At 43.4% G+C, this 288,358-nt stretch overlaps 1 protein-coding gene, 1 non-coding gene and 1 pseudogene across 2 annotated transcripts; all 3 read right to left on the reverse strand.

Moving 5' to 3' along the window:
• Positions 1-22,032: 22,032 nt before the first annotated feature.
• On the reverse strand, positions 22,033-229,613 carry CABP7 (calcium binding protein 7). The gene is made up of 5 exons (XM_077461221.1): positions 227,648-229,613; positions 133,459-133,602; positions 31,632-31,744; positions 31,226-31,379; positions 22,033-24,449 (listed from the first exon to the last, which is right to left on the reverse strand). The coding sequence occupies exons 1-5, from the start codon at positions 227,754-227,756 to the stop codon at positions 24,322-24,324; spliced, it is 648 nt and encodes a 215-aa protein (XP_077317347.1). The 5' UTR covers positions 227,757-229,613; the 3' UTR covers positions 22,033-24,321.
• LOC143941496 (U6 spliceosomal RNA) lies at positions 45,895-46,001 on the reverse strand. Its single transcript, XR_013264187.1, has one exon. It is a non-coding gene; the product is annotated as a U6 spliceosomal RNA (small nuclear RNA).
• On the reverse strand, positions 142,047-142,622 carry LOC143939952 (ferritin heavy chain, oocyte isoform pseudogene; annotated as a pseudogene).
• Positions 229,614-288,358: the final 58,745 nt, after the last annotated feature.

Consider the following 288,358-nt stretch of genomic DNA (forward strand, 5'->3'; position numbering starts at 1 on the left):
CCGGACAGAGAGCCATTCTCACTGTCCGAATGGTCCAGGCCTGCATCCTCTGACACGTCAGAACAGGGGCTGCCAGTCACCATGGGACCCGAGTCTGAATCAGAGCTCTCCCCAGAAGGTGGGGGGGCAGGGGGAATTTTTTACCCCCCTTGATCCAACACGCCGTTTCCACCCTAGCAACAAGAGTCTCCAGGACCACTGACAAAGCATCCATAGTCACCCCATTTTTTGCAGGTGAGCCGGTTGCAATAGCAGGGATGTCTGGGGAAGAAGCGCCAGCTTCTGATGTCATGCTGACCTTCACTCGCCTGCCACAACTTAGGGACTTAAGGCAAAGTACGCAAATCCCACTCTCCTAGCTTCTCACAGACTGAGGGGCCCCTCTGCAGGACTCATCACCCTGACCGAGTGCTGCGCTGTGCTGCCCGATCCGCCCTGTTTCAGTCACAAAGTGCTCAGAGTGAAAACCGCGCTTTTCTGAGGTACACAGACCCAGCACTAGAGGTAAAAACGTGCTGAGGCTACAAGAAAATGGCCGCCGGCCATCCTTGTACAAAAATCACCAAGAAAATGGCTGCCCAACCTTCTAGAAAGAGGGCTAACAGCTGACCTTAACAGCCAGTGCAGCCCTGCCAAAGTTCGGAGCCCCCCCGAAGGACCCCCTGCCTAGGTACATGCACCGCACCTCATGCCTAGTCACAAAGTGACCCCAGTAGGGGGAGGAGGGAATGAGGGATAGGGAGAGAGGAAAGGGAGAGTGAGAAACCCCCTAGTCGACCTCCCAGGGATTGCCCAGCTACACAATCCTGCCGAGGCTGGGAGAGCCGTACTTACCCTTCCTGTCGGGATTGCTGGATGCATTCCAACACAGACCAATCACCCGAGCAGTATGGGGTGGCTGCTGGCCACGGCACACTGTGACACGGACAGCAGTATCCCGGTCATATGTGTGCCCCGGAGCATATAGCTCACTGGAGCAGAAGGGACATGTCGTGTCCAACCCAGTGCGGAGCTAGGGTCTGCTCATGCTCGATGGCCAGGCTGGGGAGACTACAAGGATCTATATTATCCAGCCTGTCACCCAGCTGGCTGTTGATAGTAGATCGCAGGATCAAAAAATAGAACAGAAAAAATGAAAAAAATCCCAGCACCAATGGTCCCCTCGGGGAGCCAGGTCCTTCTCCTACACTAGACAGAAAAAAACTCAGCTACAGGAAGCAGGGTGAGGGGTTATAGCCAGAGGAACTGCCCCCTGGGCGGTGTTGTGCATAGGGATGGCCATGCGGTTTGCCCAGCGGTCGGTTCGCGGCAAACTTTGCTTGTTCACAATTCGCCAAACCGGCGAACTTCTGGCGCTGTTTGCGCAGCGGACATATGCGTTTACATTGTGAAAGAACTTTGACCCATGATGACACATCCATCATGGGGTACAGGACAGCCAATTGAGACATTTCAGCACATGGACAATTGGACATTCCCCCTACCTTATAAATAGACCTGATCTGGCGGGCATTTTACATTCTGTCTTTTGTCAGTGTAGGGACAGGACGCTGTGTGGAGCACAGTCAGTTTAATCACTAGCTATTACTATTAGGTCCACAAAAGTCCTTTTAAGGACTGGTATAGGTATACAGTATATAGGGTTCTGGTGCACTGCTGCTGAGTGCTGTGCTGCTGATTGCTGAGTGCACTGCTGACCGATTCTGCAGCTGTCTTTTGTCAGTGTAGGGACAGGATGCTGTGTGGAGCAGGGACAGTCAATTTAATCACTAGCTATTACTATTAGGTCCACAAAGGTCCTTTTAAGGACTGGTATAGGTGTACAGTATATAGGGTTGTACACGTATACTATACTTTCTTTCAAATATAGAAAGCCTATTATACTTGACTGCTGAGCTGAGTGCTGACCAATTCTGCAGCTGTCTTTTATTAGTGTAGGGAATGAGGGACAGTCTGCAAATCACTAGCTACTAGGTCCACAAAGGTCCTTTTATAGGTGTACGGTATATAGGGTTGTACACGTAGAATATACGTTCTTTCAAATATAGAAAGCATATATAGTGCACTGCACTGCTGTGCTGCTGACCGATTCTGCAGCTGTCATTTCTCCTTGTAGGGAGGGACAGTTTGGTTTTTGGAGCAGGGACAGTCTGCAATTCACTAGCTACTAGCTAGCTACTATTAGGTCCACAAAGGTCCTTTTAAGGACTGGTATAGGTGTACTATTTGGTGTGCAGTATATAGGGGTGTAATACATGTATAAAATACTTGCACATATAGAAAGCATAGTATAGTGCATTTCCACTGTGCAGCATTGTGACTGCTGAGCGGTTCTGCAGCGATACTACAAAGAGTTACAAACGCAATTTAAAAAAAAAGTATTATAACTGGTGTGATAGACCAGTGGCCCCCAAAAACGAGATTGAAGCAGGGTGTTATATACCTTCTTCCACATACATGCTGCATTTCTCTAGAGACTTTTGTCAAAGGGTCATTTAAAAAATGACAGGCAGAGGAAGAGGCAGGCCCTTCCGCAGGGGTGGTAGGGGTAGGGCAGGAGCAACAGGCTTGAGCCTTAATTTTTGGATCTGGTAACAATCAAGATACGTGAAGGGAAATCGAGGCACCACCCCAAGGGGGAACTCCACTAAAAGCACTTTATTTATTTTATCTCCTTGGACGTGCAGTACTGGGTAAATTATACTAAAAAATACAAGGTATTCCCAGTATAATTAACATTTGATGTATTTATTTATTGCATCTTTGTTTTATAACAGACCATTTCTCTGAAGAAGACCCCTTGATTGGGTTGAAACGCGTTAGGACTATACCTATACTGTTGTTATATTGTACAGTGTCATTTATAGTTGTGTCTGCTTGTGCACATCCATTGTTATTATTGTACTCTTTATATAGGAGTCTCTTTTAACTGTTCAGGTGGAGCTTATGTTTTTACCTCTGTGCCATGTTGCTATTTTTTCATGGTAATAAATATTAAAATATTTCTCATGTTATCCTGATATGCATTTTTTATTGTTTTCTGCTGCCTAAAAACCCTGATTGTGGGGGAACTTGTTCCATTTTTTTCATTTGTGTGGGGTGAGTAGCACCCTCCAAGCCCTTTGTGGCTGTGTGTTCTTTTCTAGTATCGAGGAGGTAGCAACAACCACCACTCAGCAGTCCGACAACAGTACCCTGATCAGCCCAAGGAGGTTGGTCCCCGCTGTTGCTGCCTACTCCGAGATCTCTAATTATAGCGGTGGGGAAGATGACGTCGATGATGACGTGTCTAGTGATGTCACGTGGGTGCCCACAAGAGAGGAAGAGGAGGGGAGTTCAGAGGGAGATATGGACCAGCAGATAGGGAGGAGAAGCAGGCGGAACTTAGATTTCACAGGAGGGACAAAGCAGACTGCTAATGTATCAGGAACGAGGCATCAACCATGTACGGACACATCTGGCGCTCCCAGGACACCGTCACATAGCTCCGCAGTGTGGGCTTTTTTTAACGTGTCCGCTGCTGATAATAGTGTTGCCATCTGCAATCTTTGCAGTCAACGCGGTAAGCCCAACACTCACCTAGGGACGACCGCCTTAAGAAGGCACATGAGTTGCCATCACGAGCCCAGTGGGAGCAACGGAACCCACAAAGCCACACTCTAGGCTCCCACCGTCCAGCATCGTCTTCTACTTCTCCTTCTCCTCTCTCCTCACAATTGTCCTCCACTCCACCTTCCATCATGCCGTCCTCGCGTTTTTCTGCAAAAAGGCAGGCTTCCGTGGGCCTAATGTTCGAGCGTAAAAAAATGATGACGCCGGCTAACCCTCTTGCCCAACGGTTGACAGCTGGCTTGTCAGAACTGATAACCCGCCAACTACTGCCATATAAACTGGTGGACTCGGAGGCCTTTTGGAAATTTGTGGCCATTGGAACACCCCAATGGAAGGTCCCAGGAAGGAAGTATTTCTCACAGAAGGGCATCCCAGAGCTATATGGCCATGTTCAGCGGCAAGTGAATGTATCTCTGGCACACAGTGTCAGTGCCAAGATACATCTGACCACAGACACGTGGTCTAGCAAACATGGACAGGGAAGGTATATAACTTTTACTGCCCACTGGGTGAACCTTCTGACAGCTGTCAAGCATGTAACCCGTGGCACCCGTGTAGATTCGGGTTTTCCCGCCACGAATTGCATGCAGGCCTGCCTCTTCTTCTCCTCCTCCTACTCCATCCTCCTCCCTCTCCTCCTCGGCTGACTTCTCCTTTTCCACTAGCTAGCGTCTCTTCTGCTGCGCCGCCCAAGATCCCCAGAACCTATTCGACATGCCAGGTGAGACGTTGCCATGCTGTGCTGCGTCTGTTGTGCCTGGAAGCCAAGAGCCACACTGGCCCTGCACTCCTTTCAGCTTTGCGTTCACAGGCAGACCAGTGGCTAACACCGCTTAATTTGACAGTTGGTTAAGTGGTGTGTGACAACGGTGCCAATCCGCTTAGCGCATTGAAACAGGGCAAAATTACACACGTGCCAAGCATGGCACATGTCTTAAACTTGGTCGTGAAGCGTTTCGTTGTCAAATACCCTGGGGTCCAGGACATCTTGCGGCAGGCAAGGAAAATTTCGGCCCATTTCAGAAGATCTTACACGGCCATAGCTCGCCTTGCTGACATTCAGTGGCGACACAATCTGCCGGTCAGATGTCTTATTTGCGATTGCCCGATGCGATGGAACTCAACCTTCTATATGCTTGATAGGCTGCTCCAGCAGAAACGTGCAGTTAACGTCTACCTGTACGAACTCTGAGGCAGAACAGGTTCTGGGAAGCTTGTTTTTTTTTTCACTGCACCAGTGGCTGCTCATGCGCAATGCATGCAGACTTCTACGGCCATTTGATGAGATCACCAAACTGGTCAGTCGCAGCCATGGCGCCATCAGTGACATGGTACCTTATGCCTTCTTTATGGAGCGTGCATTGCGCCGTGTCATTGATCAAGCCGTGGAGGAGCAGGAAGATGAGGAAGTCGCAATGCTGGATGAATTCCCAGGGGGGGCTACTCTATCTGAGACAAGTCAACAACAGGAGTCTGAAGAGGAGTCAGAGGAGGATGGTGCCATGGAGGATGAGAAGGAGCAAGAAGAGCATGCTTTAAATCTTTCTGGGATCCCTGTTGTTGTGCGTGGATGGGGCGAGGAGAACGAGGAGGACGACATTATCCTGGATGATGAGCAGGAGCCAGGCCACCACACCGCTTCCAGTTTAGTGCAAATGGGGGGCTTCATGCTCCAGTGTTTTAACAGGGACCCCAGTATAAAAAGCATAAGGGTCAAGGACCAGTACTGGGTGGCAACGTACTTAGACCCCCGATACAAACACAAAATGGCGGAAATGTTACCACCGTCACAGAGGGCTGTCAGAATGGAGCACTTCCAGGCCTTGCTTCGAGAAATGCTGCATTCTGCTTTTGTGTGCACTAGCAGAGGAGGAATTCCCACTCCTAGAGAAAGAGTTGTGGGTACCAATCCAACAGCGCCTGCAAGAAGAGGGCGGTTTGAAGATGTGTTGGTGACTTCTGATATGAGGTAATTCTTTCAGCCGACCCATCGACAGGTCTCATCCGGATCCAGCATCAGGGAACGCCTAGAACGACAGGTGTCTGACTACATTGGGTTAACGGCCGATTTGGACGCTCTGAGGAGTGATGAACCCCTGGACTACTGGGTGGGCAGGCTTGACCTCTGGCCAGAGCTTGCCCAATTTGCAATAGAACTGTTGGCTTGCCTCTCGTCCAGTGTCCTGTCCGAAAGGACGTTCAGCGCAGCAGGGGGGATCGTGACTGATACGTGCACTCGCCTAGCTCACGACAGTGTTGACTACCTCACATTTATAAAAATGAATGAGGCATGGATCTCAGAGGAATTCAACACATGTGACCAGTAAACCATGTATATGCATAACTCTATAAACGATTTATTTAATCGAGCACACGGACCATTTTTCTACCTTTGGCTCACTTCCTTGTACAAAAAAGCACACCTTACTATATGCCCGTACCCTCCTGTTTGAAGAGGTTGAGCGGTGTCATATTTTTGGGCCCCAATATGGTATCAGTGCTGCTGTCAGTGCTCTCTATCTCGGTGCTGGTGTCAGTGCTCTCTCTCTATCTTGGTGCTGGTGTGGTGTCAGTGCTCTCTATCTCGGTGCTGGTGTGGTCTCAGTGCTCTCTATCTCGGTGCTGGTGTGGTCTCAGTGCTCTCTATCAGGGTGCTGGTGTCAGTGCTCTCTATCATGGTGCTGGTGTGGTGTCAGTGCTCTATATCTCGCTGCTGGTGTCAGTGCTCTATCTCTATCTTGTGCTGGTGTCAGTGCTCTCTATCTCAGTGCTGGTGTCAGTGCTCTCTCTCTATCTCGGTGCTGGTATGGTCTCAGTGCTCTCTATCTCGGTGCTGGTATGGTCTCAATGCTCTCTATCACGGTGCTGGTGTGGTGACAGTGCTCTCTATCATGGTGCTGGTGTCAGTGCTCTCTATCACGGTGCTGGTGTGGTGTCAGTGCTCTCTATCCCGGTGCTGGTGTCAGTGCTCTCTATCTCGGTGCTGGTGTCAGTGCTCTCTATCTTGGTGCTGGTGTCAGTGCTCTCTATCACGTTGCTGGTGTCAGTGCTCTCTATCTCGGTGTTGGTGTCAGTGCTCTCTATCACGGTGCTGGTGTCAGTGCTTAGTCTCTATCGCGGTGCTGGTTTCAGACAGTGAGGGAGATAGCAGCGGAGAAGCCAATCAGCAGGCAGTGCCAGCACCATGACTGAGGATCAGCCCTGGACTGGCACCTCTGGACCACCGCAGTGGAGCCCTGCATAGGTGGGGGTAAGGGCCGGGCAGAGGGAGGGGCTCAAGCACAGGTTGGCACACTGGGACACTGGCACAGGACTGCGCTGCCCTGACTGTGGCACTGATCATCTCCTGCACCCCCTTCATAGCCTGCCCTGACCTTGCCTCTCCTCCATGGCCTTCATGCGCTCCTGAATTGTCAAAATTTCACAGATAAAAAAAAAATGCTTGTCGTTGTCGATCCCAGATTCACTTAATACTTTTGTTATATCAGTGTCCATTAGGGATGAGCTTCGTGGCACTTCACAGGCATACTACAGACACCCCCCAGGCACGATATTTCACTTTTTTTTTTTCACTTTAATCGTCATTAAAATCAGTGCTCCCGCCAAAACGGCCGTTTTTAAAACTTTTTTTTGCATTGACCCATGTCCCCTGGGGCAGGAGTCAGGTCCCCAAACCCTTTTTAGGACAGTATCTTGCATATTAGCCGTTAAAATTAGCACTTTTTATTTCGAACGTTCGAGTCCCATAGACTTCAATGGGGTTCTAACGTTCGTTCGAATTTGGGGTCCGTTCGAAAGTTCTGGTGCGAACCGAACCGGGGGGTGTTCGGCTCATCCCTAGTGTCCATGTTGTGGGACTATGTGTGCACAGCTAGTAAGTATTTTGTGGCTGAAAATATGACCTGGAGGTTTTTAAGGTTCGCCTGCCATTAAAGTCAATGGGGTCCTCCGCAAACTTTGCGGTTTGCGAACTTTTGGCCGCGTTCGCGGTTCGCATTTGCAAAACGTCCCGTCGGAAGTTCGTCCATCACTAGTTGTGCAGTCTTGCTGTTTTTTACATGTGTTATATGTTCTGCCTAGTCCTCTCCTGAAGGTGGTGTGATAACCCTAAGGTCAAGAATTAAAGGAGCTGTGTCCGTCAATGAATGAAAGAGAAATGATAATTGGCATGTGCGTATGAAGCCCATAAAAAGCTCTGGTGCAACCAATTACCTTCAAAGTCACATAATTAGTGAAATGATGTCCACCTGTGTGCAATATAAGTGTCACATGATCTGTCATTACATATACACACCTTTTTGAAAGACCCCAGAGGCTGCAACATCTAAGCAAGAGGCACCACCAACTAAACACTGCCATGAAGACCAAGGAACTCTCCAAACAAGTAAGGGACAATGTTGTTGAGAAGTACAAGTCAGGATTAGGTTATAAAAAAATATCCAAATCTTTGATGATCCATAGGAGCACCATCAAATCTATCATAACCAAATGGAAAGAACATGTCACAGCAGCAAATCTGCCAAGAGATGGCTGCACACCAAAACTCACTGATCGGGCGAGGAGGGCATTAATCAGATAGGCAGTACAGAGACCTAAGGTAACCCTCGAGGAGCTGCAGAGTTCCACCCAGAGCTCCAGCCACAGCAGTCAGTTGAAGGGTCCACAACCTTAGCGGTGCGCTACTAACCCCAGCAGTGTGCATCTGTCACCTGGCCTAAGGTGACCTGACAATGACTCTGTAAGAGCATGCAGAGTGTTTCTTCAGTTGTAGTGAGTTGTCCCTTGACCCACAAACAGTCAAGATACCTTGACTGAAGAACAATCAGTTCTTCTTACAATATCCAGAAGTAGCTTCTACCCAGCTTTTCTGTGACACTCTTGAACAAAGGGAATCTTTCCAGCCTGCCTCCAGATCTCTACTCCATTGACTGGGCCTCTGCCACAAGCCCTGAACTGAAGCTAGGCTCAAATGGAAAGACAATCTAAACATACATCCTCTTCAGGCAAAAGCCCAGGAGGTTGAAAACACTCTAGAAAGGTTACCTAAATGTTTATCATCTCCCACACCATACCTCTGAACAAGGATCTCAGGGATTGGTTGGGTCAGATACATATTTATGGACCAGAATATAGGGCTATCTCATACTGTAATAGCAGTACAGACAATCAACAGTCCCTAGGGTCCCTTGTACCTCTATTTACCCCCTGGAATACATCCTCTGTCTCATTCTCCTCAATGACTTCTATCTCTTTCTTAATGTATTCTAGGACTATCCTCTCATTAATAATCCCAGAGGCCTCACCTTCCAGTAGCTATGAGGTTTCAGAACAACTGGAAGGTCTGGGTCTTCTCAGCTTCTTAGTCAAGGCTCCTATAGTGCAACTGTGCAAGTAGCTGGCTGTCCCCTGGGTCAAGGTAAGAGCCTTTAGTCCTTCAATCCCAGATTCAGTTGTTCTAGCTGTCGTGGATCTCAGGTAAGTCTGTGGCAACAAAGTAAGTTCACAGTTCAGGTTAATCTGCAACCACCAGGCTGGTGCACACAGATCAAACAGAGGCTAATGCCAGCTTCCCCAGCTGTAAAGAATAGGAGGGTTTAAATCTGCTTTAACTACCTAACCATAGCCATACTGCTGCTTAAAAAAAAGCCACAGCATTATGCTGTACAAATGTAGATAGTAACTTGCATGTTTTAGGAGAAAGCAAACAAAGCTCCTTCATTTTTATAAATATTATCTTTATTAGCTGTACTTTAGCTATCAGTCCTGATTGGATCTACACAGACACGGTATGGCTCTTTGTGACTCCCAGTGAATTTAGTGCAAGGTTTGTGCAAACAGCAAATAATTCTAGGTACCTGATTTTTTTTAGATTACTTCATTTGTATGTCGGTAGTCTTCTCAGCATTGGAATTTACCACACAAAATGATGCAGAATAAACTCCTATTGCCATTAGAAATTATAGACGTTTTTGCTTCGATTTTTTTTAAGCTTTGCATATTTGCTGGGCTGTCTGTATAGATTTTGGAGAGTTATGAATAGGTTGCAAAGCTGGCCAGCCACAAGCCAATCCTGCCAACAGAATGAACATCCTCATTTGTTTGGTCAGATCCAAGATTTGGTGTTAGAAATGATTGGCTGGATAACACAAGGCCCTGTAAATTTTGGTGGCAAGTGGCCAAACACATGGGCTAAGTGGCTAGATTCTGAACCATGCACAAAAATAATAAGTAGACTTTTAAATTAAATCATTCTGACACTTGCATCATAATGTGCAGCATTCGAAAAGATGTTGGCACACATCAAATGAGAACCTTATTGCTACAGTTGCAAAAGCTAATATTTGTCGGTGGGTTAATACCTTCTTCTAACAATCATATACTTTTTATTATTTGTAACACCATCTCTTGAATAGTCTGCGAAAGTGGAGCAAAAAAAGAATTGTAGCCTATAATCAGTTTCCAGCTGTGATTTCTTAAATGCTCTTCTGTTGCTATGGGCAACACCAACTTTTTGCTCTCTTCTAGTGTATAATTTATCCCTGGTTTTAATATTTTTTTTTCTGTGAATGAGAGAAAAAATGCAGATGTCTTTAACACAAGCATTTCATATGATCCCCAAAAAATGAAATGATCTTTTGAAATATGTCCTCAACTATGGACCAAATGGTCCAAGTTTATCTAATATTAATAACAAGTATCCAAGAGTTGTCATTCAGTGACATTAACAATATCAATATTATGGTAATAATTATAATTTGAAAATACAGATATTCTGCATATACTATATAGAGTAATACATAATATAGATGCATTAGAGAAAAAACACATTCATTTCGTATAAAGAAATGGATAATAATGCTGTTTTTCTTGCTTTTTATGGAGATTGCTTAGCCTATTTCTTCTAAGAAAATCAATATAACCAGTCACACTTATTAATGTGAATAATCACTTGCAGTTACTTTGTCCGAGGGAGCAAAGACATCTAGATTACCATGTGATACAATATGTTGAGCAGAAGGATTGCTTATGAAGGACATGTCCCATCTTCAGTTCAGCAGATGGTCAGTAAATTAAGTCCTAATCGGAAGGAACTGTGGACATTAGCTACTTGTGTCTCTGTGGAATTTATGACATAGATGCCATTTTAGAAAGAATCTAATGAAACACAGGATTCACTACAATCATGTATACTTGCTGTATAAAGGTATCAGGTTCAACACTTTTAAAAAAGGTAAAACATTTCCTAGCAGAGCTTCCAGTAAAGGAATGACTTTATTCAATATGCTACAAGAGCATTGCTGGTTGGTTTGGAAAGTTTAGTAATCTGTAACAACCAGATTTCACAATTGTGCATACCAATTAGGCAATGATTCATAATTGCGTACTATGAGTCACTACATTTTCACTGTCTTGCTGCATAAGTCCATTTAGCTATATGATCCAACTAGCAAGAAGATGCTGTTGAAGTCTGTCAGCCTCATGGTATCAATGAAAAATATATCATTACTAGCAGGAAGTATTTCTCCAAAGCTGCCAATCAGATTCTTATTTTATGGGCATGTCAAAATATGATGGGCAGCTGTGTGGAAGAAACTTCAGGTCATTCAGGGATTTTTATTAAACAGCTTATTCACTATCAAAAGCCTGTTGGATCTTTTGCTGTATATCTTAAATGGATTTTATGGCGACATTCCTTCACTTTTGCTGGATTGAGTAGCAATCACTACTGTTTACCTAACATCGGGATTTACCATTCTTAAATGGGAAATGTAGCAAGTAGCAAATGCTGTATTTATAACAATTTTCATTTAATCCAAAAACACCAATCAGTGTTTGACGGTCATTGTTTTCAGATGATAAATAATTCATTTTGTCAGTGATTCACCACTAATGAGCAATACCTACCATAAAGCTACTGCATTTTCTGCAACTATGAAGTTCTTTAAATAAGGAAGAATGGGCAATTATACATTTTGGAAAACAGAGGGTTCAAGTTCAGTGCTAATGCACTTCAGGTGTATTATGTCTGGATTTTATCTCCTGTTTGGTATATCTAATGACTACGCCAAGCTAATTTCATTCTGGCCCTGGTAAAGATTGTCCATTGTCCACTGACTGTGGTTTAAGGATCAAGGGGGTCTTCGGCAGAATTTGAAATCACCATTTGTTTTACCCACAAAACCAGTGGGTTACCATTACTCTGTGCCATAGCCAGGTTTCTAGCGAGATAGAAAAGCACCAGCTAAGAAAGTCAGTCCCTAAGTTCATGAGCTCTTGGAATCTAGTTTGATACAGGTTGCCTAATATACACCTCTCGTAATGAACTCTATTTCACATACTTTCTATCTCTTTAAATGCATTAAACTTTAGATACACGTTATACCTTTTGTGCAGTAATTTCTTACACATTGGATGAAGTACACTTTATACTGCAGCAATGATACTGCATTTGAAAATGTTTCATTCACATAATTTATGCACTGCAGAAAACGGTTGTCAAAATATACATATTTCACAATAAAAGTTTTATTATTTGTTTTAACATGTTTATTTGCAACATATATAAATAACCCAGCATGTGTGGATGGACATCAACAGGACAGACTGAGGAGACATCTTATATAGCCAACATTTGATTTCTGTATATGTTTCTTTCATGGACAGGTCTCATCTGTGCTTCATGTGTATAGACTGCCTACACATAGTAGAAATAGCTATGATGTGTTCCGGAGCAATAATCATGACAATGCACCCTATCATTTCTCCATGGTAGGGTGCTCAAGAATACTAAGTCATGACATCACGGCGGCACCTCATGACTGGGTTTTTATTAGACACTGGTGGCCTGTGGACTGATAAGCTGTGCTTTTATGAATGTTGATTACACACACAAAAATCGCTGCCTTTTCTGAATGTATGCATAGTCTATATGTTACAGGCACTCATCCTAAATGACTATTTGTATGACATAACCTTTAAAATGATATATATATAAGAAATATATACATATAGTTTGTTGAAGTACAACCTTAGGTTTGGGAATAGCTTCCTGATGAAGTGCATCTTTCATGAGTGGTAGTCCATGACAGACTCTTGTTTGTGTCCTATTCAGTGACTTGTAGATGGTAGGGTTTCAGGATATGGAGCTAGCATGCCTATTTCATCGTGCATTAGCCCAGGTCAGCCAATATCTCCAACCTGGGGAAAATAAGTACTCAGCCAGGAGGGCGTGAACAACTGCTATGGTCTGAGTAAATTGGTTGGTTAGAAATTGCAGTGTAGCTGGTGAATATTTTAAGTATGTATTAGCCACAGGGGAGGACTTAGGAACTTTTGGCCTGGGAGGCAAACATGACCTACTGACATTTTAATAATTAGAACTGTGCCTTTTGGGCTAAGGGCCCATGCACACTTGTCCACTTTGGTGCACTGCATTAATGCATGGGAATTAATGGGCATTATGCTGTAGCATTGCGTTAATGAAAAAAGGGATATTCCTATATTGCAAGAAAGAGGAAAACTAACTCTAAAAGCAAAGTTGCAACAGTTGAACTGAATTAGGCAAATCAAATCAAATTAAAAAATTAAGTAATAAGTAAAAATAATTCAATCAGGGCTTGCACAAATGCATAAAAGTCCCCCACCATCCCAAAAGCATAAGAAATCTAACTTCTATTGCAATAATATATGCAGGTAGATGTTAAAACACTGCAAGGACTACAAAAGTGTCTGGTAGTGCTGCACAGGAATAAATGTAATAAACTCACTCACTTGCTGCTGTCCATTTCTTGATCAAGTAGTATCCAGTTTTGCAGTTGAGTGGACAATGGTTCTAGTAATCTTCCTTGCAGAGCCAAGTGGGATTCATTTAAGTTGTTGCAGGGTAGAAATCTCTGGGGGAAAGAGCACTCCAAACCTAACAGAACCCCATCTGCTGGTGTTCTGACAGGTGGGAGATAAAATTAGGAGATGACTATTGACAATGAAAAGCTGCTCTGAGTGACGTCACAGTGTTCCCCAGATTTACTTCTGACTAGTTTTGATTGCACCGTCAACCATTCTCAAGAAAAGATTCCTTGAGAAAGATTGACAGTCCAATTGAAACTAGTCAAAAGTTAAGCTTGGGATCAGATCAGCAGATCTGATCAGGAAGCAAACAGCTATATTATGCTGAGTATCTGTTATTGACTGCACCATAATGATTGAAGTCTCAGTGGAGAGCCAACAGTCCAACATATATTATTACTAATATAGGTTATTCTATCAGCCCAAGAGGTAAATATTCTTCTACTCCCCAGCCTAGTCCTAGTCCTCTCCTGGTCAGCCACAATCCCAAAGGCTGATATGTTTTAGTATAAAGGTGAAATGCACATTCAAAAAACATCCACAGTATTAAGGAAATAAAATACATCACCTTTCCAGTTTGCATAGATTATACATATTTTTCAGGAAAAAAAAATCACACGCATATATATAGTGGTGAATGCAATGCATCTATGGTTGTGAGCAAAAGGAAAAAAAATTCAACACAAATAAATATTTCAGCAACAATAAGTAAATGCACTGACAAAACATTGATCTACTATTGATTAACATTCAAAGGCAAATTCTTAGACTTGTATAGTTTTCTCAAGAAAACCCTTGTGATATTTCATCAGTAGTCACATAAAGGTTGGTTTCAGTGAAATTGCTAAACCATGGGTAAAATGCATGGACAAATAACATTTAGTGCTTTAAATCATAAATCATTGAAGCATTTAGCAGTGCTCATCCAATGTAATCCACAATGCGTGCTTTAAACCAGTTCAATAGTGTTCCACCATTGTGGGTGAATATCCAAATAGGGATAGCTACACCATTCTGGTCCCCGAGATCTTGCTGTGAATGACCATCAACATCATCACTACACCTCATCAGTTCCACTCCCTTCAGATATTACAGTAACCAGATCTCCAATATAATACGCCTTATATTATTAGACTTCTCCATCCACGTTCATCTCACACAAAGAAAGAAACACACTCCATAGAGTAATCCCATCTTAGATTTATTGATAATAAATCCCCCACTTTAAAAACACAATAACAAAGATAATATAAAAGTCAGCATTGATAAAATAGCTAGTAACGAGTCCCCTGAGAAAGCTCATACACTAGGTGGGTGAAACGCTTTGGTGCGATGACCCCAGCACACCCACAGTCTCATCTGCACCTAGAGGATGACCATCCCTTGCTACCTAATTGTCCATCCGTCTTTTGGTCCTGGAATGTGAGGCGACCATTCCAACGATCAGAGCAGCACCATGCCACTCTTGAGTGACACCTATTAAGCACCAGCGTACCTTGACCGGCAGAGACATCTGTCGGAAGTTCATTTCTCAAGCGAGCCCTGACAAGCCCTTGACCCAGGCATCCAGCTGAACCAGTGACTGGTGTGACCACACAGCTACCCAGAGTGACGCTAGTACACTGAATCACCCAGGAATCACTGCGATTGTGGAGACATAAACACGTGGTGAGAGAGAGCGTGCAGGCTGAATGTTACTCGCTATTTTATCAATGCTGACTTTTATATTATCTTTGTAAGTTTGTTTTTAAAGGGTGGGGGGTTATTATCAATAAATATAAAATGGAATTAAGCTATGGAGTGTGTTTCTTTCCTTGTGTGAGATGCACAGCGCTTATAGTGGACGGAGAAGTCTAATGATATAAGGCGTAATATATTGGGGATCTGGTGAGCGTAATATCTGAAGGAAGTGGAACCCACGAGGTGTGGTGATGGTGTTTATCAACTCACAATAGTGGAACACTATTGAACTATTTTAAAGCACGCAGTATGGATTACACTGGATGAGCGCTCCTAAATGCTTCAATGATTTTTGATTTAACGCACTAGATGTAGAATGATGGACTGAATTTACAGCAGCAGCTATTTGTGCAAAGAATTCTGGAGTATGTGTTTTAGCTGTTTTTACATGTGCGCTTGGAGTAGTGATTTATTAGCTTTTTTTCCCCCTGCTTTAAATGGAAAAATAACAGTCCATTGTTTCTACAGAGCTTGTTCCCATTACTACGCTCTGTTTCGTCATGTTGGGAAAAAAACAATATGTTGCATTTTCCATATTGCCCTGCTTGGGCAATCTATTGAATTACACATTCCCGTACAACAAGGGTATTGAGTCTGAAGCTGTCCAAAGGAATATATCATTTGGAATTTCACATTATTTCATTAAAAATGCAAGGGAGCATCTCAATGATTATCAGAACCAGTTTTCATAGGCTATATAGGTAAATGGATTTTTGGGATCTTTTTTTTGACGGTTAAAAAGATGAACAGAAACACTGTTTGCCATTTACTCAATTTTTGGACTGTCTGGTGACCAGATCTTCAAAAGTTTTTGTCATATAAGGCTTCTAGCTCAGTCTAAATGAGTCTCCCAGAGATTCATTAGAGTAACTGGAGCATAAAAGTCTTGGACAGTCCCACATTCTGGTGTATATGCTGTCAATCCTGATAACTTCATTAACTCTATAAAAAAACATTGCTTATACAATCATTTAACAATAAATACTTATTTATCTAACATAATATTAAATTGGCTTGTTTCTGTATTAAAAATAAAGTTGTTTTAAAAACCTTGTACATTTTGTTCCCTATTTTTTGGTGGGTGAATAGGTAAGGAGTTCTCTGGTAGCAGACTGATATTAGGGGAGGAGTTAGCCCATTTTCCTTGAGCGTTCCTCTTCAAGAACGATTTTACTGATGCATTATGGGCTGGTGTCATTTTGCGAAGGGCTACACGCTGAAGACTCCTTTGTTATGGAAATATTAACCTATGTAACTGGTGTGCCAGGCTGGTATCATTTACAGAGGAAAACATGTACTGGGTCTTAAATAAAGATTTAGAACAACATGCACATACAGGAAAAAAATGACAGCAAAAAATGGAATGGGAGATCTGTGTCAAAGTGGATCATACAGTGGTGTGAAAAAGTGTTTGCCCCCTTCCTCATTTCCTGTTCCTTTGCATGTTTGTCACACTTAAGTGTCTCGGAACATCAAACCAATTTAAACAATAGTCAAGGACAACACAAGTAAACACAAAATGCAATTTGTAAATGAAGGTGTTTATTATTAAAGGTGAAAAAAAATCCAAACCATCATGGCCCTGTGTGAAAAAGTGATTGCCCCCCTTGTTAAAACATACTATAACTGTGGTTGTCCACACCTGAGTTCAATTTCTCTAGCCACACCCAGGCCTGATTATTGCCACACCTGTTTACAATCAAGGCATCACTTAAATAGGAGCTGCTTGACACAGTAAGGTCCACCAGAAGATCCTTAAAAGCTACACATTATGCCGAGACCCAAAGAAATTCAGGAACAATTGAGAAAGAAAGCAATTGAGATCTATCAGTCTGGAAAGGGTTATAAAGCCATTTCCAAAGCTTTGGGAATCCAGCGAACCACAGTGAGAGCCATTATCCACATATGGCGAAGACATGGAACAGTGGTGAACCTTCCCAGGAGTGGCCGGCCGCCCAAAATTACCCCAAGAGCGCAGCGACGACTCATCCAAGAGGTCACAAAAGACCCCACAACAACGTCCAAGGAACTGCAGGCCTCACTTGCCTCAGTTAAGGTCAGCGTTCATGCCTCCACCATCAGGAAAAGACTGGGCAAAAATGGCCTGCATGGCAGAGTTCCAAGGAGAAAACCACTGCTGAGCAAAAAGAACATCAAAGCTCGTCTCAATTTCTCCACAACACATCTTGATGATCCCCAAGACTTTTGGGACAACATTCTGTGGACCGATGAGACAAAAGTGGAACTCTTTGGAAGGTGTGTGTCCAAGTATATCTGGTGTAGAAGGAACACTGCATTTCATAAAAAGAACATTATACCAACAGTAAAATATGGTGGTGGTAGTGTGATGGTCTGGGGCTGTTTTGCTGCTTCAGGACCTGGAAGACTTGCCGTGATAAAAGGAACTATGAATTCTGCTGTCTACCAAGAGATCCTGAAGGAGAATGTCCGACCATCTGTTCGTGTACTCAAGCTGAAACGAACTTGGGTTCTGCAGCAGGACAATGATCCTAAACACACCAGCAAGTCCACCACCGAATGGCTGAAGAAAAACAAAATGAAGACTTTGGAGTGGCCTAGCCAAAGTCCTGACCTGAATCCTATTGAGATGTTGTGGTATGACCTTAAAAAGGCCGTTCATGCTCGAAAACCCTCTAATGTAACTGAATTAGGACAATTCTGCAAAGATGAGTGGGCCAAAATTCCTCCAGGACGCTGTAAAAGCCTCATTGCACGTTATCACAAACGCTTGGTTGCAGTTGTTGCTGCTAAGGGTGGCCCAACCAGTTATTAGGTTTAGGGGGCAATCACTTTTTCACACAGGGCCATGATGGTTTGGATTTTTTTTCACCTTTAATAATAAACACCTTCATTTACAAATTGCATTTTGTGTTTACTTGTGTTGTCCTTGACTATTGTTTAAATTGGTTTGATGTTCCGAAACACTTAAGTGTGACAAACATGCAAAGGAACAGGAAATGAGGAAGGGGGCAAACACTTTTTCACACCACTGTATGCAAAGAACCAGCGAAACACCAGCTGGGCAGATTTTAATATGTTTGCTCATCTGTTAGCAACTGAGTTTTAAAACAGGAAAGTCTTTTGTTTAGTCAGTCTTTAACCACTACAATACAGGGCACTTTCACCCCCTTCCTTCCCAGCCCAATTTTCAGCTTTCAGCGCTCTAGCGCTTTCCGTGACAATTGCGCGGTCATGCTACACTGTACCCAAATGAAATTGTTATCATTTTGTTCGCACAAATAGAGCTTTATTTTGGTGTTATTTATTCACGACTCCGTTTTTTTTTTTGCGATATAAGTGCAAAAATAGCGGAAATTTGGAAAAAAAACAATATTTTCTTTTTTCTATTTGAAAAGAAATCCAATAAAATCAAATTTTTTCATAAATTTAAGCCAAAATGTATTCTGCTACATGTTTTTGGTAAAAAAAATTCCGTTAAGTGTATAATAATTGGTTTGTGTGATCACGGACATATGTACGCAAATGATCATGTACATATGTGTGCAGGTGATCACGTACATATGTGTGCAGATAATCATTGGGACATGTGATTTTAGTGGGACATATGTGGGGGACATGTTTTTATTATTAGGGACATGTGTTTTTATTATTTGGGGACATGTATGTTTTGGGGACATGTGTGTTTTGGGGACATGTGTGGGGACTGTGGGGTGTGTTGTGTGTTGACACTACACTGATGATCAGTGAGTAAAAAGCTGTAAAAAGCAGCCCATACTCACTGATCATCAGCCGGCTGCAGCGTTCTGCTCTCCTCTCCTCAGCGGTGACTTCCGTGTGAGGAGAGGAGAGCCGATTGCCTAGCAACCGGCTGTTTGTTTACATCACATGACGGCCGTGATTGGACACGGCCGTCATGTGATCAGGAGGGCCAATCACAGAGCCCTCCTGCCGATATGAGATGTGCCGTGTCCGGGTGACACGAGCACATCGGGATCGCGCCGCTGCGCGATCCCGCTATTCCTGAAGGACGTTCCTGAACGGCCTGTCAGGAATAGACGGCTCCCACCCGGCCGTATATATGCATTGGCCGGGTGGGAAGTGGTTAAAGTGAAACTCTGCTCAAACTATTTTTACTTTTTTCAGAAGAGTGAAGCAGCGTTTGATCTGCTGTTTATGGCCCTTAAAAGGACATCTCCCTACTCTTTGACAGGGCTATAACAGTTCAGCTTTGTTTCAAGCTGAAATAGATCCTCTATCAACTGCATTTTACTAATAGGCAAGCAAAATTAGAATCAAACACCCCTAGTAGGTTTTTCATAGGACTCCAGATCCCTGGTTGTCAGAATGACAGTGGATGTCATATACATCACACAATCAGTAGAAGAAACCAGTCTCACTTCACCCAAAACAATAAAACCTTTAGAGAGCTAAACACAACTAGATTAAAAGCAGTTTGAGCCTCATTTACGACAGTTGGGCCTCAAATGGGTTAACTACCAAGTAATAATGAACACTTGCTAGTATCTCTGTGCTCATTATCATGCACAGATATTTTCCCACATGATGGAAAATCTCTTTGTCACTCAAAGATTGAATAGGTAAATCACCAAACCTAGGAAAAAATATCTCCCAGTATCATGGAATTCAAGCAAGAAATGAGTAGTACATAAAATAAATCATACAGTAAGTATGCATACATCCATTTTGTACATTGCAGTTACCTACCCACTACCACTGAAAAAACTTATAATAATAGTAATAAAAGTAATAGTAAAGCTTTCTTTTTATGCATTAAAATAATAAACATGTGCCAGTGAAAATGTGTAGCAAGTCAACAGACTTTCAATTCAACACTGTAACAAATTTGTTAAAAGTTATCCTTGCTATCTGAATTACTGAAGATGTCTAAGACATGATTACACCCAAGCTTCTTGGAAATTAATTATGGTATTACCCTAGCACTGATTTACCAACACTGGAGAACAAATGTCCCACTGTGCTAAGGTGTCCATAGATATTAGATGAAAATATTTCCAATCTGGCCATTTTTGTCCAGATGGGAATATGATCTAATGTTTGTGGGGTCCCAAGAGATTCTCGCAGATAAGGCTTGTCAGGGAAGAAGCAGCCAGACAGGTTGGAAATCCAACAGTTATTGTTTACTGCCTGCTCAACCAGCACTGGAGGTGTCTGCAGTGAACCTTCTCTCACTCCCTGTAGGCCTAAACACATACAGTTGTACATGGTACACTTTTATTTTCATTGCATTCAGCCCTCTAATGTCTATGGTGGCCTCTGTTCATAGCTTTAGAATTCAGGTGCAGTATTTCAGTAAGGTAAATGGAAACCCCAGTGTCTACCATGACATTTTCTAACAATACAGAAGTGCCATGTGTCCTGTATAAGCTATTAAGCAAATGGTGTCATAAGGAGGCACAATATAAACTACATACAAGGGACACATTTGTATTGCTATGTGCTTTTTAAAGCTCATAAGAAAGTTTCTAGGTGAACAAACCTCACTTTCCAGAAAAATCTGACTGAATTTTCCACCTGGGAGATGAAGGTGAGATGCTGAATTGGTTAAGCTTCCCATCTATACATTCAAAAAGAATGTAAGCACTGCAGGTGAGATCAGCTGCAGGGAGGGTATAGCAGGAGAAGTTACATTCTGCAGAATGTGGAACTTTTATACATTAATTAGCTTTGAGTGGCAATTCGATAGATCCACAGGAAAAATTTAATCTCCAGTAACACTTGAGTGGTTACTATAGGTACCAAGCCAGTTCCTTACCCCTTTTTATGCAACATTTAATAAAATAGTGCAAAGAGAAGTGCAGTTCTCCACAGCAGCCAATCCGATTCTAATATTCATCTGCATGCTCATAAAAAAAGGATTTCCAGTTGGTAGTTACTACATTTTGGACACTGCTCTTTGTCTTGCAAATGTGCTACGGGCAATGTTAACATCTTAAACTAGTACTCAAAGTTAGCATTCTCTTTCCATCTCTTTTAGTACATCCTTAGACATTCCTTTGGTATAATGTACAAGTCAATAGCTATGGCCAATGCAGCATCATAATATTACAAATGTTGAAATTGAGTTGCTGTAGAATGAATGTAAAGAGCAAATAAAGATTATGACAAAAATAAAGACGGTCAGACTGATGAACTAAAAAGCAATGAGTGATTCAGAAACTACAAGAGAAAAGAAGGTGTATAAGATATCGAGAATAGGTGTTGCTGTTTAATATGTGTTCTCTTCATGATGTCTCTTATGACAGACATGAAAATGAGATTTGCATCATCCTGTGACTTTGCTATGGAAATATTTAAGAAAAAAAATGGGAGTGAGAAGGACAAATGGGGAAGCAAGAACTAAGAGGACAGGAGGTGTGGTAATGAAAAAGACAGGTGGTGAGAGCAGAGGTGAGCCAGGGCTGTGGGATGAATGCAACATTAGCTGATTATTGCAGGCTGTCACTCCAAGAGCTCATTATCCCGTCTCTCATTGTGATGATACAATAACTTCCGCCAGGAAGAGAGCGTGAAGGGAGCAGATTAGTCTTATGTGCGGGGAATCAGAATGGCTCATAGCTGCTGGAGAGGCTGGGCAATCTGCAATGTCACATAACATGCAATGAAATATAAACTATATAACCCCTGAAGTGAGACATAACCACTGAAGTGCCTTGCGCAAAAAGGAACATCAAACTGCAATTCTTCACCTAACCAACTGCTTGTCAAGCTGTCATCTCCTGCAGTGCAATATCATTCTGCAGTATGCGTATTCATCCTCAAGCATTCCACTCATTTCCTCTGTACTCTTTCACCACACAGTTAGAAGAGTAATACTGGCAAATGATTAGATTTATTAGAAATTGAAATATCCACAAAATGTATATGAGAAGGGAACATCAAATAACTGATATACAAATTACATGAGTTGGGGGGTGCCTAGTAACACAGGGTGTTAGAGGAAGTACAGCCAAAAAGCAAAGGCGGTAAGAGCACAGAATAGATCCGATGGAGAGCTGAAGACACTTCATCGGGAAGAAAGATCAGCAGACAGAAGAATGAAAAGATGGAGCATGCATAGTTAGGAAGGTGATGAAACAAGGGAAGTGAAATAGAAGACCCATACTGCAATACAAGAAGTAATGGTAAAAGTGGTAAAAGTGCTATAAAAAGGGCTGAAAGGAAAGAAACGTATTAAGAACAGAATAGCAGCAATATTTCCATTAGTCTGGCTATCTGATCAGACACAAAAGGACAAAAGAGTACAGTTAAGGCTGCCTGTCTCTTATCCATGCAGACACATACAGTATGTCAGTCACAGGCAGCAACATCAACACACTCTGTACTGTCCAGTCTTTCTAACCAGGAAAGTAAGGAGCAAGGTGATAAAGACATGGAGTTCTATAATGGGCCTGCTTAGCCCAGAGGCCCCATAGTGGGCCCACAGTCTGGACTCTGGAAACAAATAAGTATAGGACTGGCCACTGTTACATTAATCAAAACAAAATAATGAAGGAGAAGTGCAGTTGCGAACAAATAATGGCATGCATTAAGGAAAACAAGTAAAGCTCATACATAAATGGAGTGTCATATATAGCTCTTAATGGCCTGGGCTCATGAACAGTCCAAATATGTCGTCCAATAGATTTATTGCTTGCACACCAAAGTGCCATTCCAATTATTCAGTACAAGCCATTGCTTGCATTGTAAAGAAATGCTTTAGTAACAAACTCAATTTTTACCAGTGGAAACCCTGTTTGGCAGACATATTTAGCCCCACCCCACCTCAAGCATCTCAATTTAATGCCTTTGTGTACAGGGCCTAAGAAGACTATCAGATAAAACTAGAGATGCAACATGCATGAAGAAGGATGTATGACATTTGAAGAATAATTTCCAAAACCTAAAGCTTACCTCCACATTTCTGGGCAATTTCCAGGACAGTGAATTAAAAATTTCTGCAAATAGCACCTATTACATCTTGTTGAATATTATTCCTCCAAAGTCTTCTGAAATATCTTCTGTGTCCAATGAGACATGTTCAGATTTTACTAGTTGCCTGGGGTACATGGCTGTCTACACCTGTCATTAGTTGTCTACAGCATACCTGCCTGGCACCTATTTGAACATTTTCCAGTGGGAATAATGAATATTTCAACAACCTAGAAAATGGCAAGTAGAGAATTGATACATGCCATTTACAAAGTTTATAATTTTTGCTCTTTTACCATACAATATGAAATTTGCCAGAAACGTGGAATTAAACTTTAATATAGGAAAAACATGCCAAGAATTAGTCAATTATTCTAAAAAAATGGACTAGAAAAAAATGAACAAACCAGGAAAATAAGTATGGCAACAAGAGGGAAATTGAATGACTATTCTGTATACATACATACATTATTTTAATTAGAGACATTCCTATATTGCAAAAATAACATCAATTCTTTTTCCTCCCAAAATAGACCTTGTACTTTACGGGAAACAGACCACTTTTTCCAGGAAGTGGATGACTATACAATAATCCTCCATATTATAAGTGATAATGTCCAAAAGAGTATGGGCCAATTATACTTCAAGCATGTGTTTCAATAGAGAGACAGATGGAAGAAAAAACAGGGAGAGCTACATTTAACATTAACCCATTCAGCATTTTAGGGGTTAAGGCGAATGAATATCGCGGGAAGGGAAGACAGTTTAACCTTCGAGCTCCCTCTATTCACGCAGTGTAGAAAAGTTCACACCACAGGAGCTCAGTAACCCAATTGACCCTGTGCCCAAAGACCAGAGTTAACCCTTTATCAACCAAAAGTGTTATTGCTCATAAATATAGAGTTGTACATCCGTATACATATATACACCTATTATATATAGAGGGAGAGAGTAAAAGTCCTTTCGTGTCACAGATTTTGAAAGCACAGATGGTCACCTGACAATTTAAATGCCCATGCATTTTCCATGCAAATCCTCCCATGCACATTCAGACACCGGAGGAGGAGACCCATAGTCTTCAAAGTTTTGGGGTCTCCCCCTCTGTATGTTGCAGTCCTTTTAGGATTGGGGAAAAGGCAGGAGGAACTCCTGAAAGTTCGTATAAGTTCATGGCTTCTTATCCCCATGTCATTACTTCATGCCGCTGCGCAAGACCTGATTTGCTGCTATTAGCATCACACTGATGATGAAAGCGATGGCAAAGGCGCAGATTAAACTCTTACGCACGCAAGTCTGGCGGATTTGTTGATTTGGGGAACCTGAAACAAAGATGTATCAAAATAAAACGTGGCTATGTTAATAGTAATTCTAACAAGAAAAATGGTTAGAGTTTGTTATGTAGTGTATATATAAATATATACTATATATTGCTAACAGCTTCTAATATTAGAAAGCTGCACCTTTGGGTTTTGAATATATCATGCTGTTGAATTCAGTGCTGTTTACTGAAAGGTGCATGCTTATTGAACTATACAGGTGAAGATAAAGGAAATTACTGGCTTTTAGAGAGGGTGCTTATCAAAAGTCAAGTTGACAGCATGTAATGCAGGACCCACAAATGCTACAACTTAATTGTACAATCTCATGTGAGGGTCTAACTAAAAGGATAAAAAATAATGGATTATTTAGGTAGACCCCTGCACTACAAAATGGTTGGCAATTCTACCAACTGTTGCATAGAGATTGTGCAATCAATTTGTAATGGGTGCAGCTAGCTTAAAGCCCTATTGCAGCCTAAAGATTTTTGTTTTGTAGAGAGGAGTGAAGAGTTAGAACCTCTGCCAGGTTGTACTTGTTATCTGTGTTCTTGATGAGAATATCTACCCTCTCTTGCTGTCCTGGTGACAGGGTGCCACTGGGGCAAGATTCAATGGAATATCTTTCTGTTAGGGACAGATGCAACAAACAAGTCTATTTACCTTCTTGATCTTTGCAACCCTCTCATTGTTTTGTCCTGGTGTAATTTAGGCAGTGAAGGTGAACCTTCCCATTAGGGAAGCCATAAAATAAACCGGACAGAAGTTATGATTCATACTCATACTATCAAAAAGCTAAAAGCAAAGTTTTGGCTGGAGATGGGCTTTAAAACATTTTAAATTCATGGGTAAAAAGGTTTGAGCTGGAGTCCCACAATAACGAATTATTAATAGGTATTAGAGCTAAAGCATGCATAAATGTGTAAATAACAGCATAAAATATACGGTAATTTGTATCAGGCATCAGACAGTGTTTGTTAGTACCACATAGCAGCTATGAATGCACATTAGCCCATATATCAACACAATATATGCAGTGGATTCAAATAATCATTATGCAGACCCTCCAAGATGACCCACTCCATGTAATACAAAATACTCCACAACTGAACTTCTCTTAATAATCTCTTGAGTCTGTTTAACTGTAGGGTGAATTAATGTCTCTCAATTAAATTTTGCAAAGAGTGTGTATAATTAGCAGATACTATATTTTTTAGAAAGATTAAAGAAAAGCCCAGAAGCGGACTAATTAGTACCTTATGAAATGGGATATGTTGTCATGGGTCCCTAAAAAATGATTATAATCTTCCAATATAGAACTCATTGTAGTGTCAGCCCTCAACTAAATAAGATAACACACACATCTTTTCCAAATATTATTTGGCCTTATTCAATAAAGAGTACTTTTTCATTAAGACACCCTGCTAGATCTCTAAATGAATCACACTGGTACTCCCTTGCGATGGGTACCCTAGGTAGTATACTCATCTCTCCAGTAGCCCATGCCTCCTCTCTGTTCCAGCACTGCAGTTTTGTCATTCTTTTTTGCATTTAATACTTTTCTGTGCGAGATATATTCTATTCTATTTATATGGTAATTTTTGAGCCTAAACTGCATGTGAGTGAACTTTACATTGAGGGGAAGCTGAGCAGACATTCTTTATAGTTCCATCATCAATCTATGAGTCAAATGTTGGAACGGGCAACAGATTCATGTAATGTATGTATTCCATACTGACATCCAGCCCTTAGTGCAGCTGAACTTCCTCTTGCCGTTGCAGTCACACAGACAGCACAGCGGCAAGGAATTTTTTATTTGGCTGGGCAGAGCCTGATGGGGATTTATAGACAATGATTACCCATCAGGCCTCCCTTTGAATGCAGACAGTGAGCATATCCTTATCCAACAGACAGCTTTCTATTGGCTATAGAATCTGCCCACTGCTTGCTGTCAATCACAATGAGAGAGAAGAGCAAATGGGGAACTAGCGTCTTAGCTTCTCCCTCCGGTTCTGTCCACTTCAGCATCAATGGTTGCTAGGAGGCTGTCGGCTGTGAAGTTGACAGCATCCTTAACAACTAGTGACAGGTAAGGGTTGGAGGCAGCGCTTATGCAGCTCTGCAACACTTAGTACAGGAACAGGCACGCTGTCTCTTTAGGCCAACTTGCAGTTGGTTTTAATTACCTCCAGTTTCGTTATATATACAAACCCAGACGTAATTATTATTTTTTTTGAAAACGGACAATTTTTATTGATTTTCAGAAATTTTCAACAGAAAAAAATAAGAAAAAAGCACACTGTTGTATACAGCATATATCTGACAAGTTATCAATATACATTAAAGTCGGTGATAAAGCTCGGTTAGGACATGCAAATTATATATCCATAGGCAGTCTGTGATATGGTCAAGTTGGTTGGATAGGATTCAGAGTTGCTGTAACACAACAGAATTCACCCTGCAGAAGTGCTTGTGGGCGTGTGGAGGAGATAAAGAGAATAGTGAGAAGGTTAGAAAAGCGAAAGGAAGTGGACATAACCAGATAGGGGGGAGTGGGAGAGAAAGGGTGAGGGAGGACAACCAACAGCTCCAGGAGCTCTGCTCTGCTCAGGGACACCAAGCACAAGAACAGGCGATCCCCTCAAGGTCAGGGTTCCTTGGGATATCAGGTTGTGGGGATCTCAAGCGTAACCCATGGCTCCCACAGTTGATTGTGTATATCAAGAGTGTTGTTTAGGGAGGCTGTCAAATACTCCATCCTTTTAGCATCTCTGATTCTGGAGTGCAGTTCAAACAGTGTGGGGGGTTCCCTCCTTTTACACTTCAGGGCCACCAAGCATCTCGTTGCTGTTAGCACCTGGGCTAAGAGCTTTTTAGACAGTTTGGAAAAAGAAGGTGGTAGGAGGCCCACAACATTTTTTTTCGGGTTGAAGGGCACCCAGGAGCCAAAGATGGAGTGGAGCAAAGAATGTATTGTTCGCCAATAGGGGATAATAAGAGGGCAGGTCCAGTAGGTATGATATAGCGTCCCCGTATCTTTATTAAACCACCAACAGCGGAACTCAGCAGAGGGGTATATGGAGTGGAACAGGTCAGGGGTTTGGTACCAGTGGAGTAAAATCTTGTATTGATTTTCTTTTTGAAGCATACAGATGGAGTTCTTGGAGGCCAGTGACCATATGAGCTGCCACGTCTTCAGGGGTATATCCTCACCCAGGGCCTGCTCCCACTTGCGCATATAGGCATGTCGAGTTCCGGTTGACCACATATCCATGGTCAGGAGCTGGTAGGTGCTCAAAATCATACCTTTAGGGGACGAGCCCTCTAGACAAATCTTTTCAAATTCGGTTAAGGGGGAGAACTGAAGATGCGCTACGAAAGATTGCACATAATGGCGTATTTGTAGGTAACTAAAAAAGGCCTGTCTGGGCAAATTAAAAGTATCTTGCAGATCCTGAAAGGATATTCACCAATTGACCGTAGTGAATTAAGGCCCTATCCATCCAAAAGTAAGACATCTGCGAGGTCAAGCTGTCTAGGACATTGCGTTAAATAGGAATGAGGTGACCAGGGAGGCATTGGTAGTGAGCGGGTATGCCGATTTAGCGTGCCACCATAGCGTTTCGTAGAAGGACCCAGTAGCTGTATCCCACCAGGTGGAGTATCTGAGCTCCATAACATGGAATTCAGGTGGATGGGGGGCAACCACTGCTTCTCAATTTGTGTCCATCGATTGTAAGTATGAAGGGTACACCAAGAGGCTGCAGGGTGTAGCTGAGCTGCTAGCTAGTACTTGGCTATGCTGGGGAATGCAAGGGCGGCCTGATTGCGTGGAGCATACAAGACTGATCTACCAATCTGGTGCCTCTTATAATTCCAGAAAAAATGTATTAGGTAGCCCTGAACATTGATAAAGTGCATGACTGGGATGGGGATGGGTAGTGTCTCAAAGAGATAAAGAAGTCTAGGTAAAATCGTCATTTTTATGGTCACAAGGCGGCCAAATAGGGATAACTGTAAATATTTTCACTTGACCAGGGAGTTCCTAATGGAGGTGTATAGTAGGGGGGAAGTTGGCCTTATAGAGAGTGTCGTATGTGGGTGTGAGGTGGACCCCAAGGTATTTTAAGGAAGAAGTCTTCCACACATAGTTGACTGACTGTGATAGGGTAGACAGAGTCTAGTGGGGTATATTAAGGGGGAGGGCTTCTGTCTTATTTTTTAATCTGGTGCATTAAAAACAAGTAAACCACTTTGTAAAAGTGGCCCTAATCAGAACGACCTGAATCTGCTGCACATGTCAATAAAGTCACCAAAATATGCAGCAGAGATTTCTGAATCTGGCACAGGCCATTTTAAAGGGTCATAGAGCCAGAAAAGTGTTGGTGAGGATTTATTGACTTCACACGACAATGTCTCTACCTTATGCCTTTAAATCCACTTACGTATGTACAACTGCAGATATCTGACTGATGACTGAACAAGTGTGTGAGCCAACTACATCTTCTGCAGATTCATGCATAACATAGTGGGTTACACTATTAAAAATGACTCCTTTATTTCCTAGGGTATCCTTGGCTATGCTGAAATTACCTGTGGCCTTAGGAGGGCTGGCGATGCCAGATCTGAGGGCGTATTTTTTTGTCTCCCAGTTGACCTAATTTTATTGGCATTTTTTCCCCAGAACCCAAATGAAACGCAGTAGAGGAGGCGGTTGCTTCGTCATACGAATCTTTACTTAATATGGTATATAGGGGGGAAATTCTAGGAAAGGAGGTGGGAGAAGTTGTCTTTACCTGGGAAAATCTTTCATATATGCTCTTGCAACCTAGGGGATACACCTCTAATTAGCTCCCCGAATAAGCCTATATGATGTAATCAGTCCCTGAGGGAACTTAATAAGCTGGAAGGTGGTATCATATGGGCCCGGTATGGGATTAAGTATGTCCATCAGTTATAACTAGAGGGCCTGCTTTGCTCTTTTGGGGTTCCTAGGAAGTTGAAGTTGAAGTTTCAGGTATACCCAGCTGCGCCATGCTGCATTGGCCCAGTTTGGGGGAAGGGAAGTTCGGCTTTCTAATACTAAGTTGGAGGTGGCTGTGATGGACCCCGATTCAATAAAAATGGTTAGTAGATACTATGCCGTCCTGGGTCCTGGTAACCTGCAGTTAGTTAAGAGGACTAAAGCCAGATGGGCGGCTATTGCACCGGAGTTGTCAGATGAGATGTGGAGTGAGGTGCTTGATATGTATTTACTGACGGTCATTGCCTCAACGGACTAGATGATTCAGTTGTGGGAGGTACCTCCATCAGGCATTTTATACACCTATCTGTCTGTTTTTCATGCATATGAGGGACTCGGTGCTGTGTCATAAGTGCTAGCTGAGTGAGGCTAACTTTTACCATATGGTATGGAATGCTCTAAAGTAAGACCTTTTTGGTCAGGTGATGGGGTTCATAGCTGAAAAACTTTGATCTCCTGAATATATGCAGTCCCTTAGTTTGTCTTCTGGGAGTCATAGAGGATGAGGAGATGGGGACAGCTACAACATTGTTTCTCAGACTCCTTTTCTTCTATGCCCACAAATTAATTGTAAGAAGGAGGGTTTACACAGAGTTTCTATCTTTGGGAATGTGGATGAGGTTGGTGAATGCTGCATCCCGCTTTACAGAATGAAGTATGAGGCTCGTGGGTGCCCCAAAAAATTCAGGAAGGTGTGGTTTTGGTGGGTTTACTCCACGGATATACTAGAGGGAGAAGGGGATGTTTGAATTACAGCAAGGTGAATCTAAGGAGGGAAGATTGATGGAGAGCTTGTGGGCTACACACATTTAATGGGACGAGTACATTTACTTGAGGTTTGTTTGGTTAATTTGATATCCTATTAACTTGAAACTCTTACTGGACTTAGAGCTCTATCTAGCTTGTCTGGTCATAACATTTGTAGCCTGTACATTTGTGGGTTGATATTTTGTGCCCTTGTTATTTTTGAATATGTTACATTGCTTCTTGGTTATACTACTGTATTGTAATTAAAACGCATGTGTCAATATGCTTTGTATCTGTTGCCTCAAATGTCTGGTAATAAAAATTATTTAAAAATACAATGACTCCTTTATTTAATCTGCAACCATTTAAAATGCCATAAATGGAAATTCCTTGAAATGGAATATTTTCAGAAATGTAGTTTCTTGCCACTATGCTGAAGTCAAACTAGTATAATATCACAAATAGTGATTAACTGTTATGGGCTAATAATGCACTTGTAAAATAGAATAAAGCCCCATACACACTATCAGATTTTCTGCTGATTTTTTCCTTTAGATTTAACAAAACCATGTATTACAGGGGCCTGCCTGATTGCATACAAATGGAAACTCCTAAGGTTTGACCTCATATTATATGGTTTTGGTAAATCTGAAGGAAAACATCAGCAGAAAATCTGATCGTGTATATGGGGCTTTAGAGCTCCTTGTTGAAAAAGGCAGTATAGCAGTATGTGATAAAACATATCTCTCTATCTACTAGAATTACTGAAGGAACAGATATGGTTTTGTCACTTGATCATAATGGAATCTTACTAAATATAGTTAATGTATACTAAATATAGTTAAGGCCAAAAATGTGTCATCTTTCTTCTAAAGAGAGTAAGAAAATCAGAATTGGTGTTTGTAATGGTCTTAACGTGTTGATATATATGTCAACTGTGGTTCTTAAAACCCACTGCATTCAATGGTAACCCAAAAAAATAGATGTAAGCAATAAAGATCACACTTACTCTCCATATCGACAGAACAGTCCCCTCTTGTACCTAGATTCCCAGCCTCTTCAGTCAAAATGATGTTCTCGATGTCACGCATGGACAGGTGCTCGCAAAACGTGTCATACAGTAACCTCTTCAGTTCCTCCACTGATAGTGACTGCATGTCACACTGCAGGGACACACCAGGGATATGGGGTTCACTGCTCAGAGGACATCAGACTGATAAATATGACTGATAAAACTGATATAAATCTAACAAGGGCATGCTACAAACACATCATGAGAAGCATAAGGCTAGGCAGGAGTCACATATACACACACACACACACACACACACACACACACACACACACACACACACACACACACACGTGCGTGTGACTTCCCATCATGCTCTGGCATGAAAATGCATGCACATTACCTTCCAAAACACAGTGTCAAAATCAGCACCATGAAACTTGTCTGGGATCCCAGTGGTTGTGATCTTTGGTCCCAATAACGTTACGAACTCTTCAAAGTCCACCTGACCGTCCCCTGGAAAAAAGATGATGTGGTTAAGCCATATTTGGCAAAACAGTACAGTGTGGGGAAAATATACACATGCAATAATCAAAATATCAATGACATGTTCAATTTAGTGATAGTTCAAACAAAATTAACAGTTAAAGCTCAACTTTAGAGAACTGCGCAGGCACTGCAAGTGTTAATTGCTTGCTTAGTCTGTGAGGGCGCAAAAGTGCTTTTGCTGACCTGATCCTCTGTTGCATCGGCACTCTGTCAGTGGACTGTTTCACTGGACCCTGCATTGATCTTGATGATGTCAGGATCTTAGACCTCTGGAGTGTAGGAGAGAGGACACTGCTGGGACCAGTCTAGTAGTGAGGAGGAGTGGAGGATCGGGTAAATAAGGCTACTTTAATAAGTCCCCTAGACCTAAATGAGAAAATAACCCTTGCAGTTCAGGCGCAGCCCCACTGCAAGGGATATTGTCATGTATCAGATAAGACCAGAACTGTGTGGACTGCAACAGAGGAAACCCAAACGTGTATAAGTGAAATATGATTTATTAAGGAAAGTTAATAATATAAATACAACCACACAGTGCAATAAATCAACCAACAGAGACCCCCAACAACAACAGACAGATACGTACAATGAATGGGAAATGCTAGGATCGTAAATGATAGGCAGGCCAGGGTCATGCACAGAGGATCAGCAAATAAACAAGGGCAGTCCAGAATCAGAGACACAAGCCAGGCCAAGGTCATACACGGGGAGATCAGCAGATGGGGTAGGGAACACAGGACAGGGAGAGGATGGACGGATAAGACTGCAGGACAGGGATAATGGTAACAGGCGGGACAGGGTAGGGACCAGGACAGGGAAACAGGATCAGAACCACGGGTCACAGGTTCAGGGCGCAGGAACAGGTGCAGGAACAGGTGCAGGAACAGGTTCAGAATCAGAATCAGGCTCAGGATCAGGATCGCAAGCAGCAGGTCAGGGCACAAGGAACAATACCGAGGCAAACATATGAGTGCTTGCCAGCTATTTATAGGCCTGTGATTGGCCTCAAGTGACACCTGATTGCAGGAGAAGCTGCCTGCTCCATACTGCCAGGATCCATCCGCTGGTGGACGCCAGTACTGCGGCCCAAAGATGATATAGCATCAGCAGGGAAAAGCTCTCCTGACAGCTCAAAACTGACAGGAGACACCTGCTGGTGGACCTCAGTACTGCATGCCAAAAGACAGATATTATCAGCGGATGGAACATTTCCTGACAGATATATTTTAAGTTTCCCAGAGATGGACTTTAGATAAATATAACTTCCAGGAATCAAAACTGAGAAGCTTGTATGTGCTTCACCCTTTCTGTTTGTTTATCACTGAAAGTGAAAGAGAATCCGAAATTTTGGGTTGTCTCCAGAACAGTAATAGAGGGGAAATCTTCTAGTGGGGTTTACAGCCTTCCCTTGCTCTATTAAAATTATGAAATGTTTTCCTTTAGTTTTACTTTAACAAGCAAACCTACAATGGACACTGGTATGAGCAGGGAGGGAAGGGGAGGGGGGAGGAGGACAGAGGAGACATAAACACAGGAGAGCTGCAGATAGCAGGCTGCGGATGATAGAATCACGCAAACTTACCACGGTGTCAGGGCTCAGCAGCCATGATTATTGTAGTCAGTTTGCAGAGGGGAGGGTATAGCCAGGCAGGATCAGTCAGGTTTTTAGGGTATACAGGGGGCTGAATTATACAGCATAAGCACTGTGCTGTATAAAATGCTTTAAGGGAACAGGATGTTTATTTTTGGGGTTGACAAACACTTTATCTACTGGTCCCTCTTATTGCAGCTGAAAAATTTAGCTGTGCAAAATTAGTGACAGCAAATCACTGATTCTCTTCTGATTTACACAAAACCCACTCTTGGTTGCATCAACCATGTGGAAGTGACAAAGAAGCAACAAGCTCTGGCAGATCAAGTTGCATAAATAAAACTTTCAGCCTGACCATAATTCCTGCTTAGTCTAGTGTCATTAGGTGAATTAGCAGGATATCTCTTAAGGAAGCCTGCTAATGGCTGTTGTAAAATTGCATTAAAATTTCTAGCCGTAACATATACAATACCCAGCAGTAGTCTGGCAAGCCAGAGCACTGATAACCATCATAAAACATCATTAAGCAATGACTTTTAATTAAGCACGAGAAATATACTTTTGAGTCTGTCTCTATTTGAAATGAAACTTTCCTTTTCAAACCAGCTATCAAACGCTACACATAATCCATATATCCTGATATCATAACACTACAATAATAACAAGCATCTACCCAAATGTATAAGTACATTTTTATAATTTGACACCATATATATATCTGAGGGATGTCAGGTTTGTTCTTTTACAAATGGTAATTTTTATTTGTGTAACAATATTTTGGTTGTTGAACTGTAAAATAAGGTCATCTGGAAATATGGATACAGTTAAAAAAAAAACAGAATGGAGGAAGCCTCTGTTAAACTGTCATAAAATATTCTGACACCTCCTCAGACCACTCGTCAGACCCTTTCATTGTTTATGTAATTTCTGTGTCCATCCTCCTTACCAACTAACTCTAAACCCGGGTCAAAGCAATGGCCCCTTAATCCATGCGCCCACCCCCTAATATACATGAATAGGCTCCGGATGCATGGATTTCAATGTTTGTTTGTTTTTAAGCATGTAATTAGAGCCTGAGGCTCTAACTGACCTTAAAAAAAGGTGGGCTCGGGGGGCAGAGCACTGCCCCCCTGAGCCTACCCAGTTATGTGAGATTAGCAAATTAATATTCACTAATGTTTTCCTGCTTCACTTCCCAGCCAATCAGGAAGCGGGTCCTGAGACCCGATTGGAAAGGGAGTCTTAGGTTTCAAGACCCACTTCCTATTCGGACAGGACGAGATGCAAAGGCACGGCTCACTTGTGCGGGTGAGGGGGCAGGTATGTGCCCAAAATATTGAGCACCAACCGCCACTGTCTAAACCTACTCGCAGCCACATTCTAAAACGAATCTATCTAGTCCTGTAAAGAAATAATCACTATATATACCTTTAATGCAGCCGCTCTGGTCCAGTTCGATGCTGGGCTGTAAGTGGCAGCTTTAGTGTGTAGGCGCGTGCAGGAGAGGCAACCGACAGCGAAAGCCCCATAGCAACTTTATGTGTGATGTTACTTCCCAGGAATTTCACAGCCATTGTCAGTTCTCTCCTGCACACAACATCTGCAACTGGAGAGCGACCAGATCGGTTTCAGAAAAGGTATGTATAGTGATTTCTTCTTTACAGGGATAGAGAGATTAGTTGTGGCTGTGAGTAAGTTTAGAGTTAGAGTTTTTAATTTTCCCAAAACTATGAGACTTTGATATGAGTCATCTCTGAGGGCCAGTGACTCTGTCAGAATACAACTTATACTGCAGTGAATTGGACTCTGTCCAAAGCAAAGCCCAGATGAACTTTTTTGTTTTTAATCCTATTTATTTTGCTGTTGCTTTCTATTGTAATATTTTCTTTGGCAAATATTTGTTTTGCTCTATTTTTTTCTTTTCTTTCATTAAAATGATAATTAAAATAGTTAAGCTGAATCTCTAAATGTACTAAATAGGAACTTAAAGAATTATTGCCTCTTCATCAATCGTTGTTACAACATTTTAAACTGTTACCTTTATGTTTGTGTGGCATTGAGCATCACAGCCATTTCTAAAAGTCAAAATTGCTATGACACATACTGTGATTAGGGCATGTTTCTGTTAAAATACAAGGTGGCAGCTTCTGTTAGTGTGCGAAAGGGGCAACTGTGGACTTAACTGACCCCAGAGATTATTGCTCCCAGTCTGATAGTGCTAAGATTGTTGTCCTACGGGCTGGAAAATCACTGGGCAGGGTGAGGCTAAGGGTGCCATTGTCAAATATTGCTGGCAGTGGTGGAATCTGAGACTGTCATCATCACACTAGGCACCTCCTTGCCATTCCCAAACTCTTATGCCGCGTACACACGATCAGACTTTCCGGCAGACTTGGTCCGGTGGACCAGAATCCGTCGGACAATTTGATCGTGTGTGGGCTCCGTCTGACTTTTTCTTCCCAAAAGTCCGATGGACCTAGAAATAGAACATGTTTTAAATCTTGGTCCACCGGACCAAGTTCCTATCGGGAAGCCCATTCGTCTGTATGCTGGCCCGAGGGAGCTACAGCACCTGCCCGCGAGAATGTTTCTGAGCTACAGGGTACTGTACACCAGGCCCTTAGGTCTGTTATGGATTTTAAGGGGAACCCCCTACGCTGAAAAAATGGCACGGGGTCCCCCCCAAAATCCATACCAGACCCTTATCCAAGCACGCAGCCCGGCTGGTCAGGAAAGGGGATGGGGACGAGCAAGCGGTTCCTGAACCGTACCAGGCCGCATGCCCTCAACATGGGGGGATGGATGCTTTGGGGAAGGGGGGCCTTGCGGCCCCCCACCCCAAAGCACCTTGTTCCCATGTTGATGAGGACAAGGGCCTCTTCCAGACGACCCTGGCTGTTAGTTGTCGGGGTCTGCGGGTGGGGGGCTTATTGGAATCCGGGAGCCCCCTTTAATAAGTGGGCCCCCAGATCCAGGCCCAACACCCTATGTGAATAAGTATGGGGTACCCTGCAGGAAAAAGTGTCAATAAAAAAACACTACACAGGTTTTTAAAGTAGTTTATTAGGCAGCTCCGGGGGTTTTCTTCCCGCTTCGGGGGTCTTCTTCTGACTTCTCCGCGCTTGCCAGTTCTTTTCCCGGGCTTCTCCACTATCTTCTGCTCTTTTGTCGCTCTTTTGCTAGCAGTGGCCCAGCTTTCTCCTTCATCATTGTCATTGCTGTCTTCTTCTTCCTTCTTCTGTTCTTCCGATGTTGACACAACGCTCTCTCCCGCTGTAATGCCGTGGACACGGTGTGCGACAACTTATATAGGCATAAGGGGCGGGGTCACCACCCACAGACCCCGTCAACCAACGGGGTCGGGAAGAGGCCCTTGTCCTCATCAACATGGGGACACGTGCTTTGGGGTGGGGGGCCGTATGTTGAGGGCATACGGCCTGGTACGGTTCAGGAGGGGGGGGGGCGCTTTCTCATCCCCACCCCCTTTCCTGACCGGCAAGGCTGCGTGCTCAGATAAGGGTCTGGTATGGTTTTTGGGGGTATCCCAATGCTGTTTTTTCGGCGTATGGGCTTCCCCTTATAATCCATACCAGGCAATGGGGCTCACAAGGTGTCAATCTCGCCGATGAAAGCTGCAAGATTGACTTCCCTTTCTAGACCTGTCGTACTTGGAGTCACGTTCAAAATGAACGGGCGGGCAAGTCCGTTCATTTTGAAAGTCCGTCGGGAAGTCCGTCAGACCTAGTCTGCCGGAAAATCTGTTCGTGTGTACGCAAGTCAGCTCGCTCGGAAAGTCCGTTGGACCTCCAACGAAAGTCAGTTGGGAAGACCGTCGGACCTAGTCCATCAAAAAGTCCAGTCTTGTGTACACGACATTAGTGTTATGCCATATAATGTCTATTATTGTTATTATTATCTATCCTGACTTTGACAGTCCTCAGACTATTTTGCGCCTTAGGCAAGACAAGCTCAAAAAAAAAAAACCTCACAATTTCAAAATTTTTAAAAACAGTAGAAAATATTAAAACAACACAACATGAAACTGCTCAATTTCTCTGGCTAACAACATCCAATCCTGCAGCACGCAGTGGTATGTGGAACATCGGTGCAGTGAGTGGGGAACAGAGGTAGTATTGGGAAGTAGGCCTGGACTGGCACAAAAAAAATGGTCTGCTCAGTCTAAAATGCCTGGGACTATTTTTTTTAAACCAAATTACAAATAATGACAACTACCAGTGTCTTTTAGTTATATTTAGCCTGCTTCACTCCTTTGGTGTCAGTAGTTGTTTGTTTTTTTTAATTATTTTTTATCATTTTATTTAACTTTTTTTGTTTTACAATTTTATTTTTGATTATTTTTTTTAGTACCCTCATTGGAGGGCTTTGGTGAAATATAGGGATGAGCCCCATGTTGGAGTCGAATGTAAGTTACGTCATCGGGTGGCCCCACTCTCAGTTATATAAGAACTGTCACAAGCTAAGAAGCGTCACACGGGGGAACCTCCTATGGGGTTCGGTCACGGCTTTTCTTTTTCTTTTTTGGTCCGCCAGCAGCGCGATAGAAGATGAATGGACATCGTAGGACATTTTTTTTTTTTTTTTTTAATAAAGAACTTGTCCAAAGCTGTGTCTTGTCTTTTTATAACATTTTGACACTTTTTTTGTGAAATGGTAGGGGTACTTGTACCCCATTACCATTAAACACAAGGAGAGGCTGGGATCTGGGGATCCCCTTGTTAAAGGGCGCTTCCAGATTCCGAAAAGCCCCCCGTCCGCAGACCCCCACAACCACCGGGCAAGGGTTGTGGGGATGAGGCCCCTGTCCCCATCAACATGGGGACAAGGTGCTTTGGGGGCTACCCTAAAGTACCCTCTCCATGTTGAGGGCATGTGGTCTGTTATGATTCAGGAAGGCGGGCGCTCTCTTTTCCCCCCTCTTTTCCTGCGGCCTGCCAGGTTGCATGCTCAGATAAGGGTCTGTTATGAATTTTGGGGCATTTTTTTTAATTTTGGCGCAGGGTTCCCCTTAATTTCCATATCAGACCCAAAGGGCCTGGTATGGATTTTATGGGGACCCCATGCAAATTTTTTTTACATTTTGGTTTGGGGTTCCCCTTAATAGTCTATGAATGAATGGGAGGCCTCTGTACATGTTATTCCTGTTCATTCATTCTGTGCTGCCGAGGCTCCAGAGATGAAGATTGAGGGTTGTCTCCTCAATCCCCTTTCTCAAAGTTGAAACATCTGTTTAGACCCCTGATATTTCACTAGGGATGAGTCGTACACCCTGCAGCAGAACATGCGAACAGGCAAAAAATGCGGAAAAACACACGAACACTGTTAAAGTCTATGGGACACAGACATGAATAATCAAAAATGCTAATTTTAAAGGCTTATATGCAAGTTATTGTCATAAAAAGTGTTTGGGGACCCGGGTCCTGTCCCAGGGGACATGTATCAATGCATTAAATTTTCTTTAAAACTGATGTTTTTTCGGGAGCAGTGATTTTTTTAATGCTTAAAGTGAAACAATAAAAATGAAATATTCCTTTAAATATTGTGCCTGGGGGTGTCTATAGTATGCCTGTAAAGTGGCGCATTTTCCCCATGTTTAGAACAGTACCACAGTAAAATTTAATTTCTAAAGGAAAAATTGTCAATTAAAACTGATCGCGGCTGTAATGAATTGTTGGGTCTTGGCAATATAGATAAAACTCATTGAAAAAAAAGAGCATGGGACCCTCCCCCAGTCCATTACCAGGCTCTTTGGGTCCAGTATAAATATTAAGGGGAACCCCAAACCAAATAAAAAAAATGCATGGGGGTCCCTCCAAAATCCATACCAGGCCCTTCAGGTCAGCCCCATGTACCTATACACGGACTGGAATATATCACCTTATGCTGATTTCATGCTCTGTGAAGCTACCTTTTATTATATCTGTTGCATAACATTAAGTAAAATAATAAAATAAAAATGTACACATTTACCAGACCCTTCTCTGCTCTCCATCCTGACAGATCCCCCATAGCAGCTGGTGGGAGAGGAGGTAAGCTGGCAGAGCTGTGGGGGGGACGAGGAGGGCCAGGAGAGAGGAAACAGCGGAGCCGGAAGAGATCAAATCGGGGCCGGGAGAGAGGAAACAGTGGGGTCAGGAGAGAGGAAACAGCGGTGCAAAGAGAGAGGAAACAGCAGGGCCGGGAGAGAGGAAACAGTGGAGCTGGGAGAGAGGAAAACGATGGGGCCGGGAGAGAGGAAACGGCAGGGCCGGGAGAGGGGAAATGGCGTGGCCGGAAGAGAGGAAACGGCGAGGCCGAGAGAGAGGAAACAGTGGGACCAGGAGGAGAGGACAGCGGGGTTGGGAGAGAAGAAAAAGTGTGGTTGGGAGATCACATCGGTGGCATATAGAAAAACTGATCCTCTCCATTTTCTTCCATGGCTGCAGGAGGGAGAGGAGGAGAAGCCGGATTTCAACAGCTGCAGGGGATCGGTTTCTGTACATGCCGCTGTCTTGTTAAGACATGCCGTGGCTGCACCCTAGGCCATTTAAAATGTTGTTTGAAACTGCATCTAATCCTTAACCACTTTCAGACCGGACCATTTTGCTGGTAAATGACCAGAGGTCTTTTTACAATTTGGCACTGCGCTGCTTTAACTGGTAATTGCGCGGTCATGCAATGTTGTACCCAAACAAAATTTGCGTCCTTTTCTTCCCACAAATAGAGCTTTCTTTTGATGGTATTTGATTGCCTCTGCGATTTTTATTTTTTGCGATATAAATGGAAAAAGACAGCAAATTTTGAAAAAAAATGATATTTTCTACTTTTTGTTATTAGAAAAATCCAATAAACTCAATTTTAGTCATACATTTAGGCCAAAATGTATTCAGCCACATGTCTTTGGTAAAAAAAAAGTCAATAACTGTATATTTATTGGTTTGCGCAAAAGTTGTCACATCTACAAACTAAGGTACGTTTTCTGGAATTTACGCAGCTTTTAGTTTACGACTGCCTATCTCATTTCTTGAGGTGCTAAAATGGCAGGGCAGTACAAAACCCCCCCAAATGACCCCATTTTGGAAAGTAGACCCCCTAAGGAAATTGATAAGTGGCATGTTGAGCCCATTGAATATTTTATTTTTTTGCCTCAAGCGATTGAATAATGACAAAAAAAAAATTATTTTTTTTTTTTTTACACAAAGTTGTCACTAAATGATATATTGCTCACACATGCTATGGGCATATGTGAAATGACACCCCAAAATAAATTCTGCTGCTTCTCCTGAGTATGGGGATACCACACGTGTGGGATTTTTTGGGAGCCTAGCCGCGTACGGGGCCCCGAAAGCCAAGAACCGCCTTCAGGTTTTCTAAGGGCGTAAATATTTGACTTCACTCCTCACTACCTATTACAGTTTTGAAGGCCATAAAATGCCAAGATGGCACAAAACCCCCACAAATGACCCCATTTTAGAAAGTAGACACCCCAAGCTATTTGCTGAGAGGCATGTTGAGTCCATGGAATATTTTATATTTTGCCACAAGTTGCGGGAAAATTACAAACTTTAATTTTTTTTTATTTTTTTTTCACAAAGTTGTCACTAAATGATATATTGCTCACACATGCCATGGGCATATGTGAAATGACACCCCAAAATAAATTCTGCTGCTTCTCCTGAGTACGGGGATACCACATGTGTGGGATTTTTTGGGAGCCTAGCCGCGTACGGGGCCCCGAAAGCCAAGAACCGCCTTCAGGTTTTCTAAGGGCGTAAATATTTGACTTCACTCCTCACTACCTATTACAGTTTTGAAGGCCATAAAATGCCAAGATGGCACAAAACCCCCACAAATGACCCCATTTTAGAAAGTAGACACCCCAAGCTATTTGCTGAGAGGCATGTTGAGTCCATGGAATATTTTATATTTTGCCCCAAGTTGCGGGAAAATTACAAACTTTTTATTTTATTTTATTTTTTCACAAAGTTGTCACTAAATGATATATTGCTCACGCATTACAGTTTTGAAGGCCATAAAATGCCAAGATGGCACAAACCCCCCCCAAATGACCCCATTTTGGAAAGTAGACACCCCTAAATTTAGGGGTACACTAGTGAGACTAGGTAATAAATGGCGGGTGCCCTGAAACTATAAAAAAATAACTAACCAACCAGCGTCACCTGTAACCGTTATATGGTGATCACTGGTGAAAGGGTTAACTAGGGGGCAATCAGGGGGCTTTATGCGGTAGTATATGGGGGTCCCTGGCGCTATAAAAAGCTGCGGCGAACCTAAATACCTACCTGCCTAACTAGCGTCACCTGTGACACTAATACAGCGATCAGAAAAATGATCGCTTATTAGGCTGGGTTCACACTGGAGCGATGCAGGAACGCCACGAATCCGCGGCGGGTTCCCGCATCGCATGCCTCCCGGCGGCAGTTCACACTGCCCTATGCGAACTGCTGGGAGTGTCAGTGAAATGTTAATGACACCCCCAGATCAGTTCGCATATCGCAGTGCGATCTGCAAACTCGGATCGCATGGTGTGAACACCCATGCGATCTGATTCTGCTGCGGACCAAAAAAAGGGTCCCGTGCGAGTTTGCGGCGGGTGCGGCGGGTGCGATGCGAATTCAGCCATACTATCTGTATGGCTGAACTCGAATCGCACAGAGATCGGATGTGATTTGCACTGCAGTGCGGTGCGAATCACATCCGTTCTCAAACCGCTGCAATGTGAACCCAGCCTTAGTGACACTGGCGACGGGGGGTGATCACGGGGTTAAACCTTTATTGGGGGGGTTAGGGGGGTACCTTAGAACTAAAGGGGGCTAACCCTAACTGCCCTAACAGTTATTACAGTCACAAATGACACCCGCCGGGTGATCAAGGGGTTAAACCTTTATTAGGTAATAAATGGCGGGTGCCCTGAAACTATAAAAAAATAACTAACCAACCAGCGTCACCTGTAACAGTTATATGTGATCACTGGTGAAAGGGTTAACTAGGGGGCAATCAGGGGGCTTTATGCGGTAGTATATGGGGGTCCCTGGCGCTATAAAAAGTTGCGGCGAACCTAAATACCTACCTGCCTAACTAGCGTCACCTGTGACACTAATACAGCGATCAGAAAAATGACCGCTTATTAGGCTGGGTTCACACTGGAGCGATGCGGGAACGCCACGAATCCGCGGCGGGTTTCCGCATCGCATGCCTCCCGGCGGCAGTTCACACTGCCCTATGCGAACTGCTGGGAGTGTCAGTGAAATGTTAATGACACCCCCAGATCAGTTCGCATATCGCAGTGCAATCTGCAAACTCAGATCGCATGGTGTGAACACCCATGCGATCCGATTCTGCTGCGGACCAAAAAAAGGGTCCCGTGCGAATTTGCGGCGGGTGCGGCGGGTGCGATGCGAATTCAGCCATACTATCTGTATGGCTGAACTCGAATCGCACAGAGATCGGATGTGATTTGCACTGCAGTGCGGTGCGAATCACATCCGTTCTCATAAACCGCTGCAATGTGAACCCAGCCTTAGTGACACTGGCGACGGGGGGTGATCACGGGGTTAAACCTTTATTGGGGGGGTTAGGGGGGTACATTAGAACTAAAGGGGGCTAACCCTTACTGCCCTAACAGTTATTACAGTCACAAATGACACCAATGCAAAAAAAAAAAAAAAAAAATGCAATTGGTGTCACTGTGACTGGGGGGGCAGGGGTAATTGGGGGGGTAATCGGGGGGTAAAGGGGGGGTGTGAGTGTGCCTGGCATGTTCTACTGTATGTGTGGTGTGTTGGTGCAACTCACCGATGCTCTCTCCTCGGTGCCGGAACGAAAAATACCGACACGGAGGAGAGAATACATCACTTCCTCTCCTGTGTTTACATTACAGGAGAGGAAGTGATGTCACGGAGGATTTTCATTCGTCGGGAGCGATCGCGAGGGGGTGGCCATGAATGAATGGCCGTCCCCTCGTCCGGGATCGCTCCCGAACGAATGCCGACCGCCGCAGGCACCGGGGGGGGGCCCGATCGGGCCCCCCACCCGCGGGAAGGCAGGGACTTATATATACGCCCTTATGCCTGCCCGTGCCATTCTGCCGACGTATATCGTCGTGCGGCGGTCGGCAAGTGGTTAAAGTGGATGTTTCAGTAACTCTACATGTGTGTATGAGTAAATTCTTTGTATGCATAGGCGTGCGCACAGGGTGTGCCAGGGCACACTCTAATCACTCTGTGTGGCACAGATTCCCCCTGTTTAACCGGTTCCCGACCAGCGCACGACGATGTACGTCAACAGAATGGCACGGGCAGGCATATTGGCGTACAGGTACGTCCAATCTTCAATGCCGCCCTGCCATCGGGAGCGCGCCACCGGCGGCGCGCTCCCATGAACAGGGAGGGTAGGCGTTTGTGTACCAAGAATTGGTTGCGCCAGCGTCACCAGTTCTCGCACATGCCTTTGCTCCGTGAGATCCGTGAGAATAATCCTGATCATTTCAGAAATTTTCTCCGGATGACGGACCCCGTTTTTCACCATCTGCTGGCTTTGCTGACCCCTTATATCACCAGGCAGGATACCTGCGTGTGGCAAGCCATCACTTCGGAGCAGAGGCTCATCGCCATGTTGCGCTACTTGGCGACAAGGAGAAGTTTTCAGGACCTCAAGTTCTCTACAGGCATCTCCCCCCAGGCTCTGGGGATCATTATTCCAGAGACCTGTTCTGCCATCATTCAGGTCCTGCAGAAGGACTATATGAAGCTAAGTTTTATCCTTAAACATCACATTCTATGTATTTCATGATTGCTAATGTCTTGCATTTCTTTCCTCATTCCCTAATTACCATCATTGCAATATGCTCTAATTCATATGCTGTGCCCCTTTGTCCTCATGCATATTTGCCTCACTAACTTCCCCACCATGCTCTTCCATAAAACTATAGTCTAGTCACTTACCAATGTCTTTTGGCAGCTCCATAGTATTGCTTTCCCCTAAACACGCCCTAAAATGTCTACAAATGTGATGTGTGTGCTTCAATTCATGCAAAGTGACCTTTTTTTTTTATTTTTGGAGTTGTGCCAAACTCATTAATAACCCCCCTCTCCCCAACTGCTAGCTCAGCTGATAGCAATCTTCTATCTGATGACTTGACCAAACCAAATACACACTATACCTACCTTTTTCATGATCACATTTATGGACGAGTTCACCAAAGCATGTAGTGTAAGGGCCTGCCTCAATACTTTCAAATGCTATTTTTATTTTTTTTAACACATTAATTTTCTTGCTATGTAATAGCAGAATGTCAAAATGTGCTTCCATTTTGTTATTATGACACTTCTTACCTGTCCCGTGGGCTGCCAATAGTGTAAGTAAGGAGGGGCTTCACAAAGTATCACACATTATTTAGGCATTCTGCTCTCAATCAAGTGGAGAGGGTTACCTGTCCTAAACATCCTCCCTCATTTTTTAGCAAGGGCCCATCATATGGGGGGGTGGGGGGTGGGGGGATGATGACTCTCATAAGGGGACCTTATACTTTAGGCTTTAAATACTCAGTTCCCAAAATGTTCTACTAATTTTGACCAAAAATGTGGGTGTCTAATCTGCTTGCAATGTCGATTTGTCAAATTACTAATTTTTGTATATAGTCCACAATGAGAAACAAATACTTAATGACTGCACACACCGATTATCAGATACACAAAGACAAGCAGAAACCGAAGAGCAGTAGCGATCTGAATCACTAATGTGAAAAGCGCGAATCGTCTCTCCCCAAACTCCTACTAACACGAGATCAGCAGAAGGAGCCCAAAGGGTGCTGGACGTGGTACTGAATTTCCCTTTTCTAGTCCCGCCGTACACGGCTTACGTCACCGCGTTCTTGGCAACCGCAAAATCAGACAACTTGGTCCGACTGTGTGTATGCAACAGTTTCGGACACAATCCGTCAGACAAAATCCGACGGATTTGGTTGGCAGAATGTCCGACCGTGTGTACAGGGGCTAAGAACTCCACAACAGTTAAATTCTGTAGTCTGATTGGAATAGTAGAGGACACCTCCCAACTAGCACAAAACGTAGTTGTAATAAACATGTAGACCATTGTGTAAGTTTAATCGGGAGGAGGGGAACCCTCTGGGGAGTGGAATGAGCTTAACTCTGTTGCCCAGGAACCAAGCCTAACATTTTAGAGGACAGAACCTATTCTTTCTATAACATGTAAGTTATGGCTCTTAGTCCTGGATTAGCAGGAATGTTTCCAGAAACTAGCTGCAAACGAGGGGAATTTTCTTATTTATGGAAAGAGAGGAAGGGTGACACAGACGGTGTCAATGGGGGGGGGGGATAAAATAGGAAAGTAGAGGCAGTAGAAGGGAAGTAAAGGGGTGCAAAGTTCCGGCAAGGCCAACGACCCTAGACTCCAATTTATCTTAAGTCAAGCTACTCAAATGTAGGACTTGCACTCGTCTGAGAATCGGAACAGATTCCAATGCGTCCAGCGGGTGTTGTGTTCCTCTAAAAATATGGAACGCTTCACAAATTTGCGTGCCATCCTTGCACAGGGGCCATGTTAATCTTCTCTGTATCATTCCAATTTTAGTGTATGTCCTGCCGAAGCAAGGACCACATGTATGACTTTATAGTCACGTGGGCTGGTCTGATATGATAGAGAGGAAATGTTCAGCGTAGAAACTCACTGAAAACTGAACATGTACAGAGTTGCTACCTCAGCTGCAAAATCCCTAGCTGAATTGGGAACATGAACCGAAGGTGGAGACAGAGATCACCAGGATCAACCAGATTTTTGCAGAATACAGAAAACAAATCCCATAGTAACAGTAAGTATGAACAGCATGTAATCCACATTTAATAATAAATTAAATAGTGTTGTTGTGCTTTTTAAGGACATTTTCCCGCACAATATTTATTAAGTAATTTTTAACGAAGATATTTTTAAGATACAAAATCAATCTATATGACACAGTCTATACATGTGAAACGTATTCACGGAGACAAGTAATCATAAAAATAGTTACATTTATTGGTTGACAAAAGACAAATATCTACATGAAATTAAAATACAGATCATTTGACAGTTAATGGAAATACCCTCAAACTGGGCGTAGTAGTACCTTGGACTTAATTATCACCATTATCACTTCTCGGTAGAATCAATAACCTTTTGATAATTGACAATTAAACAGAATGTCTGTATTTCACACGTCCAACCGTTACTATACTGCAGGTAAGTAAGTTGTTAACAATGTGAAATAAATTAGACATTTGTTTTTTAATAAAATTGGCATCTATGCAAAAAAGAAATTTATAATGAAAAATTTAATTTAGAGAAAAATCTAAAAGGCAGTTATTGATTCCGGAGAACGATTTTCAATAATAGAATATTCAAAAACATCAATATTTAAGAGAACATAGAAGATATAATAAAAATATTTACCCATTTCCAATATGGTTATTAGTGTGGATTGTTGGTTACCAGGAATTTTAAGATGGCTGCCATGACTTTCAACATGGATTCTCTTACAGAGGAATTACTTTGTGTGACCTCCGAGTTTCAAGGAGCAGGGATCTTCATGAATGTAAAAATGTGTATTCATGCATGGTGCATGAGTATCAGTTTGTCTGGGAGTCTTCCAGTGTCCCTTCTCAGGGGGGGTCCCTAAGCTTCCCCCTGAGCTCTCTTTCCTCCCCAGCTCTCCTTCTCTCTTTCCTTCATGGCATCTTTCTAGTTTCTTAAATATCCTCTTAAACAAAAAGATCAAAAAATTATACTAAGTTCTGCCCAGAGGGTATGTGTCCCTTTCCTATTGGCAGGCAGACTTAATGATCACCTTTCCCAGTAGTCTCGTGATTTTAAGGTAATAGCACCTTCAACCACCAGGTGTCTCACATGTGTTTTGTGGTTTATCTCTATAAGTGATATATTTAATTTTATATTGTGTATTTTTTTGTACCTTAGTGAAAATAATCTCTCAAACTGGGAATTCTACTAACCACATACTATCAAATACGCTTAGCATAATTATTGATTAATCACTTGCATAAAATGGTGATATATATATATATACATATCAATGTATATCTATTAATCTTTAGTCCATTTATAAAGGACACAGGTTAGATATATATCAAACAATATCACATACAATTATTATCTATATGGATACATGTATAATTCGGGTATCCAATCAATATTTGTTTATCTAAACATAGGTTAAATTCTTATACAGTTATAATCACGATTATATGTTTTTCATAATGCTAATTCGTTGCTAAAACACTTCTATTTATAATAAACACTTTCATATATAATTTCTTTATGACAAAGTTCTTTAGATCATTAGATACTAAAATTATAATATCTTTGGTGACCTACACATATCACATATAGTTTGAATTACTTGAAGTACTTTTGAAATATGTCTGACTTGTATATCCCTCTCACACCATGTTTTGAGATGAACTTTGAACTTCCAATAAATGTTCAGATGGCTTTAGCTGTGCCACACAATAGGTTTTGTTGGACAAGGTGTCAGCTATCTGCATGGTTGTATATTGTCCAAACAGTCTTTTACTTACGCACAATGGGGTTTTCTAGTTAAGGATTATTTCCATGTGATAAATACTTATGCAAGTTTGGTCTTCTCAATCTAACCAACAAAATAAGTAAACATCTTTTTGTTTGGTGACAGAAACTACCATTGTTCCAGTCTCTTGTTTCAACACAGGTTTTGTAAAAGTTTAAAAAGAACTAATCCCTTGAACATTTGGAAAAACCTGTGAGATCCTGTATTTTGCTTTAAAGTTCTCCAAGAGGTCACAGTTCAATAATATCAACATTATAGTTCATCCACTTTTTTTAGGCCTACTGAAATCTCTCATCTCTGCCAGTGAATATTAAATGTATTTCTTCATGAATTCACAACAGTGTGGAGCTAAATTAATGCACCACGATAGAAAATATACAGTACCTAATGTGCATAGAACTATATAATAGGGCCTATAAGGCCCATATGTGACCCCTTTAAGCTATCTGACTGCTGGAACACTGGTGTTTGGAGACTGCCTGCTTGCGAAACCGCTCTGTGCATCTTTTAATGCGATTTTGCGACTGTGGAAAATATGTAAGTGCACTTCTATTATTGAAGATACCGATTTTTTAAACATATCACGCTATGAGATGTCGTTTTCTTGCTTTGCATTACATTGTTGGAAGAGATGCAGAAAGAGGATGAGGAGTAAGCCCTTGTACACATGGTCGGAGAATCTGTCGGAATGAGTCTTATCGGACAGTGTCATCGGATAATCCGACTGTGTGTGGTATGCATCGGACTGATTCCGTCCGAATCTCTGTCCGACCCAATTTTCCAACATGTTGGAAATATTTCCCGACCAACTGGGCCGGACGGACCTAATCCGATCATGTGTAGAGCATTTTCATCGGACCAAGTGCCACGCATGCTCAGATCAAATTCCTACATCAAAGCTATTGGCTACTAGCCTGAATGTAGTCCCATCGTAACTAAATTACGTCATCACGTTCTGAAAGATCGGATTTTTCGCCAACTTGGCCCGACCGTGTGTATGCAACAGTTTCGGACACAATCCGTCGGACTAAATCCGACGGGCAAAATCCGACGGATTTGGTTGGCAAAATCTCCGACCGTGTGTACGTGGGCTTACAGAAAGACATCCTGGTTGTTTTAAATGCTCTGTTGACCATTTTATATGGTCTACACTATCTTGTAAGAAGCCAACCTTCTCTTATATCACAAGTGAAATCACTGTGGGGATCAGCATCGGATGTAATAACTCTTTATTTCTTGGATTGCTTATACCTATTGGATAAGAGCAGTGTTCACTTGCACTTGGATATGTGACTATACACCTTTTTTTTTGGATGTTGCACATGAATTTCCTATTTTTTTTATGTTTTTAATTAATGAATTGAGACTTGTTTATAGGATCTGCATATTGTTTTTTCAACACACTCATTTTATTATGTTGATGTATTTTTTATGAAATACAGATTTGCATTTATTTCACATTTTTGTACTTTATGAATGGAGATTTTTATTATTTACTTATGCCAGAGTTCTATGCACATTAAGTACAGTAGAGCTGCACAATTCTGACCAAAATGAGAATCACAATTTTTTTGCTTAGAACAGTGGTTCTCAACCTTTCTAGTGCCGTGACCCCTTGATAAATGTTCCCAAGTTGTGGGGACCCCTAACAGTAAAATTATTTTTGAAGCAGGGGTTGTCAGCACCCAAGGCAAGACAAGTAATTTTCGCCCCTAACCCATGGATATTTAGCACTCCCTTCCACTCGTACAGTATTAAAACCCCTTATGGTACATTTTTAGACCCCTTCCACATGGACAATCCGTTCAGGTCTGAACGGACACTCCATAGAGGTCTATGGGAAATGGATGTCATCAGTGACATGTCCGCTGACATCCGACCGAAAAAATGTGACGGAGGAAAAACCAATTTTTCCCATCCATCTGCGGACCAGATTGGGTGCTGATGGACCCTACTCTTGTCTTTTTCTTCTCATTTCTTTCCCTTTGATCTCTCTCTATCCTAATTTCTTGTTTTTTTCCCCCATCCATCTCTCTAGCCATCTTTCTTGTTCTTTCTCTTATTCTTTCTCTCCGTTTTTCTTTGTTCTTCCCCCTCTTTTCCTCTCCCTTTGTTCCTCCCTCTCTATTTTTATTCCACTACACAGTGTCCTTCAACGCCACAGGAATGGCAGACTGTGGCCTCCCACTTTGCCAGTTTGCAAGTTGTGCCTTTTTCACCAATAGTGCAAACCCAAGTTCAGAGCAAGATGAGGGGACAGTCTCTTCTTCAGATAATCTTGTTATGTTGTGGGTCTGCTACACACACACCTTCTTTTTGTAACTAATGTATGTAGTGAATTACTGACCAAAATCGTGCTAATTTTCAGCACCATGGCAGGAAAATGGCATGATTGTCCAAATTTACACCTCACTCTGGGTGTTTTTTTTACTAAAGGCACATCCACTATGCACTACAAGTGCACTGCAAAAGTACACCTGAAACTGCACTTGGAGTGCAAAGTGGAGTTGCCTTTAGTAAATCACACTCCTTCTCAGCACAAACTAAAATTTGACTACAAATACATTTTATGCGCAATGAAAAAGGAAGCCACACATTGTTGAGAATTCAACTTTTTAATACAAGCACATTCACATGTGCGTTTCGAAAAGGTTTTTACAACAAACCAAGAGATTTTGTGTATCCAAAACAGAGTTTAATCAGAATTTTGTTTCCTTGTTGTTTTTGTGTAAACAGGCATGCATCCAACCGTAAAATACATAAAACAGGAACTTACAAAGTTCAACTTTGAAAAGTGAAGACAATATCAGACATAAGTATGTACAAACTGGGCTGATATTGCCTTCATCACATGGGGTGTCACCCCTGAAAAAAACTAATTTGGAAGATGCACACAGTGTGTCAACATGTGCTATCTCCCATCATGGGGGATAAATGTACATGCTTTGGGGCTGCAACCCCTTCATCTCAGGCACTTTCCACAAAACATGTACATTGATCCCCCATGATGTTTTTTTTACACACTCTGTGCATCTTCCAAATTTGGAATTTCGATAAATACAACATTTTGTTTTTAAAATAGCAAAAATAAAACCCTATCTAGTTTTTTTTGTTTCACACTCTCCCCAAAACATCAATGATGTTCTTCATTTTATTTTTTACATCATTGATGTTTTGTTGGATAATTTCCAAATCACGATTGCACCCCATTATCTCCCCGATCAAGATATGGGCACTTTCACTGGTAAAACGGGAATCTTCTTCCACATCACCTACAAAACAAAGCAAACAAACACACCATGTAATCCAAATATGGTGATATACATTGATGAGCTTACCGGAAGCTGTGTTCTCCGACACTTACCTGTTGTGGTCACAATTTGTCCAACCTCCACGATCTCTCCTTCCTTCTCCTGCTCCTCTGTTTCTGCTTTTGGAAGTTGCCCTTCTTTGGGAGAGGTGTGGTCCCTGGTGTCCTCATACTTTCTGAGTCTTCTCTCCCCTATGAGAATGTAAACAAAGAATAATTAGCACACAGAGGGCAGAAATAGGAATCATAAACATTGCTTGGAAGTGTTGTACAATTGTGTTTTTGGGCCGAGTTACAAGGTGAGAACATTATTGGGTACACTTTGTTAAGCTGGAATACTACCCCGCAGAACGATGTTTCATACGAATGAACAAAACCATGAACTTGAAAGTGGCTATTTTAAAATGCACAACAGTATGCAAGCAAGTGGCCATTTTAAAATGCACAACAGTATGCAAGCAAGAATAATCATATGAACACACGACAACTACTTACTTTTTTTAAGAACACGCTTGATCCTTATGTACTGCTCGTGCTCCCTCAGTTTTAGGTCTGACCAGCGTTTTCTCAGTTGATCCTTGGATCAGTGTACCCCAAAATACTTCTGAAGACTCTTCACAACTTTATTCATGATCTTGGCCTTTCTGATATTTGGGTTTGGGTAAGGTCCATACTTCCCATCATAGTCGGTCCTGTTCAATATGTCGACCATCTCCTACATCTCTCCAAAAGACATATTTGAGGCCTTAAATCTTGTTTTCCCGGATCGGGACCTTTTTGAGGCTCCGGGCTTTCCTCACCCTCCTCCTCGTTAGTGGAACTATTATTAGTGCGCACCTGTGTTCTCTCCGCCATGTGCTCTCCCCACTGTGCCAGAAGGGGCGGGGAATAGTCTGGAAAGAACATCAGGGGCGGGCGGAGTTTCACGCATGCGCACTGTATATAAAACGCAACGCGCGTGTATCGTCCGTACGATCTGGGAAGAGTGAGGCGCGGACATGATGAACGTGGAAACGAAGGTAAAATTTTTAAGTTGGTGCTTCACTAGACTAGACTGCTTCTATCTAGGCCGATGTAGGGACAAGATTAGGAGGGTTTTTAATGGCATTATTAGTATTTGAGGGTTTGTCTTGTGTTGTGTCTTGCAGACAATATGGATCCTTTCAAAAATGCAAACTTTATGGGGCTATTCATAGAACTGTACATGGAGATGCCCTGCCTGTGGCAGTTCCACAACAAGTTTTATGCCGACAGAACAAAGAGGAACACAGCACTGGAGAAACTGCTTTCTTTGGATCATGGTCCCCACGGCAAACATGGACTATCTGAATCGGAAAATTGGGGCCATGAAGATTACATATTTCAGGGAGAGAAAGAAGCACCTGGAGTCCTTGAGAGCAGGAGATCCAGATGCCGTTTATTCCCCCAGGATGGTTCACTTTGACAGGCTGCATTTTCTGGTAGACCAAGGGGTACCCAGGCCACCACCAGCTGAGGCTTCTGATGTCCAACCTGGGCCTTCCAGGCAGCAACATGTGTTGAGACAGGTATTGCATTGTTGAACATATTTATTGTGTTCCATTTAATGATGTTAACTAGATGTTCTTATTGATCAGTAAGTTGTGATTTCTCAAAGTGGTTTACATCTCAATAGACAGTAGTAACCAAAAATGATTGGGACGGGAAAGAAAAATGCTGGTCTCAGAATGATAGTCTGTTCTATTTGGTAACATTCAATTTGCAAAAGCCAGGAGCACAAAATGGTGTGATTGATGAGCAAAAAAGTAAAACTATGTCCCCTTTTCATACACAGGAAGACCTCAGTCGGGGGGAGGCTGTGGCAAGTGGCAGCCAGGAGGTCGAACAACGCCCTCCTCCTCCTGCCTCAACTACAGGAGCCGAGCCACAGCCTGGAAGGATGCCTGGTGGGAAGTGCCCAAGGAAGATGAGAGAGTGATGGCCTGGGTTCAGTCTGGTCTGCCAGAAGATGCAGCCTCTTGAAGATCCACATCCTGGGGACAGAAATGGCATCTGAATTTCCTGTTCTCTAGGACTTCTTGACCAGACTTCTCTCCCTGAGATATGGACTCCTCAGGCCACCAATTTTTTCTATTAGAATTTGTTCATGTCTGCCCTGGGGGCCAAAGGCTGCACCAAAGTTAAGAAGTTTCTCCAGTGCTGCGTTCCTATTTTTATTTTATAGCGACCAAAATAAAGGTTTTTTTTTGTTTGATGAAATACTTCTCTGATCGTGTGTACAAGGGCTTAGACCACAGTTCTCTGTTTTACTATAATGAGGTAATGGAACCTGGAATTTTATCTCACTAAGATGTCAAAGATTTGCTGGAAAAGTTATTTCCATAATTTGAAACAGGAAATGGTTTGTAGAAATGTTTGATTTTTTTTATTCTTTTGTACAAGCCGCATTCCTTAAATAAAGATTAAAAGTAAAGAAAAGTCATACATGTGGACGTATACACAGTGGTAAACGGCAGCCCACTCCCTCCCTCCTCCTCCATGCCCACTAACCAGCTAGTCTTAATGGGGGTGGGATATTACATGTAGAATAACGGAGGCTTCTTGTTCCCACCCCCCATTGTGTGTCAGAAACCATGAATCAGACTGAGACAGAAGTACAATTAAATCCCACTTGTTTATTAATAAAAATAAAAACGTAAATAGAAAAAGCGTAGTCAAGCATAGCCAGAGTCCAGTAACCAGATCGGGTAGTCAGCCAGTCCAAAGTTCAATAACCAGATCGGGTAATCAGCCAGGCCTGAAGTCAGGGATCCAAGTAGAGCAAATGCAAGCAGGATAAGGAGCCAGAAGGGATGTCAGCAAGCCAGTCTTGAAACAAACCGCAGGAGATGGTTCCTTGTGATGTGACCAACGCGAAGGCAGAGGTGAAGTGAGCTGGAAAGCTTTAAGTAGGCAGGTCAGACGAGCATCAGCGGGAACAGCTGGTAACTGTGGAGAGAGAAGAGAGCTGGCAATTAGCCGACAGCTGAGCGGCCAGCCCAGAGAAGGAAGGGCTAAGCCAGCCCTGACATTGTGTTTAACTGGTTAGTGGGCATGGAGGAGGAGGGAGGGATTGGGCTGCCATTTACCACTGTGTATATTCGCACGTGTGACTCTATATCACATGGGCTGCTCAGATGTGATAAGAAGGAATGAACAGCATGTAATGAACCATTTATTGACAGTTTTTTTTTAATGATGTGGGTTTATTGACACTTTAAAGAGGTTGTAAAGGCAGAAGGTTTTTTATCTTAAAGTGGATGTAAACCTAATGTCATCCTTTCTAAACTACTGCCATAGGGGTTATCTATAAGGATATACATGCCTCCTGCATGTATCCCTATCTGGCAAATGTCTCCCCTCTGTCTGCTCTGAGACCCGAAAAACTGCATATTCAGTGGGTGGGTCTGTTGTCTGGAGCTTGGTGGTTGGGTGGAGTCGTGATGTCAGTAGACTCCCCGCCCACTTCTACACTCCCCTTGTCAATATGCATATTCTCCTGTGTATTTCTAATGCCGCATACACATGATCAGAATTCAGGTCAGAAAAAGACCGATGAGAGCTTTTCATCGGAAAATGCGACCGTGTGTATGCTCCATCGGAATTTAGCTGTCCGAATTTCCGTCAGCCAAAAACTGATAGCATGTTCTCAATTTTCCCGACAGAAAAACGGAAATTCCGATCGTGTGTATGCAATTCCAACACGCCAAAAATCACGCATGCTCAGATTCAACTAAGAGATGGAAGCTATTGGCTACTGGCTATTGAACTTCCTTTTTCTAACCCGTCATACGTGTTGTACATCACCGTGTTCTAAACGATCGGAATTTGGTGTGACCGTGTGTAGGCAAGACAGCTTGAATGGAATTCCGTCGGCAAAACCGATCATGTGTTCGCAGCATTACACTGAACTTCTGCTATGATCTCTAACATCCAGTGAAAAGACAGGAAAGTCCCCACATGACTTCAGCATGCCAAATCATGCTGAGGTGGGGAACATCCAATTCTGGCAGAGCAGCAGAAGAAAGGAGTGGGAGGGAATTAAAAAATAATGCATGTCTCTTAGGCCGCGTACACACGGGCGGACTGTTCGCCCAACTTTGTCCGCTGAACAGTGTTTCAGCGGACAGTCCGCTCGTGTGTGGGCTTCAGCGGACAGTTTCAGCGGACAGTCTGACGAACAAAGTTTTTCGGAATTCCCGTAAGACAGTCCGCTGAAACTTGGTTTGAGCGGACAGTCCGCTCGTGTGTAGGCTTGTTCGACAAACTAAAAGTTTTGCGCATGCTCAGAAAGGATTTACACGGCGAAGGTTGCATTGCAGTGTATTGGACGTCGTATTTTTCGTCCCGTCGTACGTGCCGTTCACGTCATCGCGCACGCTTTCAGCGGACTGTTCGTTCATCGTGTGTGGTCAAGTCCGTTCATGCAAATTTTGAGCGGACTGTTTGTCGGATTGTTTGACGAACAAAGTTGGGCGAACAGTCCGCCCGTGTGTACGCGGCCTTAGGCTAGTGCACGAGATATGTAAATCACCTGTCACTCACAGCAAGGTGGAGGATTTGACAAAGTTTTTCTCTGTTTGTCAAGATTTAAATCACTGAATAGTAAAAGAGGATTGCTCAGAGATGGCATAACTCTTTGTTGCAAGACTGGGCTCAAATGATAGGAAATCTTATACTCTACATTATGACATTTTTTCTGGTTTACATCCACTTTAATGCATTCTATGCATTAAGATAAAAAACCTTCAGTGTGCAGCAGCTCCCCTCAGCTCCCCTAATACTTAGTCCCATCTAGATCCAGCAATGCTGCAGCAGTGTCTCTTTAGTCATGGTGCCATGGGCTCCCGATGCTGTCAAAGTCAACCAGCCAATGAGAAGAGAAAGGGGGCGGGGTCAGGACATGGACATACAAAGCTGTGACTCGGCTCGGCTCGGGTGCCTCCATAGCAAGCTGCTTGCTGTGGGGGCACTCAACATTAGGGAAGGGCCTGGAGCACTGAAGAGGGACCCGAGAAGGGAAGGATCTGGGCTGCTCTGTGCAAAACCATTACACAGGGCAGGTAAGTATGACATGTTTGTTATTTTTAACTAAAAAAAAGAGACTTTAGTATCACTTTAAGTTCTATGTACAGTATCACACAATAGTGAGCATACCCCTCACATTTTTGTAAATATTTTATTCTATCTTTTCATCTTCAGTGACAACACTGAAGAAATTACACTTTGCTACAATGTAGTATAGTGTAGTGTAGTGAATGTACAGCTTGTATAACAGTGTACATTTGCTGTCCCCTCAAAATAACTCAACACACAGCCATTAATGTCTAAACCACTGGAAACAAAAGTGAGTACACCCCTAAGTAAAGATGTCCAAATTGGGCCCAAAGTGTCAATATTTTGTGTGACCACCATTATTTTCCAGCACTGCCTTAATCCTCTTGGGGAAAGAGTTCACCAGAGCTTCACAGGTTGCCACTGGAGTCTTCTTCCACTCCTCCATGATGACATCATGGACCTGGAGATGTTAGAGACCTTGCGCTCCTCCACCTTCTGTTGCTCAGATGCTCAATAGGGTTTAGGCCTGGAGACATGCTTGGCCAGTCCATCACCATTACCCTCATCTTCGTTAGCAAGGCAGTGGTCGTCTTGGAGGCGTGTTTGGGGTGGTTATCATGTTGGAATACTGCCCTGTGACCCAGTCTCAGAAGGGAGGGGATCATGCTCTGCTTCAGTATGCCACAGTACATGTTGGAATTCATGGTTCCCTCAATGAACTGCAGCTCCCCAGTCCTGGCAGCACTCATGCAGCCCCAGACCATGACACTCCCACCACCATGCTTGACCTGGTTGCCGCAACACACGCTTAACACCATCTGAAGCAAATAAGTTTATCTTGGCCTCATTAGACCACAGGACATGGTTCCAGTAATCCATGCCCTTAGTCTGCTTGTCTTCAGCAAACTGTTTGCAGACTTTCTTGTATATCATCTTTGGAACGACAACCATGCAGACCATTTTGATGCAGTATGCGGCGTATGATCTGAGCACTGACAGGCTGACCTCTCATCCCTTCAAAATAGAAAAATAGCAAAAAAAGTTACAAAAAAACAGACGCTTTTCGGCTGGAGAGCCTTGGTCACTGCATAAAAATAACAGAGACACACATTCTATATATATTATATAGGGATCTCCACCCACCCAATAGGCATCAAGCTAATCAAGCAAATTGAAAAAGGAAGAGTTGTTGGGTTGGTGGGGGAGTATACCACTATGAAGAAAACTCACGAGCTGGACATACTATTGGTTAATGACCTATGCACATAAACAGACAAAACTGTAATAAAGCACTAGATGTGAAAATTCTCATGACACAAGTGAAATAGGTAAAAAGGAAAGATTAAAAAAGAAGAAAGAATAGGAGACACAAGGAGAAAAAGAAACACAGGAAGAAAAAAAAAAAAAGGAAGAAAAAAAGGGGGGGGGGGGAGAGAAGAAGCAGGGAAAAGAAAAGAACAATACAGTTGTGCTCATAAGTTTATATACCCTGGCAGAATTTATGAATGACCTTGATCAAAAGTTTACATACCCCCGTTGTTAATACTGTGTATTGCCTTCTTACCTCTTCTGGAGACTTTTGTGTTTTTTGTGGATGAGGCTATTTATCTTATCAGATGGTAAAGCTGCCCATTCCTCTTGGCAAAAAGCCTCTGTTTGGCGTATTGTAAGTGGGATACTTTGTGGCATTTTCGTAGTAATGTAGTAATATTCTGGCGACTCGACCGTGCAGCCCATCTTTCTTCAAGTGCCTCCTTACTGTGCATTAGGGATGAGCCCAACACTCCCCAGTTCGGTTCGCACCAGAACTTTCGAACGGACCGAAAATTTGTGCGAACTTTAGAACCCCATTGAAGTCTATGGAACTCGAACGTTCAAAATAAAAAGTGCTAATTTTAATGGCTAATATGCAAGATATTGTGCTAAAATGGGTTTGGGGACCCGGCTCCTGCCCCAGGGGACATGGGTCAATGCCAATTTTTTTTTTAAAACTGACGTCTTTTCGGGAGCACTGATTTTAATGACGATTAAAGTGAAACAAAAGTGAAATATTCCTTTAACCACTTCCCGACCAGCGCACGACGATGTACGTCGACAGAATGGCACGGGCAGGCATGTTGGCGTACATGTACGTCCAATCTTCAATGCCGCCCTGCCATCGGGAGCGCGCCACCGGCAGCGCGCTCCCGCGCTGGTCGGGACCCCCGTGAGTCCGGTCGCGGGACCCGCGGACTCGATCGCCGCGGGCATCCCCGCGATCGTCTCATGGGACGGCTGAATGGAGGAAATGCCGTGTAAACAGCATGTCTCCATTCTGCCTAGCAACTAGTGACGCTGATCTCTGCTCCATGTGATTGGAGCAGAGATCAGTGTTCACTAAATGAAAGCCCAATCCCCCCACAGTTAGTAACACACCCCTAGGAACACTTAACCCCTACACTGCCACCCACTGGTTAACCCTTTCACTGCCAGTGTCATTTACACAGGAATCACTGCATTTATATAGCAGTGATTACTGTATAAATGACAATGGTCCCAAAAATGTGTCAAAAATGTCCGATGGGTCCCCCACAATGTCGCAGTCACAATAAAAATCGCTGATCGCCGCCATTACTAGTAAAAAAAAATAATAAAAAATTATTAATAAAAATGCTATAAAACCATCCCTATTTTGTAAACGCTATAACTTTTGTGCAAACCAATCAATAATCGCTTATTGCGATTTGATCACCGCAGGGGTGATCAAATACCACCAAAAAAAAGCTCTATTTGTGGGAAAAAAAGGACGTCAATTTTGTTTAGGAGCCACGTCGTACGACCGCGCAATTGTCAGTTAAAGCGACGCAGTGCCGAATCGCAGAAAGTGGTCTGGTCTTTGACCAGCAAAATGGTCCGGTCTGAAAGTTGTTAAATATCGTGCCTGGGGGGTGTCTATACTATAGTATGCCTGTGAAGTGCCACGTGTTTCCCGTGTTTAGAACTGGTATATCTGGTTCCAGAAATACGGATGAAAATCATTGAGAAAAATGGCATGGGTAGCCCCCCCCCCCGCCCATTACCAGCCCATTTGGGTCTTGTACGGATATTAAGGGGAACCCCGTACCCAAATTAAAAAAAGGAAAAGCGTGGTTCCCCCAGGCCCTATATACTCAGAACAGCAGTATACAGGCGGTGCAAACAAGACAGGGACTGTGTAGGTTTGTTGTGTTAAGTAGAATCTGTTTGTAATTTTGAACTGGTACATTTTTAAAGTATAGCTCCAGTCAAAAAATCTATTTTTAAGATTTTTGGAAAACATAGGGAAGGGTTATCACCCCTGTATAATTTTTTTTGCCATCCGTCTTTTTTCATCTCATTGATGTTGTCTCCTTTCGTTTGCAAGTAGGAGACGTTTGTAAGTTGGATGTTTGAAAGTAGGGGCCTGCCCTATATGCTCTGCAGAAATGGGGGCCTACGGTGTTGGTGTTGGGGCAACACTGTAAGCCCTCAAAGCGACTCTTGGTGGGCGCTGGAGCGCCCTGCTGTGAACGATTATATCAAGAATTGTAATTACATGCCATTGTTGAACAGTGGTAGAAAATTTGGGCCTTTGGTGGTTGTGGTGGTGGTGGTGCTGTGCCACAACACGATAAGTCCCCACAGTTACTCTTGGTGGGCGCAGGAACAGGCTCTGCTGTGAAATATTATATCAAAAATTGTAATTACATGCCCCTGTTAAACAGGGGCTGAAAAACTGGGCCTTAGGCACTAGTGCTGGTGCCACAACACTGCAACCTCTCCCATATAGTCTAGTTGGAGTGCAGGAATGAGCCCTGCTGCAAAGCATTGCATCAAAAATTGTATTACATGCCCCTGTTAAACAGGGATGAGGAGGATGAGGAGGGCTTGGTCATCCACTCTACCAAGTCTTTGGCATTATGCGGCTCAACACGTCCAGCTGCCAAAAATAAGGGCAAGCGTTTGCCATGGCCATGTGCTGATGACGATGCACCGCGTTTCACGACCAGCACTGTTGTCTCTAGACACAGAGCCTGCGTGCCCTCTTTTATTGGCTCGTGACTGTCTGCCTCTCCTTGTTGGCCTTCCAAACATAGTAATGGCCTGCAGGAAGATGGGAAAAACTGCAATTGGGTAGTGTATATTGTGCTGGAGGCACACAACACCCACTGTAAATGCTGTAGATGCCTGTATTAGAGAACACCAGCAATAAAGGGTAGATACAGGTGTATACTGTGCTGGAGGCACACAACACCCACTAACTCCTGCAGATGCCTGTATTAGAGCACACCAGCAGAAAAGGGTAAATACAGGTGTATACTGTGCTGGAGGCACACAACACCCACTAACTCCTGCAGATGCCTGTATTAGAGAACACCAGAAATAAAGGGTAGATACAGCTGTATACTGTACTGGAGGCACACAACACCCACTTTAACTCCTGAAGATGCCTGTATTAGAGAACACCAGCAATAAAGGGTAGATACAGCTGTATACTGTGCTGGAGGCACACAACACCCACTAACTCCTACAGATGCCTTTATTATAGAACACCAGCAATAAAGGGTAGAAACAGGTGTATACTGTGCTGGAGGCACACAACACCCATTAACTCCTGCAGATGCCTGTATTAGAGAACACCAGCAATAAAGGGTAGATACAGGTGTATACTGTGCTGTGCTGGAGGCACACAACACCCACTAACTCCTGCAGATGCCTGAGAAAAGAACAATCTGTCCCTGCCTATCCTTCTTTCCCTGCACGCCAGAACACACTACACAAGGTCGTCACGCTGACAGCCTTATATAGTGTGGGGCGTGTACTAAACCCCCTGAGCTATAATTGGCCACAGGCACCCTGCCTGTGGCCAGTTATGGCTCTCCTCGCTGCCGGCGCTGTGATTGGCCAAGCATGCGGGGTGACAGTGCATGCTTAGCCAATCATGAGCCAGTAATGCACTGCGATGGCACAGTGCATTGTGGGCCGTGGGCGCCACACAAATTTGGCGCGAACGGCCCACAGAGTTCTGGCTTCGCCGAACGGGCGAACAGCCGGCGTTCGACTCGAACACCAAGCTCATCCCTAGTTCCTACGCTTAGCATCTCATCCTCATCACAGGTAAAAGGTAACTTTCTCGCTCCCCCATTGCGAATGAATCCCCCTCCAAAATGCACCTGACACACAATACCCATTACCCAATCAAAGGCCCGGAGACAAGCTCTCAATCAACAGATCAGCACGATCCAGCGCACTCCTCACACTAACTTCTTGGCGGTCACTAGAAGTCCGTACGTACACCAGAACCACCTTACACCCCCACACCACAAAATGGATCTTGAGGAAGAGAGGGGAACACCCCTCATCCTCCCCAGAAAGTAGGAGACGGGACACATGGAGAAGACAGTGACCTCTATGACCATTATGTGGAGCTGATCATTTATTGTTATTGGCCACACAAGGACACAAGGCACAACCCTCTTGTGATACCTTGCCTAACACCCCCCACCCAACAAACTCTGGTAGTTACAGTTGACCTCATCGGACCCCCCCGCCCTTACATAGCGGGTTGACTGGTTCAACCCCGCAACCGGTATAACCCCCTACTCACCTCATCCCATTTAGTGCAACCCTCTTTACCTGCCCCTTTCCCATCTCCCTCTCTCCCCTCCTTCTCCCCCCTTTTCCCCCTTTTTTTTTCTCTTTCCCTTGCTTCCTACCTCTCCACTACACTCTCTGACTCCTCCTCCTTACACCAACATTAACACAACTAGATCCCCCTCTACCCTCACCATGACTTCAATAACATCACAAGTTACCAATCCTACTATGAAACTTATTTCCCTGAACGCAAAAGTTTTAAATATCCCCCTGGAAAACGCTCACAAGTCCTATCCAGCATGTGTTCTATGAAAGCTGACATCGTTTTTCTACAGGAAACTAATTTCTTCACCAAATCCATCCCTAAACTAACAAACCATTTCTTCCCTCATGCCTTTCACGCCGCAGCCCCTACCACAATGTCCAAGGGGGTCTCCATATTGCTTTCAAAGAACGCGCCCTTTCAAATATCAGACACACTTATAGACGAGCAGGGTAGATTCCTCTTCATCAAGGGAGTATACCACAACAAACGGATAGCATTAGCAAACGTATATAGTCCAAACACATCCCATGTCCCTTTCTTCAGAGACATCGCACGACGTCTAGCCACCTTTCAAAAGGGGACCCTGATACTTGGAGGAGACCTAAATATTCCGCTCGACCCCCTCTTAGACACATCTTCCGGTACCTCCCATCTTCCTTTTAGGGCCTTAAAACAAATCAGGAAATGCCTTCAAGATCTGTTACTCCACGATACCTGGAGGACACTCCACCCCAAAGAAAAAGACTTCACCTTTTATTCTACCCCACATAACTGATACTCCCGACTTGACTATCTTTTTGTCACACAACAAAACTTACAAAACCTGACCAGAGCAACCATAGACCCATGACATTGTCTGACCACCATCCCATCTCAGCTACTCTCTCTTTCCCAGACAAAATGAAACACACAAGTATTTCGAGACTGGACTCGGCCCTCCTGACAGATAAAGCTAGAGAAGAGGAAGTCCGCATCTGCTTAACTCAATACTTTACTGAAAACGACACCCCCGATGTTTCACATCTAACCCAGTGGTAAGCACACAAGTGTGTTGTTTGAGGCAAATTAATCTCCCTAGTAGTGGCACTCAAAAAAGAGAAAACAACTAAACTCAGGGACCTATTTGAGAAACGTAAAGCTCTGGAGACAGCTCATAAACGCACCTTAGCCCAGAACACCCTGACAGAACTTACGGAAACACTTACACTCATTCTAGAGGAATTAGGCCACAATCTTAAGAAAAAATATATCCTCTCACAGAAACTTTTTTACAAATTTGGAAATAAATCAAGCTGCCTACTTGCCCAAGCCCTCTGCTCGAAAAGAGCCCAATACACAATACATCAAATACATGATCCGATGGGCAGCATATACACGAAAAACAATGATATTGCACACGCATTTGAGCAATTTTACTCCTCCCTATACAACCTTAACAAAGCGAAGGACTCTACCGCCCCCCCGCAAAGTAGATCGAATAACATACACGCATTTTTATAGGATCTCCCCATAGCGAAAATCCCAGCTGACGCAGCCGAACTACTTGACTCTGTGATTACTCCAACAGAGTGGTCACGAGCAGTGAAACAGCTAAAATCTGGCAAAAGCCCGGGCTCGGACGGGCTGACCGCCACATACTATAAGCTATTTGCTGAGACGCTCCGATCTCCATTCCTAAAAGCCTTCAACTCACTTTCTCCCTCAAACACACTCATGCAAGGACTACTGGAGGCGCATGTAACAGTGATACCCAAAGAGGGTAAGGACCCCACTAATACAGGAGGTTATAGACCAATCTCTCTGCTAAATGTTGAAATTAAAATCTTCTCAAAAATTCTGGTGAATAGACTTCTCCCATTTGTCCCCACACTTACCTCCCCAGATCAAGCGGGATTTGTCCCTGGTCGTGAGACCAGGGACAACACCATAAAAGCTATTAACCTAAATCATATAATGACTCATTCCGGAAGAAAATGCTTTCTCCTGTCCTTAGATGCGGAGAAGGCATTTGACAGAGTGGCCTGGGACTATATGGACGCAGTTTTGCAGTCCATGGGCATAGGACCCCATATGCTAAACTTTATCCTTTCTCTGTACTCCAACCCCACGGCCAAAGTAAGGGTTAATGGCACTCTGTCAGACGCCTTCCCCATCAACAATGGCACAAGGCAGGGATGTCCCCTCTCCCCCATCCTTTTCATTCTAACATTAGAACCCTTTCTACAAAAATTAAGTCTCAACCAAGACATCAAGGGCTTTCAACCCCCACACAAAGAATACAAATATGCCGCCTTCGTGGATGATGTCTTGTTATTCCTCACGGAACCCTTGACCACTATAACCAATCTACTTTCTGCGTTCCAACACTTTCAGTCAATTTCCAATCTAAAAATCAATATCTCTAAATCATACGCTCTCAACATTTCGCTCCCACAGGAAATCAAAAATCAATGCATAGACAACTTTCTGTTCCATTGGAAAAGTGATTCCATAACTTACCTAGCTATCCAAATACTGTCAAAACTTTCAGAACTATATTCAAGAAACCACCTGCCCCTCCTTAACAAACTTTCAGAGGACTTACGAAACTGGAATAAACCCATATTTTCGTGGTTTGGCAGGGCCGGCCATCTTAAAGATGAATGCACTGCCAAGACTGCTATACATCCTGCAAACGATCCCAATTCACATCCCGCAAACCTTCTTCAGGTCACATAGAAGCTTATGTGGCAAATTCCTCTGGGGCAACCGAAAACTCAGAATAAGCTTTAAACAGCTCTCACGTCCAAAGCACTTAGGGGGAATTGGAGTACCTGACATTCATAACTACTACATAGCCACACATCTCGCCAGGATAGTCGACTGGAATGTCCACTCCTCACTCAAAGATTGGATCGCCCTAGAGGTGTCATTCACCCAACATCCTCTGGCCTCTCTCCCAGGGGCGGAAGCCAAACATGTCCCTCCAGTAGTCAGACAACACCCCCTCATTGGGCCCACTCTACGTTGCTTCAACAAGTTATGCACTCAATCTAAAGTTTCCTCAATCCCAGGGCCATTGACTTCTCTCAAGTTAAACCCTGACTTCCCCCCAGGTATGTCCCACCAATTCCTAGCAGACAACTGGTCCACAGACCACATCAGAACTCACCAATTCTTTGAAGCAGGGAAACTCCTCTCTGCACTAGACCTGGCCAACCGAATGGACAGACCCTCCATTCCTCCCTGGAGATACCTACTGATTACCTGCTTCCTCAAATACCTAGAAGAACTCGCAATGCTCCCGGGAACTGACACCTTTCGAAAAACTCTTCACCCAAAAATCGCCCCTGCGGCATCTTATAGCTTACACCAACAACCTCCTCTTTGAAGACTAAAGCCCTAACGCAGGACCCTCATGCACGCGATGGGAAGAAGATTTATCTCTTTTGCTCTCAGCTGACAATTGGGAATGTATTTTCCTAAACATCCATAAAGGCTCATTGAACGTCAGCACACAAGAAAATGGCTTTAAGATACAATCCAGATGGTACTGTACACCGGCCTTACTAAACAGAATCTACCCCTCTATCCCAAGTGATTGCTGGAGATGCCCAAAGAAAAGGGAACCCTTTTACATATTTGGTGGGATTGTCCCCCACCACAAAACTTTTGGAAAGAAGTATGTCGAATTACATCCCAAGTAACTTCATATGACCTTGACCTTACCCCAGCCCAATTTCTCCAACATCACTCTTCTCGACCTCACAATGCTTACTATAAATCCTTGGCAATGCACATGATCAATGCCGCAAAACAATGCATCCCTACGCACTGGGGCACCACACAAATAGCCACACTCAGCGAGTGGTTCCATAAAATAAAATGGCAAAGATGGAGGAGTTAATCCACATCTCACGAGACACACCATCAAAATTCAGCAGTAAATGGGCATGCTGGACGCACTACCGGACCACACCTGCATACTCCGGAATTCTCGGATCCTCCCCATAAGGTGTCAGGGACAATGAAAAAGAAACTCATAGGCTTACTTAGATATATTATGCCAGTGACAAACGGAAAAGACACTGCAACGAAGTAGATGCTCGTCCATCCCCCTCCAACCTAAACCTAAAATACACAAAGCCAACCCCAAGAAAAGACACTCCTACCTTACCCCAAAATGGAGGGGAGGAGTCAGAGACAGATAAACTCCCCCCTCTCTCTTTCCCCCTTTTTCTTTTTTTTCTCTCCCTCCCTCTCTTTCTTTCTCGACTCTCTCTCCTTAACCATTACACCCAACTCTCCACCACACTCCTGTCCCTACCCCATCCTTATCTCCAACTGCCCCCCACACCCCCCTACCCCCACCATTCCCCCCTATAGAAACCAAAACGTGACTTAAGAAATGGTGACAGTGACCCCTCAATTTTGCAAACTTCCTCCAGTAGAACAATGACCTCAAACTTACACAGGTTCTTCTCACGATACTACACCACAACCTGCATCCCCCTTCAGCTCCAAATCAGGCGCTCTACCAAACAGGAAACTCGACACCCTAACCATCTTAGGCCCATTACTCTCAATTTTACCTCCTATAGTGGAAGCCCCTCCAATCACTAGCACCAGTCTCCCACTCCAGGCAGCCACCAGGGGAACCAGAGTAAGACTGCAAATATTCCTAAACGTCATCTCCACATAGAGCTCAACAAACTAAACATGATCACTCTGGACGGCGTGAGAATCCGAAGGACCTGTTAACATTCAGCCATAACCCATGCAGAACTCTCCTTATTTATCCATGCAACATAGCCTTTGCTGTTCTGAAATCTATAGGAAAAATGTGTCATTCCAGATATCAGTACAAGTTATTATTGCAAAAAAAATCTATTTAAAACCATAATGACAGTTGGGCTGCCTCCCCCCCCCCCAGCACAGCTTGCTCCCATTGGGGGTGCCTGGGTGGGGATGTAACCCCTCTCAATAAAGGTTCACTATCACTAAGTTTACTGAATTGTATTAACTGGCTACATGTGTTCTGATAGTGTGTTCAAGCTATGGATGATGATTGTATACTATAAAACACTGTAGTCATTGTTTTTCCTTTACATTTTGTTGTAAACAAATTTCATTAATACTTAATAAAAACTGTTTAAAAAAAAAATGCCATTATCAGACCATTTCTCAAAAAACCCACTCTTGCTCCGGAAGTCCTATCCAACTATTGGCCCATCTCCAATCTCCCTTTCATATCGAAAGTACTTGAGAAAGCAGTTGCCACTTACCTTCAGGACCATCTTAAGCATAATAACCTTTTTGAAAAATTCCAGTCAGGTTTCCGCTTTGCTCTTAGTATAAAGACTGCCTTGGCAGAGTTACAAATGACCTCCTCATATCATCCGATGCTGGCTTTCCCTCCCTCCTTATCCTTCTGGACCTTTCTGCAGCATTTGGTACTGTTGACCACGGCATTCTTTTAAAACGGCTCCACCTTACCACTGGTTTAAATGACACAGCTCTCAGTCGGATCAAATCATACCTCACAAACCAGAGAGAATACATTTCCCTGGGTCACTTCAAATCAAATCTACATATAGTTACTTACGTTGTCCCTCAGGGGTCAGTCATTAGCCCCATCCTTTTCACCCTCTACCTTACCCCCCTTGGCCAAATTATGAGTCGCCATAAAATTTTATTTCACTGCTATACTAAAGACACACAGCCATATGTAAATGCGACAGCTCAAACTCACCTTCACAGTCATCCCTATCAGTACTCACCACCTGTCTGGAGGAGATAAAGGTATGGATGGAGATCAACTTTCTTCAACTAAACAGCTCCAAAACTGAAGTCATCTTGATTGGCATTCCTTATCAGACCAAATCATCATCCATAACCATCATTACCTTTTCTGGTTCTAATATCCCCCTCTCATCAATAGTCACAAATCTTGGTGTAAAAATGGACTCCCAACTCACTTTTGAAGCCCATATAAATCACCTATGCAAGACCTCTTTCTACCGTCTCTGTAATATCTCTAAACTCCGTTCCATTCTCTCCTTCTCAGATGCCAAAAAAGCTGGTTTATGCTTTTGTCTCCTCCAGACTGGACTACTGTAATGCACTTCTCATTGAGATTCCTGGAAAGAGTCTGCAGAGGCTTCAGTACATCCAAAACTCTGCAGCAAGGATCCTGATGAGAGTGCGGAAACATGAGTACAAGGTTTCCCTCCTTATATACCAATGTATCCATTGACATGCCCCTCCCTACCTCAAAGAACTTCTCATACAACAATGGACATGCCCCTCCCTACCTCAAAGAACTTCTCATACAACAAAACACAACATGTCCCCTCCGCTCCTTTCACTCAAACCTTCTTCATATACCCAGAACTAGACTCAGTAAAATGGGTCTTAAGACATTTCTTTTTAGTAAAGCTTGTTGTCTTTTTTTAGATGTTTTCTTTTATCATATAAACCTGTAGCACTTTGAGATCTTTTGATGTAAAGGGCACTATAGATAAAATGTATTATTATTATTACTTATGAGCACAACTGTATACAGTTATATTGTCTCAAGACATTTGGCTATCCATACATAACCATATAATATTTTGTTGCATGTGGATAGTTATTGCATAGTTACATGATTATCGTTCAACAGATTAATGTCTTGAGTAACTATACATGAGATAGCATAAGCCACTTGCATGCTAGTATAGTCCGACAGGCAGAAACCATAAGTTGTGAATAACGTGTAGACCATATATTCATTGCATATTATAAAGCAAGCATTGTATTACTTATTTTAAAAAAAAGTCTACATCATACCTATAGTTCATACCAGTGGAAATTCTAGTCTGCAAGTTGAAAATCCACCACACCTCTCGTTCAAGCAATTTGCGGTGGACGTCACCTCCCCTTCGGGAAGCTTTAACCCCCCTCCAGGCCACTAAATTGAAAAGAACTAACATTGCCATTGTGAATATATTTGAAATGTTTTGAGACGTTAGACAAACCTTTATCGCTACTACAGGAGGCTCCATTGTAATGCTCACTAATTCTAACCCGTAATGGGCGAGTAGTGCTGCCTACATATTGCAATTTACATGTTGTGCATTCAATAAGGTAAACTACATTTGTAGTGCTGCAATTAATATAGTTTTGAACATCAAACGTTTTGCCTGTAGTGCAGGATACTACACTCTTGTGTTCCTTGCTGTGCCTGACACAAAAAACGGAAAGTGTTTAATCCACTTATATATGAGCCCTGGACCATGTCCTATTTCGAGCAGTGGATGAAAAGAGGCTAGGGGACAAGATGTTACCCAGAGTTTGGGAGCATCAACTAGAGAATTTACACCCTATAGACAGAACAGGGCCCAAACCAGGATCAGCAAGTATAACTGGTACTATAGATAATTAGAGACGATCCTTTTCACAGAATTAAATTCCCGTCAAACCGTTGTGACGAAAGTCACAGGATTTAGAGTAAACCGAGAGATATCATTCTCCAGTAGATATGTGCATTCGTTTTCGTTCCGAATGCATTTTCGTCCGAATTTTGGGTATTTTCATTATCGTTTTAACAAACGATAATGAACGTGCAGAATCCAAAAACCGAAAGATTCGACATAAACAAATGCTTTATTTTCATTTTCTTGCGACATCAGTTCGATATAGATAGGGGATTAGTCATGACGCTAACAATAGCGATCTGTGTCCATCGAACCTGTGGTTGAATGTGCCTAACCTAACTCTATTAGTCCAAGATTATTCGACATAGAGAGAAAAGATTGGACATGAAGATTCCACGAAGCAGTCGCCACTAGCGGACATTTATGGTCAAATGCTTCGCCCATAGGCTATAGAAGAATTCTAATGTTGGTTGACTAGTAATAATAATCAATAAATATAATTATTACTAGTGTCATACAACATTAGAATTCTACCATAGCTTGTAGGTGGAACATTCGACCGGAAATGTACAATTGTGGCGTCGTACAATTCAGCTGCTCCGTCAAATCTTCTTAGAACATTCGATAAACAACATAAGCCTTCAATGACAGATTCAACCTTAATTATTTTGGAATTTCACACAAATGCATTTTTTAACAAAACAAAATAAATAAAAATGAATTTCGGGAGTAACTAAATAAATGTATTTTTCGGACGAAAACAAAATTCCAAAACAAAATATTTCAGTGTGCACATGTCTATTCTCCAGTATCGCTACAGTGCCGGATATCAATATATCCTTTTTTTTCCTATATGTATTCCTCCTGTTGTTTAACAGTTGTGATCTTTCTTTCTTAGAGGCTATCTCAAAAGGTTCTATTAATAAGCCATTGTTGATATCCCCTTTCCATAAGTCTTATAGAGATCATCTCACATTCCCTAGAAAAGGATATTTCATCAGAGCAATTGCGTCTAGCTCTGATGAATTCTCCCACAGGCACTGATTTGATGGTTGTGGATGACAGCTGGTGGCCAGTAACAAAGTGTCATGGTTATGCAATAGAGTTCGTCTGCTTACCTGTCTGCATGTGTTCATTTCTAGAGACCAGCCGAGCCTCACCTGACTGCTTTTATAATCCATCCTCTGGCATGGCTCCACCCTAGCTCCTATCAGACAACTCTATATTAACCTGTGCACTGCTAGCCTATCCTGCTGATCAAACTTTGTGTGTTAGCTTCCTGTTTCCTGCCGTGTGCTCTGCTACTGTTTTCCGTTACCGACTTTGGCGTGTCTTGACTATCCCTGTTTGCCTGTGATCCTGACCTTTTGGTGTGTACCCGACTATTCTTGTCTGCTTGTGGCCCCGACCTTGGCTTTGTCCCTCACCATCCCTATCCTCCTGTTGCCCACTGTGGGTGTGAGCTGGGGGACCCTGGGGGTTGCGACCTGGAGCCAGTTGCAGCCAAGTCCATCCTCACCACCAGAGGCACTGGTGAACACCTGCTGGCTCTTAGGCTCCGCGCCCCAGGGAATCTTATGCTCTAACCCCAGTGGGATCTGTCCCCTGTCTGCAGCAGTCAGCCGTAGGGTCCACAACCTTGCGGTGCACTCCCAAACCCTACGGTGTGCATCTGTCACCTGGGCTCTAGGTGACCTGACACAAAGAATTTCCTGCACATTCTTTACAAAAAGTGTATTGTATTCCGGTGGGTCTCAAAGCTAAATTCTTGGTTGAGATCATTTTCATTGGTATACATAATGAAAGATGCCATCTCATAGGCTGTCTCATCCCATACTAGGATCAAATCATCTATGTATCTGCCATACCATTTGATCGACCCTACATGGGGATTATAATTGAAAAAAAGAAACTGCCCCTCCCACCACCCCATGTATAAGTTAAAACATGGTGCCCATAGATGCCCCTTTACACTGTATTATTAAATAGTATGTCTGATTGAACATAAAATAATTGTGCTCCAAAAGAAAAGCAATGGACATCAAGATGAACTTCTGTAAATTCTTATCATACATGCTATATATATTGAGATTCAATTTTAAGGCATGTAATGCCCTATCATGCCGAATACACAAAGAGAGGGACTTGACATCCATAGTGACTCAGCAAAAAGACTCCTGCCAGTTCAAATTGTTAATATGAGTTAATACTGTGGAGGTGTCTTTAATGTAGCCAGGTAATCTAGCAACCAAAGGCTGCAGATACTGATCAATCCACTGTCCCAGAGTCTGAAACAGAGAACCTATGCCCACCACAATAGGTCGCCCTTGCATTGGTTTAGTGTTTTTATGAAGTATGGGCATATGGTGAAACACTGGGACAAGTGGATTGTCAACAAAAAGGAATTGTGCAGTCTTGTGTGTAAGGACTCCCATTTCTATACTGCTCTCTAGAAGGGTTGACAATTGAGTCTTAAAAAGATCAGTAGAATTAGTATATAAAGTACGATAAGTAGTAGTATCCTCGAAATGTCTTAACGCCTCCCTGTTATAGTCCTCCGAATCCACAACAGAACCACCCTTATCTGCTTCCCTAATGACTATGTCACTACGGGAGCTCAATGATTTAAGTGCATCTTATGATGATTTAAGTGCATGATTTTAGTGAGATTTTCCTTAGAAAGGGGGGAAGCTGTCACGTTCCTTAACTTAAGTTGCATCAAATCTTTTTCAACCAGAGATTGGAAAGTTTCAAATGGTCCATTCCTGGTATTGATAGGGTAAAAATATTTGTCACCCTTGTGCATCCTATCCAAATCTACCCCCATGCATGGCCACTAGATTCTGAATGCAGTCTCTCTATTATGGATGTTATGAATAAGTCCTGAAAATCAAGTGTATGATCACTGGAACTATTACTAACATTTACATTATCAGCAGAAACATCAATACTATCCTTGCTAATAGCAAAGTGCTTCCTTAATAGTTGCATACAAATCTATTGACATCAAGGAGAGTATTAAAAATGTCAAAATGACTTGATGGAGAGAATGAAAGACCTTTAGACAAGAGTAAAATTTCTGAAGGAGTTAATATAACTTTAGATAGATTAACAACATTACATTTGTTAATACCCTGGGGGTTATTTATGAAAGGTACGGTAAATCCACTTTCACTGCAAGTGCACTACAAGTGCACTTGGAAGTGCAGTCGCTGTAAATCTGAGGGGTAGATCTGAAATGAGGGGAAGCTCTGCTGATTTTGTCATCCAATCATATGCAAGCTAAAATGTTGTTTTTTATTATCCTTGCATGTCCCCCTCGGATCTACAGTGACTGCACTTCCAAGTGCACTTTCAGTGCACTTGTAGTGCAAAGTGGATTTGACTCTCATAAATAACTCCCACTGTCCAATAACCTGTGCTAATCCTTCTTGTTGAGGGCCTGGCGTGGATAGCTCTGTCTTCTTTGTAGAATGTCTCCCTCTCCTTGTTTTTCTTTTTTGTTTCTGTCATCCGGAGTCAGGAGCTGTTTTTTTGACATGCCTTTTCTTGGATGTTCCCTTTCAAAGACTGAAGAAATTGAGCCTCTGGATGAGGAACGCCCTTCAGTGTATCAGATTGTTCCGATTGTGAATCGGTCAAATCTGGTAAACTGAAATGAACATGTTTGCGGCTCCTCCGTTTAGAATTTCTCTGTTTCTTTAAGATGGAATGTAAAGAGCCAGATCTGTTACAAACATAACTGTATCCTGTGAATAGTCTTGGACATCTTGCAGATATTTTTGCCGCTTTACATCCATGATGTCCTGTTTCAGTTTAAGAAAAATGGTAAGATCATTGTTGAGAGTGATATACAGATCCAGAGATTGAAATTATTTCAAAGATTCTTTAGTAGACTCAATTTCAAAGTTCACAACCTGTAATAAGCTCTCTTCTTGTTGAATAATCAATTGCCTCGGTTCCACAGAGCATTTGGTAAGAACATTGTTCCATTGTGAGGTAAAATTTTCAGAATAGAGGGTAGAGGGGAATTTTTTGATCATATCTTCCCCCACATACTGCTTAAAGTGATTGTAAAGGCTCGTTTTTTATTATTTTTAAATAAAAAACATACCATACTTACCTCCACTGTGCAGCTTGTTTTTCACAGAGTGGCCCTGATCGTCCATTTCTAGGGTCCCTCGGCGGCTCGCGTGGCTCCTCCCCACATCAGATAAACCCCTAGGAGAAGCGCTCTCCAGGGGGTTACCTTGTGGGCACGCTCCAGAGTCCAGTATTTGCGTCAATAGACACGAATACCGGACTCGGCCCCACCCCCCAGCGCCCGCATCATTGGATTTGATTGAAAGCAGCGGGAGCCAATGGCTGCACTGCTATCATAGGATGCATTAAGGTGAAAAAACACAAGGGTTTACAAACCCTTTAATGTCTGTAAGGTCCCAACAGACTTTGATCTCCTTGGTCATAGTAGTCCGTAAGTATTCAAACATAGTGGTACATAGACAGGGCTCGAGTCCTGCGGGAACGCGTGGGAACGGCGTCCCCACACTTTTTTCACAGCAGGAACGCCGTTCCCTTTGCAGGACCAGAGCCGCCCGAGGCTCTAACACAGTCTGCTAGCTGCTTTGTCTTCACAGAGCTGACATCGGAAGAGCAGCACAGTGATGCACGGAGGGCAGGGGCTGGCTCAGTTAACTGATTGGTTAATAGAACTGCTCTGCATTCTATCAACCAATCAGTTAACTGGGGCAGGTCCCGCCCTCTGTCCATCCCTTTGCTGCACTTCCGATGTCATCTGCTGTGTCCTGTGTAAGGTAAGACAGGGAAGAGGGCACTGTTATGAAGGAGGGAGGGGGAAAGTATCAGAAACAGAAAGGAATGAGGAGGGGTGATATAAAAGGGAGGCAAGGCAGGAATGTGAAGGGGGGTTCTACAAAGGGGGTGAGGACAGGAATGTAAAGGAGGTGCCATAAAGGGGCTGAGGACATGTTTAAATTTTAAAACTAGCTACTTGGTCATCTTCTGTACTATGTCGCATTCGCAGTCTGATCATCTCCTGTAGTATGTCGCATTCACAGTCTGGTCATCTCCTGTAGTCGCATTCACAGTCTGGTCATCTCCTGTAGTCGCATTCGCAGTCTGGTCATCTCCTGTAGTCGCATTCGCAGTCTGATCATCTCCTGTAGTCGCATTCGCAGTCTGATCATCTCCTGTAGTCGCATTCGCAGTCTGGTCATCTCCTGTAGTCGCATTCGCAGTCTGGTCATCTCCTGTAGTCTCATTCCCGGTCTGGTCATCTCCTGTACTATGTCGCAGTCTGGTCATCTCCTGTAGTCGCATTCGCAGTCTGGTCATCTCCTGTAGTCGCATTCGCAGTCTGATCATCTCCTGTAGTCGCATTCGCAGTCTGATCATCTCCTGTAGTCGCATTCGCAGTCTGGTCATCTCCTGTAGTCGCATTCGCACTCTGGTTATCTCCTGTAGTCGCATTCGCAGTCTGATCATCTCCTGTAGTCGCATTCGCAGTCTGGTCATCTCCTGTAGTCGCATTCGCGGTCTGGTCATCTCCTGTAGTCTCATTCCCGGTCTGGTCATCTCCTGTACTATGTCGCATTCGCAGTCTGGTCATCTCCTGTAGTCGCATTCGCAGTCTGGTCATCTCCTGTAGTCGCATTCGCAGTCTGGTCATCTCCTGTAGTCGCATTCGCAGTCTGGTCATCTCCTGTAGTTACATTCGCAGTCTAGTCATCTCCTGTACTATGTCGCATTCGCAGTCTGGTCATCTCCTGTAGTCACATTCGCAGTCTGGTCATCTCTTGTAGCATGTCGCATTTGCAGTCACTGTATTTTATGTGAAATATATATATGCATATGAGCGTATCTTTTTTTTTTTTTTTTGGTAGGGGAGTGGATCTTGGGTGGGAGTTCCCACACTTTTTTCCCCAGGACTTGACCCCTGTACATAGAGAATCGTCGGATGGAGGTATAGGCTCTTTGGTATAAACCTGTGTGATTTTCATTTGTCGATCCATCCTGATCGTGTGTGCAATCCCCGTGATGTTTACTCAATTAAAAGAAATCTTTAATCCTTACTGTGCCACAATAAACAGACCATAAAATGGATAGGAGGATTCCAATTGCTGTTAACAAGTCCTGTGTAGAAAAATTAAGGAAGTCCCGGCAGTGTACCTGCCACAGAGGTGTACAATATACAAACAGGAAAGTGTAGCACACTAAACAGGGAAATACCAACAGGCAGGGCGGAGTCTACAGGTAGGTGCACAGGCTGCGGTGTCCTCCAAACAACACCCAAATAGGTAGACAAAATATAAAAATAGCTGGCAACTCCAATTCAGAGGAATCATTTATTGGCACATGTAGGAATACAAAAAAGCAGACAGGTTTCGGCTGGAGAGCCTTGGTCACTGCATAAAAATAACAGTGGAACACATTCTATATATAATATATTGGGATCTCCACCCACGCAATCAGCATCAAGCTAATCAAGCAAATTGAAATTCAACCTCTGCAGCAATGCTGGCAGCACTCATATGTCTATTTCCCAAAGACAACCTCTGGATATGACGCTGAGCACGTGCACTCAACTTCTTTGGTCGACCATGGCGTGGCTTGTTCTGAGTGGATGAGTGGAACATGTCCTGTTAAACCACTGTATAGTCTTGGCCACCGTGCTGTAGCTCAGTTTCAGGGTCTTGGCAATCTCCTTATAGCCTAGGTCATCTTTATGTAGAGCAACAAGTCTTTTTTACAGACCTTCAGAGAGTTCTTTGCCATGAGGGGCCATGTTGAACCTCTAGTGATCAGTATGAGAGAGTGAGAGCGATAACACCTGCTCCACATTCACACCTGAGACCTTGTAACACTAATGAGTCACATGATATCGGGGGGGGGGGGGGATGGCTAATTGGGCCCACTGTGGATATGTTCCCGTAGGGGTGTACTCACTTTTCTTGCCACCGGTTTAGACATTAAAGGCTGTGTGTTGACTGTTCAGGTATTTTGAGGGAACAGTAAATTCACACTGTTATACAAGCTGTACACTCACTACTTTATATTGTAGAAAAGTGTAATTTCTTCAGTGTTGTCACATATAAACATAATATAATATTTACAAAAATGTGAGGCTGTACTCACTTTTGTGAGATACTGTATTTTAGGCATTTCTGCCTTAAAAGTTGTAAGAGATAGTAGGAAAATTTGGAACAGGAAGTTTGTGTGATTATTAAAGATGGTGAACTGTTAACAGTCTATCTGCCCTGAGAAACAACAATGGCAACAAGAACACCTGAACCCTATGTCCAGCCTTCAGAGAAGTTTCTGCAGCACCTTGGAGATCCTGCAGTGTCCTGGCATCTCTGGCAAGAACAATTTTCAATGTATTTACTAGCATTTGTCCTGGATATAGATCATTAGGTTCAGAAGGCTATTGAATTTTCTCAACTCTGGGAACAGACTCTTCATACATAACTACAGTACTAGCCACAAATGCTTTAATGGCCAGAGTTTTGACAGAAAGCCACATGCACATTATACTGTGGAGGTCACCACCTTAGTGGTATGGTTCTCAAGATGGGAACTACCATTGGAAATCATTGCCAACAATGGTCCATGGTTTATTTCAAAAGAGATTGAGACTTTTCGTAAATAAAGAGAATAAAGCACATCAAAAAACCACAATACCATCCATAGGTCAATGGAGGTATGGAACGTTTTACATGTGTGTGTAATATGCAGCAGTAACCACATAATAAAGAGATATGATACAATATGTGTAATAAACTTCACAGTGTTGTGCATTAAACACAACCACTAATATACATAATAATTGATTGTAAATTAGACCGTGTGCTGAATAATATAAAAATGATCATAAACAACATACTACATCAGAGAGAATAAAATCATATACAATGTACAGTGAGGGAAATAAGTATTTGATCCTCTGCTGATGTTGTATGTTTGCCCACTGACAAAGAAATGATCAGTCTATAATTTTAATGGTAGGTTTATTTTAACAGTGAGAGACAGAATAACAACAAAAATATGCAGAAAAACGCATTTAAAAAAAAAGTATTAATTGATTTGAATTTTAATGAGTGAAATAAGTATTTGATCCCCTATCAATCAGCAAGATTTCAGACTCCCAGGTGTCTTCTATACAGGTAATGAGATTAGGAGCACTCTCTTAATAGCCCATTCACACAGGGGCAACTCCTGATCCGACTTCAGGTCGCCCCAAGTCGCCTCAGGTCGCCTCAGGTCGGACAACATTTAAAAAGCAATGTAAGTGAATGAGAGCCGTCTTAATGCACACTACTGAAGTCGCTCCGACTTCAGAAAAGGTTCCTGTACTACTTCTATCCGACTTGTAGGCGACCGGTACCCATTGATTTCAATGGAGATCGCCTCCAAGTCGGATCTCCGTCTATACGGAGGCGACTTTGACAGAATTATTAGCTCTGAAGGGGGAACTCCACGGCAAATTTCTGAAAAAAATTTGGCGTGGGTTCCCCCTCCGAGAGCATACCAGGCCCTTAGGTCTGGTATGGATTCCAAGGGGAACCCCCTACGCCGAAAAAACGGCGTGGGGGTCCCCCCCAGATCCACACCAGACCCTTATCCGAGCACGCTACCCGGCCGGCCAGGAAAGGGGGTGGGGACGAGCGGGCGCCCCCCCCCCTCCTGAGCCGTACCAGGCCGCGTGCCCTCAACATGGGGGGGTGCCTTGGGGGAGGGGGGGCGTGCGGCCCCCCCACCCCAAAGCACCTTGTCCCCATGTCGATGAGGACAAGGGCCTCTTCCCGACAACCCTGGCCGTTGGTTGTCGGGGTCTGCGGGCGGGGGGCTTATCGGAATCCGGGAGCCCCCTTTAATAAGGGGGCCCCCGGATACCGGCCCCCCACCCTATGTGAATGAGTATGGGGTACAATGTACCCCTACCCATTCACCTGTGGAAAAAAAGTACAAAAAAAAAACACAACACAGGGAAAAAATATTTTATTGCACAGCTCCGGGGGTCTTCCGTCTTCGGGGGTCTTCTCGCCGGACTCCTCCGCTATCTTCTTGTAGCTCTTTTGCTAGCGGAGGAGTCCGGCTTTCTTCCTCCCCGCCGCCGGCCTCTTCTCCCGACTTCGGGGGTCTTGTCCCCCTCTTCGGTTCTTCTGCCGGGCCACCGCGCCTTCTTATAGCTCTTTTGCAGGCGGTGGCCCGGTCTTCTGCTGCTGCCGCTGCCGCCGCCACCGCCCGTTCTTCTTCTTCTTCTTCTTCTTCTTCTCCAGGAGATGTTGACACGACGCTCTCTCCGGCCACAATGCCAGGGACGCGCTCCGCTGCCACTTATATAGGGACAATGGGGCGGTGTCACATGGGTTGATGTCACATGGGTTGGTCACATGGGTTGATGTCACATGGTAAGGGGGCGGGGTCACCATGTGACATCAACCCATGTGACATCAACCCATGTGACACCGCCCCATTGTCCCTATATAAGTGGCAGCGGAGCGCGTCCCTGGCATTGTAGCCGGAGAGAGCGTCGTGTCAACATCTCCTGGAGAAGAAGAAGAAGAAGAAGAAGAAGAAGAAGAAGAAGAAGAACGGGCGGCGGCGGCGGCAGCGGCAGCAGCAGAAGACCGGGCCACCGCCTGCAAAAGAGCTATAAGAAGGCGCGGTGGCCCGGCAGAAGAACCGAAGAGGGGGACAAGACCCCCGAAGTCGGGAGAAGAGGCCGGCGGCGGGGAGGAAGAAAGCCGGACTCCTCCGCTAGTAAAAGAGCTACAAGAAGATAGCGGAGGTGTCCGGCAAGAAGACCCCCGAAGACGGAAGACCCCCGGAGCTGTGCAATAAAATATTTTTTCCCTGTGTTGTGTTTTTTTTTTGTACTTTTTTTCCACAGGTGAATGGGTAGGGGTACATTGTACCCCATACTCATTCACATAGGGTGGGGGGCCGGTATCCGGGGGCCCCCTTATTAAAGGGGGCTCCCGGATTCCGATAAGCCCCCCGCCCGCAGACCCCGACAACCAACGGCCAGGGTTGTCGGGAAGAGGCCCTTGTCCTCATCGACATGGGGACAAGGTGCTTTGGGGTGGGGGGGCCGCACGCCCCCCCTCCCCCAAGGCACCCCCCCATGTTGAGGGCACGCGGCCTGGTACGGCTCAGGAGGGGGGGGGGCGCCCGCTCGTCCCCACCCCCTTTCCTGGCCGGCCGGGTAGCGTGCTCGGATAAGGGTCTGGTGTGGATCTGGGGGGGACCCCCACGCCGTTTTTTCGGCGTAGGGGGTTCCCCTTGGAATCCATACCAGACCTAAGGGCCTGGTATGCTCTCGGAGGGGGAACCCACGCCAAATTTTTTTCAGAAATTTGCCGTGGAGTTCCCCCTTGAGCTCATTCTCTGCTTGGCCTCGGCAAAAGTCGCCTGGCCTGGGGCGACTTGTAAGTCGTCCCAAGTCGGGCTTGAAGTCATCACAAGTCGTTTTGAAGTCGTCCCAAGTCGCGCTGTGATCTTAACTCAAGTCGTGTCCAAGTTGCCTGACTCAAGTCGCCTACAAGTCGTGTTGCCCCTGTGTGAATGGGCTCTAAAGGGAGTACTCCTAATCACAGCTTGTTACCTGTATACAGTACAATGTGGCACAAAAGCGGTAACTAATCCTCAATTAATCAGCCATCAATAAAGTGAACTAAAGATCCACAAACAATGCATGATAAGTCCTTAAATTTGACTGGTGCAGTATCAAATCCCGTTTGGACAAAACTATTAGTGCAAAACACCAGTGATAATTTTTTTTTCTAAGATGTTTATGCACATGACATTTTTTATATTGTTCATTACACAACCAGATGGAGGGGAGGACAGAGTGGAGCAGCCAGTTGGGGGGGGGGGGTGTCAGAGTGGAGCAGCCAGGTGGAGGGGAGGACAGAGTGGAGCAGCCAGGTAGAGGGGAGGACAGAGTGGAGCAGCCAGGTGGAGGGGTTACACAGTCACACCAGTGATAAGGTCCTGTCACTCTATGGAAGCCGTCCTCCCCCCTCCCCCCAACCCCATCGCTCCCCCCACCTGGAGGTAAGTCCTTACCTTGGATAATATATAACAGAATCAGATCACTGTCACTTTCTCCCTGACTCCCTCCACCCAACAGCCTTGTGGTCCCTCTTCTCCTCTCCCTGTCCTCTCTCCCCTCCTCCTCTTTCCGCTCGGCATGCTGGGGGCTGCAGTCCACTCCCAGGGAATTGTCCTGGGCCTGTTGGTATCCGGGACTACATGTTCCATAATCCTCTAGGTGTTAGATACCCATTGGCTCTGAATGTGGCCAATAGGAGCGGGCATTGCCAAGCCCAGGTGAATGAGAGCTGCTCGGCTTGAGGAGAAGGAGCGGTGGAAATCCCCCGCAGCTACAGCTCTGTCTGCATCTCTTCACAGAGCCTGTCAGTTTCGGTGCCACTCTCCCATGTCTTGTGGCAGCAGCGGCTGATGAAATGTGCGAGGGGGGGTCGGCACCCGCACCCGCTACACAAAAAAAAAGTGTTTTAATTGGGGGGCACTGTAAAATGTTGGTAGGGCCATCATCCCCTCTGGCCCCCCTCTGGTGACGTCACTGCCGGGTTCCCTACTATGCATGCGGGGGGCGTGTTGCGATTTGTGAATGCCCAGTGGTGGACAAAGACGGAAAGGAGCCGAACTTCCGGGTTTCCCAAAAGTGGGGATGGGTACCTGTCAAAAACAGGTGCCCAATCCCCTCGAAAGGTGCCAAATGTGGCAGTGGGGGGGGGGGGGGAGGAAGCAAACAAGCTGAGCTTCCCCTTTTGGGTGGAGCTCCACTTTAAACTGTCCATACATTAATACAGTAAAATCTCTCTCAAAAATTTGTTGTTAGTTTTTGAGTGCAGTGACAAGAAAATTCAAAGGGGTAGGATGGACAGTTTTTCTCAAACAAATTTCTAACAGTGAATGAATTAAAGTCCATTCATTCCAAAATCAAATGTTAAAAGCAAACAATATTTTGAAGCGCTTTAAAATTACACTAATCAAGATGGCAAATGTACTGAGAATTTTTATTCCAATGTTCGTAGAACTGTTTGCTCAAAAATCTACTAGTGTATGGCCAGCTTTAAAAACTTCTATTAAACATTTTCATTAAAATAAAAATATGTTAACCGCTTAAGGACCGCCTCACGCCGATGTACGTCGGCAGAATGGCAGGGCTGGGCACAAGCACGTACTTGTACGTTGCCCTTTAAGTGCCCAGCCGTGGGTCACGAACGTGCCGCCAGTGGTGCACTCGCAACCCAGTCCTGAGCTCCGTGACCATGGCCGCAGGACCCGCGGACCTGATCACCGCCGGTGTCCCGCAATCGGGTCACAGAGCTGAAGAACGAGAAGAGGTAAGTGTAAACAAACCTCTCCTCATGCTTCCTACTGAGGCTGTCACTGATCCTCTGTTCCCTGTTATAAGGAAAGACGATCAGTGACATCAGACAACAAGCCACGCCCCCTACAGTTAAATAAACACACACACTTAACCCCTACACTGCCCCCTAGTGGTTAACCCCTTCACTGCCAATGACATTTTTACAATAATCAGTGCATTTTTAATTGCACTAATGGCAATGATCCCAAAAATGTGTCAAAATTGGCAGACGTTTCCGCCATAATGTCGCAGTCACAATAAAAATTGCTGATCACCGCCATTACTAGTAAAAAAAAATTATTAATAAAAATGCCATAAAACTATCCCGTTTTGTAGACGCTATAACTTTTGCGCAAACCAATCAATAAACGCTTATTGTGATTTTTTTAACCAAAAATATGTAGAGAATACGTATCGGCCTAAACTGAGGAAACAAAATGTTTTTTTATATATTTTTGGGGGATATTTATTATAGCAAAATGTAAAAAAGAATGCGTTTTTTTCAAAATTGTCACTCTTTTTTTGTTTATAGCGCAAAAAATAAAAACCGCAGGGGTGAACTAACACCACTCCTGGAGATGTTGACTCGTCCCGGCCGCAATGCCAGGGACGTGCTGCGCGGCGACTTATATAGGAACAAGGGGCGGGGTCATCGGTTGATGTCGCATGGTGACCCCGCCCCCTTACGATGTCACAGTCCCGGAGGATGCTGGGACTGTCGCCATGTGACATCAACCCATGTGACATCAACCGATGACCCCGCCCCTTGTCCCTATATAAGTCGCCGTGCAGCGCGTCCTTGGCATTGTGGCCGGAGAGAGCGCCGAGTCAACATCTCCAGGAGAAGAAAGAGAAGAAGAAGAAGAAGAACGGAAGGCGGAGGCGGCGGCAGCGGCAACGGCGACAGAAGACTGGGCCACCGCCTGTAAAAGAGCTATAAGAAGGCGCGGTGGCCCGGCAGAAGAACCAAAGAGGGGGACAAGACCCCCGAAGTCGAAAGAAGAGGCAGCGGCGAGGAAGAAAGCCGGGCTCCTCCGCTAGCAAAAGAGCTAGAAGAAGATAGCGGAGGAGTCCGGCGAGAAGACCCCCGAAGACGGAAGACCCCCCCCCGGAGCTGTGCAATAAACTATTTTTACCCTGTGTTGTGTTTTTTTTGTACTTTTTTCACAGGTGAATGGGTAGGGGTACATTGTACCCCATACTCATTCACATAGGGTGGGGGGCCGGTATCCGGGGGCCCCCTTATTAAAGGGGGCTCCCGGATTCCGATAAGCGCCTCTCCCGCAGACCCCGACAACCAATGGCCGGGGTTGTCGGGAAGAGGCCCTTGTCCTCATCAACATGGGGACAAGGTGCTTTGGGGTGGGGGGGGGCGCGTGGCCCCCCCTTCCCCAAGGCACCCCCATGTTGAGGGCACATGGCTTGGTACGGCTCAGAGGGGGCGCTCGCTCGCCCCCCCCTTTCCTGGCCGGCCGGGTAGCGTGCTCGGACAAGGGTCTGATGTGGACGTGGGGGGACCCCCACGCCGATTTTTTTCAGCGTTGGGGTTCCCCTTTAAGTCCATACCAGGTGGCGGGGCCAGCGACGTTTCCTTCTCGGGCCCCGCCTACCTGGAGACCCGCTTGAAATGAGCGGACTTTTCTCCGAGCGGGAAAAGTCCGTTCATTTCAAAAGTACGGCGGACTGGCACACACACGGGCGGATTGTCCGCCGAAATGCGAGTCCGGCGGGAAGATTGGAGTGCAAAATTACTTTCTAAGTCCGCCGTACTTTCGGGTCAAAAAAGTATGCCGGAGGCTACACACGGGGGGAATGTCTGGCGGACTTGAGTTTGCCGGACTTTTCCACCCGATTGTTTGATCGTGTGTACGCGGCATAAGTAACATTGAACCTTGGGGCACACCACTGATAATCTTAGGTCATCAGAGTATAAATTATTAATCACTAGTAGCTGAATACAAAGAGTCTTTTAGTCAATTTTCTATCCATTTAAAAACTGAATTTCCTAAGACATTAAGGCTTAATGTACACAAGATGTTTTTACAACCTCTCCTGAACGATTTAACTTGACAGATAGTAACCTACGCTTAAAACGTCTGTTTTGCCGTGTTTACATGGCGCCTTTAGTCACGTTTAGCCACGTTTACATTTAGAAGCGTTTGAAAAAAATGATTATTTTTTTTCAAAATAGCCAAAAACGAAAAACGCCTGTAAACGAAGCGCGAGTTACTGCGTTTAGCTGTGTTTAGAAGCGTTTGGCGCTTGAAATGCCTATAAACTCAGCGTCTAAACTAATTTTTTTGCTTTCCACAAAAGGCCTCTAAACTCAACTGCCTAAAAACGACATTAAACGAACCTGTGTACATGTACACATAAGATAATATTGGATAAGTTCAGGGCCAGCTGAAAAAAGCATTCAACTGTCTCTGAACATCCATTTACCAGCAGCAGTGTACATGAGGCCTAAAAGAGAAGTATTGTTTTTTATTTTATTTTTTTTAAATCATACTAACCTAGATGGATGCAGCATCAAGCCAAACCAAGGTACATCTGTCCCCCCCATCTCTAAGGATGAGAACTGACAGACCAAACACCGCTAATTGCTCAGTTCTTACCCGCCACTCTGAGCAGAGAGCTGTGAGTGTCACTGCAGCACTGGGCTGTGGAGGGGGATCTTCAGTCCACTGTAGGCTGAAAACAGGTCAGAGCAGTGCAGATCAAACTGCACCCCTGTGATCCCCAGGAGGAGTACAGCCAAATGAGCTTTGGCTGTATTTCTCCTTTTAACTTACACATTAGCTATGTGTGGGGAACTATATCAGATGTTTTTACATAATCCAAGTATACTATATCCAAAGTCACTGCTTTGTCTAAATTTTTGCTTACCTCATAAAAAGAAATGAGATTGGTTTGAAAACTTTGGTCTATCGTGAATCCACGCTATTTTCTTTAAAATATTATTTTCTAGCAAAAACTATTCTATCTGATCTGTGACTAAATTCTTAAGTATCTTCCCGACTACAGAAGTTAAACTAATGCCGCGTACACACAATCAGACTATCCGGCGGACTTAGTCTGGCGTACAAACCGCCGTAAAGTCTGCCGGACTGTCCGAACGAGCGGACCTGCCCACACACGTGACTTTTCCAGCGGACATAGTCCGCCGGACTATCCGCCGTGACATGAACGGCAAAGACAGCGGCGACAGCAACGATAGAAGACCGGGCCACCGCTTGTAAAAAAGCTAGAAGAAGGCGCGGAGGCCCGGCAAGAAGAACCGAAGAGGGGGACAAGACCCCCGAAGATGGAAGAAGAGGGCGGTGACGAAGAAGAAAGCCGGGCTCCTCCGCTAGTAAAAGAGCTAGCAGAAGATATTGGAGGAGTCCGGCGAGAAGACCCCCGAAGACAGAAGAAGACCCCTGGAGTGGTGCAATGTGTGTTGTGTTGTGTGTTGTGTTTTTTTTACATTTTTTTCACAGGTGAATGGGTAGGGGTACATTGTACCCCATACTCATTCACATTGTATGGGGGGCCGGTATCCGGGGGCCCCCTTATTAAAGGGGGCTCCCAGATTCTGACAAGCCCCCCGCCCGCAGACCCAGACAACCAACGGCCAGGGTTGTCGGGAAGAGGCCCTTGTCCTCATCAACATGGGGACAAGGTGCTTTGGGGTGGGGGGGCCGTGCTGCCCCCCTTCCCCAAAGCACCCCCCATGTTGAGGGCATGCGGCCTGGTACGGCTCAGGAGGGGGAGCGCTCGTTCATCCCCATCCCCTTTCCTGACCGGCCGGGTAGCGTTCTCTGATAAGGGTCTGATATGGACCTTGGGGACCCCCACACCGTTTTTTCTGCGTAGGGCTTCCCCTTTAAGTCCATACCAGGTGGCGGGGCTTCATTCGCTGGTCCCGGCTACCTAGAGCCGCGCTCAAAATGAACAGACTTGTCTCCGTGTGGGAAAAGTCCATTCATTTCAAAAGTACGGCGGACTAGCACACACATGGCCGTATTGTCCGCTGGACTGCGAGTCCGGCGGACATATTTTGGTGCAAAACTACCTTCTTAGTCCTTTTGAGTAAAAAAAAGTCCGCCAGAGCCCACACACGGACGGATTGTCCGGCGGACTTTTCCACCGGATTGTTTGATTGTGTGTACGCGGCATAACAGGTCTGTAATTACTTCAAAAGACTTTTAACTCTTTTTAAATACAGGCACCACATCAGCCTTGCGTCAATCGAGTGGTACTACGCCAACAATAAAAGGGTCTTTAAAAACAAGAAACAATAGCCATCTGGTCCAGGTGATTTATTTATCTTTATTTTGTCTAAGTGTTTCTGGACCATATCCATTTTGAGTCATTGTGGATCATTTGGGGCAATGTCAATACTATCCCCATTAAAGCGGTTTTGTACAGAAAATTGCAAGTTCATCTTATTCAAATGGCTTTGGAACATAGATGCAGTTATGACCATTGAAATAAAATAATATGCAGTATTTACCTTTTATTTTTAATGTTTATGCCGACTTCCGGGCTCTCCTCCCGTGGGAGTAGGCGTGTTTATCGGCTTCGCAATGGTCCCTGGGAACTTTTTTAGCTATTTCCCAGGAATCCGTGGGGGACACAGTAATGCCGAAATCTCGTGAGATTTCGGAAGGAGGACGCCGGTCACGTGACGAGGGCGTGTCCGAAATTGTCATTTTGAAAGTGGGCAGGCAGCTCTATCTGCCATTACCACTATAGCACACGAGGCAAGAGGAAGGAAAACAAAGAGGACACTCAATGAGCATGTGCGAGATGGAGCGGTGGATGCTGGGAGCTCAGCGTCATCGCATCCAGGAAGTAAATGCCTGTGGGCTTCAAACGCCCACAGTGAAAATGGAAACCGCCGGACTGCTTTTTTAAAAGTTTTCCTTAGCAATGAAATCGTCACGCCGGGGGTTAAAAAGACGCAGATTGTGACTGCAAAGACACCGTAGGAATCGCCCACCAGTGACACAAGTAAAAAAAAAAAAACGGCAGCGGAATCCCGCTTTAAGGCCTTCTCTTTGTCCCCAGTCGCCAATTGAAAATGACCTTGTAAAGGGCCTGTTTACTATTAATATAGTTGAAGATTTTTGGGGGGTTTGTCCTACTCTTTTTTTTTTTTGCAATCTGTTTGTTTCTAATTTTGGTGGTCCTGATTTCCTTTTTACTTCCAATCCATCATGTTTGGGTCCAAAAACCAGAAAATAACACCAACCTTTTCTGTTTTTTTTTCATACCTAGATGGACTCAGAGGCAATTGGATGTAAACAGACAGATGTAAATTTACATAAAAATGAAAAACATGCTGTAAATTAAGAATGCTTTCAGAAATAGAAATGTTAATAGTATATTTTTATCAATTAACAGAATTTAAAGTAAAGAACAGAAGAGAAATCCAAATAAAATCAATATTTGGTGTGCCTTCAAAACAGAAATTCTTCTAGGTACACGTGCACACAGTTTGAAGTAACTCTGCAGGTAGGTTGTTCCAAACATCTTGGAAAACTAACCACAGATCTTGTGCAGTTATATGCCGCGTACACACGATCGAATTGTATGATGTACTTAGTCCGTCATACAATCCGGCGGACAATCCGGCGGACTTTCTACCGAACGGACTTGGCCACACACGGATACACAAACAGTCCGACGAAAGCTTGCGCGATGACGTACAGCACGTACGACGGGACTAGAAATAGGAAGTCCAAGACACAGCAAAGCACCTTTTGAGCTCCTTCTGCTGACTTTGCGTTAGTGGAAGTTTGGTTAGAGACGATTCGCGCTTTTCAGACTTCAGCTTAATTCGTCCGTTATTTTTTTTTTTTATTTATTCTCGAATTGGAATATTAATCATAAGATGAGGATGAATAAAGACATTTGTGATAACTCTGTGTGAATATAAGCAGCAAAGCAACTTCACTTTTCTCGCATTATGAAGAAGAAAAGAATGTGCTATATTAAAAGATCACAAAATTAGCAGCATGACGAATATGCTAGCTTCAATACGAACACTAGTTTTACAAGACAGAACGCTTCCGCCCTGTAAATCCTTTCTGGGCATGCGCCATTCTTAGTCCGTCGGACTAGCATACTGACGAACGTATTGTCCGCTGAAACCAAAGTATGACGGGAAGATTGGTGTGCAAACCGACCTTCTTAGTACTCCGGACTTCACGCTGAAAAAGTCCGCTGAAGCCCACACACGAGCGGATTGTCCGTTGAAATGCGTTTCAACGGACTAAGTACGTCATACAATTCGATCGTGTGTACGTGTAGGCTGCCCCAAATCCTCCTGTCTCTTCATGTATTCCCAGACAGACTTGAGGATTTTGACATCTGGGCTCTGTGGGGGCCAAACCATCATTTCCAAGACTCCTTGTTCTTCTTTACTTTGAAGATAGTTCTCAATGACATTGGCTGTATGTTTGGGGTTGTTTTCCTGCTGCAGAATACATTTGGAGACATTTACATGCCTCCCTGATGATATGGCATTATGGATAAGTATCTTCCTGTATTTCTCAGCATTGAGGATACCATTAATCCTTACCAAATCTCTAACTCAATTTGCAGAAATGCAGCCCAAAACTTGCAAGGAACCTCAACTATGCTTCACTGTTGCCTGCAGGCACTCATTATTGTACCACTCTCCAGCCTTTTGATGAAAAAACTGCCTCCTGCTGCAGCCACATATTTCAAATTTTGACTTATCAGGCCAGACAACCTGCTGCCATTTTTCTGCACCCAATTCCAATATTTTCATGCATAGTTGTGATGCTTAGCATTGTTTCCACATCGGAGGTATGTTTTTTTTGGCCATAGTTCTTTCACGAAGACCATTTCAGGCCAGACTGCTCCAGATAATAGATTGGGGTACCTGGGTCCCACTGGTTTCTGCCAGTTCTGTGCTGATGGCACTGTTGGACATTCTCCAATGTCGAAGGGAAGTATGCATGATGTATTTTTCATCTGCTGCATTAGGTACCCTTGGCCAGCCACTGCGTTTCTGATCCTCAACCTTGTCAGTTTGTTTGTGCTTCTTCAATAGAGCTTAAACAGAACATCTGGAAACCCTAGTCTGCTTTGAAATATTTGCCTGGGAGAGACCTTGCAGATGCAAGATAACTAGCTTGTTTCTTGTCGCTGTGCTCAGTCTTGCTATGGTGTATGGCCTGTTTCATGAACCTGACGTCCACAAACTCACCTTAGTAGCAGAGGATGGCTGTTCCTTAACCAGTTTTAAGCCTAATAGCTGTTTCAGTTTCTGTTAATGTCTACAAAAGAAATTGATGATCATTAGCACCTGCTTTGTATAATTGATTAATCATACACCTAACTCCAATCCTAAAAATCCCTGACTTTGTGCTAGTGAAAGAATTGATTTTGGTCTGAGTTCAAATGTTAGTAACATCAAATATTGATTTGGTTTAGATTTTTCTTCTGTTTTCTCACTTTGCATTTTGAACTTTGCATTTTGATAAAAACAAACAATTAAAATATAAATAAATGTTTGAAAGCATTCTTCTTACTTCACAGCATTTCTTCACACCTACCCAAAACTTTTGCACAGTATTGTATATACTGTAGTAACGTCATAGACAGTTTTTAAATCCTTTAGTCTAAATGTTGGTATTGTGGTCGCACAAACTGCCCTGGTTATCTATTATAAAAAAGCTGTTTGCTGCAATTTTCTAATATGTGCTGTACTTGAGACTGCTTTATATTCTGCCATAAATTCACAAAGTTTATCTGCATTGAAATGCAGAATGTAACCCTAAAGCAATTATATTGCAGACACAATGGCACAGATTTACACCTGACATCTAGCATCTACCTAAACTACTAGTGCAAACAAATGTATTACTGCTGATGGAAATCTATGTATGCGTTAGTATATCTTCTGCACAGGGATGCTTGGGCATTGACCTAGGATATATTTGTGTTTCTCACATAAGTACCAGTGGGATGTCATGAACCAGTGCTGTTGTGGGCAACAGACCTTTACCAGCTGCCTTAAATAACTGTAAATATTTCTCCCTTTGGTATCCGTTGCATGTAGCTGTTATGTCAGAGTGCCTGCCAGGCACATCCTTAGAGTTCAAATAGCAGTTTAATCCATGAATGCTTCCTAACCTGGAGACCAGCATGACAGGCCAATCACACATTAGCCTGAGCTTGAGCTGCCTGGATGTGCCGCAGGCAATCTAACTTCGGAGCTCTAAGGACTGAGCATGCAATGCAGTAGATTCTACAAGACTCAGCTAACAATGAATGAAGCTGCTTTACTGTAATATCTTGTTACTATACTAGATTAGATGATTAGATGTACGTGATAACAAGGGGAAGAGAAAGTACGTGTCCTGAATTTCTGCAGCATTTGTTAAGGGCAATGATAATTTAAAAGTGTACCACTAGTAGATATACACATCATAAACTGTCTTTCTACAGTTAGACCCGGTTCACACAGGGGCGACTCAGATCCGACTTCAAGTCGCTCCAAGTCACCTTAGGTCGCACAACATGTAGAAATCAATGTAAGTGAATGAGAGCTGTCCTAATGCACACTACTGAAGTCGCTCCGACTTCAGAAAAGGTTCCTGTACTACTTCAATCTGACTTGTAGGCGACTGGTACCCATTGATTTCAATGGAGGTCGCCTCCAAGTCGGATCTCCGTCTATACGGAGGCGACTCGCAGAGAATTATCAGCTCTCACTCGCTTTCTTTTTTTTCCCCCCTCCCCCTTTCCCTAAAAATATTTTTTCATTCTCTGATTGGCCACGTCCAAGTCGCGTCCAAGTTGCCTCCAAAAGTCGTGTTGAAAGTCGTGTTGCCCCTGTGTGAACCGAGCCTTACATAAGAGCCTAGTTTCAGAGTGGACATTTGTAGCTTCCTAATTAGGTTTTGTGAAGTAGATTAAAATGTAAGCAGATTGAAACTATGATTTAAATTATGTTACAAATATTGAAGAAAACGTAAAATATGTTAACATAAAACACCCATTCACATCAAGAAAGGTCACCCCCTATGTACTTTACACAAAACTTGCCAGGTAACTGAGTGTGTATGTGTATGTAAAAAGAAGATTAAGATAATCAGATAAGAGGTTGACCAGACTAGTTGGAAACTACTGTTTTTTCCAATTAGGACAGCATCTGTACAGGGGAATAGAGGTGAGAGATCAAATCAGACTCTTAATTCATATATTTTTATTGTCTTTCCCCTTTCCCTCTTTTTCCTTATTTATCTTTTATTGATGTCAAAAACATTAAACTAAACAAATAAAGTATTTGCATTTTTTAAACAAACAGTATAGGGCTGGCCATAGACAGTTGGAATCTCAGATGGTTCAGCAGGAATCGGCCGAGGTTCGAACCATGTATGGGCAGGCTGAATGTACCGAGTTGTTGATTGCTCGATCAACTTAGGTACAACCAGCCTGCCAGATCTTACATGCAATTATCTGGTATAGGGGCTAGCAAAAATCGATGTCTTCTCCCAGCAGGGTTGGCTTCCCACAAATACAATGACTCGGCAGGAATGATTCCTCTGTCAACACTGACCTGTGGTTGCAGAAAAGAAATTTGTGCCATGTATGGCCTGCTTAACAAGGTCTTTTCCATCTTTGTAGTTGCAGGTACTGTGGGGAAATCCCTCTTTAGGCCTTGTGCACATGGAAGTTTTCTGGCATAAATGCCGCCTAGCATAAAATTCCTGCCATTTTCTGAGGTGCTGCAGGTGGGTTGTACAATGTGCATGAGGCCAGTTTCTGGCTATTTTCTCTTTTTTATGTCTTGCAACCTACTAAACAAAGTCCATGTACTGTAAGCTATTAGAAATTGCCTAAGGCTTAGGCCTACCTGCCTAATGTAAAACATTGCACAAAGCAGGAAAGTATAACGTTTGTTATTTTAAGTAAAAATAAATAAACCTTTACAATCGCTACCGCTATACTTTATGAAAAGCGGACTGGTGGTGTCAGGCCACCTGAGGCCAGGTGACAGATGCACACCGTTGGGGTCAGGAGTGCACCACAAGGTAGTGGACCCTATCGCTGACTGCTGTGGATGGGAGTCTGGGTGGTAAAGCAAGACAGGGCCACTGGAACACCAACACTGATACCACCGTGGTTAGAGTGTAAGATTCCTTAGAGTGCAGAGTCTAAGAGCCAGCAGGTGTTCACCAGAGCCTCTAGTGGTGAGGATGGACTGGGCTGCAACTGGTTCCAGTTTGCGACCCCCAGGGTCCCCTAGCTCAAGCCCACGGTCGGGGTCACAAGCAGGCAAGGACAACAGAGTACATGCCAAAGGTTCAGGGTCACAGGCAAACAGGGATAGTCGGGGACACGCCAAAAGGTCAGGGTCACGAGCAGACAAGAATAGTCGAGAACACGTCAAGGTTGCAAGCAGGAAACAGGAAGCTAAACACACAATGTTGATCAGCACGGCTGGCCTGCAGTGCACAGGTTAATATAGAGTTCTCTGATAGGAGCTGGGGTGGAGCCATGCTTAGAGGAGAGATTATAAAAGCAGTCAGGTGAGAGTGGCTGGTCTCTAGAGATGAACACATGGTGAGAGGTAAGCTGACAGACAACTCTATAACCATGACAGTACCCCCCTTATGAGGCCTCCCTCTTCCCCACCTGGGACCAGGTTTACAGGGGAACTTTAAAAGAAACTTCCTCAACAGATGAGGTGCAGAGACCTCAGAAGCCAAGATCCACGACCTCTTCTCAGGACCAAACCCTATTATATACAGCAGAATTAAAAAACATACTATATAAAAATATATACTATGCATATACAATATACTAAACCTAGTATTGACAAGATATCTTCTCTATTAAAGAAGAGGATATGAAGAGGTGGTTGTCCATATAAAAATGGCAGGGATGAGGAACAAGGAAATTACTTCTCACTAGTATATATATTACTTATATATTAAAATATATATATATTTATTTTTTATATACTAAAACCTCCCTGGTGGTATGATTAGTTCTGGTTTTAGGTGCTGAAAGCGGTACAATTATTTTGCATGGAAATTTGGCGTTTTATATTGTAGTCCTGTAATTCTTAGGAATAACTCTCTTAAATCTGTTCAAACCAGAGTCTAGCAGACATCCCGGGTATGATAAAGTTTATAATATAATAAATAATAATAAAAAATATTCAATAATGTAATCAAATCCAAAAACAATTAAATATGCTCATTTGCAGAATTGTCGCTGTCATTAGATTTAGTGTTTGATGACGAATTTCCCCACAAATCGCTATCGCTCAATTCTGCAAGTGATTATAATTTATTATCGCTGTTTTCTAGTTGGTCTAAAATCACTTTTGACATAAAGGGACACTTTTTGGTTGCTATGGACAATCTCCAAATTCCAGGCAGAAAAAACAGTATTTATAATATAAAAGTGCATGCAGGGCACTGCACAAACCACTAGGGACAAAGGGGATGTGTAATTTTTTTTTTTTATTTCAAATAATTTTTATTGAGGTTTTCAACAAATACAAGATATGAAACAAGGTGTCAAATACATATATATAGTATGCATTGTATAATAATGTAAAACTCAGAAAGCACACTAGAACTATAGAAGCTCTAGCCTACACCAACACCCCATGAGGGATCTTGCTGGTACCCATTGATTTCAATGGAGGTCGCCTCCAAGTCGGATCTCCGTCTATACGGAGGCGACTCGCAGAGAATTATCAGCTCTCGCTCGCTTTCTTTTTTTCCCCCCCTCCCCCTTTCCCTAAAAATATTTTTTCATTCTCTGATTGGCCACGTCCAAGTCGCGTCCAAGTTGCCTCCAAAAGTCGTGTTGAAAGTCGTGTTGCCCCTGTGTAAACCGAGCCTTACATAAGAGCCTAGTTTCAGAGTGGACATTTGTAGCTTCCTAATTAGGTTTTGTGAAGTAGATTAAAATGTAAGCAGATTGAAACTATGATTTAAATTATGTTACAAATATTGAAGAAAACGTAAAATATGTTAACATAAAACACCCATTCACATCAAGAAAGGTCACCCCCTATGTACTTTACACAATACTTGCCAGGTAACTGACTGTGTATGTGTATGTGTATGTAAAAAGAAGATTAAGATAATCAGATAAGAGGTTGACCAGACTAGTTGGAAACTACTGTTTTTTCCAATTAGGACAGCATCTGTACAGGGGAATAGAGGTGAGAGATCAAATCAGACACTTAATTCATATATTTTTATTGTCTTTCCCCTTTCCCTCTTTTTCCTTATTTATCTTTTATTGTTGTCAAAAACATTAAACTAAACAAATAAAGTATTTGCATTTTCTAAACAAACAGTATAGGGCTGGCCATAGACAGTTGGAATCTCAGATGGTTCAGCAGGATTCGGCCGAGGTTCGAACCATGTATGGGCAGGCTGAATGTACCGAGTTGTTGATTGCTCGATCAACTTGGGTACAACCAGCCTGCCAGATCTTACATGCAATTATCTGGTATAGGGGCTAGCAAAAATCGATGTCTTCTCCCAGCAGGGTTGGCTTCCCACAAATACAATGACTCGGCAGGAATGATTCCTCTGTCAACACTGACCTGTGGTTGCAGAAAAGAAATTTGTGCCATGTATGGCCTGCTTAACAAGGTCTTTTCCATCTTTGTAGTTGCAGGTACTGTGGGGAAATCCCTCTTTAGGCCTTGTGCACATGGAAGTTTTCTGGCATAAATGCCGCCTAGCATAAAATTCCTGCCATTTTCTGAGGTGCTGCAGGTGGGTTGTACAATGTGCATGAGGCCAGTTTCTGGCTATTTTCTCTTTTTTATGTCTTGCAACCTACTAAACAAAGTCCATGTACTGTAAGCTATTAGAAATTGCCTAAGGCTTAGGCCTACCTGCCTAATGTAAAACATTGCACAAAGCAGGAAAGTATAACGTTTGTTATTTTAAGTAAAAATAAATAAACCTTTACAATTGCTACCGCTATACTTTATGAAAAGCGGACTGGTGGTGTCAGGCCACCTGAGGCCAGGTGACAGATGCACACCGTTGGGGTCAGGAGTGCACCACAAGGTAGTGGACCCTATCGCTGACTGCTGTGGATGGGAGTCTGGGTGGTAAAGCAAGGCAGGGCCACTGGAACACCAACATTGATACCACGGTGGTTAGAGTGTAAGATTCCTTAGAGCGCAGAGTCTGAGGCCGCGTACACACGCGCGGACTGTTCGCCCAACTTTGTCCGTCCAACAGTTTCGGCAAACAGTCCGCTCAAAATTAGCATGGACGGACATGGCCACACACGACGAACGAACAGTTTGCTGAAACCGTGCGCGATGACGTGAACGGCACGTACGACGGGACGAAAAATACGACGTCCTATACACTGCATTATAACTTTCGGCGTGTTAAGCCTTTCTGAGCATGCGCGGAACTTAGTTTGTCGAACAAGCCTACACACGGGCGGACTGTTCGCTCAAACAAGGTTTCAGCGGACAGTTTTACGGAATTTCCGAAAAACCTTGTTCGTCAAACTGTCCGCTGAAACTGTCCGCTGAAAGCCCACACACGAGCGGACTGTCCGCCCAAACACTGTTCAGCGGACAAAGTTGGGCGAACAGTCCGCCCGTGTGTACGCGGCCTAAGAGCCAGCAGGTGTTCACCAGAGCCTCTAGTGGTGAGGATGGACTGGGCTGCAACTGGTTCCAGTTTGCGACCCTCAGGGTCCCCTAGCTCAAGCCCACGGTCGGGGCCACAAGCAGGCAAGGACAACAGAGTACATGCCAAAGGTTCAGGGTCACAGGCAAACAGGGATAGTCGGGGACACGCCAAAAGGTCAGGGTCACGAGCAGACAAGAATAGTTGAGAACACGTCAAGGTTGCAAGCAGGAAACAGGAAGCTAAACACACAATGTTGATCAGCACGGCTGGCCTGCAGTGCACAGGTTAATATAGAGTTCTCTGATAGGAGCTGGGGTGGAGCCATGCTTAGAGGAGAGATTATAAAAGCAGTCAGGTGAGAGTGGCTGGTCTCTAGAGATGAACACATGGTGAGAGGTAAGCTGACAGACAACTCTATAACCATGACAGTACCCCCCTTATGAGGCCTCCCCCTTCCCCACCTGGGACCAGGTTTACAGGGGAACTTTAAAAGAAACTTCCTCAACAGATGAGGTGCAGAGACCTCAGAAGCCAAGATCCACGACCTCTTCTCAGGACCAAACCCTATTATATACAGCAGAATTAAAAAACATACTATATAAAAATATATACTATGCATATACAATATACTAAACCTAGTATTGACAAGATATCTTCTCTATTAAAGAAGAGGATATGAAGAGGTGGTTGTTCATATAAAAATGGCAGGGATGAGGAACAAGGAAATTACTTCTCACTAGTATATATATTACTTATATATTAAATTACTATATATATATATATATATATATATATATATATATATATATATTTATTTTTTATATACTAAAACCTCCCTGGTGGTATGATTAGTTCTGGTTTTAGGTGCTGAAAGCGGTACAATTATTTTGCATGGAAATTTGGCGTTTTATATTGTAGTCCTGTAATTCTTAGGAATAACTCTCTTAAATCTGTTCAAACCAGAGTCTAGCAGACATCCCGGGTATGATAAAGTTTATAATATAATAAATAATAATAAAAAATATTCAATAATGTAATCAAATCCAAAAACAATGAAATTTGCTAATTTGCAGAATTGTCCCTGTCATTAGATTTAGTGTTTGATGACGAATTTTCCCACAAATCGCTATCGCTCGATTCTGCAAGTGATTATAATTTATTATCGCTGTTTTCTAGTTGGTCTAAAATCACTTTTGACATAAAGGGGTCGAAAGAACGATTTTTTAGGAATCGAGGGTAGGTTCAATAGGAGTTGTGAAGGAGTGAATGCCAGATCATAAGTGGTGACATGTTTAATGAGTCTATGTACTTCCCTCCAGAACGGCTGCAATTTGGGGCAGGACCACCATACGTGCAAATAAGAACCCAATCCATCTGTGCATCTCCAACATTGGGAGGATAAGTGAGGAAATATGCGCTGTAACTTAGCGGGCCTTTGATACCAATGTGAGGTTATCTTGTAAGCATTTTCTTGCGTATTGGTATTAAGGGAGCCCTTGTGTGTTAATGTTGTATGGTTTCCCAATCTCTCTTGTTCAATGTCAGTGAAAGATCCTGCTCCCATCTGGACTGTATCCAGTCTTTCAATGTGGTAGAAGACTGGAAGAGTAATGCATATGTGGCCGACACAAGATGGCGGGTCGGTTCCGTTCGGGAGCACAATTCCTCAAACGTGGAAAGACGGCGTGACCACAGTGTTTGTCTTTGATTGGATAAAAGAAAATGTCTCAGTTGAACATATGTCCAGAAGGGAAAGGAGTGCGTTCGGGACGTTGCAACCAATGCCTCCTAGGTGCGTAGACGAGGTCCTTCGTAAAATTGTCGAGCCTGCACTGTATCATAAGGCCAGGAATCTAAAAGAAAATCTTTACTCATGCCCGGGGTAAAGGCTGGATTTAGTCGCAACGGGGTTAGGGGGCCTAGAATGGAGGATATATTATTTTTGATACAACATTCTCGAAACGCAGAAAGCGTAGGTTGTATTAGAGGGTGGGCTTGCAAGATCTGCGGGATATGAGGTGGTGTCAACTAGGGCATTTGAGCCAGCGGGAGATCTATTAAGGCGTTTTCCACCTGAATCCAATCTTTAGTTTTGGAATGTATGTTCCAATCGAGAACTCATGTAAGGTGACAAGCAAGATGGTACTTGCGGATATCAGGTAATCCCAGACCTCCTTCTAATTTGGGCCATGTTAATTTCACGTAATTTATTCTGGGTGTGGATTTACCCCAGATAAAGGTGGAACAGAGCCTGCGAAACGACGCAAAGAAAGCTTTCGGGAGAGCAATAGGGAGTGTTTGGAGTAAGTAGAGAATTCTCGGCAAGATATTCATTTTAATGATCGCGATTCTTCCGAACCATGAGAAGAATCCCCCTGACCATTTGGTGAGGTCTTTGGTAATGGATCGTAAGAGGGGTAAGTAATTGGAGGAGTACCAATCATGTGATGTCGCCGTTAGCTGAATACCTAGATACGCGAGTTTGTGGGTGTTCCAGGTGAAAGGGAAGTCATGTGCACATTGGGTACAAAGCTCTGGCGGAAGGGATATGTTGAGGGTCGTGGATTTCTCAAAATTAATTTGGAGGTTGGAAAGTACATGATAGTGTTGTAGAGTCTGAAGTAAGGAGGGAATGGTCGTTATCGGGTCAGAAAGAAACAGGAGGATGTCGTCGGCAAATGCGGCTATTTTGTATTGGCGTGTGTTGATCGTGATCCCTTTTATGTTAGAATTAGATCTGATAAAACTGAGGAGGGGTTCCAAAGTTAATATAAAGATGATCGGGGACAGGAGACACCCTTGGCGGGTTCAATTTGTGATGGGGAAGGCGTTTGACAGGTGGCCGTTTACACAAACTCTTGCAGTGGGATTGGAGTACAAGGTCTGAATGAGGTTAGTCATCTGGGGAGGGATACCAAGTGTCTGTAGTGTAAGTAGCATATAATCCCAGGCCACTCTATCAAACGCCTTCTCGGCATCAAGTGATAAGAAGAATCCTTGTTGTTTCTGGGAATGTAGCCAATGGAGAATATCCAAAGCTTTGGTGGTATTATCCCGCGCCTCCCTACCTGGGATAAAGCCAACTTGATCCAAATTAATCGGCCGTGGGAGTAAAGGGAGAAGTCGATTGGCCAGAATTTTTGCGAACCATTTAAGGTCTACGTTTAGTAGTGATATTGGTCTATAATTAGCTACGCTCAAAGCGTCTTTAGCAGGTTTAGGAATTACGGTAATGTGGGCCGATAACATGTCACGGGGGGGGGGGGGGGGTCTGAGGGGATGAACAGGAGTTAAATGCCAGTAAAAAGTGTTTGAGCAGAGGTTCCTGGAATAATTTGTAATATCCTGTCGTCAGACCATCCGATCCAGGACCTTTGCCTGGTTTCATTTGTGACAGAGCCCTGATAGCTTCTTCAGCTGTCAATGGCTCCTGTAGCCGTTGGCTATCCGCCGTAGAAATTGTTGTTGTAGGAAGGCCTTAATTAAGTCTTGTCTGTCTACCCCAGGGGAGTGGTGATCCTTCGATGGCAAATTATACAATTTGGTATAGAACGTAACAAACTTGGCCGCTATATCTGGAGTGGACGTCAATTTGCGTCCCGACGAATCCGATAAGGAATGAACCGTCACCGCCGCTTTCTTGGCCTGGAGGGCCCTTGCCAGGCCTTTCCCTGCTTTGTTGCCATATTCATAGAAAAATCTTTGTGCTAGTATATACTTTCGTTTAATTTGTTTACCCAGAAAGTCCAGCATGTCCTGTCTTGTTTGGATAAGGGTCGTCAGGGTTTGAATCGCTTGCGATTGTTTGTGGGCCTTCTCGAGGGATGAGATTTTGTGTAATAACTCTTGGTAACGCTTTTTTTGTTCCCTCTTGCGTTGTGTCATAGCTGCTATAAAAGTACCCCTGATTACACATTTATGAGCCTCCCAATTTAGGAGGGGGGGAGGTGTCATCAGGTTTATTGTCTTCAAAGAACTGATGGATCTGGGTTTTGATGGTCTCAGTGGTGTTCAGATCAGTAAGTAAGGATGGGTCTAGTCTCCAAAACGGGGATCTATCCATTTTATCGGGAAGAGAAATGGTCAGGGAGATCGGGTGATGGTCAGACAATAACATGGGATCAATCGTTGCGCTATGTAAAAGAGGTAGGTCCTGTTGGGTAAGAAAAAAATAGTCTAGACGTGGATATTTTTTGTGAGGGGGGGAGAAGAACGTAAAATCTTTTTCTAGGGGATGGAGGGTGCGCCAGGTATCATGCAGCAGAAGGGCCTGCAGCTGTGTTTTGATGGCAATTTTTTTTTATACAGTACTGTAATCTGTAAGGTGTTTTGTGTGTTTTTACTTTTTTGAATTTGGCGCCGATCTCCGCTCCCGTGCGCCATTACGTCGCAGGGAACAGAGCTCGGCGGCACTTGGGCACTGTGTGAATCGAGCGGAGGACAGCTCGATCACACGGCGTGGAGGACATCGCTGGATCCAGGGGACAAGGTAAGTAAACTCTCCCTGTATCCAGAGATGCGATCCCGAGTCTGGCTCGGGGTTACCACTTATGATACTAAAATCCCAAACACGAGCCAGACTCAGGATTACCGCCAGGGAGGTTAAATTACTTCTCACTAGTATATATATTACTCCTCACTAGTGTATATATATATATATATATATATATATATATATATATAAAACAAGGAAATTACTTCTCACTATTATATACTAGTGACTGAGGCCGCGTACACACGCGGGGACTGTTCGCTCAACTTTGTCCGTCAAACAGTTTCAGCGGACAGTCCGCTCAAAATTAGCATGGACGGACTTGCCCACACACGACGAACGAACAGTCCGCTGAAACCGTGCGCGATGACGTGAACGCCACGTACGACGGGACGAAAAATACGACGTCCTATACACTGCAATGCAAACTTCGGCGTGTAAATCCTTTCTGAGCATGCGCGGAACTTAGTTTGACGAACAAGCCTACACACGAGGGGACTGTTCGCTGAAACAGAGTTTCAGCGGACAGTTTTTCGGAATTTCCGAAAAACTTTGTTCAGCAGACTGTCCGCTGAAACTGTCCGCTGAAAGCCCACACACAAGCGGACTGTCCGCCGAAACACTGTTCAGCGGACAAAGTTGAGCGAACAGTCCCCGCGTGTGTACGCGGCCTGAGAAGTAATTTCCTTGTTCCTCATCCCTGCCAGTTTTATATGGACAATCACCTCTACATATCCTCTTCTTTAATAGAGAAGATATCTTGTCAATACTAGGTTTAGTATATTGTATATGCATAGTATATTTTTATATAGTATGTTTTTTAATTCTGCTGTAGTACAATGCACAATCAAAAAATAAAGCCCACACCTTTGGTTCAAAAAGAATCTCACTCAGAATTGTCCATTAGGTCACTTTTTTTACATATGTTAAAAATTGTGTTTTTATATGAAACTTGTACATAAGTGCTAGCTGATGCAATCATAGTGATTATCACACTGACCTGCACTGCAATTAAATGTTATTTTATCAGGGCATAATGCAGAGAATACAACTACCACTGACTATAAATGTTTGAACTTACCGTATTTATCGGCATATAACACGCACTTTTTTCCCCCTAAAATCAGGGGGAAATCGGGGGTGCGTGTTATACGCCAATCCCCCGCTGATTCTATCCCCTTCTGCCGCTCTCTGCAGCTTCCAGGTATTTTCAGCTATCTTCGGCCGTTCTCGGTGGCTGTCGGCGGCGGCTTTCGGCTTTCCGAACGGCCGAGTACTGCCGATTGCGGCTGAAAATACCCGAAGGACATCCGCTCTGTATCTCGGCCGTGCCATTTTAAACGGCAAACACACTAACGAGGCTGCAAATGACTGGCAAGGCTGCAATAGAAGGCTGCAAATGACCGACAAGGCTGCAAATGACTGGCAAGGCTGCAATAGAAGGCTGCAAATGACTGACAAGGCTGCAAATGACTGAAAAGGCTGCAATGCAAGGCTGCAAATGCCTGACAAGGCTGCAATGGGAGGCTGCAAATGACTGACAAGGCTGCAAATGACTGATAAGGCTGCAATGCAAGGCTGAAATTGACACTGACAAGGCTGCATTGATGGGCATTTAAATGTCAGGCTTTCGGCTTTCCGAACGGCCGAGTACTGCCGATTGCGGCTGAAAATACCCAAAGGACATCCGCTCTGTATCTCGGCCGTGCCATTTTAAACGGCAAACACACTAACGAGGCTGCAAATGACTGGCAAGGCTGCAATAGAAGGCTGCAAATGACCGACAAGGCTGCAAATGACTGGCAAGGCTGCAATAGAAGGCTGCAAATGACTGACAAGGCTGCAAATGACTGAAAAGGCTGCAATGCAAGGCTGCAAATGCCTGACAAGGCTGCAATGGGAGGCTGCAAATGACTGACAAGGCTGCAAATGACTGATAAGGCTGCAATGCAAGGCTGCAATTGACACTGACAAGGCTGCATTGATGGGCATTTAAATGTCAGTTTTTTTCCTTAAACTTCCCTCCTAAAAAAAAATTCTTTTAAATTCCCTCCTAAACTTGGGGTGCATGTTATACACCGGTTATACGTGGATAAATACTGTAGTTATTTTCCCCCTCAGCAAGGACTAAATTTTTTTAGGCTTGTTGGCCATTTAATTGCTGAGTGTTCTGCTCTTTGTCTGCTGTTTGGGCATTCAAAGTGTTTCTTTAATATGCCAAGAAAAAAAGCACAAAGCAGTTTTGTTAATGTTGAAAATAAAACAAAACTTTCCTGAACACTCACTTTTAACTCATTTAAAGGTGGAAATGGGGTAGATCAGTATTTTGACTTGATTTGTGACTTGACCAAAATAAATGACTTGACTTGACTTACTTGACTTCTAGCAGGGACTCAACTTGACTTGCTTGCTTTTTGCCACAGTAACTTGGGACTTGCTTGAGACTTGAAGGTTAAGACTTGAGACCTGCTTGTGACTTGCACATGTGTGACTTACTCCCGTGTCTGGAGTCGGGAATCCAAAATTTGGCTAACCTCGTACTTCTGATTATCCTCAGAGACCGGCGGTGCGGTAGAGAGAGAATGAGAGAACTTATTGAGGACTAAAGGCTTCAGAAGGGCAACATGAAAGGAGTTAGAGATTTTGAGGCTTTTGGGAATCTAGAGCTTGAAACAGACCGGATTCAGTTTAGAAGTTATGGTGTATGGACCAATGAATCTTGGGGCAAATTTGAGAGAAGAAAGAGAGACCAAGGTAAGGAGAAAGACCTCCAACTCCTGATTAACCCTATCAGTCTGGCCATTGGATTAGGGATGGTAAGAAGAGGTCAAATCCAAGGTAATGTTGGGGGATTTGCAAAAGGCTCTCCAAAAAACAGAAGTAAACTGAACACCCCTGTCCGAAACGACATGGGAAGGAACACCATGAAGGCGGAAAATCTCTTGTACAAAAATGGGAACCAAGGCAGGGACAGAAGTGAGACCAGGAAGAGGAACAAAATGAGCTATCTTGGAGAACCAATTGATTACCACTCAAATGACCATATTATTCTCTGACAGTGGAAGATCAGTGATAAAATCCATGGTAATGTGGGACCAGGGCTCCTTAGCAATGGGCAAGGGCATGAGAAGGCCAGCAGGGGTTTGTGTGGAGGATTTAAACTGAGCACAGACATGACAAGCCTTACATAATCTTTAACATCTGAGCGGAGGTTAGGCCACCAGTAGTGATAACTGATGAGCAGGAAGGATCGGAGGAACCCAGCATGACCTGCCTCCTTGGAATCATGTCCCCAACAAAGGATCTTAGCACTTAACTCAGTGGGAACAAAGATCTTGCCAGGAGGAAATTTTGATTCCAGGGTGGTAGAATGAGCAACAATGCATGAGGTCAGAATGATCGGCTCAGGATCAGGGGTGGACTCCTTGTCCAAAGTGTCAAATGACCTGGAGAGCGCATCAGCCTGACCGCTGCAGGAACCAAGTTTGTACGCAATCGTGAATTTAAAATGGGAAAAGAAGAGATTCCACCTGGCCTGTCTGGGGTTCAGAAGTTTGTCATTCTGTAGGTATTGTAGATTCTTGTTATCAGTAAAGATTGTTATGGAGTGAGGGGAACCTTCCAATGCCAATTTAATTGCGAAAAGTTCCCGATCGCCAATGGCATGATTTCTCTCTGCCTGAGAAATTTTTTTCGGAGAAGAACGCACATGGTTGATGTCTCTTCTCAATGAACTGAAGAAGCACAGCTCCCACCCCCATTGAAGAAGTGTCTGCTTCAATAAAGAATGGGTCCCCAGGATTTGGTCTCCTCAAGAGAGGTCCAGAAACAAAGGCCTGTTTTCGATCGTGAAGAGCAGAGACAGCCTCGGGAGGCCAGTCTTTGGCATTCGCACCCTTCTTTGTCAAAGTGATAATAGGTGTGGCAATGGAAGAGTAATTCCTTGTGAACTGCCTATAATAATTAGTGAAACCAAGAAAGCGCTGTGTGGCCTTGAGGCTAACAAGAAGGGGCCAGTTGGTAGTGGCCGAGACCTTTCCTGGATCCATACGAAGACCCAAACTAGAAACAAAACATCCCAGAAACAGGAGCTCAGAACATTCAAAGGAACATTTCTCCAGCTTTGCATAGAGATTATTCTCTCTAAGGCGCTAAAGTACGGTGTGGACATGGTTTCTGTGAGCAGGCAGATTTTCGGAAAAGATGAGAATGTCATCCAGATAGATGAAAATGATCGGGTAAATGGAATCCCCATTTATTTATCAAACATTTAGTTATGATTATCAAAACATGTATTCTGATTAAGCAGAGATACTTTTTACAAATGTTTAGTTACAGGATGTATGTAAGCTGTTCTTGTGTTTTTTTTTTTAAATCAGAAAAGTTTTTATTAGAAAACAAAATATTACAAGTCATCTGTTGTAACACTGACAATGCAGCGCACTAAAGTACATAGTATTGAACCCGTATAGCATACAGCGTCTCCACAGAGATAATGAAACAAAGGGGTACAGTTACCTTGACAAATTGTAGCAAAAGCATTGGTAATACAACAAAAAGTAAAGAAAGTAGTAATTTAGACAGGCCAGCCTTGCAGAAAAAATTTAAATAAAAAGGAAAAAGGGGGAAAAAAACAGGAGGGGGGGGGGGGGGGGGGAGTCAGAAACCCCTGAGAGTCATAATATACAGAAATAAAAACGTACATGGACCCATCACAATAGTAATAAACGGCATCCTACCCCAAACCACGATTTACAGAAGCTCGAAACAGATAATGTACAGACCATGGTAGAGGTGAAGGTCGGGTTAGCCCTGTAGTAACCTATTTTGAATCAACAGGTGCAGCGCCAGGCCTGGGACCTCGAGCCAGTCCTGCCAAAGGTTATAGAATTTTTGGGGAGCGCTTCTATGTTGGTATGTCAACTTCTCACGTATCAGCATTTTATTAACCTGATCAATCCACTGTTGCCAGCTGGGTACCCTGGGCGTGATCCACAGTTGGGCTATCAATTTCCGGGCTACATAGAGCAGCCGGAGTATTGCTGTGTGCACGGTCGGGGTTAGGGTTTCTTCGTCCAGGGCCCCCAGCAGGCAGATCACAGGATTTGTGGGAACCGTAACTCTGAACACCTGAGTAATAGTCTCTAGAATCCCAGTCCAATAACGAACCAGTTTGGGGCATCTCCAGAACATATGGAGAAGGTCCCCATGGTCTCTTTCACATTTAGGGCAAAGAGGTGAGGCACGTAGGCCCCAACCATAAAGCCTGGATGGCGTTCTGTAAGCTCTATGTAGCAAATAAAGATGCAATAATTTTTGGGAGAAGCGGACACTGAGACCAAGGGGGCAGAGGCAAGGCAAAAATTCCAAGTCTCTCCATCCATCGGTCCCAGATCTTCCTCCCATTTGCGCCTACTTGGCAGTGTAGTCGGATCCTGAAGGGCACCAAGGATAATGTCATACCCCTTTGAGATCATACCTTTTTTACTATCTGCCATTATTGTCGATTGCACAATAGTATGATCGGTCAGGCCAAGCGGAGTGGCCCTGGATTGGACCTGCAGAGCAGGCCTCAATTGGAGATACCGAAAGAAGTCAGTTCGTGGTATTGCAAACTCCCTTTGTAGCTCTAAAAAAGACTTGAGAACCGGGCCATTGTATAGTTGAGTCAAATATTCAATGTTTTTCACCTTCCAGCCATTAAAACCCTTGAGCTTTATTAGCTGGTGATAATGAGCATTATCCCAAATAGGAGTAAGAGAGAGAAAACCCTGTATCTTCAACAACCGTTTAACGTACGTCCAAAGTGTGTTCAATAGGGCTACAGTTGGTGCCCCTCTATGTAGGTAGGGGAAACCTGCTTCTAAGTTTGAGAGTGCTAAACGGCGGTGAACCGGGTAGTCTAGTAGTCTCCGTATGGGGTCCAGTAAGTCCTCCAGGCCCCACCCACGAGATGTTGCAGTTGTGAAGCTAAAAAATAGGCCCTGGCATGCGGAACCGCCAAGCCCCCTGCCTCCTTACCATACTGCAGTGTCCTCAGACCAATTTTGGCAGTCTTTTTACGCCAGATTAACTCCCTGAACTGGGAGTCTATTTTGTCAAACCAACGCTTAGGGATCCACACCGGGGAATTATGGCAGATGTATAGTAACTGGGGGGCCCACACCATTTTTATAAGATTAGCCCGTCCCACCACTGATAATGGTAGTTTACACCAAGCCTTGCACTTCTCTCTAAATTTAGCCAGCAGAGGCACCAGATTGAGGGGGATGTATTGGGAAACCTCCCGGGAGACTTGCACCCCCAAATATCTAAAAACGGACACTATCTAAATCATGGCTGCACAGTCAGGTAGGGGGGCCGGTAAGGGATCCAGGGGTAGTAATACCGATTTGTTCCAATTTATAGAAAAAACAGACAGTGCCCCAAAGTCATTAATTAAGTTCATAGTTGCCGCCAAGGAGCCCTGCGTGTCACCTAGGTATAGTAAGGTGTCATCCGCATACAGTGACACCACGTCCACTCCCGTAGATCAGTTAAAGCCTACAATACGGTCATCCCCTCTTATCCTGGCTGCAAGAGGCTCCAGTGCTAGGGCGAACAGTAAGGGAGATAGTGGGCAGCCCTGTCTAGTACCGCAAAACAGTGGAAAGGACTCCGACGTTTCAGAATTAACCCGGATCTTGGCTAAAGGTTTAGCATAAAGCAATTTGACCCAATTAACGAACTTCTCGCCGAGGCCCATTCTCTCTAAAACTTTCCATAGGTAAGGCCACTTGACGCTGTCGAAGGCCTTAGCCGCGTCCAGCGAGAGGATGGCCTGGTTACCGGGATTCAGTACGGGGACTTGAATATTCAAGTAAAGACGACTAATATTTTGTGCTGTGGATCTCGTGGGTATAAAGCCCGACTGGTCACTATGTACCAGACTCTGAACTACCCGAGACAGTCTGGTTGCCAGGACTCTAGCTAACAGTTTGACATCTGTTGTGAGTAGAGAGATGGGTCGGTAGGAATCAGGGGACGTGGCCTCCTTACCCGGTTTTAATATAACAATTATGACTGCTTCATTCATGGAGTCTGGGAGTGTGCCAGTTTCTAGAGCATTATTAAAGACCTTCAAAAGCGTTGGTAACAAAGTGGCTGCATATCGCTTATATACCTCAGTAGGGAGCCCGTCTGCGCCCGGTGATTTATTATTGTGGTTAGGGATGAGCCGAACACACCCCGGTTCGGTTCGCACCAGACCTTTCGAACGAACCCCAAATTCGTACGAACTTTAGAACCCCATTGAAGTCTATGGGACTCGAACGTTCGAAATTAAAAGTGCTAATTTTAACGGCTAATATGCAAGATACTGTCCTAAAAAGGGTTTGGGGACCTGGCTCCTGCCCCAGGGGACATGGGTCAATGCAAAAAAAAGTTTTAAAAACGGCCGTTTTGGCGGGAGCACTGATTTTAATGACGATTAAAGTGAAAAAAAAAATATTCCTTTAAATATGGTGCCTGGGGGGTGTCTGTAGTATGCCTGTGAAGTGCCACGTGTTTCCCGTGTTTAGAACAGTCCCTGCACAAAATGACATTAAACGGAAATAACACAATTTAAAACTGCTTGCGGTTTTAATGTTATATCTGGTTCCTGCAATATGGTTGAAAATCATTGAGAAAAATGGCATGGGTAGCCCTCCCTGCCCATTACCAGCCTATTTGGGTCTTGTACGCATATTAAGGGGAACCCTGTACCCATATTAAAAAAAGGAAATGCGTGTGGCCCCCAGGCCCTATATACTCAGAACAGCAGTATACAGGCGGTGCAAACAAGACAGGGACTGTGTAGGTTTGTTGTGTTAAGTTGAATCTGTTTGTAATTTTCAACTGGTACATTTTTAAAGTGTAGCTCCAGTCAAAAAAACTATTTTTAAGCTTTTTGGAAAACATAGGGAAGGGTTATCACCCCTGTATAATTTGTTTTGTCGTCCATCTTTTTTCACCTTACTTGCTGTTGTCTCCTTCCGTTTGCAAGTAGGAGATGTTTGTAAGTTGAATGTTTGAAAGTAGGGGCCTGCCCTATATGCTCTGCAGAAATGGCGGAACAAGGTGTTGGTTTTGCCACAGCATTGTCAGCCCTCAAAGTGACTCTTGGTGGGCACTGGAGCGCCCTGCTGTGAACGATTATATCAAGAATTGTAATTACATACCATTGTTGAACAGTGGTAGAAAAATTGACCTTTGGTGGTTGTGGCGCTGGTGCCACAACACTATAAGTCCTCACCGTTACTCTGGGTGGGCACAGGAAGGGGCCCTCCTGTGAAATATTATATCAAGAATTGTAATTACATGTCCCTGTTAAACAGGGGCAGAAAAATTTGGCCTTAGGCACTAGTGCTGGTGCCACCACACTGCAACCTCTTCCATATACTCTAGTTTTATTGCAGGAATTAGCCCTGCTGCAAAGCATTGCATCAAAAATTGTAATTAAACGCCCCTGTTAAACAGGGGCAGAAAAATTGGGCCTTAGGCACTGGTGCTGGTGCCACCACACTGCAACCTCTTCCATATACTCTAGTTTTATTGCAGGAATTAGCCCTGCTGCAAAGCATTGCATCAAAAATTGTAATTAAACGCCCCTGTTAAACAGGGGCAGAAAAATTGGGCCTTAGGCACTGGTGCTGGTGCCACCACACTGCAACCTCTTCCATATACTCTAGATTTATTGCAGGAATTAGCCCTGCTGCAAAGCATTGCATCAAAAATTCTAATTAAACGCCCCTGTTAAACAGGGGCAGAAAAATTGGGCCTTAGGCACTGGTGCTGGTGCCCCCGCACTGCAACCTCTCCCATATACTATTGTTTGATTGCAGGAATTAGCCCTGCTGCAAAGCATTGCATCAAAAATTGTACTTAAACGCCCCTGTTAAACAGGGGCAGAAAAATTGGGCCTTAGGCATCACCCAGAACCAGAAATGTTCTTCCAACATATCAGCGGAGGAGGAAGAGGATAGACAATCAACATAACAGGACAGTCACTCAGCATCAGCATAGGCAGTCTTGAAGGGATGTGATATTTCAAAAAAAATTATTCTGTTACATCAGCTTCAGGTGCTTGGTAGCTGTGGGTGATCCAAGACTGATTCATCTTGATGAAGGTCAGTCGATCAACTGATTCGGTGGACAGGCGCACCCTGTGATCGGTAACAAAGCCACCAGCAGCACTGAAGGTGCGTTCCGAAAGAACGCTGGATGCAGGACAGGCCAGTAGCTCAATTGCATACTGTGCAAGCTCTGGCCAGTGATCCATCCTCAAGACCCAGTAAGCCAGAGGATTTTCGGTGGGAAAGGTGTCCAAGTCTGACCTTGCCCCTAGGTATTCCTGCACCATGTAAATCAGACGCTGGCGATGGGTGCTGGAACTGATCATACCTTGGGGCTGCAGACTAAAAAATTGTCTGAAAGCATCAGACGGCCACCTTCTCCACCGCTCCTTCTGACCGATGCCTCAGCAACACGTTGTCCAGGACCAGGAGTTTGTAACCTCCCAGTCTCTGGGAACGCGTTGCACAGACCTTTCTGCAAGGCCTCCCGGAGATGTCTCGTCCTCTGCTCCCTCTGCGATGGCAAGATAAGGTCGGCAACCTTACCCTTGTACCGTGGATCAAGGTGAGTGGCCAGCCAGTAATGGTCCCTCTCCTTGATCCGAAGAATACGAGGATCCTTCCGCAGGCTTTGCAGGATCAGGGAGGCCATGCAGCGTAGGTTAGCTGTGGCATTCGGTCCGGAGTCCTCTGGGTCACTAAGGACAACATGATCCGCAGCTACCTCCTCCCAGCCACGTACAAGTCCACGTGTTTCTTGGGACTGTAAATCATCCCTACAAGACTGCTGCTGCTGCTGCTGAGTGCCAGCCTCCACCTCCATGCTGACACAATCATCCTCCTCCTCCTCTTCCTCCTCCTCATCCTCTTCCTGTGTGATGGATGGCACAGCAGGAACACTGTCTGGATAAAGGGGGCCTTGAGAGGCAAGGAAGTCCTCCTCTTCCTGCCTCTGTTCTGCCTCAAGTGCCCTGTCCATTATTCCACGCAGCGTATGCTCCAAGAGGTGGACAAGAGGTACAGTGTCACTGATGCATGCACTGTCACTGCTCACCATCCTTGTGGCCTCCTCAAACGGTGACAGGACAGTGCATGCATCCCTGATCATGCCCCACTGGCGTGGTGAGAAAAAACCGAGCTCCCCTGACCCTGTCCTGGTGCCGTAGTCGCACAGGTACTCATTGATGGCCCTCTGCTGCGTGTGCAGCCGCTGCAGCATGGCCAACGTTGAGTTCCACCTGGTGGGCATGTCACATATAAGGCAGTTCTTGGGCAGGTTCAACTCCTTTTGGAGCTCAGCCAGCCGAGCACAGGCATTAAATGATCGGCGGAAATGCACACAGACTTTCCTGGCCTGCTTCAGGACATCCTGTAAGCCGGGGTACCTGCCCAAGAACCGCTGCACCACCAGGTTAAGGACGTGAGCTACACAGGGCACATGGGTCAGTTGTCCCTGTCGGAGGGCGGAGAGGAGGTTGGTGCCATTGTCACAAACCACCATTCCTGGCTTAAGCTGGCATGGCGTCAACCACCTCTCGGCCTGCCCCTGCAGAGCTGACAAAACATCCGCCCCAGTGTGGCTCCTGTCCCCCAAACAAACCAGCGCAAGCACGGAATGGCATAGTTTTGCCTGCATACTTGCGTAGCCCCTGGAACGCCTACGGAGCACCGCTGGTTCTGAGGACAGAGCACTGGAAGAGGCCATGGAGGAAGAAGAAGAGGAGGGGGTGGAGGAGAGAGGTGTGTCACAACCAATAGTAGCATTTTGGAGGCGTGGTGGCGGAACAACCTCCAACACTACTGCACCTTGTCCTGCATCCTTCCCAGCTGCCAGAAGAGTGACCCAATGGGCCGTGAAAGACAGGTAACGTCCCTGTCCATGCCTGCTGGACCATGAGTCAGCGGTAATATGCACCTTACCACTGACCGCCCTGTCCAGCGAGGCAAGGACATTGCCTTCCACATGCCGGTAGAGAGCCGGAATCGCCTTCCGTGAGAAAAAGTGGCGTTTGGGGACCTGCCACTGAGGAACCGCACATTGTACAAACTCACGGAAGGGGGCCGAGTCTACCAACTGAAAAGGCAGCAGTTGAAGTGCTAGCAATTTAGCCAAGCTAGCATTCAACCGCTGGGCATGTGGATGGCTGGGGGTGAACTTCTTTCGCCGGTCCAGCAGCTGGGGCAGGGACATTTGCCTGCTATAATCGGACGTGGGTGTACCGCTAGCAGAGTTCCCAGAAGCACTTGGCTGTGACACACCTAATTCTACACCTTCATTCCTCTCAGAGCAGGTTTCAGAGAGGACTGAAGGTCTAGTGGGGTTGGAGATGCCAGCTGATGAGGAGCAAGGAGAGGTCCGCTTTGTTCTTTGGTGTGGGTCTTTGAGGTACGCTTGCCAACGAGCTGCATGGCAGGTCAACATATGTCTGGTCAAGCATGTGGTGCCCAAGCGGCTGATGTTTTGGCCACGCGAGATACGCTTGAGACATATGTTGCAAATAGCAGCGGTGCGATCTGATGCACTCGCCTCAAAAAAGGCCCACACCAAAGAACTTTTAGAATAACGCGCAGAGGCAGCGCCCTGCACAGGCGGAGCTCTGCGGTGTGATTCAGTCGGTGTGCTGCCCCTAAGCTGGCCCCCGGAGGGCATCCTGCCTCCTTGGACATGTGCCTCCTCCTCCTCCTCTCTCCTTCCAGGCACCCACGTGGAGTCAGTGCCCTCATCATCCCCTCCCTCTTTATCGCTGTAGCAAACCTGGCAGTATGCTGCAGCTTGTGGAACATGACTGCCAGATTGCTGTCCTTCTTGAGCATCCCCTCTCTCTGCGCTCACGCTACTGCCTTCCTCTAGCTGAGTGTCATCATCAGAGCCCACAAAACACTGGGCATCCTCCTGGAGCATGTACCCAACACTGTGTTTAAAGAGTTCAGGAGACTCCTCAGGAGGACGTGGTGGGTCTAGGGAAGGAGTCACTGATGATGACATTGAGAGGAGGGAAGACGATGCGTTGGCAGCTGCTTTGCTAGTACCCTGAGACTGGGTGAGAGAGGATGAGGAGGATGAAGAGGGCTTGGTCATCCACTCTACCAAGTCGTTGGCATGTTGCGGTTCAACATGTCCAGCTGCCGAAAAGAAGTACAAGCGTGTCCCATGGCCACGTGCTGATGACAATGCACCGCGTGCACGACCAGCACTGTTGTCTCTAGACACAGAGCCTGCTTGCCCTCTTTTATCGGCTCGCGCCTGTCTGCCTCTCCTTGCTGGCCTTCCAGACATGGTAATGGCCTGAAGGGAGTTGGGTAAAACAGCAGTGTAATGGAGTCACACAACACCCACTAAGCCCTGCAGATGGCTCTATTAGAGAACAGCAATAAACGGTAGATACAGGTGTATATTGTGCTGGAGTCACACAACACCCACTAACTCCTGCAGATGCCTTTATTATAGAACACCAGAGATAAAGGGGTATACTGTAATTGAGTCACACAACACCCACTAAGCCCTGCAGATGGCTCTATTAGAGAACAGCAATAAAGGGTAGATACAGGTGTATATTGTGCTGGAGGCACAAAAAACCCACTAACTCCTGCAGATGCCTTTTTTATAGAACACCTGAGATAAAGGGGTATATACAGATGTATACTGTGCTGTGCCGGAGGCACACACAACTTCCAATAACTCCTGCAGATGGCAAGTGGGCTCAAATAGAGAAGAGCTATGTAGGTGGATATAGCGGTGTGTACTAGGTACAGAGCACGCAGACAGCACGCACAAGCTCCTAACACTACTGACTGCAAGCTCTATTATAAAAGATAGATCACTAGCTATATAGGTGAGGTGAATATAGCAGTGTATACTGCGGTCAGGGCACACAGACAACAACCACTACACAACAGCAAGATCGAAAATCGTCCGAAAACGATCGGTGTGTACTGTGTTGAAGGTACACAGAACACCCACTAACTGCTTCAGACGCCAACACACTACACTAGGCCGCCGCGCTGGCGGCCTTATATAGTGTGGGGCGTGTACTACACAGCCTGAGCTATGATTGTCAATCATGGCTCTCCTCGCTGCTGGCGCTGTGATTGGCCAAGCATGCGGGGTCACAGTGCATGCTTGGCCAATCATGAGCCAGCAATGCACTGCGATGACACAGTGCATTGTGGGCCGTGAGCGCAACACGAATTTGGCGCGAACGACCCATAACGTTCGGAATTCGCCGAACGGGCGAACAGCCGATGTTCGAGTCGAGCGTATGTTCGACTCGAACACGAAGCTCATCCCTAATTGTGGGTTTGTTCTAACGCTAGAGCAAGTTTGCTTAGTTCAATTGGAGCATCCAACATACAGGTGTCTGAAGCAGATAAGTGAGGCAGCTCACTCCATTCAAGAAAAGCGTCTATCTCAGCTGCACCGGGGTGGACCTTGGAGGTGTACAAATCTGCGTAAAATGAACAAAAGATTTGCAATATGGTGGAGGTATCCGTATGGGTTGTCCCCTGTGCGTCACTCAGGGAAGAAACCACCGGGGTGGAGCCCTGGGCCCGCGCCAGCATTGCCAGCATGTGTCCAGTGGACTCCCCCTCCTCGAAGTGTGTTGGCTGCAAAAAAAATCTCTTGTTCTCCGCCAGCTGGAGAGCAAGCTGGGTAGCCATAGCCTGGGCTCCCAGCCAGACCTTTCTGGTGGCGTCTGAGGGGCGGTTGACATATTGGTCTTCTGATTCTCTAAGTGTCTTACATACCTCTCTTTCCCAGGCTTTGGTACGCGTTTTAATAGCATTAATAGTTGTCATGAACTGTCCCTTCAAAAAAGCTTTTGTCGTGTCCCACACAATACCCAAGGAGGCAGGGTCTAGGTTGTCTTGTAGGAAAAGTTTAAGATTATCACTGATGGCATCCGGTGAGGGAAAAAGTGTCAGCCAAAAAGGATTCAACTTCCACCCCCTAGGCCTAACACTAGTGGACAGTTCAACCCAAAATGATGAGTGATCAGTCCACAACCAGTGGTAGTAAGGCAGAATTCCCCAGCCCCAGGTCAATGCGTGACAGACTCCCATGAGCAGAGGAGCAACACGAGTAACGCCTGACCAGAGGATGGGAGGTTCGCCACACATCTGTCAAGCCAAGTTCAGCCAGTAATTCTGCAAAGGGGGTATCCCCAGTAGGGCGAGAAGGCATGGGAGGGGGGATGGTTATCTTGTCCCATTTGTGATTCAGATAGTTTTTAAAGTCACCCAACGCTAATAGGGGACATTGTGATGCGGGGCCATGAATTTGGCTAGACATCTGAGAGATTCAGCTGAGTAAGGGGGTGGTATATAGATATTAGCTATAATACATACTTGATGAGCTATTTTACCCAATAGGAATATATACCTTCCTCCAGGATCAATGAGTTTTTGTGAGCAGGTGAAGCAGGCATCCTGATGGATCAGGACACTCACTCCTCTAGCAAATGCAGAGAACGTGGAGTGGAATTGGGTAGTGTATACCCTGGGGCTAAGACTAGGTACATGGTCTGGAGCAAAATGTGTTTCCTGCAGACAAACAATACCTGTACCCATGGCCTTTAAATGTCTCAGGACCACCAAACGTTTTACAGGATTACTCAGCCCCCTAACATTCCAGGAGAGGCACTTGACGGTTGCCGACATTGTGAAAGAACATAAAAATGTGTATACCCAGCATAAACCTCAACAGCATTAAAGTAAACATGTGAACATCCTTAGGCCTGTCATCCCAGGCACAGTCATTCCGTATATTAAAATACCTGGACAGGGTAAGTAAGGGACTCCCGCCATAGTCCTGGAGCCATATCGTGAGGGTGATGCCACGGCAACGATCAAAAAAGAGCGCAATCAGAGGGACTCCGGAAAAAAAAGGGGAGGGGAGGGGGGCATAGAAGAAAAAAAAATAACCAAAAAGTGAGAGATTAGAAAGTCATTGGTAGAGCCAACCAGGCTCAGTTCCTGCAAGGCGAAGGTGTAACACAGCCCCAACACCACTAAGGGGGGGGGGGGCTACAGAAACACCCAGGGGAAACATTCCCAGGTAACAAAAGGGGTTTCACCCGATCAAGCAACATAAGTCTATTCTTGGGTAGAAGTCGTGTTTGTGTCCTCTTCACTCCGCCGAGTCTGCATGTAGATAGTCCCTGTCAGAAAGAATCATTCGGATCAGAGTTTAAGCAGGAGACCGTTGTTGTCTGGCATCTTTAAGAGCTTTATCCTCCCGGTCCAGCCATTGTACTGCCGCAGCCGGACTTTTAAAGAAATGGGTTGACCCCAGGGCGGTAATTTGAAGTCGAGCAGGGTACAGCATGCCATATTGGATATTAAGATCTCTGAGCCTCTTCTTGACCTCAACAAATGTTGCCCTTCTTTTCTGTAGTTCTGCTGAGAAGGCAGGGAACAACGATATTCTGGAATTATCAATCTCCATCCTGCCAGAGAACCCCCGTGCCTTGGAGAGTATAGCATCCCTGTCCTTGTAGTTGAGTAACTTAAACAGGAAGGGCTGGGGGTGGTTACCCGGGGGTAGCAGGCGGGAGGGCACTCTGTGGGCCCGCCCCACAGCAAAGAGGGGGGAGAAGGATTCTCTGCCAAACGTTGAGATCAGCAAATTCTCTATAAAGTCCACTGAATTTTTGCCCTCAGCCCTTTCCGGTATCCCTAGGGCACGAATATTATTGCGCCTCATGCGATTTTACATTTCGTCAAGTCGCATAGCGTGTTGTTCAGTGAGATGACAGTTAAATCGCAAGTCCTTCTGCATAGGTATCATGTCATCCTCAACTGTGCTCAATCTCCCTTCCAGGGCAGAGGCCCTCTCTCTGAGTTTTTGCATATCATGGCGGACGAAGATAATTTCAGCTTTCACCCCTTTTATATCGGCAGAAAGAGCAGTTATGGAGTGATTGCATGAGGTGACCGCAGTAAATATGTCTCTCAGCGTGGGTTCTGTCACATCAGTATTAGGAGAATGGATTTGCGACTCAGGGATATCGCCATTGGGGGTACTCACTGCGTTCCAAACCGTAGGGAATCCGTCAGCATCCTCCAAGGGGACAGTGTCATCTGCATCCAGAGACCCCCGAGGGGTAGCCCCCGATGTAGGCTGGCCAGCCAGGGCTTCCTTGTAGGATTTCCCCCCATACAGGAGTTTCTGTGCGGCCTCCTTAAAGCACGTCCGTCTACATTCGCTGCTAAGCCACGCCACCCCTGTTCTTGTGTTTGTGGTCAAATGCTATTCACACCTCCAGCTGTGAAAAGGCATTTTCCCAGAGAACTCTGGAAGTGATGTATACGTGCTAAATGATCATCTGTTTATCAATGTAAATAACCAACAAATTGATTAGGCCTACAAAGAGGCTCACAAGGTACCTCTACCCACTTCAGAATGTATAAATTGTATCACAGGGTTCTCTGGCATTGCAGAGCAATTACTTCACCATGTACTGTATACCTTTGCTCCCCTGCCTATGGCTAAAACTATAGGCTTGAATATTAAATACATCTTTATGAATGTGGTTCAGCAGCCAACATGTTATTGAAATCCCCTAAGTTCTGGGATTTTCATATCAACAACAAACTGGCACAGTAGATCCCTGAAGATTTCATTGACAAAGTTCTGAAACACAGCTGGAGAATTACACTAACCAAAACGAATAACCAGGTATTCGTAATGCCTGTCCCTAGTGTTAAAGGCAGTCTTCCATTCGTCACCTTCCCATATTCGAATGAGATTGTATGCACCTCTGAGATCCAACTTTGTGAAAATGGAAGCCCCCTTCAACCTGTCGAATAGCTCAGATATTAGAGGTAAGGTGTATTGGTTTTTCATAGTCACTGCATTTAAACCTTGATAGTCAATGCAGGGTCTCAGGGTAACATCCTTTTTGGCCATGAAAAAGAACCCTGCTCCTGCAGGCGATAAGGATTTCCAGATGAAACCTCTCTCCAGATTCTCAGTGACATACTCAGACATGGCCTGGGTCTCTGGAATGGAGAGAGGGTAGGTTCGACCCCTGGGGTGAGTTGCTCCAGGGACAAGGTCAATAGCACAATCAAAAGACCTGTGGGGAGGAAGGAAACACCTCATCACACTTCTTACAGAACACATTCCGGTAATCGCTGTATGCCACGGGAAGATCAGAAGATACAGATGTGGTAGCAATCAGAATTCTCTCCTTGGGGGCCACCTTGAGAAGACAGGATGAGAAACACAAAGGACCCCAAGCCAGGAACTGCCCAGAGACCCAGACCACATGAGCCAAGGAAGGCCCAATACAAGGCCTTGGATAGAATGAGGAAGGAAATCCATTCCTGGTGGAGTATCGCTACCGACATCATAATAGGTAGTGTCTGGAAGTGGATAGGGCCCCCTGGGAGCACAGTGCCATCAATTGCAGAGACTACCAGTGGTGTAGCAAGGGGAGAAAGGGTAAGCTTCATAGAAGAAGCAGTTCTCCAGTCCATAAAATTGCCGGCAGCCCCGGAGTCCAGATATGCTAGGACCAACTGGGGAGAAGAGCCTACATGGAGGAACACCAGAAGAGAAGACAAGAAGGTGATGTTTTTGGGTCCAATACTCCACCTTCTAAATGTATTAGACCCGAGCGTTTCCCAGATGAAGCGAGCAAGAATCACGAAAATGACCCTTGCCCCCACAATCAAGACCCAAGCCCAGAGTTCTGTGCCTAGCACATTCTTCAGGGGTTAGTCTTTTCCAGCCCAGCTGCATAGGTTCCTCAGCACGCAGTGGATGCTGCACAGGGCGACGGGGGAAGAGCTTAGGCTGACTAGGGCCCAGGGAGAGCTGGTGTCTTTTTTCTAGGAACCTCTCCTGGAAATGAATGTCAATCTGATTGCACAAGGAAATGACATTGTCCAGACCGGGGAGGATGGCTCTTCCTGCTAATTCGTCTTGCACTCAGTCAGAGAGGCCATGTAAAAAGGTTGCGACCAGGTCCTCATTGTGCCAGCTCAATTCAGCTGTGAGGATACAGATCTGAAGCGCATATTGTCCCACTGAACAAGATTCTTGGAGAAGGCGTAAAAGGGCACTAGCCACTGAAGAAACCCAAGCTGGCTCCTCAAAGATGTTACGAAAGAGCTTCAAGAAGTAAGACAGGCTGAAAACCACCGGATCATTCTTCTCCCACAGGGGGGCAGCCCAGGCTAAAGCTTCACTGGAGAGGAGGGAAATGATATGGGCTACTTTAGCCTGATCACACAGAAAGTTTTGAGGCTGGAGCTCAAAATGAATGCTACATTGGCTGAGGAAGGCCCTGCAGGCCTTGGAGTCCCCTGAGAAACGTGACGGAGCTGGCAGTAATAATGAATGCATGGCTGCGACTGGTGCGATAGGTGCAGCCGCTGATTGTACTCGAGGCTGCAGGTTCTGGGTTCCCAAGATGGCCTGAAGCTGCTCGAAGCAGGAAGCTGGATCTTGAAGGAATCGCATTACCTGAGTCTGATTAGATTCCTGGGTCTCGAGTCTGAGAACTATGCCCTGCAATGGATCGGCTGCAGGAAGTGTCACTTCAGCCGGGTCCATAGCTGATCAAATTGTCAGGCCACCTTAGGCTAGGAGACAGATGCACACCATTGAGGTCAGGAGTGCACCGGAAGGTAGTGGACCATACGGCTGACTGCTGCGGATCCCACCGGGTTTAGAGCATAAGATTACCTAGGGCGCAGAGTCTAAGAGCCAGCAGGTGTTCCCCAGAGCCTCTAGTGGTGAGGCTGGACTGGGCTGCAACTGACTCCAGGTCGCGACCCCCAGCTCACGCCTACAGTAGGCAACAGGAGGATAGGGATAGTAAGGGAATAAGCCAAGTTCAGGGCCACAAGCAGATAAGGACAACAGAGTACACGCCAAAAGGTCAGGGTCACGAGCAGACAGGAATATTCGAGACCACGCCAAGGTCGGTAACAGAAACAAACGAAGAGCACACGGAAAGCAGGAAACAGGAAGCCAAGCCACTGCTGGCCTGCAGTGCACAGGTTAATATAGAGCTCTCTGATAGGAGCTGGGGCCATGCTTAGAGGAGAGATTATAAAAGCAGTCAGGTGAGAGTGGCTGGTCTCTAGAGATGAACACATGGTGAGAGGTAAGCTGACAGACAAACTATTGCATAACCATGACAGGTGGACTGGTATTTTCTCAAAGCTGCTTATAAACACAGCTGGAGAAATCAACTGCAGGGGACTTTTGTGCCCATTAATGGCTGTGACCTGAGCTGTCATTAGACCACTCACTTCACAAACACAGTGTACAGAGCCAGTCTAAACTGATCATTGAAATGACCAATCCTACGAAGACACAGTACTGTTTACATTGTTGATCCTTCCCCTTCCTCTTTCAATAGGGGAGGGAGAGGAAATGGAGGAAGGGCGAAGAGAGAGGAAATAGTAGTAATCCATGAATGAATGGATCATTATCAGCTAATTCATGCATTCTTTTTTCACTGACTTTGAGACATCTGTCTCAGTTTGTGACCAAAATATTAACCTCCCTTATCCTGAAAATCTGCACACTAACCCCCTCATCTCCATCCTGCCACTGTAAGTGACCTGTACATTAACACTTTCACTTCCTCCTTACACTTTGTATGACCTAGATTTTCTGTATCTAGTGCACCATTACCAAGCTCCATGTTTCAATCACCTTGATACTAGCATGTTTCCTCACTAAAAAAAAAAATTACAAAATTTGTTATTAAATACCACCACCAAAATAATGCTTTTTTCCCCCCTCCAAAAATTATATAAAATTAATTTAGATACATTGTTGCATGAGGTAATTATTGTTAGTCAAACTATCAGACCACTGAAAACTGGAAAAGGCCTGGTAATGAATGAGTATTACAGGCTGGTAGTCAATGGTTAATGAAAGGTTAACCCAATAAACAAACAAATTAGCATGATGCCAAAACCACTTGAGATTCAAGACCAAGACTACTATATGTATGGTAATATAATTTGTTTTATAGTCCTTGTGCTATATAGGCTTGCCTTTTGTTTCATTGTGTTCACTACATATTTAAAGAGCGGTGCCTCTGCATTTTCTGACCTAAAACCATCACTTTATTAAAGTGATACTAAAGGCATTTTAAAAAAATAAAAAAATACTTACCTGCTCTGTACAACGATATTGCATGGAAAAGTTGCTTACCTCCTCTTCTGGTAGCCCCTGCCAGTATTGTTGGGTCCTCCCTCCTTCAGGTGCCTCTTGTAGCAAGCCTGAGTACTAAGGAGGCAACTTGTGGAGGGGTTGACCCCAATTGGGGGCCAAGCAGGGCTGTAACCACTTCTCACAGGAGTTTGAGTGAAGGCAGCAGAAGCCTATACAGTGGGGATGGAAATTATTCAGACCCTCTTAAATGTTTCACTCTTTGTTATATTGCAGCCATTTGCTAAAATCATTGAAGTTCATTTTTTTCCTCATTAATGTACACACAGAACCCCATATTGACAGAAAAACACAGAATTGTTGAAATTTTTGCAGATTTATTAAAAAAAGAAAAACTGAAATATCACATGGTCCTAAGTATTCAGACCCTTTGCTCAGTATTTAGTAGAAGCACCCTTTTGATCTAATACAGCCATGAGTCTTTGTGGGAAAGATGCAACACGTCTGTCAGGTTGGATGGTAAACGTTGGTGAACAGCCATTTTTAGGTCTCTCCAGAGATGCTCAATTGGGTTTAAGTCAGAGCTCTGGCTGGGCCATTCAGAACAGTCACAGAGTTGTTGTGAAGCCACTCCTTCATTATTTTAGCTGTGTGCTTAGGGTCATTGTCTTGTTGGAAGGTAAACCTTCGGCCCAGTCTGAGGTCCTGAGCACTCTGGAGAAGGTTTTCATCCAGGATATCCCTGTATTTGGCCGCATTAATCTTTCCCTCAATTGCAACCAGTCGCCCTGTCCCTGCAGCTAAAAAACACTCCCACAGCATGATGCTGCCACCACCATGCTTCACTGTTGGGACTGTATTGGACAGGTGATGAGCAGTGTCTGGTTTTCTCTACACATACCGCTTAAAATTAAGGCCAAAAAGTTCTATCTTGGTCTCATCAGACCAGAGAATCTTATTTCTCACCATCTTGGAGTCCTTCAGGTGTTTTTTTTAACAAACTCCATGCAGGCTTTCATGTGTCTTGCACTGAGGAGAGGCTTCCGTCAGGCCACTCTGCCATAAAGCCCCGACTGGTGGATGGTTGCAGTGATGGTTGACTTTCTACAACTTTCTCCCATCTCCCGACTGCATCTCTGGAGCTCAGTCACAGTGATCTTTGGGTTCTACTTTACCTCTCTCACCAAGGCTCTTCTCCCCTGATAGCTCAGTTTGGCCGGATGGCCAGCTCTAGGAAGGGTTCTGGTCATCCCAAATGTCTTCCATTTAAGGATTATGGAGGCCACTGTGCTCTTAGGAACCTTAAGTGCAGCATAATTTTTTTGTAACCATGGCCAGATCTGTGCCTTGCCACAATTCTGTCTCTGAGCTCTTCAGGCAGTTCCTTTGACCTCATGATTCTCATTTGTTCTGACATGCACTGTAAGCTGTAAGGTCTTATATAGACAGATGTGTGGCTTTCCTAATCAAGTCCAATCGGTATGATCAAACACAGCTGGACTCAAGTGAAGGTGTAGAACCATCTCAAGGATGATCAGAAGAAATGGACAGCACCTGAGTTAAATATATGAGTGTCACAGCAAAGGGTCTGAATACTTGGGACCATGTGATATTTCGGTTTTTCTTTTTTAATAAATCTGCAAAAATGTCAACAATTCTGGGTTTTTCTGTCAGTATGGAGTGTACATTCATGAGGAAACAAAATGAATGATTTTACCAAATAGCTGCAATATAACAAAGAGTGAAAAATTTAAGGGGGTCTGAATACTTTCAATCCCCACTGTAGCTCTGCTGGTCTCAGTTTTTCAAGTAAAAGCAGGACGTGAGGGGAGTGGTGCTGGAGTTGGTGACAGTTCTTGAGGGGTTGACAAGGAGCTAGGTAAGTGTTTAGGAACAAAGGAGGGTATGACAGTTTGTTGGGGTATTTTTACCTTAATGCCCAGAATGCATTATGGTAAAGATAAATGTAGAGTTTAACCACTTATGGACCGCCCGCCGCTTTTTTTACGGTGGCTGTTTGAAGAGGAATATCATTGTTATGGCAGCAGCTAGCTGCCATAACCCCGATATCCCCTTCTTCAGCGGGCAGTCCACTACAAGAAAAAAGTGGTCCCTGCAGCGGATTCGCCGCAAGATCACTTTTATCTGTGGCTGGAGAGGGGGCACCTCTTTTATTAAACAGTGTAAAAAAATTAAATAAAAGGTAAAATAAATAAATAATAAAAACATTTTTTTAAACGCGCCCAGTCCCGTCGAGCTCGTGCACAGAAGCAAATGCATACGTGAGTAGCGCCCGCATAGGAAAACGGTGTTCACACATGTGAGGTATCGCCACGATTGGTAGAGCGAGAGCAATAATTCTAGCCCTAGACCTCCTCTGTAACGCAAAACATGTAACCTGTAGAATTTTTTAAACATCACATATGGAAATTTTTAAGGGTGAACGTTTGTCGCCATTCTACGAGCGGGCGCAATTTTGAAGCGTGACATGTTGGGTATCAATTTACTTGGCTTAACATTATCTTTCACAATAAAAAAAAAAAGGGCTAATTTTACTGCTGTCTTTTTTTTTATTCAAAAAGTGCCATTGTAATACCGCTGCGCAAAAACAGTGTGAAAAAAAGTATTGCAACAACCGCCATTTTATTCTCTAGGGTGTTAGAAAAAAAACAATATATAATGTTTGGGGGTTCTAAGTCATTTTCTAGCAAAAAAAACTGTTTTAAACATATAAACACCAAAATCTCAAAACGAGCCTGGTCCTTAAGTGGTTAAAACTACTTTAAGTTATTGTGGTGTTTGTCATGTTTCTCATTTAGTGCAAACATGGACAAGTGCATGTGTGGACAAATCTACACTATAGAACATAACCTCCCCGCTGTATGCTGACAGTACAGGACTGTGGCATACTGATGCTGTGAAAGTTTTCACTGCATTGGCTTAGTCTTCTGGTTTCTCTAGAATGTTGAATAAATACCAGAGAATCCCTTAATGTTCTTGTTAATTACCGTATATACTCGAGTATAGGCCGACCCGAATATAAGCCGAGGCCCCCAATTTACCCCCAAAAAAACTGGCAAACTTATTGACTCGTGTATAAGCCGAGGGTGAGACATGCCTGTCCATCCCTGTGTGTGTGTCCGTCCATCCCTGTGTGTCCGTCCATCCCTGTGTGTCCGTCCATCCCTGTGTGTCCGTCCATCCATCCCTGTGTGTCCGTCCATCCATCCCTGTGTGTGTGTGTGTCCATCCATCCATCCATCCATCCCTGTGTGTGTGTGTCTCCATCCATCCATCCATCCATCCCTGTGTGTGTGTGTCTCCATCCATCCATCCATCCATCCATCCATCCCTGTGTGTGTGTGTCTCCATCCATCCATCCATCCATCCCTGTGTGTGTGTGTCTCCATCCATCCATCCATCCATCCCTGTGTGTGTCTCCATCCATGTGTGTGTGTGTGTGTGTGTGTGTGTGTGTGTGTGTGTGTGTGTGTGTGTGTGTGTCCAGCCTACCTTTGTCCCGAGCCTCCGTCCCGTGCCTTGCCTCCTTGCCTCCGTCCCGTGCCGTGCCTTGCCTCCTTGCATCCGTCCCGTGTCGTGCCTTGCCTTGCCCCCGTCCCGTCCCGTCCCGTCCCGTGCCGTGCCGTGCCTTGCCTTGCCTCCGTCCCGTGCCCTCTTCGTCGGCGGCCATTGTAAAATTCAAAAGCTGCGCCGCCGCCTTCGCCTGTGATAGGCGGAACACTGAATTTCCCAGCAGCCTGTGTTCCGCCTATCACAGACGTCGTATCATCCTCGTCCGTAGTACGAGGATGATACGATGTCCGTGATAGGCGGAACACAGGCTGCTGGGAAATTCAGTGTTCCGCCTATCACAGGCGAAGGCGGAGCCGGAGGCGCGGCTTTTGAATAGAATGGCCGCTGTCTGTCTGCTCGACACGCTGATCGAGCGGGCAGACAGCGATGACTCGAGTATAAGCCGAGGGGGGCACTTTCAGCCTCAAAAAAGAGGCTGAAAATCTCGGCTTATACTCGAGTATATACGGTAGGTACTGTATTTATGTAGTTTGCTGCAATGGCAATGTGTGCTTTGAGAATAACTAGGCCCCAGATATGCAAAGTGTTTTTTTTGCAGGCCAATTTTACTGCAGGAACATTATTATTTCTTGAAACACTTAAGTTGTGCCATTGTTTCTTGTAACAACTTTGTAACTTAACAAAGCAGAAGGCAATAGTACTAACTACAAAAGTGCCAGGCAGAATATTACCTGTAATGCTTGGAACTTAAGGCCGGCCATAGACAGGTTGATTCTTCCTGCTGAACCGGCTGAGATTCGAACCATGTATGGGCAGACTGAAAGTACCAAGTTAATCGATCAATCAACTTGGGTACAACTAGCCTGCTGGATTTAGAATTTGATTATCACTAGCGGCTGGTATAGCCACTAACAATAATCACTGTCTCCTCCCAGCTGGGAGAAAACAATGGCTTGGTGGGAAGCATTTCTCTGTCAACACTGTCTGTGTTGATGGGATAATCAAGCACATTTCTTTCCTGCAACCCAAGGTTGCAGGAAAGGTATAACACACACATTTTTGTTTTGTTTTGTAAAGGGTAGGGAAGGGTTAAACCCTGTCAGTTTTTTTTATTGCTGTTTGCTACTGAACATGACAAAATGTGGAAAATTTCAAGGGGTATGAATAGTTTTTCAAGACACTGTACACTCTTATAAGGACTTTATCACCTAAATAAAATTTAAAGTGTATGTCAAGCCATTTTTTTATCTTTTAAGTGGAGTGGGGAATGGTTGGGATCTGCTGGAAAGTTGTTATAGCTGTGGAGAGGCTGGGTACTTTGGAACCCAGTACCCTAGAAGGAGATTGCAGAGGAGTCATCAAGGTATTATTGGTGCTACTGCCTGAAGGAGCCAACTGGATGCCCAAGCCCTTCGGAAAAAGGGGAAGGCTCAAGTCCTTGAGTCTCACCCTGTATCCCAGAGGGGCAGACAAGACCTCCCCCCTTGGCATTGGGAGGCCAGTATTGGCATACTGGAGGCCTAGGCTAAAATCTCAAATGTCTGAGTTGTAGCTGTATTGCATAGTTTAATTTCCCTTTCCAGTGTAGAAGGCTGGCATTCTGTAAGTGATTAATTGAAAGGAGGAGCACCAATATGGAATCCAATCCTTGGTAACAAAGTCTTAGTTAACGCTATGGTACAATTAGGGTAGCTGTATTTAAAAAGTCTGACCATGCTTATGACATTTACTTGAGAACAATAGCAAATTCATACATTTTTCCAGTAAAGTAGAAATCTCTCTGCCAGCAAACTTTCTTCATTCTTAATATTATGGAGAAAATTAGACTTATACCATGCATGTGATGCATCTACTATACATGTTGGACAAGCTGCAGAAAAGATGGCAGACTGTCATGGTACTCTTTTGATTCCAGTGAGAATGGTTAGAAATATTCACAAGACATATTCACAAGCATTAGAAAGAAGCAAAGTGTTCAGACCTAACATGCTTGTGTATTGACATCATAGGTCAGGATCTTCTTCCTGTAATGGTTATCAGTCTACTGATGTAAGACTTGTAAACAATTTTAACATATGAAAGCATGGACCATAGGGTGCGTACATGGATTGAAAACTGGCTACAAGGGCCAGTTCAGAGAGGGGTGATAAATGGGGAGTACTCGGAATGGTCAGGGGTGGGTAGTGGGGTCCCCCAGGGTTCTGTGCTGGGACCAATCCTATTTAATTTGTTCATAAACAACCTGGAGGATGGGGTAAACAGTTCAATCTCTGTATTTGCAGAGGATACTAAGCTAAGCAGGGAAATAACTTCTCCACAGGATGTGGAAACCTTGCAAAAAGATCTGAACAAATTAATGGGGTGGGCAACTACATGGCAAATGAGGTGCAATGTAGAAAAATGTAAGATAATGCATTTGGGTGTCAAAAATAGGAATGCAATCTATACACTGGGGGGATAACCTCTGGGGGAATCTAGGATGGAAAAGGACCTGGGGGTCCTAGTAGATGATAGGCTCAGCAATGGCATGCAATGCCAAGCTGCTGCTAACAAAGCAAACAGAATATTGGAATGCATTAAAAAGGGGATCAACTCCAGAGATAAAATGATAATTTTCCCGCTCTACAAGACTCTGGTCTGGTGGCACCTGGAATATGCTTTCCAGTTCTGGACACCAGTCCTCAGGAAGGATGTACTGGAAACTAAGCGAGTACAAAGAAGGGCAACACAGCTGATAAAGGGTCTGGAGGATATTAGTTATGAGGAAAGGTTGCGAGCACTGAACTTATTCTCTCTGGAGAAGAGACGCTTGAGAGGGGATATGATTTCAATATACTAATACCATACTGGTGACCCCACAATAGGGATAAATCGTTTTCACAAAAGGGAGTTTAACAAGACTCGTGGCCACTCATTAAAATTAGAAGAAAAGAGGTTTAACTTTAAACTACGTAGAGGGTTCTTTACTGTAAGAGCGGCAAGGATATGGAATTCCCTTCCACAGGCGGTGGTCTCAGCGAGGGGCATTGAAAGTTTCAAGAAAGCACCTGAACAAACCCAACATACAGGGATATACAATGTAATACTGACATATAATCACACACATAGGTTGGACTTGATGGACTTGTGTCTTTTTTCAACCTCACCTACTATGTAACTATGTAAAAGCACTGTTTAGAGCAGGGGTCTCAAACTGTTTCAAAACTACAAGTCCCATCATGCCTCTGCCTGCGGGAGTCATGCTTGTAACAAGGTTTTCATTGGAGTTTTCACCAATATTAACACTTGTCAAAAGAAGAAAAAAAGTAGAGTGCCTGGTAAGTCATTTACTGTAAATACCCCTTATAAACGTTTTTACACATGATTTATACAACTTTCACCCAAGATTCACAATTTATTTCCGACTGAGCCCAATTAGGAAGATTTGCAAATCTTGAGTAAATCTTGTATGAAAACATTTATTAATATATACCCCTTAGTATCTTTCAAATGTTACTTTCAGCTCAACTTATCTTTTAACATTCTCCATATTTCCAAAAAAAAGGATTCAAAAATACCACACAACGGGCTTTTTGTAAATCAGAAATATATTTTTTTCCAATAAATCAGGAAACAATAATGACACTAAGGTCAAAATAAAATACATTTTTCACTAAAGCTTTTAGCACACAGCACAGCTGTATTTTTAGCATTCATATCATATTACCAGTTTTTGCACTATTTTATATATAGCAGTGGATTCATAAATATTGTTGCATGGTACAGCTAGCCAGACAGCCATTCTTATGTATTTATGTATGAAGACAAAATGTTTTTACTACTTTTGGATAAAATGGGGAAAGGTTAAAAACCTCAATCTGCTCTCTACATTGCCCTAACCCCAACCCCCCCCCCCCCCCCCCCCACACACACACACACACACTTTTTGTCCCCCGTGTAACTGGAACAGCAAGTGAGGGTAAGTCTCCCTAATGAAAACAGATAGAAAGTATCTTTTTCATTTACTAGAGAAGGGTTAGGACCTCCGTTAGGATTTTATTTCTGTCTGCATCTCCCCTGGTTAGATTTACCTTTACTAACAGTCCTGATAACCATTGTCAATGGGATAAAAAAATTATGGGAAATCCAATATGTATATATTTTTTATTCATTTGTATACAGTTGTCAACAATACTTTAGATGTTGTTAGACCTTATCTTTGTGCAGGTCTAACTTTGAAGTAAGATGCAACAGTGAGAGGTGGTGACACACTTTCTTCATGCAAGATTATTTTTGTATATACAATTTTGAGATATATATTCGTTTCTCTCACATGTATATGGACTATTTGCACTCTATAGCTTGTTAAAGCCTTATATGTATGATCTATATTGCTTTTAATTTCTTTACAGGAATACAATTTTTGTTTTGTTTTAATACACCATGTCTTTGTAGCCTTATTGTGATTGTGCAGCAGTTTGTTAGCGCTTTGATTTTCATTGGTGACTGAACACAATGTGAAAGGCTGCCCCACCTGTGATTGTTAATTATTATTTGGGCAAGCGTGGAGGTTTTTTCCTGGTTTATATATCTAGTTGCCATTTAATTTTTTTTGACAGGGTAACTTTAAACCCCCCCCGTAAGTTTTTTTATTTTTGCTTTTTTACTTTAATAATAGGGTTGGTTTAACCATTTAATCCAAAATTAAATGCAAGTGTTGGCTTTACAGTTGTCCTCAAAAGGTTGCATACTCTGACAGAAATTGTAAAATGTTGATATTAACCCTTTCATGACTAAGCCTATTTTTGGCATTTGGTGTTTACAAGTTAAAATCCATATTTTTTGCTAGAAAATTACTTGGAACCCCCAAACATTATATATATATTTTTTTAACAGAGACTCTAGAGAATAAAACGGCGATTGTTGCAATATTTTATGTCACACGGTATTTGCGCAGCAGTGTTTTAAATGCAACTTTTTGGGAAAAGGGACACTTTCATGAATAAAAAAAAAAAACAGTAAAATTATCCCATTTTTTTTGCATAATGTGAAAGATAATGTTACGCCGAGTAAATAGATACCAAACATGTCACACTTTATATTTGCACGCACTTGTGGATTGACGACAAAGTACGGTACCTAAAAATCTCAATAGGCGACGCTTTAAACATTTTTTACGGTTACCAGGTTAGCGTTACAGAGGAGGTCTAGTGCTAGAATTATTGCTCTCGCTCTGACGATCGCGGCGATACCTCACATGTGTGATTTGAACACCGTTTACATACGCGGGCGTGACTTCCGTATGCGTTTTCTTTGCTTTGCGAGCTCGCGGGGACGGCGGGCGCTTTAAAAAAAATGTTTTTATTTTTTTATTTATTTTAAAATGACTAAATTGTTTAAAAAAATAAAATAAAAAATTTGATCACTTTTATTGCTGTCACAAGGAATGTAAACATCCCTTGTGACAGTAATAGGCGGTGACAGGTACTCTTTATGGAGGGATCGGGGGTCTAAAAGACCCCCCACCCCTCCATTACACTTCGGTGTATTCAGATCGCCGAAAACTGCGATTCTGAATACCGGATATTTTTTTTAAACCGGCGCCATTGGCAGCCGAGTAAACGGGAAGTGACGTCATGACGTCGCTTCCGTGTTTACTATGAGGAGACTGGAACAAAGCCGATTACGGCTTCATTCCAGTTCCTCCCCAGCGGCCAGAGGCATCGCAGCAGGAATCGGTGCTCCCGATCGAGCGGGATCACCGGTAACAGCGGCGGGAGGCGGCACGTCCCCTCCCGCTCCTCCGGCATAACAGCCGAGCGGCTTTTAGCCGCATCGGTTGTTATGGCTGGATAGCCAATCGCCCGCTGAACAAAACGGTACCGGGATGATGCCTGCAGGTGCGGGCATCATCCCGGTATACCCCCCGGAAGCCGAGTACGCAGATCTGCGTACGCTCGGTGGGAAAGGGTTAATATTGAAAATATTACCGATCATGCCAAAAAATCTCTTTAATTTAAGGATAATGATCACGTGAAGCCATTTATTATCACACAGTTGTTTGGCTCCTTTTACTCCTTTTTAAATCATAACAATAACAGAAATCACCCAAATGGCCCTGATCAAAAGTTTACATACCCTGGAATGTTTGACCTTGGTACAGACACACAAGGTGACACACACACACAAGTTAATGGCAATGGCAATAGCAATTAAAGGTTCATTTCTCACATATGTGGCTTTTAAAATTGCAATTAGCGTCAGTGATAAATTGTCAATTAGTTTGTTAGCAGTCACGTGAACGCACTGAGCAGACTAGATACTGAGCCATGGGGAGTAGAAATGAACTGTCAAAAGACCTGCATAACAAGGTAATGAAACTTTATAAAGATTGAAAAGGATATAAAAATATTTCAAAAGCCTTAAATTTTCCAGTAAATATTGTTCAATCACTTATCAAGAAGTAAAAAATTCAGGGCTCTATTGATACCAATAAAGATTGAAACCACAACTGCCTGAGGAATTATTCAGGGCTACAAATGAAAAACCCACAGGTAACAGGAGAAATACAGTCTGATCTGGAGTGATAACAGTGTGGTTGTTTTTAAGGAACAAAATACGATACTTGAACAAAAATGATCTGCATGGTCAAGTTGCCAAAAAGAAGCCTTTACTACACCAATGCAATAAAAAAGCCCAATTACAAAATGCCCAAAAACACCTTGACATGCCTCATCTGGTATTTTTGTGGCATTTGTTTCTTTCTGGCAACTTGACCATGTAGATAATTTTTGTACAAGTATTTAAGTATTTTCGTATTGTGCTCCTTAAAAACAACCACATCATCTTGTTCCAGAGCAACCTGTATTTCTCCTAAAGTTACCTGTGGGTCTTTTTTTTGTACCCTGAACAATTCTTCTGGCAGTTGTGGCTGCAACATTTCTTGGTCTACCTGACCTTGGCTTGGTATTCAGAGATCCCCGAATTTAACATTTCTTAATAAGTGATTGAACAGTACTTACTGGTACATTAAAGGCTTTGGATATCTTTTTATACCCTTTTCCATTACCTTGTTACTCAGGTCAGTCAACTTTTGACAGTTCTTTTCTGCTCCCAAGGGCTCAGTATTTAGCCTGCTCAGTGCAACCACATGATAGATAGCAAACTCATTGACTATTTATAAACGGAAACTAATTGCAGTTTTAAAAAGCCACAGATGTGGGGAATTAACCTTTAATTGCCATTTTAACCTGTGTGTGTCACCTTGTGTGTCAGTAACCAAGGCCAAACATACCAGGATATGTTAACTTTTGCTCAGGGCTATTTGGGTGTTTTCTGTTTTTATTTAAAAAGGAGCCAAACAATTACGTGATAATAAATGGGTTTGTGTGATCCCTATCCTTAAATAAAAGAGAGTTTTTTTGCATGTGTGACAGACTCAACCAGGAGAGGGGCTTTTGGAGGGGACTTCAGGGTAGCTGCTTGCCTGACTATGGGCCCTGGCTTTTGAGGGGGCTCTAGTCTTGAGAGATGTATGCCTTGGGGACCCTTGGAGTGGCCTTGCTTCAGATTTGGGTCCATGTCTCCCCGAAACACACAGACTCTGGGAATCTAGGCTTGAGATACATATTTGGGTACTTTGTGCCCAAACCAGCAATGATGGCTTTAGACTGTGAGACTCAGAATAGTTGTTAATCGAATCAGCTTAAACCAACCTGATAATGGGGTCTCCCACTATAGTCTGTTTATTAAGGTGTTATGTGTTTAGTTAAGTATGTCTCTTCCATTCTGTGTCTCCTAGGTGTGCATTCCCATTGTTAATTTTCACCTATAGTTTCTGTCTGTGTGATTATCTCTTGTGAATAATAGTGTGTCCACATTACCTTGTTATCAATCTATTGTGGCATGTTATTTGTTTATGTTTATAAAAATGTGTAATGTACTTTGTGTATTCAGTGTTATTGATGCTGGAGTGTCAGGGTGGCTAGTTATTAATTAATTCATGTTAATTAGATCATTGTCAGCTATTAGTTGCTAGATGTGGATTAGCATACTGTTTATGTTGGCTGTTCCTTAGCTATGTTAATTATATTCCTGTTTGCAGTTTGCATTGTTAGGGTAATGTTATCAAACTCGTATCTAATCTTGCATGATATACATGCACTTAAGCTAATTTGTCTAGTATCTTGGGTACAATATTCAACTATTATACCTGGTTCCAGACTAGAGGAAGCTATATCTCGACAGAAGCACTCAAGCTGGGTGCTGGGCGTTCCATCACAGCATGATCAGTCATATTTTCAATATTAATACCAAAATTTCACAATTTCTGTCAGGGTATGCAAACTTTTGGGCACAACTGTAGATACATGTGTGAGTTTGAGATGTGTAATGGTGAGCAAAAAAAGGAGCAATACAAGGTATGGATAAAGTAATGATTTATAGGAAATCATTGCTTTCAGTGGTTAAATAATTATGTGCAGTGGAAAATATGGTCAAAACGTACTTTCAATCTACAAGTTTATCAAAGAAAAGAAGCATAGAAGCACATCATCACAGTGGATTACCTCAACATAGTGTTGCCTCCTGTGTTAAAAATATAAATATAAGAGCATAATATGCCAAATTTGTTCAACATTACATGGTCTGATTTGTCCCAGATTTAACTATTAACGAAAAGGATTTGGAATTACCAAACACTTCACTTTATACAGACACTGTTCCATATTATTAGCAAACGGCTTGTTTTAGCTATCTGTGGTAAAGGATCAATTTTTCTTCTATGCATGTAACGTCCCTGAATTGCTGATAAGGAACTTGCAGACAAGCCTGGAGGGAATACATACTGAGAGCTATCTACTACACCGTTCAGTGAAATGCATGGGAAAATCCAAAGCAAAAAACTGTAATATAACAATATACTACTACTATACAAAAAGACATCTAAATATTTGTGCCTCACAGTCCAAATCCTAATATAATATAGTCAAGTACAATTTTAGCTAGCCAATTTAAGTTAGCTTCAGATATCCCTAAAGGAAAAGCATAATGTTTTTTCAATGAGCAATTTTTTTCAGCTATTATCACAATTTCCTATTCCTAGAGGCTTCCTATATGCTTGCTCTTTCATATTTTTTGTCATTGTTTTAAATATATAAAAGTTTGTAGATTCATCACAAGGGGGGACAAACACTAAGTTTGTGAATACCACTGAATCATAGTCTTGGACTGTGAAAAGGAAAAGTAATCAGACAAATAGGAAGTTGAATTTTTGTAATAGCAAATATATTTGGCTGCATCAATTAACATATAGATATAATAGCATGTTATACAAACTGTAGACACTTTTTTTTAAATCATCAACAGCATTTAACATATGATTTCTTTTTAGCTGATTTCTTTCATATGCATATATGAATAGACTCTGCAATCACCATATATTCCCTTTAAATCTAATTTCATGATGAAGAAAAAATTCTTTACATTTATGAATTGGGTTCTACATCATAGTTGTTAATATACAAGCACAGAGTATTTAGAGTTGTCCAGAGCGTAACACAAACACAGGCTACTCCATGAATTCACAAAGAATGTCCTGTAACTGTAAAACAGCTTAGAATACTGTAGACAGAATGCTCTCCACTGTAATAAGGATATATGCAAAGAGCAAGTACAAGTTTTGTGGTACCATACTGTTTCCTGATAAAGCACAGACAATGCTCCCAGGCCTTACCATCCATATCCAGCCTCTGTATAATGACCTCCAGTTCCACTTCATTGGGCATGTACCCCAGCGACCTCATTGCAGTGCCCAGCTCCTGCTTGGAGATGAAACCATTTCCGTCCCGATCAAACACCTTGAAGGCTTCTCGAATTTCTGTGTAGACAGACAAAGAAGATTAACCATTCCCAAGCCATTATATCTGTTTTCATGAAGAACCTCATGTTGGAAAGAATTATCTACTTCTTTCAAAACCTAATGCATAATGTTCAAGCAATTAATCTTTGTTCTAAAAAGAAATTTCACACTGATGCGTTTTTTATTTAATTTTTTTATGCAGTTATAGAAATACTGAGCATTAATTGTTTTACATTTTAAAAACAGAGAAGCCCTAAACATTCACATATTTATGCTAGAAACGACCTGTTCAACAACAGTGCAACTATTCATATGCTTATGCTACAAATATTTCAATGTAGGTTATTATTATCATTACAATACATTAGAATAGAATATTTATTTGTTTTAATGTTAGCCTTTCCATGCACTGAAGCCCTCACAAACAACTGACCACAAACTGATATATTTGATGAAGGAAATGCTTTAATCCATTATAAAGTTTTTTTTTTAAATAACCCTTGGACTGTTCCATATTGTGAAACATTAGAAACTCCATCCCAGTTTCAGACATTGACCAAAACTGGTTGTCCTGAATTGCTTTGCATCTGGCTCCATCTAAATTGTCCACCATCCTGAACAGCACTGCCAATGAAAAGCTGTCAAATCATGCTTCACTTTTGGGATGGGTTTCACGTGGTGGGGAGAAGCATTGGTATTTTATAACAAGGCAACTGCCACTTGTGTGCTGGGTCTTCCTTCAGCACTCTGGTAAAATCTGATACATTTATTTTTCTTCAACATAGTTCCATAGTTAGTCTAGTCCACCTAGTTCAGCCAATAAAAGTGAAAAAAAAGTTATACAATCCTTTATACATGCAGTTGATCCAGAGGAAGGCAAAAAAAATAAAAAAATAAAAAAAACAGCAAAGCATGACCCAATTTGCTCCAGCAAGGGAAAAAAGTCCTTCCTGATCCCCCAAGAGGCAATTGGACATTCCTTGATTCAACTTTACCTATACATGTTAGTATCCAGTTATATTATGTACATTTAGGAAAGAATCCAAGCCTTTTTAAAGCAATCTACTGAGACAGGCAGAATCAGCTTTTGTGGGAGTCTATTTCACATTTTCAGAGCTCTTACTGTGAAGTAACCTTTATTTATTTGGAGAATAAATCTCTTTTCCTCCAGATGTAAAGAGTGCCCCCTTGTCCTCTGTGATGAACTTAAAGTGAATAACTCAACACCAAGTTCACTATATGGGCCATTTAACATTTTATCTCCCCTTAATCTCCTCTTCTCAAGAGAGAACAAATTCAGTTCCTCTAATCTTTACTCATAGCTAAGTTCCTCCACGCCTCTTATCAGTTTGGTTGCCTTTCTCTGCACTTTCTTCAGTTCCCCAATATCTTTTATGTGAACTGGTGACCAAAACTGAACTGTATATTTCATATGAGGTCTTACTAATGATTTGTACAAGGGTAAATGATATCTCTCTCTCTGGAGTCTATACCTCTCTTAATACAAGAAAGGATTTTGCTCATTTTGGAAACCGCTGCTTGGCATTGCATCCCATCATTAAGCTTATGATCTATCAGAGCACCCAGATCCTTCCCCACCATTGATTCCCACAGTTGTACTCCCCCTAGTATGTATGATAAATGCATAGCCCCCAAGTGCATACATTTACATTTATCAACATTAAACCTCATTTGCCACATAGTTGCCCAATTATACAGTGCATTGAGGTCAGCTTGTACATTGGAGAGGTCCTGTAAGGATGATATTCAACTAGATAGCTTGGTGTCATCTACAAAGACTAAAATGGTACTTTTAATCCTAGACCAACAATGGGTTTCTTTTTTTTCTTTTTGCACAAAGCCCAACATTGTGTAGTGACTTATAGCTGTCCCATGGATGGTTTCTACTATCTTCAATGTCAGAGTAAGAAGTTACTTCTCTGACTAATGCCTTTGTTACACCAGTCATTGTGTTTTAGTGGCTGGTCTTCTTTAAAGTCCTGGTTGTATCGTTTTCCATTTTTCTTAGTGGATTCAACAGTACTCTATATGATGTTCAAAGGTTTTATTTAATTTTATAATGTAACCCTTTTGGGTGCATCTCCATAATTTTATTCTGTGGCATTCAATGAGTAGGCATATTTATTCTGAGATTTCTAAATATAGTAGAGCTGCATTCAACTAACTATAGAAATGTCTGAAGGCAACTGGTAGCACCAGAACTTATTTAGAGGATTTCACAGCAAAGGTGGATGAATACTCGTAAAAGTGAATACAATAAACACATTCCAAGGTTTTCTATATATAACTGTAAAACTTTATAGATTCTATTTCACTTTATTATGGACTTTTTTTTTTTTTTACATAAATAACATCCAATCCTGTTAAATCTTTTTAATTCTAAAACACTGCCATGAACATTAGGAGACTATACATGAACATACAGGCTCAACATGACAATTCTGGAACCAGGGTGGTGGTAGCACTAGACACCACCAAAGCCTTCGATTCCGTAGAATGGCTGTACTTGTGGGAGTGCTTACACAGCTATGGCTTTAGTTCACAGTTTATGAAGTGGGTTAAGCTTCTTTATCAGACACCTAAAGCAAGGATATTTGTCAATGGCTGGCTTTCGGAACAGTTCCCTCTGGAAAGGGGTACAAGACAGGGATGTCCCCTGTCCCCCCCTACTGTATGCCCTGGCAGCAGAGCTGCTGGCAATTGACATTAGAGCAGACACTAATATAAAAGGATTGAGAAGAGGACACACAGATAAAATAGGTCTATAGGCTGATGACACTATTCTGTACTTGGCAGATCAGGGACCTTCACTACAGGTTGCACTTCAAATCATTGAAAAAATGGGTAGTTACTCGGGATTGTGTATCAACTGGGACAAATCCCAAATCCTCCCACTGGACATCTTTATCCCCCAAAACAAACCCAACTTTACCATTATCTAGAGTATCCAAAATTAAGTACTTGGGGGTGGAGGTCATTAGGACTTTGACGGACTACACACACCTGAATGTTGCACGCCTATTTGACTTGATAAAGTCCAAAACCCAGACATGATCCAGGCTGCCACTAGGGGTGATGGGATTTATAAATATAATAAAAATGATTTTGTTACCCAAAATACTATATATGGTTTGGCATGCTCCTCTCTATATCCCTTTAAAAGTTTTTAAACAAATGGAAGCCATTCTAAACTCATTTGTATGGGGAAATGGCAGACATAAACTGGCCTGGCTTGTTTTAAAGAACCCTACGGATATGGGAGGAGTGTCCCTTCCTGATCTACAAGATTATTACTTGGCAGCTCAACTCTCCCACATATACCACTTTAACAAAGTGGAAATGCAAAGCTATAGATCCTTAGTATGTAATAAACCTGGTCACCCAGCATTTACCCAGCTCCAAGCTATCCTCAGAGGGAAACAAGGTATAATATGGGAATGCTACTACATCATCAAAGAATATGGGAAATCACGTTGAAAAAGCAAAACACCCACACCCCACTATGGTTCAACAAACACCTACCTGAGTTAGAATCTTTCTCAGACTTGACAGTATGGGCTACACACGGCATAATATACCTCCATCATGTGTTATCTAACTCCAGACTCAATCAGTTTCAAGTACTTAAGGAAGAATATACACTCCCTAACCAGATGGCTTTTAAGTATATACAGCTCTTCTATGGATTAACCTCCCTGGCGGTACGATTATTTCGGATTTTAGGTGCTAAAAGCGGTACCATTATTTTGCATGAAAATTTGGCGTTTTATATTGTAGTTCTGTAATTCTTAGGAATAACTCTCTTAAATCTGTCCAAACCAGAGTCTAGCAGACATCCCGGGTATGATAAAGTTTGAAAAATTAAATCATAAATTATAATATAATAAATAATTATAAATAATTGTACCAAATAATAATATAACAATAATAAAAATTATTCAATAATTTTATCAAATCAAAAACACTGAAAATTGCTCAGTTGCAGAATTGTCACTGTCATTACTTTTCAGTATTTGATGACGGATCTCCCCACAAATCGCTATCGCTCAATTCTGCAAGTGATTCTAATTTATTATCGCTGTTTTCTAGCTGGTCTAAAATCATTTTTGATGTAAAGGGACAGTTTTGGTTGCTATGGGCAATCTCCAGTTTCCAGGCATAAAGAACAGTTTTTATTATATAAAACTGCATGCAGGACACTGGGCAGACCACTAGGGACAACGGGGATGTGAAATATTTACATACAGCAATGTAATCTGTAAGATTACATTATACTGTATGTTTACTGTTTGTTTCACTTTTTGAATTTGGCGCCGATCTCCGTGCCCGTGCGTCGCAACGCTCGCAGGGCACGGAGATCGGCGATGTAATGCATCGAGCCAGACACGGCTCGCTCGTACAGCGGGGAGACAACGCTGGATCCGAGGGAGAAGGTGAGTAAACGTCCTCCTGGATCCAGCGATGCAGTCCCGAGTCTGACTCGGGGATACCGCTTTTGGTATGAAAAATCCACCCCGAGTCAGACTCGGGAATACCGTCAGGGGGGTTAAAAACACAATTACCAAATATGGAGGTAGTGTCAGATTCTCCCCCCCAGTTCTGGATATAATAATGGGAAAGGCACCCTCTAAACTCATACTGACCCTGTATCTAAAGATCAGAAACTGTAGGTCAAATGCCATTGCACAAAAGGCAAAAATGGAATGGTAAAAAGACATAGGCCCCTTACAGAAGGAAGACTGGGATGAAATAATGGAAGGGACCAGACTGACGTCCCCCAAGTTATCTGACAGACTGACACAGATATACATTGTACACAAAGCCTACCTGACTCCCCTAAAAAAGGCAAAATTCCTTCATACATATGACCCGACATGCCATTTATGCCACACAGCACCAGGTACGTTCTTCCATCTCATATGGAACTGCCCAAACATTCAGACATATTGGGCGCAGATTGTTCAGTTTTTACATGACAATATGGGATCCCCAGTAGTATTAGACCCCAAACTATGTCTTCTGGGACTTCTGCCAGATGTAGAAATTGACAAATACCAAGCTACATTTGTAAATGAAACTCTGTTTATGGCTCGTAAGGGCATAGACAAAGTATGGATGCAGGCCCAGCCTCTCTCCATATGCCAATGGAAGAGGGACGTTAATGAAGCACTGCCATTTAAAAAATTTGTCTATGCCCATAGAAAGTGAGCGCATAAGTACTCAAAGGTGTGGGATAGATGGTTAGAGGATGGAGAAACATGTGCCTAAAATACTCCAAGCCCTGCAGACAGGCCTACTTAGATGAAAGTAGAAGGTGTAAACCATGAAAATCTTAAACAGAACCGTATTGGTAGTAGAATGACATGAAGTCTGTTAAACACTGGATGTCTATACCCTCATACACTTGTGCCTTAACATGTATGTACAAAGAATCTCACACAAAATAACTGTTATAATGTACTGTTTGTTATTCCACATAAGCAACTACTTTTTAAAATGACTTTTATCCAAATAGTTGGCTTTTTCCAATGAAAAAAAAATCTTTTTAATTCTAGATTGTCATGCTACAAAATGTCAAAGGCCGAAGTAGGGTGAATACTTATGCAAACCACTGTATATTGCATGTTCTTTAGGTAATAATGAACAGTGAAATGACCATGATGCCACCTGTCTTTAAGCAATGCTCCCTTTTCTGGAATTATCTCCCTGACATAGTTCTCTCTTCCCAAATGCTCCTTCTATTTGCGGGAAATCCATTTCCTATGTTTACCACACTTATATGTTGCAGAGGCACACTCTTCTGCACCCCCTGCAACATGCTGTAAATGGGCCATGACAGAATAAGATATGTTGCCTGACATTTCAAATGCTTTCATCATTAAATCTTCATTATTTTGGCCTTGGCTGCTTAAACAGGGCAGTGCAGATACACTGACATGAATACAATATTGAGCCTATGTGTCCACAGGTGTCCCGTCCTGTATATCAAAAAAAAGGACCAAAGTAGGATGAATTAAAACAAAACAAAACATTAAAGCATATTTAAACCCATAAACAAAAACATATTATATTGCAGCTTACCAATTCTTAGATGTCATGGCTGTACTCGTTTTCTGTTTTAAGATTGTTTAATTTATTTTCACCTGGCGATCCAGCCAGCAACACGCCCCTGGTCTTAGGATGGCTCCTCCACCCCTAGACGGCAGCAGTGTCTGGAGAGGTTAGTGTTAGAAGGACTAGTAGATTTAAATGGACTTTTACATAAGTGACTAACCTGGGTATACATTAGTAGATTTTCTAACGAACATCCTTACTAATAATCATAAGTAACATTTGTATGAAAATTCTCAGTACCTTTGACAACTTGACAAATGATGTTCAAACAATAGCTGACAATTTCATGTGCTTTTAACATTTGATTTTGGAGTGAATGGACCCAATGAAAACCATATACACTGTTAGAAATGTGTTTGTTCAGGAAAATTTTTCCCTCCTGTTTCTTCAATTTTCTCATCACTGTGGTCAAAAACTTTGATTTCACCCCACTAACAATCTGAATATCAAAAGAATGTTCTTAAAGCATAACATTTCTAATGAAACTCTACTAGTGTATACCCAGCTTAATAAACTAAAACTTGAGATTTTGATCAGTGTGTGGCCCGGACACACTTGACAGAAGTCGCTGGAAAACTTTTCTTGTTCAGCTGCTGCAGTCAATTAAATGCAGCTGCTGATCAGTGTATTCTAATAGCTGTGTTTATAGTCAATGAATAAAATCTGACCATTCTAAGCACCCTTACCTTAGTTATAAATGTTTTTTCTCAACCCCCCTAACTTCCACTTTTGCTGGGCAGCTTAGTCTTTTAAAGGAAACTGAAAAAATGCAACAGGATCAACAAGTAAAAAGCAGGGGGACTCAGAAAAGCAAAGTCTGCTTGGTAATGTCAGTGACAGACTGCATAATGTACAGTATATCATTTTTTAAATTTTGCCTTTAGTACCACTTTAGGGAGCCCTATTATGTAATGCGCTCTGAAAAGAGAAATGGGTTAGAAGTAAATGTAGTGGTGGATTTATACTCTTGGAGATCATTAAAACAACTGCCAGAACCCTTACCTTCTGGCAGAATCTGTGATGGATTTTCTGTGTATGGCCATACTTAGAACTGGAGCTATCTTAGGTCAAACATAACTGATGATGTTCCATCTGAAAGCTATCTCCCTGGGGTCCAATGTTTTTGACAATCTTTGATTATCCAGCTATTGTTAGACCACATCATGCCTTTCCATATTATGATACAGTGGCATACATGGCATTATTCTATGGAAGATTGACAGTAAAATGTTAGCTACCTCAAAGTATAACAGTGTATGGTATTTTGTCCTGTATGATAGCCAATGATTTAGAAAATAATATCCACGCTGGACTTTACAGTAACCTGTACATGGATCTATATATGCAAACATCTTGTTTATTAGCGTTAATAAAAAATGGTCTTAGCATAGCAGCATGCAAAACAGACTATTCATCCATGAACTTATTGACCAAAATCAGATACCAAGTTAGCCACCAATTAATCTGTGAATGCGTTACAGAAGTATGGTCCACCCAGCTGTTCTGCCAGTAGAGTTGTAATGTCCTCATTTAAATCAAAACTAGCCTTGCACATCTAAATTAGACAGACAATGCAAGATTGCACACAATTCTTACTACCACATATTACTACCACATATGTACTTCCATAAGAAAAATTAGCATGGCCCAAAAATTTATCTGCTGAAGTTAATTCAGGTTTATCAAAAAGCTATAAAAACCTGTGTTCAAATCAGCCACACAAGATTTACATCTTGTGTTATAATTGGGCACCAGTCCTCGAAAAAGGGCTCTGTTGTAACTTCTGTATACACTATGTAGGTGAATCTGTTTAAGTGTTTGATATTGTACACAATTTCAGATAAAAAAAAAAAAAAACCTTCAGTCAGGGCTGACAATTTTCTAAGGGCAATACGTGAATTCACTGACCTAGTTCATATACATTTAATAAAGCAGGACTGATATAGAATTTGTATAGCCAAGCACAACTGAGTTGGATCCAAGTGCACAGAAAGTTTTCCTAGTCCCCATTATACTCTAAACATTTTCTGCATATAACAGAAAAACCCTAAAACTCAGAATCCAAGTATATAAACTAAGTATGGCACCATTTTAGGCCTCCTCGTCAATGGAAGCACATGTTCCCTTACTTCAAAAAGTCTATCAAATCTATGAGAAGCTTACCTCCCAACTCTTACATGTACAGACTCATTATGTAGTCTATACTTATGTATGCATCTCTAGATTACAGTTAATCATACAGACATCATGACCACTACAGGACACCTTGTACAGTTTTATTAGTGTCAAAAATAGAGCAGAGAAACAAAGATTTCAAATAGAACAGATAAATAGGGCAGGAAGCAGGACAAAGCTCAGTCATGGGACTCCCCTAGTGTGTGTTTGTCGAAGAGGTATTCAGCCATGCCACTTTGTGGCGCTCCCATCTTACGCATGTTGGTCACATGATCACCAAACTCCTTTATGGATTTTACTTGCTCATCCAAGTAATGGGTTTCCAAGATGTCACAAAGATGAGGGTCGTTGCGTTCTGTAGCCAATTTGTGTACATCCAAAAGGGACTGGTTGACACTTTTCTCCAGCTGCAGAGCACATTCAAGAGCCTCCAAACCAATGCCCCACTCTTTAAGGTCTGGCTTCTTCACATCCTGCAAAAATATCCTTCCTCCACGTTGGTTCTGCATCTTCATAAGTTTCTCTGCATGGTCCCGTTCTTCATGGGATTGGTGCAGAAAATATTTTGCAAAGTTCCTCAATGCCACATCGTCACGATCAAAGTAATAAGACATAGAGAGGTACACGTAGGAGGCGTACAGCTCCAGGTTGACCTGCTGGTTGAGAGTGGCCACGCAGTCCTGGTGGAAATTCTGGCGAACCTGGGAGTTCATGGTGTCCAATGGCAGGTTCCGTTCAATCACTGTTGAAGCGCCAATCCAATTATCTTTATAGGGAAAGAGCAGGCTGATGGATCTATATATAAACATGTTATTGAGTTTGAGTCTCTTGAGTCCTTGGCATGCTACTATTGTAACTTCCAGCTGTGATTTGGTTGGACACGTAGCTTCACTTTTAAAGAGCTATTAATGTTCCTTCCTTGAAAAAATATGTTTTTAAATATGTACATAACGTGCACTTTTGTACTTTTTTCATGTCGGGTTTATTGCAAATTTATACCTTAAAGTAAGCACTGGTGTGATTTTCACACTTGTACCAACATTCACTTTTGTTTGTTATTTTATTAAATGTAGGGATTTCTAGATTAGCCACTGGAGACAAGTAAATTATCTACTACAACTTCACTGCCCAAAGCTTGCCATACACAGCTTGCATTTCCTGCTGAATTGGCCAAAGTTTGAGCCAAGGGTGGCCCTTTTGCCACCATCTGTCTTTACAAAAGTCAATTTTATAATTGAAGAAGCCAGGTGGAAAATTGCTGGCAGTGAGCATTGTTTCCAATGAACCTGCCAAACATTTTAATATGTATTTTGTACATTGTGTTTGGGTCCTGTGTTTTGGGAGAGTCCGCTTACATTAAAGTTACTAAACCCACAACAGTATAATCAGTCTGTATATGCAGCATAGCATGTTTGTCATACTCACTGTGGAACTTAAGGGGTTAAACCTCTGCATTGTGTGAAAAGGCTGTTTTTTCCTGTATGCCTAGAGCCCTCCCCTCCTGCACTGTCTATCTGGGGAAGGCCAGCTAACACAGGCAGAGTAGCCAAACTGCACATGCTCAGTTGTGTCATTTATGCTGGAGAGAACATTTACTTGTTCTCAAAGCTAGCCAGGTCATTACACATGTGGGTGTGTATACAGGCTGTAGTGGAAATCTCCTCCTACCTGAATTCTCAGTACTGGAGAAACTGTACAGTTTATCATGTAACAGTGGTATACAGATCATCCAAAAATATATATAGTGGCAGTATTTTAATGTAAAAAGAAGATTTATAAGCTGTGGGCACTGTGGGGGAGCGGATGAACTATTTTCATATTACTGTGTTTAGTAACACATTAAGACTCCTTTCACACTGGGGCACTTTTCAGGTATTTTCACACTGAAAATAGCATCTGTAAAGAGCCTCTCAAGCCATCGCAGTGTAAAAGCCCAAGTGCTTTCACACTGGGGCGGTGCGCTTGCAGGACAGGAAAAAAAAGTACTGCAAGCAGCATCTTTGGGGCATTGTGGGAGTGGTGTATACACCGCTCCCAAAATACCCTGCTCATTGAAATTAATGAGCAGCGCTGCCAAACCGCCTGCAAAGAGCCTGAAAAGCGCTTTGGCAGCTCTGCAACATGTATGCTCATAACCCTTTCTTCGGCCGCTAGCGGGGGTTAAAAGTGCCCCGCTAAAGGGAGCGAAAAGTGCCACTCTAACAGCGGTAAAGCTCCCCTAAAGCTAGCAGTGCTTTACCGATAACACTAGCACCGCCCCAGTGTGAAAGGGGTCTAAAACATTAGTTGTGATATTAGCCTTCAATTCCATTTCAACCTATGGAAGATTTGTTTGTTTTTTTAAACTGCAATGTAAAGCGTATCTAAAAAAAAATGTGTTTTCTTTTGTTATGAATAGAGTAGGAAAGGTTAATCTACCCTGTCAGTTTTCTAATTTCTGTCTATGACCATATTGGGGAGATTCACCCTCTCCATTGGTCCTAGTGACCATTAACTGAAAATCATTCAATGGGGTCTAAGGCTGGCTATACATACAATTTTCTTATTCAATTTCCTTTAGATTTACCTTCAACTATGTAGTGTAAGGGCTTGTCTGATTGCGTACAAATTGAACGTGTTTAGGTTTGATCTCATATTATATGGTTTTGGTAAATCTAAAGGAAAATTGTAAAAGAAAATTGTGTTATGTATGGCCAATCATAGAGAAGGTTTCTCTCACATTGGAGAGATTTTATCTTACCCTCTGATGTGTCAATGGGATACAAAATGAAAAAAAAAAACCATTTTATCCAAAATACAAAAAATAAAAATAAAATTTGGCTTTAGATACACTTTAAAGCTGAACTTTAGATAAGAAGGTGCAAGGATGAGTAAACTCTTTTGCACATGCATGGGTGTTTTGTTATCCCAGAATGGCCAATCAAGACGGCAGAAGATTCCAAAATCTAGAAGAAAACAGAGCAGATGAGAGCACCAGTGACAGACAGGAGAGATTGTAGATGTTGCAGCACCAGAGGAGGGCATTTTACAAGGTAAAATTTCCATAATGCGCAAATATGTTATGCCTATTTGCATGTTATGATGTAAGCTCCCAGGGAAACCTGAAAAGTTTAAAGTGTATGTAAATTCTAACAATACTTTTCTCTTATTTGCTTCATTTTGACCTGCTAAATATAACATTTGAAGAAATTTATTACATCTGTTTGACAAGTGCAAAAAGTATAATTATTCATCCAGCCATAAATCTTGTGCGCTGATAATTCCCTGAAATTTCTACCTGTGGACTGCAGTTTTCAGCATTGTTCCCTGGTATTTCCATAGACTAAAAAATACCTGCCCCTGTTATGAAGAATAGAGGGAAGTGTTATGTAGTCTTAACAAAGTATTAAAGTGGTTGTATACCCTGTACAACTACTTTTACCTACAGGTAAGCCATATTAAAGGTTACCTGCAGGTGCTTGAAATATCTCCCAAACCTCCATGGTTTAGGAGATATTTACTAAAAAGCCTAGCGCTGATGTTATCGGCGCATGTGCCCTTTAGGGCACATTGTGGCATTTCTAATAGGGGTCATGCTGTGACTGGCGGCTTCCACATGCATGCGCGGGAGTGGCATTACGTGACTCTGGACAGTCACAGAGCTGGAGTTCATGGCCACAGAAGGAAGAGGGGCGAGTATGGATGCTCCCTGCTAGTGGGGACAACGGAGACATTGCGGGCTTCAGTTTCAGATAAGTGACACATAATAGGCTACTATGTGATGCATAGTAGCCCATTATGCTTTACCTTTGCAGGGAAATAAAGAGGAAGTAAAACCCACCAGGGTTTACTTCCTCTTTAAGTAGTCCTAAAACACTTCTTGTCCAAAGGCGTTATGTAGTCTTAACACAGTGTTATGTAGTCCTAACCCACTCCCTGAGTTAATGGAAGCATTACCAGGTTAAAACAAAGGAAACATTTATGAAAAAAAGAAAAGTAATGCCGCCACAACATCTAAGGACTGGTAAGCTACAATACTATATATTTTTACTCTTTTGGGCTTAGAAACACTTTAATTCTGCTGTAAATGCAGGATTTTAGTATATAAACAACACATGAAAATGTACTGGCTGAAAATTTTAAATGGATAAAAACAGGAAAAGAACACTGCAGATTTTGCATAGTTTAATATGTAGTACAGTATGCCTAAAACACAGGAGAGTGAATGGGACCTTAAACCGAATGAAAAGTGTGTGGTTGCTTAGTCAAGGCAGGCTCCAGCGGTGCATTTGGTTGAACCTCCATTACGCTTTTCCTCAGACAATTCTAATGGGAACCACGGAATAGAACTATTTTGCAGCAAAATGTATTGAACTGTAACTTTACAATGTGAGCTCACTAGGGATTGTTTAGGACTACACACACCTATTCCTTCAGTCCCCTGCCTCATAAATCTGCTGCAGTTTAGCTCTGGCAGATAACCCTCACATGTGACAGATATTCATGCTCCAATAGATACCAACAAGCCTACAAAGACTGATACTACGCAGAGATAGGGCAGGCATCACAAAAAAAAGGACATATATTTTTAAAGATCACACTGCAGTTTTGTAAGCAGACTTTGCATCTTTATCATTGCTGCATGTATTATACGAGTATGCATCATCCTTTCCTTCGAAAATTACTCAATAAGAAATCTTAGTAAAAGAAAAAAATATGCACAAAATTACATATGCATGGATTCGTTTTGTGGGAAGGTCTGCAGATCCTTCACATAAGTTAAAAAAAAAAGAAATTCTGCATTAAACTAAATAGCGCACATCTAGAATAGGAATCAAACTGAGAAGTGTCATTGCAGAGGTCACCTCTCCAGAAGAGCCTTGAATGTCATTGATTATACTTCATAGCATGTTTTTTTATGATTGAAATAAAAAAAATAAAAAAATACAGAAAGAGTGTTATGAAGAAACTGAAATGCAGGCTGAATTATGTAACAATATTGTTGGGGAAAAAAAGTCTGTGAGGGGAGAGGAGGAGGAAAATGTAGCAGGGAATGACAAACCATGGGGTCATGATTATAACCTTCTGTGTTCGCACTGCGCTTCAGACATGTATAAATGTACTGCAGTGTTGCACAATCATAGAAGGAAACCCCATCAAAGCTGTGTGTGAAGAATGAGTGTCAGCACCTGGAGATAAACTGCAGTCACGTGCTACACTGAGGAGAACACAGATTACTGTACACAAACAGCCACTATAGTCTCACACATATCTGCATACACAAATCAGTAGACCCCATCGGAGGGTGGCTGCATCTCTGTCACATACACTTTATAAAGAAGCCATGGAATGTAAACATCCCCTCCATTGCAGCCAGGGCAAAGTATGCACATATATACACACTGCAGCCAGTGAAAATATACATGCTGTCTTCACACACTTAATTTACATACACAACATGCACATACAGTATACTTACACAGATAAACAGGCAAGCTCTTACTCAATTTCTTTTATCATCTTCTGGCAGTCATAGTTTGCAATGTCTGCTGTTAAACTGTATCTATTTTTTTTTTTTGTGCTGTTGCCACTTACATCTCTGCAGACCATGAATAAACTGTCTAAATGGAGAAAAACACTCCGTCCACACATTGTTACACGCATTGCGCTCACACACATCCACACACACACCGCAGTCTCAGGTCTCCTCATCTCACTCCTTTGTGCCTGATGTTTGAACAAATTGAATTCCTCAATGAAACCTGAGAGGAATTTTAATAGGAGAGACAATGACACCCTGTATGTGTAAACTAGTACCTATCATATTCTGTACATGCGTCGTACGGTGCACTATCGTTTTTCTGTACATTAACTTTGCAAAGCCAATTTTCTTGTACCGTGTATTACCGCCGCACGCCACTGCAGCTATCACATAAGTTTGTAAAACTGAATTCTCTTCGGTAAGATCGGTTTTTCTACTGAGGGCTTCGAAATGACCAGACACATAAAAGACAAATCTCTCAGCTCTGTGAATGAGTTTGTGCAATCACACAATGCCTCAATTTAGGTCCCATCACATTCCATGATTAATTACCTTTGTGTGATTGAATAGAAAAAGCAATTAACGGCTCATTCATGAGATTGTTGGATAGTTTTTTTTTTGTTTGTTAAACTACCTCTGCAGAATTATTTTCTTGCAATTAATCTTTCTGCAATCGCCCAATAATTTCCTATAAGATATTGTTAATCTAAAACCTTGTACACACTAGGGACAAACTGGGGCACCCTGACATACAGGTCTGAAATAGCTTATGAAGGCAAATGTCTCAGTACTCAGGGATGTGCGGTGAGGTCAGTGTCTGGTGAGGCACTGGCTAGTATCAGAGTCAAATACACATAGGTTACATATGGCACACTCGATAGAGTGAGAGCAATAATTCTAGCACTAGACCTCTTCTGTAACTCTAAACAATCTGTAAAGAAAATTTAAAGCTTCGCCTATGGAGATTTTTAAGTACTGAAGTTTGGCGCCATTACACAAGTGTGCGCAATTTTAAAGCGTGAAATGCTAGGTATCCATTTACTTGTCGTAATATCATCTTTCACATTATACAAAAAAAAATCGGGTTATCTTTCTTGTTTTTTTATATTTGTGAAAGTTTTTTTCCAAAAAAAAAAAACGTTTGAAAAATTGCTGTGCAAATATCGTGTAAGAGTAAAAGTTGCAACAACCACCATTTTATTCCCTAGGGTGTCTGCTAAAACAATAAATATAATGTTTGGGGGTTCTGAGTAATTTTCTAGCAAAAAATTATGATTATTACATGTAGGAGAGAAGTGTCAGAATTAGCCTGGTTGGCAAGGGGTTAATTACCATAAGTAATATATAAATAATTATTATATATTGTTTTTAAGGTAATTTACTAAATTTTCAAAAACTGTACTCAAGCAGGTGGCTTAACAGACAAATTACGGAAGTTTGAAGTTATAACTTCAAACCAGTAATTTCACAGTAAATAGGTAAATAATAAATTATTATCTTATAACATAGCATAATAATATATGATTTAGCTTGATTATAACAGTACCTTTTCAACAGCAGCAGATTCTCATTCTCCCTCCTAACTGTGTAACAAAAACATGCAATTGTAAACCCATGCTTTTTCCTTGTAGTTAGGAGGGCTGGGCTGGAGCATTTGTGTTTTAGACACATGCCCCTTCTATGACACTGCAGTGAGAGGCGTGCCTCCACTGCAGCATTTTTATTTGACAGCTGGGGCTAATGGTACTTTACCATTGGTCCAAGACTCCAAGCTATCCATTGAGCTCAGTGCCTCTGACAAGAAGTGAGGGGCACTGTGAGCTCAACCTCTCAGTCTGCTGCAAACAGAGTGTGCCAGCTTGAATTTAAACTGGCTGCTCTGTATGTCACTTCTGAAAGGCTGTGCAGGGATCCCCGTATCTCCAGAACCATAGGTCATAGGAGCCCCGCATTTTTACCGGTGCCTACCCCCCAAAATTTGGGGTCTCTGTGACCTTAGGTTGCCAAGCTACAACCCTCGAAGCTCGATTTTTTTTTAAATGTTCATGGCAGTTTTGTAGTATTTAACTTTATGCAACACTTTCAGGAAGCTCTTATGAGTGAAACATGTAGAGTAAGAAGTGGTTGCACATGTTGTATGAATATCATGCTTTTGAACATTTATTGTAATTTTAAAGAAACGTACGTCCAAATAAAATGTTTATTTTTTAGAAACTTACTGTAAATCTTTTTTGGTACCTTTAAAGTCCCGGTTGTCTTTTATCAATTGTTCTAATTTATTTAATGGGATGTGGTACCTAGTTCTGATCCCTCATTGACCAGTTTAAAAAAGGAAAAATATTCATTTCATAAAAAACGCGTTTTGCGGCTTTAAATTGCCACTTCCTCAATTCAAGGTGATAAAATTGGTGTCTAGTATCAGCTTCTAGTGAGATCTACTTCGGAAATACTCTTTATTGGTCACTAGGTGCAATGTTAAGCTTGTGGCAGTGATGTCATCTAGGTGGATCCCATGTAGCTGCTTTATGTGATTCACCTAGATGACATCACTGCCACAAAGAATATTCCCACAAGTGGATCTCACTGCTAGATGATACTAGACACCAATTTTATCACCTAGAACTGAGGAAGTGGCAATTTAAATCAAACACGTTTTCTTTGGTGAAATAAAGTAATTGGATGTTTTACTAAGGCTGAATTCACACTACAGCGTTTTGAGCGGGCAATCTGCCTCGGATGTCCCCACGATTTGACAGCGCTGATGTGTGAATGACAAAACACGGAGCTCCCATTTGAAATGCCATTTATGAATGAATGACACCTTAAATCGCGGCGCGGGTCAGCCACGATTGTTGCGAGATAGAACGCAACCACAGCAAACCTGCATCGCAGGACATATGTCGCCCAAAAATAGTTCAAGAGTTACTTTGGGGCGTATATATATATATATATATATATATATATATATATATATATATATATATATATATATACACACACACACACACACACACACACACACATGTACAGTGGTGTGAAAAAGTGTTTGCCCCCTTCCTCATTTCCTGTTCCTTTGAATGTTTGTCACACTTAAGTGTTTCGGAACATCAAACCAATGCACACTGTGACATCAGAAACTGGAGCAAGTCAGAGGGAGCCTGTCTCATTTTCTGGCTGGAGGAGGTCCAGCATCATCTACTTCTGTCAGCCTCAGCCTTATTGTCATCAGCCCACCTCTCTCATTCTTTTGCAATTATGGAGATTCAGCATTACATGTGAGCATTACCTAGTAATACAGGAAGCCTACAAACAGAGGCATAACTAGAATCTTCAGGGCCCCAGTGCAAGAAACCGTGAAGGGCCACCAGGGGCGTTGCTAGGTATACAAAAGATCTCTGGCTAGAGCCCATAGCAGCAAAGTAAAGGAAGTCATACGCTTGGGTGGGCATACACATGTATATAATTTACAGTGGTGTGAAAAAGTGTTTGCCCCCTTCCTCATTTCCTGTTCCTTTGCATGTTTGTCACACTTAAGTGTTTCGGAACATCAAACCAATTTAAACAATAGTCAAGGACAACACAAGTAAACACAAAATGCAATTTGTAAATGAAGGTGTTTATTATTAAAGGTGAAAAAAAATCCAAACCATCATGGCCCTGTGTGAAAAAGTGATTGCCCCCCTTGTTAAAACATACTATAACTGTGGTTGTCCACACCTGAGTTCAATTTCTCTAGCCACACCCAGGCCTGATTATTGCCACACCTGTTCACAATCAAGGCATCACTTAAATAGGAGCTGCTTGACACAGTAAGGTCCACCAGAAGATCCTTAAAAGCTACACATCATGCCGAGACCCAAAGAAATTCAGGAACAATTGAGAAAGAAAGTAATTGAGATCTATCAGTCTGGAAAGGGTTATAAAGCCATTTCCAAAGCTTTGGGAATCCAGCGAACCACAGTGAGAGCCATTATCCACAAATGGCGAAGACATGGAACAGTGGTGAACCTTCCCACGAGTGGCCGGCCGCCCAAAATTACCCCAAGAGCGCAGCGACGACTCATCCAAGAGGTCACAAAAGACCCCACAACAACGTCCAAGGAACTGCAGGCCTCACTTGCCTCAGTTAAGGTCAGCGTTCATGCCTCCACCATCAGGAAAAGACTGGGCAAAAATGGCCTGCATGGCAGAGTTCCAAGGAGAAAACCACTGCTGAGCAAAAAGAACATCAAAGCTCGTCTCAATTTCTCCACAACACATCTTGATGATCCCCAAGACTTTTGGGACAACATTCTGTGGACCGATGAGACAAAAGTGGAACTCTTTGGAAGGTGTGTGTCCAAGTATATCTAGCGTAGAAGGAACACTGCATTTCATAAAAAGAACATTATACCAACAGTAAAATATGGTGGTGGTAGTGTGATGGTCTGGGGCTGTTTTGCTGCTTCAGGACCTGGAAGACTTGCCGTGATAAAAGGAACTATGAATTCTGCTGTCTACCAAGAGATCCTGAAGGAGAATGTCCGACCATCTGTTCGTGTACTCAAGCTGAAACGAACTTGGGTTCTGCAGCAGGACAATGATCCTAAACACACCAGCAAGTCCACCACCGAATGGCTGAAGAAAAACAAAATGAAGACTTTGGAGTGGCCTAGCCAAAGTCCTGACCTGAATCCTATTGAGATGTTGTGGTATGACCTTAAAAAGGCCGTTCATGCTCGAAAACCCTCTAATGTAACTGAATTAGGACAATTCTGCAAAGATGAGTGGGCCAAAATTCCTCCAGGACGCTGTAAAAGCCTCATTGCACGTTATCGCAAACGCTTGGTTGCAGTTGTTGCTGCTAAGGGTGGCCCAACCAGTTATTAGGTTTAGGGGGCAATCACTTTTTCACACAGGGCCATGATGGTTTGGATTTTTTTTCACCTTTAATAATAAACACCTTCATTTACAAATTGCATTTTGTGTTTACTTGTGTTGTCCTTGACTATTGTTTAAATTGGTTTGATGTTCCGAAACACTTAAGTGTGACAAACATGCAAAGGAACAGGAAATGAGGAAGGGGGCAAACACTTTTTCACACCACTGTAAATTATATACATATGTATGCCCACCCAAGCGTATGACTTCCTTTACTTTGCTGCTATGGGCTCTAGCCAGAGATCTTTTGTATACCTAGCAACGCCCCTGGTGGCCCTTCATGGTTTCTTGCACTGGGGCCCTGAAGATTCTAGTTATGCCTCTGTTTGTAGGCTTCCTGTATTACTAGGTAATGCTCACATGTAATGCTGAATCTCCATAATTGCAAAAGAATGAGAGAGGTGGGCTGATGACAATAAGGCTGAGGCTGACAGAAGTAGATGATGCTGGACCTCCTCCAGCCAGAAAATGAGACAGGCTCCCTCTGACTTGCTCCAGTTTCTGATGTCACAGTGTGCAATGAAATCTGAATAAACAATTTCAATACAAAAGAGGAGCCTGTACAGCTGTGCAAGTCTGGAGGGTAAGGTTGGAGTTTTCCATGTATTTTTAAAGCCCAACTGTGTTCAATGTCCTTAATGGCCAAAACAAACTCCATACTGTAGATGTGCTTGCTGTATTAAATGTATGTAGCCTCAGCTACATGCAGTATACAGCGCTGTGTTCCTGCTGTGGGACAGAGATTTCCTGTCCTGCTCCTGGAACAAAATAGAGTCACACAGAGTGATGCTCAGCCATTCACAGCAAGCTTTGTAATCTATGAATGGCAGAAAAGTGGACAAATGAAGTCATACAAGACAGCTTGCCCCAAACTGCAGTGAAAAAAGTAATATCACCAGTCTGCCTATACTGTCTGGCATGGGTGCCTGAACCAAAAGACTGGAGATAAGCAAATGATAAACAAAGCAGGAAAATAATGTGGCGCTAATGGTGGTCACATGCTTCAATTTTTTATCTGACTGATCAAATGATCAAATCTGTAAGCAAAGAGTCAAAATTTACCTTCTGATTGATTTAGCCTGAATTCCATTCAGATTTGATCAAACTGAGACAAACAGCCAATAATATTTATTGATAATAATATTATTGATCATTCTGGGACACTTGGCATCACTGAGATACAGAATATGTTCATATTTCAATCGACCAGAATATGAGATTACAAAACAATTACAATCGTATCTTAACTATCGATCAAAGTCCATTTCCTCCTTGTGTGTCATATTGAGCGAATAGGTTGTTGACTATATGTCGAGTATTCCTATTGGGAAAGATCAATCAGAATGGAAATCAATCATTTCTTAAAGCATGTACGGCCACAATCAGTAGTTTGGTTTACAGATATTGGGGTTTATTTACTAAAGGCAAATCCACTTTGCACTACAATCGCTGAAGATCTGAAGGGGACATGCAAGGAAAATAAAAAAACAACATTTTTACTTGTACATGATTGGATAATAAAAATCAGCAGAGCTTCCCCTGATTTCCAATCTTCCCCTCAGATTTACAGTGACTGCACTTCCAAGTGCACTTGTAGTGCAGAGTGGATTGTGTTACAAAACAAAGAATAGTTAAATATGCATCATTTTAGGTTACTGTTTGCCACTTATTTACTGTCTGTACCCATGTTTTCTTTGAGATTAAAAGTGGTTTGTCACTTGTGATTAGTTTTTTTGAAATTCAGATCACTTATGGCTGTGTGGCATGCAAATTGCAACAAGTTAACATTAGAGTGTTTCTGTTGCCAGTTCACAGACCATTGGGCAATCCACAGTAATTGGATTAATTTATACTCTGCAATTAAAACGTCTTCACATTTATCCAAAATAAATTTATGTGAATTCCCTGTTCTATGTGAAGTAGAATATTAAAACAGACCTTTACTCATAAAACTAACTTCCTCTCTTCTGCTCCCCCACCCCTCCCTTTTTAACAATAGCAGACTTGGTAATGTTAGGCATTTTTAATGTGGTGTGGGCCGCTACTTCCTTATGCCTCACCTAGGCGATGATGATGTAACAATTCGTCTCTGCTGCCTCCTGGGATATCCACATCATACATCCCAAGAGGCAGTATTTTACTCAGGGGCGAAGTACCGCAGGACCTGGCAGACCTGCAATATATCTGCGCATGCTTGGGATCTCACACATGCGCAGACATGTCGCAGGTCTTCCAGGTCCCAAATATCTGGCAAGGACTTGCGGTGTGTTTGGGCATGTGCGAACAAGGGTTTCAAGATGGCAACATGAAACGTGATGCAAGGAGAGCTTCAGCAGCAAGCAAGACAGCATTGGACTCCATGTAGTTTTTTTTAAATTCTCAGACAGGGACAATTGTTGAAGCCTAAGTTTACCTAAGACAAAAAAATTAAAAATCACCACAAGGGACAATACTTACCTTCAGTGGGATGTGTCCTTTGCGCTGCTCTTTCCTCTTTTTGACAAAATCTTCCTCCTCTGATGCCCCCTCACCCCTGAAATCTTATGGTGGAGCAGGGGTTGATAGAACTAAGGGACTAAGTCCAGTTGCTTCATTTATAGTAGCAATTATTACAGCTTCCAAGAAAATATACTGTAAATACAATGTATTGCCTAGCTTAGTGATCAAGAGGCTAGACCAGTGGTTGTCAACGTAAAAGATTTAGGGGTCCTCAACTGCAGCTTCTGAGGGCTACACATAATATTCAGTAAATGTTATGCTAGAGAAGATCATTTGTACAGAAAACTCCAGACTCAAGCACCCTCTAGGGAAAGAAAATGTACATACCATGCATTACCTAGCTTGGTGATCAAGAGGCTGGACCAGTGGTTGTACACTTACAAGATTTAGAAGAAGATTTAGTTCTGGATCACCGGTATCCTGGACTTTTTGGTCCCATCTTCCATCCCGGTTTATATATAAACTGTATATAGGGGGAGGCTGGGCTCGGGGAGAGCTTCTGTTTGGGATCGCATTGGAGCCAGAGTGTCTGCTTCATCTGGTGTGGCCTTGATCAGACACCCCAAGGGACCTTAGCAGATAGGGCATGGGCTCAGCGTCTCTTCTAAATGCAATATACAATGGGGAAAGTGTGCTGTGACTTGGGACTTGAAAATCTGTGTGTTACATCAGTGCACATGGTGTACGGCTCATCTCTAACGCCACATATACACGATCGCAATTTTGGTCGGAAAAAGCTCTAATGGTTTTACCGACAGAATTCCGACGGAATTTCGCTCAAGCTGTCTTGCATACACACAGTCATCACAAAAAAAAGGAAGTTCAATACCCAGTAGCCGATAGCTTCCATCTCGTAGTTGAATCTGAGCATGTGTGAGTTTTTGCGTGTCGGAATTGCATACACACGATCGTAATTTCCGATAGAAAGTTTTTCCGTCAGGAAAATTGTGAACATGCTTTCCAATTTTTGCTGGCGGGAATTTGGCCAGCTAAATTCCAATGGAGCATACACACGGTCGCATTTTCCGATGAAAAGCTGGTATTGACATAATGTTGACTTTCAAATGAACGCGGATCCACCTGGTCCCGGGCATTGATGACGATCACGTAGATGAGAGGAGAGGTACCCCCATGTACATGTGCAAGGGCGAGGGGGCCCCGCCCCCACACGCTATATGGGAAGATTACAGCAGAGGTGGGTTAACAGAATTAAAGGGCTGTCACAGGCTCTTATCAAGCTAACTATTCCTGCCTTTCTGTCCAGTTACTCTATTCATAGTAGCCATTACTACAGCCTCCCGTGAATTAAATAGGTTCTATGAATGGAGGATGGGCAGATGACTGACAGTTTTCTGTTTCTTCTAAATCTTAAAAGCTGACAACCACTGGTCTATCTTTTTGATCACCAAGCTAGGCAATGCATGATATGTATTTTTTCTTGGCCTGGAGGATGATTAGGTCTGGAGTGTTCCGTACTAATGATCTTTGCAAAACCATACCATGGTCTTCTCCTTCATGGGTCTTCTTCCAGGTAAGTTTCCTTTGCCAGCCAATCCAAAAGTCTCTGCCATTATTTATTTCATTCTTACACTGTAACTGTTGAAGGCTACTTGTTTGCAACCAGCGCATACCACACAGAGGAATTCCTGTCCTGGGTAGTAAAATAATATTGTGTTGGTCAGAGCCAGCAAACTCAAAATTCCATTTGAAGTACTAAGAATGGATATATGCTTCATTTAATAGATAACTGATGGACGTTAAGGATAAGCCATAGAACTCTTCAAAATATACTCCTCTCTAAATTTAAACAGCCAACCAACGAATGTTATGTGGCCTCTAGATACTCCTTTTTACAGTTTTGTGCCACTAGGTTCCTGTTGAATCTTCCCTACAGGAAAATTGTCTTCCGAAGCTTATGCTATGTAGCTTTATCTGTCAGGCAAAGTGACAAATGCTGCCAGCTCCATTCTTGTGGAAAGCATAATTGAAATAGTCCATTTTAGATAAACTCTTCCAACATTGAGCCAAATGTAAAAATCACTACCAAGCCTCACGTTACGATGAAACTATTTCTAGCTGTACAGTGACTGGATTGTTTTGAAGATTCTGTGAGCCCCCTCGGCAGATTATATAAACGTGAGATAGCATCACTTAAGGTGGGGCTGATCCAGATACTTTGGAAAGCTTGTGTAGATAGGTAATTGTGATTGAAACTGAACTCCTCTTTTGCCAACTTCTCACTGATACCTTTTCCTGCCAGAAGACCTCTTCTTAGCCCAGATAAAAAGTATATATTTTCGCATTACATCGCCAGTACAAGACTGTCCCTAAACGTATGCCTGATTCAATACTCCACCGGAAAAAAAGGAAAAAGAAAAAGAAAAGGAGCAGACCTGTGAGTTTGGGGTTTTCCTGTACAAGACACCCCACTATTTGTTTAATGTTACTCATCATCAAGATATATATTTCTATTTAACATCTAATTCTGTAGATACACTGCATATATATATATATATATATACTCCTGAAGAAGCGAGCAGTGACTCGCAAAACGCATTGAGTTATATGATGTCTGTGTATCATTTTATATTAACAGTTGTAAATTATGTGTATGTTTCCTAGCATTTTTGTTAGCATGTTGACCCCAAGCAGTTTAGCACTCATGTACGTGAATATTTTAACCTCAATACATCCATTAACAATATGTATTCTAAATACTCTCAATGGCCCCTTTGTGCTCACCTCATTTAAAGTCCCATGGGCAAAAGTTTGGTTTGCAATACTCCACCGGATGTTATACATTTTGGATTTGCTTAAAAGAGCACTGACAAGCCTTCATCCAACTCAGTTTTTCCAAAGAATATAATTCAGCCCTGGCTGAACACCAGGTAAGCTCAATCTAACAATTCTGGCTCAAACACAGACAACACTGTGGGGTTGATTTACTAAAGGCAAATCCACTTTGCACTGCAAGTGCACTTGAAAGTGCAGTCACTGTAGATCTGAGGGGAACATCAGAAATGAGGGGAGCTCTGCCGATTTTACCATCCAATCATGTGCAAGCTAAAATGCTGTTTTTTATTTTTCTTGCATGTTCCCCTCAGATCTAAATTGACTGCACTTCCAAGTGCACTTGCAGTGCAAAGTGGATTTGCCTTTAGTAAATAACCCCCACTGACTGCTAGCAGCAAAACTGAACAACAAACTATACACTACGCATCAAAATAACCTGAGAAGGCAGGTTACATCAGCAACAGTCTGAATTCATTAAAGTGGAAGTTTAGCCTAAAACTAAAATCTACTTGCAGCCACACTCTAAAACGAACATATATAACCTTGTAAAGCAAAAATCACTATACATACCTTTTCTGAAGCCGTTCTGGTCCAGTCTCCAGCGGCAGAAGCTCTGTGCAGAAGACAGCAGACAATGGCTGGGAAGTGATGTAACCCTAGAGTTACTATGACATTTGAGAAAGGAGCACGCATGCACCGTACCAGTTTTGTGCATTCTCTGAACCGCATTGTGGTCCTTCCCTCACCCCGGTGACATCACACGCCTATTGGCGCCACTATCCTAGCTGATTCCATCAGGCATACTCGGAAGAATACAGGTCTTGCAAGCTTCCTTCCTGCTTCACAGTGGTTACCACGGCGGGTACTTCTCTTACCTAGGAGATGCTGATGACTGTTCCCCGTGGGTTTCAGCCCTAGATGAGAATATCTTCCCTTATTTATATGTAAGTGTTTTAAACTACATGTTATTGTACATTAAACATTGCACTCAGATGTGATTTTCTGTGTTTTTTTCTTATAGAGTTACTATAGGGCTTCCGTTGTTGGTTGCCTCTTCTGCACACTACCACACACAGAAGCCTACGCTGACAGCTCAGCATTAGACCAGACCGGAGTGTCTTCAGAAAAGCTATGTATAGAGATTTTTTGCTTTATAAGGTTAGATAGGTTAGTTTTAGATTGTGGCTGCAAGTAGATTTATAGATTTTAGTTTTAGGCTGAACTTTTATTTAGAAAAAATCTTTACAGACCACAGTCTTTGAACTGTAAATAAGCAGACACAAGGCATGTTAACCTGCTGAGGTTGCCTGCTACAGAAAGTGAGTAAAGTTCAATAACCACTGTACCCGTGGCTGCCTGCCACTTAGTACTTAGGGAACATGCCCAAAGTGGGCCCAGAAAATACTCTATTCTGAATTGATGGCATAGGTTGCATGTCTATGTGAGATTAACATGTGACAGTTCAAAGTCAAATACATATTTAGGTATGACATACTGTTTAACCACTTCAGCCCCGGAAGTATTTACCCCCTTCCTGACCAGGGCATTTTTTTGTGATTTGTCACTGTGTTGCTTTAGTTGACAATTGTGTGGTCGTACAACATTGTACCGTAACAAAATTGACGTTCTTTTTTTCCCACAAATAAAGTTTTCTTTTGGTGGTATTTGATCACCTCTGCGGTTTTTATTTTTTGCACTATAAACAAAAAAAAAAAACGACAATTTGAAAAAAAACAATATTTTTTTCTTTTTGCTATAATAAATACCTCCAAAAAACATATAAAAAAATAATTTCTTCCACAGTTTAGGCCGATATGTATTCGCAATAAGAGTATAATTGCAATAAGTGTATATTGATTGGTTTGCACAAAAGTTATAGCGTCTACAAAATAGAGGATAGATTTATGGCATTTTTATTATTACTATTTTTTTACTAGTAAGGGCTGCGATCTGCATTTTTTTATCATGACATCGACATTGCGTCAGACAGAGTGGACACTTTTGACACTATTTTGGGACCATTGAGAGCTAAAAATAGCCACTGATTACTGTATAAATGTCACTGGCAGGGAATGGATTAATCACTAGGGGGTGATCAAGGGGTTAAATGTGTTGCCTCAGTTCTAACTGTAGGGGGAGTGGGCTCACTAGAACATGACAGAGATCACTGCTCCAATCACTGGCAGCAGTAGATCCCTGTCATGTTGCTAGGCAGAACAGGGAAATGCCTTGTTTGCATCTTCCCGTTCTGCCTCTCCTCCATGCAATCGTGGACCGCTGGCATACATCAAGTCCGCAGGACTCATGGGCACGTGCCTGCTACGTGCCCGCCGCTGGCGTGCACGAGCCTGCTAGACGGGAATTACGAAAAAGGACGTAAGGTATGCCCCTTTGCGCACTCGCACCATTCTGCCAATGTAAATCAGTGCACGGCGGTCGGCAAGTGGTTAAACATGTATGTGGTTTGTCCCAAAACAAACAAATTTGTTGGTTCTGCACATCTCACCACTTCTCTATTGAGATTTCCACATCCCCATCTGCTCTTGGTCATAATGATCGCTTTTAAGCCATAGAAGAATTATAATTTGCTTTTAAACCTAAACATGTTTAAGGTACCCTGTGAACTGGTAAATTACCTACCTTAGCATGATGCTGCAATCTAGCCAAAGGCTTTTTTTGCATACTACTACAGAAGAGAAAGTGGCCATTATGGAGCCTATTGACAAGGGAAATCTCACACAAATCTTCTCTGTGAGCCCAGCCACTTTGTGTACCCCACAGAGAGCATACATGTAGGGGAGACCCAGTAGCACTTCCCACCACAGGCAGAAAACTACAGAAGGGGGTGGAGACAAGACCAATCACCCTGTACTAGGAGATGGAACAGCACAAACTGGTCTTGATTACATGAAGCTCTTGCACAAAGGAAAAGTTTCACATTGGACTACTGCACAGATATAGAAAATATACAAAAAGCCAGGGCCGTCTTTAAGGCAGGGCAAAAGGGGCAGCTGCCATGGGCCCTGTCATTGTTGTGGGGCCCAAAGCAGCTGCCTCATACTTGCCAACTATCCCAGTTTAAATTCCCTTGAAGTTTTAGTCCTGTGCTGTGTCCCGATATCTCAGTGTGAAGTGATGGTACTAATTCTGCGCAGCTCTGCCCTATTGTTGTGTACAGATGACTCACCTGCAGGCCTTGTGTTTACATGTAAATAACTGGAATTCATATGCAAATAGTGGCAGAATTACTAATAAACAGTTGCGGCATTGATATGTAAATAAAGGCGGCATTCATATGTGTATCATGCTCCCCTGCAGTGAGGAGATGATGTACTGTAACCTCTAGCAACCAATCAGTGAGCTGTATTACTATACAGTAATTTCTAGAAACCAATTAACAAGCAGAAATCATTTGCTGTAACCTCTAGCAACCAGTCATTAAGCAGTAATGATATGCTGTAACCACTGGCAACCAATCACAATTGCTGCCTGATCTGATACAGTAAACTGATTTTAAGTCTAGCTGCTATTGTATATCTCAGAGCAGGTAGAAATTGCATGGGGGGGCCTCAAGAAAATTTTTGCCCAGGGTCCAATCAATATTAAAGACGATCCTGCAAAAAGCATATGTATTTAGACAATATTTGCTTTTCCCAGAGTTCACTTTTAACACTGAACCTCCATCTACTGTATATCTAGATGAACATAAGCCAAGGAAAAAAATAGGCAAATAAAATAGTGGGCTAAGATGACATTCAGAATGCAAGTTATTAGGACAGTAATTAAAAATTGCGGATACAGAAATGAGCAAAGTGCTGAAATATTTATTAGGTTAAAGATAGAATTTTAGATTGTATTTAGAAGGACAAAGAGAGCCATTCTGAACATCCTCTCCATAGTGATTTGTGTGGTGACTGTGTCTGGTTACAATATTCAGACTCCTACATAAGGTCTGAGGACAAGAGTCTTCTGAGTGGAAGGCCAATTAGAAGGAAATGAAAGAGAGAAATGGATTAGGCTCTAAATAACAGCATTTGTGAACTGTTTTTTTTTTTTTTACAAATAAAACAAAATGTTTAGGGGAATGCTAGCTTGTAGAACAGGTAGGTTTACACATACATAATGCAAGGATCAATGAGGCAAAAAATATCTGCCAAATAGCTGCTTAATTTTCTCAGCTAGTTCTAGAATTAAAACTGTAACTTTTTTTTTATAGCTTGAATACATCATTGCAGTTAAGGCTAGACATACAAAGATGCTTTAGGGAGATACTGCTTTTTACTATAAACAGTGGCCATCAGTGACTATCAATTAATGATTTGTGAGCAATCCTGCTTATTTTAGTTGCAGATGCCTATAGCCCATAGATCTTGGCCATAGACCCGTGTATTTAGTGGGGTAAACTTTTGACCAGCTAATATTATTTCGATTCGCAGTTTATTGCGTTTTTCAAATGTTAAGGTAAGGATTGTACCAGAGGTGTCTGTATTGCTTGTCTATGCCCTGCTTTTTTTAAAAAAACAAGTTTTCCAGAGATCAGTTTGTATAAAACACACCTGAACACTATCTAAAGTGGATAGAAGAAATACTGTCTGAATGTGATCATATAAACTGTAACAAAAGAACTGTTATATAACCTCATATGTGAATTCTACCATGCGTGAAAGCAGGGAGAGAGAGATGGTTAGACGGAGAAAAAAAACGGATAAGTTATGACATGTTAATAAGCGCTGATTCTAATGAATTTTAGCTTTAACAACCTGTGATGAGAAAACCTTTAATAAAGAGAGTATAGATAGATAGACAGAAGTACCTATAACCCAAATAAAATGTGTGATCATGTGCAATTGATCATACTTGTCTGGCTTTTAATTACCAGATCACTTCTTGGGTATACTGATTGTACAATCAAATGACCAAAAATCACCCATGAAGAATAACTTTATTATGCCTCTAACCATGCCTTTATTATCAATTATCTTATTTAAGTTTTAGTATATGGTTATTAAAGATAAATATTTAAAATAGCAAAAAATGCATCATAATGAAAATGAGTGAACACATTTAAATATATGGAGTGTATGTATACATACTGTAAATCAATAATTATCTGCATATCCTTACATAAGCACCTAGAGAGTAAGTTACTAAAAGGTAAAGTTTAACCAAGCATTGCCCACATCCATTTTTCCAAACAAACTGGAGACAATCCTTTGAAAATAAAACAGTTTTGAGAGGTTCACCTACATTAATGTTATCATTACAGGGACTGAGTGATAGACATGGATTGCAGGGGGCCCCTATAAAAAAAAAGTGTGCATAATACCATGGTGGTTAATGTTTTGATTGTGTAATCCCTCTTGGAAACTGGCCAGGGTGTACCTCCGAAGGGATTTTATGGAGTACCCACAGTATAGTTCAACTGCATGCACTGATGAAGAACTCTCCATTTATTCTTTGTTCCGGGGCAACAAAGAGTAAATGTGTCACTTTAGGGCCCTTGTAAAAATGACTAGTAACGCTAGTATAAATTTGTGTGACATTACCAGTAGCATACAGGTCCCAGTTTGGTAAAGTTGGACCACACTTTACCAAGCTGCTTTGATGTAGTAGAGTGAACTAACTGAAACTATTATGGTTAAAATGTCCTTTTCTATGGGATAGTGGAGAAAGTAATATAAGTTTATAAAGTACATCCAATGCATTATATTTCTGATGAACATCTCATAAAGGTTTCGCAATATTGTTGATTAAAGCCTCAGGGCCTAGACATGTGCCATACATGGATCTGTAAATCTGACCCTGAGAAGGCTCTCAGCTCTACAGGTCTCTATTATACAACTACCTTTTAAATGTTTGTTACTTTTCTTGGTATGTGACTATAGAAGACACCAGGGCTTTTTTTCTGCCGGAACAGAGTCCCGCCACCTTTGACAGCCCTGTCCATTCCCACTTGTCACGTAACACAGAAGCTGGAAGAGGACTCTCTGCCTCCACCAGCTTCTGTGTGCTAGTGTTGGCAGGCAAATGATGCTGGATGTTTACAGCCTGGTGGACATCCTGGAACTCAATGTTGGAAGCGCCCACATTGTTTGTAGATATGGGGCTTGGGGAGGAGGCTTGCTTGCGAAATGCATAGAGGCTGCTGGGACATACAAAATGTCACGTCCCGGTAATGATAGTGAGGCTTGGGACGCACACTGGGAGAAGAGATACAGCGATACCCTAACACATCTAAACCCATTAAAACTGCCGAAAAAGTTTAGTGCCAACCTATAGGCACTTGGAAATGTGAGTGATATGGCTTGTTTTACTTTTTTTCATAAATAAATGTACAGGTATACTGCGCAATGACTGCTGTTCATTTTTTATGAGGGTGAACATCGTTTAATACCTGTAAGCTGGGAGCAGTATAGACCCTGAGTGGATTGGTAAATTGGGAGCAGCATAGACCCTGAGTGGATTGGTTATCCCTATCAATGAACCAAAGGCGCTTTTCACAATAATATCTGGTGAGTGGCCAATTCTTATGGTGGTGGTGATGTCACTGGATTGGTGGATATGAAACGCACAGAATCACGGATATAAGAAGTTGGATTTTTTTCACAGGAAAATTTGAAAGAAGGATTTATTTATATATTGGTTTTCAGATACCAACCTAAACGTTAAACATTTTTGTATAAATAGCGACAAAAGTTGCACATGAAATATAGACACGGGTGGATTACTTAGATGCATGCATGTATAAATACAGCATTATATTTATTTATTTTTCACAGTGGTGTATATATATATATATATATATATATATATATATATCTATATTTATTTTTTACAGTGTTTACAGTATTTTATTTTTTACAGTGGTTTCTTCTAGAGTGATATTTATATATATATATATATATATATATATATATATATATATATATATATATATATATATATATATATATATATATATATACATATATGGTATATACATATATATATTTTTTATTTTCAGAGTGTTTCATATGGTTTTTTTGTAGAGTGATATTTTTTTACAGAGATATTTTACATAGTGGTGTATTGGTTGGGTATAAGGTTATAAAATATAATATTAGCGCAGTCAGCATATAATCTTTTTTGTTTTATTTAGGTTTTTACTTTAAGTGGAACCACATTTGACTGCAGCAAACTGATTTTTTAGGAGGGGTGTATCACAATATTTTGCACTTCTAGATATATATTATTTTGCGTCGGTAGACAGATATTTGAGTTTATAGTCAAAACATAGCCACAGTTCAGTAACCAGTGCGGGTAGTCAGAACAAGCATGAGAAACAGGAATCCAGAGATCAGCGAAGTCGGGTGCAGCAAACAGGATCAGGAACCAGGAGGGAAGTCAGCCAAGCAAAAGCCTTTCACAGGAAAACACAGCAGAGAGAGTCCGGATATGTTCACCAAGGCAAAGGCACAGAAACTGATCCAGGAAGTTTCATATAACAAGCAGCTCTAGCTGACGAGTAGGAAATGAAGACCAGGTGAGTCACTCTGGAAGGAAGAGCCTTTGGCAATTAACCGTCAGCTGAGCACAGAGCTCTGAGAAGGAAGGACTGACTCCAGCCCTGACAGTACTCTCTCCTCAATGACCCCTCCCCCTTGGAGGACCACCAGGTTTGAGGGGAAAACATCTATGGTAGGCACGGAGGAGGACAGGAGCATGTACATCCAAGCATGAGACCCAAGAGCGTTCCTCCGGACCGTACCCCTACCAATGAACCAGGTACTGTATGCACCCACGGAAGCTAGGGGAATCAATGATAGACTGTATCTCACTCATGGTTCTCAACCTGAACTGGGTGAGGACGTGGTACTGAAGTGGTGAAACAGTTGCATTCCAAGGTTTTAATAAGTAGACATGAAATACATTTGAAATACGCATATTAGAAGGAAGGTCTAAAGCGCAAGCCACTGGGTTGATCCTACGGAGAATACGGAAAGGCCCAATAAACCATGGTGCCAGTTTTAATGAGGGAACACGAGTCGGAGGTTGCAAAACGACAGCCAGACCCTGTCCCCAACTTGGTAGGAAGGCGCAGGTAGGCGTCTGCGGTCAGAATGGAGTCTGTAACTATCATTGGCACATTGCAAGGACTCTTGGACCTGTACCCAAGTGGAACAAAGATCACAGAGATCCTCCTCCAATGCAGAAATGCTGTGAGGAACAAATGAGTCAGGCAACATGGATGGTTAGAAACCATAATTTGCCATGAATGGAGACAATCAATAAGCGGTATTGATGGAACTATTGTGAGCAAAAACTCTGCCCAAGCTAAGAGGTCTGACCAGTTGTTATGGTGGTCAGAAATGTAGCAAGGTAAAACCTGTTCCAAGGACTGGTTGACTCGTTCTGCAGCCCCACTGGACTGCGGGTGAGGAGAAATAAAGCTGTACAAAAGGCTTGCCAATACCTAGGCACAAAATGGCTAACCCTGTCCGAAACAATCACCTTGACTAGCCCATATAAGCGAAAGATCTCTCAAGCAAAAATGGAAGCCAGTTCTTTAGATGTAGGAAACTTCTTAAAGGGGTTGTAAAGGTAAATATTTTTTCACCTTAATGCATTCTATGTATTAAGGTGAAAAAATATCTGACAGTGCCGGCACCCCCAGCCCCCCCGTTTTATTTACCTGACCCCTCGAAAGTCCCGCTCTCACCCCCGACGTCCTCTTCGCCGCTCAGCCTGGCCGCTGATTGGCTAGAGTGGATGGATTGAAAGCAGCGCAGCCATTGGCTCGCGCTACTATCAATCATATCCAATTACGTGGTGCGCCAGGGGCAGGGCCGAGTGATACAGCGAGCAGCTATAGCAGCCGGCTGTATCACAGGAGCATGCCCACAAGTGCTTCTCACCATGCGAGGGAGCTCGCATGAACGTGAGAAGTACTTGCGGGAGGAAGCCAAGACAGCCGCCGAGGGACCCCAGAAGACCAGGTTCAGGGCCACTCTGTGCAAAACGAGCTGCACAGTGGAGGTAAGTATGACATGTTTGTTATTTAAAAAAAAAAAAACTTTACAACCCCTTTAAGTGGAATACAATAAGATATATTTGAGAACCGGTCAACCACCATAAGGATAAATGGGTTGCCCTGAGAGATGGGTAACTCCACAATTAAATCCATTGACAGGTGGGTCCAAGTCTTCTCTCCATTGGGTATGGGTTGTAGGAGGCCCACTGGAAGGTGTTCTACTCTGAGCACACATGGAACAAGCAGCTACAAATGGCAGCTACATCAGCACGTAGAGTAGGCCACCAGAATTGTTGGGAAATGGCCCAAAAGACAAGAATGTGAGATTCTTATGGTCAGCCAGAATAAGAACCGACACAGTAGTACCTTCGAGGAGATGCCTCCATTCTTTAAGGGATAAAATGATCGCTAACAATCCCCAATCTCATAATTGCATTCTGCAGGAGAACATTTCTTGGAAAAGTAGCCACAAGGATGCATAGGGCTCTCAGAGGTAAGATGCTGAGACAGCAGAGCACCAACTCCAGTCTCAGATGCATCAACCTCAAGGATGAAAAGTACCATAGGATCAGGATGCACCAACACAGGAGCAGAAGCAAAGGCAGCCTTAAAGAGGAAGTAAACCCTGATGAGTTTACTTCCTCTTTCATTCCCTGCAAAGGTAAAGCATAATGGAATACTATGCATCGCATAGTAGTCCATTATGTGTCACTTACCTGACACAGGAGCCAGCGATGTCACCGCTGTCCCCTGTAGTCCGGCGCATCCATCTTCTCAGTGGGTCTCGCTGCTCCGCCGCTGTCATTCGGTGAAGCCGCGATGATGTCACTCCCGGGCATGAGCACGGGAGTCGCCACACGCAGCATATTCGCCGTTGACGGTGTCACGCTCAGTGCACCTGCGCGCCGCATGGGTCATAGACAGCGGTGCCTGTTTTTTGGCAAATATCTCCTAAACCGTGTAGGTTTAGGAAATATTTCTTGGACCTACAGGTAAGCCTTAATCTAGGCTTACCTGTAGGTCAAAGTGTGTTGTAAGGGTTTACAACCACTTTAAGACACTCAAAGGCATTAATGGAGACTGGAGACTGATTCTGTGGGTTGCCGTCCTTTCTGGTCATATCAGTCAGGGGTTTGACCAGAGACAATAAGTTACAAATAAACTTCTGATAATAATTAGCAAAGCCAAGAAAATGCTGCAATGGTCGTAAACCCATGGAATGGGGCCACTGTAGTACTACCGAAAGTTTCTCTGGATCCATCGTAAAACCAGCAGTGGAGATGACATAACCCAGGAATTTAACTTGTTCACAAAGAAACTCGCACTTCTCCAATTTGCAATTTGTTATCTCTCAACCTCTGCAACACACGGCGGACATCTGTGTGATGGCTCTCTAGGGACTTGGAAAATATGAAAATATCGTCGAGGTAAACTGCCACACATAGCTGCAACAAATCTCGGTGGAAATCATTGATAAATTCCTGGAAAACTGCCGGAGCGTTGCAAAAACCAAACAGCATGATTAATGGCCTGTTTTGGTAATAAACACAGTTTTCCATTCGTCGCCTCCTTGATCCTCATGAGATTGTATGCCCCTCACAAATCAAGCTTCAAAAAACCATTGCTCCCTTGAGGCGGCAAAATAACTCCGTTATCAAAGGAATCAGATACGTGTCGGCCTGCAACTCAGGTTGTAACAGAGCAGCCACAGTGGGAGGTTTCAGGTGAGCCGTGCAATTAAGGAGCATGCATAGTGCTATCTGACTGATCCATGCAGTGATCCTGCTCATCCAATCTGGAAAACTAACAAGTGGATTCCCTGCAACCTCTGAATTCATGGCCTTTGCCTAATGTCAGGAACCATGAATCAGACTGAGATAGAAGTGCAGTAAAAAACTCACTTAATAAAATGGTAAAATGGTATAAACAGAGCAAACGTAGTCAAAACATAGCCAGAGTTCGGTAACCAGGACAGGTAGTCAGAACAAGCCAGAACAAGCCAGAGAAACAGGAGTCTAGAGATCAGTGAAGTCAGGTGCGGCAAACAGGATCAGGAACCAGAAGGGAAGTCAGCCAAGCAAGAGTCTTTCACAGTAAAACACAGCGGAGAGAGTCCGGATATGTTGACCAAGGCAAAGGCACAGAAGATCTGATCCAAGGAGTTTATATAACCAGCAGCTCCAGCTGGCGAGCAGGAAATTAATACCAGGTGAGTTACTGTGGAAGGAAGAGTTTTTGGCAATTAACCATCAGCTGAGCACAGAGCTCTGAGAAGGAAGTGCTGAACCCAGCCCTGACAGCAAGTCCCCTTCCCCGTGTGTTCAGTGGAGAGGGGAGGTGCCTCTGATCCATGCAGCTAATCAGCTTCTCTCTTCAGTGTACAAGTAGACAATTTTCTTGTCGGAGGTCCCCCCCCTCTCCACTGAACACACGGGAAAAGAGACTTGCTGTCAGGGCTCGGCTCAGCCCTTCCTTCTCAGAGCTCTGTGCTCAGCTGACGGTTAATTGCCAAAGACTCTTCCTTCCACAGTGACTCACCTGCATACAAATGACCTGCATAGAGACTTGCATACAAATGGAGCTGCTGCCATCCCTCTGCCCTGTGGACTGCTGCCGTGTCTGATGAAAAGGCAGAGCCAAGGGACTCTACTAGGGGCACCTGGTGTAAGAAGGGACTCCACTGCCTGGGGACACCTGAGATGTAAGGAGGGAATCCACTGCCTGGGAAAACCTGATGTAAGGAGGGACTCCACTGCCTGGGAACACCTGATGTAAGGAGGGACTCCACTGCCTGAGGACACCTGAGATGTAAGGCGGGATCCTACTTGGGACACCTGATGTAAGAGGGGGCTTCACTGGTGATACTGATGTAAGGAGGGACTCCACTGGGGACACCTGATGTATGGAGGGACTCTACTGGGGACACCTGATGTAAGGAGGAACTCCGCTGAGGACACTGATGTAAGGAGGGACTCCACTGGGGACATCTGATGTAAGAAGGGACTCCGCTGGGAATACCTGATGTAAGGAGGGGTAAAAAGAATAGGCTGCACACCACAATATGTGGGACATCCCAGAGTGACACCACAGGACCAGAATGCTTGGTAGATGCGTTTGACACTATAATAAGTGCTTAGTCGTCACACTATAATAAGTGCTTAGTCATGACACAGCTGGTCACGTAGTTTCATTGGCTCTTTACCGTGATCAGGGCTGGGCTGTGTCAGGGTGACAAGCCTCATCCCCGATCACCACTCTTCATGCCCCTAGGGGTGCGCACAAGCGCTGTGTACGAGGACAGTGCATGTGGCTGGTCATGTGGTAAAGAGACAATTTTTATTGGCTCTTTACACTGATCTGGGATGGGCTGTGTCCGAGGGTCACGCCTCATCCCTGATTGCCGCGCTGCGAGCTCCCGGGGGCCAGCAGGATCAGCGATAAGCATAGGACATTATATGACGTCCTCCCTGGATGGCAGAGTGCTCCTGCAATCGTCATATGGCAACGGCCCCGTATGGAACTGGTATTGGCTGTGAGTTGAGTTATTTTGAGGAGACAGCAAATTTACACTGTTATACAAGCTGTAAACTCACTACTTTACATTGTAGTAAAGTGTAATTTCTTCCGTGTTGTCACATGAAAAGACATAACACAATATTTACAAAAACGTGAGGGGTGTACTCACTTTTGTGAGATGCTGTATATATATATATATATATATATATATATATATATATATATATATATATAACCTTATTTGCAATGATATTTTATCATTTAAGCTTTTATATTTAGTTCGAACTGTAGTAAGAATTTTATAAAATTTGCCATGTTTATATCTGCTAAAAATGATTTTAGACAATTTTTAGCAAATATATTGGTTGATAAACATTTGCGCAAATATCGTGGGGCCTTAAAAATCAGTAGCACCTTCTTTTTATTCTACTGGTCCTATGCTTTCAGAAAATATATGGTTTGGGGGGTCTTTAACAAACTCTGAAAGCTGTAAGGGAACAATGAAAACCTTCAGATTTTTAGAGAAATATGGTTATTTACATTTTTGCAAACTTTTAGTTTTCACCATTTTGTAAAAAGGTATAATTTAAAAATGACAAATATTTGTTATTTATTAACTTAATACAGGTTAAGCTTTTATATTTAGTAGGAATTTAGCAGGAATTTTGTAATATTTGCTGTGTTTATATCCACTTAAAATAATTTTAGAGAATTTTTAGCAAATATATTGGTTTGATAAACATTTGCGCAAATATTGTGGGGCCTTAAAAAATAGTAGCACCGTATTTTTAATCTACCGGTCCTATGCTTTCAGAAAATATATGGTTTGGGGGTCTTTAACAAACTCTGAGAGCTGTAAAGGAACAATGATAACCTTCAGATTTTTAGAGAAATGTGGTTATTTACATTTTTGCGCAGGTTCAGTTTTTACCATTTTGCAAAAAAGGCATAATTTAAAAATGACAAATATTTGTTATTTATTAACTCAATACAGGTTAAGCTTTTATATTTAGTAGAAATTTTGTAAAATGTACTGTGTTTTTATCTGCTAATAATGATTTTAGTGTATTTTTAACAAAAATATTGTTTTGATAAACATTTGCGCAAATATCATTGTGCCCCAAAAAATCAGTAGCACCTTATTTGTATTCTACTGGTCATCTGCTTTCAGAAAAAAATATGGTTTGGGGGGTCTTTAAAAAAACTCTGAAAGCTATAAGGGGAAAATAAAAAAGCAGTGGAAAAATTGCAAAAATGTCCTGGCCACCTGAGTGTAAAAATGGAGCACAGGGCCTGGCAGCGAAAGGGTTAAAGCTGAACTCCAGATAAGTAGCAAAATACACAACTATAAAACATATATGGCAACCTGTTTACCTGCTGAAGGATGTAGAAGTCCGCCCATCAAGTTTACCTAAGTATCCCTGCCAGACACCATATCTAGATCATGGCCTCCACTGTAGCAGGCACAGTTTAGTACAGTTGTGTTCAAAATAAAAGCAGCGTGTTTAAAAAAGTGAGTAAATCTCAAAATCCTTAGGCCTCATGCACACGGACGTTTTTACAGCCACTTTTTTGAGCTTTTTTTGCAGCTTAAAAACGGCTGTCCATGTTAGTCTATGGCTTCATGCCCACCTAGGCGTTTTTGAGCTGCAAATGGCATAGGCGTTTTTAAGCTGTAAAAAAAACCCAGGACCAGTGCGTTCCGTGGCGTGGAGCTAGAGCTGTAAAAACGCGAATCGCGGGAAAACGCGCAAAAACGTGCATAAACGCGCATAAACGCGCAACATATTTTCTTTGTTTTCTGAGTGCTATAGCCAAGAGATGTGTTTTTTAAAAAATGCTACTTAACGCTAAAAAACGCGCAAAAACGCCAATGCAAAACGCGGTAAAAATCACGTTTTTAACAACGATTTTTCCAGGCATCGGAGCTAGCTTTGCAGCCAGTTTTTTAAAACGTCCGTGTGCATGAGCACTTATAATAGCTTTTACTTCCATACACACAAATGCCTTGGGAACACTGCACAGTCTATTCCAAATCAAAAAAAAAAAATTCAAATTTGTTATTACTTTACAGAAAGTGAAGAAAGGGAATATTAGTCTTTTCCAAAAAAAATGCAGTGTCTGCATTTTCCTTTACAAACTCAAACATTTACTGTATAAACTGAAAAATGCTTGAAGATTTAGCTTTCCTGTAAAACACTGAACTAATATTTAGTTGTATAACCACTGCTTCTGAGAACTGCTTCATATCTGTGTTGCATGGATTCAACCAACTTCTGTAACCCGTGAACAGGTATTCCAGCCCAGGATGATTGCACTACATTCCACAATTCCTCTGAATTCTTTCGTTATACCTCAGAAACAGTATTTTTGATGTGAACCCCACAAGTTTTCTATTGGATTAAGGTCCAGGGATTGGGCTGGCCACTCCACAACGGTAATCTTGTTGGTCTGGAACCAAGATGCCGCTCCCTTACTGGTGTGTTTGGGGTTGTCTTGTTAAAAACACCCATTTCAAGGGCTTTCCTCTTCAGCATATAAGGCAACATGACCTCTTCCAAGTACTTTGAGGTATTCAAACTGATCCATGGTATGCGATAAATAGGCCAAACAACCATAGTATGAGCAACATCCCCATATCATGATGCTTGCGCCACCATGCTTCATTACTGTACTGTGCTGTGGCTTTGGGGGGGGTTGTCTGAGAAAATGTCTGCGGCCCCTAGACTCAAACAATCTTGCTTTCATCAGTCTAGACAATGTTTGTGGGGGCTTCTTGCTGATAGCTTGACTTCACATAGACTTTTTCTAATGGTTACAGTAGTGGCAGAGTCTGCCATTTTGACTATTCTTCGATTCATTTGAATGGTAGTTTTCCATTTTCTTCCATGTCTTTCTGGTTTTGGTTGCCATTTTACAGCACCAGAGAATATTTTAGCTGAGCAGCCTGTCAGTTTCTGCAATTTTTTATATGGTTTCCTCTCTCCAATCAACTTTTTAATAAAAGTACGCGGTTCTTCTGAACAATGTCTGGAATGACCCATCTTACTCAGATTTGAGAGTAAGAGAGAAATGCCCTATACACAGCATGTACAATATTTGCCACCTTCATCCTTAAATAAGGGCCACCTGTTTGACATCACTTTTTTCATAGACACTTATTGAACTCAACACTGCTATTATTTTTAACATGCCCCTTTCAATTATTGATTCAATTACAGAGAATCAGCAGCATGTATGTCATGACTGTTGGGTCTGCTGGTTTTCTATTACTCTACTACACCTGCTAGTAAATTATTTCTCATGTAGAAATATAATTTATACCAAAAACAGTGATTGATCTGGTTAGTGATGTTGGACTGGTATTATTTTGAATGCAACTGTAAGCCACAGCACAGGTAACCTGATATATATGCAAGTGTTTCAGTACCATATTTACGCTGTAAATTCACATAATCATTTTGTTTTGCATACTGTGAGCTAAAAAAGATATTTCATAGGTTTGCCCACTCCCTGACATCGCTGTGAACAACTCAGTTTTGTCATGTTTAGGGGGATTAAAGGCTCAAAGCTTATCTGCTTACTACTAACATAGGTAATCACTTCAGTATGAGTGCTACTACGCTCTTTAAAACATTAAGGCTACTTTCACACTGGGGCGTTGCGGGCGTCAGCGGTAAAGCACCGCTATTTTTAGTGGCCATTTACTGTAGTTTTTGCAGAGGTTTTCGGTCACTAGCTTTTAACACCCGCTAGAGGCTGAAAAAGGGTTAAAATCTCCCGCAAAGCGCCGCTGCAGCAGTACATTGAGGGTGGTTCTGCGGTGCTGCCCATTGATTTCAATGAGCAGGGGCGCTTTAGGAGTGTATGCACAGCTCCTACATCGCTGTAAAGATGCGGCTTGCAGGATTGCCAGTCCTGCCAGTGCACCTCTCCAGTGTGAAAGCCCTCAGGCTTTCACATTAGAGTGAGAGTAGAGGTTCTTTCAAGGTGCTTTGCAGACGCTATTTTAAGCGTTATAGTGCCTGTAAAGTGCCTCATTGTGAAAATAGCTTAAAATGTACCTGTTATTACAGAGCAATTAGAACACAACAATTCTGCCACATGATAGTAGTCTGCTGGCTCAATTAGATGCAGTTGAGGAATTCCCCCGCAGCCACACCTAACAAATGAGAACGGATGTTAGTGACATCATTGATTTAATATGGCCACATGGTCATATTAGGGCAATGATGTAATCAACAACCCTAGCCTTTTGTTATGTGCAGTAAAAACAGGTAGTTGAGCCATGGCAGCTGTATGGGAATATACACGTCAAGCAAATGATGCTTTGCATTGTGGCACAGTAAAAATGATCTTCCATCTTCCAAACATGACCCATTTAAGTGAATGGGGCTGCGCTGCAAGCACCCTGGTGCAATGGTGCAAGCTTTTAGGGGTTAAAACGGGCAGTAAGGAAGTGAAATACCATCTTGCCATCTGTCAAAAGCTGTCTGAATAGGGATCCACTTCAGAGGGTGATGCCAATGAGCCCTAAGTGGTACACCATATTATAATGCTTGCAAGCTTTTCACATGAAAACAAATACATTTCAGCCCGGGAAGATTTTACCCCCTTCCTGATCAGAGCACTTTTTACAATTTGTCACTGCGTCATTTTAACTGACAATTACACGGTCATGCAATGCTGCACCCAAACAAAATTTGCATCATTCTCCCCCCCACAAATAGAGCTTTCTTTTGCTGGTATTTGATCACCTCTGCGGTTTTTATTTTTTGCGCTATAAACAAAAAAATAGCAACAATTTTGTTAGTGAGCACATTTTTTTACTTTTTGCTATAATAAATATCCCCCAATTGAAAAAAAATATATAATTTCTTCATCAGTTTAGGCCAATATATATTCTACATATTTTTGGTAAAAAAAAAAAATCTCAAGTGTATATTGGTCTGTGCAAAAATGATATCGTCTACAAACTATGGGAAAGATTTATGGCATTTTTATGGCAATTTTATTTTATTTATTTTTTTACTAGTAATGGCAGTGATCTGCGACTTTTAGCAGTACTGTGACATTGCGACAGACAGATCGGACAATTTTGACACATTTTTGGGATCATTCACATTCATACAGCAATCAGTGCTATAAATATGCACTGATTACTGTGTAAATTTCACTGGCAGTGAAGGGGTTAACACTAGGGGACTATCAAGGGGTTAAATGTGTGTTCCCCCAGTGTGTTCTAACTGTATGGGGATAGGACTGACTAGGGGAGGAGACATATCCTCTACCCTGACAGCACAGTGATTTGTGTGTTCACACACACAAATCCCCGTGCTGGCTCTCGTGCACGCAATCATCCTCTGGTGGCCGCTAAAGGGAAGGACGTACTCATACAGGATTTCGTCCAGGAGAGCCATTAAATCTGTGTGAGCCGGTTGGGAATCGGTTAAATAAGCACTGAACACGTCTCCATTTTTGTAGGTAAATATATTTCTAAAGGTGCTATTTACATGACATTTTCACCACATGTTGGTAACAACCCATGCAATCCATACATACAAAAACAACAAAAAACTAAACAAGTTTAGAAATTAAGTTATGTGTATTAAAATGTAATGACACAGGGAAAAAGTATTGCACACATGAAGAAAGGGAGGTGCAAAAAGGCACGGAAAGCCAAGACACCAGCAGAAATATATAATTAATTAGAAAGAAATCCTGCCCCTTGTCAGTGCAAATTAATATCAGCTGTTCAGTCTCAACTGATGGCCTATAAAAAGGTTTCTCATTGCCAAGGTGTCACACAAGAAACATCTCATGATGGCTAAAAGCATAAGAACTCTCAAGACATTTTCAACCTTCTTGTTGCAAAACATACTGATGTCATTGGTTACAGAAAGCTTTCTAAACTTCTTAATGTTCCAGTGAGCACTGTTGAGGCCATAATCCGGAAGTATAAAGAACATCATTTCACCATAAACCGGGAATGACTAGCTGCTGCTCGCAAGATTTCTGACAGAGGAGTGAAAATAATTATCAGAAGGGTAAACCAAGAGCCATGGATTACTTGTGGAGAGCTTCAGGCAGACCAGGAATTAGCAGTTACAATTGTTTCAAAGAAAACAATAAGTAACGCAATCAGCCGTCATGGCTTGCATGCACACTCACCACGGAAGACTCCATTGCTAAAGAAAAAGCATGTTAAAGCTCATTTAAAGTTTTCTGCACAACATTTAGACAAGTCTGTGAAATACTGGGAAAATATAGTCTGGTCAGATTGGAAAATATAGTCTGGTCAGATGAAACCAAAATTGAACTCTTTGGATGTCATAATACACACCATGTTTGGAGGTAAAATGGCACTGCACATCACCCCAAAAACACTATACCAACAGTGAAGTTTGAAGGTGGGAACGTCATGATGTGGGGCTGTTTTTCAGCATATGGTACTGGCAAACTTCATATCCCTGAAGGAAGGATAAATGGAAAAATGTACAAAGACATTCTTGATAAAAATATGATGCCATCTACCAGGATGATGAAGATGAAATTAGGGTGGACATTTCAGCAATCACCTATTAGACATAACTTAATTTTTTAACTTATTTGTTTTAGTTTCTTTGTATGTATGATTTTACATGGGTTGTTACTGACGTGTGGTGCAAATTGTATGTCAATAGTACCTAGAAAAATGGTGACATGTTCAATACTTATTTAACCCACTGTATATGAAGCTGGCTAGGTCCACTTTAAGTTTCACAGCTTTTTTTCAGGATTCATAGATGTGTGAGTCAACCAAAAAACTATGTATCTGAAGTTGATCCAAGCCTATTATATTATTTTGTGGAGAGGATAGCTATATTTTTAGATTTGTAGTAGACTTAATTAATATATTTTAGAGTTCAACTAGGAAGTATAAGGGAAAAATCCAGTAATTATTTTTATATGGCATAAAGGAGTTGTTTATTTAAAGTTCACCTTTCATTTAGGATTACACTAAGATCAAACTGAGCTTGTGTAGAAAGTATGATGTTCTAATTTTTTCAGTTTTGTAAATGCAAAATTTGTAAATGCCATTGCACACATCTGTGTGAGCTTTTGACACATAGCCCTGGTTCACACTGGAACATTTTGACATGCGATTTGACATGTCAAATCGGTGGCAATTGCTCTCATTGGCACCGTCCTAATCGGTGCAACGCTGTATCTGTGGCACTGCACTGATTTCAAAAAGTCGTTTCTGTACTACTTTATGTGATTTCAGGCTGCTATTTACATTGACATCTGTGCAGAAACCTGCACAGATGTGTCTGAAATTGTGGCCAAAATCTGGACTGACATGCGGGAGTGAAATCGAGTTCAGTTGAACTCGCACAGCTTCATTCCCGCAGCTCAGTGTGAACCTGGGCTTACACATATAACTTCCAAATATCACCCTAAACATCCAACTGATTTATTAGGACCTACAAAATCAATAGGTACAGTGCATCCGGAAAGTATTCACAGAGCTTTACTTTTTTCACATTTTATGTTACAGCCTCATTCCAAAAAAATTTATTAAATGTATTATTTTCCTCAAAATTCTACAAACAATACCCCATAATGACAACGTTAAAGAAGTTTGTTTGAAATCTTTGCAAATTTATTAAAAATATAAAACAAAAAAAATCACATGTACTCACATGTAGTCACAGCCTTTGCTCAATAATTTGTTGAAGCACCTTTGGCACCAATTACAGCCTCAAGTCTTTTTGAATATGATTCTACAAGCTTGGCACACCTATTTTTGGGCAGTTTCTCCCATTCTTCCTTGCGGGACATCTCAAGCTCCAAGTCAAGTTGGGGAGCATCGGTGCACAGCCATTTTCAGATCTCTCCAGAGATGTGCAATCGGGCTCTGGCTAGGCCACTCAAAGACATTCACAGAGTTGTCCCGTAGCCACTCCTTTGCTTTCTTGCCTGTATGCTTAGGGTCGTTGTCCTGTTGGAAGATGAACCCTCTCCCCAGTCTGAGGTCCAGAGCGTCATGGAGCAGGTTTTTATCAAGGATGTCTCTGTTCATTTTGGCATTCATCTTTCCCTTGATCCTGACTAGTCTCCCCATTCCTGCCACTAAAAACCATCCCCACAGCATCATGCTGCCACCACAATGCTTCACTGTAGGGATGGTATTGGCCAGGTGATGAACAGTGCCTGGTTTCTTCCAGACATGATGCTTGCAATTCAACAATCTTTGTTTCGTCGGACCAGAGACTTTTTTTCTCATTGTCTGAGAGTCCTTCAGGTGCCTTTTGACAAACTGCAGACGAGCTGCCATGTGCCTTTTACTGAGGAGTGGCTTCTGTCTGGCCACTCTACCATACAGGCCTGGTTGGTGGACTGCTGCAGAGAAGGTTGTTATACTGGAGGGATCTCCTCTGTCCACAGAGAAACGCTGGACCTCTGTCAGAGTGACCATTGGTTTTTGGTCTCCTGCCTGATTAAGGCCCTTCTTCCCTGGCTGGACAGCCTGCTATATGAGGAGTACTGGTGGTTCCAAACTTCTTCCATTTGTGGCTGATGGAGGCCACTGTGCTGGGACCTTCATTGCTGCAGAAATGTTTCTTTACACTTTCTTGTGCGATAAAATCCTGTCTTGGAGGTGTACAGACAACTTCCTGGACTTCATGGCTTGGTTTTTGCTCTGACATGTAGATACCTGTGGGACCTTATATAGACCTTATATAGACAGGTGTGTGCCTTTCCAAATCATGTCCAAGCAACTAAATTTACCACAGGTGGATTGCAATCAAGTTGTAGAAACATCTCAAGGATGATCAGTGGAAACAGGATTCACTTGAGCTCAATTTTGAGTGTCATTGCAAAGGCTGTGAATACTTATGTACGTGTGATTTTATTTTAAATATTTTTTATAAATTTGATGAAAATTTCATACAAACTTATTTCAATATTATGAGGTATTGTTTGTATAATTTTGAGGAAAATATGAATTTAATCCATTTTGGAATAAGGCTGTAACATAAAAAAGGTGTAAAAAGTGAAGCGCTGTGAATACTTTACAGATGCACTGTAAACTCTGTGCTTTAACTGTACTTAAAGAGGTTGTAACCCTAAAATAAAAGAGATCCTGATCCCTTATAGCAGGGTAAACAGCACAGTACTTGTGTTGTCTAATCTATCTCTTTCTAAACTGTAAAAAACCTGGTTGATCCTGCCTGTTCATATGTCCCCCCGTATGTAAACTGACCATGGTAATCATGGCTGCTGATCCATGATACCATGGACAGTTAACGTGCCTCCGTCATCCCGCTGCTCTCCACTCTCCCCCCTCTTCCTCTCCCTCCCTGCCTGTCTGCCTGTCAGCTCTGGTGTGTAAGATATCACAAAATCCTGACCCTTCGGCTTCTCTCCTCCCCTGATCTAAGGGCTACAGCGGGAGGGGTTGAGCGGATAGCACAGCGGTCACGTGACCTCCTAGCTGCCATCAGAGAAGGATCTCGGCCCCTCCCTCTGTAGCCCTTAGATTGGGGAGGAGAGACCCCGATGGCAGTGACAAGCCAGAAACAATATGCAATAAGGTATTTAGAGGCATAATTATACACAAACATTTACACTATGTAGTAGGGCTTGGTGAAACAGAGGGGCTGGTAGTAACCTTTCAGTTACTTAACAACCACTTCAAATTTGGCTGGTTCAGCAGGGACCGGCTGAGATTCAATCCATGTATGGGCAGGCTGATTGTACCCAAGTTGATCCATTAATCAACTTGGGTACAACCAGCCTACCTGATTTTTCTACATGCGATTACTGCCAGCAGATATAGATTATATAGATTACTGACACAACAACCTATGGTGGAAATAAAATAAAATCAGATCATCTATGGGCTGCCTTACAACCCAGGAGAATTTCAGATCAGACCTAGCACTGGACCCACCAGCCAACCAACAGCAGCACTCATTTAAAATGGTACCAGGGGCACAAATAATAGATTTGTCTTATTCTGTTTAGCAGTCAGCATCTCATTTTGAACTTTTGCCAAATAACCTGCATTTTTTTTACAATCTGATTTTGCTGCTAATGTATTCTGCAACTCCAGGATGATAAACATGTAAGCTCTTTTTGGCAGCATACTCATTTTTAAATGTTATAATTTGATAGTCATAGCCCTTGTATGTCCTTTGTACAGTGCTGTGGAATAGGTTAGCGTTACAAATGCATTGAATGATAATCTGCCTTGCCTTGAGTTCTTTTGTAAACTGGCTGCATCTTTGAATCCGAAAAAAAATTCACAAATTTGTGACAAACCTTGGTCCTATATTAAATTACCCCAATACATCCCTAGAATTGAGATATGACTCTTCACAACATGAAATGATCAAAAAATAGCAGGCTTCTGAAGAGTTCAGAGAGGCTTGTGTAATCAGCACAGAGATCCATAAGGTTTACTAATCTATGCATATGCAATATTGTGCATACATACAGAGTATACATTATGCAGCAGCGCTTATAATATATTTTCAAAATTCCCACATAGCCACACAGTTGCTAGCACAAGAACTAAATATACTTTTCTGCCTGGGAGAGCCAAGTGATGACCCAGAAAAGACTATTTCTTATACAGTAGAATTCCAAACTAATACCTACTATGTAACATTCATATTACTTCTACCAACTGGCATTTTACAGTGTGGTCTATTTTACATGCCGTACAAGGTTTTTAATGAAGTCACATGGACAATTGTATTATGTTATATGACAGCTACGGAAAAAAATATTATATAACCCATTTAGATGTGCAAACATATTTAATAAGCTTCACTGTGCCTATCTAACTGGTAGAAATGCAGGGGGGTATTTACTAAATGCAAATCCAACTTGCACTAAAAGTGCCATTGGAAGTGCAGTCACTGTAGATCCGAGGGGGACATGCAAGGAAAATAAAAAACAGCATATTAGCCTGCACAGGATTGGATGATAAAATCAGCAGAGCTTCCCCTAATTTCAGATCTACCCCTTAGATTTAGAGCGACTGCACTTCCGAGTGCACTTTCAGAGCAAAGTGGATTTGCCTTTCATAAATAACCCCCACTGTCTGCAGTCTTGACCATATCACACAGCAGTTTCGGCTAGCAATGCAACAGATTGGGAAGTGTTAAATCCCTGTAGACAATTCAAGTGGATGTATCATTAAAAATCACACTTTGCATGAATCAGTAAATCACATGTCAACATTACCAAAGATCATATTTTTCAGAAAGAAAAAAAAACTCTCTCCTTGCGAGGAAGAAAACATGCTGCCATCATTGCACATACAACTCGGGCAAAGATGGCTTGATCCTTGGCTATCAGTCACAATGTAGGTTTTTTATCATCTACTGCAGAAACAGTTTTCAATTTGACAAATACTAGCAGAGACAACCGGGATCAGCAGGAAAGTGCAAACATTGCCGCCTCCCATCTACTAGAAAATTACAGACTACACCAGGGGTAGGCAACCTTGGCCCTCCAGCTGTTTTGAAACTACCCATGGGACATTTCAAGACCCTGACAATCACAGGCATGATTCCTAGAGGCAGAGCCATGATGGGATTTGTAGTTTCACCACAGCTGGAGGGCCAAGGTTGCCTACCCCTGGACTACACTGTACATAAAAACAACATTCTAAAATCATTGCCACACTATGATAATAATATTTACATTTACATGATCTTCATTTAAATAAAAAGTACATTCAAAAACCTACAAAAGGAATTTCCATTTTTTCCGTTTAAAGCGTTTTATTGAAATTCAAATGATTACAAAGCACTAGGACGTGCATATTCATTTTAAGACACAGGGGGCTATTTACTAAAGGCAAATCCACTTTGCACTACAAGTGAAAGTGCACTTGGAAGTGCAGCCACTGTAGATCTGATGGGGACATGCAAGTCAAATAAAAAACAGCATTTTATCTTGCACAGAATTGGATGATAAAATCAGCAGAGCTTCCCCTCAGATCTACAGCAACTGCACTTCCAAGTGGATTTGCCTTTATTAAATCAACCCCATAGTCTGGTCCAGAATGAGAGGCATAGATTGAAATACATATCATAGGGTAGACAAAAGAAGTATTCAGAGAACAACAAGGTGCAAATTGGCTGTCCAAACTGTCTATGGAACCAAGAGAAAAGGAATCGGGAGGGCAGGAAAAGTACTACGGTAAGGAGAAGTAAATGATAGTGAGAAAAAAGCATAGGACAAGGAGTGTCTGCATGAAGGTAAAAAGAGGGCCCCTGGTGGATCTTTCTCTTTTCTGATGCGGTAAACAACTCATAGGGCATTTATCAGGAGAAAGCTGCCCAAATTGTGAGAAAAAGGCAGGTCTTAGATTATGCAATTTACTTTCCTTCCAACAAAGGTGAAAGGAAATAAAATAGCTCAATTCCCCCAACAACACAGTCAGGGGAGTGCGAGCAGCCTTCCCTGGCAGCAGAATGGAGAAATTATTATTGCTGATCGATAGATTGGCTTCTGTACAACCAAGGTCCCAATACATGGATTGAAATTCAACCAGTCCCTGCTGAACCAGTCAAATTTTGATCCATGTATGGCTGGCTTAATGTGGTTGTAAAGGCAGAAGTTTTTTTATCTTAATGCATTCTATTCATTAAGATAAAAAGCCTTCTGTGTGCAGCAGCCCCTCTCAGCCCCTCTAAGCCCTTGTACACACGGTCGGAGATTCCGACGGAATGTGTCCTATCGGACCGTTTTGTCGGATATTCCGACTGTGTGTGGTCTCCATCGGACTGTTTCCGTCGGAATATCCGACAGACCAACTTTTCCAACTTGCCGGTAAAATTTTCCGACAAAATGCTCCGCTCGGACATACTCCGATCATGTGTAGCCTACTCCGACAGACAAAGTGACACGCATGCTCAGATCAAATTCCTAGACCAAAGCTATTGGCTACTAGCCTGAACGTAGTCCCGTCGTAATGAAATAACGTCATCACGTTATGTACAATCGGATTTTCTGACAACTTTGTCCGACCGTGTGTATGCAACAGTTTCGGACAAAATCCGTCGGACAAAATCCAATGGATTTAGTTGTCAGAATGTCCACCGTGTGTACAAGGGCTAATATTTACCTGAGGTCACTCTAGATTAAGCGATATTGCAAAGAGAGACTCAGCTGCCTGGGACTCCCCTCCTCATTGGCTGAGACAGCAGCATGGCGCCATTGGCTCCTGCTGCTGTCAGTCAAAATCAGTGAGCCAAAAAGGAGAGAGGGGGCGGGGCCAGACCATGGTTTAATGGACACAGGGAGCTGCGGCTGGACAGGATTGCCCCCATAACAAGCTGCTTACTGTGGGGGCACTCAACAAGAGGGAGGGGCCAGGACCCAAGAGGAGGAGGATCTGGGCTGCTCTGTGCAAAACCATTACACAGCGGGTAGTTATAACATGTTTGTTATTTTTAATGAAAAAAAAGCTGAGACTTTAGTATCACTTTAAGGCCTCATGCACACGGACGTTTTTACAGCCGCTTTTTTGAGCGTTTTTTGCAGCTTAAAAACGCCTGTCCATGTTAGTCTATGGCTTTATGCCCACCTAGGCGTTTTTGAGCTGCAAATGGCATAGGCGTTTTTAAGCTGTAAAAAAAACCCAGGATCAGTGCGTTCCGTGGCGCGAAGTTAGAGCTGTAAAAACGCAAATCGCGGGAAAACGCGCAAAAAATGCGCATAAACGCGCAACATATTTTCTTTGTTTTCTGAGTGCTATAGCCAAGAGATGTGTTTCTTTAAAAACGCTACTTAACGCTAACGCTAAAAAAACGTGCAAAAACGCCAATGCAAAACGCGCTAAAAATCGCGTTTTTAACGCCGATTTTTCCAGGCGTCGGAGCTAGCTTTGCAGCCAGTTTTTTAAAACGTCCGTGTGCATGAGCACTTAGTCTCTTCTGGGTCGGCACTCACTACTTTTACATTGCTAGTCCTTAACCATGGCAAGTCTGACCATTTTCAATCTAAAGTTACCCATAACTATTTCTATCATCATAGTTAGACAGTTACAGTGCCTTGCAAAAGTATTCCCCCCCCCCCCCCCCCCTGGCTTTTTACCTATTTTGTTACATTACAGCCTTTAGTTCAATGTTTTTTTAATCTGAATTATATGTGATCGATCAGAACACAATAGTCTAAGTTGGTGAAGTAAAATTAGAAAAATATATACATTAAACTATTTTTCAGAAATAAAAAACTCATAATTGGCATGTGCGTATGTGTTTACCCCCTTTGTTATGAAGCCCATACAAAGCTCTGGTACAACCAATTACCATCAGAAATCACATAATTAGTGAAATGATGTCCACCTGTGTGCAATCTAAGTGTCACATGATCTGTCATTACATATACACACATTTTTGAAAGGTCCCAGAGGCACCTAAGCAAGAGACACCACTAACCAAACACTGCCATGAAGACCAAATTACTCTCCAAACAAGTAAGAGACAATGTTGTTAGGAAAGCAGGAGGACTGACAGGGACACCAAGGATTTCAAACAAAGGAAGCAATACAAAGAGATCAGAATACTTTTTCATGCAAGTACATAGTATAGCAGGCATATATCAGGAATATGAAATGTTGGGTTTACATATTCTTTAAAGCAGAGTTCCACCCAAAAATGGAACTTCCACTTTAAGTGATGGTGACCCCCTGACGTGCCACATTTGGCATGTCATGTTTTTTGGGGAGGAGACACTACCCTGTTGTTTTTAGAGGCACTCAGCTCCCACTTCCTCCTCTGGCGCCACGGCACCGGAAGGAAGATCACCTCTCCCTCCCTGCAATCTTCTGGGACACGTCACAGGTCCCAGAAGATTGCCCGGCCATTCATAGCGCGCAATGTGGCTCGCTCATGCACAGTGCGCACCTGGCTGTGAAGCCATAGCGGGGCACCCACAGTTAGAATGCCAGCACCGCGGAGAGGAGGGGGAGAGGAGCAGGGCTTTGTGCGCCCGCATTGCTGGGACAGGTAAGTGTCTATTTATAAAAAGTCAGCAGCTACACTTTTAGTAGCTGCTGACTTTTAAATGGGTGTAAGGCCGCGTACACACGCGCGGACTGTTCGCCCAACTTTGTCCGTCCAACAGTTTCAGCAAACAGTCCGCTCAAAATTAGCATGGACGGACATGCCCACACACGACGAACGAACAGTTTGCTGAAACCGTGCGCGATGACGTGAACAGCACGTACGACGGGACGATAAATACGACGTCCTATACACTGCATTATAGCTTTCGGCGTGAAAATCCTTTCTGAGCATGCGCGCAACTTTGTTTGACGAACAAGCCTACACACGAGCGGGCTGTTCGCTGAAACAAGGTTTCAGCGGACAGTTTTTCGGAATTTCCGAAAAACCTTGTCCGTCCAACTGTCCGCTGAAACTGTCCGCTGAAAGCCCACACACGAGCGGACTGTCCGCCCAAACACTGTTCAGCGGACAAAGTTGGGCGAACAGTCCGCCCGTGTGTACGCGGCCTAAGTCTGCTTTATTTGTCTACCTGAGCCTGAGATGGGACTCCTGGGTAGTGATGGACGAACTTCCGACGGGACGTTTCGCGAACGCGAAACGCGAACGGGCACAAACGTTCGCGAAAACGACCGTTCGCCGCGGGCTCCATTGACTTCAATGGGAGGCGAATTTCGCAAACCTTTAGGTCGAATTTGCGGCCACGGGGTAATTATTAGGGGGTAGCACGTAGTCCCACCACCTGGACAATAGCATAATACATGTATGAGGTGAATTTGGGATCGATAACTACAAGCATTTTTTTTTTATTTGGGAAATTGTTCTGACAATTCAGGACTATGGAGCTAATGAAGGCAATGGAGGAGAGGGAAGGTCAGGGACCAGGGTAGGCAAACAAGAGGGTGCAGGAGATACAGAGCACTGACAGCAGCACCGTAATACAGAGCACTGACATCAGCACCGTGACATACAGCGCTGACAGCAGCTCCGTGACATACAGCGCTGACAGCAGCTCCGTGACATACAGCGCTGACAGCAGCTCCGTGACATACAGCGCTGACAGCAGCTCCGTGACATACAGCGCTGACAGCAGCTCCGTGACATACAGCGCTGACAGCAGCACCGTGACATACAGCGCTGACAGCAGCTCCGTGACATACAGCGCTGACAGCAGCTCCGTGACATACAGCGCTGACAGCAGCTCCGTGACATACAGCACTGACAGCAGCTCCGTGACATACAGCGCTGACAGCAGCTCCGTGACATACAGCGCTGACAGCAGCACCGTGACATACAGCGCTGACAGCAGCTCCGTGACATACAGCGCTGACAGCAGCTCCGTGACATACAGCGCTGACAGCAGCTCCGTGACATACAGCACTGACAGCAGCTCCGTGACATACAGCGCTGACAGCAGCTCCGTGACATACAGCGCTGACAGCAGCACCGTGACATACAGCGCTGACAGCAGCTCCGTGACATACAGCGCTGACAGCAGCTCCGTGACATACAGCGCTGACAGCAGCTCCGTGACATACAGCGCTGACAGCAGCACCGTAAGCAGCCCCAGGAGGAAGTCAGCACAGCACAGGGATGGTGTGATCCCCTCATAATAAGAACCCCCAGGAGGAAGTCAGCACAGCACAGGGATGGTGGGAGCCCCTCATAATAAGAACCCCCAGGAGGAAGTCAGCACAGCACAGGGATGGTGGGAGCCCCTCATAATAAGAACACCCAGGAGGAAGTCAGCACAGCACAGGGATGGTGGGAACCCCTCATAATAAGCAGCCCCAGTAGAAATATGACACCGCTCAACCTCTTCAAAGAGGAGGGTAGGGGCATATAGTACGGTGTGCTTTTTTGGGTCAGGGAAGTGAGCCAAATGAATTAAGAAGGTCTGTGTGCTTGATTCCAAAAATTGTTTATAGACATATACATGGTCTACTGATCACATGTGTTGAATTCCTCCGAGATCCATGCCTCATTCATTTTTAGAAATGTGAGGTAGTTAACACTGTCGTGAGCTAGGCGAGTACGCTTATCGGTCACAATCCCCCCTGCTGCGCTGAACGTCCTTTCGGACAGGACACTGGATGAGGGGCAAGCCAACAGTTCGATTGCAAATTGGGCAAGCTCTGGCCAGAGGTCAAGCCTGCCCACCCAGTAGTCTAGGGGTTCATCACTCCTCAGAGCGTCCACATCGGCCGTTAACCCAATGTAGTCGGACACCTGACGGTCTAGGCGTTCCCTGATGCTGGATCCGGATGACACCTGTCGATGGGTCGGCTGAAAGAATGACCTCATATCCGAAGTCACCAACACATCTTCAAACCGGCCTCTTCTTGCAGGCGCTGTTGGATTGGTACCCGCAAATCCTTCTCTGGGAGTGGGAATTGCTCCTCTGCCAGCGCACGCAAAAGCAGAATGCAGCATTTCTCGAAGCAAGGCCTGGAAGTGCTGCATTCTGACAGCCCTCTGCGACGGCGGTAACATTTCCGCCATTTTGTGTTTGTACCGGGGATCTAAGTACGTTGCCACCCAGTACTGGTCCTTGACCCTCATGCTTTTTATACGGGGGTCCCTATTAAAACACTGGAGCATGAAGGCCCCCATTTGCACTCAAGCGGAAGGTATGTGGTGGTGGTGGTGTTGTTGGTGGTAGTGTCTTTGGGGGTGCACATAGCAGAGAGTGAAGAAGAGGGTGCAGATCGAGAGGATGAGGAGGGTGCAGAAGAATAAGGCTGAGTGAGCCACTCAACCAAGTCTGGTGCGTCCTTTAAAGTAATTGAACGCACCTTCTGCAACTTCCCACTTTGGCTCAAGGCTGTTGCTCCTGCCCTACCCCTACCACCCCTGCGGAAGGGCCTGCCTCTTCCTCTGCCTGTCATTTTTTAAATCACCCTGTGACAAAACTCTTAGTCCCTATACCGCTGAAGGACTGCTGCAGTATAGGGCAGCGGTCAGCAGTAGTGCACGTCAACCCTATGTATTGTGGACCGATAGCGGTCCTTACAGAACAGCAGACTGTACTGCACTCAGGCCTATGTACCGTAGCACCCTATACCAAGTTACCAGTCCTTATAAGAACTTTTGTGGACCAAGCAGGTTGTGTGTTAGTGATTAGCAGACTGTACGTCAGTCCCTATACCAATGAAGGACTGCTGCAGTATAGGGCAGCGGTCAGCAGTAGTGCACGTCAACCCTATGTATTGTGGACCGATAGCGGTCCTTACAGAACAGCAGACTGTAACGCACTCAGGCCTATGTACCGTAGCACCCTATACCAAGTTACCAGTCCTTATAAGAACTTTTGTGGACCAAGCAGGTTGTGTGTTAGTGATTAGCAGACTGTACGTCAGTCCCTATACCAATGAAGGACTGCTGCAGTATAGGGCAGCGGTCAGCAGTAGTGCACGGCAACCCTATGTATTGTGGACCGATAGCGGTCCTTACAGAACAGCAGACTGTAACGCACTCAGGCCTATGTACCGTAGCACCCTATACCAAGTTACCAGTCCTTATAAGAACTTTTGTGGACCAAGCAGGTTGTGTGTTAGTGATTAGCAGACTGTACGTCAGTCCCTATACCAATGAAGGACTGCTGCAGTATAGGGCAGCGGTCAGCAGTAGTGCACGGCAACCCTATGTATTGTGGACCGATAGCGGTCCTTACAGAACAGCAGACTGTAACGCACTCAGGCCTATGTACCGTAGCACCCTATACCAAGTTACCAGTCCTTATAAGAACTTTTGTGGACCAAGCAGGTTGTGTGTTAGTGATTAGCAGACTGTACGTCAGTCCCTATACCAATGAAGGACTGCTGCAGTATAGGGCAGCGGTCAGCAGTAGTGCACGGCAACCCTATGTATTGTGGACCGATAGCGGTCCTTACAGAACAGCAGACTGTAACGCACTCAGGCCTATGTACCGTAGCACCCTATACCAAGTTACCAGTCCTTATAAGAACTTTTGTGGACCAAGCAGGTTGTGTGTTAGTGATTAGCAGACTGTACGTCAGTCCCTATACCAATGAAGGACTGCTGCAGTATAGGGCAGCGGTCAGCAGTAGTGCACGGCAACCCTATGTATTGTGGACCGATAGCGGTCCTTACAGAACAGCAGACTGTAACGCACTCAGGCCTATGTACCGTAGCACCCTATACCAAGTTACCAGTCCTTATAAGAACTTTTGTGGACCAAGCAGGTTGTGTGTTAGTGATTAGCAGACTGTACATCAGTCCCTATACCAATGAAGGACTGCTGCAGTATAGGGCAGCGGTCAGCAGTAGTGCACGGCAACCCTATGTATTGTGGACCGATAGCGGTCCTTACAGAACAGCAGACTGTAACGCACTCAGGCCTATGTACCGTAGCACCCTATACCAAGTTACCAGTCCTTATAAGAACTTTTGTGGACCAAGCAGGTTGTGTGTTAGTGATTAGCAGACTGTACGTCAGTCCCTATACCAATGAAGGACTGCTGCAGTATAGGGCAGCGGTCAGCAGTAGTGCACGGCAACCCTATGTATTGTGGACCGATAGCGGTCCTTACAGAACAGCAGACTGTAACGCACTCAGGCCTATGTACCGTAGCACCCTATACCAAGTTACCAGTCCTTATAAGAACTTTTGTGGACCAAGCAGGTTGTGTGTTAGTGATTAGCAGACTGTACGTCAGTCCCTATACCAATGAAGGACTGCTGCAGTATAGGGCAGCGGTCAGCAGTAGTGCACGGCAACCCTATGTATTGTGGACCGATAGCGGTCCTTACAGAACAGCAGACTGTAACGCACTCAGGCCTATGTACCGTAGCACCCTATACCAAGTTACCAGTCCTTATAAGAACTTTTGTGGACCAAGCAGGTTGTGTGTTAGTGTTTAGCAGACTGTGCGTCAGTCCCTATACCGCTGAAGGACTGCTGCAGTATAGGGCAGCGGTCAGCAGTAGTGCACGGCAACCCTATGTATTGTGGACCGATAGCGGTCCTTACAGAACAGCAGACTGTAACGCACTCAGGCCTATGTACCGTAGCACCCTATACCAAGTTACCAGTCCTTATAAGAACTTTTGTGGACCAAGCAGGTTGTGTGTTAGTGATTAGCAGACTGTACGTCAGTCCCTATACCAATGAAGGACTGCTGCAGTATAGGGCAGCGGTCAGCAGTAGTGCACGGCAACCCTATGTATTGTGGACCGATAGCGGTCCTTACAGAACAGCAGACTGTAACGCACTCAGGCCTATGTACCGTAGCACCCTATACCAAGTTACCAGTCCTTATAAGAACTTTTGTGGACCAAGCAGGTTGTGTGTTAGTGATTAGCAGACTGTACGTCAGTCCCTATACCAATGAAGGACTGCTGCAGTATAGGGCAGCGGTCAGCAGTAGTGCACGGCAACCCTATGTATTGTGGACCGATAGCGGTCCTTACAGAACAGCAGACTGTAACGCACTCAGGCCTATGTACCGTAGCACCCTATACCAAGTTACCAGTCCTTATAAGAACTTTTGTGGACCAAGCAGGTTGTGTGTTAGTGTTTAGCAGACTGTGCGTCAGTCCCTATACCGCTGAAGGACTGCTGCAGTATAGGGCAGCGGTCAGCAGTAGTGCACGGCAACCCTATGTATTGTGGACCGATAGCGGTCCTTACAGAACAGCAGACTGTAACGCACTCAGGCCTATGTACCGTAGCACCCTATACCAAGTTACCAGTCCTTATAAGAACTTTTGTGGACCAAGCAGGTTGTGTGTTAGTGATTAGCAGACTGTACGTCAGTCCCTATACCAATGAAGGACTGCTGCAGTATAGGGCAGCGGTCAGCAGTAGTGCACGGCAACCCTATGTATTGTGGACCGATAGCGGTCCTTACAGAACAGCAGACTGTAACGCACTCAGGCCTATGTACCGTAGCACCCTATACCAAGTTACCAGTCCTTATAAGAACTTTTGTGGACCAAGCAGGTTGTGTGTTAGTGATTAGCAGACTGTACGTCAGTCCCTATACCAATGAAGGACTGCTGCAGTATAGGGCAGCGGTCAGCAGTAGTGCACGGCAACCCTATGTATTGTGGACCGATAGCGGTCCTTACAGAACAGCAGACTGTAACGCACTCAGGCCTATGTACCGTAGCACCCTATACCAAGTTACCAGTCCTTATAAGAACTTTTGTGGACCAAGCAGGTTGTGTGTTAGTGATTAGCAGACTGTACGTCAGTCCCTATACCAATGAAGGACTGCTGCAGTATAGGGCAGCGGTCAGCAGTAGTGCACGGCAACCCTATGTATTGTGGACCGATAGCGGTCCTTACAGAACAGCAGACTGTAACGCACTCAGGCCTATGTACCGTAGCACCCTATACCAAGTTACCAGTCCTTATAAGAACTTTTGTGGACCAAGCAGGTTGTGTGTTAGTGATTAGCAGACTGTACGTCAGTCCCTATACCAATGAAGGACTGCTGCAGTATAGGGCAGCGGTCAGCAGTAGTGCACGGCAACCCTATGTATTGTGGACCGATAGCGGTCCTTACAGAACAGCAGACTGTAACGCACTCAGGCCTATGTACCGTAGCACCCTATACCAAGTTACCAGTCCTTATAAGAACTTTTGTGGACCAAGCAGGTTGTGTATTAGTGTTTAGCAGACTGTGCGTCAGTCCCTATACCGCTGAAGGACTGCTGCAGTATAGGGCAGCGGTCAGCAGTAGTGCACGGCAACCCTATGTATTGTGGACCGATAGCAGTCCTTACAGAACAGCAGACTGTACTGCACTCAGGCCTATGTACCGTAGCACCCTATACCAAGTTACCAGTCCTTATAAGAACTTTTGTGGACCAAGCAGGTTGTGTGTTAGTGTTTAGCAGACTGTGCGTCAGTCCCTATACCGCTGAAGGACTGCTGCAGTATAGGGCAGCGGTCAGCAGTAGTGCACGTCAACCCTATGTATTGTGGACCGATAGCGGTCCTTACAGAACAGCAGACTGTAACGCACTCAGGCCTATGTACCGTAGCACCCTATACCAAGTTACCAGTCCTTATAAGAACTTTTGTGGACCAAGCAGGTTGTGTATTAGTGTTTAGCAGACTGTGCGTCAGTCCCTATACCGCTGAAGGACTGCTGCAGTATAGGGCAGCGGTCAGCAGTAGTGCACGGCAACCCTATCTATTGTGGACCGATAGCGGTCCTTACAGAACAGCAGACTGTACCGCACCCAAGCCTATGTACCGTAGCACCCTAGACAGACCAAGTTACCAGTCCTTATAAGAACTTTTGTGGAACAAGTGAGTTGTGAATGATTAGCAGACTGCAGCAGAAGGGCAGCAGTCAAGTATAATATTCTTTCTATATTTGGAAGAAAGAATATTATACGTGTACAAGCCTATTACCGTACCACTGATACCAGTCCTGAAAAGAACCTTTGTGGAACTAATAGTAACAGCAAGTCTTTAAAATTATCCTCACTGCCTGACACACTGCTTCCTGCCTGTCCCTATACAAATTGGCAAAAAAGAGTAGGCTGGAACGATTAGCTGGAACAGCTCTTTTGTGGACCTGATAGTAACAGCTAATGATGATGATGATGATGATGATGAAGAAAGACTAATCTGGCTGAGCTGTCCCTAAAATAGCAGCATACAGCGCTCTGTCCCTTTATCTAAACTGACAAAAGAAACTCAGGCTGCTGACCTAACACCTATACCAGTCCTGAAAAGAACTTTTGTGTACCAAATAGCTAGCGTTTTCTCTGTCCCTACTCCACACAGGATCCTTTCCCTACAGTGACAGAAGAAAGAATGTAAAATGGCCACCGGATCGGGTGTATTTATAGGTTAGGGGGAATGTCCAAGTGTCCATGAGCTGTCATGTCTCAATTGGTTGTCCTGTAACACATGATAAACGTGTCACGAAAGGTTAAAGTTCTTGTATACATTAAACACGTAAGTCCGCCGGGGCGAACGACGGAAAAAGGCGTTCGAACCCGCGGACGGCGAAAGTCGGAAATTCGCCGCGAAACGACCGCCGGGCGAACCGTTCGGCCATCACTACTCCTGGGAATCTTAGATTTTCTTTCCAATAACTTTTATCTAGAAATAGTGGTTATTATAACCCTATATCTGCTTGTAAAAACTATTTCACGACACATCTCCCCAAACCCCTACTACACGCATATTAATAGAAAAAGTTAATTCTGTTCTGCACTTAGACTTTTTATCAATTGTGCATAGAGATAGCCCTCAAAAATGTGCAAAGATCTCCCATGCTAGTCAAGAATAGTCAGGAATAGACTCTCCTTACAACCAGGAGATCCTGGTTGTAAGGATAGATAACTGATATGCATACTCACACACTAATGCCCCGTACACACGAGAGGGATTAAGTCTGACAGACCTCCAAAGGAGTTCCGCCGGAGTTCCGCCGGAGTTCCGACGGAGTTCTGGCGGACTTTTCGACCGAACGGACTTGACCACACACCATCACACCAAACTCCGACGGAGTCGAACGTGATGACGTACGACTGGATTCGACGTAGGAAGTTCCTAGACAGTAGCCAATAGCTGCCCTAGCGTCGGTTTTAGTCCGTCGGAGTAGCACACACACGAGCGGATTTTTCAAAGGGGACCGGGTCCGGCGGAGTTCCGTCGGGAAAATTTAAAGCATGCTTCATTTCTAAAGTCCGTCAGACTTTAGCTTCGCTAAAGTCCGTTGCAGCCCACACACGATCGGATAGTCCGCCGGACTCAGTCCGTCGGAGTTTGGATGTCGAAAAGTCCGCTCGTGTGTACGGGGCATAAGAGGGGAATTTACTGAAACTAGAGCACACAGAATCTGGTGCAGCTCTGCATAGTAACCAATCAGCTTCCAGGTTTTATTGTCAAAGCTTAACTGAACAAGCTGAAGTTAGAGGCTAATTGGTCACTATGCACAGATGCAACAGATTCTGTGTGCAACAAGTTTAGTAAATCACCTCCTACTGTAGGTATCTTACCTGCGCTGAATGTTCAAACAAAAAATACAAAAAGGTAAAGCACAAACCAAGGTTATAATAATTATTACAATTCTAGCAATACAATTATAATACAACTATTTTTTGCTACTGTCATTGCATATTTACTCACCGGCCACTTTATTAGGTTGACCCCTTACTGGTACCGGGTTGGACCCCCTTTTGCCTTCAGAACTGCCTCAATTCTTCATGGCATAGATTCAACAAAGTGTTGGAAACATTCCTCAGAGTTTGGTCCATATTGACATGATAGCATCACGCAGTTGCTGCAGATTTGTCGGCTGCACATCCATGATGCTAATCTCCCATCCCACCACATCACAAAGGGGCACTATTGTACTGAGATCTGGAGACTGTGGAGGCCATTGGAGTACAGTGACCTCATTGTCATGTTCAAGAAACCAGTGGTGAGATGATTTGAGCTGGTGCATTATCCTGCTGGAAGTAGCCATCAGAAGATGGGTACATTGTAGTCATAAAGGGATGGACATGGTCAGCAACAATACTCAGGTAGGCTGTGGCATTTAAACCATGCTCAATCGGTACTAAGGGACCCAAAGTGTGCCATGAAAATATCCCCCACACAATTATATCACCACCAACCTGAAACGTTGATACAAGGCCGGATAGATCCATGCTTTCATGTTGCTTATGCCAAATTCTGACCCTACCATCTGAAAGTCACAGCTGAAATCGAGACTCATCAGACCAGGCAATGTTTTTCCAATCTTCTATTGTCCAATTTTGGTGAGCCATGCACATTGTAGCCTCAGGTTCCTGTTCTTAGCTGACAGGAGTCACATCCGGTGTGGTTTTCTGCTGCTGTAGCCCATCTGCTTCAAGGTTCAATGTATTGTGTATTGAGAGATGGTATTCTGCATACCTTGGTTGTAACAAGTGGTTATATGAGTTACTGTTGCCTTTCTGTCATCTCGAACCAGTCTGCCCATTCTTCTCTGACCTCTGACATCAACAAGGCATTTTTGTCTACCAAAAACATGCCCCAACAACATGCCACATTCAAAGTCACTTAAAACACCTTTCTTCCCCATTCGGATGCTCTATTTAAACTTCAGTAAGTTGTCTTCACCACTTCTAGATGCCTAAATGCAGTGAGTTGCTCTTATGTGATTGGCTGATTAACATTTTGTGTTACCAAGCAATTTAAAAGGTGTAACTAATAATGTGGCCTACGAGTGTAAGTGCCCCTTCACACTACCGCGACTTGTCAGGCGACTTAGCCGCCTGACAAGTCGCGCTCCGTTCTGTACTATGGAACCGTTCTAATAGGAGCGACTCAAGTCGCTCCGACTTAGAAGAACGTTCCTGTACTATTTTTGGGGCGACTTGTATTGACTTCTATACAGAAGTTGTTTTGCAAGTCGCCGCTGAAGTCGTGTGCAGGTCGCATCTGTGAGTCGCGCTGCAAGTCGCGTCGCCCCTGTGTGAACGGGCACTTAATGTATATAATAATGTTATATAATCTTACAAATTAATTTAGGATTTGTTGGAGGCCTATCTACCAATATCTACCAATAGGCTTAAGACTGGTCTTATTATCCCTATCGCACTGTAGGCCACACCATTTTATTTTATATCTGTGACTTTCTATGTATTTAATTTGCTCTTTAAAACTTCAAAAAACATTTTTTTTTAAAAGATCACTTTGGTAAAAAAAAGTTCAACCAGAAGAAAAAAAGTAAACACAAAACCTGCATCCCTGAAACCCTAAGCCCACTGTGGAACCAGGGGAAGGTGAAAACCTCTTATAAAGCTAGGAATAATTTGCTCCAACAAGACAATCCCTTCCTGATCCCCAAGGAAATTAGAAACTAGCAGAATAATTTGTCTACAGTGTACTTTCCAATAAACAGTCAAAGCCAGTTATATTTTCTGCATTTAGGAACACAACCAGCCTTTTTTAAGCAATCCACAGAGTTGACTAGAACTAACTCATCTAACTCACGTAATAGTCTATTCCACATTTTCACTGTAAAAAAGACTTTGTATGCAGAGCCTTTAACTCTTTTCCTCCAATGGCTTTGTCTTGTCATTGGTAATGACCTTCAAAGTAAACAACTTTGTACCGTGCTTACTATATGGCTCATTAATGTATTCATACAAGCTGATCATGATCCAAATGCAATTGTGGCTGACCCTTTACAAACACAAAATGATCGTAGCAGACAAACACCCACTATGGGGACATTTATTAGATCAGTAGGAAAATTAAGCAGTTTTTGTTATTCTCTACTGAATTGTCCAGGATTCATTATGCAGTGGGTGTATACTGTATATCAGTTTGAAAAGAGGTCCACTTTCATTTTTTTAGTGATGGAACATTCCAAAATATGCTGGAAGAGCTTGGAAAAACAAATCGTGTCTTTTCCTGTTTTATAGGAAAAATTGGATCAAATCTTTCCTTATGGTTCTTTTTGTCAGTCAGCTAAAGAAAAGGACATGACTGGTCCCAGAAGAGACATGATTCCAGTAGATATTTATTGCCACCTTAGGTGATATCAGCCTGCACGTTGAAGTGACAGAATGCTTTGTTTCAATGCACCACCGGCTCTAGGACATCTGTTGATCCACTAACTAATTGACTTTGATCTATACTGACTCAGCTGGGCAATAATTACCGTATATACTCGAGTATAAGCCGAGATTTTCAGCCTCTTTTTTGAGGCTGAAAGTGCCCCCCTCGGCTTATACTCGAGTCATCGCTGTCTGCCCGCTCGATCAGCGTGTCGAGCAGACAGACAGCGGCCATTCTATGATTCAAAAGCCGCGCCTCCGGCTCCGCCTTCGCCTGTGATAGGCGGAACACTGAATTTCCCAGCAGCCTGTGTTCCGCCTATCACGGGCGTCGTCTCATCCTCGTACTACGGACGAGGATGATACGACGTCCGTGATAGGCGGAACACAGCCTGCTGGGAAATTCAGTGTTCCGCCTATCACAGGCGAAGGAGGAGGCGCGGCTTTTGAATTTTACAATGGCCGCCGACGAAGAGGGCACGGGACGGAGGCAAGGCAAGGCACGGCACGGGACAGGACGGGACGGGACGGGACGAAGGCAAGGCACGACACGGGACGGAGGCTCGGGACAAAGGCTCGGGACACAGGTAGGCTGGACACACACACACACACACACACACACACACACACACACACGGATGGAGACACACACACACGGATGGATGGATGGATGGAGACACACACACACACACACACACACAGGGATGGATGGATACACACACACACAGGGATGGATGGATGGATGGATGGATGGAGACACACACACACAGGGATGGATGGATGGATGGATGGAGACACACACACACAGGGATGGATGGATGGATGGATGGAGACACACACACACAGGGATGGATGGATGGATGGACACACACACACACAGGGATGGATGGACGGACACACAGGGATGGACGGACACACAGGGATGGACGGACACACACACAGGGATGGACAGGCATGTCTCACCCTCGGCTTATACACGAGTCAATAAGTTTGCCAGTTTTTTTGGGGGTAAATTGGGGGCCTCGGCTTATATTCGGGTCGGCCTATACTCGAGTATATACGGTATAATTCTTTATAAATATAAATAAAAATCTTTTGTCGTTTTGTGCAGGTTTTAACTATATTTGAACATATGTCTTGTGTATTTGAAACAAAATACGACTCCATTTAAAAAAACAAAAAATAAAAGGTTATAATAAAGAAGGCTCTCAATATTTCCACTGAGACAAAAAAGGTTAAGAACTAACTACTGTATCAATGAACTGGCAAGTCTGTAAAACTGAATTCATCCATTTAACCAATTACGGAAAGCAGAGAAGCAGAAGTACATCTATTTAATCACTTAGGTGTGCACACAAAATGAAATGCTTTATGCTTCTGCATAATTTGCTGGTGATCTTTAAAGTCTAACTCCAGATGTAGTTATTTTATACTGTTTGAAATTCCTTTCCTTGCCCGCTGTATACTTGCAGCGTTCAATGCACTACTTACCCACTCTACATTTCTGTGTTGCTCCGAGCATCTTGGTTCTTCACTGGTGCCTCCCTTTCTCACCCAGAATCACACAACCTTTTCCTGTGAGCCCAGGCAGTCATGGACATACAACATTGTCTTTTGGAATACATCACGCTGCCTATGTTCATTGCCCAGTAATGCCAACTCCATCGCCTGCTCCCAGCAGCAAGAAACTCAAGTTTTCAGGGCAGTTGTTTTTAAAGGGCCCTTCCTTCTCATGTTTTGATACTCACCTTGCCAATGCACACTTGTCGCTCTTGCCTTTGTTGTAGCCAGTGACAATATCCAAGGCTTCCAGGTATCAGGAAGCAGATAACCTCCTCTTAAGTGACAGTACTCTGGTCTAGCAGCCTAGGTCACATGACTGATGAAGTGACATCACTAATTGGGGATTTTAGTTCTGGCTGCAATGGCGGCAGAAGTGATAAGTGAGCACTGATAAAGTATATAGAGGGCTCAGGGGGTGGGCAGAAGTGATAAGTGAGCACTGATAAAGTATATAGAGGGCTCAGGGGGTGGAGCCTTCACAAAGATACCTTCACTTTGCCCTAAATGTCTTTAAAAAAGCCATTCAAATGGCAGAAATTTTTTTATCTGAATGGATTCTGTGCATTAAGGTAAACAATGCCCCAGTATTTGTATCGCCCCCCCTCCCCCTTATACTTACCTGAGTCCTCACTCAATCCAGCGCTGTGCCCGTCTCAAGTGGCTCTCTCCTCCCTTCCTGCATTCACAGAACACAGAGGCAGCAGAGGGAGCCATTGGCTCCTGCTGCTGTCAATAAAATCCTGTGAGCAAAGAGCAGGGGGCTTTTTAAATTAATTTTAATTCCATTGTTTTGTTTTTCTGGTCACATTGGGACATTTGTGGCAAAATTCAGCAATAGAATTGAAAATGTAAGAGAGCCTGCGAGGCTTGAGAGGAGTCAGAAGACTCATTGTGATTCAAGAAACTTGAAATTGTCTCTGCTTAATCTGGTGTGATGGTCTGTATAGTTGAAAAGAAGTTAAGAATATAAAGCAGATCCCATGCTGCCTCTAATAGAACATTATGACCTTTAGTTCTTACTTCATTGCATGACGCAAAGTGCTTAGACATCAAGGAGCTTGTACAAGAACGCAAGGAGCCTGTACAAAAGGGTGTCATCATTCAGCTTTGTTTTAGACATCATGATATCTAAACAACAGCCCTGTCCGATGTCTATTACAAATACAGATATACAGACCCATACCTCTCACAAGTAGGAAATGTGCCTTTCCTAACTGCTGCACACAGTGAGGTTGCTTGGGAAAAGACAAGCATTCTTGAACCAAGGTGGCAACTACAGTACACCAGCAAAGACCATGAGCCCAACAGACTTCTGTATCATTTTTTCACATGTGATTCCAAATATCTATCTTTTGCACACATAATTAGCATTATGAAGTTAAAAGAGCATTAAACCCAAAACAAAGAATGTAACATATTTCACCTGCTTATCTGGCCAGTAACACACCTCCTGTATTAGCTTGCCTACATTCTGGGTAATGGAGCAACGGGGCACCTTTGGACAGCAGCATTCTAAATATGGGGGAAGGTTGTGTTAGAAGTAGAAGCAGATTTATGGACACTAACAAATTGAAGCCAAACTACAGCTAACACTTTTTAATCAGCCACAGCAGCAGTTTTTTTCCCCTTTTAGGCTAAAGGTTTTACTTTAACAAATAAAAGCTGATAATTGTAAGAACCCTTGTCATTGGTAAATGGTTTGTCTCAACCTTCTAACTGCTACATTTGCAGGAGAGCTTGATCTGTTGAATATAACAGACTTACTGGCTGGATCACCAGATGAAAATAAAGAAAAAAAATGCAGCCATCACAACTAATAAATTGGTAAGCTGCAATACAAAAAAATGTTTGCTTTGGGGTTTATTACCTTTTTAATTGGGAAAAACGTGATGTATTTTTTGCTTTTGACAGTACTACATTCATTGAGGATTTGTTGATAAAAAAACTTGTTTGTATCTTCACACTAGCTTTTGCAATGCAATTTTTAAATACCTGCAAGGTAGATTTTCTTTGTTCAATCTGGTTATACTGAAAAATAGAGGTAAAGGCATACATACATAAAAGTACAAGCATAAGGTTATCATGAATAAGGTAGAAAAAATATGATCTCTAAATTACAAAATTAGTCTCATACATTCGACTACCAGAGAGATTTAGGCAAATGCATAAAAACAGGGAGAAAGGGAACAGAAAAGAGGGTGCGCGGCACCAACATTGGAATCAAAGATAACTACGTTCGATAATAAGGCTTCATAATGTATACTGAAACACTGTAACTGGAGGGATCACATCTGCCATATATGAACAATGATATCTTGCGCATGGGGGGTTATTTACTAAAGGAAAATCCACTTTGCACTGCAAGTGCACTTGAAAGTAAAGTCACTGTAGATCCGAGGGGGACATGCAAGGAAAATAAAAAACAGCATTTTAGCTTGCACATGATTGGATGATAAAATCAGCAGAGCTTCCACTCATTTCAAATCTACCCCTTAGATTTAGAGCGATTGCACTTCCAAGTGCACTTGCAGTGCAAAGTAGATTTGCTTTTCGTAAATAACCCCCATTGCGTGGAAAAAAGGCCCATAAAAAAGTACTTAGACTAAGAAAGGAATAGAAGGCGGAAAGAGGAAAGTAGCAATAGGAAGGAAGGAGGGATAGGGTACACGCCAACATGGCTATGAATGGATAAAATCGGAGTCACCTGCAGCCCACAAAACAAATTCCGATGAGTAACAGAACATGGACCATGCAGTTCAGGTGATAAAGAACTGATCCTGCTTTCCAGCTTCCTGAGCCAACAGACATTCCAGGTGTCTTATAGTGTCCATCTCAATTGCCCAGTCACCCAGGAAAGGCATGACAAGGTAGATTTTGAGTTATGTCTTCACTAGATAAAAAGCACCTGAAGATTCAGAAGATATACCAGCAGAAAAAAGAAAAAAAAAGTAAATCAGGATGGGGAAATCTTTCCATGACACCCCAGCTTTGCATCCTGCTCCCTACAGTCTCCTCACTTTATGCCAATCAATGTGATCAGAACTTAGACAACATTCTTTATTATTCACTATGGTTTGTGACCACAACACTAGGCATAATGGTGAGCTGCAGTTGCGGGAGATTTTCCCACTTCAAAATATTACAAACATTAAAAAAAGTCAGGGAATAATGGGCACTATATGTACATTTGTATGCTGCCACTGACACTATACTCCGGTTTAAAAAAGTTATATTTAAATATATATTCTTAACTCTTAATTTAAAAAAGAATATTCTGTTTCTCTCAGCTTTATCAAAGTCTCCAAATCCTTTTTCTTTTGCTGCTGTAATTCGACTTCCTGCTGGAGGGTGTCTACGTTCATTCTCCATGATCCCACTATATGTAGCTATGTAGCCACCCTCTCTTTCTCTGTCTATGTACTATAGACTATGGGATTTGCAGTGTGTGTAGAACAGTGCATATAACTAACGTGTACTGCTCATTCCAAACAAATGGAAAATGAAGGAAAAAGGGGAGTTTTGGCAGCACACAGCAAGTTGCAAGGAGGCCCAAAAACAAAGCAAACAACAATTTTGTGAAAAATTGATTATAACACTATTAACTACTTGCCGACCAACCTCCGTCGTTATACAGTGGCCGGTTGGCTCCACTGCGTGACGTTGGAGCCGATGCGCGTGGCTGGCAGCCACAATGTCTCCCAGCAACCCGCGATTGCTCCTGACAGAGAAGGAGCGGGGATCTGTTAATGTAAACAGACAGATCCTTGTTCTGTCAGGGAAGAAGAGAGATCTCTCTCTACTTCCTGTCAGTACACTGCCCCCACAGTTAGAAACACCTCCCTAAGGAACATTTAACCTCTTGATTGCCCCCTAGTGTTTCCTCTTCCCTGCCAGTGATATTTATACAGTAATCAGTGGCTATTTTTAGCTCTGATCGCTGTATAAATGTCAGTGGTCCCAAAAAAGTGTCAAAAGTATCCGATCTGTCCGCCGAAATGTCAGAGTCACACTAAAAATTGCAGATCACCGCCATTACTATTAAAAAAATTGATAATAAAAATTGCCATAAATCTATTCCTATTTTGTAGACACAGTAACTTTTGTGCAAACCAATCAATATATACTTATCTGCGATTTTTTTACCAAAAATATGTAAAATACATATTAGCCTAAACTGATTTTTTTTTTTGGGGGGGGGGGTATTTATTATAACAAAAATGTAAAAAAAAATATTTTCTTTTTCAAAATTGTCGGTCTTTTTTTGCTTAAAAAAAGTGGCGTATCGCAAAAAATGGCCTGGTCATTAAAGGGTCAAATCTTCCGGTCCTTAAGTGGTTATATAGTAGAAAGGTATGAATTATTTTTGAAGAATAAAGATATAATTTAGTGTCACTTTAGACTGCGAAAGTACATGTAGCCATTTTCAAATAATTCAAAGTGTTAACAGACCACCCACACTTTGCAGACTGCTGGTTTACAGGCAATCGCTGGGCTTTCCCACTGGATAAGCCTGTTGTTTCCCTATGCAAAATGTTGTGTTTGAGGAATTCTTCTTCTCTGTAAATTATCTATTATTAAAGCATGTACACTGCAATGTTTTCAGCTTTGGTTTTCAAGTTTTTATAAAAATACAGCTGATAGTCAGCAGTTGCAGCATTGTTGTGTGCCGCTGAAGTCTGAAAACATTTTTCGTTTTATGTCTTTCAAATATGTGTAAAGTCCTTCAGTAAAAGAGGTATCTTCAAACCACAGTGCCAGTGCCTCCTCTTACCCTCTCAGATTAGAATTCACTTACTCCAAAGACCTAGCAAATGCAATACTGAGATGTACAAACAGGCTTTAAAGTAAGATAAGAACATGATAAGAAATGCTGTCAAAGTGGTAAAATCTACCAGTAAAAGGGAATGGGTGAGTAAGCAGAAAAGTCTAATTCTGTTTATTAGAATGGGCATTGCCACCAAATTAATACCAAGTTAATAATTATAAAACCACTCCCATTAGATTCACTTACCACATGGACACAGACACACATAACTGAATTTTTGAATGTATTTGTTTTGCTTTCTTTGTATGTATGAATTGCATGGGTTGTTACCAACATTTGGTGAAATTTAAACGTCAATAATACCCTTAGAAATATATTTTCCTAGAAAAATGGTGACGTCACGTATTCAATACTTAATTTACCCGCTGTATATACACTGAGCGAAATTATAAATGCAACACTTTTGTGTTTGCCCCTATTTATCATGACCTGAATGCAAAGATCTATGACTTTTTCTATGTACACAAGGCCTATTTCTCTCAAATATTGTTCTGCCTAAATCTGTGTTAGTGAGCATTCTCCTTTGCCGAGATAATCCATCCACCTGGTGTGGCATATCCAGATGTTGATTATACAGCATTATTATTGCACAGGTGTGCATTAGGCTGACGACAATAAAAGGTCACTCTAAAATGTGCAGTTTTATCACAGCACAATGCCACAGATGTTGCAAGTTTTGAAGGACCGTGCAATTGGCATGCTGATTGCTGGATTGTCCACCAGAGCTGTTGCCTTTGAATTGAATGTTCATTTCTCTACCATAAGCCATCTCCAAAGGCATTTCAGAGAATTTGGCAGTACATCCAACTAGCCTCACAACCGCAGACCAGGACCTCCACATCCAGCATTTTCACTTCCAAGATTATCCGAGTCCAGCTACCCAGACAGATGCTGCAACAATCGGTTTACATAACCAAAGAATTTCTGCACAAACTGTCTTAAACCGTCTCAGGGAAGCCTATCTGCATCTCGTCATCCTCATCGGGGTCTTGACCTGACTGCAGTTCATCGTCGTAACCGACTTGAGTGAGCAAATGCTCACATTCAATGGTGTTTGGCACTTTGGAGAGGTGTGGTCGCTTTGTGAATGAATCCTGTTTTTTTTACTGTAAAGGGTAGATGGCAGACAATGTGTATGGCATTGTGTGGGTGAGCCGTTTTCTAATGTCAACATTGTGGATCAAGTGGCCCATGGTGACAGTGAGGTTATGGAATGGGCAGGCATATGCTATGGATAACAAACACAGGTGCATTTTATTGATGGCATTTTGAATGCAAAGAGATACCGTAACAAGATCCTGAGGCCCATTGTTGTGCCATTCATCCACGACCATCACCTCATGTTGCACCATGATAATGTACAGCCCCATGTTGCAAGGATATGTACACAATTCCTGGAAGCTGAAAACATCCCAGTTCTTGCATGGCCAGCATACTCACCAGACATATCAACCATTTAGCATGTTTGGGATGCTCTGGATCGGCGTATACGACAGCGTGTTCCAGTTCCCGCCAATATCCAGCAACTTCGCACAGCCATTGAAGCGGACTGGACCAACATTCCACAGGCCACAATCAACAACCTGATCAACTCTATGACAAGGAGAAGTGCTGCACTGCATGAGGCAAATGGTGGTCACATCAGATACTGACTGGATTTAGGACCTCCCCGACCCCAATATTACAATAAAACTACACATTTTTAGAGTGGCCGTTTAATGTGGCCAGCCTAAAGCACTGTCAATCATGCGGTCTAATCAGCATCTGCCACACCTGTGAGGTGGATGGATTATCTCGGTAAAGGTGAGGTGCTCACTAACACAGATTTAGACAGATTTGTGAACAATATTTGAAAGAAATAGGCCTTTGTGTACATAGAAAAAGTCGTAGATCAATATCCCTAAATATTGCATTGATAAGCTCCAACGAGACATTAATAAATTCGTCTGGCAGAATAGGCGGCCCAGATTTTCCAAACAAATTCTCTACAAGTCCCAGGCTACTGGAGGACTAGGTCTTCCCAACCTATGGTTCTACTTCTTAGCAGCACACTTCTGCCAGATAGCGCAGTGGAATATCCCAGATTCCAAGGTACCTTGGGTTAAATTTGAAACTTTGTCCATTAGGCCCTATAATCCCATATCCCGGTTATGGTCACCCTCCAAACTCACACATAAAATTTCTCTCCTTAACTCAATAGTTTCTCAGTCTCTCACTCCGTGGCTCCGATACAAAAACAAACTAAACCTAATTTCACCAGCCCCCCTGGGTTCCTTTCTTGGAGATCCCTTATTTGCTATAGCATTTCACCACCCAGATAGCTTTGCATGGTGGAAATCCAACTCCCTCATCACTTTAGTGGATCTCCAGACTGGAGATACATTCTCCAGATTTGAATAACTTCGTACACAAAAACAGATCCCATTGCGGGAACATTATCACTTCATACAAATAAAGCAATTTTTCGCATTACATTTTAATCTTACCCTAGAGGTAGAGGCCTTATTTCCATTCTTTACAAATCTGCACTAGACGCCTATTTCTCATTGGACCCCCCGTACAGATCCAAATGGGAATCTGACTGTGAGGAACATTTTACTCCAAAGGACTGGGATGCTATGCTGACAAATATACACAAAGCCACTAAGTCACTTGCCGTCAGGGAGGCAGCATACAAGGTAAGGACCAGATGGTATTACACTCTGTCTAGATTCCAGGTGATGTTCCCTGGAACATCTGGTTTATGCTATAGAGGCTGCCAACAGCCAGGTACATTTAAACATATTTTGTGCGCAGCTGTCCCCGATTTGGGAAAAAGTTACTGCTGTAGCCTCAGCAATAACAGGCACACCTTAGCAGCTCATGATCCCAATAAGCTTGCTGGGGGCTTCAATCCCGGGGACTCTCCGTAAGGAAGAATGCCTTTTACATACGATCTGTGTTGCTACCTTGTGGGCCATCACCCTTCACTGGAAGTCCCCTGTAGTCCCGCTAGCCTCTATACTACATAGAATAGATGTGGTGATGATAATGGAAAGGATTTTGTACACCCTACAGGATAAATACATTTATTTGACCGCAGATGGGAACCTTGGAAATCTCATAGACACATGTTATTGGAATGAGTAACGGTAGCACCAATTATTAATAATGCCTTGAAAGTCTTTAAATCCTAGTATGTGCCCTTTTTAGGGAAATCTTTGTGATATGCTTCGGACTGCTTTTTATGTTATCCTTCCATGTAATTTCCTGGAGATTGGTTATGTACCATATTGTATTACATGTTGATATGTTTTGAATGACATGTTCTGTTGTAATTCTGTATTTACACTAAATAAAACGTTTGTAAACAAACAAAAAGAAAAAGTCATAGATCTTTAAGTTCAGCTCATGATAAATAAGGGTGAACACAAAAGTGTTGCTCAGTGCATATTACATTTTAAATATATATGTTCTATTAACCCTCCTGGGGATGTCCACTAAAATGAATTTTCAGACACCTGAATGAGAAGGATGACTACTAGAAGAACATTGTAGACGACCAGTTGTTACTCCTTTTATCACAACCTAGGGATAGATTTACTTGATTTGGCTACTATATAAAATAAAATTTACAAGTGAAGTATTTAAAAAATTTGCAATTGAAGGGATCCACATAACAGATGATGACATGATGATGATAAAGATAGTTTCTCCTAATTTATGGACAAAACGAAAAAAATTTAATTACAAGTTCAACAAAGATATCATGTTTGGTGCAATACAAACGATATACATCTGGAAAAATAATAACTGAAAGAGTGTAATGACTGATGGTAACGAAATGATAACCAAGGGTCGAATGCCCATTGGACAAAAAAGTCCTGACACAGCAAAGCATTCCATTGTTAATGGAAACAAAGCAGTATATGAAACCCGGAAAATACTGACAGCCAATCTAAGTAAAGCACTTGTTTCAGTTTTAATAATTCATTTATTCTATTAACCTAAAAAATATAAGCAGAAGCAGACTTGCATTATGGCTTTCGCAAGAAGTAAAACCACCTTTTTATTATTTAAGAGTATTATATGAAAATTATACAAAGACAGCAAAAAAAAACTGCTAGAGATTTTGTACAAAACAAAGAAATTATGATGAATGCATCTGTGGAGTGTAAAGGTGCAGGCAGACTATAAACTACTGCAAGTCCCTCTGCCAAGCCCCACCACTCAAGCTTCACCATGGCTTCAAAGAATGTTACTGAGGTTACAGAAATATGACTTGACTATGATTACGTGATATACCACTGAACAACTGATGGCTATGAAAAACACACAAAGGGCATAGTGAAAACTTTTTTTTATTTGAAAGAGATTTACTCTATCCAGTCTAGAAATCCTGTAAGTCCAAAAAAGAATGAAAAATCTGAAAGTGACTATCACTTGAAGTGACTTATTACTTAAAACTTAAAATTACTTGAATCTACCCCTGTCACGGCGTGTTGGATGCAGAGGATTCTTTGACAGTAGTATAGAGTGCGGATTGATCGTGCAGCAGCAGGACAGGTAGGAAAGTGCAACTAAACCAATCTGTTTAACTGTTTCCCAAAACAGTTACATTCAAGGCATGCTGTGAATAATAACTGTAGCAGTTGCTTTTGCTCTCAACCGAACTGTCAAGCCATCAAATAGCCGAGGTCAAAACTGAACACATATGCAGTACCATGGCAACTGCAGATCAAACAGAGGCTAAGATGGCAGTTTCTTTGACTGTAAAGGATAGGAGGGTTTTGTTCTTCATTAACTGTGATTTTACATGCACTGCTTTATTTTATTTTTTTTTCGTAAGCAATAGAGTCCCTTTAAAAAAGAAACAAAATGATACAATTCTGACAACTGTTATAGAACATGGGAAATTATGTAATAAAGATGTAACCCTCTTGTGTTGAATTGCATTGTTGCTGAATTGTCTCCCCTTATATTGTAAAGTGCTGCACAATATTTTGGCAATATAAATCCTGTATAATAATAATAATGTGCCTATTTACTGGACTTTAACCACTGTGCTATTTATTCCCAATTGTCAGTTCCATATTTATATGAGGCTCCATTCACACTTAAGCATAGCTCAGCGACAGCTGCTGCACCACTTTTTTTTTTTAGCTTTTTTGTGGCACCATTCATTTGAATGGGTCCCCCACAACTCCAAAAAGGCTCCAAAGAAGCTCATGTACCAAATCTTGGCAATTTGCACGTTTTTCGTGATTTTAGCACGTTTTGTCGCTCCACAATTGTGGCAAAATCTCACCGCATTTATGTCCCGTGTTTGGTCGAGACTCTGGAAACATAGGCAGAATTGCCCAATTCCATCCGCAATTCCAGTACGCTCAGGTGCGAACGAAGCCTTAGGGAGCAGAAATGTAAACCCAAAAAGCCGTACACCTGATAGGACAGGAATTTACAGAAAGTTCATCTACAAACAGCTCTCCAAAGAAAAGGGAATAATGATTATGTGTTTGCATAATATTTCAAATAATGCAAGAAATTATAGAAAATGCAGAAATGATGGAAACATGCAAAGCCCATCAAAACCACACCAGCCAACCAAAAAATAAATGTTGTTGTTACAGGATGTATCTTAACTATTGTGGCACAAGGTAGCTGTAGATATTTTTTTATTTCAGAAGACATTCATTCTTACTGAATGAAATTTCTCAAACATTCACTAGTCTTCACACTACTACAAAAAAATGTATTACACGATTGATGCCAAGTTCACTTTTGTATTTGCAGTACACTATACTCTAAGGGAAAACATGCATTTCATTAGAAATAAGATTTGTATAGGTTGTTTTACTGAAGACAAACAACCAGTTCACTTTGCAGAGGAATTGTTCCTTAGCTTAGTAAATCAGGTGAAGATCTGCTGCCGTCATCCAATCACATTTAAGCAAAAATACTGTTTTTCATTTTACATTTCCTTGCATGTAATTTGGGTGATCTATGAAAATAGAATTTTCATCACATTTACTAAGCTAAGAGAAAATACAATTGAAAAGTGAACAGGATATTTGCATTCAGTAAATTCCTCCATAATTGTGCATCCCAGTGTAAAATTAATTCACTCTAGTCATGAACACCTTTACTTCAACAGCAGAAATATTAATTGAGACCCTAAATCTCTTTTTTAAAGGTAACCTGTCCTGAAAGAAACATGATGGATACTACCACTGACATCTGATTCTGAACATGCTAGTTTCTCTGCTGCCACACTGACCTTTTGGCACATGTGTGGATATCTGTTTACATATTAACCTTTGTACTTCTAATATTGTAGCAGTCCAAGTCAAATCCACTTATATAACATAATGAGCTTTCTCATACACTTGGCGCAGTTTCAGAGTAGAAAAATCACAAGGTCATGTGTGAAAGATACAGTAGAATTCAACTGCCTATATATACCAGCCTTGGTATAATATATATATATATATATATATATATATATATATATATATGTATATATATGTATATATATATATATATATATATATATATATATATGTATATATATATATATATATATATATATATATATATATATATATATATATATATATATTATTTAAGCCAGTGGTCTCAAACTGGTGGCCCTCCAGCTGATGAATTTTTTCTTTTTTTTTAAATGAAACTTGCACTGGGCTATTTAACCCCTCCACCCACCACTTTACAGCCTATGAACTGCCTGCTCAGGACTATATTATGAAAGGCACTCAGCACTATATTATGAAAGGCCCCAGTAGCAGGGGAGAATTGGAAAACTAAGTAGGAGATGCTCATACTGCATTGATAGAAAGTAAACCACTTTACTTCCTTTGGGCACAGTGGAGTTATTTTAATTAAAACATTTTCTATTGTAATTTACACATTTTAAATACATGCAACAACCTGTCTTCTACACATGTTTCTCTAATTATAAGGGGTTTGTACCCAGTCAAGTCACCTATAGAGGATGTATTAGACATGTCAATAAAGCTATGTCCAAGAAATACTCAAGTGTCTATACAGAATACCATAACATTGATATAATAATACCTATTAATATCAGTCTAGGTCAGTGGTCTCCAAACTGGGGGGCCGGATGTGGCCATTTGATTGCTTTTATCTGGCCCTTGGGGCACTTTGATACCAACTGAGACCAATGAGGTCTGAAACCTGGCTCCACGAATCTGACATCCCTTCTCCTGCTTCCCTCTCACAGGGTGGCCTTCATTGGACTCACTCCCCTAGGGCTAATGGACGCAAAGGAGGGGGAGTGGGATTCCTCATATTCCCCCAAAGCTCCTTCCAGGTTATTCACTCCCCTCTCTCTCATCATTTGAAGCTCACTATATACGTCTATTCTCTCCAACTTCCCTAAGAATTGCTGTGATCTACCAGCCCCCTGGACCATTATCGACTTCCTTGATGAGTTTTCTCTTTTAGTCTAACCTCTTCATTTGACCTGAAGCAATGGGTACAGGCTTCTACTCACTCTGATGGCAACACCCTTGATCTTGTATTCTCTTACCTATGCACTCCATCCAACTTCTCAAACAATCCTTTTCCTCTCTCCAACCATCACCTTATTAGTTTCTCTCTCTTCCTGTTTTCCACCACCTTTCCCTCCAATCGCCTAACCATCACCCGTAGAAACTTTCGCAACTTCAACTCTTCTCTCCTCTATTCTGCTACTGACCACCTCTATGACAAAGTCTCTCCCCTGTCCTGCCCCAACCAAGCCACTTCCATCTACAATAAATCCCTGTCCTCCACCATCGATAAGCTCGCTCACTACACGCAGAATCAGGCCTCGACTCCTACAACCCTGGCAAACAGATGACACTAAAATTCTCAAAAACCGTAGTTGCACTCTTGAGCGTCTGTGGCACAAGACTAGGTCTCTCGAAGACGTCAAATAATACAAATCTGCCCTCCAAAAATACAATTCTTTCCTCCACACTGCCAAGCAGACCTATTTTACAACTCTTATTAACACCTTCTTATGCAGTCCCCATAAACTTTTCTCTACCTCGTCCTCCACCACCTCCACCCACTGACTCACTCACTGCCCAGGAGATTGCCAATCACTTCAATAACAAGTTTAATACAATCTGTGATGAAATCTCCACTCTACAGGTATCTCCCCCAGTTAAGACCCCATGTCAACAGGTACAATTGACACTCCCCTTATTCAAATCTGCTACTACAGACAAAGTTGCTAAACTCCTTTCTAACGCCCACCTGCCCCCTGGACCCTATTCCCTCTCAAATACTACGGTCGCCCTCTGACTCTATCCTACACTCTCTAACCCACATCTTCAATCTCTCCCTCAACTCTGCTATTTTCCCCAATGCTCTAAAACATGCACTGGTCACCCCCATACTTAAAAAGCCGTCCTTGGACCCAACCAATCTTAACAACCTACACCCTATCTCCTTGCTCCCCTTTTCCTCTAATCTCTTTGAATGCCTGGTTTACAACCGAGTGACCACCTCATTAAGAATAACCTACTTGATCCCCTTCAATCTGGATTTCCCACTCAACACACCACAGAAACTGCTCTTTTAAAACTCACAAATGACCTACTAACTGCAAAAACCAATGGACACTATTCTGTACTCCTACTTCTGGACCTTTCAGCTGCCTTTGACACTGTTGACCACCCCCTCCTCCTCAAAAAACTTTACCACCTTGGTCTCCATGACCTCATCCTACCTATCCCAATGCACCTTCAGTGTCACTTACAATTCTACTTCCTCCACTCCTCTTCTCTTCTTCATCGGGGTCCCCCAAGGTTCTGTTCTTGGACCTCTTTTATTTTCAATCTACACCTCTTCCCTGAGTCAGCTGATGTCAGCTTTCAATATCATTTCTACACTGATGATACACAAATCTATCTATCCACCCCTCAATTGACTCCATCAGTCTCCTCACGGATCACTAACTTACTGACAGACATAACTGTATGGCTGTCACACCACTTCTTTAAACTCAACTTGTCCAAAACCAAGCTTATAATATTTCCTCCCCCACGTGCCTCTTCCCCTGACTTATATGTCAAGAGCAATGGCACAACCATCCACCCATCCCCACATGTCATTGTGCTAAGTGTTATCCTGGACTCTGAACTCTCCTTTCGGCCCCACATCCAATCACTTTCTAAAGCTTGCCGCCTCAACCTCCGCAACATCTCTAAACTACATCCCTTTCTAACCAATGAAACCACAAAGCTCCTGATTCACTACCTGGTTATCTCTCGCCTTGACTACTGCAACTCCCTCCTTATTGGCTTACCTTTAAATAGACTATGCCCCCTTTAGTCCATCATGAATGCTGCTGCCAGACTCATCCACCTTACAAACCGCACAGTGTCTGGTACCCCCTCTGCCAATCTCTCCATTGGCTGCCACTTGCTCAAAGATTAAATAGTATTAAATACTAACAACAAGTTACAGAGCCATCCACAGCTCTGCCCCCAGCTACATCACTAACCTAGTCTCATAATACCAACCTAATCACCCTCTTTGTTGCTCTCAAGACCTCCTGCTCTCTAGCCCCCTCATCTCCTTCTCTCATATCCGTCTCCAGGACTTCTCCCGAGCCTCGCCCATCCTCTGGAATTCTCCGGAATTTATGCACTTTTGGGCGATCCCTAAAAACTTTCCTCTTCAGGGAAGCCTATCCTGCCTCCATCTAACAACTGCATTATTTTCTCCATTAGCTCACTGCCCACAGCTATTACCCTTTTGTATAACTTCACCTTCCACTTCACCTTCCCTCCTAGATTGTAAACTCTAACGAGCAGGGCTCTCTGATTCCCACCTGTATAGAATTGTATTGCAATTGTACTGTCTGCCCTAATGTTGTAAAGCGCTGCGTAAACTGTCGGCGCTATATAAATCCTGTACAATAATAATTATAATAATAATAATGATGGGACACCATTCCCCCTACTGACACCATCAATGGGACACTATTCTTCTCATTGATATCAACAATGGGGCATTATTCCTCTCATTATAAACCAATGATTGGGCATGGATTCTGGGGCATTTTCTACTCCCACTACCCATAGTCCAGCCCCCCTAAAGCCTGAAGGACAGTAAACTGGTCGATCTAACTGATTATGAAGTTTGGAGACCCCTGGTGTAGGTTAATCAGCTTTGGCCATTTTTCTAGATAAATATATTTCCAAATTTTAGCCGCATTACGGTAATAACCCATGCAATCCATACATACAAAGAAACCAAAACAAATAAGTTCAGAAATTAAGTTATGTGTAATAAAATGGAATGACACAGGGAAAAAAAGTTTTGAAAACGCTAACTGAAATGTATTTATTACTTCGTATAAAATCCTTTGTTGGTAATGACAGCCTCAAGACGCCTCCAGTATGAAGAAACTAGTCGCATGCATTGCAACGGTGTGATTTTGGCCCCTTCTTGCACACAAACTGTATTATAAATATTGAAGGTTCCGTGGGCCTCTTCTATGAACTCTGATCTTTAGTTCTTTCCATAGATTTTCCATTGGATTCAAGTCAGGTGGTTGGCTGGGCCATCCTAGCAGCTTTATTTTCTTTCTTTGAAACCAATTGAGAGTTTCCTTGGCTTTGTGTTTGGGATCTTCATCATCCTGGTAGATGGCAGCAGATTTTTTATCAAGAATGTCTTGGTACATTTTTTCATTCATCCTTCCTTCAATGAACTGAAGTTTGCCAGTACCATATGTTGAAAAACAGCCCCACACCATGATGTGCCCATCTCCAAACTGTTGGTATAGTGTTGTTGGGGTGGTGTGCAGTGCCATCTTACCTCCAAACACGGTGTGTAATTTTGGTCTCATCTGACCAGACTATATTCTCCCAGTATTTCACAGGCTTGTCTAATTGTTGTGCAGCAAATTTAAAATGAGCTTCAACATGCTTTTTCTTTAGCAATGGAGTCTTGCTGGAGAGCATGCATACAGGCCATGGCAATTGAGTGCATTATTTATAGTTTTCTTTGAATTCCAGGCCTTCCTGAAGTTCTACACAAGTGATCCTTGGCTTTTGGACAACTCTTCTGATAAGTCTTTTCATTGGGACATTCAGAAGCTTAGAAATCCTTCTGTAACCAATGCCATCTGTATGTTTTGCAACAATAAGGTTGTTTCTTGTGTGACACATTGGTAATAAGACATCTTTTTACAGGCCATCAGTTAAGATTGAACCAGTTGATATTATTTTGCACTGACAAGGAGCAGGATTGCTTTCTAATTACCCATAGATTTCAGCTGGTGTCCTGGCTTTCCATGCTTTTTTTGCACCTTCCTTTCGTCAATATTTTTTTCCTGTATCATTCCATTTTATTACACATAACTTAATTTCTGAACGTATTTGTTTTGGCTACTTTGTATTAATTGATTGCATGGGTTGTTACACATGTGGTGAAAATTTCATGTGAATAGCACCTTTAGAAATATATTTACCTAGAAAAATGGTGACGTGTTCAATACATATTTTACCTGCTGTGTGCATTGCACTCTGTATTTGAGGTACAGTAAATGCACAGGTGCTCACCCACAAAGAAATCCATAAAAATCCAAAACTGGTATAGAGGCACTCATGGGTCTCGCTTTTATTGTCATTGTTTCGATGAAGCACAGTTCATCTTTCTTAAGACACTACAACATAGAGGTGAACAGAGCACTAAACCCAACAACACCCCCTAGTGATGACATCACACAGTGCAGGGGTAAAAAGACACTTACAGGTCATGTGTTTTTTTACCCTTTTTAATATACTGTATACAGTTTACTGTAATGTACAACCATGTCACATATGTTGAGGTTTTTTAGAAAAACACTGGAAGATTTCTTGGTGTCAATCACGTTCCAGACCCTTTCCCATGCTCATTTTGCATAAAACATACAGCTGAATTTATGTAGTAAAGACATCCAAGTACAGAGACCAAAAACCAAACTATGGGAACTACATAGCTAGCAAGTATCCTACTTCCCAGGCAACATATTTCAACCACCTCTTAATATGAACCATGGTAGCACCACTTCTTACAAACTAACCTTATTAACATAGAGCTACAGGCCAGTCACCAGCTAATATATGCCACTACTGACTTCCCATCTTTGCAGTTTGCTTGTAGTCACCAGACAAAGCTACAGCTTCCTGTACAAATCTCCTCCCTGAACATTGCTGTAAACTCTTTATAATTGTCATGTTATAGTACAATATAGTACTCACAGTTTGCTTATTGTAAAAAAAATGATACTATACTGCACTGCCACTTTACAAAATGGAACTAAACCCTTCTATCCTTTTTCAGCTAAGGAAGGCACCATCTTAGCCACTTAGTTTGATCTGCAGATACCATGGGATGTGCTAAGCTATGACGCTAGCGATTTGAGGGCTTAAAAAGTCTGGTTGAGAGCTGGCATTAGCATACCGGCTAACAGTTAAGTTGGTGGGTTTAGTATCACATGCAATGTCTCCTCTGCAATAATAAAAAACTGCCTGCCTGCTTGCAGTCTGCTTTGGAATGTACACTGAGCTGTGCATGCGCAGCTCAGTTTACATTCCGCCACAGCGCCTGTTTGCCAGGATGACTGCACTCCTGCTCCAGAAGACGTCACTCTGACAAAACCCATAGGGCGTGGCCATACGACGTGCACCTTCTATACAGACAGCAGCGGCTGACGGCAATTTTAAAACAATAGCTATCTTAATTCAGCTACATGTGAGTAGTTTTTTATTTCAATAAAGCACATTACAATTACGTACTACACCATGGATATGTCCTTTCTTCTATCATATATATAAACGAGGACACAACACCATCAGATGAACAAGCATCTCCCAGGATATCGCCAGCTAATGCCAGAGAGCAGCACAGTGGCTCATACTGTGGAGGCTTATCCACCCCAATTGGGGTAAGATTTCTGGTGAGGGCAATCATTCATATTACTAAGCACTGAGAAGCGCACCGGGAGAAGTCTGTTCTACTGAGAAAAATTAAAGATTTCTGCACTAGTCACCTTTCTTCATTTCTTTTGTCTGTGCAGGACTTTTATCAATTGTCACTTTTTATTAATTGTCACTTTTTATATATACATTTAGTTGTTTATTCAGGCATCTGCACTGGATTACAATTTTGGTTATATAGTGTTATATGGATTTTTTGTATGAATTTTATATACACTGGTGTTTTAGACACGAATAGTATTTAATTTTTATTTTATATTTTTTTCTGATAGATTTAATCACGGTCACTAAACTATAAGGAAATTGATACACGCTATAATAGAAATTATTTAACCATTTTTTTTTCACATTTCTTTTCACCTTTTGATAGATTTAACCATGGTCACTAAACCATTAGTAAGTTGGTACATGATACAATACGCATAATTTACACTTTCTAATTTTAAAGTCATCGAGCTAAGTTTACCCCTTTCACTTAGGGTTGTATATACAGTATGTTATATAAAGGGATTCACTTTTATATGAGATTTTTCTGGTGTTTCACCACAATTACATGTGACCTTTAGGTATAGCGCCAAAATCTACTCCCCCCTTATTCCATTTGCGTTACCCCCCCATTTTTGGGCGGAGGTATTAAGTAGAGGCAGCTCATACCCATTCTCCTTTTTCCTGGTTTAGTCCATAGCGCAATCTAATTTTTTCCTTTTGAATAATAAAAAACTGCCTGCCTGCTTGCAGTCTGCTTTGGAATGTACACTGAGCTGTGCATGCGCAGCTCAGTTTACATTCCGCCACAGCGCCTGTGTGCCAGGATGACTGCACTCCTGCGCAGGAGTGACATCATACTGCCCCAGCCAATGAAGAGGGCTGCAGCTCAGCACCCAATAAAAGATGACAGTGCAAGTGAGGGACATTGGACCATTGAGACGGAGAAGTAAGTATTGCAGAGTTTAGCTCTACTTTGAGTTTTGGCAGCACAATCACATGTAGCTGCAGCATCGTTACATCTGACATATGAAAACTGTGTTTATTAGCTTAGGAATGACAAGTCTACATGTTTGTTTCGGGTCCCAGAAAATAGATACCATCTCATAAATGCTGGTTCAGCCCACAAAATGGATATCTCCTCTGTGTATGTGGTATAGTTACACTTTAGAAAGCTACATTATATCTGAATAATTGTATGAGAAGCTACAGCTGTACACTCTGTGCCCCTGATCAACAGTAGAATATTTTTTTTTATTTCAGCAAGACTTAATTTTCTGCAATCAGGAAACCCAGACTTAGATTAGCTAAAATCACACACTGTAGCTGCAACCATGGACTCCTGTTTTACTATCTGCATTTTAACACATTATTAGAACAATGTACATTCTACGAAAAGGCTAACAAGCAGTACTGCACCCAGTGCAATTCCGTTTTTGAGATTTTAAAATGAATCATCCCTGCATTCCCATAATGACTTAGAAAAATACTGCAAGAGAGCAGCATTACATTTAGTAGTACATTGCACTCAGACACCCATATACAGACAGACACAAATAAATGAGAGACTGTCTGAATTGTGCATGATCTACATATTAAAGCCAGTAATGTGCACTGTAATAAATCCAGCCTAGAAGGGACAACTCAGGGAAGAGACAATATTTCATGTATTGTTTGTAATGCCTCTGCTCCTAATTTAATGTGTCATGTTAAGTTATTCCCTCTGCCTTTCGTGTTCATCTGTGCCTTTCAGAACAGTTCCCCTGCAAGATGGTGAATTACATAAGTATCTGAGCATGTACCATCACAACGCTACACTTTGCTTAAAGCTTAATCAGTCTGTGGATATATCAACGTTTGTGCCTTTTGCCAAAGAACCTTCACTTCTACTGAACAGATAGGTTGAATACTCATTTAACCCTGAGAATGGCTTTTTCAAATAGTGACATAGGAAAGGTGGCTGCAGTGACTGCAGATGAAACTGAGTGAGCTCTATAAAGGGATGGGGTATGGCCCCCCGTCACACACATGCTTTTACAAGGAAAAAGCCCCCATTTTCCACAGCTAGCTTTTCTAAGCTCCACATGTCTTACTCTATAAACCTATCCAAGTCTCTGTCAATTAAGACACTCACAGCATTGTGAATCTCTGCAATCACATATGGAGTACTCATTGAGGTATAGCGTAATGTGAAAAATGAATACCCAGAATTCGTTATCTTGAAACTATAACTTGAGAAAATGAATTTGATCAATGGTTATTGAAATACAATATGCTTGGTATGTCTTTGATGCTATTTGCACTGCTTTACTGCAATAGCGCTTCTTTGGTGCAAGACAGTCAAAGGGTCATGGACGGGGAGACATCACAACACAAAGGGGGTTAATTATAACTAAAACAAAATCAATAATAGACAGGAACAATTTTTGGAGATAAGTAATCAGGTTGGACGTGTAACATTAATTATGCCTCTAATGCTTTGTTATTAATATGTAAACATACCTCCAACAACAATGTTCATTTTACGTCCAATTTGTATTAGTCCACCTAGAAGCTCTGAAGGTAATGAGTTTTCAGTTGCAAATACTCCTGACAATTAAGAAGGAAGCATTACACCATGCTATTGCTAATCCAGGGTTCATCTTGGCTTTCAGCTGAATGCTACAAGTTGCAGAATTACATTTTAATTTTTAATATGATTTTTAATACTCACAAGTTGCGGCAATAAAACAGATACAATCAAAAGTTAAACAAGAAATTACTTTTTATCGCCCTTTAATTTAAAAGGAATCTGTCACCTCAACACTAACTGGGCTTCAGTGATCCTCTCTGGCGCTCTGGGCTTTGCGCTTGTTTCAGGCAGTGCAATCTTTTTTAGTTTCTAAAAAATTGGCTTAGCTGTTTTTTGGACTTGCGTCCAAAATCAGAAGTTTCACCTTCTGAATAATGACTTTTATCACAACTACTTACACCTATAATAGTCACTTAGGAGGGGATTTACTAAAAATGGTGCACACAGAGTCTGGTGCCGCTGTTCATAGTAACCAATCAGCTTCTAACTTCTGAGCTTGTTCAGTTAAGCTTTGTCAATAAAACCTGGAAGCTGATTGGTTCCTATACACAGCTGCACCAGATTCTGTGTGCACCAGTTTTAGTAGATCTCCCCTTTAGGGTCTATTCACACCAGCCACTGCCTTACAATGCAGTGGTGCGACACGACTGGATAACTGCAGTGTTGATATGCCAATCACGGTGCATCACAGTGTTCACTTTTTTTTCTTTTTAATAAACAAATGTTGTTGAAATATCACATAATGAAATTTCTTTAAAGCGTAAGTTCACCTTAGGGCCATTTCACACGGGCTGTCCGATGAGGTCCACCTGTCAGTTTTTCAGGCGGACCGGATTGGACACTCCATTCACCCATTCAGTGTATGTAAGCAATGACATGTCCGCTGACATCCGCCGTTATTCGATTCAATCCTGTCTGATAAATCTAGATGGATGCTGGTCCTATTTTCCATCTGTCTGGTGGATCGGATAGGGTCAAATGAAAATGGACACGCGGTCCGTTTTCACCCAGTTTCCCCATAGAGTAGTGGGACTGTGCCCGTTTCCGCTCTGCACAGTGAGTAGAGACAGACCTGTCATCCGCCTGCTCAGCTGGGATCAGCGAAGCGATCCCCCACTGAGCAAGGGAAGTCCGCCAAGTGGAGCGCCCATGTGAAGGGGCCTAAAGGGCCAGTTCACAACATAGAAAATGTCTGGATGCGTTCCTGTTACTTTTCTGCATGTGCGTTTTTTCCACCTCTTTTTTCTTCACCTTAAATAAGGACATTTGTGTTCCAGTTCATTTTTGGTGCGTTTAAGTGCATTTCGGTGCATTTTTGATGCATTATACCACGTTCCACTGCAGTTCAGTGCAGAAGAAATGCAGCATGTTCTACTTTTTTTCTGGAACTGGAATGCATTGGAACTGACTGCACTGGTGTGATCGATGCCATTGAAACCATATAACCAATTATCCATGAGTTTTTGATGCAGAAAAAAAACGCACTGGACTGCATGTGAACTGGCCCTTACAAAAAATCTGTAAGCAGACGTTACACTGGACCCCCTCCCCTCAGTCCTGCTGTACTTAAGTCCTGCTCTGTCAGACTGGAACACCGCTTCACCAGTCTGGGGAAATCCTCTGGCTTTCTCTCCTCGCAGTGCTGATAGGACAGGCTAGATGGATTCTGATTGGTCAGTGCCACAGGGATTTCAAAACCCTGCATTGGTGAATCAGCGTTACGGTCCCTGACAGAGCAGGATCGCGGGACTAAAGTACAGTGAGACTGGGAGAGATGGGGAGGGGGTCCAGTGTAAGGTCACCTTACAGGTTTTCTGTAAAGGTAAACTTACACTTTAAGTTCTATTGGCTGCTGCTCTGTGCAAGGCAGTGGATTGCTTCGCACTGTGCTGTAAAAAAAAGCAGCATGCTATACTTTTTTTCAATGCACAACACCAGCACACCGCTACAACATACAGGTGTGAGTCAGGCAGATAGGAGACAAAGTATTTTGCCTTGCTTGCAGTGGGACTGTGTTAGAATAGCCAACCAATGTAGTCCCACTGTACCTGGTGTGAATAGGCCCTTCTTATTGGCCCTTAAAGTGGTTGTAAACCCTTACAACACACTTTGACCTACAGGTAAGCCTAGATTAAGGCTTACCTGTAGGTCCAAGAAATATCTCCTAAACCTATATGGTTTAGGAGATATTTGCCTGAAGACAGGTGCACTGAGCGCGGCATCGTCAACGACGAAGATGCCGCGCCTGTCGGCTCCCGTGAGCATGTGCGGGAGTGACGTCATTGCGGCTTCGTCGAATGACAGAGGCGGAGCAGCGAGACCCACCAAGAAGATGGATGCTCCGGACTACAGGGGACAGCGGTGACCTTGCTGGCTCCTGTGTCAGGTAAGTGACACATAATGGACTACTATGCGATGCATAGTAGTCCATTATGCTTTACCTTTGCAGGGAATGAATGAGGAAGTAAACCCATCAGGGTTTACTTCCTCTTTAGGATCAGTCTACCCTCTAACCTTAATACTAACCCTAAACTTTAAACTCAATTTAAATGATAAATCCAGCCAATAACCTCAAGTTAAAGAGGAGGGCCGGTTTTGAATTTTTTTTTTTAAAAGTCAGCAGCTGCAAACACTGTAGCTGACGACTTTTAATAAGCACACTTACCTGTCCAGGGCGCCCGCAATGTCGGCCGCCCGAGGCTGACTCGTCCCTCGGTCTCAGGTCCCGGTGCCGCCATTTTGGGTAAGGGAAACAGGCAGTGGAGCCTTGCGGCTTCACTGCCCGTTTCCTACTGCGCATGCGTGACTCGCGCATCTCTTTGTGAATGGGACGCGCTGTGTTCTGGGACACACAGTTCCCAGAACACAGCGCGACCCATTACCCAGATGACGCCGCACAGAGGAGAGAAGAAAGAAGATCTCCACGGAGGAGGAAGAGGCAGATTAGGATGATGTGCCTAGCAACAGGCATTTCTGGTAAGTAAAAAAAAAAAAATTTTTTTCATTTTTATTTTTAATGTATTTTCTTTTTTCAGGGTTGGCCCTCCACTTTAAGACAGTATTAAACCCAAAAGCAAACATTTTTTATTTTACAGTTTATCAATTCTTAGATGTGATGCCTGCATTTGTTTTATTTTTTTAGGCTTTCTTTCCTTCATTTTCACCTGGAGATCTAGCCAATAGGTCTGTTGTTTTTCAGCAGAACAAGCTGTCCTACAGGTGTAGCAGTTATAGAGTTGAGATAAATAATTTAACACCGAAACGGGTGCTTACAATAGTCAGCTTTTATTTTTTTGATGTAAAACCTTTATTCCAAAAGGAAAAAGAAACAGCTGCTTAAAAAGTATTAGCGAGAGTTTGGCTCCAGTTTTTTAGTGTACCTAAATCTGCTAGTACATCTAACATCACCCCCCCCCCCCCCATAATGAAAATGGTGTTGCCTGCTGTGCCCCCTGTGCTCCTTCATCCAGACTGGTGGCACTCTAATTCAGGTGGTGTTTCCAGAAGACCTAGTGAAAACTGTGGGGAAAAAAAAATATATAAAAAGAAAACAAATGTAACCACCACATCTAATCAGTGCAGAGACAAGGTCATCCAGCGCCCAGGGCAAAGGTTCAAAACTGCGCCCCCCTCACCCGCTCATGATGTGCGAACTTAGGGGATCCTAATTTGTCAAAATCACTGTTGCTGTTTCTACTCCTGTCAGTCTTGCAACAGAAGGAAGGCGCCCCCAGTAAACCATTGTGCCCAGGGCAGCCGCTCCTGCTGCCCACCCCTTGTCCCGGCCCTGCATTTAATGTTTGGTAAATTGCAACATATTACATTTTTGGTTTGGGGTTTAGTACTGCTTTTATCCCTAAGATTAAATGTAAATATCAGCTGTAATTCTTACTATTATGACAATAAATACTGTGAAGGCAATACCAGCAATGACAATATTATTGTGTTGAAATTATTATGCAGCAAAAGCTTAGGCACCCATATAAAATTGTTGGCATCTAAAAACCCATGCTGAAATCCATATGCAAAAATGAAACCAATGAAATCCATAGGAACCATGGCAATTACATCTGACGAGGTACTTCATTGCTGTAAAGTCTAGCATCCACTGGAGACAGAAGAACGGTTGCTCATTTTAGAGTTCTGTCACTAAGTTAAAGAGCAATCCCAGGGAACAAGTGAAATCAACATACCAATGCTGTTATAGGTATTCCACTACAGCCAGATTACAGAGCTCCTCACATATGGGGTGGGTGGGCCTGCATCCTACAGCAATGTCACCTCTCTCTGCTTCATTTATCAAAGCATCAGTACTAGGACGAAGAATTGGTTCCACCAATCAGATTTACACTTTCAATGTAGATTTTTATCTGATTGGTGGCAGTGACGAAGTAAATCCATGTCTGAGTTTTAAATCTTAGCAACATCACACTTTCAATGTATAAGGGACAATAGGGAGCCTACAAAGATCACCAGATTAAAGACAGAAGGGACTGGGCTGGACTAGTACACTACAGCTATGTCTGGTTGGGAAACAGAAAACCTGAACGTGTGTAGGCTATGCCTCCTATCAATTTCAAGGTTTTTCAAGGTAATATTTTTATTAGTATTAGTTTAAGTTGGAGGGAATCTGAAAAAAATAAAATAAACCCAGCATAATGCTGTAAGAGCAGGCAATTCAAAGATCACTGCATGTGTTGTTGCTTATCAGGCTGTCACTGGTCTCACCTTTATGATTGCTTTGATTTTAGTGATCAATTTGTGATTGGATCAGAGCGATTGAATTGGTGAACAACTGAATAGGCATAGCTTCCCTTCCTATCAATTTAGATTGGATTTGATCAAAGTCAATCAGCTGAGGTGGAAATTTATTGATCGTGTTGCATCAAAGACCAGCACTGAGATCCTTTGTTCATGAGTTTGATTGTATTTTAATTGATCAAATTGTGAGATTAGAAGGTAAAAACAGAAATGTGATTGTAGACTTATGATCGTATCTCCCTACTATCGATCATGGGCTTCCTCATGTGTGGCATGTTGTTTGAATAGGTTTTTGATAATAAATGTATTATTCCTATTAGGTAAGATTGATCAGAAAAGCAATTGATCATTTATTGAAGTTTGTATGGCCACCAATACAATAGGGAAAGCATCTGCCTGTTCTCAAAAAGTCCTGATATATGAGCCTCTATGGGCCTGATATACGAGCCTCTATGGGCCTGATATATGAGCCTCTATGGGCCTGATATACGAGCCTCTATGGACCTGATATATAAGCCTCTATGGGCCTGATATATGAGCCTCTATGGGCCTGATATATGAGCCTCTATGGGCCTAATATATGAGCCTCTATGGGCCTGATATATGCACCTCTATGGGCTTGATATATGAGCCTCTATGGGCCTGATATATGCGCCTCTATGGGCCTGATATACAAACCTCTATGGGCCTGATATATGAGACTCTATGGGTCTGATATAAATGCCTCTATGGGCCTGATATATGAGACTCTATGGGCCTGATATATGAGACTCTATGGGCCTGATATATGAGACTCTATGGGCCTGATATATGAGACTCTATGGGCCTGATATATGAGACTCTATGGGCCTGATATATGAGACTCTATGGGCCTGATATATGAGACTCTATGGGCCTGATATATGAGACTCTATGGGCCTGATATATGAGACTCTATGGGCCTGATATATGCGCTTCTATGGGCCTGATATATGAGACTCTATGGGCCTAATATATGAGCCTCTAAGGGATTGATATATGCGCCCCTATGGGCCTGATATATGTGCCTCTATGGGCCTGATATATGAACCTCTATGGGCCTGATATATGAGCCTCTATGGGCCTGATAAATGAGACTCTATGGGTCTGATTTAAATGCCTCTATGGGCCTGATATATGAGACTCTATGGGCCTGATATATGAGACTCTATGGGCCTGATATATGCGCTTCTATGGGCCTGATATATGAGACTCTATGGGCCTGATATAGGCGCTTCTATGGGCCTGATATATGAGCCACTATGGGCCTGATATAGGCGCTTCTATGGGAATGATATATGTGCCTCTATGGGCCTGATATATGAGCTTCTTTCAGACACATTCAGACTATCAGGGCAGGATGGAACTTGGTGACTAAGAGATTCTGAGGACGTGCAGAAGCAACAACCACGTGGCCAGTTATTTAAAGCATATCTATGGTCAAAAATGTAAAATCATATATTATTTTTGTACAGCATATTTCAGTTATTTCTAGCCTAATCCTTTTACTCTTAATGGTCTTGAAGTTTGTAATCTTACTTTGTGAAGATCCCCACACATTTACTTCCATGGATTTTGTGACACCTGTTCACCATACACTGTGGGTAGGCATTGCTGTGTCACACATTTTAGAGAGCCTGCCTTCTAAACTACAGAGGTGCTGAGGGGAGGAGTTTCAGAAGGCAGAGTCAGTACAGGAGTCACTGCTTGCAGGCAATTAGGTACCATGGGATATATAGTCCTTAGAAATGAAATATCAAACAGCAGAGGATAAGCTGCAAAGCATGCATGGTATCCAGGAAATTGTGGAAAGAGATGGCAGCCAAAACGTAGCTCTTACAACATAAAAGGACCCTTTTCAAGTACATTTATATTGTATCATCAAATAGCACTATTGTTTGTATTGGGAAGTGCAGTACTGGCATAAACTAGATCTTGCCTAGGTAACCAGACTTTACAGGCTCAGTATAGGGGACCAAACATAGTTATAATAAAATATATCTTTATTCACAAACGTTAAAATATAATTATAAAAGCATAGGCTTAAAAGTCTTCAGATAATCCACATAACAATGTTACAAAAATACTCTACTTGTGGTGCCGAAAGTCTAGAAGATGTATGATTGGAAGCAGTGATTCTCAACCTCAGTCCTCAAGTACCCCCAACAGGCAGTGGGGTAGATTTACTAAAACAGGTGCACTCAGAATCTGGTGCAGCTGTACATGGTAGTCAATCAGCTTCTAATTCCAGCTTGTTCAATTAATCTTTGTCAATAAAACCTGGAAGCTGATTGGTTTCTATGCAGAGTTGCACTTGATTTTGCACTATCCAACTATAGTAAACAAATCCCCCTGTTTACATGTTTTTCTCTATCTTGCACAAGTGCTTTAAATCAGAGTCAATGGCTTGGTATTTTGAACAGCTATTTTATCTAAGAGAAATTCCCAAAACATGGCCTGTTGGGGGTACTTGAGGACTGAGGTTGAGAACCACAGGTTTAAAGCAATATAGCACTTGTGAGAGCTGTATGCTTCCTGTAAACCAGGTCTACCAGGTCGAATTGTTTGTATTTTTATTACAACACTGATATTATAAAAAAAAAGTTTACAATGTGAACATAGATCTCCTTTAATTGCTCCTGAGAAGGATAGGTCTTTCCAGGCAAAAACTTTCAAAAATGTGTGTGATAACGATCATCTCTGATTAACACACTCTAAAGCCTCATACACACGATCACATTTTCCTAATGAACGTTTGTCCGTTTTTTGTTGCATGATAGTCTCATGTCAAAAGTGAAGAGGTTACTCACCATACGAAAATTCTCGTAAGACTGAATACAACTTCAGAAGTGACGTAATGTGTTGAATAGTTTTGTATGTATTCTTTCACATGCGTAGTCCTGCTCTTACGATTTTTTTTTCTAACAGAAACCGTACTAATTAAACGAAAATCAGACGTTGAGTTCACGTACGAGAAAAGTTTTATAGGCTGCATATTCAGCTTTTGTCGGACGAAAAACCAGAATCGGCTGTCGAAAGCACCGTACTAACAATCTGAAAATTGCCAGATCGTTCATAGCATGAAATTTTACTTCCAATTTTTGTATTGTGTACGGGCCTTAAGGTTGTATAGTGAATTGGAAGGGGTATTAATTATTCAGTCATAGTAAGAGGTGCTGATAGCTCATATATTCCAAATGTATACTTTTTTTTTTTTTAAGGGCTTTACTTATAGACCACATTAGCAATAAGATAAGAAAAATAAAAAAATATATATTTCTAAAAACTCATTTGGGTGATGTCTGACAGTTATGTGATATATGGACAGTCCCAGTTCATATAGTTTAAAATCCAAGGGTGACATAGAAAAAGCTAATCTTGTCAAATAAATAAACAAACATTTTTTAAATGATGTCCTAAGTTTGCCCTGCATGGATGGATCATTGGGCCACTGAATCGGGATGACATTGAGCCCTTTACCGCTGCCCTTGTACCATCACCATAATTAAAGATTTCTATTCCCAATGCTCCCATTATTTTTTTGTATTTTCTTATCTTTCTGATGTCCAAAACCTAAGAACTGTTGTGATGACCTGAAAAAAAAAAAAATCTAGTGAGACCTGCAAAGAGCTGTTAGTGGGTAAAGTTTCCTTGAAATAGGATCCGTTTATATAGTAATCTTCCAGGCATGCAGTAAAACAAAGAGAAGTGTTGTGTAGTAAAGTAGTTGTCCAAAGTGCAGTGTTGGGTGCTGTGCCTGTGGTCACTTCCCTGCTCCCTACCATCCCTCCTCTCATCACATTGGATGACACCTGCTTTACACCAATTACGATCTACTCAATACTCAGAGTCTATGAATGAAAGACAGGAACTGCCTCCTTCTATGTCAGCCACAATGCAGCCTTCATCAGCATCACACACCGACACCATCGCCTTCAAGGGCTCATGAAAGAGCGCTATTGACATGATGGGGTCACCTGGTGAACTGGGGGGGGGGGGGCAATCTGAGCGATCGTATGGATGGACAGACACACTGACATGGAGACACCTCCATTAGCAGAATGCCAGGCTGGCTGTGGGGTGCTCTCTTCACCCCTAGGATAACAAACCCCAGGCACCTGTTGAAGCCCCCTCCCCCCCAGCCCAATGCAGACCCCAATAAACCATACAGATGTGCACCCCCCCCCCCCCCCCCCAAAGTCAGGATCACTTACCCTCGATCTCGTCTTCGGGGAGCTGAGTGGGGGAGTGCTCTCTCAGTAATTCGGGGATGGTGTACACCCCCCGGTACATCAACGCCGCCGTTACCGGGTGAAAAGGCATCGTTGCGGGCGAGGGGACACCCGGGGGCAGATAACACTCGAAGGGGCAGCATACGGAGGGACTGTCACCGAGAGACTGTCACCAATAGAGGCTCTTCCGCTCCGCTCTCTGCTAATGGGCGAGTGGTACAGGTGAGCTGCATGCGGACAGCCTGCCGTCCTCACATCCACACACTCTTGTTGCACATACAGTGAGAGAGAGAGAGAGAGAGAGGGAGAGAGAGGGAGAGGGGGAATGTCACAGAGAGAGAGAGAGAGAGAGGGAGAATGTCAGTCAGACGGGGGAATGTCACAGCCAGAGACAGAGGGATATCAGAGAGGGAAGAAAAGAGGGAATGGCACACCACAGAGAGGGAAGAAAAGAGGGAATGGCACACCACAGAGAGGGAAGAAAAGAGGGAATGGCACACCAGAGAGAGGGAAGAAAAGAGGGAATGTCACACCAGAGAGAGGGAAGGAGAGAGAGAGGGAATGTGACTGGAGAGACAGAGGGATATCATAGAGAGAAGGAAGAAAAGAGGGAATGCCACACCAGAGAGAGGGAAGGAGAGAGAGAGGGAGAGGGGATGTGACTGGAGAGACAGAGGGATATCATAGAGAGAAGGAATAAAATAGGGAATGCCACACCAGAGAGAGGGAATGTCACACCAGAGAGAAGGAAGAAAAGAGGGAATGTTACACCAGAGACAGGGAAGAAAAGAGGGAATGTCACACCAGAGAGAGGGAAGAAAAGAGGGAATGTCACACCAGAGACAGGGGAGAAAAGAGGGAATGTCACACCAGAGACAGGGAAGAAAAGAGGGAATGTCACACCAGAGACAGGGGAGAAAAGAGGGAATGTCACACAAGAGAGAGGGAAGAAAAGAGGGAATGTCACACCAGAGAGAGGGGAGAAAAGAGGGAATGTCACACCAGAGAGAGGGAAGAAAAGAGGGAATGTCACACCAGAGAGAGGGGAGAAAAGAGGGAATGTCACACCAGAGAGAGGGAATGAGAGAGAGAGGGAATGTGACTGGAGAGACAGAGGGATATCATAGAGAGAAGGAAGAAAAGAGGAAATGTCACACGAGAGAGGGAGGAAAAGAGGGAATGTCACACCAGAGAGAAGGAAGAAAAGAGGGAATGTCACACCAGAGAGAGAGAAGAAAAGAGAGAATGGCACACCAGACAGAGGGAAGAAAAGAGAGAATGTCACACCAGAGAGAGGGAAAAAAGAGGGAATGTCACACCAGAGAGAGGGAAGTTGAGAGAGAGGGAATGTGACTGGAGAGACAGAGGGATATCATAGAGAGAGGGAAGAAAAGAGGGAATGTCACACCAGAGAGAAGGAAGAACAGAGGGAATGTCACACCAGAGATGAAGGGATAGCACAAGGAGAGAAAGATAGAGAGAGAGAGAAAGAGAGGAGGAGTGTCACAGCCAGCAATAGAGAGAGGGAAGAAGAGAGCAAGAGAGAAAGGGAATGTGACTGGAGAGACAGAAGGATATCATAGAGAGAGAGAGGGTCACAGCCAGAGGCAGAGGGATATCAGTGAAAGGAAGGAGAGAGAGAGAAAGAAAGAAAAGGGGAATGTCACTGGAGAGACAGAGGAATATCACATAGAGAGAGAGAAAGAGGAAAGGACGAGAGGGAGAGAAAATCCCATAAGCAGAGACAGAGGAATATCAGAGGGAGATGGGGGGAAGAAAAGCTAGAGAGAGAAGGAGAGAGGGAATGTCTCAGGAGAGACAAAGGGATATCAGAGGGAGAGGGTGGGAGAGAAAGACACAGGAAGAGGAATATTAGAGAGGGAATGTCATGGGAGAGACAGGAAAATTGGAGAGAGAGAGATTGTTACAGAGGAGAGAGAGGAAAATCAGAGAGAGAGAGGGGGGATTTAAAAAAAGAGACATGAATATCAGAAAGATAGGGTGGGGGGGGGGGGGGGGTCACAAGATAGACTGGGACATCAGAGAGATAGAGACAGACAGACAGACAGACAGAGAGTGTGTGTCACAAGAAAGCAAAATCAGAGAGAAGGAATGTCACAGGAGAGACAGAGAAAATCAGAGAGAGAATGTCACAGGAGAGACAGAGGAAAATCAGAGAGAGAATGTCACAGGAGAGACAGAGGAAAATCAGAGAATGTCACAGAAGAGACAGAGGAAAATCAGAGAGAGAATGTCACAGGAGAGACAGAGGAATATCAGAGAGTGAGAGGGAATGTAACAGGCAGAGACAGCATGCAGCAAGACTCAGGTAGAGAATAAGGGGGAAGGCTATGCACTACACTGATCACTGATGATGGAGAAAAGGGGGAGAGAGAAAGGCAGAACGGAGAATGTTAGCTACTGGAAGAGACAGAAAGACTGTGACAGAGAAGAGATGGTGATGAGGAGAAGAAGGCTGGGGATAGCAGATACAAGGAACAGGAGGAGAAAGGGAAGAAACAAGAAAGAGTGAAAGATAGATAGGAAAGAAGGGAGGGGATGGGGGGTAATGGAGGGAGAAGGAAAAAGAAAATTGGAAGAAAGACGAGAGGGAGCTTAGGAAATTATAAGGATACAAAACTGCACATATAAGAACAGCAGATTAAATGGGGGATATGTTCTTACAAACCTACTGTACCTGCAGCCTTTTCTTATAACCCAACTACACATCAGTGTGCCAAGCCTTCTCTCCATATTACAATTTCCCATGCCTGGGACTTGCTGCTAATTCTTCCCACATCAGGAGAGAATCTGCATATAAATGAAGAAAGATTGGGATATTTACTACAAGCCTGGGTTTTTACTACAGGCCACTATCTGGCAATTTCTATTAACAAACAGGTACCCCAAGTAGACAGACGCATGGAGCTGAAATCATCAATCAGTCTTAGCAGCTGCTCGGTCAAAATTAAATGATAAATCATAGTAACAGGTAATAATACACATTAGGAGGTGCCAGTCACAGGAATATTATTTCTGCTGCATAGCAGTTTGACAAGAACAGTTTTGCTTCAAGACATCAGTTTATTTTTCCCAAAAAATTGCTTTGCATGTGTCTGAAAGAATGCAATTATTGAGAATAGATTGATAGCATTTCTTTCACAATCAGAAAGAATAAAATATATATGCACATCACGATTTTATGCCTAAATATACACACATACAGTAGTTATATATGCCGGGCTGGGAAGACCTCCTCTACACCTTTCTTTCCATTTTTGATCTTGCTGTGGTTGTATAATATTGGCACATACAGTGCCTTGCAAAAATATTCACCCCCTTGGCTTTTTACCTATTTTGTTACATTACAGCCTTTAGTTCAATTTTTTTTAAATCTGAATTACATGTGATAGATCAGAATACAATAGTCTAAGTTGGTGAAGTAAAATTTGAAAAATATATAAATAAAACTATTCTTCAGAAATAAAAAACTGATAATTGGCATGTGTGTATGTATTCACCCCCTTTGTTATGAAGCCCATAAACAGCTCTGGCGCAACCAGTTACCTTCAGAAGTCACATAATTAGTGAAATGATGTCCACCTGTGTGCAATCTAAGTGTCATATGATCTGTCCCAGAGGCTGCAACACCTAAGCAAGAGGCACCACTAACCAAACACTGCCACGAAGACCAAGAAACTCTCCAAACAAGTAAGGAACAATGTTGTTGAGACAAGTCAGGGTTAGGTTATAAAAAAAATATCCAAATCTTTGATGATCCCTAGGAGCACCATCAAATCTATCATAACCAAATGGAAAGAACTTGGCACAACAGCAAACCTGACAAGAGACGGCCGCACACCAAAACTCACAGATTGGGCAAGGAGGACATTATTCAGAGAGGCAGCACAGAGACCTAAGGTAACCCTGGAAGAGCTGTAGAGTTCCACAGCAGAGACTGGAGTATCTGTACATAGGATGACAATAAGCCGTACACTCCATACGGTTGGGCTTAATGGCACAGTGGCCAGAAGAAAGCCATCACTTTCAGCAAAAAACAAAATGGCTGTATTGAGTTTGCTTAAAGGCACGTGGGAGACTCCCAAAATCTATGGAGGCAGGTGCTCTGGTCTCATGAGACAAAAATTAAACTTTTTGGCCATTAAAGAAAATGCTATGTCTGGCGCAAACCCAACACATCACCCAAAGAACACCATGGTGGTGGCAGCATCATGCTGTGGGGATGTTTTTCAGCAGTCGGGTCTGGGAAACTGGTCAGGGTTGAGGGAAAGATGGATGGTGCTCAATACAGGGATATTCTTGAGCAAAACCTGTACCAATCTGTGTGTGATTTGAGGCTAGGACGGAGGTTCACCTTCCAGCAGGACAATGACCCCAAACACACTGCTAAACCAACACTTTAGTGGTTTAAGGGGAAACATGTAAATTTGTTGGAATGGCCTAGTCAAAGCTCAGACCTCAATCTAATAGAAAATCTGTGGTCAGACTTAAAGAATGCTGTTCACAAGCGCAGACCATCCAACTTGAAGGAGCTGGAGCAGTTTTGCAAGGAGGAATGTGCAAAAATCACAGTGGTAAGATGTGGCAAGCTCAAAGAGACTTATCCAAAGAGACTTGGAGCTGTGATAGCTGCAAAAGGTGGCTCTACAAAGTATTAACTTTAGGGGGTGAATAGTTATGCACATTGACTTTTTCTGTTATTTTGTTGTTTGCTTCACAATAAAAAATAAAATAAAGATCTTCAGTATGTTCTGTAAATTAAATAATGCAAATCCTCAAACAATCCATGTTAATTCCAGGTGGTGAGGCAACAAAACACGAAAAACACTAAAAAAGAACACACTGCCCAAAGGGGATTGGAGAGTGCTGCTCACCCAGGGGTTTTTAGGCAGCAAAACAATAAATGTATGACAATATAGTATAAAAGATTTCCAATATTTATTAGCATAAAAAAATATAGCACATGGGTAAAAACATGAGCTCCACTGAACAGTTGAAAAACTCAAAACAATAGCACAAAAACTGTATAGAAAATACAACAACAACAATGGATGTGCAAAAACAGACACGACTATTGCTAACACTGTACAAATACAACAACAGTGAAGGTATAGTCCTAACGTGTTTCAACCCACTCAAGGGGTCTTCTTCAGAGAAATAGTCTGTTATAAAACAAAAATGTAGTAAGTATATACATCAAGTATTGCTTGTTTATAATAGGGGTACCTAATATTCTAATATGGTTACCCGATGATGCATGTCCAAAGAGATGAAAAAGGTAATTTCAGTGGAGTTCCCCCTTAAAACGACCGCCTCAATTTCCCTCCACACATATAGGGTGTTCCCAGGTCCACAATGTCGCCAAGTGCCAAGAGAGGAAGTTGAGGTCCAGCGTCGTGGCTTACGAGAGGTCACACTATTACCTCACCCCCCATAGACATAGGGAGTGGGTGCAGACGTTGGCGGCAGGATAGTGTGGCGGATCGCACCTGCAGCAGAATTCCATATAGGTATAGAGTTAAAGGTATGCACTTAAAGTGTAATGAGTGGATATCTGCAGGGCATGAATCTATTATCATACCACTAATCTGTGTGTGTGAATAATACCCACACCAGATGTTTTATATATATATATATATATATATATATATATATATAAAAGAAAGAAATATAGCTTGTGGTCCCAAGTGTTAGAGGTTGATGTCACCAAGCGAAAAAAAAACCAAAAAAAAACACAGACAGAAGGGGGGCCACCAAGTCAAGTGAAACAATGTGAAAGAATAAATTAGATGAAATGCAAGTGAAAAAACGAGTGAAACAACAACATGAGTGTGACGGTGACTAACAAAACCAAAAATAAAACAAAAATGGGAAAAGAAAATACAAAATACAAAATAAAAAAATATAAATAAAAATAAAAAAGGGGAAGAGAGAAAACGGTTAAAAAAGTTAAAAAAATATAACATATAAAATAATAAAAAATATATAAATATAAAAAATATAAAAATATATAAAAATAAATAAATATATATATAAAATTGTTTTAATAAAATAATATAATAAAATAATAAAAAAATATAAAATTATATAAAAAATATATATATATAAAAAAAAAAAATATATATATATATATATATATATATATATATTTTTTTTTTTTTACAAAACACGAAAAATGCCAAGGGGGGAATACTTTTGCAAGGCACTGTACATGCTTTTGATTTTATCATATGATCAATCAAAAGCTTCTGTAAACAATTAAGCAGGTGTAATTTTCCTTCCGGTCAGTTTAAATTGAATTTGATCAAACTTAGTCGATCCGCCAGAGTGGAAAATGATTGATCATGTTACCATCAATTGGCAGCACTGAGATGCTTTGTTAAAGAATTCAATAACATTTTGATCGAATTAATTATAAAATTGCATGGTGAAAGCAGATATGCAATTGTTTCTTATGACTATCGAACAAAATCCACTTCACTGTGTGTCATATCGATCAAATGGGTTGTTGATTATAGATCGACAATTATAGATTATCAGTCAATTATTCAAATCGAAAAAGTAATCAATCATTTATGGAAGCATGGCCACCATTATACCTGCATCAATTTACAACATACCATTTCCCAGTAGCAGTAACCAGTCAGAGTCAAGCTTTGAGAAAGCCTATTATGTTCATTATGTGTGGAGCCTTTCTTTGTCTTTACTCAAGGGTGTTTTTGCAGCCTTATGGTGGCTATATGAGATGTATTTTTATTCTGCAGCAAAAAAAAAAAAAAGCGCACATTAGCTCTATGAACATATCCAATTAAATGATGCAGGCATATTAATATTTTACCCTTTATCTTTCTTTTTTGCTCCTTTTAGAGCTGTCATCAAGGGTCCAGCCAGTTCAGATCTCCTTTTCATCCCCTTTTGTCACTTTTTCCTTGTACACAGGGCCGGATTAACATAGGGGCTATTGGAGCTGCAGCTCCAGGCCCGTTTCTCAAGATAGGCCCATTTGCCCAAAAAAAATAAAAAAAAAAAAAAAAAAGATTGACTTTGAGGATTGAAGCTCGGCGATCAGGAGTCACAGAAACCCCACATTTGTAGGGTAAGTAGCTAAAAACCAACTCCAGCACTGGTTAAAATATGGGGCTGCTATCATCTATGGTTCCGGAGATACAGGGCTTCTTGCGCAGCCTGTCAGAAGCTACATACAGAGCGGCCAGTTTAAATACAAGCTGGAACACTCTGCAGCAGACTGAGAGGATGAACTCACAGTGCTTATAATAATTATTTGTATATTACTTATTATAATTAACCCCTTGCCACCCAGGCCCATTCTGAGACTTCTCTCCTACATGTAAAAATCATCATTTTTTTTATGCTAGAAAATTACTCAGAACCCCCAAGCATTATATATTGTTTTAGCAGACACCCTATGGAATAAAATGGTGGTCTTTGCAACTTTTTATGTTACACAATATTTGCGCAGAAATGTTTCAAACTTTTTTTTTGGAAAGAAGCTGTTTCATTCATAAAAAAAAACACTAAAGTTAGCACAATTTTTTGTTGTGTACTAAGCGATGCTTCAATTTTTTTTACAGGTTACATGTTTAGAGTTACAGAGGAGGTCTAGTGCTAGAATTATTGCTCTCGCTCTAACGATTGTGGCGTATGTAACCTGTGTGTATCTGGCTCTGATACTAACCAATGCCTACCCAGGGACTGATTAGTATCTCTCCCCTGCCTGTCCCCACACACCCTCTCACCTGCTGACTTGTGAATGGGGCAATCACTCCTGCATGTGTTCTGCCAGTGAATACAATGATTAGTGTTGCTAACTATAGCTGGCAGCACTGATTGTTTTGGGGAAAACCTGACAGGCTGGTTGTACTCAAGTCAGTTAATAGGTTGACTTGTGTAAAACCAGCTAGCCCATACATAGATCGACTATGGCTGGTCTCTGCTTAATTGGTGTAATTTCAATCCATGTATGGCCCGCTAAACCACTACACAGTCCCTAAACATCCTTCCACAAACCTTTACATTTTTCCTTCCCAGATTACTTCATCCTCCTCTCCTGTACATAGTGCCCACTGTCATACTCTCCACACTTCTCTCCTATACATAGTGCCCACTGTCATACTCTCCACACTTCTCTCCTATACATAGTGCCCACTGTCATACTCTCCACACTTCTCTCCTATACATAGTGCCCACTGTCATACTCTCCACACTTCTCTCCTGTACATACTGCTTACTGTCATACTCTCCACCCTCCTCTCCTATACATAGTGCCCACTGTCACACCTCCAACACTTCTCTCCTATACATAGTGCCCACTATCATACCCTCCACACTCTTCTCTTATACATAGTGCCCAATGTCATACCCTCTACACTCCTCTGCTGTGGATACTGCCCACTGTCATACCCTTTACACTCCTCTCCTGTACATAGTGCCTTCTGCCATACCCTCTGCACTCCTCTCCTGTACATACTACTCACTGTCATACCCTCCACACTCCTCTCCTATACATACTACTCACTGTAATACCCTCCATACTTCTCTCCTCTACATAGTGCCCACTGTCATACCTTCCACACTCCTCTCCTGTACATACTACTCACTGTCATAACCTCCATACTCCTCTCCTATACATAGTGCCCACCGTCCTACCCTCCCTCCACACTCCTCTCCTGTAATTACTGCTTACTGTCCCACTCTCCACACTTCTCTCCTGTACATAGTGCCCACTGTCATACCCTCCACACTCCTGTACATATTGCTCACTGTCATACCTTCCACACTCTTCTCTTATACATAGTGCCCAATGTCATACCCTCTACACTCCTCTGCTGTGCATACTGCCCACTGTCATACCCTTCACACCCTCTGCACTCCTCTCGTGTAGATAGTGCCAACTGTTAGACCCTCCACATTCCTCTCCCTCACCTGCACATACTTCCCACTTTTATACCATCCATACTCCTCCCCTATGCCTCTTACCCACAAAAACTGTTCTTTAAAATTATTATGAATATCCTCAATGTTACCAGCTCTAGAAAGGGCACTTTTGTTAGTTCAACTAAAGGAAATCTCACAGTCCTCATATTTGTTCTGCCCCATTATTAGTACTTATTTAATTTTGTAATTACTACTGTGATGTATAGAGGACATAGGGGATGTCAGCTACTCTAAATATAGCACTTGTAAAAAAAAAAGCATCCCTGAAAATATTTTTGAAATGTTGACAACTATGCACTTAGGCACTGCCTAAGGGCCACAGGGTCAGTAGGGGGCCCCATGAGAGGCTCCTGTGATATTAAAGCGGTAGTAAACTTTTCTAACATTACTACTTTTTAGAGGCCCTGGGGTAGGTTATGCCATAATGTACAAGTATGCCCAGCATATTAGCACATTAGGGAACACTTAAACTGTCAGACTGAGCCCTCCAGTGCTGTGCTGTGATCAATCCGGCGGGGCCCGGGCACTTCCATCTTCACCCGGTCTTCCTCCTGGGTTCTATGCCTTCGGTCACTTTCCTTGGCCAGGCTGCGTTGATGCCATTCCCACACATGCTCATGTACATCCTCTCTCTCCCATCCCCCCCTCTCTCTCTCATCCTTCCTCCCTTACCCCTCACACCTCTTTCACCCCCTTTCTCTCTCTCTCTCATCCTCCCTCTCTCTCTTTAATTTAATTTGTTATAACAAAAATAGTTAGCATTTTTTTTTTTTATTGTTTATAAAAGGCCCCACCAAAATCCTTCAACACCAGGCCCATAATGTTCTTAATCTGGCCCTGCTTGTACAATAACAGGCTATAGTAGTATAATGTGTCCTGGTGCTACATACAGAGCAAACAGCTCACAAAAAGTAAGAAAACAAAACAAACAAAATAAAATAACAAACCATCTACCCAATATTTATCATTTCCCCCATATGAGCCACTTGGTACATAAAAGATGTACATGAATCACTTGCAAGCCAGGAGTCCTTTATACAGTAGGTCTCTGAAGTAGTGAAATGTATCCACCCTGCCCAAATTGCGCAAAAGTCATCATATTGTTCACGTAATTATTCTCCATTATCTCTTTCACCAATCTAAACCAGTTTTTTAAAGTTCTCCATCTGCAAAGTAAAAGGCACTTGGCCATGCATTAAGACCTCATGCACACTGGGCATTTCACCCCTCTGCATGATATCCGAGTGGTTTCTGCAGGCAGAAGGAGCAGGTGCACTGCTCAGCCCCTATGCCAGCAGCTTGTTAGACTCTATGAGACGTTGAAAGCTGCTGAGGCTGATCAGGGCTGGATGATGCACTGAGTGATACTAACATTTAGGGCTGCATGTGCCGAAGGATGAATGCCTGGTACACAGTGTTATGGCCATTTGTCCCTGGGTGCCTACTGTCCTAACCTTTAGTATGACTAGGAGCAACGTCTATCCCCAGTAACTTTCAGCATCTCATAACGTTTTACTGGCTGCCACCAGTAAGTCTGGACGGTACGACTGTGCTAAACACCCAGTGCATGAGGCCTGAGAGGATAAGGTTATACGTTTTTGTACTTCTTAGTGGACATAGGAGACACATGAAAGAGCATAGCCAGCGGGTAGTTTGGGACCAACATTTGCAAATTTTGGGATATAACCCCTCGTATTTTTGACCAGAATGGCTAGATGAGAGTGCACTCCAACCAAAGGTGGAGAAATGTACCCACTGTGTTGCATCACCTCCATCGAACAAAGGGTACCAGAGGGCTAATCTGGTGGGAAATCCAAAGTATAGCTTGTAACCAGTCCCAGGTTTTGACCTTGGTGGGGCCCTGGCCACTTCAAGTTTGGGGGCCCCACAACATAGAAAATACAATATATGACAAATAAAAAGTGAACTGAAATAAATGATCAACCACATCTGATCTAAAAACAACAATAATTTATGTTGGAAGGCTAGCCGCAGGCCAGCCTGAATTTGTGGGAGGAGTCTGGGACTATATAGCCCTCTTTGTCCAGCATCGGCTCCTTCTTCTGGTTTCCCGGGGTACAGCCGTCGAGCGTCACTTCCTGTGCAACCAACCAACGTCACTTCCGGTTTTCCGTTCAGCTGGAGGAATCCTTGTGGGGCATTGCATCTCCTGCATGCATCGTGGGCTGCAGGTATCGTCCAGGGGAGGTAAACGAGGGGGGCCACTCGCGTCTGGGTAGGCTCACAGAGGCATCCTGTTCACCAGTTAGGTTATCGCCGGGTAAATGGCCGGGGAGGCGGTGAGAGTCAGTCGGGCTTGTGCAGTCAGTCGGGCTTGTGCAGTCAGTCGGCATGCAAGAAGGGTGGGAGGGTGAGACTCTGCCGGGCTGTCAGTACATATGTCTGATCATGGTTGCGGTCGCAGTCTAGGGAAGTGGGGGGGGGGGGGTGGCTGCAGCAGGGTTAGTTGCCTATCATTAGGCTGTCCGAATTATCTCAGGGGGATGGTTAGCCTGCTTTTATAAGCTGGTGCTCTAGCCTTTCATTTTTTGTCTTGTCTCATCGCAGCTCTGCTGATGAAATCAATACATGCGATTTCTGTCAATTATTTGCATTTCGGTCACTGCATTTCATTCATTGCATTTCACTCATAGCTTTTCCGCTTGGTATCTTTGTTTCTGTTTGTCTCATCACTTTGGGGTCTGCATGGGTGGTTCATGCATCCAGTGGTTCATGCATCCATTTCACAATGGCCATTTTTATTTTTCAGTCCATGTGGGTTTTCCATGTTATGCATACGTCATTGTCCATTTTTATGTTCGTTTTCTTTGTCTGTCATATTTTGCCTTCAGGTTCATCACTTATTCAGGTGTTTTGTTCACGTGGATCTCAGCATTTACGCAGGAGCGTCAGGTACGTCTAGGTCTCTTGTATCACGGGCAGACAGCCGGCTGTCTCGTAGTGGGCGCTCGCACAAGGGGAAGAGTAATTCCACCTTTGGGACTTGGGTTTTTAGGGTAGGTGTGGGTTGAATCGACCATCCATTTCACATGGTCATTTTCTTATTACCAAATGTCGTGCTTTAAGTGAGTTTTCCCCTACCGTAATTGCATGGTAAGTGTTTCATTCGGTTTGTTGTTTCTTTGTCTGTATATCTTACCTTTTTTAGGTCCATCACCTTGCGGGGGATTTGTTCATGTTTTTCCCAGCATTTACGCAGGAGCAACAGGTACATGCTCATTTGGTTTCACGGGGCTGTTAGTCAGGTCTCACTTCTCAGGATCTATCACGTCTATAGATCCATATGGGCCGGCATTCATTTGTAGGTGTCAATACAAGTTCTCATATGTCATATATCATACGTTGCATGATCATTTTTTACTTAAATTTCGTTATTCACCACGTTCTGTGGGTACCTGAGCCCTGAGTGTTCATTGTTAATCGCCGTCTTAGCGATACAGGTTGCTCGGGCTCACTTATTGCATACACGTAGGATTGGTGGGTCATTAGGTTCATACCCGCACTCTTGTTGGCACATTACTGCACCTACGTCCTTAGTGTTAGGTTGAAGGGAACGGGTGTTGTGGTTTTGTATTAGTGATTCTTTAAGGTTTCTTGTCATCTTTTCATCTTAGCTAGCTCAGAAAGCAACGAATTTCCGTTTATTTCTCCATTCCCGACTGGGGGTTTGGAGCACGGCAGCACCCCTACTTTAAGCAGTTGGACTTTTCCCAGGCTCACTGCAGTGCTACGTCGCAGGGGAATTGCATTTCCAGCCACAGCTAGGAAAGAAGAGTTATTTAGGTTATTGTTCCATAGTCCTTCTCAGCTGTTCCCTTCTACCAGTTCAGGACAGGTGTCTGTACATAATTCGCTGACACAGATTCATACCCTGTTAAACACTCTTTCTACGTCCATGCAGGATAGGATGGATGTGATTTGAAGCCCATGCGTTTCTCCAGCACCCCCAGCTCCGGTTCCTCCCTGTGCTCCCGCAGGTAATTTTGCCATTTCATTGCCCATGGCAGCTCCGTCGCCTCTAGCGGCATTTCCATCGGTATCTCCAGCTCATTTTGTTCCTGCCAATATCAAAAAATATTTTCTGGAAGGGAAAGATGTGAATCTGGCCTCTCTTCTGATAGCCTCTCAAGATGTCACAGAAAACAAGTCTTTCGCTTGCAGGGAGGTTTCGGTTGTGCTAAAGATCAAAGACCCCAGGCTCAACGGCAAGCTCAGTGTGGCGGAATTCGTGCTGGCTTTTGGCATCTTCTGGGACATTACCTGTGCCATTAGTCCTGACAGGAGGGTAGAATTGGACTTATATTTACACAAGGTGGTGGATCTAGCACACAAATATGGGGGGGGGTTGCATATTCTACGATTATCATTGTTCTTTCTCAGCTAAGGTGGTGGCCACTTGGGCACAGTTTCAGGTAGTGATGTGTTGGAGTAATGTGGACATGGAACTTTTTTGCAGGCATTTCACTAATCAAAAGTCCCCAGTGTGTAGTATTTGCCAGTTCTCAGCACATACTTCAGCATGGTGTCCTATATTTGAGGCCCCTGGTCAGTTTAGGATCAACAAGAAGGTGGCTAGTGTGTCCTCCACAGGACCTTCTGGGTGGATAAATTGGGTGGGCCCATCCATTATTTTGGTAAGGCACAGGTGTGTAACAATTACAGCCATTCAGGGTGCAATTACAACCAGTGCATTCTTCTGCATGTATTTGTTTCAGGGCTCATCCCAAATCCTCCTGTCTGGTCAAGCCCTTTAGTTCTTCGTGACTAAGCCAAGTCAACATATCCATACTAGAGGCATCTTTAGAAGGTCACCCATCCTCGAGTTTCAGATAATTCCTGTTGGATGGTTTCTCAGTTGAGTTTCATACAGTCTTAATTATGCTGCCAACAGAGTCTTTCAAAAGTAAGAATCTTTTGTCTGCAGACAGTCATGCTTCGATCGTGGTTGAGTTACTGGAGTCAGAATTGTCCAATGGATTTGTAATTGGTCTTTTTATTGCATCACCATTTGGCATGTGGAGGGTCAGCCCCATTGGGGTCGTTTGTGGAAAATTTTCTAATAAATACAGATTAATATACCACTTTTCCGCACTTCATTTTTTGCACATTCCTAGTCCAAATTCACTGATTCCCTTGGAAGAATTTTTTTTAAAGTAGTCATTGGTGGATTCAACCATACAGCATATTCTGCAATTGGACAGGGGGACTTAGTTGTCTAAAGCAGACATTGCCGATGCGTTAAAACTGCTTCCCATTGATCCTGCTCTTTGGCAATTGCACGGCATTATATGGCGTGATCGTTACTACTTCGCCACTAAATTAACCTTTGGGTCAAAGAGCAGCACTTGTGTGTATGATATTTTTTCCCTGGCACTCCATTGGGTTTTGGGTAACTGCAAGGGTTGTCAGGGGATTGTGCATTACCTTGATGATTTCCTGCTCTTGGAGGACCCTGGTTGGCCACCTAAAGATTTGCAGTCTCCTACTGAACTTTTTGCAGAGTTAAATGTGCCATTGGCTACTCGCAAGGTGGAAGGTCTGGCCACCATCATTCATTTTTTGAGTATCCTGCTCAATTTGGATCGTATGATTCAAGTCTGCCCAGGGAGAAGTTGGTTAGGATACGTCAGACGATTCATTTGTTCGTCCCCAGTTTGCTCGAAGAGGGATTTACAGTCACTCTTGGGCATGTTGAACCATGCGATGAGGATTATTCCACAGGGGAGGTCTTTTATTGCTATATTGTTGGCCCTTTTACCCCTGTATCAGGCCATGATTCAGTCGTTGACCTACAAGCTGACGCACGAGCCAATCTTGTCACGTGGGATCAGTTCCTGCGTGACTGGAACTGCATTTCTTTGCTCATTCCTCAGCCAACGAGTGAATTGCCCAGGGTATTTTCAGATGCAGCTGTGTCAGTGGGATTTACGGCTATTTTTGGTGCAGAATGGCTGGCCAGTCGTTGCCCTCTGAGGTTTTAAGCATGCCCAAGTTTCCGTAGAGTTTGGCATTGTTTGAAGTCTGCCTAATTTTGAGGGCGGCTGTCACTTGGGGTCCAGGTTGGTCAGGTAGTTTGGCCATTTTCTTCACTGATAATCTGGCTACCGCCAAGATTATCAACAAGGGCAGGTCTGGGTCACTAATCATCATGTCCTTCATGTGTTGGTTGACTTGGCTGGGGTTGACATATAAATTCCATTTTCAGGGTGAATTCATTAGTGGGACTTATAATGGTGTGGCGGTGCCGCGTTATCTAATTTCAAAGCCGTTCAATTTTTCTTACAGCACCCAGAAGCGGAGCGGATGGGCAAGCCGGTTCCTCTGTATTCCCTGCTGATCATGGACTAACCAGGCTCTGCATACAGGCGATAGTTTTGCCAATAATTCTCTATCCAGCAATACATTCAAGGCGTATACCACGGGGTAGAAGACATTTCACAAATTCTTGATTCAACATCCTTGTACTTGTCCATGGGACATAAGTGATGCCTTTTGCGGCATATTGCCAGAGTGAGTTGGCATTATCTGCCAATACCATAAATCTATACCTATCAGGCATTCAGCTTTTTAGGACCCTACAAAACCCTGTTAGTCCATCCATTTTTGCTGCTCACCCTCTTAAGGCCATGTTGAGAGGTATTTAAAGGTCACAGGGGCAGGCTCAGGTATCACGACTGCCAGTTACCGGCCAGATGATCCATGACTTTTCAAATATCTTATCATCTTCTCCTTTTGGCATAGGTCCCAGTTTGGTGCTCAAGGCAGGTGTTTATTTGAGTTATTTTGGCTTCCTTTGGCCTGGGGAAGTTTCATAGGTTAGAAGTCATGCTCCTTTCCTGGTTAAAGGCAGTCTCAACAGGTTCACTGATCATTACATGCTACAGCTCAATAAGAATAGTGGATCAGGGTTTCGTTGTGAAATATTATAATACCAACAGCAAGTAGTGTCCAGTTGAGGTACTTGACTCACTTTCTAATTTATTTGCAGCATCCCTGCTGGACAGCCCTTTGTTGCCTTTTCCCACATATCCTCTTACCTCAAAACAGTGTGCGTCACATGTCAGAATCTTAATCGCAAAGTTAAACTTAAATCCAAAATAGTTTCCACAGCTTCTAAGCAGGGGGTCCCTCCTTTCATCATTAAATACATGGGATGGTGGATGTCCCCCTGTTTCAGAAGGTACATCCCTGAAACCCATACTGAAGTTATCTAGGCATTCACTTCTTTGTTAGATTGATCATTGTTCGCAATTTTCATTAAAGCTTTTCATTTTCCATATCTACTCATGTGTCTTTTGCCCTCTTTTTAGGTATACTGACTAGCCAGGCCAAGGCACACCGCAGGTCTTGGTGAGTTAGGGGATATCATTTCTATATGAAGACTCCGATGACAAGCCGCAGGCCAGCCTGAATTTGTGGGAGGAGTCTGGGGCTATGTAGCCCTTCTCCCCTGCCGGGTCCAGCGTCGGCTCATTCTTCTGGTTCCCACCCACCCGGTTCTCCCGATAATTTTCATTTTACTTTTCATATATTCATGGTATGCCCTCTAAAGCTTTTCATTTTCTATACCTACTTATGTGTCTTTTTGTCCACTTTTCAGGTATACTGACTAGCCAGGCCAAGTCACATCGCAGGTCTTGGTGAGTTAAGGGTTATCGTTTCTATATGAAGACTCCAACGACAAACATATATATGTATATATACTGCTGATTTTGTACGTTTGCCCATTGACATAAAAAAATTATCAGTTTATAATTTTATAGGTAGGTTTATTTTAACAGTGAGAGACAGAATAACAACAAAAAAAATCCAGAAAAACGCATTTCAAAAAAGTTATAAATTTATTTGCATTTTAATGAGTGAAATAAGTATTTGACCCCTTTGCAAAGCATGAGTTAGTAGTTGGGGGCAAAACCCTTGGTGGCATTCACAGAGGTCAGACGTTTCTTGTTGTTTGCTAACAGGTTTGCACACATCTCGGTAGGGATTTTGTCCCACTCCTCTTTGCAGTTCTTGTCTAAGTCATTAATGTTTAAGGCTACTTTTTGGTAACTCGAACCTTCAGCTCCCTCCACATATTTTCTATGAGATTAAGGTCTGGGGACTGGCTAGGCCACTCCAGACCTTAATGTGCTTCTTCTTGAGCCACTCCTTTGTTGCCTTGGCCATGTGTTTTGGGTCATTGTCATGCTGGAAGACCCATCCATGACTCATTTTCAATGCCCTGGCTAAGCGAAGGAGGTTCTAACCCAAGATTTGACAATACATGACCCCGCCCATCATTCCTTTGATGCAGTGAAGTTGTCCTGTCCCCTTAGCAGAAAAACACCCCCAAAGCATAATATTTCCCTCTCCATGTTTGACGGTGGGACCAGTGTTCTTGGGGTCATTGGCAGCATTCCTCCTCCTTCAAAGTTGAGTTGATGCCAAAGAGCTCCATTTTGGTCTCACCTGACCACAAGACTTTCACCCAGTTCTCTTCTGAATCATTTAGATGTTCATTAGCAAACTTCAGATGGGCCTGTATATGTGTTTTCTTAAGCAGGGGGACCTTGCTGCAGGAGTCCTTCAAGGCGTAGTGTGCTACCAATTATTATCTTGGTGACTATGGTCCAAGCTGCCTTGAGATCATTAACAAGATTCTTCCGTATAGTTCTGGGATGATTCCTCACCGTTCCCATGATCATTGAAACTCCAAGAGGTGAAAACCTCCATGGAGCCCCAGACCGAGGGAGATTGACAATTATTTTGTGTTTCTTCCATTTGCGAATAATCGCACAATTGCTTAGCAATGGTCTTGTAGCCCATTCCAGCCTTGTGTAGGTCTACAATCTTGTCCCTGACACCCTTGGACAGCACTTTGGTCTTGGCCATTGTGGAGAAATTGGAATCTGATTGAGTGCTTCTGTAGACAGGTGTCGTTTATACATGTAACAAACTGAGATTAGGAGCAATCCCTTTAAGAGAGTGTGCCTAATCTCAGCTCGTTACCTGTATAGAAGACACCTGGGAGCCAGAAATCTTGCTGATTGATAGGGGATCAAATACTTATTTCACTCATTAAAATGCAAATCAATTTGTAACTTTTTTTATAATGTGTTTTCTGGATTTTTTTTGTTCTGTCTCTCAATGTTAAAATAAACCCACCATTAAAATTATAGACTGATCATTTCTTTGTCAGTGGGCAAATGTACAAAATCAGGAGGGGATCAAATACTTTTATCCCTCACTGTATATATATATAAAAGTTATGTTCTGAAGAACACACTTGTCTGATTTTTTTTCTCAATTTTATTGACTGGAAGAATACACATTACACAGGTAATTGGAACTGGCAAGTCATATATCACAGATATGCATCACATTACAATATTTCCGAAAAGTCTTTCTCCCCGCACTTAGCATTTGCAAAATCTTTAACTAACTCATCAAACTGTATTGTCTTGAGGACAGTAGGCAGTAGGCCAGTAGGCACAGAGTCTTTCATGAATCATCGTGGTTCTCAGATAATCAGTGCCAATTTGCTGAATGACCTTTCTCCTGAACAACTAGTGACCATCATACTCAATATGTTTATTGGTTGTTAGAATAAACACAAGAATACAAAGGCAAGCTTGTAAATTGCTGTATAGGGGCTAGATAATGGGTAGACATTACAATCTGAGCAATAAAGATCACAGTTGTAATAGGTCTGAAATTTTGGGATGAATATTCAAATATATTCTAATGCTGTGTACACACGGTCGGATTTTCTGATGGGAAATGTTGGATGTGAGCTTGTTGTCGGAAAGCCAGACCGTGTGTATGCTCCATCGAACATTTGCTGTCGGACTTTCCGAAAGCAAATGTTTGATAGCAGGTTCTCAAATTTTCCTCCAACTAAACTTTGTTGTCGGAAAGTCCGATTGTGTGTACACAAGTCCGCACACAAAAGTTCATGCACGCTTAGAATCAAGTACGAGCTGGAAGCGCTCGGTCTTGTAAAATTAGCGTTAGTAATGGAGATAGCACATTCATCACGCGGCAAATTTTGAAATCTCTCAATGTAGCGCATTCTTTTATTCTTTATAATGCTATAATAATGAAGTTGCTTTGCTGTTGATATTTACAGAGTTCTGACAAACTGATTTTTTATTATTTCTTGTGATCTCCCGAATAATCTTTCTTTTTGTTCGTTTTTTTTTTCTCGTGATTTCCAGAATAATCTTTTTTTTTTTTTTCTAGTGATCTCCATGTTTTTTGTTTTTGTTTTTTCCTCATGATCTCCAGAATATTTTTTTTTCTAGTGATCTCCAGAATATTTTTTTGTCGTTTTGTTACCACATCACCATTATTAACTTGGATTTTTTAACCTCAAAGAAATACAACTATGTTGGTGTCCCTTGTTTTAATTTGACATTGTATTTTTGAAATGTACCTGCCTACTCACAAACAAATGGTCCTTTTTGAAGTAAAACACATAGCCAAATATTTGTCCAAAAAAAATAGGCATTTAATAGGGGTCATAACAAAATAAAGAGGAAGGCAATGCTGGAGAAACAGTTGGAATTGGGGAAGCCTTTGTACCCCAGGGCAGACATCAATTATTTGACTGTCAACATTGGTAGCCTGAGGAGTCCATTTAATAGGGAGCTCAATATGGTCCAGGACTCTGAGAGAAGCAGGAGCAGCAGCAGATGACCTATATGTCCCAAGGCTGTGGTCTTAACAGACCACACCAAACCCAGGCCATCACTCTCAACACTTCTTTACACCATGCTGTGGTGAGTTGGGTGGCTGTGGTGTTGGTGGTGTTGCTGGAGGTGGTGGAGGAGTATGGTCCAACTCACACAGGTGGCTTTGATTTGTGAGTTAGCCCCTCGTCCCCATGTTTAGGGCCTGAAGAATGATTTCCTCACAGATCAGGCATTGGCCCTCCTTCATTTGTTCGAATTTACTTGCTGTCACACATCCAAATGACTCGGGGCCACTAGGGATCGTTGTAAGTACCGCAGTAGCCTGGCGAATTAAAGCAGTCACAGACTCCTCCAGGTTCCTCGCCTTCCTGGTCCTGGAGGGAGGAACCTGGGATTCCGTCAGGCTGCTTGCCACGGCCTCCTCTTGGCTGAGACTTTCCGGTGTATGAAAATGGTACATAGTTTTCGTTTTTTGGTCATCAATCACACGCAATTTTGAGCTCATGATTGTTGCAAATTGAATGGTAACACATAAAAAAGACTACCATTCTGACCCCAGCATTTTTCATTCTCCCAATCATTTTTGGCTACTATTATCTATTGATATGTAAACCACTTTGTTAACCCTTTGAGGACCATAAGATTACCGTCATCAATATAAAAATAAATATATTTTTTTCCCTTTAAGAATGTATTTGAACAATAAATAAAACCATTTCCACACTTGTGTCATTTTTGGGGGAGGAATTATAACAACCATTTGTTGATAAAAACTAATATTTTGACTCAAACCAAAAAAAAAGTATTTTAAGTTCTTAATTATATGATACAGGCAATTAAAAACATGGGACAAATACGTCCCTTTCCTCAAAGGGTTAAATCTGAAATTAGTGATCAATAATAGCATCTAGTTAACACTGTCATTCAATTTTTGGCAAGAACTATGTTCAACGATGCTATACCTGGCTCAAGCTGGGCTCCTCCACATCTTCTTCCTGGGTGGAAGGCCCAGGTTGGACTTCAGGAGCCTCAGTTGATGTGGAAGGGAGTCTGGAAGGAAGTGTGAAAGGAAGTGTTAAAGGGAGTGTAGATAGCAATGGCCTGGGTTCACTCTGGTCTGACAAAAAACGCAGTCTGTCGTAATACCACAGCCTGGGTACATATACTTCATCTGCTGCTGCTCTGGATCTCGTGGAATCCTGGACCTTCTTGCACTCCCTATTATATGTGCTCCTCAGGCTACCAATTTTGGCCATCAAATAACTGATGTTTGCCGTGGGATATACCGGCTTCACCAATTCCAACAATTTCTCCAGCTTGTTTGAGTGATCTCTGCATGTCACTTGCCAGAGACATGGCAGCTCCCTGTACATGTCGAGGAATTTGGGCAGGAAATCCGGGTCAAACCCTAATGTCAGGCTAAACTCTGCTAATCTTGTCCCAATATAGGCCTCAATCTATAAGCAGTATAGGCCACTAACCACTGATGCCCCAAGTTACAAGTGTACATTCGTTTGAACGATGAGCGCTTACGATCCTGCGTCCTCCACTCACAGATCGTACATACAGATCCCGTGTGTTATGCTTTATATACACTGCGCATGTGTGAAACTCCGCCCCTTTCCTTCTTTCTAGTTTATTTCCCGCCTCTTCTCTTTCAGGGCAGAGGGAGAGCACATAGCAGAGACACAACAGATGCCTGCAGAGTGCAGCAACGATGAGGATGAGGAAAGCCAGGAGAGAGGCAGTTCTACATCCAGGACGAGATATAAGGCCTCAAATATGTCCTTTGTAGATATGGTGGAGATGGTTGACTAGACTGGGAAGTATGGACCGTACAGAAACTCAAATGTGAGAAAGACCAAGATCATGACTAAAGTTGTGAGAAGTCAGTACAGGAATTTTGGGGTAATATGGTCCAAGAAGCAATTGCGAAAATGCTGGTCAGACCTGAAATTGAGGGAGCACGATCAGTATAGAAGGATCAGGAAAGTGCTTCAAAAAAGTAAGTATTTGTCATGTGTTCCTATTATTATTATTACTTTCGTGCTGGTACATGTGCTTTTCTTTGCTGGTGTACAGTTTAAAATGCCAAGTTTGAAGTTCATGGGCAGAGCAGTTGTTCGTATTAAACATTGTTTGTTCGACCACTAATACAAAGTTTTTGGCAGATGCAGGTTAACATTTGCTCATGCCTATTTTTATTAAAATAAGTTTATTACATTGTTGTCTAGATGTGTTTGTAACTATAATGAAATGCAAACTTGATTCGGTGTAAGGAGAGGACACTGAGCAGCTGTTTACACATCTGGACAAAGGAGCACTAGTGTGGGACACCAGAATAACCTTTTTATGGTGTCCCACGCAAGTGCTCCAGTGGATACTAGGGGTCTATCCATGTGTGAAATTTTAACAAAACAGGTAAGTATTCCAGCTTTTGAAAGGGCAAAAATCATGTCCTCAGCTTGGAACTCTGCCAAAACAGACAATTTGACGACATTACCAAGCAATGTTTTGTGTTACTATTTCTCGCCTGAAATATCTGTCTGCTAAGTATATTTTTTTTATTCACATAGAGGGAGAAAAGAATCAGGACATCTGAGGACACCAGGAAACCCACACCTCCTGAAGAAGGGGAACAACGCAGCACACAATCTGAGCATGTGGATTCCGAGGTTCAGGAAGTGGTCGAAATGGAGACCACAACAGGTCAGTGTCTGAGACCACAGCTTCAGGTAATAGATGTATGCCTGCATATTTATAATACATGGTGTGTCTTTTTATTTTTAGGTGATGTGGATGAAGCTGGCTGTCCTGGCTTGCCCCCCCCCCCCCCAAAGCGCAGTACGGCAAAGCTATCTGGAGTGCTTTGTGGGTAGGGGGACCATTTATATTCCAGATAATCTGTAATCTCTTTATAATAAAGCAAATGATTTGTTTGCATAGTTTGCACAGTAGTATTTTGCACAGCAGCTAAATAATCGCATGCACAGTGAGCAATTTATTTATGTAGGTTGCACAGTAGCAGTTTTGCACAGCAGCTAAATATTCGCATGCATAGCGAATAATTTATTTATGTAGTTTGCACAGTAGTAGTTTTGCACAGCAGCTAAATAATTGCATGCACAGCAGCAATGTGCAGTAGGATTCACCAATAGTATTGATATAATTATTGATTTATTGCACTTTATCTATGAAGTAGAATACATATCAAACAAGGACTCTCCATCTTTGTAGTAATATTTGGTATATAGTTTGCGCTGATCACCTTTTTTATTTAAGATAGCACATGTTGACACACCATGTTTGTGGCTTTATCAAAATAGATGTAGGGAACAGACACACATTTTAGGCATGGGATCATTATGAAAATCCACATTTTGAGTCCCAATTTGTGTGCATCTTCAAAATTTGGCTTTTTACAGAGGTGAGATCCCCTCATCTGATGAAGGCAAAATCAACACATTTTTGACACACTAATCTCATATGTCCTTCACAAAAAAAGCTCTATCTACTATCAAAAATACATGTTACACACCAAAGATGTTGGTCTGTTTAAAAACCCTTTTATAACGCACATGTGAATGTGCTTGGAGTAAAACGTTTTATACTCAACAATGTGTGGTTTCTTCTTTAAATGCTCAATACCATTTTTTATTTTTTTTGTAAGTTGTTGTAGTTACAGGGACAATGGGTGGTATTTACTAAAGGCAGTGCACTTGTAGTAAACAACCCCCACTGTGCTATTAAATTTGCCCAAATCAGGCTATTTTAGGGACTACAAGCAATTAATTAATGGAGTTTAAAAGGATGATTATTTTTATCATTAATGCATTACATACATTAACAACAAAAATATTGTGTGTGTGTAGCAGACCCATAGCACAACAGAACATAATAATTAACTGAAGAAGAGATTGTCACCTCAAGTATCAAATAAGTTACGTTTGCACTATTGAAGAAAATGACCAAAAATAAAAGGCCATTGGAGAACCTAAGAGACAGATAAGAAACACAAGCAGTAAATCAAATGAAAAATGAGTTTAGTTTTTCACAACAACTTTATTATAAAGAGATTACAGATTATCTGGCATATCAATGGTCCCCCTACCCACAAAGCACTCCAGATAGCTTTGCCGTACTGCGCTTTGGGGGGGGGGGGGGCAAGCCAGGACAGCCAGCTTCAAGAGCCGTTATGATTTCTTCAGGTGAGCCGGCCTCAGTTGCAACTGAGGCCAGATAGTTGGCTGCATTTTGACGCATAAAAGTATGCAAAATGCAGCAGCATAAATTTCTATGATTCAATTTGTATTCGGCCATATTTATGGCCGTTAGAAAAAGATGGAACAGCCTGGCCATTATGCCAAAGGCATTTTTCACCACTCTTCTGGCACGGGCCAGCTGGTAATCAAAATCCCTCTGGTCCAGGGTCAGGGTTCTCATGGGGAATGGCCTCATCAAATTCTCCCCAGCACAAAGGCCTCATCTGCAACAAAGACAAATGGGAGGCCCACCACGTTATCCACTGGAGTAGGCAATCCCAAGATGCCATTCTGGAGATGCCTGTAGAATTCAGTCTGGGCAATGACTCCTCCATCTGACGGCCATTCTTCCCCATGTCCAGATACAGAAACTCATAAGTCGCCGACACCACCTCCAACAACACAATACCACTGTACCCCTTGTAGTTGTAGTAGCACGACCCTGAGTTGGGGGTGGGACGATCCGGACGTGTTTCCCATCTATCGTACCACCGCAGTTGGGAAAGTCCTACTGCTGGGCGAATTGGGAGGCCACAGTCTGCAGTTCCTGTGAAAAGAGTCGGCTGCTCAGAACGAACTGACAGAACGCACTGAAAATCAAAAAGGACCTGAGAAGAACGAACTGAAAATCAGAAACGAGCGGACAAGAATGCTTTCAATAGAACGCACTGAAAGACAGGGACGAACTGACAACAGGCACCGAAGAACAGATACAAACCCACAAGCAAAAACTGAAAAGCAGAAATGAACTGAAAAGAACAAGGCTGAAAAGTGCAAATCGTCTCTCACCAAACTTCTACAAACACGAGATAAACACGAGATTAGCAGAAGGAGCCCAAAGGGTGGAGCGCTGGCTATTGAAATTCCTTTTTATCTGCTAGTTGTAAGTTGTAAGTCACCACATTCTCACGTTCAGAATTGTTGGCCAACATTTGTGTGACCATGTGTATGCAAGAGAAGTTTAAGCCAACAACCTTCAAACAAAAATCCACGGTTTTGTTGACAGAAAGTCTGATCGTGTGTACCTGGCACAATGGGCCATACATACAATAGGATTTTCCAACAACAAATGTTCGATGTGAGCTAGTTGTCGGAAATTCCGGCCATGTGTATGCTCCATCGGACATTTGCTGTCGGAAATTTCCGACAACAACTGTTTGAGAGCAGGTTCTCAAATTTTCCGACAAGGAGACTTGTTGTCGGAAATTCTGAGCGTGTGTACACAATTCCGACACACAAAAGTCCACGCATGCTCGGAATCAAGCAGAAGAGCCGCACTGGATATTGAACTTAATTTTCTTGGCTCGTTGTATGTGTTGTACGTCACCGCGTTCTTGACGTTCGGAATTTCAGACAACATTTGTGTGACAAGTTTGAGCCAACATCCGTTGGAAAAAAATCCATGGTTTTAATGTCGGAATGTCCGATCGTGTGTACATAGCATAAGAGTTACAATAACACCTGTAAATGTGTCAGCAAACCCTCCATCACGTAATAAAACTGGAGTGAGATATGACTGGAGCTTGGCAAAGGCTGCAAACTGGACAATTTTTCAACAAACTCACTATTAACTAGGGATTAGCCGAACACCCCCCCCCCCCCCAGTTCGGTTCACACCAGAACTTTCGAACGGACCAAAAATTTGTGCGAACTTTAGAACCCCATTGAAGTCTATGGCACTCGAACGTTCATGCTAATGGCTAATATGTAAGATATTGTCCTAAAAAGGGTTTGGGGACCAGGCTCCTTCCCCAGGGGACATGGGTCAATGCCTAAAATGTTTTTAAAAACTGCAGTTTTTTTGGAGGCACTGATTTTAATGACGATTAAAGTGAATAAAAAGTGAAATATTCCTTTAAATATCATGCCTGGGGGGGTGTCTATAGTATGCCTGAGAAGTGCCACGTTTTTCCCGTGTTTAGAACAGTCCCTGCACAAAATGACATTTAATGGAAAAAAAGTAATTTACAACTGCTTGCGGTTTTAATGTCATGTCTGGTTCCGGCAATACGGATGAAAATCATTGAGAAAAAAATGCCATGGGTAGCCCCGACTTGCCCATTACCAGCCCCTTTGGGTCTTGTACGGATATTAAGGGGAACCCCGTACCCAAATAAAAAAAAAGGAAAGGCGCGGGGCCCCCAGGCCCTATATACTCAGAACAGCACTATACAGGGGGTGCAAACAAGACAGGAACTGTGTAGGTTTGTTGTTAAGTAGAATCTGTTTGTAATTTCAAACTGGTACATTTTTAAAGTGTAGCTCCAGTCAAAAAATCTATTTTTAAGCTTTTTGGAAAACATAGGGAAGGGTTATCACCCCTGTATAATTTTTTTGGCCGTCCATCTTTTTTCATCGCACTTCCTGTTGTCTCCTTCCATTTGCAAGTAGGAGATGTTTGTAAGTTGGATGTTTGAAAGTAGGGGCCTGCCCTATATGCTCTGCAGAAATGGGGACCTAAGATGTTGGTGTTGCCACAAAACTGTAAGCCCTCAAAGTGACTCTTGGTGGGTGCTGGAGCGCCCTGCTGTGAATGATTATGTCAAGAATTGTAATTACATGCCATTGTTGAACAGTGGTAGAAAAATTGAGCCTTTGGTGGTTGTGGTGGTGGTGCTGGTGCCACAACACTATAAGTCCTCACAGTTACTCTTCGTGGGCGCAGGAACAGGCCCTGCTGTGAAATATTATATCAAAAATTGTAATTACATGCCCCTGTTAAACAGGGGTTGAAAAATTGGGCCTTAGGCACTGCTTGCTGGTGCTACGACACTGCAACCTCTCCCAGATACTCTAGTTGGAGTGCAGGAATGAGCCCTGCTGCAAAGCATTGCATCAAAAATCGCAATTACATGCCCCTGTTAAACAGGGGCTGAAAAATTGGGCCTTAGGCACTGGTGCTGGTGCCACGACACTGCATCCTCTCCCATATACTCTATTTGGAGTGCCGGAATGAGCCCTGCTGCAAGGCATAAACAGGGGCTTAAAAATTGGGCTGTTGGCATCACCCAGAACCAAAAATGTTCTTCCAAGATATCAGCGAGATCATTGAGGAGGAAGAGGATAGTCAGTCAACATAACAGGACAGTCACTCAGCATCAGCATAGGCAGTCTTGAAGGGATGTGAAATTAAAAAAAAAAAATATTTAGTTACATCAGCTTCAGGTGCTTGGTAGCTGGTGGTGATCCAAGACTGATTCATCTTTATGAAGGTCAGTCGATCAACCGAGTCGCACCCTGTGATTGGTTACAAAGCCACCAGCGGTGCTGAAGGTGCATTCAGAAAGAACGCTGGATGCAGGACAGGCCAGTAGCTCAATTGCATACTGTGCAAGCTCTGGCCAGTGATCCATCCTCAAGACCCAGTAAGCCAGAGGATTTTCGGTGGGAAAGGTGTCCAAGTCTGACCTTGCCCCTAGGTATTCCTGCACCATGTAAATCAGACACTGGCGATGGTTGCTGGAACCGATCACACCTTGGGGCTGCGGACTAAAAAATTGTCTGAACGCATCGGTCAGACGTCCACCTTCTCCACAGCTCCTTCTGTGACTGACCGAAGCCTCAGCAACACATTGTCCAGGACCAGGAGTTTGTAACCTCCCAGTCTCTGGGAACACGTTGCACAGACCTTTCTGCAAGGCCTCCCGGAGATGTCTCATCCTCTTCTCCCTCTGCGACGGCAATAAGAGTGGCCAGCCAGTAATGATCCCTCTCCTTGATCCGAAGAATACGAGGATCCTTCCGCAGGCTTTGCAGGATCAGGGAGGCCATGCAGCGTAAGTTAGCTGAGGCATTCGGTCCGGAGTCCTCTGGGTCACTAAACAAAACATGATCCGCAGTCACCTCCTCCCAGCCACGTAGAAGTCCACGGGTTTCTTGAGACTGTAAATCATCCCTAAAAGACTGCAGCTGCTGATGCTGAGTGCCAGGCTCCACCTCCATGCTGACACAATCCTCCTCCTCCTCCTCCTCTTCCTCTGAGATAGGTGGGACAGCAGGAATGCTGTCTGGATAAAGGGGGCCTTGAGAAGCAAGGAAATCCTCCTCTTTCTGCTTCTGTTCTGCCTCAAGTGCCCTGTCCATTATTCCACGCAGTGTATGCTCCAACAGGTGGACAAGAGGTACAGTGTCACTGATGCATGCACTGTCACTGCTCACCATCCTTGTGGCCTCCTCAAACGGTAACAGGACAGTGCATGCATCCCTGATCATGCCCCACTGGCGTGGTGAGAAAAAACCAAGCTCCCCTGACCCTGTCCTGGTGCACAGGTACTTATTGATGGCCCTCTGCTGCGTGTGCAGCCGAAAAAGAGAATAAGGACAAGCGTGTCCCATGGCCACGTGCTGATGGCGACGCACCGTCCACGACCAGCACTGTTGTCTCTAGACACAGAGTCTGCTTGCCCTCTTTTATTGGCTTGTGACTGTCTGCCTCTCCTTTTTGGCCTTTCAGACATAGTAATGGCCTGCAAAGAGATGGGAAAACCAGCAATTGGGTAGTGTATATTGTACACAACACCCACTAACTCCTGCAGATGCCTGTATGAGAGAACACCAGCAATAAAGGGTAGATACAGGTGTATACTGTGCTGTGCTGGAGGCACACAACACCCACTAACTACTGCAGATGCCTGTATGAGAGAACACCAGCAATAAAGGGTAGATACAGGTGTATACTGTGCTGGAGGCACACAACACCCACTAACTACTGCAGATGCCTGTATGAGAGAACACCAGCAATAAAGGGTAGATGCAGGTGTATGCTGTGCCGTAGGCACACAACACCCACTAACTACTGCAGATGCCTGTATGATAGAACACCAGCAATAAAGGGTAGATACAGGTGTATACTGTGCTGTGCTGGAGGCACACAACACCCACTAACTACTGCAGATGCCTATATGATAGAACACCAGCAATAAAGGGTAGATACAGGTGTATATTGCGCTGGAGGCACACAACACCCACTAACTACTGCAGATACCTGTATGAGAGAACACCAGCAATAAAGGGTAGATACAGGTGTATACTGTGCTGGAGGCACACAACACCCACTAACTACTGCAGATGCCTGTATGAAAGAACACCAGCAATAAAGGGTAGATACAGGTGTATACTGCGCTGGAGGCACACAACACCCACTAACTCCTGCAGATGCCTGAGAAAAGAACACACTGTCCTTGCCTATCTAGCTCTTACCTTGCACGCCGGAACACTACACAAGGCTGCCACGCTTGCAGCCTTATAAAGTATGGGGCTTGTACTAAACCCCCCTGAGCTATAATTGGCCATAGGCATCTTGCCTGTGGCCAATTATTGCTCTCTTCGCTGCTGGCACTGTGATGGCACAGTGCATTGTGGGCCGTGCGCGCCACACGAATTTGGCACGAACGGCCCATAACGTTCGGTATTCGCCTATTGTGCGAACAGTCAATATTCGAGTCGAACGTAGCCAGTTCCGAGGCTCTGAGCACAGACCATGGAGTCAGCACAAATTTCTGGACCGGAAACCCAGAACCACGTGACTTCGGCAGCTTAAGTACCCTCTCCCGGAATACACAGTGAGACAAACGCGCCCAGTGATTGGCTCAGAGGAAGAGATTGGTACCCAATGCGTCCAACCAGACTGTGTTCTAATGCCTCTCACAGGTGCAAACCCCACTTATGACCAGGCAGAACCTCAATACAGCCCAGCCAAACTGATGCCAAAGCATAATTTAGAACAATTGACCCCAAAACTCAACTATAGTTTTAGGCAAAAACTAAATTTACAGACATAGCGGGTACACATCAGGAGTTCCGGCGCTACACCTATTTAGGGTGTGCCCACAAGTCTTTATTTGTCTGTTATATGGGTCATGACCGGACCCCTTGTGGTAGAGCACCCCATCATCTACCCACCAGTACTTCTACTCAGTGACCACCTGAGTTATAGGAGGACTCGTTTTAGTTCTCCCATAAAGAGGAGTGTATTTCTCCCACGGTTAAGAAGTGGGATCTTTCATTCTATGAATAGTGTAGGACCCACTGAAAATGGGATACTTTGACTCTTCTGTGAGACAGAAGACAGCAGGGACCAATGAGGACGTGCAGCTTGACTCGCTCATACGCAGTAGGGAACCAGAAAGTGAAGCCGCACGGCTTGACTTCCTGATTCCCTTACCAAGGATGCTGGCAGCAGCAGCCGAGAGCCGACGGACAGATTGCCTTTGGCTGCCAACATCGCGGGCTCCCTGGACAGGTAAGGGTCCATATATTAAAAGTCAGCAGCTGCAGTTATTTGTAGCTGCTGGCTTCTAATATTTTTTTTTTTTGGTGGACCTCCGCTTTAAGAGTATCTGCACAGAATCTGAGACTGCCGCTGTCACATTTTAGTGGTATTGGTGAGATTTAACACTGCCTTCTAGGTGCTTTTGACAGAGCGAGACCCTGTCACTTTGAAAATGGAGGAGAATATGACACAGGATTCACATTAAAGGTTAATGTGAGGTTCTGGACTATCGCTTCTGAGCAGAAAAAGCTGTGTTTTTGGTTTTCTCCAGATTCTGTAGTTCTGTATCGAAACCATCACTCCTGTGTCCAGATTTTAACAGCTGCCTGCAGCCTGGCTGTGTACACAGGTGTGCATGGTCGTTATCAGGCCCGGACTGGCCATAGGGCACACCGGGCATTTGCCCGGTGGGCCGCGGACCGCCGGGCCGCATGTCCCTGCGAAGCTGGTCCTGCAACAAGCTCCGCGGCCGGCTCCGCGGCCAACTCTGCGGAGACGGCCGCATTTATTTCTGCAGGAGTCAAGGGCTGCGAGCTGGGCTGGGCTGCAGGCTGGGCTGCGGGCTGGGCTGCTCCTTGTGCCAGCGCCGCTCACCACAGCCACCTCCGCAGCCATCCAGCCAGCCTTTCACCTTAGCAGGAAATGAAGAAGAAGAGGTCATGTGACTGAAGGGGGAGGAGTTGGAGGACACCTCATCTGCCTAGTGTCGTAAAAGGACCTGCAACTGCTAGAAAGGTAAGTGACACTATTGCCTGTATATTTTTTTATGCATCTTTGCTGATAATGTGTTTTTTTTTGTTTTTTTTCCATGCCTGCCAATGTGTTTTTTTTATTTTTATCATGCCTGTGCCAATGTGTTTTTTTTTCAATGCCTGCCAATGTTTTATTTTTATTTTTTTTCATGCCTGCCAACGTGATTTTTTTTTTTATCATGCCTGTGCCAATGTGTTTTTTTTTTCATGCCTGCCAATGTTTTTTTTTTTTTAATCATGCCTGCCAATGTGTTTTTTGTATCTTGGCTCATAGTGTTTTTTTTTTTTTTTTTTCATGCCTGGCAATGCTTTAAGCTGGGTTCACACTGCAGCGATGCGTGAAACGCCGCGAATCCGCGGCGGGTTCCCGCATCGCATGCCTCCCGGCGGCAGTTCACGCTGCCCTATACGAACTGCTGGGAGTGTCAGTGAAACATTAATGACACCCCCAGATCAGTTCGCATATCGCAGTGCGATCTGCAAACTCGGACAGGAATTGGATCGCATGGTGTGAACACCCATGCAATCCGATTCTGCTGCGGACCAAAAAAAGGGTCCTGCGCGAGTTTGGGGCGGGTGCAATGCGAATTCAGCCATACTATCTGTATGGCTGAACTCGCATCGCACAGAGATCGGATGTGATTTGCACTGCAGTGCGGTGCGAATCACATCCGGTTTTCGTAGCCGCAGCAGTGCGAACCCAGCCTAAAACTGATCTTAATAAAAAATAAAAGTGGTCAGTCTCTCTTAGAGATCCCTTTCACACTGGTCATCTCCTGTATTAGATCCGCAGTCTCTGGTCATCTCCTGTATTAGATCCGCAGTCTCTGGTCATCTCCTGTATTAGATCCGCAGTCTCTGGTCATCTCCTGTAATAGATCCGCAGTCTCTGGTCATCTCCTGTATTAGATCCGCAGTCTCTGGTCATCTCCTGTATTAGATCCGCAGTCTCTGGTCATCTCCTGTAATAGATCCGCAGTCTCTGGTCATCTCTTGTATTAGATCCGCAGTCTCTGGTCATCTCCTGTATTATATCCGCAGTCTCTGGTCATCTCCTGTATTATATCCGCAGTCTCTGGTCATCTCCTGTATTAGATCCGCAGTCTCTGGTCATCTCCTGTATTAGATCCGCAGTCTCTGGTCATCTCCTGTATTAGATCTGCAGTCTCTGGTCATCTCCTGTATTAGATCTGCAGTCTCTGGTCATCTCCTGTATTAGATCCGCAGTCTCTGGTCATCTCCTGTATTAGATCCGCAGTCTCTGGTCATCTCCTGTATTAGATCCATAGTCTCTGGTCATCTCCTGTATTAAATCTGCAGTCTCTGGTCATCTCCTGTATTAGATCTGCAGTCTCTGGTCATCTCCTGTATTAGATCCACAGTCTCTGGTCATCTCCTGTATTAGATCCGCAGTCTCTGGTCATCTCCTGTATTAGATCTGCAGTCTCTGGTCATCTCCTGTATTAGATCTGCAGTCTCTGGTCATCTCCTGTATTAGATCTGCAGTCTCTGGTCATCTCCTGTATTAGATCCATAGTCTCTGGTCATCTCCTGTATTAGATCCGCAGTCTCTGGTCATCTCCTGTATTAGATCCATAGTCTCTGGTCATCTCCTGTATTAAATCCGCAGTCTCTGGTCATCTCCTGTATTAGATCTGCAGTCTCTGGTCATCTCCTGTATTAGATCCACAGTCTCTGGTCATCTCCTGTATTAGATCCGTAGTCTCTGGTCATCTCCTGTATTAGATCCGCAGTCTCTGGTCATCTCCTGTATTAGATCCACAGTCTCTGGTCATCTCCTGTATTAGATCCGTAGTCTCTGGTCATCTCCTGTATTAGATCCGTAGTCTCTGGTCATCTCCTTTATTAGATCCAAAGTCTCTGGTCATCTCCTGTATTAAATCCGCAGTCTCTGGTCATCTCCTGTAATAGATCCGCAGTTGCTGGTCATCTCCTGTATTAGATCCGCAGTCTCTGGTCATCTCCTGTATTAGATCCGCAGTCTCTGGTCATCTCCTGTATTAGATCCGCAGTCTCTGGTCATCTCCTGTATTAGATCCGCAGTCTCTGGTCATCTCCTGTAATAGATCCGCAGTCTGTGGTCATCTCTTGTATTAGATTCGCAGTCTCTGGTCATCTCCTGTATTAAATCCGCAGTCTCTGGTCATCTCCTGTATTAGATCCGTAGTCTCTGGTCATCTCCTGTATTAGATCCGCAGTCTCTGGTCATCTCCTGTAATAGATCCGCAGTCTGTGGTCATCTCCTGTATTAGATCCGTAGTCTCTGGTCATCTCCTGTATTAGATCCAAAGTCTCTGGTCATCTCCTGTATTAAATCTGCAGTCTCTGGTCATCTCCTGTAATAGATCCGCAGTCTCTGGTCATCTCCTGTATTAAATCCGCAGTCTCTGGTCATCTCCTGTATTAGATCCGCAGTCTGTGGTCATCTCCTGTAATAGATCTGCAGTCTCTGGTCATCTCCTGTATTAGATCTGCAGTCTCTGGTCATCTCTTGTATATGATGACTGTGAAGGGGGAGGAGCCAAAGCAGACACCTGCTGCTGAGTCCTGGCAGAACACCGGATAACAGAAAACGTGAGTTCCGTGCCGTGCTCTGCGCTCACCCCCTTATAACCTGCATAGGAGGAGCGATGGGGGCGGCTGCATATAGAACAATCATTCTCTCCATCTTCCTCCTGCAATATCAGAATGCCTGTGAGAAGTAGAGGAGAAGCAGGAGACTGCAGGAGGAAGATGAAGAGAATGATTGTTCTATATGCAGCCGCCCCCACCCCTCCTCCTTTCCTGCTTATTACTGCTGCCCCCCCCCCGTGCTCTCTACACCACCCATACTCTTTGCCTTCTCGTGCTCTCTGCCACCCCCCCCCCAGTGCAATCCACCTCAACCATGCCCGCTGCATCCCCCAGTGCGATCGACCTCCCCCATGCCCTCTGCCACACCCCCCCAGTGCAATCCACCTCACCCATGCCCTCTGCCACCCCCCCAGTGCGCTCCACAACCCCCATGCCCTCTGCCACCACCCCAGTGCGCTCCCCCTCCCCCATGCTCTCTGCCACCCCCCCAGTGCAATCCACCTCACCCATGCCCTCTGCCACCCCCCGTGCAATCCACCTCACCCATGCTCTCTGCCACCCCCCCAGTGTGCTCCACCTCCCCATGCCCTCTGCCACCCACCCAGTGCAATCCACCTCCCCCATGCTCTCTGCCACCCCCCCCCTGTGCAATCCACCTCCCCCATGCCCTCTGCCAACCCCCCAGTGCGCTCCACCTCCCCATGCTCTCCACCGCCCCCTCCCTATGTTCTCTACCACCCTCCCTGTCCTCTCCACCTACCCAATGCTCTCTGCCACCCTCCCTGTGCTCGCCACATCCCCCCATGCTCTCCACCACCCTCCCTGTGCCCTCCATCTTCCCCTATGCTCTTTGCTGCCTCCCTGCGCTCTCCACCTCCCCCCATGCTCTCCGACGCACTCCCTGCACTCTCCACCTCCCCCCATGCTCTCCACCGCCCCCCCTGTGCTCTCCACCTCCCCCCATCCTCTCTGCTGCCCCCTGTCCTCTCCACCTCCCCCCATGCTCTCCGCTGCCCCTTGTGCTCTTCTCTTCCTCCCTGTGCTCTTGCCCCACCCCATGTTCTCAAGATTCTTCCCTGTGCTCTCCATACCCCCATGCTCTTTCCTGGTCCCACCTCACCCCCCCCCCCCCACACCTTTGCTGGGTTCCCCCCTCCCCTCTCTCAGGGGATTTGTCAGAGTGGAGAGTGGGGAAGGGGCCGGTTACCATGTCATGGGCTGCTCAATCCAAAATGCCCGGGCCTATTTTTTGTCCCAGTCCGGGCCTGGTCATTATATACTCAGTTTGGAGACAGCTCCCAGTTTGCAGACAGCCCCAGCATGGGAGACAGAAGGTCTCACCCAGGGGTCAGAGAATTCCCAGCCAGGAGCCAAGAGACAGGAGGTTTCAACCAGGTGTCAGAGGTGACCCAGTCAGGAGTCAAGCGATAGTAGGTCTCAACCAGGGGTAGGAGGTGCCCCACTCAGGAGACAGGAGGTCACACCCAGAAGTCAGAGGTGCTCCAGCCAGCCGCCGGGAGACAGGAGGTCTCATTCCAGGAGTCAGGTGGACTCCTATCGGGGTGTCAGGAGAACCCCTCTCCAGAGGTCAGTAGTTGGCAGGGCAGCAGGGTGCTGTGACTAAAGGCTAATGCTGCATACACAAGATCGGACATTCCGACAATGAAATCCTGGGATTTTTTTTTCAGACGGATGTTGGCTCAAGCTTGTCTTGCATACACACGGTCGCACAAATGTCAGAAATTTCGATCATCAAGAACGCATAACGTACAACACTTACGACGGCACTATAAAGAGGAAGTTAAATAGCCAGTGCGCCACCCTTTGGGCTCCTTCTGCTAATCTCGTGTTTATCTTGTGTTAGTAGAAGTTTGGTGAGAGACAATTCGAGATTTTCAGCCTCGTGCTTTTCAGTTCGTTACTGCTCTTCAGTTTGTGCTTGTGGGTTCGTATCTGGTTTTCAGTGTATGTAGTCATTTCACATCTGTTTTTCATTGCGTATTTTTAGATTACGTATTTGATTTTCAGTGCGTTCTTGTCTGCTCGTTTCTGATTTTCAGCTCGCTCTTCTCAGGCCTTTCTGATTTTCAGTGCATTCTGTTAGTTTGTTGTGACCAGCCAACCATTTTGAAGCCATGTTGCAGGTTCGTTCTCATTGTACAGTTCGTGCTGTGCAGGGGCTTGGTATTTGGGTTCTTACTTTGACCCAAGTCCAGTCCATGAACATGGCGAGGAGGAGTTCACGGACGAAGAATTGTTTGCTCCAGCATGACCAATTCTGTCATATGTATTTTTTTGCTGGAGATCCGTGACAATAATCCTGATGATTTCAGGAATTATTTCCGGATGACGGACTCTGTTTTTCACCGTCTGTTGGCTTTGCTGTTCCCTTATATTACGGAACAGGACACCTGCATGCGGCAAGCCATCGCTCCCGAACAGAGGCTCGTTGCCACCTTGCGGCACTTGGCGATGGGGAGAAGTTTGCAGGACATCAAGTTCTCGTCAGGCATGTCCCCCCAGGCTCTGGGAATCATTATTAATGAGACCTGTTCTGCCATCATTTAGGTCCCGCAGAAGAACTATGTTAGGGTAAGTTTTATCCTTTAACATCACATTATATGTATTTAAATAAATGTATTTTTAAAATACATTTTTATTTTAAACTGAAAAATATTTCCTTTGATTTACTGCTTGTGTTTTTTTAGCTGTCTCCTAGGTTGTCCAATGTGTGTTTTTTTTTTTTTGGCCATTTTCTTCAATTGTTCCAATATAATTTCTTTGATAGATGAGGTGACAATGTCTTCTTCAGCTAACTCAGCTAACTATTAATTTATGTTGTGTGTCTGCTGTACACACAAACCTTCTTTTTGTTGTTAATGTATGTTATGCATTAATGATAATAGTATTCATAATTTTCAGCACCCTGAATTAATGTTTTGGAGTGATGATAATGGCCTGATTGATGCAAATTATAAAGCACTGTGGGTGCTATTTACTAAAGGAAAATCCACTTTGCACTTTTGTTGGTATTTGATCACCTCTGCGGTTTTTATTTTTTGCGCTATAAACAAAAAAAGAGCGTAAATTTTGAAAAAAAAAAAGCATTCTTTTTTACATTTTGTTATAACAAATATCCCCCAAAAATATATAAAAAACATTTTTTTCCTCAGTTTAGGCTGATACGTATTCTTTTACATATTTTTGCCCTAAAAAAACTCACAATAAGCCTTTATTGATTTGTTTTCGCAAAAGTTATAGCGTCTACAAAATAGGGAATAGTTTTATGGCATTTTTATTAATAATATTATTTTATTAATCATTTTTTTTTTACTAGTAATGGCGGTGATCAGCGATCGTGACTACGACATTATTGCACACACATCTGACAATTTTGACACATTTTGGGACCATTGGCATTAATATAGCAATCAATGCTATAAAATTGCATTGATTACTGTAAAAAATGTCACTGGCAGTGAAGGGGTTAACCACTATGGGGCGGGGAGGGGTTAAGTGTGTACTGGGGGAATGTTTCTAACTTTCTGGGGGATGGGCTGCTCCCGTTGACAGGGGACACACGATCAGTGTCCTGTGACTAGGTAGAACGGGGAGATGCTGTTTACATTGGCATCTCTCTGTTCTTCAGCTCCGTGACGCGGTCGCGGGTATCCCAGCGATGATCAAGTCTGCGGGTCCCGCGGGCACGGTCACAGAGCTCGAGGCAGGCGCACATTGCATGCTTGCACGGCGGGAAATGAAACCACTTAAGCCCCTGACCATTTTCCAGCTAAAGGACCAAGCCCCTTTTTGCGATTTGGCACTGCGTCGCTTTAACTGACAATTGCGCGGTCGTATGATGTGGCTCTGAAACAAAATTGCCGTCCTTTTTTCCCCACAAATTCAAAATTTGGCTTTCAACATTTTTTTAGAAAAGTTCTAATAAAAATAAAAAATAAAATAAAAAATGTTGGTCTGTTTTATATTCAGCCTAAAACATCAATGATGTTTTTGAGTCTTTTTTCAACATCATTGATGTCTTCCTTGATCTTCTGTAAATCCCGATTGCACACCAGGATCTCCCCAATGAGGACGTGTGTACTTGCACTTGAGAAATGAGATTCTTCTTCCACGACATCCACATGACCTAAAAGAAAACAACACAGCACGGGGTTGTTTATGAAAGGCAAATCCACGTTGCACTTGAAATTGCATTGCAAATCTGAGGTGTAGATCTGAAATGAAGGGAAGCTCTGCTGATTTTCTCATCCAATCATGTGCAAGCTAAAATGCTGTTTTTTATTTTCCTTGCATGTTCCCCTCGGATCCACAGCAACTGCACTTCCAAGTGCACTTTCAGTGCAATTTCAAGTGCTCTTGTAGTGCAAAATGAAATTGCCTTTTGTAAATAACTCCCCATGCATTATAAATATGCAGGTAACATCTATTACCTGGAGCTGTGGTCTCAGACACTCACCTGTTGTGGTCACTATATCAACCACTTCATAAAACTCTCCTTCCTCCACATCCTGAGGTTGTGGTGTGGTGACTTCCCCTTCTTTAGGAGGTTGGGGGTCCCTGGTGTCCTCTGATGTCCCGATTCTTTTCTCCTCTATGTGAATAAAATAAAGGTATACTTACCACACAGATATTTGAGGAAAGTTTTTATTAAAGTTTTGTTTTTTTATAAAAGTCGGCTGCCATGCCCTAAAATACAGTTAAACTAGAGCAGATGTTTACAGCTTATGTTTTCCTTTTAAGATTTTATATACTTTTTGCATCAATCCTGTCAGGGGTCAAGTCCTGGGGAAAAAAGTGTGGGAACTCCCACGCAAGATCCACTCGCCCACCAAAAAAAAATGATACGCTCATATGCATGAACGCTTCAAAAGTGGTATTTTTCATCCACTTTTCGTGTTGTGTGTATGAAGCTTACCTGTTAGTACATAAAAAAAAAAAAACATTCCTCAATAAACATAAATACAGTAATTCTCTGAATAACCAGCATTCATTCAATTGTGCTTCCATGCAAATGTGACCATCATGTTCTGATCTTTATTGGGGAATTTTATTTTGTATATAGAATGTTTATGTGGTGAGTTTACACTTTTCATTGAACAGAGTTTGGATAACACAGCGTTAAACGGAAAGGTCATAAATTAACTGCATATTATCTGGACAGAATGCTTGGTGATGTGTTCCTGCTTAGGAGATGTATGTTAGCTTGGGGGGCTGCAAACTCTGCAGGGCTCGAAAACACACTTGCTGCTATTCCAACCCTTCACATATTTCCACATAAACTTCCCTCCTGGCATTAAACTTTGCCAAGTATTGTGCTCAGCTTACCACCCCAAACTGATGTTCCTCCCTCAGCTCAACTCTCTCCCTGCATGTCCTGTGAGCAGAATAGCTGTGCTCCTCCTCTGGGTTCTCTCATCATATGGCACTGAAGATAGAGGTGGGGGGGATTCAGCGGGAAACACAGAGCAAGTATGCAGGAAACTGGGGGGGGGGATGAGGAGACAGAAAATCAGGAGGGGCCGGCGGGGAGGAGCGCATTACGAGAGGTCTGACTAAATACAATCTCTTAGCAGCAGGGACCTGATCTACCCATCATCTAGCTGTAATTGACAGGTAGAGCGAAGAGGAAGCTGTCATGGGGCCCCCTATTGGCAATGCCAGAATGGTCAGATGTGTGGCACTTACTATTGCGAGTTGTGTCGGCAGCTGCTGGTGTAGCACCTGCCACACAGCTCTCATACTTCAAAGTCTTGCAGGACATGGCTGCTAACGGGAACTGAGTTCCTGTTGTGGAAAAAGTACAGGAACTCCGTTTCCATGCGTTCCCGCAGGATTTGAGCCCTGAATCCTGTCCTGTTTTGGGATTTGAGCCCATCCTCTCTCACATATCAGAAGTATTAGGAATCAAAGCAATGATGTTATTAACATTTTTAGACGAGTTTTAGAAAGGCAAACATATGCTAAATCTCTTTTGCATTGCTGGAGTGCAGAAACCCAACACAGCATCTTCCCCAGGATGACCAACAATGGTGGTTGCTTCCTTCACTTTCTGTACAGAAAAGAGAATGATTGGTGTTGAGCAACAGACAAACTTTTCAAGATGTTGAAAAATCTTTGCGTATGATGATGAATATTATTAAAGCAGAGTTTCAGGCTTTTTCCCGTTTATTAAAAGTCAGCAGCTACAAAAAGTGAAGTTGCTGACTTTTAACCTCCCTGGCCGTATGATTATTTCGGATTTTAGGTGCTAAAAGCAGTACAATTATTTTGCATGAAAATTTGGTGTTTTATATTGTAGTCCTGTAATTCTTAGCAATAACTCACTTAAATCTGTCCAAACCAGAGTCTAGCAGACATCCCAGGTATGATAAAGTTTGAAAAATGAAATCATAAATTATAATATAATAAATAATTATAAATAATTATACCAAATAATAATATAACAATAATAAAAATTATTTAATAATGTAATCAAATCAAAAACACAGAAATTTGCTCAGTTGCAGAATTGTCGCTGTCATTACTTTTCAATATTTGTTGACGGATCTCCCCACAAATCGCTATCGATCAATTCTGCGAGTGATTCCAATTTATTATCGCTGTTTTCTAGCTGGTCTAAAATCATTTTTGATGTAAAGGGACAGTTTTGGTTGCTATGGACAATCTCCAGTTTCCAGGCATAAACCGTTTTTATTATATAAAACTGCATGCAGGACACTGGGCAGAACACTAAGGACAAAGGGGATGTCAAATTATTACATACAGTAATGTAATCTGTAAGATTACATTATACTGTATGTATAGTGAGTGTTTCACTTTTTGAATTTGGCGCCGATCTCCGTCCCCGTGTGTCGCAACTCTCACAGGGCACGGAGATCAGCGATGTGATTGAATAAGCGAGACACGGCTCGCTCGTACAGCGCGGGGACATCGCTGGATCCAAGGGAGAAGGTAAGTAAACCTCTCCCTGCATACAGCGATGCAGTTCGTAGTCTGGCTCGGGGTTACCGCTTTTGGTATAAAAATTCCACCCCGAGCCAGACTTGGGAATACCGTCAGGGGGGTTAATAAACAGACGCTTACCTGTTCCACGGTCCAGTGATATGGGCGCCCAAAGTACCACTCCTATCCCCCCTCTTCTCCATGGCGCTGTCATTGGAACTGTGGGCACCCGGCCAAGATAGCTTGAAGTTTCATGGCCAGGTGCGCACTGCGCATGCACGAGTCGCGCTGCGCTTTCCAAGTGGACAGGCAATCTTCTGGGACCTGTGAATTGTCCCAGAAGATTGCCTAGAGGGAAGGGTCACCTAGGGGGAGTGGAGGAGTTGCCTAGGCAGCCGAGAAGTAGAAGAAGGAACCCCCAACCCCCCAAAAAAATGACATGCCAAATGTGACATGTAAGGAGGAGAGGAGTATTTAACCACATGCCGACCAGCACAGGACAGTGTATGTCGGCACAATGGCACAGCATGGCAAATGGGCATACAGGTACGCCCCCTTTAAAGCGCGGCATCGCGGGCATGCGTGCGCCACTGGTACGGCGCACACATTCCCGCCGTGTATTCTGTGACCGCGGCTCCCACGGACTCATAGTCCGCCAGGGGCCTGCAATTGTGTCACGTAGTGGCAGAATGTAAACAAGACATTTCCCTGTTCTGCCTAGCAACATGACAGAGATCTACTGCTCTCTGTCATCGGGAGCAGTAATCTCTGTCATGTTGTAGGCAGCCCATCCCCCCTACAGTTAGAATCACTCCCTAGAAAACACTTAACCCCTTGATCGCCCCCTAGTGTTTAACCCCTTCCCTGCCAGTGTCATTTACACAGTAATCTGTGCTTTTTTATAGTACTGATCGCTGTATAAATGACAATGGTCAGAAAATTCTGTCAAAAGTGTCCGATGTGTCCGCCATAATGTCGACGTCATGATAAAAATCACAAAATGCCGCCATTACTAATAAAAAAATAATAATAAAAATGCCATAAATCTATCCCCTATTTTGTAGACGCTATAAATTTTGCGCAAACCAATCAATATATGCTTACTGTGTTTTTTTTTAACCAAAAATATGTAGAAGAATAAATATCGACCTATACTGAGAAAGAAATTCGTTTTTTTATATTTTTTTTTGGGGTTATTTATTATAGCAAAAAGTAAAAAATTGATGCTCTTTTTTTGTTTTTAGCGCAAAAAATAAAAACTACAGAGGTGATCAAATACCACCAAAAGAAAGCTCTATTTGTAAAGGGAAAAAGACATACATTTTGTTTGGGTATAACTTGGCATGACCTTGCAATTGTCAGTTAAAGCGACGCAGTGCCTTATCACAAAAAGTGCTCTGGTCAGGAAGGGGGCAAATCCTTCCGGGGCTGAAGTGGTTAAAGGGTGGAACTCCTCTGTAAGAAACATTCATCATGATAGCATTTTTTGTGTTTAGAAAAATAAGCAAATCATCCATGGGAATAAAAATGCCTTATTATTTATGCATTTGTGAATTGAGCTTCATGGCCTCTATTTAACAGGTATAGAGCAGTAAAAACTTTTCATTGTTCTAGCTAACATGTCTTTTGAAATAGTTGTGAATCCTCAGCTATGAACAATTATTATGGTGTACTGGTTGAAAGGTTCTCTACCAATAATGAGGTCCATCCATTTTACTTTATGAAAGGATCAAAAGCAATGGAGGTAAAAAAAAAAAAATTTCCTTCAACTCTTTAAAAGTTTTTTTTAAAAGTATTTTTTTTTTTAAAGTTTAAAAGATTAAAGGAGTGTATGGGGTGAAAAGCTTTTTAGTAGTGTGTTCTTTGGGGTTTGTTTATACACTATTTAGAAAAAAAAACAATAAATGTGATACAAATTTAGGGGAGCGTAGCATATATTACTTCCGTGCATTCTATACCCTAAGCAGATAGTGATTGATTCCATCAATCTCAATCACCGAACTCCCCCGCAACAAATCACTTGATAAAAATAAATAAAAATTCTTACCTGCAAAAAAGTTATTTGGAACCTTCAGTGCAACTACAATAAAAAAAAATTAACTATAATATGGTGTCATCACCAGTTTATTGTTGATGTTTATCCTCGCCGTGGATATTTTGACACAGCTATTATGTTTCCAGTAAAAAGATATGAAAAACAATACTGTGCCTATATTTTGCAAAGCAAACATTTTCTTACCTGTAGAAAAAGCAAAACAAACATTTCAGTTTGTTCTCTATTTATATCTTAGATCTCCTGGTTATGCCTAATGAGCCCTGTGTAATATGTCGGACAAGTTGACTTACTAGGATGCACGCTTGAATTTGTTTACCTCCTAACCTAATTGAATTAGGAGAAAAGTTCTGAATTTTCCACTGCTACAAGCAATGAAGCAAGTTTGCTTCTGTTCCTGAATAACAAACTACCGCAGTCGCCGGATGAAGCAAAGGTTTTCAAAACAAATACTTGATTTCTCAGTAAATGGATTGTAAACAGTCCAAGATTTATATAATTGGACCCTGTAGGCATACAGACTTTGGCTTTTCTAGACCTTGCCCCATCTATTAACCACATATCACTGATTTTCTGTTTCTTTTACCAAGAAGGCTATAACAACAATTCCCTACATTTACAGTTCAGGTAAACCTTTCTTGTAACTAGACTATTTTATTGGATTATTCCTATTAAGACGGTCTTGCCAATGCAGGAAACAGCCTGGACCTGTGCAGTCCAGTGTCATTTACACAGGGGCACTGTAGGCACGGTGATAGGGGCACTGTCATGTGTGCTATAGCCAGCCATGTTAGCATGTGTATTAAACGTTAAAGTATTACTAAATGCAAATCTTTTTTTTTCTTCTAGTTTTGGATAGAATGGAGAGGGCTTAGAACCCCTGCAAGTTTTTATTTCTGTTTGTGCCTCAGAGATTCACCCTCTCTATTTGATCTGTTTATCATTAAAAGTGATAGTAGAAAAAACAAAAACAAATTTTAGGTTGTCCCCAGAAAAGTGATAGAGGAGAAATCTTTCAATGGGGTCACTAGTTCTGGTGATCTGAGGGTCCCCAAGGAATTCCTTTAATTTGCAGAGATTTCCTCTCACATCCTGTGTGGCTGGGGCAGGAAGTAAAGGGAAATGTATGCAATAGGACACAGATGGCAGAAAAAAAATCTGACTGGGTTATAACCCTCCCTTTCTCTATCCAAAATGAAGAAAAAGTTTTGCCTATAGTTCCACTTTAACCTGCCTATCTTGGTGTTTCTTTAAAAGGAACGCTCAGGGTGGCTGGAAGGATTGTCAATTTCGTGACCTCTGTAAATGGCTGTCACAGTGGCCACCTGATGAGATGTGCTACATGTGAGAATCAAAGCCCACCCTTTTGCTGCGGCATATATATGCGTTATGCGGGTGGCAACAGATTAACCCCCCTGGCGGTATTCCCGAGTCTGGCTCGGGGTGGAATTCCATAGTTGCCAACATTGTAAAAAAAAATTGGGGACACTTTTTTGGCAGCGGGCGGAGCCGTGGTATAATTAGGGGCGGGGCATGCATTTATAGGTGTGGCATAGAAATAGAAAAAGGTAAAAATGTGCCATGCGCAGCGCGCCGCAGCAAAATATGGGCGTGGTTTACGTAAAGTAGTGGGCGTGGCTTACATGGGGCATGGCTCAAAGGGGTGTGGTTAGAGTCTGAGATGAATGCGGGATGGAGAGGGAAAGGAGGGGGGGGGGAGGGAAAGGAGGGACAGCAGCCCCCCGATCCTACACCACAATAGCAATGTGTTTTCCAGAGTTTGACAATAAGCAGAAATCCCAGCGCCATGATTGTTATGTGTCAGGATGATTGAAGCGCATTATTTCTATTATTACATTGTAATATGAAATGAAATCATTCAACTCACCATAATGCTGAATCAGTGGGAGCCATGAGCGCGTCACTCGCTACGTTGCCTGCCACCAGATGCCATCAGGTGTCCCAAGCAGAGTCTGTCCTTACATCAGGTGCCCCATCAGAGGTACCTTCCTCACATCTGTGTCCATCAGCGGAGCCCCTCCTTACATCTGGTGCCCCTCTGACATCCACAGACCACACCCCCCACATCCTGCACAGACCGGCCCCCACATACTCCACAGACCGGCCCCCACATCTCCAGACTGGCCCCCGACATCCACAGACTGGCCCCCCCACATCCTGCACAGACCGGCCCCCACATACTCCACAGACCGGCCCCCACATACTCCACAGACCGGCCCCCGACATCCACAGACTGGCCCCCAACATCCACAGACTGGCCCCCAACATCCACAGACTGGCCCCCAACATCCACAGACCGGCCCGCACATACTCCACAGATCGGCCCCCACATACTCCACAGACCGGCCCCCACATCTCCAGACCGGCCCCCGACATCCACAGACTGGCCCCGACATACCACTTTCCCCCGACATCCACAGACTGGCCCCCACATCCACAGACTGGCCCCCACATCCACAGACTGGCCCCCGACATCCACAGACTGGCCCCCGACATCCACAGACTGGCCCCCACATCCACAGACTGGCCCCCACATCCACAGACCGGCCCCCACATACTCCACAGACCGGCCCCCACATCTCCAGACTGGCCCCGACATACCACTGGTCCCCGACATCCACAGACTGGCCTCCACATCCACAGACTGGCCCCCAACATCCACAGACTGGCCCCCACATACTCCACAGACTGGCCCCCACATACTCCACAGACCGGCCCCCACATCTCCAGACTGGCCCCCGACATCTACAGACTGGCCCCCGACATCTACAGACTGGCCCCCACATCCACAGACTGTCCCTTACATCCACAGACTGTCCCCTACATCCACAGACTGTCCCCTACATCCACAGACTGGCCCCCGACATCCACAGACTGGCCCTCCACATCCGCAGACTGGCCCCCACATCCACAGACTGGCCCCCGACACACCACTGGCCCCCACATTCACAGACTGGCCCCCGACATCCACACAGTGACAGACTGGCCCCCTGACATTATCATACCACTGGCCCCCGACATCCGACTGGCCCCCGCCCCGACGACATCCACATTGACAGACTGGCCCCCGACATGCCGCCGTTGCCGCGCGGCGACATTTAACTGTGGCGCCGCCCACTGCACTTTACACACACACACTGGCAGCGGGGGTGGGCGGCGCCACAGGTACTCTATTGAAGACCAACTGGTCTTCTTAAAAATGGCGGCCGCGGAGACATTGTCTCCGCCGGCCGCGGACCTCTAGCGGCCGGCGGCAAAAAACGGGAAATTTAATTTCCCGGGAAAAACCGAATTTCCCAGACATTTCCCGGGACAAAATTTATTCGGGACAAATGTCCTAATCCTGGGAATGTCCCGGGAAATTCAGGACAGAGTGCAACTATGGAATTCCAGTACCATTAGCGGTAAACCTGAGCCAGAGACAGGGTCAATTTGGGGCTGCATTGCAGGATACAGGGAAAGTTACTTACCTTGTCCCCTGGATCCTGCGATGTCTCCCCGCTGTGTGTGCGAGCTGTCCGCTCGATTCACACAGTGCCAAGTTCCGCCGGTCTCCATTCCTTGTGTTCCCTGCAAGTGTTGCGACACACGGGGAATGGAGAACAGCCCCAAATTCACAGATTCACAAAGTAAAATTCAAAGTAAATTCACAAAGTAAAAACACAGTACATATACAATACACTGTAATCTTACATATTACAGTACTGTATAAAAAAATACACATCCCCTTTGTCCCTAGTGGTCTGTCCAGTGCCCTGCATGCACTTTTATATTATAAATACTGTTTTTTCTGCCTGGAATTTGGACATTGTCCAAAAATGTCCCTTTATGGAGTGGTTTTAGACCAGCTAGAAAACAGTGATAATAAATTAGAATCACTTGCAGAATTGAGCGATAGTGATTTGTGGGGTAATTCGTCATCAAACACTAAATCTAATGACAGCGACAATTCTGCAACTGAGCAAATTTCTGTGTTTTTGATTTGATTACATTATTGTATATTTTTTATTATTATTATATTATTATTTGTTATAATTATTTATGGTTATTTATTATATTACAATTTATGATTCATTTTTCAAACTTATACCTGGGATGTCTACTAGACTCTGGTTTGGATAGATTTAAGTGAGTTATTTCTAAGAATTACAGGCCTACGATATAAAGCGCCAAATTTCCATGCAAAATAATTGTACCACTTTCAGCACAAAAAATCAGAAATAATCATACCGCAAGGGAGGTAAAAGTGGTTGTAAAGGAACTGATGATATTAGTAGAAATGTGCACAGGGGTTCCCTCTTTACTAGCTTCTTCCCCCTCCTCCTTCCCACCCTTCACTATTTCCCTTTACCCCCCCCCCCCTTCCTTTGTTCCTTAAGCTATATTTATTTTTCCCTGTGACATAGTTATTCTTAATATTACATGTCAAAATAGCTTGATGGGACAATACGCAACTGAGCCCTAGTTAATCGGAGATATTTCTTGACTCTACAGTTAATGACTTGCATTTTTCATGTTGTATGGTGATTTTTATTGGTATTCCCACCAAGCACATCTTATGTTGAGATTTCTATGTGTAACCACATGCCGACCGGCCATAGCCGAAGGATGGCTACAGCGCATTCGGCTTATTCTGGGAGGGCATCCATGGATGTCCACACAGAATCCTGCTCCCGCATGCCCCCGTGAACATCCGTGATCACGGTAAACGGTAAACGGCTGCTGATAGCAAATAACGGAGCATCACTTGTAAACAAACTTGACGCCGGTTCCACCCCTCTCTTTACTGATTGGTACAATGAGAGAGGGAGAGATCATTTGCAATGCTGTGGGCACTACAGAACCAGCCCACAGCTCTGCTTAGTGCCCATATTCTGCCACTGCCAGTACTGCCATACTCTGCAGTACACTGCAGCAATACTATGCAATACTCTGCAGCAATACTATGCAATACTCTGCAGAAATACTATGCAATACTATGCCAATACTATGCAATACTCTGCCAACACTATGCAATACTCTGCCAATACTCTGCCAATACTCTGCCAGTACTCGCCAATACTCTGCACTAAATTTTAACAGAAACAAACAATTTTTATTTATTTTTTTACCAAATTTTCAGTCTTTTTTAAATTAATGTGCAAAAAAATAAAAAACAAAAACAAAAATACCACCAAAAGAAAGCTCTATTTGTGTGAAAAAAAAAAGACAAATATTTCATATGGGTACAGTGTTGCATGGCTGAGTAATTGTCTTTCAAAGTGTGAGAGCACCGAAATCTGAAAATTGGTCTGGCTAAGAAGGGGGTTTAAGTGCCCAGTGGGTAAGTGGTTAATTCAAGGGTCTTGTGTTTATGAACATTTTGAAGGAAAGGCACCATATGTTGGTGCTCAATTTCACCTCTGTTTACATTATCATACGTTGATTGTGTCTTACATGACATTGTTACTTCAATAAAAGTATTGAAATGTAAAGTGGTTGTAAAGGATCAAGATTTTTCTTGATTTATTGATTTTTCTATGCATGTAGGTAAAAAAAACCTTGTGTGTGCAGCAGTCCCCCAGCCCACCCAATACTTACCTGAGCCCATCTCGATCCAGCGATGTGCAGGAGAGCATGGCTCTCCTGGATCTCTTCCTTCTCATTGACTGAGACAGAAATGGGAGACATTCGCGCCCACTACTATCAATCACATATAGGGAGCCAATGAGGAGAGAGCAGGCGGGGCCGAGCCAGGAGGGAGGGGCCAGAAGCACCAGCGGGGGACCCAAGAAGAGGAGGATTGTGGCTGCTCTGTGTAAAATCACTGCACAGAGCAGGTAAGGATAGCATTCCTTTTTCTTTTTCTTTTTTTTTTAAATCTGCCTTTAATATCACTTTAAAGGGATTGTAAAGGGAATTTTTTTATTTATTTAAAATAACAAACATGTTATACTTACCTCCACTGTGCAGCTCGTTTTGCACAGAGTGTCCCTGAACCTGCTCTTCTGGGGTCCCTCGGCGGCTGTCTCTGCTTCCTCCCGCAGATGCTTCTCACGTTCATGTGAGCTCCCTCGCATGGTGAGAAGCATCTGCGGGCGCGCTCCCGTGATACAGCCGGCGGCTATAGCCACTCGCTGTATCACACGGCCCCGCCCTCTGGCGCTCCGCGTCAGTGGATGTGATTGACAGCAGCGCCAATGGCTGCGCTGCTTTCCATCCATCCACTCCAGCCAATCAGCGGCCAGGCTGAACGGTGGAAAGGACGTCGGGGGACGAGCGCAGGATTATCGAGGGGTCAGGTAAGTAAAACGGGGGGGCTGGGGGCGCCGGGACTGTCAGATGTTTTTTCACCTTAATGCATAGAATACATTAAGGTGAAAAAACATTTACCTTTACAACCCCTTTAATGGTGGCCTTCAGCCATAGCTACGATTAGGGATGAGCCGAACACCCCCCGGTTCGGTTCGCACCAGAACTTTCGAACGGACCCCGCGTTCGAAACGAACGTCAGAACCCCATTGAAGTCTATGGGACTCGAACGTTCGAAATGGAAAGTGCTAATTTTAACGGCTAATATGCAAGATACTATCCTAAAAAGGGTTTGGGGACCTGACTCCTGCCTCAGGGGACATGGGTCAATGCAAAAAAAAGTTTTTAAAACGGCCGTTTTGGCAGGAGCACTGATTTTAATGACGATTAAAGTGAAAAAAAAGTGAAATATTCTTTTAAATATGGTGCCTGGGGGGTGTCTGTAGTATGCCTGTGAAGTGCCACGTGTTTCCCGTGTTTAGAACAGTCCCTGCACAAAATGACATTAAACGGAAATAACACCATTTAAAACTGCTTGCGGTTTTAATGTTATATCTGGTTCCTGCAATATGGTTGAAAATCATTGAGAAAAATGGCATGGGTAGCCCTCCCTGCCCATTACCAGCCTATTTGGGTCTTGTACGCATATTAAGGGGAACCCCGTACCCATATTAAAAAAAGGAAATGCGTGTGGCCCCCAGGCCCTATATACTCAGAACAGCAGTATACAGGCGGTGCAAACAAGACAGGGACTGTGTAGGTTTGTTGTGTTAAGTTGAATCTGTTTGTAATTTTCAACTGGTACATTTTTAAAGTGTAGCTCCAGTCAAAAAAATTATTTTTAAGCTTTTTGGAAAACATAGGGAAAGGTTATCACCCCTGTATAATTTGTTTTGTCGTCCATCTTTTTTCATCTCACTTGCTGCTGTCTGATGTTTGTAAGTTGGATGTTTGAAAGTAGGGGCCTGCCCTATATGCTCTGCAGAAATGGCAGAACAAGGTGTTGGTTTTGCCACAACATTGTAAGCCCTCAAAGTGACTCTTGGTGGGCGCTGGAGCGCCCTGCTGTGAACGATTATATCAAGAATTGTAATTACATGCCATTGTTGAACAGTGGTATAAAAATTGACCTTTGGTGGTTGTGGTGCTGGTGCCACAACACTATAAGTCCTCACCGTTACTCTGGGTGGGCACAGGAAGGGGCCCTCCTGTGAAATATTATATCAAGAATTGTAATTACATGTCCCTGTTAAACAGGGGCAGAAAAATTGGGCCTTAGGCACTGGTGCCATCACACTGCAACCTCTGCCATATACTCTAGTTTTATTGCAGGAATTAGCCCTGCTGCAAAGCATTGCATCAAAAATTGTACTTAAACGCCCCTGTTAATCAGGGGCAGAAAAATTGGGCCTTAGGCACTGGTGCTGGTGCCACCACACTCCAACCTCTGCCATATACTCTAGTTTTATTGCAGGAATTAGCCCTGCTGCAAAGCATTGCATCAAAAATTGTACTTAAACGCCCCTGTTAAACAGGGGCAGAAAAATTGGGCCTTAGGCACTGGTGCTGGTGCCACCACACTCCAACCTCTGCCATATACTCTAGTTTTATTGCAGGAATTAGCCCTGCTGCAAAGCATTGCATCAAAAATTGTAATTAAACGCCCCTGTTAAACAGGGGCAGAAAAATTGGGCTGCTGGCATCACCCAGAACCAAAAATGTTCTTCCAACATATCAGCGGAGGAGGAAGAGGATAGACAATCAACATAACAGGACAGTCACTCAGCATCAGCATAGGCAGTCTTGAAGGGATGTGGTATTTCAAAAAAAATTATTCGGTTACATCAGCTTCAGGTGCTTGGTAGCTGTGGGTGATCCAAGACTGATTCATCTTGATGAAGGTCAGTTGATCAACTGATTCGGTGGACAGTCGCACCCTGTGATCGGTAACAAAGCCACCAGCAGCACTGAAGGTGCGTTCCGAAAGAACGCTGGATGCAGGACAGGCCAGTAGCTCAATTGCATACTGTGCAAGCTCTGGCCAGTGATCCATCCTCAAGACCCAGTAAGCCAGAGGATTTTCGGTGGGAAAGGTGTCCAAGTCTGACCTTGCCCCTAGGTATTCCTGCACCATGTAAATTAGACGCTGGCGATGGGTGCTGGAACCAATCATACCTTGGGGCTGCGGACTAAAAAATTGTCTGAAAGCATCAGTCAGACGGCCACCTTCTCCACCGCTCCTTCTGACTGATGCCTCAGCAACACGTTGTCCAGGACCAGGAGTTTGTGACCTCCCAGTCTCTGGGAACGCGTTGCACAGAGCTTTCTGCAAGGCCTCCCGGAGATGTCTTATCCTCTGCTCCCTCTGCGATGGCAAGATAAGGTCGGCAACCTTACCCTTGTACCGTGGATCAAGGAGAGTGGCCAGCCAGTAATGGTCCCTCTCCTTGATCCGAAGAATACGAGGATCCTTCCGCAGGCTTTGCAGGATCAGGGAGGCCATGCAGCGTAGGTTAGCTGAGGCATTCGGTCCGGAGTCCTCTGGGTCACTAAGGACAACATGATCCGCAGCTACCTCCTCCCAGCCACGTACAAGTCCACGTGTTTCTTGGGACTGTAAATCATCCCTATAAGACTGTTGCTGCTGATGCTGATGCTGAGTGCCAGCCTCCACCTCCATGCTGACACAATCATCCTCCTCCTCCTCTTCCTCCTCCTCACCCTCTTCCTGTGTGATGGGTGGCACAGCAGGAACACTGTCTGGATAAAGGGGGCCTTGAGAGGCAAGGAAGTCCTCCTCTTCCTGCCTCTGTTCTGTCTCAAGTGCCCTGTCCATTATTCCACGCAGCGTATGCTCCAAGAGGTGGACAAGAGGTGCAGTGTCACTGATGCATGCACTGTCACTGCTCACCATCCTTGTGGCCTCCTCAAACGGTGACAGGACAGTGCATGCATCCCTGATCATGCCCCACTGGCGTGGTGAGAAAAAATCAAGCTCCCCTGACCCTGTCCTGGTGCCGTAGTCGCACAGGTACTCATTGATGGCCCTCTGCTGCGTGTGCAGCCGCTGCAGCATGGCCAATGTTGAGTTCCATCTGGTGGGCATGTCACATATAAGGCGGTTCTTGGGCAGGTTCAACTCCTTTTGGAGCTCAGCCAGCCGAGCACAGGCATTAAATGATCGGCGGAAATGCACACAGACTTTCCTGGCCTGCTTCAGGACATCATGTAAGCCGGGGTACCTGCCCAAGAACCGCTGCACCACCAGGTTAAGGACGTGAGCTACACAGGGCACATGGGTCAGTTGTCCCTGTCGGAGGGCGGAGAGGAGGTTGGTGCCATTGTCGCAAACCACCATTCCTGGCTTAAGCTGGCGTGGCGTCAACCACCTCTCGGCCTGCCCCTGCAGAGCTGGCAAAACATCCGCCCCAGTGTGACTCCTGTCCCCCAAACAAACCAGCGCAAGCACGGCATGGCATCGTTTTGCCTGCGTACTTGCGTAGCCCCTGGAACGCCTACGGAGCACCGCTGGTTCTGAGGACAGAGCACTGGAAGAGGCCATGGAGGAAGAAGAAGAGGAGGGGGTGGAGGAGAGAGGTGTGTCACAACCAATAGTAGCATTTTGGAGGCGTGGTGGCGGAACAACCTCCAACACTACTGCACCTTGTCCTGCATCCTTCCCAGCAGCCAGAAGAGTGACCCAATGGGCCGTGAAAGACAGGTAACGTCCCTGTCCATGCCTGCTGGACCATGAGTCAGCAGTAATATGCACCTTACCGCTGACCGCCCTGTCCAGCGAGGCAAGGACATTGCCTTCCACATGCCGGTAGAGAGCCGGAATCGCCTTCCGTGAGAAAAAGTGGCATTTGGGGACCTGCCACTGAGGAACCGCACATTGTACAAACTCACGGAAGGGGGCCGAGTCTACCAACTGAAAAGGCAGCAGTTGAAGTGCTAGCAATTTAGCCAAGCTAGCATTCAACCGCTGGGCATGTGGATGGCTGGGAGTAAATTTCTTCCGCCGGTCCAGCAGCTGGGGCAGGGACATTTGCCTGCTATAATCGGATGTGGATGTACCACTAGCAGAGTTCCCGGAAGCACTTGGCTGTGACACACCTAATTCTACACCTTCATTCCTCTCAGAGCAGGTTTCAGAGAGGACTGAAGGTCTAGTGGGGTTGGAGATGCCAGCTGATGAGGAGCAAGGAGAGGTCCGCTTTGTTCTTTGGTGTGGGTCTTTGAGGTATGCTTGCCAACGAGCTGCATGGCAGGTCAACATATGTCTGGTCAAGCATGTGGTGCCCAAGCGGCTGATGTTTTGGCCACGTGAGATACGCTTGAGACATATGTTGCAAATAGCAGCGGTGCGATCTGATGCACTCGTCTCAAAAAAGGCCCACACCAAAGAACTTTTAGAATAACGCGCAGAGGAAGCGCTCTGCGCAGGCGGAGCTCTGCGGTGTGATTCAGTCGGTGTGCTGCCCCTAAGCTGGCCCCCGGAGGGCATCCTGCCTCGTTGGACATGTGCCTCCTCCTCCTCCTTCTCCTCCCTCCTTCCAGGCACCCACGTGGAGTCAGTGCCCTCATCATCCCCTCCCTCTTCATCGCTGTAGCAAACCTGGCAGTATGCTGCAGCTTGTGGAACATGACTGCCAGATTGCTGTGCTTCTTGAGCATCCTCTCTCTCTGCGCTCACGCTACTGCCTTCCTCTAGCTGAGTGTCATCATCAGAGCCCACCAAACACTGTGCATCCTCCTGGAGCATGTACCCAACACTGTGCTCAAAGACTTCAGGAGACTCCTCAGGAGGACGTGGTGGGTCTAGGGAAGGAGTCACTGATGATGACATTGAGAGGAGGGAAGACGATGCGTTGGCAGCTGCTTTGCTACTACCCTGAGACTGGGTGAGAGAGGATGAGGAGGATGAAGAGGGCTTGGTCATCCACTCTACCAAGTCGTTGGCATGTTGCGGTTCAACATGTCCAGCTGCAGAAAAGAAGGACAAGCATGTCCCATGGCCACATGCTGATGACAATGCACCGCGTCCACGACCAGCACTGTTGTCTCTAGACACAGAGCCTGCTTGCCCTCTTTTATCGGCTCGCGCCTGTCTGCCTCTCCTTGCTGGCCTTCCAGACATGGTAATGGCCTGAAGGGAGTTGGGTAAAACAGTAGTTGGGTAGTTTATATTGTGCTGGAGGCACACAACACCCACTAACTCCTGCAGATGCCTTTTTTATAGAACAGCAGAGTTAAAGGGGTATATACAGATGTATACTGTGCTGTGCTGGAAGCACACACAACTTCCAATAACTCCTGCAGATGACAATTGGGCCCAAATAGAGAACAGCTATGTAGGTGGATTATAGCGGTATGTACTGGGTACAGAGCACGCAGACAGCACGCACTATCTCCTGGCACTACTGACTGCAAGCTCTATTATTAAAGATGGACCACTAGCTATATAGGTGAGGTGAATATCACGGTGTATACTGCGGTCAGGGCACGCAGACAATAACCAGAAAACAGCAGAGTTAAAGGGGTATATACAGATGTATACTGTGCTGTGCTGTGCTGGAAGCACACACAACTTCCAATAACTCCTGCAGATGACAATTGGGCCCAAATAGAGAACAGCTATGTAGCTGGATTATAGCGGTATGTACTGGGTACAGAGCACGCAGACAGCATGCACTATCTCCTGGCACTACTGACTGCAAGCTCTATTATTAAAGATGGACCACTAGCTATATAGGTGAGGTGAATATCACGGTGTATACTGCGGTCAGGGCACGCAGACAATAACCAGAAAACAGCAGAGTTAAAGGGGTATATACAGATGTATACTGTACTGTGCTGTGCTGGAAGCACACACAACTTCCAATAACTCCTGCAGATGGCAATTGGGCTCAAATAGAGAACAGCTATGTAGGTGGATATAGTGGTATGTACTGGGTACAGAGCACGCAGACAGCACGCACTATCTCCTAACACTACTGACTTCAAGCTCTATTATTAAAGCTAGATCACTAGCTATATAGGTGAGGTGAATATAGTGGTGTATACTGCGGTCAGGGCACAGACAGTAACCACTACACAAGAGCAAGATAGGAAATCAGCCAAAAACGTTTGGTGTGTAACTGTGTTGAAGGTACACAGAACACCCACTGCTTCAGATGCTAACACACTACACGAGGCCGCCTCAAAGGCGGCCTTATATAGTGTGGGGCGTGCACTACACAGCCTGAGCTATGATTGGCCACAGGCAGGATGCCTGTGGCCAACCATGGCTCTCCTCGCTGCTGGCGCTGCGATTGGCCAAGCATGCGGGGTCACAGTGCATGCTTGGCCAATCATGAGCCAGCAATGCACTGCGCCATCGCAGTGCATTGTGGGCCACACAAATTTTGCCGCGAACGGCCCAAACGTTCGGAATTCGGCGAACGCCCGAACGACCAATGTTCGAGTCGAACGTACGTTCGACTCGAACACGAAGCTCATCCCTAGCTACGCTATTCTGAAATTTGCAATTCCATACTGAATTGTGGGAGCATCTTAAAAGGTAGGTCTGGAGTCCACATTTACAGTGCACCTGACTGACACCTACCTACCCCCAACCATTTTGGTGACACTGCTTGTGTATTTAGCTGGCACTAGGTAAGTGACCCATTTTCATGCCCTCCATCTCCAGCCTGGACTCTCCACTTGCCCACTATATAACCACTGCCTGGGCTAAAGATAGGCACCACTTTGTTACTGGGACAGTGATGTCACTATGGGGGTGCAAGGGGTGCGGATCGCACCCGGGTGACACTCGTCAGAGGAGTGACACCATCAAGTAGGAAGTGATATCCGGTTGCGATGGTGTTATCCCATCCATGACAGTGCACGGATTGGACGCATCAATTATAGGGTGGGTTTTGGGTGTGCACCATGACCATGCACTGCCGGCCGGAAACTTGCCCGATCAGCGCCCTGCAGGGCACTGTGGTAGGCTAGAGAAGGAAGAGCCCAATGCGCTAGCCTGCCTAGTGTCTACTGCTCTGTCCTGCCCCTGCTGTCACTCAGCAAATATTATTTTAAAAGTTTTAACTTTGAGTTCTACTATTTTCATGTGATATTGTTGTTCAAATTTTCTAGTTGCTTGATAGTTGTTAATGGCACTACTATTGCCATTAAATGCAGTGTTCTATAGGAAAAAAAATATTGGAGGAGGGAGACACCATGTTTTACTGCACCAGGTGACACCAACCCTAGTGACGCCACTGTGCTGGCAGTGTCCTTTGCTCATCCTGTTCAGTAAGGGCTTTTGGTGGCCACATTCCAGAGTATTCACATGTATCTCCTCTCATCTACTACTGCTCCTGCACAGCACTCCTCCCCTTACTCATCCTCTTCAGACATCCAATGAGTGCAGACTACAGTGTGCATGACTCATGAACATTTACAGCCTTTGCAGGCTTGTCCACCTTGAAGAATTGCCTGATCCAGAAACAAACTTTTTTAATGGGACAATCCCTAGCCCAGGGATATGCAATTAGCAGACCTCCAGCTGTTACAAAACTACAAGTCCCATCATGCCTCTGCCCCTGGGTGTTATGCTTGTGGCTGTCATAGTCTTGCTTTGCCTCATGGGACTTGTAGATCTGCAACAGCTGGATGTCCGCTAATTGCATATCCCAGCTCTAGCCTCATAGGAGCTTGTCGGGACTCAACAGAGGCATGGTCCACGAATTTATGCTTCTGATTAGTCGACAAGCATAGATGAGATTGATTTTATGAGAAGGTGGAGTATAGAAACAGGAAGAACCAGGATAGCTTGCAACTCTACTAATATGGTGGATGCCCCACACTTAGTTAATAAGAAAATTGGCTTAGGCAGAAGAGCAGCTGCAAAATGCCTACTGCGGGTGCTTTATTATTCACTATTAACTTGTCTAACACTTTTTCAAGGTTGTCTGCATCTTGGTCCACTTTAAAGGTCTACCCCAGGTTTCATGAAAGTGATCAATATTAACACCAAAAAGTTGATGGGACTATCCAGGGGATTTGTAACATCGCTGCAGGTCAAATGGGGTTCAGTAAATGGCTGGATGATAAATGATAGAAGGTCAGTTGAGGTAAATTATAGTTTATCGAAACTCAAACCCAAAAAATGTAACATATCATAGCTATCCTTTGCAAGCTACTTTTTCTATATTTTCACCTGGTATTCTTACAAATAACAGGCTTCCTAATCCTGGGTGGCAATGTCACTCGACCATTGTATCTTTGGAAGGAGCCTAAGCTGTTCTCCTAGCAAGGAGTACACATATGTTCATCAAAAAACAACAATAATTGCTAGCTCCCTTACCGGGCCAGCCTGCAAGAAACCAAATTGACCCTGTCTAGCAGTTCATGTTAAAACCAAGGAGTTTTACTTTGTACACATTTGCACATACATGCACAAGCTGCAGCAGCTACGTCATGGCATCCCAGTGTACTGCAGTCCTAACTTTATCATTTTGAGAGTCTCTTGAGTTGAAGCACATATATAATATTGGATAGATTAAGGGCAGGTAGACTGGAGGGAGCATCAACAAAAACAACAGCAATTATCTCCAGCACAAGTTAAATAGAAAGTATAAATCTGTTGTATGATTGGATAATATTTTTGAAGCCTTCCTAGCCTCTAGGAATGGAATTGTCCTCAAACCACAGAAAAAACGAATGAAATAAAGAGGGCACACCGGCCTACTGCATTACTCCACAAAACTTTATTAAAAGGTATAATAAATAAACACTACTCACAAGCATAGGTAGTAATAGTACACATTGGGCCACTCTCGGTGGCTAAACATTCCCAGACTATCCGCTGACTTAAGCACAGGGGGGACCTCACCAGGCTCCCTGCAGGCTGATGCGTTTCAAAGGTATGTCCTTTATCAGAGCCTGGAGGGAGCCCTTACTTCCTTAAAGGTATAGGGGCGCACTTGACTCCCATCAATGGCAGAAAAGGTATCCAGTGCGTCCCATCAGCAACTCATTAACTGTACAAACAAATGGCAACCGCCCCAACCTATAACTGGAGCACATGGAAGGGCGCAACAACAGACAACAATTCCCAGCTTGCTTACCAGCCAGCCTAAAACAAACCGAGTTTGCCTTGTTAAACAATTCACGTTAAAAAAAGGGGTTTAGTTTGCACACATTTGCAAATACACGCGTAAGCTGCAGTGGCTACATCATGGCACCCCAGTGTACTGCAGTCCTAAATCTATAATTTTGACAGTCTCCTGAGTTGGAACACCTATATATAATAATGCCTATATTAAGAGCAGGTATACCTAGAGAGAGCCGACTGCTCCTCAAATTTATAAGGACAAACTAGACACCCAGCATTAGCACAATGGCAGCATAGGTATTCAGTGCGTCCCCTCACCAATTTACCAACAGCACAAGCAGACCAGCCTAACCTACAGTATAACTGGACTTTGCAACAAGGAGCACATGGAAGGGCTCCTTGCTGCAAAGTTCTAGGATGGGTTGGTTTCCATTTGTTTGTACAAACGTGTTCATGTCTCTTTATCCACACTACATGGGGTAGGGCAATTATAGTTTGCAGAAAATAGCTAGGAAGGAAGATATTCTTCTGTGCAGTTCATGAGAAGCAACAAGGACAATACATTTCTGGCAAGATCAACAGGTATTTTCTGAAAATGCAGAGACTCATCCAAGGTCTACCACAAGGTGAAATAGATACGGAGTGTCGGTCCTCAGACTAAAATGTTTATAACACTTCCAAATGTCAAAGAAAATCCAGCACACAAATGCTTCGGAAGTACTAGAATAAAATTGCATAAAGAAGAAGCATTCATGTGACGGCTTTTCTTTGACAATTGGATATTTTCTGAAAATGTTCTTGGATTAAAAGAAGATAGCTAACTCAGCCAGTGCATCTAATGCTGCGTACACACGATCAGACTATCCGAACGAGCGGACCTGCCCACACACGGGACTTTTTCAGCAGACTAGGTCTGCCGGACTATCCGCCGTATAGTCCGCCGGACTATCCGCCGTACTTTTGAAATTAATGGACTTTCCCACACACACGGAGGAAAGTCTGTTCATTTTGAGCGCGGCTCCAGGTAGCCGGGACTAGCGAAGGAAGCGTCTCTGGCCCTGTCACCTAGTATGGAGTTAAAGGGGAAGCCCTACGCCAAAAAAACTGCGTGGGAGTCCCCCCCTAGGTCCATATCAGAGGATGCTGGGACTGTGACATCATAATGGGCGGGGACATCATCCGGCGATGTCCCTATATAAGACGCCGCGTGCCTGTCATTGTGACTGGAGACAGCGACGAGGCAACAGCTCAAGAAGAAGAGAAGAGAACAGAACAGAAGGCGGTGACAGAAGACTGGGCCACTGCTTGTAAAAGAGCTAGAAGAAGGCACGGTGGCCCGGCAAGAAGAACCGAAGAGGGGGACAAGACCCCCGAAGTCGGAAAAGAAGAGGGCGGCGGCGAAGAAGAAAGCCGGGCTCCTCCACTAGTAAAAGAGCTAGCAGAAGATAGCGGAGGAGTCCGGCGAGAAGACCCCCGAAGACGGAAGAAGACCCCTGGAGCTGTGCAATAAACTATTTTAACCCTTGTGTGCTGTGTTTTTTTTTTTTACATTTTTTTTTTCACAAGTGAATGGGTAGGGGTACATTGTACCCCATACTCATTCACATAGGGTGGGGGGCCGGTATCCGGGGCCCCCTTATTAAAGGGGATTAAAGGGGACTCCCGGATTCCGATAAGCCCCCCGCCCACAGACCCCGACAACCAACGGTCAGGGTTGTCGGGAAGAGGCCCTTGTCCTCATCAACATGGAGACAAGGTGCTTTGGGGTGGGGGGGCCCCTTCCCCAAAGCACCCCCCCATGTTGAGGGCACGCGGCCTGGTACGGCTCAGGAGGGGGGCGCTCGGTCATCCCCACCCCCTTTCCTGACCGGCCGGGTAGCGTGCTCGGATAAGGGTCTGATATGGACCTAGGAGGGTACCCCCACGCCGTTTTTTTTCGGTGTAGGGCTTCCCCTTTAACTCCATACCAGGTGATGGGGCCAGCGACGCTTCCTTTGCTGGTCCCGGCTACCTGGAGCCGCGCTCAAAATGAGCAGACTTTTCTCCGAGAGGGAAAAGTCCGTTCATTTCAAATGTACGGCGGACTAGCACACACACGGCCGTATTGTCTGCCGAAATGCGAGTCCGGCGGACATATTTGAGTGCAAAACTACTTTCTTAGTCCGTCGGACTTTTGGGTAAAAAAAAGTCCGCCGGAGCCCACACATGGGCGGATTGTCTGGCGGACTTTTCCACCGGATTGTTTGATCGTGTGTACGTGGCTTTAGAACCGTAAGCTGCAAAATTTTAAAAAATGTTGTGCTTTGGTTTAGTTATCCTTTAATTATTCAAGTCCCTGTAGGGCTTCACACCATTCATATGAAAGTAAGGTGGCTAGCGGCAAGACAGTGATACCTAGGGTTGGATGGTCAGCCGCAAGCTAGAGCCACTGGAATTCACTCTGGTAACTGTGCATTGTTACTGGCCTTGTTTACAAGTGTGCTTTGTGTTCTGTTTCTAGGACCTTTCACCACACTCTCTCTTCCAGGGAGGATACCTTTAGGAGGCGGGGACTGATGTGCATGTACAATATATATGTAAAGCACTGCGTAAATTGATGGCGCTATATACAGTATCTCACAAAAGTGAGTACACCCCTCACATTTTTGTAAATATTTTATTATATATTTTCATTTGACAACACTGATGAAATGGCACACTGCTACAATG

The sequence above is a fragment of the Lithobates pipiens genome, unplaced genomic scaffold, assembly GCF_037356315.1.
Source record: "Lithobates pipiens isolate NorthernLeopardFrog02 unplaced genomic scaffold, aLitPip1_a1.2 Scaffold_3, whole genome shotgun sequence".
NCBI classification, from domain to species: Eukaryota; Metazoa; Chordata; class Amphibia; order Anura; family Ranidae; genus Lithobates; species Lithobates pipiens.

Coding starts and splice junctions, on each gene's coding strand:
- CABP7 (XM_077461221.1), bottom strand. CDS start 227,756: ATGCCTTTTCACCCGGTAACGGCGGCGTTGATGTACCGGGGGGTGTAC. Junction 133,603..227,647: donor CCCCGAAGACGAGATCGAGG/GTAAGTGATCCT, acceptor CTGTCTACACAG/AAATTCGAGAAGCCTTCAAG. Junction 24,450..31,225: donor CTGTTCTGTCGATATGGAGA/GTAAGTGTGATC, acceptor TCTTTGTTTCAG/GTTCCCCAAATCAACAAATC.